Raw genomic sequence first — 288,358 nt, forward strand, 5'->3', positions numbered from 1 at the left:
TGGAAATACCTATAAATAATAAGACATTCACTCTAATGTCTTTATGTTAAGAATTCTGAGGGTCTAAAATTATATTCCACTTATAAGCCAAAAGTTAGCTTGCTGTAGACTCATGAATGTTAGAAAGATTTGAAATTTCCATAAATCTGAGAGACAGCAGATTTGATTACAGATGATAATGCAGGCATCAGCTATTTCATGTTTGCTTTCTTCCTTGCCAACTCCCAGATTCAAAAAGGGTCACTTGGAAATGAAACCAGAGAGATGTCGTGCTGTGCTTCTCTTACAACTAAAAGTTTCTAATCCTATGATTTGGATAGTAACTACTCGTGACAGATCACTTGCCTTGTAGGTGTAATGCCTAAAGATAAATCCATGGCACTTACCCAGAGGTAAATGAGACCTATGGAAACAACAAAAAAAGAAAAAAAAGGTATAATTTCTGGTGTGAGCGAATCATGGTTAGGTGTGTGACTTCAGATCACTGAAACAGCAGAAGCAAGGAAAAGGGGAAGAGGCAAAAATAAAATATAAAGTTGAAAATTCTAGTCTTTAAAGAATTTCAGACAAACTTTCCCACCTTTGCTTATAGGGAGATGTATAAGCTTTCCTATTTTTGTACTAGTGGAAAAGATTCGATCTGTCTATACCCAGGAGGAGAGCATTAGTTTTTTCTTCAAAGATGTTTGCCCTTTTGTAAAGTTTTCTTTAAAAGAAAGTCTGGAGTAAAATGATAAAGAAACAATTCAGGAGCCAGAGAGATAGCACAGTGGGTAACGCATTTGCCTTACACAGGGCCTACTCAAGATGGACCCAGGTTCGATCCCCAGCATCCTAGTCCCCAAAAACTATTTAGAAGATGTGTATGTACACATGAGACAGATAAAGTACTATTTATTGTTCTTAGTGTTTTCTATATATATATATGCTATATATAATATCTATATAGTAGAATATATCTACCGGTATATATGATATATAATATATCATGATATATTTATACACAATAAATATATGAATGAACATATTCAAATTAAATATATAATATAATAAGTTAAAATAATATTACACATATATTTATACAATAAATGTATATAATCCATTTAAGTATAAATTTATTAAATAATAACATAAATTTATGTTATTGTATATTTAAGTCAAATTAAATATTAAAATTTATTAAATAATGGACTTATTTAATAATAATTACAAATCAAATATTTATATTATATATTCATGTAAATATATTTGAATATTATAATGTACTTCTATATTATCTTATATATTTGTATTATAATACCACAGTTATATATAAAATATTGCATTATAATAAACATATATTGTATACATATAACTATATTCCTATATTCTAATATACAGTATTATCAATAGTTTCCTAAATTTCCTAAATTCTAATATTGTATCCTATATGTTTGTAAACTTAATCTATTGTTTAATATATCCTTTTTTTTTTTGTCCCCCGATTCACAATACAGACCAGGGAAAGGGCCTGTGTTGAGGTGTATATGAGGTGCATTTACTGTACCTCCTCTTTTTATACAGTCAATGTAAAGAACACAGCCTGTGGTAAGAATTGGGAGGCCTTATCTTGTTTACTATATTCTAAGCTATCTCATTTGACAAAATACTGTGAGAATAGTAAAAAAAAATCATTTTATAGATTTTTCTACTTATGATTACTTTATTGGCTAGAAAGAATAATGCAATATTTATAACCTGGAAAATAATGTGGTTTTATAATATAGGAAAAACAAATACAAACTTATATGCAAGATAACAAAAGATTATTTTTATTTATTTATTTATTTATTTGGGATGCTCAGGACTCTCTTCTGGCTCAGGAATAACTTCTGTCAGGAGTCCAGGGAACCAGCTAGGATTGCTTGTATGTAAGGCAAGTGCCCTATACTACTCTACCAATTATTTTAGCACCTACAAATTATTTTTCTAAAACAATTTTATGTTTTTTGCTCATATTGTCTCAGTATAGGTGTAAAAGATTTAACAAAAACATGGTACTGGTTATCACTTAGAGGTGACTAACTAGAAATAAAGATAATATATTTCATTTAAAAATAAAAAATAGGGGCGAGAGAGAGAGAGAGAGAGAGAGAGAGAGAGAGAGAGAGAGAGAGAGAGAGAGAGAGAGCATAGCCTATAGGATATTTGCCCCAGGTTCCATCTCTGGCATCCTACATTGTCCCCCAGAAGTTACTGTGAGTTACTGTGAGTAACTTCTAAGTGCAAAACCAGAAGTAACCCTGTAATGCCACCTGGTGTGACCCAAGAACAAAAACAAAAACAAAAAAAAAGAAAAAATATAGTTGGCTGGTGATGCACAACAGGTAGGACCAATCTGAGTTCAATCCCTGGCATTTCATATGGTCCCCAGGGCCTGCCAAGAGTGATTTCTGAACACAAAGCCAGGAGTAACTCCTGAACACTGCTGGGTGTGGACCAAAAACAAAACAAAACAAAAAACAAGAAGAAAAAATGTTAGCTGCTTGATAAATTATGGGAGTCTGTACAAAAATTTGTAACTTGTAAGTATTCAATTTGAGTTCAAGACAATTTGAGTTCTTTAATAGTTGAAAAATCTTAAAATCTAGGTTATGTTGTTTACTCCAAAAATTCAAAAAATAATTATTTACAATTATTAGACTTCTTATCTGAAGAAGTACTTTGGATTCCATTCATATTGATAAAAAATATTCAGACACAGATTGTGGTTATTTTCTAGTGTTAATCAGCATAGAAATGTCAATATGATATTAATATTGAAAATGTGTGTGACTTTATGGTAGGAGATCTTATATTTGTTGAAGTCCAGGCATGACCAATACTTTCATGTGAAATATACAGGGACTGTGGCAATGACCATGGAACAGACTTCTCAGGATGACATGGAGCCTGCACATTTGCACATATGGACCCATTGATTCCCTGTATAATCATTATAATTAGGCCAAAATTTAGACAAACATTCATTATTTCCTTAAGCAAACACCTGACTTCTATCTTTTTGCTGTAGGCAAACATCCAGGATTTTCTTATGCAAGTATATGGCCATCTTCTATGTATTTGCAACAAGCAAACATCCTTAGTTATGTTCGGATACTTTTAGCTTATTCTCATTATTTTTGATGTGAATAATTAACTATACTTGGAATTAGTCACATGAAACTAGTCATGCAGATCAAGTAATAGAATAGAATACAAAAAAGCAGAGGCAGCCCTAATAAAATAGCCACTAGCCATCAGTCAGTCGTCTAGGCTATTGACCAGGAGCAGTAGTCCCTGTCCTCCAACTCATCTTCTTGGTTCAGTTCATCAGTGTTTCAGATACTCTGTACCACTGGATGGCATAATGTTTCGATTTCTGCTCCTACCTGAGTGATAGCATGAAGGTGGAATTAAGTGAAAGTCTTAGGCAGTGGAACTTGAAGTCAATTAGTGCACAGTCCGAGAACAAAGAATAATAGTTTAATCATTAACTCAGGCATAATCTTGGGATTTGTGGTGATTTCAACACCAAATGAGATTATTCTTTCTCAAGTTTGGCAACCCTCTCATTATCAATGATGGCCAGCAAATGTCAAAAAATTGGACACAACTGTGCATCATTCAATATATGTTTGCAGTGAATTCTCCTAGACTTTGTCTTATCCATTTAGAATAAGTTGCTCTAAATGGATAAAGCCATCAATCCATAGCACTTCTGTAACAATTGACAAGCTATCCTTGTTCAGTGGAATGTTAAACCTGTCCTTCAACTTAGTGAAATGAAAGGAATATTCTCATCAAAAGTCAAAGTCTAAAAACACGATTTGATCTGTCAATGTTCAAGAGTGTTAAAGGTGAAAAATAAAGCTGCAAAACTATCGAGATTTTTTTTCCCCCAAAAGCGTTTATTTTTCTGGAAAGTAGAGTCTGAGACAGTACACCTTTCTCATACTGATTTATTTTTATTTGTCCCCAATGGCACTTAAGATTTATGATTGAGTGGAAGTAAGATTATAATGAAAATTTGTACAGTTTTTATGATCAATGTGTGATTATTAGTATGAGATATATTTTAATGGCTAAATCTTTAAACTTTGTCCTTTTCCTCACTATCAGGAGTGCCAAAGAATTAGTAGTATGTATTAAAGGCCAGTTTAGCTTGATTTTATTCACAAAGTTATTAATTTTATCATTCATTTCTTTTTTTACTATTTATCCTACAAAACCTGTAAAAAAACATCACAATACAAAAAATAGGATCCAGAGAGATAACACGGTGGGAAGGGTATTTGTCTCGCATATGGCTGACCCAGGTTCGATCCCTGGCATCCCATATGGTCCCCTGAGTCCCCAGGAGCAATTTCTGAGCTCGGAGCCAGGAGTAAACCCTGATCATTGCTGATATGGGCCAAAAACAAAACAAAACAAAAAAGGATTAAAATGATTTTTTCTAATAACCAATTTCAGATATGTCTTAACAAGTTATCTCAAATTGTGGCTAATATATTACCTATACTTAGGTGTGAGGTTGTTATATAAAATACAAGATGGTTAGATAAATGTGAAACTTAGATAGTGACTAATATTTTATAATATGGCATGGAACATACTTGATAAATATTAGTTGTTTTTGTAAAATTAAAATGCAGCTATTATATATTTTTCTCTCAGACATCTTTAAATAAACTGATGTTTGGAGTTAAAAGGAAAATAGATGTCTATCAAAGTTTAAAATGGAAAAGTTTAGGACACATTTGTCACGGTAACATGACATCAAAGGTAGGTTTTTCTGTGTCCTCCTCTACTTTACCAATGTGGAAACGACGTGCTAAGGCAAAAAACATTCTCCATCATCACATCTTTGAAAGTGTTCTCTTTTCCTATAGAACCAAAAATTAAATCTTTCAGCTTGGAAACAGCATTTCGCTCCCTCAAGTGTTATTCAACCACTAGATGGCAGTGTGAGTCCATTATCCCCCCACTACCTCTCTGCAGTACTAATGTGAATTTTCTGTACCTCACACTATTTCTCTTCGCATTTTTCTTATCCCTTTGTTTTCTATTTTTGCTTTTATTCAAATGCCAGGAAAACCAGCTGGTTGAAAAAGTCCACGCGTTTCTCATAAGGGATGCTGTGGCTAAAAAGATGGATTTCTAGGCTGCAGGGGGCTAGATATCAGGAAAGAGGGCACAAAAGATTCTAGCATAAGAAACTGTTGCTGGGATGATGAAGGGGACACTGAACTTGATAGCATGTGGCTAAGCCTATCCTTTTTGCCTGTAGAATTTCTCTCTGCCTCTGGCAAAGACATCCAGAAGCAAGTTGGTGGGAATAGGAGTTCACAAAAAACTTCCAAAGATAGAACTGGGTTCAGTGACTATAGTGACTTTTTTATTTTTTTTAAGGCATGAAATTTATTTCTACAGAAATAAAATCATTGAATTGCAAAACTATATACACAGAGGTGTTAAGAATTGATCTTGAGTTTGTAGAGTGAGGACTCCACAGAGCTTTCTATAATTGTGTGAAAGGAGAATTCAGTTTGCTAGAGAATCCCCTAAAACTCTTGCCCCAAGGCAGGAGAAGAATAAAGTATACTGTTATGAAAATAGATTAGGTGAATTGGAGGTCTCCTAGCCTTCTTTATCAATAGCTTGTTTTCTTGTCATGTAGGCACTCCTCAGGCCAAGAGCTAGAACAGAGGATAAGGTGCTTGTCTTGCATGCACCTGTCTGGGTTTAATCCTCAACATCCCTTTTGGTTTCTGAGTCCTCCCGGAGTGAACTCTGAAGTGTAGGGTCAGAAATAAGCCTTGAGCACAGCCACCAGGTGTGGATCCAAAACAAAACAACAACAAAAAGGAATCAATCCTCACACTGATATTTCTTTCCAACTCTCTCTCTGCATCCAGTATGATCAGCTTAAGAAAATATCTGTGGAGAAAGTTTTGTTATTAACATTAATAATCATCTCAGAATAAATAGATCAGAGGACAGAGAGATAGTACAATGAGAAAAGCCTTGTAAGATGCTGATTAGGGTTCTAGTCTTGGTTAGTACAGGGTTCTAGGCAAGGCTAGTTCTAGTCTTGGCTGAGTACAGAGCCAGAAGTAAACCCTGAGCATCATCTGGTATGGCCCCCAAACAAACAAGCATGAAAACCAAGAATCAATTAATCCATAGCTAAATTCTTTGCACATACAATGTTTCTTTCATTTGAACAATTCAGTGTAGACTGCATATATATTATAATACTTGCAATACTCTACGGCTCTTCCTGCTTTTTGACCTAAGACTAGATAGAATATTTTTGTATTTCTCCTCTTTTTTTCCTTAATTAGTTAAGAAAAATTGAAACATACCATTTATTTAGCATTTTAATTTTATAGCTCTTGAATTATTGGGGGAGGGGAAATGTTCAGATATAATAGAGAAAATAAACCAAAGAGGTCTATTTTTAGAAAGGGCAGGTTGTAAGTCATTGAACTCCAGAGTGGTTATTGAATTCCCTTGTGGGTTGGTTCTTTGAGAGATAAAACTTTAGCCTTCAGGCTATCTTCATTTTACAAAATTAGGGAGGATGATAAAATAAAGGAAACATTCTTTGTGTTCAGAGTTTGCTGGTTTTTGAACTTAGTTCTTTAATTCCTTCAGGCTTAGTTTCCTTTCTTATTATAGTCATATAGTTCTTCATTTATGTGGTAGTAAGATATCAATACATTTCCTAACTGAAAAGTTTGTCTAGCCAATATACTTATTAAAAATTATTGTGAACTAACATTTAGTACAGGTATTTTGTTTTTTCAGATGTAGGGCAATGTTTCTCAACCTTATTCCAATTAGATATTTTAGAATGAGAACTTATATTCATTGGAAATTAAAATCTTATTATTTCAGTAATAATGAAACATAATGAATAACTCTTGTGAAAAGGAAAAAACCTTTAGACCTTTTATCCTGGATAAGTTTCTTCTATCTATGTTTTAGAAATCTTTGTTGTATCCTTTGATATAAATAGAAGCTTAGTGTGCAGAGTACATATAAATAGCAATGTTCACCAGTATATTGCATAAGTTCAGTACCCATTTGGTACTCAGGTCATATGAGTTCCCTATTCTTCTACCTTATTTTATAATAAGTGTAACTAAACAAACACCAGTTCTTATATAAAAGTTGTGCGTATTCTTTTCTCCAAATTTTGAAAAATGGTGTTGGTTCTAATGAATTACTTAGAAAATAGTAATTATTGTTTTCATGAGCAAATGATATTTTATGGACCATCGTAACTCACTATAATGTATTTATCATTTTATCTCTCTATTGGTCTCATCTATAAGTTTTAGAAGTTGATCATGAAGAATAATCAAAATGCTTGGGGATAGAGCAATGGCTCAGTGGTAGGGTGTTTGCCTTGCATGTGGCTGACCTAGGACAGACAGAGGTTACATCCCTGGGGTCCCATATGGTCCCCTAAGCCAGGAGCGATTTCTGAGTGTATAGACAGGAGTAACCCTTGAGCATCACCAGTTGTGGTGCAAACCTCCTTCCAACCAAAAAAATGCTGACCCCAAGATCCAGCGAAACAATGAAGCATTATTTAACAACAGAGAAGCACAAAGGAGAACTACAGAGGCAAAGAAGTTCTAAGAAGAGTGTTGGTATGAACTTTAATTTCAAGATGCAGTTAAAATACTGATGGGAAATTTTCTTTATAAAGCATGATGTAATGTACTTTATGATTTTCAGAAATAATATGGATTTTACATGTCTTTCAGGCCACGTTCAGAAAATGATATACCTAGGTAGTTCACCTTAAAACTTGTGGTTACAAACTTGGTATTATTAAATATAAATGCAAGTGTAGATAGAATTTTTAGCCCTTAATATAAAGTGCTTTTCACTTGGCTTTTCTTCATTGCTTTGAGGACGAGAGATGCATCAAAGTTTGTGGTTTCTAAAATTTGTTGAAAATGTTAGAGCAAAGGCTTGATTGATTGGAATAAACAAGAAGCAATGGCAACAGCTATTTTTTAAGCATAAAGAGGAATGAAATGATTTAAAATAAATAGCAGTTACATTTATGACTGCTTGGATGTTTTTAATTTTCCTTGCCTGATTAAAAATGAAACACTTCTACAGACAGCAACAAAATTACCACATTTTTTTAAAAAATTACCACATTTTAAATTCAAAGATCCGAGCATCTGAGTTTTCTTTCAAAAATTCAACTTCGTGTATCTTTGTTCAAGTATTCTAAAGTTTTAGTAAATGTTACATATTTGTTTTAATTTTGAAAATTGATCAAGTTTATGGACATCATAAACTCTTTAATCTCAACTTTAGTCTAAGTTGGTAACATCAATGAAAAAATTGCTAAGTATTTTCTTATTTCAAAGCTATAATATTCACCGAAATCCTAAAACATAGCAGCTGAAAACTAATAGGATTTTTCAGGTTGTTAAAATGTCAAACTTTTAAGAAAGAACCTTAGAGGATTCTCTATAAAATAAAATCCTTGATCCCAAGAACAATTGAGTATTTATAGTCTGATTTCTTGTAGAAAATTACTTCTATAATTGGGAAATTGAAATCACAATAATTTTCTTTAATACATTTTGGGGTGTTTGGATCGTGCAGCCATACCTGGCGATGTTCATGGGCCTTTCTATCTTTGTTTTAGGAGTGAAGCCTGGCTCTGCACAGAGAATCATATGCATCTTGAATTTAAACTGGGTTGCTGCTATTCACGGTATTCACAAAATAAGCTATGATGCAAATAAGATTGAATATAGTACAATCCTTCATTATTCACATTTTAGTCTTATTTATAGAGATGTTGAAGGCTTTCCCAACCTCAAAGAAACCAAAGCAAGTGGAAGAACCAATTTTATATACAAATCATATTTTCACCTGCTTTACACTGTCTTTATAGGGAATTCTTATCAAAGTGTTATTTTTCCTATAATTTTATTTACAAATATGCATTTGAGACTTAGATCATAAAAGCTTGATTTTAAATGTTAGGCTTTCAGTCTCCCATTTATTTCTCATTCCCTCAGAGATTAATTGGCTTATTGTTTGTGTATTACTGACAAGGAAATTGAAGTTAAAATAATCAGTATGAAGTTCAATTAGACTTTTGCTCTCGCTGAGAAAAAGATTTTATTACAAGTTTTAATAAACTTATTGTTTGCAACTCAGAATTGTATTTCCCATTAAAAACTGCCAAATTGGGCCAGAGAGATAGTGCAGCATATTTAGTGCTTGCCTGGCATATAGCCAACCAGAATTCAATTCCTATTACTACATATGGCTAACTGAGCCCACCAGGAGTAATCCCTCAGTAAAGAGCCAGGAATTAGCCCAAGCACAAAAAGGAGTAGCCAAAAACAAAAATAAGAATTGAATCCAGGGTAGCTATGTACAAGTCAAGAACCTTACCCACTGTATTATCATTCTCGCCCTCAGATAATAGAGCTGTTTAAAGTACTTAAACTGATGTATCTTGGTGGAATTCAATATTTTAAAAAATTATAAATATTGAATTATATTTAATAGTATTTCAGATGATAATAGAAATAAACTAAGGTGCTTTTGTCTTTTGTGTTTCTTTTATTTTAGTTTTGAGCCACATGCTCAGGAGTCATTCCTGGCTCTACACTCAGGACTTACTCTTGATAGTTCTCTATTTACCATATGGATGCCAGGGATAAACCCCAGATCAGGAACCCTACACTGTTCTTTCTCTCCAGTTCCTCAATAAGGCATTAAATTAGAAAGAAACATTTTTCAGATTTCACACAATAAAAAAGCATAGAATTTTTATTATGTCTATGACACAGCTATGTAATTTTCATTAGTAATATATATATATATATATATATATATATATATATATTTGGACTGTAATTCAGAGGAGAAGTGAAATAGGAAGTTTCACACTTCCTGATTTGATTTATTTTCTATGTTTTTATTTGAGCATCACACCCTGCTGTACCCAGTGATTTCTAGTAGCTTTTGCTCCGTGTATTTGGATCATTCCTGATAGGGGTTTGCAAACCATATGTACATGTAGTACTGTTACTAAGAACAGCTGCATGCAAACACCTTACCCACTGTTTTATCTCTCCAGCCCACATTCCCTGATTTTAAATGGCATTCTAAAGCTATAATGATCAAAATGGTGTGAAATTGGAATGAAATAAGATTCTCATACCAGTGGAAAATTGAAGGGCCAGAATTAAACTTTCAGAATTATATAATTCTCTTATAAAAAAAACTAAATTTATTAAATGAAGGAAACATTTCTATTCAACACATGGTGCTGGAAAAACTGAATAATTTCATGCAAAAATAAATAAAATTGGATCTCTGTTTTACTATGCACAAAAGTTAATTCAAAATTGGTTGAGGACATAATATTAGACCTGAAACTATAAAATATTTAATGAAAACATAGGTTTTCTATCCAGGATTAAGCTTCAATGGTGTCTTTAAGGATTCAACCCCATTTTCAAGAAAATAAAAGCAAAAATGAACAAATGGAACTTCACCCAACTGAAAACCTTCTGTTATAAAAAATAATATGGCTAAAATAAAGACATCCCAGTAAATTTGGGAAACATTTGCTCCTAATACATCAGATTAAAGGCTAATACCTAAGATTTAAAAGCATACACAAAAATTTATGGTGAAAAAACAACTTCATTAAAATATAGGGGAATGAGATTAATAGACGTTTTCTTTTAGAAGACAAATGATGACCCAAAAGAATGTGAAAGTGTTCTTCAGGTATGTAGAGACAGTACAAGAGAAGGTTTTTGCTGTCTATGCAGCAAACCTCAGTTTGATCAGTGATGTCAAATCTGGTTCATAAATACTTCCAGGTGAACTACTGCACATTGATCAAGGAACAGACATAGACAGAGCAACAAAAACACAAAACAAATATAAAAGTTTTCGTAATCAGTTGTTATTAGGAAATGGTAAATCAATATGACCTTGAGATATCACCTTGTAACAATAAGAATATTTATACTGGAGCTGGAGCAGTGGCACAAGCAGTAGGGCATTTGCCAAGCACACACTAACCTAGGATGAATAGCCATTCGATCCCCTGAGTCCATATGGTCCCCCAAGCCAGGAGCGACTTCTGAGTGCATAGCCAGGAGTTAACCCCTGAATGTCACCGGGTAGCCCAAAAACAAAGAAAATAATATATACATACATATATATGTATGTATGTGTATATATACTTATATATATTATATATGTATGTATATATATATATATATATATATAGAGAGAGAGAGAGAGAGAGAGATATCAAGAATCCAGAAACAACCATAGTTGGCAGGAATGTAATTAAAAAAGAACTCTCATTTACAGTTGGTAGGACTATAATCTGGATCACCTTTGACATAAAAATATAATTATCATACCTAAATCAAGAAAAAATCAATTCAAAATTATTTTTTTACTTCTCTATGGTGTTACTAAATTCAGTGTATAAGAATTTACTGGGCTATCGTTGATGCTAGTTGAGCCTTCTGTGTTCGTATTTAGGCTCATTGGGTTGGGCAAATTACCATGTGACTTTCCTAACAGATTTCCTATGATACTACTAGAAAAGTTTTGAGTTGTTCCAAGATTGCTGGTCCAGGATCTATAGATTTCAATCAAATCTGATGGCTTGACATTTTGGTAAGGTTGAGTTGTAAAGCCAGGCCATTTCTATCAGAGGGTGAAAATGTGGTGCTGTACTGCCATGGCTCCAGGCAGAAATGTGAATCTATCCCTAGCCATTCTGAGAAGGCCCCCAGAGGTATCAATCCAAACCAGACTACCTGGGTAGAGTTGGTGGCCATTAATTTCTTTTGGAGTTTGGTAGAGAAGATGGGCCATTTTTCTTCAAATGCCACTTCTGTATCAGGACTAGAGTCATGATAATTTAGATTTAAACCATAATTTTACATCAGGTCTGGTTGATTTAGAAAACTTACATAGATATGAAGGGCACTGAAAAAATCTAGTATTTTAATATTCAGTCACTAGGCGCTTATCATTCATATTGAGGTAAGATTGTTACCTCAAACACATACATTCCATTTTACCTAATTCCCATAAAAATGTGTTATACTTGTATATGATGCATAATGCATTTTTAGGTATTTCCCCAAAAAGATATATTCATTTTTACTAGGTACTAATGCTAACTGAATTCTCTACTTATAACTTGGTATTTCTGATGACTGGAAGAATATGCCATAGATTCACTTCTGACACAGTATTTTCCAGATAACCTTTTATGGAACTAAGCAATTACATCTGTTGCATGAAAATGGGGGGGGGTGTTAAATAGCCAAAGTCTACAGGGAGTCAATAAAGAAGCTATAGAAATATTTCTAGGAATATTTTAGACACTAAGATGCTTATACACTAGAAATAGGATGGCTAGCAAAATTCCATTTATCATCATGAATAGAAAAAATGATGAAGTCACAAAAATATATTGGATTATATATTCTAAATAAACATCTTTCTAAACTTACTTTTCCCTTTATTTTTTGGGGTTGTGTTTTCTATTAAAAGCCATTCCTATATAAAGAAACATTTTGTTGGGAATCTAAAAATAGAAATAAGGCAAAGTTTTATTTGTTTTTAGAAGTACAAGATCTGATCATGGGCTGCATTGCTAGTGGTTTATTCAAGTGAAGTCTTGAAGCTGGAATTTCAATAATTCTGTGATAAACTTACTTCTGGATTTAATGCAATCCCTATATTTCTTGTCATTGTTTTCCAGATTCTGACCCGCCCAAAAATCTTTAGATTAGCTTCCTGCTATTTGTAACTAGAGGATAATGTTCTCATAGGTACTCAATTAGAATGCTAGTTATAATAATCATGAATATATTAAATAATACATTTACCCATACTATGAATAAAATTATCTATAATTTATTTTAAAAAGGTTAGATAAAACATGGCCTATAGAATAACAAATAGTCCAAGGAAATATTTATTTTATAAAGATCACTTACTAGGGCCAGTGAGATAGTATAGCTAACAAATCAACTTCTTTGCACACCGTTGATACAGGATCCATCCATGGCACTGCACAAAGGAAAGATTTGTGTATTACCATGAGTGATCCTTGATCATAGAGGCAGGGATAAGAACTAAGTACCAAAAACAAATATATAAAATAAAAATTTGCAAATTATCACTATTTTGGCTTGTTATGGGGGCCACACCTGGAGGTGCTCAGTGATTTGTCCTAGCTTTACCCTAAGGTATCACTCCTAGTGGAGTCAGAGAACATATGGAGAGCTGGGGATCAAAACTTGATTGTCCAATGCAAGGTAAACACATTACGTGCTATACTTTCATTCTGGTCTCATTTACTTATGTTTTAAATGGTTGCATTGTATTTAATTTTTTCCTTCCCTATGCTTTTGAGATGAGTAGAATATTGAATATTCTTGATTGTAGTGTTTACACAAAGCTAATTAAGGTGCATCAGAATTTACAGACTTTGATATTAATCTGGGAATCCCAAACATCAGTGTCTCTTGGATTAAACTCTCTATTTCATGCCTTGAGGGCAGGGGATAAACTAATGAGCTATCTCTGGGACCCCGAAGATAATTTTAATAATTCTAATCTATTTATGCAATGTACATAACCCTTAATAGTAATGTTTCAGGCATACATTCAGTGTATAACTCCATATCCTTCACCATCATTATTTCAAGTTCCCTTCCACTCCTTCTTCCTACCTACTACCTCCTTGCTAAAAATCTTTTTAATTTATTAACATTTGGATTGCATGGTCACAATGTTTATGATTGTCAAATGAAGGTAATTATCTTACCTCCAATCTACCTCATGTCACTCCATGCACTCAGCCTCTTTCCTGGTATTCCTCATTCTTAGCTGAAATTCTTATTTGAAATCTATGTTGAAATCTAGGTTTAAGAGTTTATTGTCATTTGATTCCTTCTATTCCTTTTTCCTCTTTACACCACAGATAAGTGAAGTCATCCAATATTTATTTTTTCCCATTGACTTTCTTTGCTTATCTAGATATCTTCCAAAAGTGCATGATTTCATCTTTTCATATGGCTGCAGAGTGTTTCATCATTTTACATCAGTTTCATGTTCACAAAAAAACTGAGGAAGTAAAAGACTTTTCTTATATATTGCCTTTTCCACACATGTTAAATTTTTCTCTAAGAATTAACAAGAGTTCTTAATTCTTGATGTTCAGAAAAATTAAGATGGACACTGGGCTGATATTTGGGGGGTGATAGTATAAAATTTAAGCTGATCCAGGTTCATTTCCTATACCACATGACTTTTCAATCAACATCAGTGTGGCCCTAGAGGCCACTGATCATCACCACTGTGACTTTAGCAGTCCCTGACAACATAAGCCCTAGCAACACTATGTAATCAGATCCTAAATAAACTGCTAGCCCACTTGGCCAAACACTATTGGAAGTAGCCCATAGTTAATTAGCACTAATTGGAAGACTAGTTGTGTATGCTTTATTCTTTCTCTACTTCTTTTTTTGTTTGTTTGTTTCTTATCCTTCTCTAATATTTTTGTACTTTAAAGATGTCTAAAGTATAAAACTAATTTAATTGAAAATGTTATTGATTATCTAGCAATATCTTTATTGTATGCATTAACTTCCCTTTGTGTTGATTTTTCTTGATTTTTAAAATAATGCATTTACAATAAACTGAAGGTTTTTATTCAGTTTGATTTTGGGGCCACACCAAGTGATGCTTAAGAGTTACACCTGGCTCTGTTCTTGGAATTACTACTGGCAGTGGTATATTTATATATATTTGTATATAATTATATATCTTATTATATATTATATATAGAACTTGTATCATGGTTATTCCAATAAAGGGCAAATGCCCTACCTGCTGTATTATCACTCCTGTCCCTCAACTAAAGATTTTTTTGGGGCCGGGAAGGTGGCGCTAGAGGTAAGGTGTCTGCCTTGCAAGCGCTAGCGTAGGACAAACCACGGTTCGATCCCCCGGTTTCCCATATGGTTCCCCCAAGCCAGGGGCGATTTCTGAGCGCATAGCCAGGAGTAACCCCTGAGCATCAAACGGGTGTGTCCCCCCCCAAAAAAAATATGTTTTTAGGAAAATTAATAGTTCACATAAACTATGTGTATCCCTTAACTTTGTTATAGAGATCACCTCTATCTGAAATCTTTTGAACAGGTTTATCTTGAATAGCTCTATATGCCTGATGAATGTATCATTAGTTATACACACAAATCCATGAATCTTTCATATACAAAGAGTAAAAGAAAATAAAGTGATACCAAAACTAAAATCTCACAAAAGATACTTACAAATATAAATTTATAGTATATGAGAGAAGGCCTAGTCCCATTATATTCTTTCCGATGGAGAAGGCAAAACTTAAATCTAAGGCACTTTTTGCTTTTTGGGTCATATGTGGTAGTACTCAGGGCAGTTACTCCTTGCTCTGCTCTCAGAAAACACTCCTGGCAGGCATGGGACAATATGGGATGTCTGTCCTGGGTCAGCTGCTTGCAAGGCAAATTCCCTACTGCTGTGCTATCTCTATGGCCCCTGCTTTCTTTTTTATATTGCCAATTTTTTGTAACTTTGTTTCACAACAAAACAAAACAAGGAAAAGGCAAAACAACAAAAATTTTTAGAAGGATTATCTAGGGTTAGAAAAAACTAGAATAGATTGGCCTAAGACTTGGAGTTCAACAGGCATCTATTTTCCCTGCAGGAAAGTACTACTCTACATGTATTTGACTCTGATTCATTCCATAACCTAAGGAACACATGTATATTGGTTAAGGATTCTAGGCAATAGGTCAGAAAGAATTCTCAGGTGGACACTAAACAGTGGAGTCTTTTTCCTTCTCTACTCAACTTTCTCTTCATTATTGTTGATAATTACATTGCTAAGGGAATAGGTGAGGTTCAGAAAAGCCTGAGATAAGATGGAGAATAAGATCAGCAGGGCTAACATACCTTAGCAAATCTCATATTTAATTCATTGTAGTAAAAAAATGTCCCAGGGTATTTTCAGCTCCCTGCAAAATATTTCTCTGTGTTTCAACCAGGGTGAAAGGAATGTCTGCCTTACCTGACCTCTGAGCAAAGTCTAGTTCATTATGATAGTTTAATGTATCAAAAAGTATGCCCACCACACCATGGCAGTGTTGCCATGGCAACTCCTGGAAATATCAAATATGATTCAGAATCTTAGATCCCAAGGCATCCCTATCTATTTGGAGTGAAGCAAGATAAAATAGGAAAGGAAAGGCAGAGTTTGAAATCAGGAAAGAAAGTAAAACAAAGGTACACCATTGGTTTTCTTGAAACACCACTTCCTTACTTAATAAGAATATCTTTGTTACATTCTCTTTTCCTTAAATAAATTCTTCACTTAAACCCTAGTAGGGTTTTTACCTCCTAATCTTCTGAACCAAACAATTTATTTAAACATGTCATGCTCTTTATGAAATCTTTCTTGGCACAAATCAAGAATCAAGAATGGTGCTATGCATGCCTCCAGCTATAAGATTAGGAATATCTTTTTTTCCTTTAGTTTTTGGGTCACACCCGGCAGCACTCAGGGGTTCCTCCTGGCTCTATACTCAGAAATTACTCCTGGCAGGCTTGGGGAACTAGATGATGGCGTGCCAGTATTTGAACCACCTTCTTTCTGCATAAAAGGAAAACACCTTACCTCCATGCTATCTCTCCAGCTCCAAGATTAGGAATATCTTAAATTTTAGGAATATCTTACATACGCTAAAATTCTGTAATAAGGACATACCAAGAGCAACCCTGCTAATGTTGTCCTGCCATTTTCTGTATGTGCATTGTATTTTTATTGTGTAGTTCATTGTGAATGCTTACTGTCTTCCCTCAAGAATATGCAAAACACACAACTTTTTTGAAAAACTCCTAGAATATGTATAAGCTATAAAGTCACTTTATCTCTGCTGTGCATAAAAACAGACCTAAATTGTTTCTCTCTTTTTGAAGCTTATTCTCCATTCTATGCTGGTAGACAGTAGAACTTAAGTTGTTTTTATGTCAACAAAAACACCTTTTACTATTCCATTGTTACTGTTTTTGAATTACATAACCAATGTGACAGGCCATCGTTTTTCTCTGCTAATCTTCATCTTACTCATCTTTATATGAGCTCCTCTCAGTGTCCCTCCCAAGAAAGTATAATATTATTAATAATTTTTCTTTACTTTTTCTCATTAAGCTGTCTGATGTATTTTTATTTGATTAGGTTCAGAAAAGTCAAGAACTAAACAGTATTTCTCTTTTGTCCAAATTCATAGTATGGGCCAGAGCAGTGATGCAAGCAGTAGGGCATTTGCCTTGCACGTGGCTGCCTTAGAAAGGCCACAGTTCAATCCCCCCAACGCCCCATATGGTCCCCCAAGCCAGGAGCAATTTCTGAGTACATAGCCAGGAGTAACCCCTGAGTGTCACAGGGTATGGCCAAAGAAAAAAAAAAGAAAAATATTTATAGTAGAATGTAATCATAATTTACAATATAATGTAAAAGTCCTTGCCATTCTGTGGTGCTCAAGCTGTATCAAAATCAGGTTAGGATCATACAGTTACATGATGCACACCAAAGGCTGGGCTCCTTTATTTGGGGAGATCACACACATTCTCCTGCAGCACTCCTGAGGTGTCATCATGTTGCTCAAACATGTGCTTATCAAGGGTCCTATTTCCTGACTGTGAGTCTTGTTGCATCTTTAAATGTTCTCCAAATTCGAGACTCCTTTGTTGTGGTGATTATCCAGAGGTAGGCTAGAAATAACTTGATGCTGTGGGATCACAAATAGCATAGCCATCAGCATCTTGGTCTGTGCATTGACACCCTCAGGGATTAAACTCACAACGTTATGGTTGCAAGAAATGAATTCTGAGTCTCTGAGCTATATTCTTCTAGGTTGCACATTCTTATTTTAATTGAATCTTCAGAAACTAAATGAATATGACCAATGATGTTTTATTTATTTATTTATGTAACCTTACTCAGATACTTTGTTTTGTAATATTTTTTGATATTCACTTTTATTTAATTTTTATAATGTCCTTATTTAAGCACCATGATTATAAACATATTTGTCATTGGGTTTCCATTATAAAAAAAGAACACCCCCTTCACCAGTCCTTTACATATATAAAAATATATATGTATTTCGGTTTTTGGGCCACTCGGTAATGCTCTGGGGTTACTCCTGGCTATGAGCTTAGAAATCACTCCTAGCTAGGGGGACCAAATTGGACACCAGGGATTGAACCGAGGTCAGTCCTGGATTAGCTATGTGTAAGGCAAATGTCCCACCACTGTGCTAACACTCTGGGCCCATTTCTATATATTTTTAAATACCTGGTTTGCATTTGGATATATAACATAGTGAATTAGAATGCCTGTGTTACAAACCTCTAGTCAGGAATTTTATCCCTGTCAACAGCATGTGCATGAATGTTATCCTGGAAGTTCTACTGCCTGTGATTCTCCCTGTGTCGCAAATAATTTCCAATCACACCATTTCTGATTACACGCCAGATATGAAAAAAATGCTAATGATAAATATGACCCCTGGATAACACCACAATCAGAAAATACAACTTGTAGGGAATGTGCGTATGAGCACTGGAACCGAGCATATGTGTGTGTGAGCACTGCTACTAAAGAGTCTGAATCCTAGTAAACACACAGGCAAGCATACAATTAAAGGAATGTAATCCCTGGCAAGTGCAATATAGCTAAATGTCTTAAAATTGCAACCTGATTTGAGCACCACAACTAAATGTTCTAATAACACAGCAGAGATATATATTTGCAATTACTGATAATCACAACAGTGAAGGAAATAAAAGGGCTGGGAAGAAGAAAATACAAAATGCCTGGTTGTGGGGCTGGAGAGATAGTATAGCTGGTAAAGAACTTGCCTTGCATTTGACTAATTTGGGTTGCATCTCTAGTATCCGATTTAGTTTCCTGAGCACGGCTAGGGTAGTTCCTGAATGCACAGTCAGGAGAACTGCCAGAATTAGTCTAGAGCAAACTACAAAAATAAGTATCGTAAATATAATGCAATACCTGGTTCAACTTAATTGGTAGATAATAGGTTCTTAAGTTTTTCTAGTCATCAATATCATGAAAGATAGCTTCTTCAACTAAATGAGCTCCATATACATACTTTCTGATTAAGTAAACTTGGGGATAAGCCTAAGTATTTGCTTTTCTAGAAAATTCCCTGATGAAGTCAATGCTGCTGGTTTGGGGACTTTAAACTAAGATCAACTATACTGGACTAACTGTATGTACTTAACAATTTCTAATTTTATTCCCAAATATTTTTTGGTTTTGGGGTCACACCCATGGTGCTCAGGGGTTATTCCTGGCTCTGTTCTCAGAAATTGCTCCTGGCAGGCTCAGGGGACCATATAGGATGGTTGGAATTGAACCCAGGTCTGCTGCATGCAAGGCAAACTCCCTACCGCTGTGCTGTCTCTCTGGTCCCTATTCCTAAATTTCTAACCACTGCTTAAACCTTCTCTCTCTCCTTTTCTCTGCTCTCCTACCTTCCTGTGTTTTTCTTTCCCCACCACATGGATATAATGAGGAGAAACTTAAAATTACTATCTACTTTTGTGGGAGATATAGTTAACTCAAAGATAGACTCTCAGGCTGGAGAGATATTCACACTATAATGCATTTTGTATATATTTAATTTCTGGAACCACATTAGGTGCTGGAGTACATTCACAAGTGATTCCCTAAACTCAGAACTGGAATAAAAGATTCTGAGAGCTTCTGTGTATGACCCCAAAACAAACAAAATTTTGAAGATTCTTTATGTTGCTGTTGTTGAGAAGATAATTTTTTTACGGAATAAAACTGGCTTAGGAAAATGTAATGGGAGAGATAAAGAGGGACACATATTCAAGAGAGAACACAGTCTTCTCCAAGGTGAACAAAGCAAACTCACAGACAAAAAGACATGCAAATAAAATATGTGTTAAGTGGAAAATTTAGTCTTGTAATGCTAGCCAATATCCCCAGAATTTTAGTAATCACAGCTTCTAAATCTTAATAGTTGCCCTTAATTTATTTGTTTTGGCTTCAGCAATATCATGATCTAAGAAAAATATCAAATGACACAATCTTCAAAATCTTTGAAATCTTCCAAAAACTTTGAAAGTACATTTGCCATTAAATGGAAGAAATAGAATTTTAACCCTACAAGTAGAATTTTAGATTTATGAATGCTGAGTAGATTTACTTTTATAACTATAGTTAAATTATTTATTGTGGGGTAATTTTTTTTGAAATGTATTTGTTCAATTACAATGAGGCCTAACAAAGATAACCATGTTAAAAAAGGACAACTTCGTTATTCATCTATTGTCAAAATTAATTTAATGTCATCCTTTATGAAAACAATTGTTAAGCAATGGAATTAAAATGATAAGGCAGATTGATATATCAATCTGAATATCTCTGAATTGATCTAAACATTCTTAGGGAAAATCAATCAACAAGTACTACCTTAAAACTTTTTATTGTAAGTAAAATGATAATCACATTTTAGGTGGTGTCTATGGATCAAGTAAATTTGTCAATGAACTGATCTAGGAAAATTTTGGCCAAATGAGGACCATTTACCATAAATATAATAAAAAATGTTGTTTCTTTGCAAAGTTCCTTTAATTGCTGCTCTTCAGTGCCAATCAATCAAGAAACAAGATAATATGCAGAGAAAGACCTATATTAGAAATAAACCAGCAGATTGAAAATGCCAAACATAAATTCTAGAGAACTAACATATTTGTATTATCCCAACCTACTATTTAAGTAGTAAAAGAATCTGTAAATATCAAAAAATGGGTAGAAGAAATGGACACTTTGATTTAAAAAAAGAAATACAAATGGCCAAAAGGCGCATGAAAAAATGCTCCTCATCACTAATCATCAGGGAGATGCAAATCAAAACAACAATGAGATACCATCTCACACCACAGAGATTGGCACACATCACAAAGAATGAGAACAGGCAGTGCTGGTGGGGATGTGGAGAGAAAGGAACTCTTATCCACTGCTGGTGGGAATGCCATCTAGTCTAGTGGTGGGCAGCCTTTTTTTTCAAGTGAGCCAAACCTCGCCAAAATCACGATTGAAATTTATATTGAAAACCACATTTTTAAAACCAAAAATTCATAGAATGGTACACTGTTTTTAGTTTCAATAAGTTTTTATTGAGAATATTCTGCATGCAAGTATCCACATAGGTTGGGAGGATACAAATAACACAACTAATAAAACAAAAACTTTAAAACAATATTATTTATCGATAATGTAAATTCCATAAAATTTGCCTTACAATTTAGAGAAAATTACATCCTGACAATGACTGCACACAGGGTGTGCACTGTCAGAGGCTAGGAGCAGAGTCCTGACTTTTGGAGCGGCTTCACAGCACACAGAAGAGCCAAATTAAAAGTGTAAAGAGCCGGATGTGGCCCGTGAGCCTCAGTTTGCCGACCAATGGAAAAATTACTCAAAGAATGGGAACAGATGAAAATAGAAGTCTATGATAAGCTCAACAGAAACAACTTTAGAATCATTGGAGTCCCAGAGACCCAAGAAGAAAATCTCCAGGAAGAATCAATGGTCAAGAACATCATTAAAGAGAAACTACCAGAGCTAATGAATACATGCGATAAAATCCTGCATGCCCAAAGAGTGCCAACGAAAAGAGACCCCAGAAAAAACACCCCAAGACACATCCTAGTCACAAAGACAAATCCCACAGATAGAGACAGAATTCTGAAAGCAGCAAGATCGAAAAGAGAAATTCCATTCAAGGGAACATCCCTGAGATTTACTGCAGACCTGTCACCAGAAACACTCAAGACCAGAAGGCAGTGGTGGGATATAGTGAAAAAACTCATGGAAATAAATGCTTTGCCTAGAATACTGCACCCAGCAAAACTCACTTTCATGTTTGAAGGAACAGTACATACTTTCACAGACAAACAACAGCTCAGAAACTTTACAGACTCAAAACCATTCTTAAAAGAGAAACTGAACGGCCTACTTTAAGACAAGACTGACCAACAGACACACCAAACTTCAATATAAAGATGGCACTAACTCCCAGGACAATTCTTTCTCTCAATGTCAATGGACTAAATGCACCAGTTCAGAGACACAGAGTGGCTAAATGAATCAAAAAACTCAATCCAACATTCTGCTACCTACAAGAAATGAACCTGAATAGTCAGAACAAATATAGACTCAAAATAAAAGGCTGGAAGAAAATCATCCAAGTAAACAACACACATAAAAAGCTGGAGTGGCCATGCTAATATCACATGATGCAAACATTGTACTTTGGAAAGTTGTAAGGGACAAAGATGGACATTTTGTATTAATCAAGGGATATGTACAGCAGGAGGAAATCACTCTCCTAAACATATATGTACCGAATGAGATGCCAGCAAAATATTTTAAAAAATTGTTGACAAATCTGAAAAATAATATCAATAACAACACAATAATTGTGGGAGACCTCAACATGGCATTCTCAACAATTGAGAGATAAACCAGACTGGTACCCAACAAGAATATACTAGATCTGAAAAGAGAAATGGAAGAAAGAGGACTAGTAAATATATACAGGACACTCCACCCCCAGAAGCCCGGATACACATTGTTCTCTAATGTACATGGGACATTCTCCAGGATAGACTACATGCTAGCACATAAAACATACATCCATTATATCAAGAGGATAGAAATTTTGCAGGCTACCTTCGCTGACCACAAGGCCCTGAAATTATATGAGAACTACAAAGGGACACAGAAGAAAAACTTTAATACCTGGAAGTTAAAAAGCCTAATACTGAATAACCAGTTGGTCCAAGATGAAATCAAAGAGGAAATCAAAACCTTTCTAGAAACAAATGACAATGGAGACACAAACTATCAGAACCTATGGGACACAGCAAAAGTGGTACTGAGAGGAAAATGTATAGCTTTGCAAGAACACATCAGGAAACAAGAAGGGGCATACCTGAATAGCTTAATGATGCAGCTCATAGAATTAGAAAGTACTCAACAAAAGAACCCCAAAATAGGGAGACAGAAGGAAATAACAAAGCTGAGAGCAGAAATCAATGAAGTGGAAACCCAAAAATCAATCCAAAAGATCAACAAAAGCAGAAGTTGGTTTTTTAAAAAAATAAACAAGATTGATAGACCACTGGCAAATCTAACAAAGAGAGAGAGAAACTTGATAACTTGTATTAGGAATGAAAAAGGAGAGATCACTACTGATATGATAGAGATCCAAAGGGTAATCAAAAACTATTTTGAGAAACTCTATGCCACTAAAATGAAAACCTGGAAGAAATGGATACATTTTTGGACACTTATAATCTTCCACAGTTGAACGAAGAGGATGTAGCATATCTAAGCACACCTATCACTATTGAGGAAATTAAGACAGTAATCAAACAAAATTCAGGACAGATGGATTTACTAATGAATTCTTTCAAACCTTCCAAGAGGAACTTCTACCAATCCTGGCAAGACTCTTTCATGAAATCGAAAAAACAGAAACACTTCTGAATAGCTTTTATGAAGCCAACATCACCTTGATGCCTAAATCAGACAGAGATGCTACTAAAAAAGACAATTATACACCAATATTGTTGATGAATACAGATGCAAAGATCCTCAACTAAATCCTGGCAAATACGATTCAATTCCTCATTAAGAAGATCATCCACTATGATCAAGTAGGGTTCATCCCAGGAATGCACGGCTGGTTTAACATCCATAAATCTATCAACATAATACACAACATCAACAACAAGAAAAATAGAAATCACATGATCATATCAATAGAAGCAGATAAATCATTTGATAAGGTCCAACTCCCATTCTTGATCAAAACTCTCAGCAAGATGGGAATGAAAGAAACCTTTCTCAATATAGTTAAGGCCATCTACCACAAGCCAGAAGCAAATATTGTCCTCAATGGAGAAAAACTGAAAGCCTTTCCTTTAAATTCTGGCACAAGACAAGGCTGTCTTCTCTCACCACTCCTATTCAACATACCACTGAAAGTACTTGCTATAGTGATTAGACAAGAAAAAGATATCAAGGGAATCCAGATAGGAAATGAAAAATCAAGCTCTCGCTGTTTGCAGATGACATGATACTCTACCTAGAAAACCCTAAAGTCTCTACAAAAAAGCTTCTAGAAACAATAGACTCATATAGCAAGGTGGCAGGCTACAAAATTAACACAAAAAAATTAGTGGCCTTTCTATACACCAATAGTAATAAAGAAGAAATGGACATCAAGAAAACAACCCCATTCACAATAGTGCCACACAAACTCAAACATCTTGGAAACAACTTGACTAAAAATGTGAAGGACCTATACAAAGAAAACTATAAAACTCTGGTCCGAGAAATAAGAGAGGACACATGGAAATGGAATCACATAAGCTGCTCATGGATTGGCAGGATTAACATCATTAAAATGGCAATACTCCCCAAAGCATTGTACAGATTTAATGCGATCCCTGTAAAGATACCCATGAAATTCTTCAAAGAAGTGGATCAGGCACTTTTGAAATTCATTTGAAACAATAAACACCCTAGAATAGCTAAAGAAATCACTGGGAAAAAGAATATGGGAGGAATTACTTTCCCCAACTTTAAACTTTACTACAAAGCAATAGTTATCAAAACAGCATGGTATTGGAATAAGACAAGTCCTCAGATCAGTGGAATAGGCTTGAATACTCAGAGAATTTTCCCCAGACATACAATCACCTAATTTTGATAAAGGAGCAGGAAATCCTAAATGGAGTAGGGAAAGCGTCTTCAACAAGTAGTGTTGGCACAACTGGCTAGCCACTTGCAAAAAATTGAACTTAGACCCCCAGCTAACATCATGACGAACGTTAAATCTAAATGGATGAAAGATCCGAAACCATAAGATATAAAGAACAATACTTAGGTAAAACACTCCAGGGCATTTAGACTAAAGGCATCTTCAAAGAGGAAACTGCTCTCTCCAAGCAAGTGAAAGCAGGGATTAACAGATGGGAATATATTAAGCTGAGAAGTTTCTGCACCTCAAAAGAAATAGTGCCCAGGATACAAGAGCCCCCCACTGAGTGGGAGAAACTGTTCACCCAATACCCATCAGACAAGGGGCTAATCTCTAAAATATACAAGGCACTGACAGAAATTTACAAGAAAAAACATCTAATCCAATCAAAAAATGGGGAGAAGAAATGGACAGACACTTTGACAAAGAAGAAATACAAATGGCCAAAAGACACATGAAAAAAGCTTCACATCACTAGTCATCAGGGAGATACAAATCAAAACAACTCTTAAGTACCACCTCACACCCCAGAGATTGGCACACATCACAAAGAATGAGAACAATGACGGGGATGTGGAGAGAAAGGAACTTTTATCCACTGCTGGTAGGAATGCCATCTAGTTCAACCTTTATGGAAAGCAATATGGAGATTCCTCCAAAAACTGGAAATCGAGCTCCCATATAATCCAGCTATACCACTCCTAGGAATACACCCTAGGAACATAAAAATACAATACAAAAATCCATTTTTTATACCTATATTCATTTCAGCACTATTTACCATAGCAAGACTCTGGAAACAGCCAAGATACACTTCAACAGATGAATGGCTAAAGAAACTGTGGTACATATACACAATGGAATATTATGCAGCTGTCAGGAGAGATGAAGTCATGAAATTTTCCTATACATGGATGTACACGGAATCTATTATGCTGAGTGAAATAAGTCAGAGAGTGAGGAAGTCTCAGAATGGTCTCACTCATCTATGGGCTTTAAGAAAAATGAAAGACATTCTTGCAATAATAACTTTCAGACACAAAAGAGAAAAGAACTGTAAGTTACAGCTTACCGCATGAAGCTCATAGCAAACAGAGATGAGTTTAGTTAGAGAAATAACTACGTTTCGAACTATCCTAATAATGAGAATGTACAAGGGAAATAGAAAGCCTGTCTAGAGTACCGGGTGGGGGGGGGTTTGGGTGGGGAGAAGGGAGATTTGGGACATTGGTGATGGGAATGTTGCACTGTTGATGGGTGGTATTCTCTACATGATTGAAACCCAAACACAATCATGTATGTAATAGTTGTTTAAAGAAAAAAAAAAGGTTGCCAACCACTGGTCTAGTTCAACCTTTATGGATAGAGATATGGAGATTCGTTTAAAAACTGGAAATTGAGTTCCCATTTGACCCAATTATAACACTCCTAGGAATATACCCTAGGAACACAAAAATACAATACAAGAATCCCTTCCTCACACCTATATTTGTTACAGCACTATTCACAATAGCCAGGCTCTGTAAACAACCAAGATGCCCTTCAACAGATGAATGACTAAAGAAACTGTGATACATATACACAATGAATATTATGTAGCCATCAGGAGTGATGAAGTCATGAAATTTTCCTATACATGGATGTATATGGAATCTATCATGCTGAGTGAAATAAGTCAGAGGGAGAGAGTTAGATGCAGAATAGTCTCACTCATCTATGGGTTTTAAGAAAAATAAGAGTCATTTTTGAAACAATCCTGAGACAATGAGAGGAGGGCTGGAACTTCCAGCTCACTTCATGAAGCTCACCACAAAGAGTGTTGAGTGCAATTATAGAAATAACTACACTGAGAACTACCATAACCATATGAATGAATGAAGGAACTGGAAAGATGCCTAGAGTACAGGTGGGGGTGGAGTGGGATGAAGGGAGATTTTGGACATTGGTGGTAGGAATGTTTCACTGGTGAAGGGGGTATTCTTTACATGACTGAAACCTAATCACAATCATATTTGTAATCAAGATGCTTAAATAAAGAGAAAAAAGAATCTGTAAATATACTTTACAAAAGGCTAGATGCAGTCTAGTGGGTGACAGATTAGTTAATATATCTCACTGTGGTTGATTTTGTGAGGTTTAAGTGTTCAGCCTTTGTGTTATCATCTTTGTGCAGGTATTTGGGAGAAGGTAAGATGATAGAAACATTCTTTATGTTCTCAACAGCACCTAACCAAAAATAGTTCCTGGTTAAAACATTTTTTATGTAGAGATAGGAAAGATAGTTCAATGGTGAAAGTGCTTGCCTTGGATCTGGGTTTTAGTGTTAGCATTCAATGTGTTCCCCTGAACAATGGTAGGAGTGATCCCTGAGTGCAGAGTTAGGAATGTCTCCAAGCATTGCCAGATATGGCCCAAACCAAATAATAATACTAATAACAATAATATAAATCCAGCTTTTTTTTGGGGGGGGGGTTTGGGTCACACCTGGCAGTGCTCATGGGTTACTCTTCACTCTAGTCTCAGAAAGCACTCCTGGCAGGCCTGGGGGACCATATGTGTTTCCGGGATTCTAACCACTGTCCTTCTGCATGCAAGGCAGAAGGCCTTACCTCCATGCTATCTCTCCAGGCCTTTCTTTTTCTTTTTTTTTAGCCACACTGGGCCTTAATTGGAAGCTCCTCATTGGTTGGTGGTTGGCGGTCAGGATTTGCTCCTAATAGTCTCAGGAAAATTTCCAGTGAAGGGTACTGAATTAGAAATCACCAAATGCAAACCATGTGTTCCCTACCTTTGAGCTGTCACCCCATGTTTCTGCACCTCGTGATTTGTTGCAGTTGATATCAGTTTCTATTTAACTTACATTAGAAACTCAGACTCCTTTTTCATTATCACCCAGTGTCCAAACCCACCTATTTTATTCTTTGCTAAGATGTCAATACTTTATAAACAAAATTTGTGAATAAACATTTTATTTGGAATAGCATCTCCAAGGGCAGGACCTTAGAGATAATAGATCTCCTATTATCTCCTAATAGAGTAATAGACCTCCTGTTATTCCCATTACTTAGGAACAATTAATATTGCCTTAAATAATAAAGAGAAATAGGCTTTTGGTTTAGCGTATTATCAGATCTGACTAGGACTAGGTAATCAATGGAAAGAACTAATAGAAATGGAGATTTATAAAAATTGTCCTTCCTAAGTGGAGAATCTGGAACAAATCTTGTCCAAAAGCAAGTAGATGTCCAAGAGCATGATGCTTCCCCATTTTCTCACTGAAAAAATAAATCCCTTTTGTCTACAGTCTGAATTTCACAGTGATAAGCAACTATTGTAAACCAGAATAATAGCATCTTTGGCAGGATTCCTTGCAAAAATAACAGAGTAAAAGTGGAAGGCCTACCAAGAGCACCCTAGGGGCTGAAATGCACAGCTTCCTGCACTTGTAAGATAATGGAGTGAAGAAGTTGCCCTTGCTATCCAGTTGTGCAAAATGAGGTCCGGTAAAAAAAAAAAAAATCCCACAGGAACTGTGCCCTTCTTTGCTAGCTTGACATTCTTTCTTCCCACCACATCTTTTGGTTTAATTCATTATTGTTCCAAGAAATAAGATGCAAATACCTTAAAGAGATTTTTTAATAATTAATGTGTTTCTATTTTTAAATGAACATCTGCAATTGCAGGGAGTATTCATTACTTTAGTTATATTTTTTTTACTGTAACAATCTATCTGTTCTGTTACTTTCCTTCAAGTCCCTTGTCAAAAAGGTGTTAGAATCTGTGACACTGATAAAGCGAAAGAATATTTTAGAAGGGAAGAAAAAATGTAAATCTGATCTAACATCAACATACTTCTACATACTTGCAGATTTTATAGATCAGGTTCGGTAATGAGGGTTGAAGGCTCAGTGAGAAAATGTGATGAAATTCATATCTTAAAGCTGAAGGGTTTTGATCATGAACAGAAAATTTTGTTAATTAGAAACTAATTTTCAGACTGAATAAGTTTGGATCAGGTGAGGTAAAGATCATACTAGTCTATATAATTGCTATGTTTTCAGTGCTTTGTGCTTAATATTATTGTATATAAAACAAATAACTTTAGAGATAAATTCAAGTTATTACATGGCCCTTGAGTTTTATTCTAATAAATTACTAGCAAATAATAAAAAATTATACATATGCACACATCTGTCCCTTTTAAAGTTTAATATGACTTTGCATTGAATTTGTGTTATTTTGGAAATTTGAATCTGTGACGTTAAAAATATTGTTTTGAAAATACTTTATTTTACATCGCACAATTGCCCCTCTCTTTTTCCATCATCTGAAAAACAAACGAATATTTTCTTCAAAGTGTACTTGACTAGGTTCCATTGCAAATGTACCTTATAATTTTGCATTTATACAAAGGAGGAATTCCTCTTTAACAAACCGATAAAGTCAAACCAGGGAGTTAATAAATATTTCCCAAGATATAATACATTCAGGCTCCCTGTTCCTGAGAAGCTACCTTTGGATCTTGAATGTCCAGTGGTCAAGATCTCAACACATTTTGTCAGGATTGTTCTAGTGTGTACTAGGCGGATTTTAACAAGAAAAATAGGAAATATTGACAAGCTTTTCTCTAGTGACTGTAAAGATTAGAGTAAAATGCCAAGAAGATGAAAGATTTCAACTAGTGAAAATAAAAGTGCATATCAGAGTGAATTTTTTTATTGTATATGTATTTTATGTTCCATTTTCCAATCTGATATCATCAAACAAATGTAAACACAATTTACAATCTTTCCCTGGGAAACATGTCCGAATATTGCCTAAACCATTACTACATGAAACTGTTGAATCAGTTTTTCTCCAAAGGTAAGATAGGCTTTTCTTACTATGCTCTAATGAGGCCGCTTCCAGTATATCTTGATATCAACCCAAAAGGTATTGGGAAATGAACTCAAAGAAATGGCAAACTCTTCTTCATTGAGAATATAAACTCTTTATTGAGAATATAAAGAATTTTCCAATTACCTTGGTTCACCCAAAAATTTTACCAGAAATCTTCCTTAATATTTAAAGCATTCTTCAAAAGTCACTGTCTACTCACCATTTTGCAACCTGTCCTTTCTATTTCTTCATTCCTATCTCATATTACTTATGACCACAAACCCAAGATGGTTCTCTAAGATATAATCTTGTCGTTTTCTATGATGTTTATGTTGCTAATAAGGCTCACATATGATTTTATCTCTTAAGTGATTGACCCTGATGAGCAGTGGATTTGAAGATCACAGTGTGTTCTTGAATTGAAAGTTCAATGAATCTCTTTGGACTACAGGCAAAACTGTTACCATTACTTCTGAAAGAAGATTATTTTAAATTACATGCAGTAATAAAGCTAGTAAATGTTTGAAAAATAGTGTCTTTTAGGGAGCTCTGGAAAATTCCTGGGGAAACAAAAGTTGTAGTAGAAGCATCAGATACAATGCAAGGATGCTTTCTGTATTTTGCTTAACAAAGGTAGGTTCTCTGGGATGGTGCTTGGTTGTTGTTGTGTTATTATTTTTTTTCCTGAAGAGGAAAAAATTAGGTCAAATATGTTTGGAAACCTCTGCCCTAGAGGATATAAAGGAGCTTTTATTCAGGTCTTCTTTTCTTCCTTTCCTAATAGGAGAAGAAATTCTGCTCTCTATTTTATGACCAAGAATAATGTTGTTTGAAGTGAATATTATTCATAAATATGTTTATTATTGGACTTGTCAGCCCTGAGTAATTTAATCTTTTACTCTCCAGATAAAAATGAAGCTATTCCCTTCTTATAATGTGAAATCTTATTTTAAACCTTTCATACCCTAAATTAAGGCAGGGAAAATAAGTTTCTTGATGCAAATTCTTCATACTTGTCATTAAATTGATTTTTCCTTTTTAACCTATTTAATCTATTTTGATTACATATTTAGTAAAAGAAGAACACAAAATAATAGGATAATTTTACTAGTCACCAGATTGTATTAAAAGTCTATGGCATAGATTATGATTTTGCACTCTCCAGGTCAAATTGACTGAATTAACCATTATAATTTTTCCATATCTTGAAGTTTATCTTTCTTTTTTTTTTTTTTTTTTGGTTTTTGGGTCACACCCGGCGGTGTTCAGGGGTTACTCCCGGCTGTCTGCTCAGAAATAGCTCCTGGCAGGCATGGGGGACCATATGGGACACCAGGATTTGAACCAACCACCTTTGGTCCTGGATTGGCTGCTTGCAAGGCAAACGCCACTGTGCTATCTCTCCGGGCCGAAGTTTATCTTTCTTAATGACAGAATTATAAAAAAGACTGAAGTGAAACTCAGAGCTGAAATCTCTTCAGGATGAACATAGAGACTTTGAAAAATGTAGATAAAAGAATATCTGGAGTTCTTTTCTATTTATTATTCTTAAGCCATGTTATATATTCAAACAGTATATTGTATCAAACTAATATGAAATATTCTTGATAATAAATTATTAACTTTATTCATTAATGTTTTAAAGCTGAGCACTCTGTTTAGATCTTTTAGAGAATTTAACTGTATCTATTATAAAAGCCTGAACTTTGATACTTGTGCTAAATGCTATTTTTAGAAGTAAATGGTACATAGAGTTATATGTCACATATGTTATAATTTTATAAATATATATATTTTTTGCTTATGAGGCCAGAGGTTACTACTGGCTATGCACTCAAAAATTACTCTGGGGATCAAACCAAGGTCTGTTCCGGATCAGACATGTGCAAGGCAAATGCCCTACCATTGTGCTATCGCTTTGGCCTCATAATTTTATATTTTATAATTGTATAAAATTATGCAACATATTATTAGAATATATACATAATAAATATAAACATAATAGTACTGTATATAAGACTTATACAGTACTTCATTTAATATGATATAAAATATATCTTATAATCTAAGTAAAATATAAGATATAATTTATAACAATATTTATAAAAATATAAAATGTTATATGTCTCTAAGATTATAAGTAATACTGAAAATAATTTAGATTTCTTTCTGATAAATGTAATTGTTTGAAGGTATGTAGAGCTTCTAAGATAATAAGATTGAAGGCAGTATGCTTTATTTTCATGACTTCGAATCATAATGACAGACTCTTATAATTTTTTAGTTTTGAACCTTGCAGATGTGCTCAGAGGCTAATGACAAGTGAATCTCACAAAAGCAATAATTATGTAATAACTAACTAAATCAGATATATTTGCAAATATATGTATATTTACTTGAAAGTAAGTTTTATGAGACATACAACTGTCTAAAAAGAAGAGATACAAGTTGATAGGTTTTAAGGTCCTTTATAAAAGCAGCCATTTCTTCATAGCAACATATTGCTATATTTCTAGGGGCAAACACTACCCTATAAGTAAAGAACTGTCAGTACTTATATTGAAATTTTTCATTTTAAGGTTGTATAACTCAACCTTAAGTTGTGCTGTCAGCTAAAATATGGTATATAACTTTCAGTGTCATTGTCACTTTTTTTTTAACCTTTGGAAACAAAACCTCGCTTTTTTAATATCCGTGCACATTAATATAAAGCAGAAGTCAATAATTGTCAATGCCATCAAATTTTATTTTATCTAAATAAGATACTTCCTAAGATATCAAATCTGCCAACGCTGAGGAGCATGCATAAATAGATTTTTGTAATTTTTGCTTTATGCCAGTGTTTTGGTCAAATATAATGTGTAGGTGGATGCAGTGATACTGGCTTCCAAGTCATTTGGAGGAAAATAATTATGCCTGGGGCACTGGAAAAATTTCAATTTTGAATGGGAGATGTGAAAGTATTAACAATCACGCCTACTGAGATGAACTATCTACCAGTGACATTTAAAACTAGCCTATTCATTTCTATTCTTTATGGGCTAGATGTCTATTTCAGGAATTTATGGCAAACATCAGATCCAAAAGTAGTTATGTTCTTGACAACAAAAAGTGATAAAGAAGCTGTAAAGAGCAATGAAAATTGATGGGGATAGCGAGTGATAAACAGCACAAAAGCCCCATTAAGGATCAAATGATTGAAAAAGCCCAAGGAGAAGGCACTGTGAGGTAAATTGAAGTGCAAGGTTATCATTTCACAGGTGCAATCAGCCTACTCTACCTCACTATATCTCATTTGTTCTGGATTGAAATCTGAAGATCACTTATTAAGACTTTGGATCTGATATCATTCGCAATTGTGAGATGAAACGAAAGGTCCATGACTCCTGGGTTTATGAAGCTTAATATAAGAAAATCTGAAAATTTCAGGTGACTTGACTGAAAATTTCTCACCAGGACTGTGTAAAAATAAAACTGAGTGTGAAATATAAGTTTCCCAGTGGAGTATATAATACCTAACAAGTTATAATATCAAGAAGTTTTGTCCCTCACCAAAAACAAACAAAAATAACATTAAGGGTCCAGAGTAGTGGTGAAGGCGATAGGGCATCTGCCTTGCATGAACTAACCTAGGATGGACAGCTGTTTGATCCCCTGGTGTCCTATATGGTCCCCAAAGCCAGGAGAGATTTCTGAGTTCATAGCCAGGAATAACCCTTGAGTGTTACTAGGTATGACCCAAAAACCCAACCCCCCCCCAATTAGTTCTGTCTAAATATCTATTTAGATAATAAAACTTTTATAGTTGATTCCTTCTTAGTTTTTGTTTGTTTCTTTTGGGCCACACTGGGCGATGCTCAGGGTTATTCCTGGCTCTGCGCTCAGAAATCGCTCCTGGTTTGGGGGACCTTATAGGATGCTGCTGGGGTATTGAAATCCAATCAGTCCTGGGTCAGTCACATGCAAGGCAAACACCCTATTGAGCTTCCTACTGAGCTACTGCTGGTCCCTGCATTACTAGCCTCTCCTTCTGTTCTTTTTTTTTAATCATGAACTTTAATACTTTGTTCAAGAAGTTTCATTAAGTATTCACTTCCTATTTACCTTAAGCATACAAAAATAAAATCCTAGTCATATTCAAGCTCATCTATATAATCCAAATAATTTGAAGTAACAATACATTGTAAGATTTGCCTTAAAATGTTATGCATCATGGAAAGGAGGACGGAGGGATAGCACAGTGGTGTTTGCCTTGCAAGCAGCCATCCCAGGACCAAAGGTGGTTGGTTCAAATCCCAGCATCCCATATGGTCCCCCGTGCCTGCCAGGAGCTATTCCTGAGCAGATAGCCAGGAGTAACCCCTGAGCACCGCCGGGTGTGGCCCAAAAACCAAAAAATAAAAAAAAATTATGCACCACGGAAAATCTCTATGTAAGAGTCTGGGGATAGCTTAGTTGTAGAATACTTGTGAGGTTGATGAGGTGAAGATTGATTTCTATAGAACTGGCCCACATACCCAAGTGTGATACAAGAAGTTCTTCAGTTTGGGGTTCCTGCTGTCACAACAAAACGTGTGATCTTTGGCACACTGCAGATAGGTATGTGTAAATAACACAACAAAAGTGTTTTGAACACACAAGAAGCACAAAAACACAACAAAAATTGATGTGAGCACCACAACCATGTGTGACTCCCAGACAGCTCAGTAACAACGGGGGAAGGTGTTTTGTTTGTTTGTTTGTTTTTAGAGGGATTAGCCTACTTTTAGGGTTTACTTCTCACTCTTTGTACAGGGATCACTTTTCAGATGCTCTGGGATTCTATCTGATGTTATAGAATAAATATGGTGCTCTCAGATCCAGGTCAACTTTGTACAAGGCAAACACACCTTGCCTACTGCACCATTATGGGAAATTTCTGTAATGAAAAAAGTACATCTATGTACAACATTAAGTGGAAAGTGGACCAGTAAAAGTCCACTTTTTCCTATAGCTGATGATAAATCAACTAATCCTTCAATTAATTTTCTTTCCTTCTCTCTGTAATTGCTAATAAACTCTAACCATTAGTTTTGTTTGATTTAGATCATTTTCTTGATTTCCCTTTGTAACACATATGAATGAAATCCTATCTTTGTCATATTTCACCAAGCAAGATATCCTCTATGTATCTACCATGTTGCAAATTGTAGGTTTTCATCATTTTTATAGCAGAGAGTAATAGTCCATTAGGTATATATAACACATCTTTTATACCCAATAATCTGTCAATGGGCACTTTGGTTGTTTCCAGAACTTGACTATTATAAATAATGTTGCAATAAACAAGGGGTGGGGACATATTTTTTCATTTTAGTGTTTTTATATTCTTCAGGTAAGTAAGTATACAGAAGTGAAATGACTGGGACTTACAGAATTTCTATTCTAAAAAATTTTGAAGGCTGTCCATAATGCTTTCTAGTTACAACTATCTGATAAATGGGACTCATCCTGTGGGGAGCCTAGCTGATAAACCTAGAACATAAAGACACCTCAGTAATTCCTAATCTGGTCACCCACGTGACCAAAGGCGCCCATGCCTTGAGAACAAAGGAAATAGACAAATAAAGTAATTCAAAGCAGCCCAATACATCCAGCCAGAAAGAAAGATATAGAGCAACTTGCCTTTGTGTTAGCAAAACGTTATTAAGATTATAGCTTGGGGCCGGGCGGTGGCGCTGGAGGTAAGGTGCCTGCCTTGCCTGCGCTAGCCTAGGATGGACCGAGGTTCGATCCCCCGGCGTCCCATATGGTCCCCCAAGAAGCCAGGAGCAACTTCTGAGCGCATAGCCAGGAGTAACCCCTGAGCGTCACAGGGTGTGGCCCAAAAAAAAAAAAAAAAGATTATAGCTGATGTTCTATTTATACTTGTTGAGTATAATTTATAGAACTCTGTTTGAATCTTATGCCTTTTAGTAAAACGTGCTCAGGTCTACCTCTTTGCCCCTCCCTATTACCTGCCCCAGTTTATGCTAATGAATGCTTGTAACTGTGATTGGTGGAAAACTTGTAACACCTTCTGACGTATCTCAGCCCTTAAAAGCTGATCCCCCAACAATAAACTTCCCTTTTTGAACAGCATGCGTTGTCTTGAAGGCTTCTCTTACTAATTTCTCTAGTTCTTCTTTACAGGTCGGTTCTGCTCGGGTGAACCCACTAATAACTAGCAACCTTCATTTCCACACCCCCGCAGGTCGGGGGTCTCCCACGGGAGGTTGCATCATCCCTCCTAATCCTGCTAGGCTAGTCTTTGACATGCAGGCAACTAGCTATTGGGGCTCTGTCCTGGATTAGTCTATTATTCTTCCTCCTTATTCTTGTAGAGCTCATGAACCTTTTGGGGAGTCTCCATGTCCCACCATGGAAGCAGTTTTAAAAGGAGGTGATGAGCTTTGGGAGAGGAATGGAATCTTCTTGGAAACAATCATCAAGCATTTTCTTCTTTCCTTGGCTTTGTCTGGTAGCAGACACTGAAAAATCATGTTTGGTGTCTATACTCTCAGGGATCTTAGTCAGTAACTTATGATCTTAAGTGCTTACCCACAACTCTTCACTTTTCCTTTTAAAGTTTTTGGGGCAGCAGCAATCTTCCTGAGCTCTCTGAGTTTCTCTCTTTGGCCAAAGACAGCTCCTAGAAGCAATAATTAAATCCATAAGTAACCACACCATTTTTTTAACCTACACTTTTACAATGCTTCTTTTTCAAGAGTAGTTTCCACAATTATTGTTCTCTCAAGTCCACTTTATCTTCACACTATGTTGAATGGTGGGTTGTGTGTTCCTCAATCCACAGAGAGGAAGAGAAATTCCCATGCCTCCTGTCTAGGTAGGACAAAATACACAGGTCTGGCAGAAATTCCAATGCAGGAAATAATCCACACACAGTTGGGAAGGAATATCAGGCCAGAAACTAACACCGCAAGCTGTTCACCCACAAGCCAGTCACTCCACCCCTTAGAAGCATGAGCCAAGATAGCAGCTTCTCCTCCAGGCCTCCTGAGTAGCCTTTATTTGAATAAACTAAGCCCACTTCCAAGGAGAGGAGAAAAAGCCAGATGAGAAGGCAATGGGGAAACATCTTTTTAACATATAAACCAAAGAAACCAATCGAGAGATATCTAATTAGAAGGCAATATGAGGGCCAATCCAAAAGCCTCTACCAACTTCTCTTGGGGAACTATCATCTGTTCAACAGGGAACAGATGAAAGCTGGTACTATATCAGATTCTGGGTATTTAGACTAGTATACAAAGTCTCACTCTCTTTTCTCATTACCTAGGCCCTGCTTTTAAGCATAAACCAGCAATTCATTTCTAGTTCCCAAAACATCTATCAGGCACCAAGACCCTTAGGTTAAAGGCTCAACTGTCTTTAGTGTGATGAATAACACCTCTACTAAAAGTTCTGTATCAGCAATAACATACAATTCCACCAATATTGATAATTAAATGATCCTTTCTCTCTGGGTCCTTACAAACACTTGCTGTGTCTTTGAATAAGAACCATTTTCACTATTGTGCACTGATGCCTTCTTGTTTTGATTTTATTTGAAAGAGTGTTGAGTATTTGGAAGTAGGAAGTTGGTAAATTCTTTTGATTATTCAAACATCTGTCTGAAGTTGAAATTAATTTTCCCCTATCTAGATGAGGAAGCTGAAGCTCCAAAGAGTTGAAAATTGTCTTCCAAGTTTATATAACTATTAAATTAGCATAGATAAGTCATTACAACTTCAAAGTCCATTATTTATCTTTGAAAGTAAATTATGTAGTACATTATGCAGTGCGTGTCAACCTGATGTTCTATATTTAGGTAAGCAATTTGCATAAAAACATTGAATGTGAACTTTTATTTTAGCAGTTATTCATATATAGTGCTTAAGTATTTACAAAATGACTGTAAAACATTATCTAATTTAAGACTCGTGACATTTTTGTTGGTTTATAGATGGGATTTTTAACTGCTCTGGGCACAAGTATCATAGTCTACATTTTCTGTATAACCGTTCCTGTTCTCAACTCTTGGCAACCTGCTAAGTCTGAAATTGGTTCTCAAAGAAAGTTTTTGGATACGAATATCATCTCATACTCTGAATAAATACATGGTTGTTTATGCTGCTTAATTTATTTATGGAATGAAAGATCAGCTCCCTACATCTTACTTTACCATAGGATGCTAACTATGTCTATGTTCTGTGTTGAGACTTGTCTTTGAGACAACAAGTCTATGTTCTGTGTTGAGACTTGTTTATTCAAGTAGAATACTAATATTACCTCTCCTTGTATACTGGCTTCTGAATGAGGTTGGACACAAATATAAAACTTCTTATCTCAAAATGTTAAGAGTAAAATCATAATATTGACCGATACAATGTCCCTTGTCTCTAGAAGAAAGTGGCTGTATTGCAGGTACAGAATTACAAATGCTTCTTGAGCTATAAAGCATCACCTTCAACCTCTACAAAACATCTATTCCATGGGGAGTCATGGTAATAAAAATACATTTCAGGGTGTAACCAGAAAATCTAATAGTTTCTACCTGGAATCAGAGATTATACAGCCTCTAGTGTTTCCAACTGGCTCTTGGCCTCCTATTAAGCCATTTATGAGCAGTTCATTTCTGGCAACTCTGTCTCCTTGTAATGAAGCATTTCCGACTGAGAAGTATGAGTTTAATTACTATTGATTCAACTGGTCTGTTTTAACTTTGAATAGATACTAAATTAATTTCTCAGACTTCAAGTGATTAAATATATAATTTACCTAAACCCCAAACTACTTAAATAAAGGGTGACTATGAAAATGATATTCATTAGCTAACTTTCTTCTTTAATAAATTTGTTTGTGCTTTTTTTCTCCATCAAATAGTAAAGCAATTAAAAATGTCCTTTACAATTTAAATAGTTATCCAAAAATGAAATTGAATTTGAACCATACACTTGGTGTTTTAAATTTTCTAAAATAAGTTTTAGGAAGTTCCTAATGTTTAATATTTTAAGTCACAATTACTCTGAGTTTTGGGAAGTAAATATATTAGTTCAATGTCCCCGATTGACCAGAATATCTGGAAATCAACAGCCTGGAAGTGGCCAGAAATATCCTCATGAAAGGAACCCAGACCATTGTATTGAGACCTATAACTTTAATTTTAGGTTTAAAATGTAAAAGAAACTGGAAAAATCTTTATAGAAAATAAAAAAAATACACAAAACCCTAGGACAAATGGCTTTTTGCATTCTTTTCTTTATTATTATTTTTTGTTGCGACAATATTGACAGGGACATGAAGAAAGTAAAAGCAATGCTATGAAAATTTATTTTATGTTAAAGAAGACCAATGTCTTTTGGACTGAAGCTCAGTATGATATATACTAAAGTTTCAGCTGGGAGCAATTTTTCCCCTTGTAGACAGTTATAATAAGTCTGTTCTAGAAGCTTATGGGTTTTATAATGAAAATGCTGAACCAAACTTAACAGAGGCATCATGTGTGAGTGTGGATATAATAACAGTTCTGTAACCTCCAGGACAAGAAGACCAGAAGTCCTGAGTGAATAGGAGAAAGAAACTGAAATGTACATTAAAAAATGCAAGCCAGAAAAAAAATAAGAACAAATATGTGTTTTCAGCATTGCAGCCTAACATTTTGAATTATTTGTGGGAATGATTTGGGTTGCTGTCTTTATAATAGAGTAAAATTGGTTTCTTATTTTAGCCACTGCATAAGTTTAGCTTCACTCTGTTCTATTCTAAAAATTCATCAGCATATCAGTCAGCTGCAGGGCACTTGCCTCTGTTGGCATGTCTGCTATGAGATAGTGTGAGTGGATCAAAACTTGAAAGCAAGGATTCTGAGAGTTTTCTGTGATGTGTGTTCTGAAAAAACTAAGCCAGGCAAACCACAGCACGCTCCAAAGAGATGAATCTCCACTACCTTTCACATTACGCACATTTCAAGTTAAGCCATTTGGCCGTGGGTCTCTTTAGTATGCTATTCTTTGAATGTTTATCCATTACCACCTCAAACACTTGAGGTTTATTGTAGAATTCCCTATTTATTAGATCATTAAATAAAACAATGGTGCCTTAGCAGTGAAGACAATTAAAAGCATTTTAATGAAACTGGGTATCAAAAGCATCTTCCTTCTTATTAACTTTCACAACTGCACATGTGTGTCAGCAATCACAGATTAAAGACGCAATTAGTCTGAACAGGAAAAACGTGGGGCTGATACTTAATATATTAAAAGACTGCAAACTTGAAAACCTCCATTTTGTTTATACTTGTAAGTGGCATTGAAAAAAAAAGTGTTCTATTATAAGCTACCATTCTAATCAAATTAAAAAGTCAATACTGGTAAATTGTATCTCTATGTCATAAATATGCATTGTAGAGATTTATGAACCCAGAATTAACTGACATAAAGATTTATATCACTCGTGATTAAGAGCCAAATAGTTTTATTTGTCTTGAAGTTGCTTACTATGAATTAGTTTCCCCAAGGTACTAAATATCAAGGAGCAACATACAGTGCTTTATTCATAGAAAAGTTCTACAGTACTTAGTGACATCTTTAGAACTAAATGGTACTAAAGGGAAAGGTGCAAATAAAATGCCAATTATTTCTCATTAAAATTTATGATATTTTTAATTAAGGCAAATTTTATATCAGGTTCTAATTCCCTTAAGCCTCAGTGAATCTCACTTCTTCTCAGATACCCTACACACACACACACACACACACACACACACACACACACACACACACACACGCTATACTTCCTGAAAGTCTATCAACTTATGTTTGCTCAGGATTCAAGTTATTTAACAATGGTTAAAAATGTATTACATTTCTGATAATGATTCTCAACAGAAAAAGTAAAATGTGAGCATTACAATGAGTAGGAACTGTTGGGATGTTGAAAAAAATCCAAGAACTTCAAGTTCCTTGAAAACTCAAGGAAGATTCAAAGAAATTAAGCATATAAAATTATTTTAATTGACATATTTAAATATAGAGATATTGATATTTAGAAAAATATGTAACTTTGAAATATATCTTAAATAAAATATATAATTTTTGAAAAATATTTATAGTATAAATGAGATATACACAAATTTGGAATGTTCTTGATCGGAAAAGTATAAGAAGAAACAAAAGTTTGCCTTGCATGCAGCTGACCTGGAACTGACTGTGGTTCGATCCTTGGCAATCCATATAATCTCCTGACCCTGCCAGGAATAATTTCTCAGTACAGTGCCAGGAGTAACCCCTGAGCACTGTCAGGTGTGGCCCAAAAACCAAAAAAAGAAAAATGAGTAAAGTAAATAAAAAGATTGTTCACCTAAGTGTAATTCCAGAGAACTGATAAACATATTAAAATAGGCTCAGCTTTACTGCTAGTTAAGAAAAAACTATATTTTAAAAATGACATAAGCCTTATGTTTTTAAGTTAATAAGATAGTAAAAAAATGAATAACACTATTTTCAGGCTACAAGATAAAGCAAAATTTAAAACAGGATTTAGCAAAGAAAATGTTATTCATTCAAGATTTGGTAGGTTGCTTAATGCTGAAACACATGCCTAGCACATGTGAGACTTTTCATTATCCCCAGCACCATGTACGCCTTCCCAAATAACCTTTTATAGGTATCTTATAAATAAATATGAAAAAATTATTAAAATTTAAAGTACATATATCTTTTAGCACTGTTTCAGCTGTGAATTTATTTACAGAAAAATGAGCCAGTAGGATATATGAGAACTAAAATCTGATTGGATACCCATCAAAGGAGAACCCATCAAAGGAGAATGTTTGACAAGATCTTTTAAGTTCATAGAATAGTGTATAGATAAGAAAAGTGAGATTTTTCTCTTGAGAAGTTGATGAGATAAATTTTCTATAATGTAATCTTAAGTGCTAAAAGCAAACAATATATTACTTTCATTGTGAGCAAAACAAGTAGGAAGAAACTATTACTACAAATTGTAATTACAAGTAGTAGAACACACAGTAGTTTATTAATTCAGATTTAGGCAAATAAGGTGGAAAAGAGGAAAAAGGCAGGTTGTGCAAGCAAAAGGATGGAATTACTGGTAACAAAGAACCATTTGGCCTTTGTCTTGGTGATGTGTTCTCCAAAATTTTGCTAAGTGAGGGAACCTAGTGATAGTACAGTGGTTAGGATGTTTGCCTTGTAGATAGCCTATTCCTGGTATTTCATATGGTCCCCCTAGCACTTCCTGGCTTACTTCTGGAGTGATAGTCAGGAGTAGCCCTGTATACTGCTAAGTGAAACATATGGTAAACTTTCGGGGAGCTTATATTTCACAACAGCTGAATAAAAGCTGACAAAAGAGTAAGTTAAATAACATTAAATAGGAAGGTAGGGAATGATCCTGTATTCCTCCAAATTAAATCATGCACTTCTAATGCTAGATAAAGAACAATTTACTACCAGAGAATGGGAATACTTTTTACAAAATCATTTAACTGGTGCATTTATCCTTCTTTCCAGTTAAAGGACAGATTTTCTTTTCTCAACACCTAAAAGAAGTGGTTATACTCTGACCTCTATCAGCAAAATGGTCATGTGTTATATAATGTAGTAGCTTCAGAGAGGAATATTGATGAGAGTAAGAAACCTGTGCTCTTTTGGGAACTGATTTATTTTCAGGTTTTGCTGAAGAAGGGATGCCTGCATACTCCAGATAAAGAAGTAGATTTTACTTAAGGGACACAACCTGGGAATACTTTTAATAGATGAAATAGTATCTTAAGTAAGAGATCCGTCCACCTTCAATGATTTATTCTCCAAAGGAGGAAATAAGAATACAGACAAATGAAGGTTGTATAAAAGGGGTTGTAAGTAGTTGAATAGAGACATTGACTCTTTCTCAGTAGAGCTTTTAGTACAGTGATTTCTGAAAAGACATTCAGGGTATTACATGAAAGAATGATTTGCCTTCATATGCTTATCATATTCATAGGGCAGAGTGCAAAAATACAACACTTGTTAGGTTAGACTTTATCATTTGTATATATTCTTTTCTCACCAATTTTTCTTCTCCATTTTTTCCACATTCCCCCTGAATCAATGTATAACAACCCAGGAAAAGTAGACAAAACTAATAACCCTTTTACTGTTGTTTGTTTGCCTGGTCTGAAAGACAAATTTTTGCACTGAACACTCATTCAATAATGAAATGCCTGGATATTGACGTAACACCTTAATTAATAAAATTAAATAGGAGAATTATAGGTTCTGCATGAAATATCAAGTTGAGATAGAGGGAGACAAATCAAAAAAGTATATTTGAAAAGTAGCTAGAAGAGTAATAATACATTTTATTTATATGCCACTGAGCCCATTCTTTAAATAAATTGACTACAGGAAATATTTAACAGATGCCTAAAGAGTTCAAAAATGATCGTGTACTTTTATGCATCAGATAAAATTCTCCAATTGTTTCCATAGTGAAAACATAGAGTTAAAATTGTAATTTCAAAACAAATATATCTCTTTGGCATTACTCTGAATTAATGTCCTATTAAACTTCTCCAGAGAACCCAAGATGTCAACTGCTTAGACATCACTGATATAACATGCCAGTAGTTAATTTCTAGGAAATTGTAACAAGTTATAGCTTTCTAAGTACTTAATGCATATTTCAATTTTTATTTGTTTTCATTTCTATTTTTCTTATTAACCATTTAATGAATTCCAATATTAGCCCAATATTATCATAAGCTAAGATTTGGAAGCGTGAGTAATTGGTTCAAGTCCACACTGTAATAGAATGATATAGGTAACTCTCATTTGTCTATTTTTTTTTCTTTTTTGGGCCATACCCGGTGACGCCCAGAGGTTACTCCTGGCTATGTGCTCAGAAATCGCTCCTGGCTTGGGGAAGCCACGGGATGGAACCACGGCCCATCCTAGGTTAGCACATGCAAGGCAAATGCCCTACCATTTGTGCCACCACTTTGGCTCTATGTCTGTTTTTTTTATTTAATTTATTTGGATGTAATTTTCTTTTTAGAAATAAAATTGAGAAACTAAAATCCATAAAAAATAGATCACCAGGTCTATTTTCATTTTGCTACAAGAAATAACATAACATTTCCTTAAAGAGGAAAGAATCACATATTAACAACTTCCTCTGAATTATAATTTATTTCTTTTCCCTGCTAAGAACTTATAAAAAAACAAAAACTTACCTTCATAGACATCTAAGAAGTATTTGAATGTTCTGTTGAAATTTGGGAGATGTAGAGACTTTGGTTCAATGATATCTACTTTATCTAAAAATTAGTTATAATATAATGATATAATTGTTAATCTTTTACCAAAAGCTGTTGAAGTAGTATATAAACAAGAAAATAGTTTAGTTCTGTACATAAAAATGAACTTATAAACTGGATGTTGGTATGAATTGCTCATTCACACTGCCAACCAGGAAGAGAAAATGTAGTGAGGGAAATATTCATCTAAGTTTATACTCTTTCAGATTTTACAACATAGTGCCATCAAATACAACATAAGACAGTATATACACATATATTTTAGGTATAGTTACAAGATTAAAATATAATTACAAATAAATAAAATTCCAGAGTATGATGGGCAGGTGTTATTTTTACAGTTATCTGTAATGACACTGAGATGTTAAAGAATAAAGAAGTTAAATAAATAAATTTTGTAACTTAATCTAGAAAATTTCCTGTGCAGAGTCTAAACAGGTACAAATCCTTAAACAGAGGTAATACTTGGTATTTTAAGAAATAACAAGGGGGGGGCAGGAAGGTGGTGCTAGAGGTAAGGTGTCTGCCTTGCAAGTGCTAGCGTAGGACAGACCACGTTTTGATCCCCCGGAGTCCCATATGGTCCCCCCAAGCCAGGGGCAATTTCTGAGCGCATAGCCAGGAGTAACCCCTGAGCGTCAAACAGGTGTGGCTCAAAAACCAAAAAAAGAAAAAAAAAAGAAATAACAAGGGAAACAGATTTGTGAAGTAGATACAGTGTAGAAGAGTGGCAGAGAATAAAGCCAAAGTAATAGTGTAGGTAGATTGAGTATTATATTAATTGTGTCCATATTTACACTAGCTAATGTATTATTTAAACATATTCAGGATAGAAGAATAACTTACCATGTAAATTCCACCCAATACTTACATCTATTTATTATCTCTAACTTGTATTCTAGATTATAGAACTTTGATGAAAAATATCTATGAACCTATGCTCTGGGAAGGTAAAAATTTAAAAGGACAAAGGTACTGATCTACTTGCATAGGAATAATAGAAAGAATTGAAAAAAGAAGTTGGTTAATAGCAAATTAGATTTTTTCTATTTTCTTGCATACCATATGATTACTTCTCAATACTGTTCAAGTTGAAAAGTAAACATATTATTTTTATTATCTGCATAGACTTCGTTTTCTTTTACAGAAATGTAAAATGTTGTATAGTGGCTATCATGCAGTTTACAGTTATTTTAGACTGTATTCAATCTCTTAACTAAATACTAGATGAACCCCTTAAATGCAATTTTATTACTAAGTAGGTCATTTCTTTGAAGTGCTGCGCGGTATAATCTTTACTTTGGATTTGCCACATTTTACCTATTTGTCTATTAAAGGGTATCTTTATTTCTTTTATTAATTTATATTTAAAATTAATTTAAATTTAAATGACGATGTATCACATAGCTGGCATATTAATTTTAATACATTGATTCCAGATAAGTGAAAGTAAAATTATTTTTAAAAAAGACAAAAAGATAAAGAAAAAAATAAAAGAATTATAGTGGACAAGCAAAATTGTGAAATCAAAATTAAGTGATTTCAGCTACCATATTTTCCGGCATATAAGACGACTGGGCGTATTAGATGACCCCCTAATTTTGCAGTTAAAACATAGGTTTAGGCCTATATTCGCTGTATCAGACAGAACGTTCCTGTGCTGCAACTGTATGTACCACAGTGAGCCAATCACAACAAGCAAAGGTTCAAAGGTCATACTGTCATAGACTTCCTCTCTGACTCCGGCCAATTTGAGTATGCTTTTTACAGTGTAGATTCAGGTCCAGAACATTGTCTAATTTGCATGCATAAAAAGCCTGCTTGGATTGGCTGAGTTAGAGAGGTGGTCTGAGAAGACTGGCAGTGATTGGTGCAGGATCGAGTTGGAAAATTCTTTTTGTGGCAATGTTCAGACAATTTTCGTTTAGCGGCACATTGAAACATTTTTCGGGATATACTCGACATATAAGACGACCCCCGATTTTCGGTTGACTTTTTTTTTTCGTTTCAAAAGTTGTCTTATACGCCGGAAAATACGGAGCATATTAGTATCCAAATTGTTGTTTTCCTACGGGTATAGCAGTATTAAACAAAAATATAATTAATATGCGACCACATTCAAGGTATTCATGGCTGTGTAGTCCAAGAATTGAAATAATTGTTTCTGATATTGTTGTGTTTGTGGACATGTTTTCAGCTACAAGTTCTTTGCAAGTGCAAAAGGGCAGGTGAAGGGTGCCTGAACTTACTCCAAAAATATGTTGATATTATATGAAATAGCTGTACCCCTGAAATTTTGGTCATATTGGTGTCTCCACAGAGAAATGAGGGAGTGGTAAAGCAGAAACCTAGGCATTGCAGTGATTATAGGTAGTGGGTTCAGAACCATGTCTTTAGCAAGACGGAGACTTGGCACACTATGGCAGTTTCTTAAGGCAGTATTATATCCCCAATGTGCAGGGGATGTAATAAATATTGCCAATATAGTATATGCAGTTAACAATCCAATTAGGCTTCTTTACTTCCTCTGATTGAGTCTATAACTTTCAAAAATCAATTATACTGGGGATCAAAAATATATCATCTACTATATCATTTACTACATATATCATTTACTATATCATCTCTTTAAATATTCTAAAATATACATACAAAAGATGAATTGATTATCTAAAATATTTAGTGGAACTTGAATCCAAGGTAGTAAGGTATTTTGTAAATAAATCAACACATCCTGGTTTCTGGTTCTAAGTTTTGGATCTTGACATATATATTACAGTTGTCATATATATATATATGTATACCTACATATATATGTATATATATATATATATATAGCCTATGCTTTATTCCTTGGAAGGACATTTATTAGTTTTGTTTCTGGCCACACCCAGAAGCTCTCAGGCATAACTCCTCGCTCTGTACTCAGAATCACTTCTGGCTTGGGGGACCTTATGGGATGCTGGGGATTGAACCCGCATCTGTCCTGAGTCAGTTCCTTGCAAGGCAAATGCTCTACAGCTGTGCTACCACTCTGGTCCCACAATTTATTATATTTATTAATATTAATATAATTCCCTTTTAAAATGAAGTGTATGGGTTTATTTATATTTATCATATACCTTTTCAGGAATAAAGAGCATGTTGCTGACTTTTTCTTATTTTTTGAAAAATGTTCAAATATTTATAACTACATGTTTTTCTAACCCAAATATTACTAAGTAGGTTTAATTTTAATTTGGTTCTATAGTGAAAAGGGTACTATCTAATTTTGAAAACACTAGATATTTTTATAACATAGAAGACAGTTTCAAAACATTTTCTTGCTTTTTCTCCTGGGACTGTCACATATTCTTCCATAAGAAAGCATAGGTATGGGTCTGTTCCATACTTCATAATTAACTTCATTAAGCATTAGTGATAGTTTACTAAAATACTGAAGGCTGGGAGGAACCTTATAATTAAAAAGTCAATTGAAAAAACTATGATGAGGGCTCTCTGTATTAGACATGATTTTATTCTGGCATTCATAGACATCACTTTTCTGCACATACCCTGGTTGATTCCTAATATAATGGTCAGATTCTGATAAAAGGTTTAACCATAGCCCCATACAGTTGTATGCCAACTTCTCTGCTGTAACTGCCAGAAGCAATTAGATGTCAGGTAAGCCAAGAACCTCCTGCTATTGCAATTCCAGGACTGTATGAAGAAGGAGAGTGTGTTTTAGAATCAGATCAAGATTTAATAGATATCTTCTCTTTCTCTCTTTTTTTCTACTTAAGTTACTTGAGCAAATTATAGAGCTTCTCAGTTCATGTTTCTTGCCTTTTTGGTGCTCTTAAACCATGTTCAGGACATGCTCTTTAGACCCTGTGGTGCTGGCCATTACTCAACAACGACAGCCATGTTGGGCTCTCAGGGTCAGACCATGGATGCTCAAGGGTCTTTATGGTTGTACCCAGCAATAATCAGGGATTATAGAGTTCTGAGAATCTACTCAAGGTTCTCATGATTATCCTGCCCTCTAACTGCTTTCCTATCTCCAGGTCTATGAATTTGTTTCATTAAACAGAAACATAGATGGGACATTACTCCATATGGAGAAGGGGAGGGAAATAAACTAAAATTAAATATTTTCTTACAAGTAAGAATATGTGGAAAATCAAGTTGTTAAGTTAATTTGATTGGCTTTTAAATATGTACTCTGTTGCTAAGGATGCATAACGATAGGTATAGAAATGGATTTTGAACAAATTCTTCCAACAAGCTTTCACCCAGAAGCAGTCATAGTATTTGTAAGCAGCAACCCTGCCCATATGGAAAAGAAAAAAAATACACAAACTAGAAGTGAAAATTGCATCATCTCTTCCATATCCGACAAGTTAATTAGTTGGTCCGTAATCACAGACTCTGCTCCAAATGAAAAGAACAGCTTTCCTCTTTTTGAATGGAAAAGCACAGAAGGTGCAATACCTGTGTAATTCATTAACAGTAAGAATGTTTGAAGAAAGAAACTTGGAATTTAGATTACTCTGAGCTTCAACTTGTAATAGCCAAGACTGTGGAGGAGATGTTTGTAGTTTCCCCAAACAAATTAAAAAATGTGAAGATTTCCTTTTAAGGCTGTCAAAAGCAATCTAAGGCCTTTGAAAGTTTTGGCAAAGCTTTACATATGTTTTCAAGATATCTTAACACTATATATATATGAAATAAATATAGAGATTCATAATTAAGATCCAATTAAAAGTATTTCTAAAGAGCTGAGATATAGTACAGCAGGTGGGCACTTGCATGCAAAAGACTTTTGTTTCCTGACACCATATCTGGATACTTAAACTCTACCAGGAAGAGTGAGCCCTGAGCACTGAATTAGTAATAAGTCCTAATCATTTCAGGAGCTGGAGCAGTAGTGCAGAGATAAGACTGTTTGCCTTGCATGCGGCTTAGGATAGATTGTGGTTTGATCTCCCAGTGTCCCATATGGGCCCCCAAGTCAGGAGCAATTTCTGCGTGCAGAATCAGAAATAACCCCTGAGTGTCACTGGGTGTGGCCCAAAAGCAAACAAACAAACAAAAAAAAAACCTAATTATTTCAATGTGGCTAAATTTTCTTGTACACCAGATCTAAATAGTTCTTATAAGTTTCCTGACTATGATATATACATATATGTAAATATATATTTATATGTATATATCCATTTATATATACTCATATAGGTATATGCATATATGTAAATATATATTTAAGGCTGCTGAAGCTTCTAAGTCATGAAAAAGTGGAATGAAAGTTATAGAAAGCATATTCCCTAAGAGGTGGAAAGGTGCTTCTGACTGATGAGAGTGTGAGGAATATAGGTGGCTGAAATTTGCAGAATAAAGAATGTGTGGAAATTAGCCTGAATGGCCATTTTCTGTGTGAATGAAATGGACTGAATTTTCTGTCTTCCCTCCCATTTCCAAGTAAATGAAGCAGAAAAATAAGAAAGGGGCAGTCTTCGGTTTGTGAAAAGAGATAGCTCAGAAGAAAGCACAGTCTGCTGCTGTTTTCCTAAATATATACGGAAGATTTGCAGAAGCAGAGTGGAACCCGAGGATAGAATTAATGTGAAACTATGCAAAACCTCTGAAGTGGACAGTCTACAAAAAGGGATTGACAAAAATCTAACTGAAATACAGCTATGGGAGGAAAGTTAGGAGAGTGGTTTTCTGTTCTCTTGACTAGCTCTTCCAAACATTACTTCTCAACTGCATAGGCCCATCTGCACAGAAATGTGCAGTCTCAGCCTGAAACTTAGAGAGCCGTGGGTATAATATTAGGGTCTGAGAATTCTCTGCTGGTGAGATGCTAATGGAACAGATGTCAGCTGCCAGGGATTTTACTTCCCTGCCCTAGTTCCCTTTAAATGTTAGGGCTCATGGATTTTGTTTTTAACAAAAACGTGACATCATGGAAATTATGATTGTTGTAGTTGTATTGGGAACAGACACTATAAAAATGAGGGAAAGTTCTTTGGAACATTGAGGACCTGCTTAGTCTCACTCTTTTTCTTTTGTTCAAATGTATTTCCAGAGATATAATTTAGGATATTTTTGAATTCATGTTATCAGACAGTGTGGTGAGCTCACAGAGGAAAATTCTGACTATTAGGAGAATAACTTCTAAAAGAAAAGTGACATATTAAATGTCATATAAAATTTAATTCTCAGAACAGATGAAAAATAATTGAAAACAAGCTTACTTGAAATATTTAGAGATTAGTAAAATATAAGGGAGGTATAACATAGATCCAAGTGAAAATTAACATTTTTAGAAGGGGGTTTAGCTATACCTAATTGGGCTCAGGAATGGTTTCTGGACACTCATAGAGGAACATTTATGGTTCTGGAGATTGAAATGAGGTTAGCTTTTTACAAGGCAATTACCTTATTATCTGTACTATCTCTCCTGTATGAGCATACATATTTTATGAATAATGCCATTGATGAATGGAAATAAGATAAATAATGAAAGGGATTTTTCTGAAGAAATAATTAGCTTTATAAAAGAATAGATTGAAAGCTCCCAGAACATAACACACACACACACAAAAAGAAAACTATAAATGGATATTGGAGTAATTAAAATGACTAATTTTGAGTAATTGAAATACTAATACCCAGGAAATATTATTCTCAAAAGAAATATAGGACAAAAATAAAAGCATATTTCAATAAATAAATATTATTTGTATATCTTAGTTAAGAATAGAGGAGAAGGGTGTATATATAATTTAGTAGGTAAATTTCTGTTTCACATGTGTGGCATCTTGGGATTAATCCCTGGCTCCACTTACACACAAAATTGATAGATTTCTTATTTTAAATAGCAAATTGACAGACCTCAATACCTATTACTAAAATGGGGACAATATAATAGCTATCTTTTTTTTTTTTTTTGGTTTTTGGGCCACACCCAGTAACGCTCAGGGGTTACTCCTGGCTATGCGCTCAGAAGTTGCTCCTGGCTTGGGGGACCATATGGGACACCGGGGGATCGAACCGCGGTCCGTCCAAGGCTAGCGCAGGCAAGGCAGGCACCTTACCTTTAGCGCCACCGCCCGGCCCCTAATAGCTATCTTAGAACATTCGATGCTAGTTCCAGCTCACCTCAGGAAGCTCACCACAAAGAGTGATGAGTTTAGTTAGAGAAATAACTACATTTTGAACTGTCCTAATATTGGGAATGTATGAAGGAAATGTAGAGCCTGTTTAGAGTACAGGCGGGGGTTGGGTGGGGAGGAGGGAGATTTGGGACTTGGGTGATGGGAATGTTGCACTGGTGATGGGTGGTGTTCCTTTTATGACTGAAACCCAAACACAATCATGTATGTAATCAAGGTGTTTAAATAAAAAAAAGAACATTCGATGCTTTATAATATACATATAAAGTCCTCAAAATAATACCTCTCTATGATAATTATTATAAAAATAATATTAATTTTACTTGTAATATAGTACAATTAAATTTAAATTAGATTTAAAGAACAAATAGAAAATGCCTTCAAAGAAGTGAGCTTATCACCTACTAAGAAAAAAATATTTAGATCACTATTAACCTTTTGAACATCCAAATTACATAGTAGAACCAAGGCCATTATATCTATGCAGGCCTCAGAATAATATTTTTAAGATTTGCTTTCAAAACTTCTTGAATATTGTTATGAAATAAAAGATGCATAGAAGCACAAAGGGATGTTACAAGATATGGATGAATAAATGGGGACTATAAAATAAAAACAGTACTTGAAACTATAATTCTATAACCTATATCATATATTAAGTTAATATTACGAATAACCACATATTTATAATAGATTATAGGATATTGTTATTACTTTTAAAAGTTCTTTTTTTGGGGGGTGCAAACCGAATAGTGCTCAGGGGTTACTCTTGGCTCAGTGCTCAAAAACATTCCTGGCTCAGGGACCATATAGGATGCCAGGAATCTAACCCGTGTCTGTCCTGGGTCAGCCATGTGTAAGACGAATATGCTATCCATGTGCTCCCACTCTGGCCCCTACATTTAAAAGTTCTGATTGACAAAAATATAAATAACAGAAACCTATGTCACATGTGGGAGAGAGGAAGAGAAGGCAAAAATGACTACAATTTGCACATACTTACAATATGCAAATATAGCTATGTTTGTGGAGTGAATAAAGAAAAGCAAGAAAATCTTATATATAGGTCTGAAGTTATGGGCAATCATTCTAAAAATAAAAAGAGCAACTAGAGTTTTATTTGCTTTGGAAGGAATAATGCAGCTATTTTTAAATGCATCCTAGTAAAATGAAACTTGAGAAGAATATGCTAAGTCAAGTAAGCCAGAAAAATATGTCTGAAGTCATTTCATTAATGTAAAGAAGATAAAGAATAAAAGAAAATAAAACATAGATCCTTTGGGAACAGAGTGGATAGTGCAGCAGTAGGGTATTTGCCTTGTACATGGCTGATACAAGAAGGAGCATAGTTCTTGGTCCTTGGTTTGATTCCAACATTCCATATAATCCTCCAATCCAGGAACGATTTCTGAGCCCATAGCCAGGAGTAACCACTGAACATCACAGGGTTGGCCCAAAAACCAAAACCAAAACCAAACATAACAAAACAAAAAACAAAAAACGATCCTTTGATTCTTTCAAAAGAATGGATGAGGGTATGACATATGAGGAATGAATAGAGGTGGTAAATGATAAAACTTTTGATGGTGAACACAGTGTGGTGAATGAGTTTGCTAAGATTCTTAGGTTGTACTTCTAAATCTCATATAGTATACTAATGTTGCCTATGATCATAATTTTATATGCACAATATTCCCCAGAACTTTATTCCAAGGTCTGTTTTGAAGGAAAATTATTGAACCATCAACAGACAAATACAAGGAGGATATAATTATAGTCTTCCAGAGATACTCAATGTGGTAAATAAATGGGTAAGTCAAGAAAATGGCAGCAAACATCATCACAAAAGTAGTTCTAAAATTCCTAAAATCACCACACATCAAGGAATGACACTGTGACAACCTTGTAGTATAAGTTTCTCTTCCAGGTACAGTTGAACTGCTAAGGATTGTGTCAGGGTTTGAGAGAGTAAGGTGCCACAGACAGTGAAGACTTAAAGGGGACATTTACTGACAAGACCTGAAGGTAACATTTACTAAACTGTCAAACATATGACCTCAGAAGGACAGGATATTTTTGTAGTTATTGGGAATTACAGGCTTTCAATCTCGAACAACTAACTGAATCTACAAAAGAATACAAGGGGTAAACTGAAGAAAAAGGCTGGATTTATCTCTAATGATAATTAACAACATGGCTGTGCCTGCTGTGGAGAGGATTCAAGGAATTCTCCCCTCCTTTCAGAATGGTCAGATCTTGGGTGGCTTGTAGAATGAGGGGAGTCATAGAGGATCCACATCTCTGACAGGGGTTGTGGCAAATTACATGTTTTAATGGCTCAGCTCTTTCATGAATTATTTTAATGAAGTTGTATATACAACTTATATTTATGTTCATGCATAAAGTTGTATATATATAAAGCATATATATATATACAGACATATATTACACATGGAGAACTTGGAAAATAATAATTGTTGTGTATGTTTTTCTGTTTATTTTAATGAAATAATTTTTATTTTGACCAAAGTGGATTTTTCTTTTTTTTAAAAATATTAATCTGTTAAGAAAATAAAACAATGGGGCTAGAGAGATAGCATGACGATAGGGCGTTTGCTTTGCATGCAGAAGGATGGTGGTTCAAATCCTGGCATTATGGTTCCCTAAGCCTGCCAGGAGCGATTTCTGAGCATAGAGCCAGGAGTAACCCCTGAGCGCTGCCGGTGTGACCCAAAAACAAACAAAAAAAATCATATGATTTATAAGTGATATTTATGTAACTCTCCAAATTGTGCAAAACAGAAGCTTGGATTCATTTGATTCTCATTACTCGGCATGGGTTCAATTTAAGATCCAGGTGCAGTTCTCTTAAGGAGAATTAGGTAGGCAAAACAAAATTTTGTATGTTGTGTTTGACTAATTTATATAGAAAAGATTTCCTGTATTATTCTAAAGTCAAACCAAAGTTCTTAGTTTTTAAAAAGCTATACATAGTCATTTATAATATAGAGTAGTTACTTTTATATTAATTTATCATATGTGTTAATTTATAATGCTATAATAATTAAGATAATCAATACAATTTATATATTTTACATATTTATTTTTGTGTCCATCAAGTACATGTTCCACTACATCATTTTCAATCATTTCCTGTTACATGATAAATTTCAACCTTTAGAAATTTGGATTTGTGAGATTATTTCCTGACACATACACTGAAATTCATTTCATGTTTGTTCTTTATTCTTTGAAAGAATATATTGATATTGCCCATTTAGACTGGTAAACAACTTCAGAGATGTAAATGACAAAAAGGTTGCAAATGATTATATTTTTCAAATCATGTGTGAACATTAATTAATAAAACTTAATATTACTTAGGCTTTTCACACTCATTTTTAGATCATGTCTATAATGAATGGAGTTTTTACTGTTTCAATTATATATTGTATGCATAAAGAAATGGAGAAGACTCTATCCTCTTACTTCACTTACATATTTTTTTGTGATGAAGATCAATTTAGGATAAAAGAGATAAAATCGTCAGTTCATGATAATCTAGTTGATCATTTAAACACTTGAAAAATAAAGTAAATAGTACTAGATCCCAAAGATATAAAAGAATCGAGAAAAAAATCTGTTATAATTATGAGCTAAATTCAAATTACTTTCATCTGTAAAACTTCTCCCAATACTCTAGTGGAATTAATTCCCTGTGCCTCTTCTAAAGTACATTGGCTTTTGCATAGAGCAATTTATGAACAGTCTCCAGGGTCTTTTGATAGTGGAGATTATAAACTAATTGAATAGAGGATATATATATCTGCTTCTGCTTCACTCTAGAAAGCAATGGCTTATAATAGAAGAGCCTGGCATTTAGAGTCAGCAAAAACCCAATTTTAAGTCAAGCTCTACCACTTTCTGTCTCAACTATGCATTAAGTTTTCTATGCTTCAATTTCCTCATATATAAAATGATGATAATAATCCTATTATTTAGTATATCTTCTAGTTTATAACATTTTAGAAAGATTAAATGAAATAACTCTTGCACTGCTTCAATTCCCTTGTGTATATTCAACATAAGTTAGTATTCTTTCATGTCTCTGATAAGAATTCTTCCCTCCATGTAAAAGGAGTTTCTAAGAATAAAGAATTATCATTTTGTAACTATGTCTTTGTTAGAAAGGCAGCATAGCTGTTAAATTTTTAAATATAACTCGTGAATTTGACTCAAAAAAGCACTTTTATTCCACACTCCCCTGCCTTTCAACATCCATACTACTCTTCATTTATTAATGGGCCTAGTATTTTCTATTATTAACTTCTTCTGTATCAAACTTATTCATGTTCCACGACTCTTCTGATTATTTTCAAAATTCTCTGCTTAGCAAATTGTAGGTTTATTTTTGATAACTAAAATGTCAAACTGTATTTCTTTTTAAATATAATTAGGATGAAACTACTGTCAGGGCTGGATCTCTCATCTGGCCTCTGTGATCTTGGTTCTTAGCATGTTAAGTAGATTTTCATTAGCTTTAAATTAATTTATTTCCATGACTAATAATGTACAGAATAATAGAAAAAAATGTGTCTAGAAGCACTTATAGAAGAAACTCAGATATCTTCCTAATATTTAAATTGAGTCATATTTTACAACAGAACCAGTGCAATTTCTTTCAGAAAAATCAACAACATTCCCAAGATAGAGGTGTATAAGCAAGCCTTCTATGACTTCCTAGATTTGTGGATTGGTTTGGTTTCATGAATAATTTTGAGATTTTGTTAGGAAGAAGGAAAAGGTGAACTAATATTTGCTTGCTAAAAATGCACACAATCACAAGTAAGAATTATACACAGTATGGTTGTTGTTTAAAGGTTCTGGAAATTAATCTGTGTGTAAGTAATACTAAGTAAGATAGACTTCTAAGTAGCCACCAGTTAAGAAGATTGGGGGAAAGAGGGCCATAAATTATTATCAGGAAAGCAGAGAGCTAGAGCATGACAGTAATCTGTAAATTAAGGAATTTGAGGAAAATGCAAATAAATTGGAATATCTGTAGTAAAATTTTGGCCGTATATACACACATACATGCATATATATATATATATATATATATATATATATATATATATATATATATATAAAATATTACCTGAAAATATATATCAAATTTGTCTAGTACAAAATGAAAAGAATTAGATATACAGGAAAGATTAGGTAAACACACTTGTGTGTATCAGTTTACAAGGAATGTTTGATATTATTTTGCTTTTGCGGACTAGTTTTACTTATTTGAGATGAAATACAATTTGGGAAAGCATATGAACCTCAAAACATAGTAAAGGATTTACATTCCAGTTCAAAACCATTTGGGCTACTTGACATTGGGTAATTTATATAATTTATCTATTTTTCACTTTTCATTTCTTTGAAATTGATATAACAAGCTCCCATTTTATTCCCCATTGTCATTCTTGTCCTTTATTTATAGAGACTAAGTATAATATTTTATTACCTGCTAAAGCCTTGTTGCTTTTCAAAGAACTATATATTTTATTTTCACTTTTCTTATTTGTAGCATGTCAAGATTAATGGAAGTTCATGTCTGCTCCTGCCTTCACAGCCATATAGAATTTCCTTCATTATAATCACATAATTTTAAAAATATGGTTTAAATTTTTTAAAGAGTTATATATATGTATTTCCATGAAAGCAAACTTTTTCATTTGTTTCTGCCTTCTAGCTTCATTTATACAATTATACAATTGTAATGGGTTGAATCATGATTCTTGAAAGGAAATGCCCAAATTCTAAACTGTGCTACATCTAAAGGTGTCCTATTTTATAAAGAAGTTCTTTGCAGCTTGTAATCAAGTTAGATTGAGACAATCCTGGACAAGGTTGGACCTAAATTCAAACTAGTAGACTGACAGAAGATAAATATTTAAAGACATGCACAGGGAAGAAAGAAAGACAGAGGTTGAAGTGAAGCAGCTTCAAGTCATGGGATATCAAGATTTCTGGCCATTGTCAGAAGCATGAGAGGCTAAGAAATATTCTTCCCCAAAGTTGGGAAAGGGAACATTTTACTTTTAGGTTTTCAGCCTTCAGAATTATGAGAAAATAATTTATAGTTTAAGCTTGAGTTTGTAGTAGGCATTGTTCCAGAACAAAGGGGGGGGGAGGAATCTCTAAGTTTAGGATATAGTAAGTGTTGAAAAGCACAGCATAACATTTAGATTTCTGATTCACGATTTTGTGGCTTTTACAAGGGCCTACATTATTATTTTCATGAGACAAATGGAAGTATACAAGAAATTCAGTATTTTAAACGAAAAAATATTCTGGTTAGGGAAAAACATTTTTATTTCTTTTAGGTTTTATAGATAAAGCACCTCTTGCCTGCTGTCAATATTGATATTCCTCATTATCTCTTTCTAAGATGGAAAAGCACTCCTATTAATGTGTCTTACACTATATCCGATTTCTTTCGTTGGATGAATGATAATGATAGTCAGATATTTAGAGGTTGTCTTTATCAAGTTTGTTTTGTTTTGTTTTCAGCAGACTTAATGAAGCAATAAAGATTTACCAGTCCTCAGGACACTTTTTATTCTTTAGAAAAAGGAATCTGAATTTAACAGTAGCTGATGAAGAATGAAAGGGCATTTTGGTAAGTGCACATAAAAATGTTGCTTGTCTAGCTTATAAAATACATTTTAAATGTACCAAGTTTTTGGTTTTTTCTCTGTCTATTAACCTTTACTTTGGCATGCTTTTCACCGCCAAAATGTTTTCTCAAATTGGATGGAACAATGATGCTGATGCTTCTAAGACTTAAATGAATCTTTCAGAGGGGATGAGTGATTTTCCCCTGGCCAAAACCCTGGCCTGCTGGTTAAATCTCAGTTTGCAGCAGGGTCCAGGGACAAAGAAACTTCCTAATAGATTTTCCTCCTCTTCCAAATCTAATTATTTGGAAACCTTCAAGCTTTTCAGAAATATCTGCAATTAGTCAGATGGTGTCTAGGGCTTTGTTTGAAATTACAATAGGAAATTTATCAAGACCATTTGGTCTAATCTATCTCATCATCTTCCCAGTAGATCTTTCCTTTACTCTCTGAGTAAAAAAAAAAATCATGATTATAAAAATAATTATAGAGAATAATAATAACAATAATAGTGCTTGAAATTATTATTACACTATTAAGAAGAATGATGTGTGAAGATAATTCCATGTCAGATTTACAGCTTCTTCCAGAAGCTCAAACAATGAGCAGTCATAAAAACTTCATAACCACCTTTTCCTTTTTAAAAAAAAAATCTTTATTCAATTATTGATTGATTGGTTTTGGGGACACATCCGGCAGAGCTCAGGGGTTACTACTGGCTCTGCACTCAAAAATTGCCCCTGGTAGGTTGGGGGGGACCATATGGGATGCTGGGAATCAAGCCAGGTCCCTCTTGGGTCAACCTCATGCAAGGCAAATGCCCTAATGCTGTGCTATCTCTCCAGCTCTCATAACCCCCTTTCTTGATTGTAATAGATTCCTGAGATTTGATAAAACCATGTTATCACTCCTACTTCAGTCCTCTTTCCTAAGTCTATTATGTAAGCCTTGCAGGTAAAGCACACTACTTGACATGGAGCTATTTTTACATTAATATAAATCTTTTGTGTGTTTAAATAATCAATTTATTAATAAAACATAATTTTATAATACAAATACCATAAGCTACCAGAGTGTTCACTAAGTCAAGTTGTTCACTAAGTCAAGTTTGTATTCATTATAAGTAATCAATTTTTTCATCTGCTTTAGGTTTACTTTTAAAGACTATGTAGACCAAATCGCTGATATGTTTTTAAAAAAGAAAACCCCGGGGCCGGGCGGTGGCGCTAAAGGTAAGGTGCCTACCTTGCTTTTGCTAGCCTTGGACGGACCGTGGTTCGATCCCCCGGTGTCCCATATGGTCCCCCAAGCCAGGAGCAACTTCTGAGCACATAGCCAGGAGTAACCCCTGAGCGTTACCGGGTGTGGCCCAAAAACAAAACAAAACAAAAAAAAAAAAAAAGAAAAGAAAAGAAAACCTCAAAGACTGGAGTGGTGGCACAGCAGTAGAGCGTTTGCCTTGCATGCGCTAACCTAGGACGAACTGGGTTTGATCCCCTGGCACCCTGTATGGTCCCCCAAGCCAGGAGCAATATCAGAGCACAGAGGCAAGAGTAACCCCTGAGGGTCACCGGGTGTGGCCCCATCCCACCCCTATCCCCCAAATGAAAAGAAAATCTCAGATTAGAGCCAGAGCAATTGCACAGAGAATAGGGTGTTTGCTTTACATACAGCCAACCCAAATTCAATCCCCAGAATCCCTAATGGTCTCCTGAGACTACCAAGAGTAGTATCTGGGATCAGAAGCTAGGAGCAACCCGTGAGCACCACCAAGTGTGGTCCATAAACCAAAAACTACAATATCAACAATAAAAAACTAAAAATATTAACCAGACGTCGAATTTTATTTTTAGTTTCACTATTTTCTATCCCTAAGCTTTCCAAAGCTTCTACAAATCTCAGTCTTCACTAGTACATGATAGGTTATAAACATGCATCTAAACTTTTCATGTAAAGTTCTTCTTAGTGTAACAATAAATATAAATTTCAAATTTCTTATTTTCCTCTGTCAAACCTTTTTATAAATCTATAGCTTATCATAATCAGTTACTTTATGAATTCGATATATATTCATCAGTTATATACAGAAGGGTACACATAATTAAATATGTAATGTGTGTAATTTTTAAATTGTTTAGTTACTATCCTGAAACTTGATTTTATGTTAATTCTAGGTTTTGAAAAAGATTTTCATTATATTTAGTTTTCAGAATATGTTCTTAATAACATATTGTCTTATTATTTAATGATTCAGTGCTTGTGAAAGAACAGCGTAATTATTTAGAGAAAGTGTAGATTTTTAAAATTAACTATCAGGGTTTTTTAACATGGCTTTACTATTTAATACTGCAAAAGCTGGCAAAATTGCTTAAGTTCTTTGTGGCTTAGTTTCCTTACCTAATGGAGATTTTAATAGTCTCTACACCATGGGATGAATTGTTATGAGGATCAAATAAATTAGTTCCTTAGAAAAATGCTGCAAAGAGAAGAAGAATATGCATGTATTCTGAATGGAACAAAAAAAAAAAACCCTGATAAACATTTTATTTATTAGCACCATTAGTAGTGTTTCAAAGAATCTCTCATACTTACATTTTTGTTCATATATAAAGGTATAACTTAACAGCCTATTGGACATGAAGTTATCGATTCACAGGATTTATGTTCCTAAGTTTATTAGATGAGTCTGACTTGTTCTTCAGAGTAATTGTGCTCATTTATATCCCTTCAGTATTTAAGAATTTTATTTTTTTTAGATCCCGTACAATTGAGTATTATCGAACTTTGCAAATGTTTCAATCTGATATATGATAAATAATTCTTGGGGGAAAGTGGCTGGGCCATACCTGACAGTACTCACAGTTTATTTTTGTTAGTTCTAGGGGCATGACACATGGTGCCAGCTATCAAACCAAAACTAGTCATATGCGTGTGAGGCAAATCCCTTAGCCCCTGCATCTCTGGCCCCACATAGTTTATTTTATTAATATTTATTTATTTGTTTATTTTATTTTTTGTTTTGTTTTTGGGCCACACCCAGTGATGCTCAGGGGTTACTCCTGGCTATGCACTCAGAAATTGCTCCTGGCTTAGGGAACCATACAGGATACCAGGGGATCAACTGTGGTTTATCCTGGGTCAGCAGCGTGCAAGGCAAAAAAGCCCTACCGCTGCGCCATTGCTCCAGCTCCAGTTTTTAATTAATGTGTATTAATAAAATATAATAAATATGTATTAATAAATATTTTATTAATATATTAATATTTTGTTGGTATATGCCATTATATGTAGTTGGTTTTATGATTTGTTCTTTAGTTAATTATAAAATTTTATTGTTAAATTTATCTTTATTTAAACACCATGATTACAAATATGATTGTAGTTGTATGATTACAGTCTTGTAAAGAACACCTCCCTTCACCAGTGCAAGATTCCTACCACCAATTTCCCAGATCTCCCTTCTCCCCACCCCACCCACACCTGTACTTGAGACAGGCTTTCTACTTCCCTCATTCATTCACATTGTTATCATAGTTCTCAATGTAGTTATTTCTCTAACTGCACTCACTACTCTTTGTGGTGAGCTTCATGTCATGAGCTGCACCTTCCAGCCCTCATCTCTTTTGTCTCTGAGAATTATTGCAATTTTGATTAGAGAATTTTGATTTGTGTAATGTAGGGATTATTACACACTAGAAGTTTGGAATCTAATTTCTCAATATCATTTTGTATCTATCCAGATATAATGCTATCTCAGTAATGTAAAAAAAATTTTTTTTATCATTGTGATAGTTGTCCATTCTTTATTCTTTTTTTTTTTGAGTTTTTTATAATTTTTATTTTGATCATTGTGGCTTACATATTGTTGACAATAATATTTTAGGTATATATTTACATAAAATCAGGGGGGATTCCCATCCCTAAATTGTCCTCCTTACACCTCCGTTTTTGTCCTACCTCCCATTTCCTCTTCCCTCACCCCCAGGGCGTCTAGAACATGTGGTCCCCTCTGTATCTAACCTACTACTTAGTAGTCTTGCATCAGTTTGGTCTTGACGCCTCCCTTATTTCCCCCTGTAAGTGGGGGCAGGGCTAGCTAATTCAAGTTGCGTGGTTTTGCCTGAAAAAGAGAAAATGAATAAACTGGGGGTAAAAGTCGAAAATGGGCAGAATCCTTCTATAGGTTCTCATCATCGATTTGGGAAATGAATGAGAGAATGAAGGTGAAACACTCCACCAGTACCAAAAGAAGTGTCAAATATCCAGTGAGGACTCCAGCTATATCGATAAGCACCACAAAAGACAGATAAACAAAACAAAACAAAACAAACAAAAACAAAAACAAACAAAACAAACAAACAAAAAAAACACGCCGTGGTCTTGAAATAAGAAACATGGCGTAGCACATATTGAAAGAAAAGAAAGGAAGAGAAAAAAAAATAAGGATAATTGGGGACAACAATTTCAATAATCACATCCAAACAGAGAAATAGACCAAAATAGCTAGGGAAATAAAAATAATAATAACAATAAAAAATGAAGGTAATATATATATGTATATATATATATATATATATATATATATATATATAAATGTCCAAGGTTTTGTGTTTTTTTGTATTTTTGTTTTTTTTTCCCTCCTGCCCTGGCACAGTAAATATTGGGGTCATTCGAAAAGGAATTCACTTGCCCTATGCGATATGGGGTTTCTCCGTCCTTGGAGTATACTGTCATGGAATCAGCTCTAGTCTTTGCTCAGGATCATTACTCTCCCGGTGGTGGGTTTTTGTTTTTTTTTTTTGTTTGTTTTTTTGGTTTTTTTTTTTTTTTGGTGTGTGGAAGACTTCTGCTCTGTCCAGGGTGATACAATCAGAGCTCTGTGTTTAGAGGTCTCAGTATCTGTACAGATCCTGAGGTGGGACTTATGGTGAAGTCAGTCTTTGTGAATCTAGAGGTTCTGTTACCTCAGTGCCATTTTAATCCATCTTCTGTGGTTGGTGATCTTGGTCTTTGCCCTGAACCTAGGATAGCATCTAGGATAGCGTCTTTCTTTGTGCTTCCAGAAGCCCCTTTCCGTTACAATTGTCTCTGCTGGACCTTTGGAACTGGGGATCATGCTTATTGTGCAGGTCTTAGTTCAAACCCTAGACTAGGGCTTTTTTTTGGTCCCAAGATGTATACAGTCTGGTCGTGGTTCTCGTATCCAGTCATCTGTGAAACACGATCTTGGCTTTTGGACCTACCAAAGGGTGCCACGTCTTCTGGTTTTGTCTTGTTGTTAGCTGGTGAGGTAGGCTAAACTGCTCTAAGGTCAAGTTGTTCACATTTTCTTCATTGTCGGGATATCATGTTAGAGCTGGCCCTTGTTGTTGACCCTGCAGTAATAAGGCTGTCCCAGATGGAGTTTGTTTCTTGCAGCTGTTGTGAAGAGCTGTGCCGTTTCTATGTCTGGGATCCAGGGTTCAAGGCTGGTTGAATGGTATCTAATCACCTGAGGTCTAAGTTGATTCCACATGACATATTTTCAAGGTAGGAGATAACCCTGTATTATAAACAACTATGAGTTCCTATCTCTAATAGATAAGAGCTCTTTTTTTTTATATGTAAGATTTCCCCTTTATTTAGTGTGCCTTTGCAGAGGGAAGTGGTGCTCCATTATATTGTCCGTGTATTTGGGTTGGACAGAGTGGGTAACAGAAAAAATTTTTTTTATAAATCACATATATTTGCACTGGATCCTATTCAGTTTCTTCTTTTTTTTTTTTTTTTTTTTGGCCACACCCAGTGATGCTCAAGGGTTACCTGGCTACCTGGCTATGTGCTCAGAAATCGTTCCTGGCTTGGGGACGCCAGGAGATAGAACCATTGTCCTTCCTAGGCTAGCACAGGCAAAGCAGACTCTTTACTTCTTGCACCACTGTTCTGATCCCCAGTTTCTTTTTCTTATTCATACATTATACCATCTCTTCCAAATTATAGTAGCTTTACAATAATCTCGATATCTAGAAGGACATTTTGCCTTTGTTCATTTCTGTATCTAACACTGCTAGATAGTATAACTATCACTCTAGATTAATTTAATGATCAATTTATGCAGTACGATTTATAAGAAGAAATTTGGATTTTGTTTGGAGTAGAATTTAATATTTAGAAATATTAACCATGTAGAAATTTAGCTATCTTAACTTGATAGCTAACTATTTTTTTTGTTTCTTTTTTTTCTTTTTCTTTTCTTTTCTTTTTTTTGGGGGGGGGGCACACCTGGTGACACTCAGGGGTTACTCCTGGTTACGCGTTCTGATATCGCTCCTGGCTTGCTGTACCATTGAACCGCAGTCAGTCCTGGGGGAGCCATGTGCAAGGCAAATGCCCTACCACTGCGCCACTGCTCCAGCCCCAATAGTTAATTATCATTAACTTAAATAATTAATTTTTCCTTGATACAAAGAGCATTTTGAAAGTTCCTCTGGAAAAATACAATGAGAAAGCTAAGTGAATACTTTTATAAAGCTTTAAAATGTTATATTTAAATATATATACATATATATATTTGAAATATATTTAAATGAGGTCTTAAAATTGCATGTAATTATGTATATATAGAAAATCTATCAAAATTTGATGATTTTCAATTATTTCTTCTTTGGTACAACTGAGAGGAAGGAGCTGTTTCTATTCACTTATTAAATGAATATAGATTTCTCTATAGGCTCTGAATAATTTTTCTCTTTATTTTTTCTTTTTTATCTGAAAAAGGGTTTAAGGGGTTTAAGGGAAACTTGGATACCCACTATACTTATGTTTTCTTTTCTCTTTTTCTCATTACTATTGTCTTCCTCTGCCTTTTCTTCCTTTCATATTTATAGATCATTTCACCTGGAAAGAATTACTTTGAAAAGTTTTGAAGGACAGAAATTAATAGAAATTAATTTTTTTGCTATAATAGTAAAATAGAAGATACTGTTTGTGTTTGGTCTCCTAAATGGTGATACTTGTTTAGTCAATTTAGATTATTTAATTCTAGGGAGGATCCTAAATGATGGTGCTTTGTCAGTGCTAAATGTAAGGTGTGATGCTGAGGATCAAGCTGGTAAACCTCACATTCACATGAGCCTGTACCCTTTGCTTTTTTCCTGGTCCAAGAACATACATTTTAGTAATAAATATTATAACCTACAGAAAAATGTAGAATATTTTTTGGTTCTTCCTCTAGTTATAAACATCTAATTCTGGCATTTTCTGGGGAAGCATGCACATTTATCCTTTGAAGATATCATTTCTTTCAGAGAAGTCCCATATACTTGAACCTTGAGAATCTGTAATTTCTTGACAGTATTTGCTATTGAATTTAAATACACCTGAATGTTTTCTTACTAGCCAAAACACATTTCTAAAATGATTGTTTTCTGGAACCCATATCTTTGATTGAAGTCTAGTTTCCCTCGTGCCGAGTGTCCTTGACATGTTACTTAGTCTCTCTCTTTTTAATTTATTAAACATGACTAATACATTTTTTGCTTTGGTTCTTGGTTTTTGGGTCAAACCTGGTGGCACTCAGGAGTTACTCCTGGGTCTGTATTCAGAAGTTTCTCCTGGCAGGCTCAGGGGACCATATGGGATGACCGGATTCTAACCTGGGTCTGTCCTGTGTTGACCGCATGCAAGGCAAATGCCTTATCGCTATGCTACTTCTTCGGCCCTGAGTAATAAATTGCTTTTAAAGTAGCCATTATATCTAAATTATTATAAATATGGACCTATTACATATAAATATTTTTGAAATAATATTAAGATTAATCTTATATTAAGATGTAAGATAATCTCATATTAGATAAATTTTCTTCAAAAATTCAATAATATTACTAGAAAACTACTATAAGAATGGTGTATGTCCTATATTTGGCAGTTGCCAAGAAAATAAATATTAAATTTTCTCAAAATAAAGCAAACATAACTTAAATGTGTGAATGAATCTAAAAAGACTCATTGAAGCAAATACTTGCAATATATACATAATATTGTGCATAGGAATTATGCAATATTATGCCAAAAATTTAGAATTAAAACAAGTGGGGCATGTAAAAGCCTACCTTGAAATAGATGCTCAGTTTCTTCATCTTCTGCTTTGTATATTTGTATATTTGAACCCCTTTTTCTCTGTTAAAGGCAGAATATTTACACACCAGTCGATTCATATGCTGAAGCTCCAAACCTTCAACAGTCTTTGGTTAAGTGGGAGAAATTATTCAGAGAAAATTAGGTTCATATATGGTCATAAGGCCAGAGTACTCATGATAAAATTAGCATGCCTTTAAAGGTATGATAAGAAAAGACCAAATACTTCCCCTATATTTTTTTCAATAAAGGAAAGACACACAAATGGCAACTATCTGCTTAGGAAAATTATTCCCTCCTTGAGCTCCACTATATTGCCAGTATGACCTTAGACTCTTAGTCTCTCAAACTATGAGAAAAAAATGTCTGATCTTTCTATAGTGCAGTCTATGATGTTTCCCTATAGCAGTCTCAACTGGTTAAGGTACTGTCCCATCTTTTCTTCTTAAGGCAGTTTCCAATGCTTAGTTTAGACATCATCTTTCTTTATGGGAATGTTTGTATGTGTCTGAGGATTGAAAAATGGGAAAACCCTATAAAAACAAATATACAAGAATATATTGTTACTATAAAAGTTGTGAGGCATATAACAAGTAAAATATGATACCAATCTTTTCTGCCCTCATATATTCCTAATACTGAGTATATCACTGTCATTTTAACAATATGAAGTATTTCCTCTCAGTCTTTCTACTGTGAAAATGTCATCTCCAATTTTCTGTTGCTGCTATTCTCTCCTGATTGCATTATAGGCCTTTGTTACATTCCATTGGATGCTAATAAAACATTGCTGTAAATTAATGAATTAAAATTTAGATAGCTCAGAAGGCTGAGGCTTGTGAAACCTTGATCCTCAGTCACATAGCCATTAAATTTTATCCTAGTAGTCTCTGGGCCAAACATTGAACCACCAGTTTTCAGTAACCAACAGGTTGTTCACCAACTTCATGAGCACTGTTTGGAAAGGTTTCGTCCCTCCCCCCAAGATTTATCATAAACAGTCATGAATGTAAGTAGCTACCAACTTGGACAGTTTAATTCTATCTAGTAAATTCTGAACAATATGTTCTATTCTATTTGGAACGGTTTAATTGAAGAAATCAGTTGTAGTGAGGACAGATCAAATTTGAACAACATCGCAGCCCACTCTTGTATCAGAAAAATTGTAGACCAAGTTTATTTGCATACAAATTTAAGATAGAAATCCCAAACACAGCAATTCAGTGAACTGAAAGGACATTTTTTCCAAGAAAATATAAATAACATTTTTTTAAAATACACTAAAATAAAGACAGAAAGGGAAACACCCTTTAAGAGGTGAAAGTAGCCAAGAATTCATATATCTTCCTTTTTCTCAATCAGTCAGGGAACAGAAGCAGAATAAAAGACAGATCAAGAATTCTTATGGGTATGCCAGAAGCCTAATTATTTCAGTGTGCAAGTATGTAGAAAGGGAAAAACAGGGGCAATGGCTACAAAACCCACTGGTTTTAAAAGATCTGAGTCAAGAGACCTGTGCTCCAAAACATTAGTTCCACCATTGTTTCCCAAACTGCTAAATGTGTAAATTTGATTCTTACTTTGAAAGCATGAAAACATGCCAAATGATTTTCTGATTCTGATCAGCACTCAGAAGTGATTGTTTTAAACTTCTTACTTAAGAAACAGAAACAACAACCCCAAACATCCCAGACCTTTATTATAATAGTTTGTGGCAGGTTATGAATGTAAATTATTTGACAAGAAGATGAAAATATACCCTTAGGGATGCAAATTGAGTTATGTACCCCTGAAATCTTCATTTTATATTATGTTAGAAAGTGCTTGCATCTGCCATTGCTGTTGAACACATATTTATCATTTTATTTCACTGGTAAAGCTGAGTTTTTGTTTAAAAGATAAATTTTATGCTCATGTCTTTTTATGTTATTTTTCACTGGTATAGAATTTTTTGGCGATTTTTTTACATATGTAAATCCTGGTTTTTAAAATGTTGAATACTTTTTTTTTTCAAGGCCTTAATGACAATACAGGGCATTAAGCTTTTTGCTAATATATGGCTACTCCCCAGTTCAGTCCTGGCAGCAGAGTTGGTTCCTGTAACACTGTCAGGAGTGAACCCCAAACACACAGGAGTATGCTCTGAGAACAGGCATTTTCCTGTGAACAAAAATGAGAATACTTTAGCATATACTGCTAATTGCTAACTGAAAAGGAGAAAAAAGTAAATATTTTTTTATACTTTACTATACTTTTGTACATAATGGTGGCATTTTGTTACTGATTTGTTGTTGTTGTTGTTGTTGTTGTTTGTTTTGGGACCACATCCAGTGACACTCAGGGATTACTTCTGGCTATAGGCTCAGAAATCGTTCCTGGCTTTGGGGTCCATATGGGATGCCTGGGGGACGAACTGTGTTTGGTCCTAGGTCAGACGCATGCAAGGCAAATACCTTACCTCTGCACCATCGCTCTGGCCTCTTGTTACTGTTTTAATAATTAAAAAATTAACAATACCAAACAAAAGATAGTACAATTAGAAATCTGAGCTTGCTTTGCAGGCATCAGATCTGCTCCTCACATGGTATTCAGATACCTTAGAATCTCCAGGAATGATCCCTGAGCCCAGAGGCAACAGTAAGCACATAGACCTTCGATGTGGCTCCAAAACCAGGATCTACAAGGGTCAATTTCTATCCCACAATCCTCAGTGCTTATGGGCAACAAAAATGTTGCCCTAGCTGGTGACAGGGAAATGAAGAGTCCCAGGCATCTGATGACCAGAGACAGTATATTCCTTCCAACAGTCTTTATATAGAACAAGAGAAACTAGGTTACGTGCAATTAACAGGGCATAGAAGCATAGCCTGGGGGCAAGTAAAGGAACCACGAACAAAATAAGCTTGAACCTTAGGGCTTAGGAATGTATCAGGAGCTACACAGTGTTCATAAGTATGATCTCCTTAATCAGATCTCTCTGTAAGGGATGAGAGATTGCCTGGAGTCTATTCCAATTAAAAGTTACTAATCATGAGAGAAGTGCTAATCATTAGGTGTTATTCATCATTTTTGTACTGTCCTTTCCCATCTCTGGTGCTTTACTCAAGAAAATTGTTCCTCAAGGAACAATTTCTCTCTGGGGTCCCCCAGAACAAAGAGACCTACAGGGATTCCATCTGACATGAGGTCCAGCAACAGTGTCACTGAAGACATCCAATAGTTTGCTTATCTAGAAAAGTGTTCAGAGTATGTTCTAGAAAAGCACATAGGATTGATCAGGATGGATTAAAATATATTTCTATAATTGACTTCTGCATTAAGGACAACATGCAGGGATATCACAAATGTGCGGAATATTTCTTCTTAGTTTAACTTGTGGAATAAAATGAGTGACACATTCTGAGCTTAAGAAGCTATGAAGAAGAAATGTCAAAATTACCTAGATAAAGCAAATAACATGATAGGAGACTGCATCTAATTCTTTTTTGGGGAGACTGTTAAACCATATGTTTAAGCATAGCCAAACATATTGCTAAAGAAAAATATACCATTAAAATCTATAAATATTTGGCAAATTATTTTAAGAATTTTTGAGTACTCTTAAGCTTATTTTAAATATTTATGATCACGTATTTTTGATACTGTTACTTTACATGGCATGCAATAGGTTTCCAATAGTTTGATAAACTTTTGGAATATTTTCTACTTTCAATATACTTTTTTGGGGGGTGGGCCACACCTGGAAGCACTGAGAAAGGCATGTAAGAAAACAATAAGAGAAATAATTTCAAAATATAATTGAAAATCTATAGAATTAGATCTAACTAAGTGATAATATGCCAAAGAGAAAGGAGTTGTAATAAGACTTAGTAGGGAATGATCTTTTGGGGGGCTGCAAAAGAATTAGTTAAATAAAAATAAGAACAAGTTCACACTATTTTAAAATAAATACTATTTTAAAGACTTATTGGGGTATTCTTTTTTTAATTTTTTATTTTTAATTATGAGAACAAAGATGCAAAGAAAGAGGACAAGGTAAAGTTACAGTGGAAGGACAATCATCTATAAACAGAATTCTCAGAAAAAGTCCCTTTGCTGATATCTTAACTTTGAACTTTCAGCCATAGAACATTAAGATAAATAAAACACCACTTGTTGAAGAGGCTTTCCCTGCTCCATTTGTGGTACATATACACAATGGAATATTATGCAGCTGTCAGGAGAGATGAAGTCATGAAATTTTCCTATACATGGATGTACACGGAATCTATTATGCTGAGTGAAATAAGTCAGAGAGAGAGAGAGAGAGAAAAAAACACAGAATTGTCTCACTCATCTATGGGTTTTAAGAAAAATGAAAGACATTCTTGCAATAATAATTTTCAGACACAAAAGAGAAAAGAGCTGGAAGTTCCAGCTCACCTCAGGAAGCTCACCACAAAGAGTGATGAGTTTAGTTAGAGAAATAACTACATTTTGAACTGTCCTAATAATGAGAATGTATGAGGGAAATGGAGAGCCTGTTTAGAGTACAGGCGGGGGTCGGGTGGGGAGGAGGGAGACTTGGGACATTGGTGATGGGAATGTTGCACTGGTGATGGGTGGTGTTCTTTACATGACTGAAACCCAAACACAATCATGTATGTAATCAAGGTGTTTAAATAAAATATATATATATATTATAATAAAAAAATTAAAGACACATAAAAATATTAAAAAAGATAAATAAAACAGAACCCATGTACAATTACTTTGTCCCTCAAGTCCCCAGATTGTAATACATTATAATATTTCTTAGCAGCACACAAAGCAATCTAAAGCCATAAAATTTACATAAATCCTTAAAATTAAAGGCATAGTATTTTTTTACATTTCCATGCACATGCATATTAGTTTAAGTTAACCTCAAAGGTTTAAGTGGTTTATTTTAAGGATTAGAGTCAAAGGAGCACAGTAAAAACGATGTTAGAGTGGCAATTATTGTTTGCATAGGCCCACCAAAATATGAGGGACATGGAAAGGAAAAACCTTGGCCTAAATATAAGGAGACCCTACCCCTGAAGTTTCCTGGCATAAGACTAACTCTAGGCTCTAGGCAAGCTAGTTTGTCCAATCCAAGACATTGTCTATAGTGCCAATACACTTTTATTTTTCACCCAGTCTCTGTTGTTGGTATCATGTTTCTGTATTAAAGATCCTAGAATCTGCATATCCTACATTGAAGTCAGGATGTGGTGTATCCTCTAGTTTCACCTCACAATTAAAGGGAATTGCAGAGTGCCCTGTCCTGTAAGGAGGTCGTTGTTGTTAAGTCTTTTCAGTGTTAAGGGAAGTCTCTTTTGAGCAGGTAGATATCAGAGCAGTGATAGGGTCTTCCCTGGTAGAGTATTGCTTCCAGGTGATGTTATAGACAAACTTGGATGTTTCTTGGATAGCTTCCCAGGTTCAGGGGTGAATGGAGAATGCCCATTCTTCTGAGGCCTGTGCCAGGTCATTATGTCAATGTTCAGGGTATAAGGTCCCATTGCACTACAAGATTTGTGTGTTCCAATCTCTATTAGATAAGATCTTATTTGTATGTATAGTATTTTCCCATTTTAATGTGCCTATGCAAACAAGGAACAATGCCACTTGGCATTATCGGCGCATATGGGGGCCATAAGAACAAGTTCAACAATCCCCATGACATGGTTCAATCATAAGCATTAAATTGGGGACTCTTTCACCAAAATTCCTTATTGAAAAGCTCACAAAGAGAAGAAATGATAAAAAGTGGTTAGAATTGTCACTATATAAGAGAATATTTAGTAAGACATATAGCTGACAGAGAAAAACACATAAAATATTCAAAAGACATGTGTCCATTTTATGTCTTTTGAAATAGTTGGGGGTTGTTAGATCAAATGCAAGGCTTTGGTTTGTGATTAGGATTGTGCAGTACTGAAGTTAAAAAGAGTAATGTGAGATACTGATGGTTGGGGGGGGTGAGAGAGTTAAGGAGTAAAAATGAGCTTTCTAGGGGTGTGTGGAAGGGTAGAATACAAAATGGACATTCTGCATACTCCACATATAACTTAAGGATAGGGAATACTCTTAATGTATACTGTACACCCCCGCGCGGTTTTGAACATAAAGACTGGTAAGAAATTTCCAGTGACAACCTTAGTACAACCGAGTAAATCTCAGCACACCCCAAGTTACGACCTACCATTTCTGGCCTTCTGGGCTGGCACCCAGGGAAGGCCTGTAGGCCTGGGGCAAAAGAGGGGATGGCTGGGGGCCTATCAAGGCTCCCAGCACACCCAAGTTAGGGAGAAGGCCTTCGACCTGGGGTCTTATTGGGATATTCTAATTGTTGGACTATTGATTACAATATTAGGTCTCTGACCTGTAAAAGGACTTAGAAAATTTAGTAGCTGTAAGAGTTGGTAGCATATCTGTTATCTTTTTTTGCTGTTTGTTTCTGGGCTATACTCAGAGCTTGTGAAGGTTTGCTCCTGATTCTGTGCTCAGTGGTTATGCCTAACAGTGCTCAGGGGACACTATTTGGTGCTGGGAATCAAACTGGGGTTAACTGCATAGGAACATCAAGTTATTCACCCTCTGGGGCATCTTTCGGTATGCCCAGCTGACATCTCTCTGGCTGTATTTAGATACTATCTTAAAGAGTTCTCCATTAACTTTATATTGTTATTATACAAAATATGTATAGTTTAGTGAATTAAGCTTCAGTTTGTAAATTGGAAGCCTAAAACAAGACTCATGGGGCTAACATCAAGGAATCAATAAGATTGTACACATTGCTAAAAGATCTGGAAAAAATCTGTTCACTCTCTTTATAGGAGTCAGTGGTATTCTTCGACATGGTCACATTTTTACCATCTTCAAAAGTAGCAATATCAAGTATAATCTCCCACTGAATTATCCTGACCTTTTCTTCTTTTGTGAAATCTTCTTCTCTGACTCTCTCTTCTATCTCCATTCTTAACTTTTAAGGACTCTTATGATTTTTGCTTGATCCATATAGAGAATTCAGAATATGCTTCATTTCTCAAAAATATTAATTATTACATTTTGTCAAAAGAAACTAAGGATACATTCACAGGTACTATGATTAGTAAGACATAATAATCAATGTAGACTGGTTTGCTAAAAAGTAAAAAAATGTAAGTATAGCAAGTTAATTCAGCAGTTAAGTAAGATATATTTTTGAAAAATCAGGAAAGATAGGTTATTCTCTCTACTAATGGAAAAAACACAAAGAGATTTATACAGATATATGGATAAGCACTATATATAGAGATAGCTATATTTGTATGTATCTATATGTATATCATATATATGTATATATCTATACCTATAGACATAATATTGTAGCTAGAGAAAGAGAAGGTAAATTATTAACATGGAGAGGAAAAGTGAAAATCATTATCCTAGACTCTATAATTACTGATGGAGTCATTGAAGGTAAAATATGTGTAATGTAAAGATCTCAGATAAAATCAGTGAGAAAAAAAGAAATCAATGAAATTCAGGGCCTTGATGAATTTTTAAAAGGATGAATAATGACTGTAGCCAGTTCAGCCAGTATGATGTTTGGCCTGCACTCAACCAAATTGGGTTCAGTCACTGACCTCCCATATGGCCTCTCCAAACCTTCTAGGAATAGTTCCTGAGTGCAGAATCAGAAGTAATCCCTGGTCACCACTGGCAGTAGGTAAAAAAAACAACAACCAATAACAACAACAACAAAAAAAAAACAACAAAGAATCCTAAAATTAAATTAAAAGATTCATAAAAGGACAGGATCCTGATGATGATTAATAAGATGCATTTGTGGTGATTCAGTTCTTCATGGTCATAAGCATTTCTCTAACAGTTCACAGCTTAAGCAGGAAAATGGGGAAAGAAAATCAGGAGAAATGGAAGGTTGAGAATTGCTTTGATAACCTGTCAAAATAATCTAACTGAACTGATATTAACAACATTAAAGTTCAACATATTGTGTTTTGTCATATCATAACACATAGCAGGTAAAAAAAAATTAGGTGTTAAAGAATCTAAGCTCTAGTCTTGAATTTTGTATATGCAGATATCCATAATCTTCAAGTTCAAATATATAAGCATATATAATTGAAACCCTAAAGAGCCTGTGTTTGGGGATTCAATGGCTTCTATTTTTGTTTTATTTAATATATTTATTTATTGTTTGGGGGCCACCTTATGTAATGCTCAGCAGTTATTTCTGGCTTTACTCTTAGGAATTGCTCCTAGTTGTGCTCAAGGTACCATATGGATGCCAAGGTTCAAATTTATGTTGGCTACATGCCAGGCAAGTGCCTTATCTGCTATGATATCACTCTAGCACCAAAAACAGTTATTTTAATAAAAAATATCTACCTGTTTTATAATTTTGCCTTTCTCTAATAACCAGTAATGCAAAGTGGTGCTTTAGTTCCCTAATGTATGAAATACAGGTTATACTTAAATTTATGAGCTTTAGGATTGTAAGGATATTAGGAATAATATTGTTTTATGGAAGATACTAAATTAGTTATATTTATAGCAGTATAAATGGAAAGAAAACATCTCAAAATCCTTAAGTACTTTTGACCAAAATGTTGTTAACTAGTTCCAAGAACTATTTTTTTTTACTTTTACATTTAATAAATGATACATTTGAGAGATTTCCTTTGGGTTTCATAGTAAATTGGCAAAGTAATGATTTTACATTTGGATCTTTTCTTAATGTCTAATGGAAGTAAAATAACTTCCAGATTATTTCAAATGCACTGAAAACATAAATAGCTATAGTTTGCCAGCTGCAAAATTGATGCTGAAGGTATTTAAATGGCACACAGATTGTTGAATGCTCATAATCACAAACCAATTCAGTGCTGCCACTTGGCTAAAAACATGAGTTAATGCTTGAAAGTAAGTGGAACAGAGTAGCATGTCTCCTTTGAAGTGGTTTGTTAAATTGTGTTTGGGACTTTGCATAAGTTTTATGTGGTTTGACTTATCTCTAAATTCTTTTTTCTTCATTCTTCTCCTAACTTATCCTGTGTAGATTTTAAGGTTCATGAATCTGTGTGGTGCTTGTTTAACCTCTTGATAATTCTATTAGTGTTTTTTTTTTTCAAGAATAAGCTTGAAGATGAAACAAAGCTATATGTCTGTCTCATTTTCTGAAATAAGCTAGCTCTTCATAAGCAAAAATTTAAATATATGCTAGACCTTGGAATAGCACTTAATGAAGTTGCCCACCCCTTGAAAATCCCCTTTTCCTAAACTTCAATGCCCACCCTAGAATAAAAACTTAGTGTTGATGGAAATTTATTAAATTCTAACACTTGCCATGCTTCCTTCTCTTCAGCTAACTACAAAACCAAGAGAACAAAAAGCCTTCTAATCTAAGTATTTTTGGGGGGCTTGAAAACATCTGTCAGCATCTTTTTGTTTACATCTCCTCAGTAGCACCACACTTGTCACTGAGTCTGCTGTATCGGACTCACAGATTTGCTTTCATTTACCTAATTACATACTTAGACTAGGCATGTAAGCTGTTCCCGTTAATTTCATTGTTGATAGGCCAGAAACCTCATTTATGCCTCTTCTATGCCTCAGCTTTCAAGTGTAACCATAATGCCACTTTTTCCATTTGATCACAAAATAGAATAATCCAGTGAGAACTAGGTGAAGGAATCTACCTATTATGGAGACCAATTTGTGATGAATTCTTTTTGTCCCCATAATTTTGTCTTTATTTTCTTTCCACAAATATAGATATTGCATGAATTGGAGTGAAGAAATTATTATTAAAATAAAAACTATTTTTCACTTTAGAAAAGCTTTTGGGTGCAAATTTAACTGTCTTCTCACTTATCAAACTTGCTGTCTCTTTTTGTTTGTTTGTTTGGTTTGGTAGGGGACTCTCCTGTTGGAGACAGTATCCTGTCAGAGGATCAATTTTTCTGTCTTCTGTCTTTTATGCAGCCTTTACCTAAGGCTGCCCATCTGCTGATTTTGCTGTAAGCTGTTGGACTAACAGGAAAGGTATTTCACAGCTGAAGGAGATTTTTTCTTTGAAGCCAAAGGAAAAGTGAACACCCCCAATGCTAAATCCAGATCTAGACCACTCCCTTTAGCTTCTTTCCGGAGTTAATAGCTACCTTCAAAAACCTGCCCCCTTCACAAACTGATGTTAGCCCAGATAAGCGGCTGCAGATCCCACTTTGGAGACATAAGGTCTCCATCCCTTCTGAATATTTTACTGCCCTTTGTTCTAAAAACCTTCCCGCCAAAAAGTATGATTGACATGTTCTTTTTCCTGCCCATTTCTCCTCCTCTATATAAGAGTTGCTGAACCCAATAAATTTTGCCTCTGACCGGAACTTCGCCTGGGGTCTTCTTTACTAACCTCTCTCAGATTTTTTACAGGTGTGGTTGTTCTTTTAACTCAGCAAAATAAAGGTGCGGACGTCAGAGAGCTTCCCCAGCCTCTTCCCGCTGGCCGGGCCCCTTTGGGGGGCTCTAGGACCCCGCACTCTCCCAAGACATATTCTGGGGGTCTACTTTGGTTTGGTAGGGGACTCTCCCAAGACATATTCTGGGGGTCTACTTGCTCATCCTGTTTGGTTGTGGAGTGGGAGAACCCTAGTATGCAATACAGCTCAGGCCCTAAGTGAAGGGCAGAAAAGGACATCTCAATAGTGCCTGGGGTCCTCCTAGTCACAATAGATAATGATAGGATGATGAAGTCGATGGTTCTGAGGTCAGAAACACACAAGGCATGAGTCCTAGTCACAGTATAATCTCTCCATGCCTTGGAAAAACAAACAAAAAAAACACCCTTTCCCCTGAAAATAATACCAAAATAAGAACAAAACCTCTTTATTTCCCTTTGCTTTTTCTTTTTTATTTCTATTATAATTTTTTTAATCCTATCATTTCTTAATGGTTTAGGTACTTGGCAAGAATGAGGGTTTATTTTTTTATCTCTCTCATTTATTTTTCACATTGTTATTCTATCTCTTGCTCTGTAACATACCTCAGCTTTTCCTCCTTTAAATGCTGAAAAAAGTTCTTCCGAAATTTCATCTTTTTTCTTTTATGTGTACAGATTGAAGCCTTAGGCAACACCTGATTGATGTTCCTCAGATTATTTCTGCTCTATGTACAAGAATGAGTCCAATATATGCTCAACATTGCTTTGGTATTCATACAAACAGGGTATGCTGATGTAGAAAATAATAAAACAATATTATACCATAATGAAAGGAAAATGACCTAAAAATGTCAAAATTTTCACTAGGACTAAAAAAGTAGACAGGAATCTGAGTGTAAGACACATATATGTGTATGTATATATAGATATAGATATAGATATAGATAAAGTCTGTATAGAATGGTAGAAGTAAAAAGAGATATTCATCACAATCTTCAGATCATAACAGAAATATTAAAATAAATATATATCCTTAGATCAGGATAAGCATTCAATAATAGCAAAGATTATATTCTATATTTTAAATACCTGGACTTTCTAACACAATCTACTTGGAGTTGCCCATCTAAAAATTCACTAGGAAACATGGCTTATGTTTGACAATATATCACACAAAGAGTAATGGTTGAATATATTTTGGTCAAAATCAAATAGAATCTGAATAACTCTAAGTTTGGTCTTGCTGTCTGGTAATAATCTTTAGCACACAGAATGAAATAGAGTAATTTACAAGATTTTAACAAACAAGATTTCTTTTTGCGATTAATAAGCCTGAATGAAATGTGAAAATTACTGACTTAAACAAAATTCATGAAAATGGAGGCCAAACCAAATTACACAGGCCAAATAAAATCAACATTATAAAAGATTTTTCAAAGTATTTCTCAAATAAAATACACAGGCAGCAACTTTGTTTAAAGAATCACCAGGTGGTTCTGTAAACCAGCTACTATGAAGTACAAATTGAAGTTTCATCATACATGCATATATTATGAAAGTTGGAAATTATGGGAAAGATGGCTAAGTGGGACAGAGTAAGAAAAGCATAATCACAGGAGTTAAAGAAAATGTGAGACTTTTCAATATACTAGCCACTGATGATTGTAGTAAATTATATAAACCTTTGATATGATTATATTAGGAAGTATTGTTAAATTCCCTTATTGGTGATATAATACAATTACTAAAAATTAATTATTTATCTTTTTTATACTGATACTTTTTCAAAATTAATCTAAAAATTAGTAGTAGTAGCAATAGTAGTAGAGTTGGTAGGATCTGTGGTTTCCATGACTATGGCGTCCCCTACTTGTCCTGTGGCCCATTGTGACTTCAGTGCCGATGATGTCACTGACCCTATATAAACAGGGCCTTTTTGTACTAGGATAATTTGCCATTGGCATATTTTGAAAATGGCATTCGAATATATTTTCTTCATTGAATTGATTTGTGTCATATTTATTCTTTTCATATTTTGCAAAGTAAGGACACAGGGGGAGTGCCTGGGGATTTAGTAACAGGCCAGTATCTAAGATGGAAACAACAGAGAAACAAAGATTGGGAGTCTGAAAGAAAGGTAGCATATTACTTCTCTCAAAGACTCAAGGAGCAGGAATGAGGGATGAAGGGAGAACCAATTTCACACCAAGTGCAGAGACTATTGGGGTTTTGTAGCTTGGTCTGAGAGCCTCCGCAGGCAGTGCTGGTAGAGAACTAGCTGTTGTTTCTTTGGAGGCACAGCTCTGCAGAGCACAAGCCACAGACCCAGGGTTAAATCCTATTTCTGCACTTAAGAATTAGATCTGGAGGATTTTCAGCCGGCCCGGACGGGCAGCTGGCAGGCCCCCCATGGGCCAGCGGCCTTTTTGTCCGGCCTAGGGTCAGGGGGGCCCGGACTTGGGTCACCCGACCCCCCTCTCCCCCATTCCTCCGGATCTCCAGGTGGGTTTCTGGGAGGAGCTGACGGGGCACCCTGGGTTTTCCCCACTCCCAGGCCGGGCCGGGACACTGGCCTAGGGTGGAGCTTAGGGGGTAGATTTCGATCTGGTGGGTGGCAGATAGCTGCTCAGCTATACTCAGTCTGTCACTGGTAATTTCATACCAGTCTACATTTTGCGTGAATATTTGCTCCTTCCAACCATTACTACCCCAGATTTACCCTTCTTAACTTCAGTAACACATAGTTCTATTCTCTGACCTAAGACATACAGTATATCTAACAAATCACAGAACTATTTAGAAGGACACAAATTGAACACATATATCTTTTGAATTTTTTATTTTCTTTAACTGATGTAACTCTCTATATATTCTTCTACCATGATGTTTCTATTCACTATTCATCTTGTCTATTCTTTGTAAGCTGTACAGTAAGGATTGTTGGTGGAACTGTCCCTCAGTTTGATGCCTATGATTGAACTATGTCATGGAAATTGCTGGTCTTGTTCATATTGCCTCCAGATGCACCAATAACGCCCCATGGCATTGATCCTTGTTTGCATAGACACATTAAAATGGGAAAACACCATACATACAGATAAGTTCTTATCTAATAAATCTCAGTACAATGTACCTTACACCCTGAACATTGATATAATGACCTGGCACAGGCATCGGAAGAATGGGCATCCTCCATTCATGCCGGAACCAGGCAAGCTATCTACGAAACATCCAAGGTCTTTTACAGCAACAGCTGGAAGCAGTCTTCTACCAGGAAAGACACTATCAAGGGTCAGACATCGACCCCCTAAAAAGAGACTTCCGTTTACACTGAGAAGACTTGACAACATCAATGACCTGCTCTATAGGACATGGTTCTCTCTAGTGCCCCTTAAGTGTGAGGTGAAACGAGAGGAAGCTATGCACCATCCTGACTGCAATATGGGATATGCAGACTCCAGGATCTTTAATACAGAAGTATGATACCAACAACAGAGACTATGTGAGGAATGGAGGTGTATTGCCACTACAGACGATGACTCGAATTGGACAAACTAATTCGCCTGGAGCCTAGAGTCAGTCCTGTGCCAGGAAACTTCAGGGTTAGGGTCTCCTTGTATTTAGACCATAATTTGTCTTTCCATGTCCCTTATGTTTTGATGGGCCTATGCAAACAAATGCCACTTTAATACCATTTTTTATTATGTTCCCTTGACTCTAATTCTTAAGAAAAACAAGCCACTAAAACTTTTGAGGTTAACTTAAACTAGTTTGTATGTACATGGAACTAGAGAAATGTACTTTGCTCTCAATGTGTAAGGAGCTACATAAGTATAATGTCTTTAGATTATATTGTGTGCTGCTAAGAAATAGTATGTACTACAACTGGGGATTTGAGGGACAAGGAATTGTATTGTACATGGGTTCAGTTTTGTTTTTATTAATGCTCTTTGGCTGAAAGTTCAAGGCTGGGATATCGATGGGACTACCGAGAATTCTGTTTATGGGTGATTGGGCTTTCACTGTAACTTTACCCTGTCCTCTTCTTTACATCTTTGTTGTCATAATTAAAATAAAAAAAGAAATTAAAAAAAAAAAAGAATTAGATCTGGCAGTGCTCAGGAGATCATGTGGGACGCCTAGATGCAAACACTGGTCAGCCAAGTGCAAGGCAAGCATCCTACCCATTGCACTATTGCTCTGGCTCCTACATAAGTAGTTTTTGCTTGCCACAATGGATATAGTTGAGATTCTCAAAATCAGTTGACACATGAATCACATAAATTTGTTTGAACATGTGCCTAACCCAATTTTTACCCTCTAAAGGTCCAATTTATTAATCTAAATGTGCTCTAAAGCCAGAGATTTTTAACTAGTCAGATTTTCACTTCACAATGTTTGGAATTGCTAATTTTTTTTCAGATGCTATGTCTTTTAGATATATAGTTAGAAATAACTAAGGGCCATATCTCCATTGCATTCAAATTCAGTTGGATATTCTACAAGGCTTTTCTTTCTTCTAGACTCTCTTTCAATCAATTCTCAAGTCAGATCTCTAAACTTACTTATGTTTTTGATTGGGGACCACACACAGCTCAGGGATTACTATTTCATCTGTGCAGAAATCATTTTTGGTGGCGCTCTGAAAACCATAGGTATTTACAGGGTTCAAACCAGGTTAACTGCCAGTAGGCCCTTACACTCTGCACGACATCTTCAGTGCACAAATTTTCTCTGGAGGTCCTGTCTCTTCCTTTTCAAATGTGTCTTCAAAGGGTTTCCCTCCCCTAACTGTATAGGAAGTAACATATTTATGGCATTTAACATCACATAATTTACAAATAGACATTGCTAAAACCTATACTGGTTTTTTAAAATATCTTTATTTAAGCAGATAATTACAAATATATTTGTAGCTGTGTTACAGTCATGAAAAGAACACCCCCATTCATCAGTGCAACATTCCTACCACCAATTCCCCCATCTTCCACCACCCCCACCCCACCTGCATTCGAGACAGGCATTCTACTTCTCTCACTTATTAATATTTTTATGGTATTTAAGCATATATTTCGAATGACCCCAATATTTACTGTGCCGGGGCAGGAGAAAAAAAAAAACAACAAAAAGCACAAAACATTGTTTGTTTTTATATATTATTTTATTTTCATTTATTACTATTATTTTTATTTACCTATCTATTTTGGGTCAATTTCTCTGTCTGGGTGTGATTATTGAAGTTGTTGTCCCCAGTTATACTTATTTTTTCTCTTCCTTTCTGCTCTTTCTTTATGTGCTATGCCATGTTTCTTATATCAAGACCATGTCGGTTTTTTTTTTTTTTTTTTGTGATGCTTATCGTTATTGTTGGAGCCCTCACTGGATATTTGACACTTTTTTTTTGTACTTGTGGAGTGTTCCACCTTCTTTTTCTCCTCCAAACCTAGGATGAGAGCCTCTAGAAGAATTCCGCTTATCCTTGGCGTATTAGACTTTTACCCCAGTTTATTACTTTTCTCTTCTTCAAACAAAACCTCGTAACTTGAACTAGCTAGTCCTGCCCCCCAGTTAGAGGGGGAAATAAGGGAGGCACCAGGATCTAACAGGTGCAAGACTACTGAGTAGTAGGCTAGATACAGTGGGGACCACATATTCTAGCAACCCTGGGGGTGAGGGAAGAGGATATGGGAGGTAGGACAAAAACGGAGGTGTAGGGAGGACAATTTGGTGATGGGAATCCCCCCTGATTTTATGTAAATATGTACCTAAAATATTATTGTCAACAATATGTAAGCCACTATGATCAAAATAAAAATTGTATTTAAAATTATTGTAGTTTGCCATGAGCTTCATAGATCATGAGCCAATTCTTTTAGCCCTTATCTCTATTGTCTCTTGATATTATTACAAGTCTTTTAATTTTATTTATTTATTTGTTTATTTTTTGTTTTGGGGCCACATTCGGTGATGCTCAGGGGATACTCTTGGCTATTCACTCAGAAATCGCTCCTGGCTTGGAGGACCATATGAGAAGCCAGGGAATCGAACCATGATCCATCCTAGGCTAGCTCTGACCAGGCAAATGCCTTACCACTTGTGCCACCCTTCGGTCCCAAGTCTTTTATTTTTTTTAATCCTATATATGAGTAAGACTACTTTTGTTTATCTCTCTCCCTCTGACTTATTTTACTCATCATAATAATTTCCATGTTCATTCATGTATAGGAAATTTTCATAACTTCATCTCTACTGATGGCTGCATTATATTCCATTGTGTACATATGCCAGTTTTTTTTTTTTTTGTTTTTTTTTTTAGCTATTCCTCTTTTGAAGAGCATCTTGATTGTTTCCAGAGTCTGGCTATGTAAATATCCTTAATGAATATAGATGTGAGGAATGGATTTTTGAATGGTATTTTTGTGTTCCTAGGGTATATCCCTAGGAGTAGTTTAGCTGGGTCAAATGGGAGCTCAATTTCCAGTTTTTTAAGGAATCTCCATATTGTTTTCCATAAGGGCTGGACTAGAAGGCATTACCATAAGCAGTGAATAAGAATTTCTTTCTCTCCACCTTCCTGTCAGTACTAGATGATGTTGTTCTTTGTGATGTGTGCCATTATCTGTGGCATGAGATGGTACCTCATTGTTGTTTTGATTTGCATTTCCCTGTTGATTAGTGATGTGGAGCATTTTTTTCATATGTCTTTTGGGCCATATGTATTTCTTTTTTGAGGAAGTGTCTGTTCATTTTTCCCAATATTTTGATGGGGTTCAATTTTTTTTCTTGTTAAATTCTGTCAGTAACTTGGATATTCTCAATATTAGCCCCTTATCTGATGGGTATTGGGTGAATAATTTCTCCCATGTGACTGGCTTTTGTATCCTAGGCACAGAAATAATTTCTGTTAAGGTACTGTAGCTTCTCAGCTTAATATAATCCCATCTGTTTTTCTCTCCCTCCACTTGTTTGGAGAGTGCTGTTTCCTCCTTGAAGGTGCCTTTAGACTCAATGTCATGGAATATTTTACCTACGTGTTTTTCTATATACCTTGGTTTTGGTTCTGATATCAATTCCGTACATTTTTCTTCTTATTTTTTTTTCAGCCATACCCAGTGATACTCAGGGATTACTCTTGGCTATGAGCTCAGAAATAGCTCCTGGCTTGGGGGACCATATGGGATGCCAGGGGATCGAACAGCAGTTTGTCCTAGGCTAGCGCTAGCAAGGCAAACACCTTACAGCTTGTGCCACCATCTAGGCCCCTGTACCTTTTCTTAATGAATCTCTGATGCTTTGTTTAACTTTTAATTGTTTTTGGAAACATTAAGTCATGAAGAGAAAACAAACAATACAATATTTATCAGGCAATCTGTGATTCTTTGGGACAGATAATTTAAATCTGCTTCCATCACTTAAATTTTGTGAAGATAAAACTCAGAACAATTGAACTCAAACAATGGAAATACCTGCTATACTCTCTCTGTCCCTGATTCCACAAAATTAATTCTACTTTTTGAAGTTTTTAAAAAACATTTTGAGGTAATATTGGTTTATAGGAATGTACATATTTGTTTTATGTGTACATTATTACCAAAAAACCACCATCAAATTGTCAAACCTTCACCACAGTGCATAGAATCTTAATGTTCCTTACAGCTGTACACTATTCTTGTGTGAATGTGTGTGTGTGTATCTGTACACACACAATACAACACATCTTCATGATTCATTCATCTATTGTGGAACACCTAGATCAATTCCTTTTATAGCTATTATAATAAATACAGCAATAAATAATGGTGTTTATGCATCCTTTTCCATGAATGTTTTTAAGTCCTGGGGGTCACTCATAGTATTTTTACCTCTGTATTGTCAGTTATAGCAAGTCTTTCATTACATTGTTAACAATAAACATGCTGGAAGCTGCTATTGAGTCTGCTTTCATGGCAGGAGATATCTAGTTCAGTCTCCTGAAAAACTTGATGAGATTTCTTTTATGTAAGCATTCACACTACCAATGAACATGCCATATGTTTAGACACATGGTTTCATTTGTGTGATCTTTAAAACTTAATTTGTTTTATGTAGCCCATGACTGAGATAATCATTTATAGGTTTTTGAGTACCAGGATTAATGTCAAGTTTGAAAGTGCTCTGCTTTGGGCAGGAATAAAACTATTGCTTTACTCTATATATATATGTATATATATATATACATATATATATAAATTAAATTTATTTTTGGTGGTAGAATACAACTGTGCATAGGATAAATGTATGGGGAGTTAATCCACACATTGATTTAGAGACCACATTATACATTATATTACATTCAGTCATCCTAATTATTGTTGTATAATTATATATTATATATATGTATATATATACATATATATATAAATTAAATTTATTTTTTGGTGGTAGAATACAACTGTACATAGGATAAATGTATGGGGAGTTAATCCACACATTGATTTAGAGACCACATTATACATTATATTACATTCAGTCATCCTAATTATTGTTGTACCATGTCATTTTAAAAATGCATGTTGTTTTTTTAGTTCACAAAAGTGAGTTAAAGAGAAGCAAGCCAGACATTTATATAAGAAAGCAAACGGGGGCCGGGCGGTGGCACTAGAGGTAAGGTACCTGCCTTGCCTGCGCTAGCCTTGGACGGACCGCGGTTCGACCCCCTGGTGTCCCATATGGTCTCCCAAGCCAGGAGGGACTTCTGAGCGCATAGCCAGGAGTAACCCCTGAGCGTCACCGGGTGTGGCCCAAAAACAAACAAACAAAAAAAAACAAACAAACAACAAAAAAAGAAAGCAAACGGTGTTTGTCTTGGTCTAATTATAAGGATTATATTGGAGGATAATCATATCCATATGGGCAAATGTGCCTGGCTCTATATCATTTCCAGAGGCTTTTGCATTATTTTTCAGGATGTTTTCACTGATGGTAATACCAGGAATGCTGGGATTGGGTTATGCCTGGACTCCAACATATAACCTAAACAAAATTTCTCAAATCTAATCTTTAATATGCAGAATAGAATTTACTAGAGGAACAAATACATCAACAGAAAATAAATACCAAGAAAGAAATCTATTGTTTATTAAGCTTTTATCTCTGACTATTAACACTGCTAATACTGCTGACTGCAGTAATGGTTACAGGCCCATTTGCAACTCATGAAAAGCTGTATCTTGATGGCAATGGAATAAATGGAACAGGTAGGTTCTGTCTTCTAAAATCAACTCAGAAAAGAGGTAAAAAGGTATGCTTTGTTCTGCTTTCTTCACAAATGTGTTTCTTAATGATCTGGTATAACTTTTTAACTACTAAACACACCAGGGTCTATTATATCTTTATTAGCTTGACTTTGATTTGTTCAAAAACAATCTACCATTTTACTAATGTTTTATGTTTTTCCAAGGATAGCAAGCCACTGATCTAAACAGAATCAATTACCTTTGATAGATATTTCCCTGCTTTTAGAGAGCTTATAAAAGACAAAAACATAAAGTAAATTACCTTATTTTGTTACTTTAGCATTCTATCATAAACAGTCTCTCTAGAAATCTTTTACTCAAATGTTGGTAGTCTATGGACATGCCAGTAAATTATGTAATTTCTTTTTTTGTATTTGTCATGACTATTTTGCAAATAAAAGATATATATATATATTACTTATTTGTTTATTTATTTAGTTGGATTTTTGTTTTTAGTCCACACCAGGTAATGTGATGTTCAACTCTTACTCCTGGCTCTGCATTTCGGAATTCTTCTTGGAAGTGCTCAGGGAACCATTTAGGATGCCAGAGATTGAACTCAGGTCAGCTGCTTGCAAGACAAGTGCCCTATCCACTGGTTCCAATATATTTTATAGTTGTCTGGCTGTTTCTCTAGTAGTTTACTATTCTTCTGCAAAATGATTCTTCTCCATAATTTATTTGGATAGGAAGACAGTTTTATGCTCTAAAGATAATATAGATGGGCTTAGAGGAGAAGTGAGGTGAAATGCTTGCCTTGAACATAGATGATCTGGTTTGATCAGGCATGCTATATATTCCCCAACTTCATCCAGACCACAGAGCCAGTAGTAAGGCATAAATGAGTAGAAACCCTCACAATGGAATATTATGCAGTCATCAAGAGAGATGAAGTCATGAAATTTTCCTATACATGGATGTACATGGAATTTATTATGCTGAGTGAAATAAGTCAGAGAGAGAGAAAGACGCAGAATGGTCTCACTCATCTATGGGTTTTAAGAAAAATGAAAGACATTCTTGCAATAATAACTTTCAGGCACAAAAGGGAAAAGAGCTGGAAGTTACAGCTCACCTCATGAAGCTCACCACAAACAGGGATGAGTTTAGTTAGAAAAATAACTACGTTTCGAACTATCCTAATAATGAGAATGTACGAGGGAAATAGAAAGCCTGACTAGAGTACAGGCGGGGGTTGGGTGGGGAGGAGGGAGATATGGGACATTGGTGATGGGAATGTTGCACTGGTGATGGGTGGTGTTTTTTACATGACTGAAACCCAAACACAATTATGTATGTAATAAATTTATTTAAATAAAAAAAAGAAAAGAAATACTAACAGAATAGTTGTTCTACAGACTTGTTTATCAAATCTTTACCTTTATCTTCTTTATCAATCTTAAACTTTGTCACTAGAATTTTAAAATATTGCTTGAAGAAAGATTATTTAAGTAGAATAGCTTAAAAGTCAGAAGTCTATCTCCTTTTATAGATAGTATTGTCTTAATTCCTCAAAGTAAAAATTCAGAAAATAGGTCATCTGGTTTATTAACATCTCTCTGCAAAGTAGCTTCTTCAAAATTTCCAAAATTTTTCAAATTTTCCATTCTGAATTGAGTTCTAGTGTACTGCTCTCATTCTATATTGAGAATTGAAGTTGTCATTATGCTTATTATGTGACTCTTGTCAACAATGCATTTTAATTTATTCTACAATGGTCATTTTTAGAAGTCCTAGCAAAAATTACAATCTAATCTTATCACCAATATAAATTGTTCCTCTGAGCAGTTGGTGTATTTTCTTTATTTTAAATTGTGAATGACATCACTGATAATTACAACTTCCCAAAAAAGATTGAATTTTTTTTCTGAAAAATAAATTTTTGTTACATATTGTGAACGAAGTGCAGTAAGTCTCTGAGTTCTTCAGAGGCAATAATATTGATTATAATAGCTAATGTTCCCAAGCAAATATATATATTAGCACCTTCCTGTAATTTGTGCTCATTTGCACATGAGGACACTTAAATATAAGAGACTGGAATATTGTAATAATCTTGTCCTCAAATATAAAGCTAATAAGAGCTATCTTTCAAGTCCAGGCATTCTGGTAAACTACATTTTGTTGCTCCTTATTCAATTTGTAATGTTATAATACTTGACATCCTACCTTAATTTATGCTGCCTGGTTTTATCTATAAAATTCAGAACAATGTACTTAGAGATTAATTACTAAATACTACTTTAAGTTAGATCACATAACTACTCAGTACATATTAATTTACATGTCTGAATAATGCTCAGGCATCATGTAGAAATTTGTGGACCCAATAGCCAAACATTTCTAAAGCCATTGTTCTGTTATAATAATAATCTCTTTACATATAAAAGAGTAGATCATTATTACCACTGGAAAGAATAAATGCATCCCATAGATTAGACTTTATTGACTTGCTTTTAAAATATAAAGAATGTAGGTAGAAAACAACTAAATAAATATGTATTGTAAAAAAAGTTTTCTAAAATCAAAATGCGTAAGTTAAGAAACTTATTTAAATAATTTCTTCTCTATTTGAGAAAGGTGCTTGAGTGTGGTGTCAGGAATTAACCCAAGGTCTGCCACTTGTAATACAAATGACCCCTCTGCTCTATTACTTTACTGGCCTTGTTGCAAGAGTTTTAGATTAAGTAAGAGAGGGCAAGATGGGGGCTGGAGAGATAGCATGGAGGTAAGGCATTTGCCTTTCATGCAGAAGATCATCAGTTCGAATCCTGGCATCCCATATGGTCCCCCGAGCCCAGGAGCAATTTCTGAATGTAGAGCCAGGAGTAACCCATGAGTGCTGCTGGGTGTGACCCAAAGAAAAAAAGTAAAACAAAACAAAATAAAAGAGAGTGAGGGCAAGATGTTCAGGAGTGATGTTATTCTGAAATATATATTTTCTACAATATGTATTTCCTTTATCATCAATTCAGTTTTTTTCCTGAGCCCTTTAGTTGTAGATGTGATACAAAATAAGGGCCTTTCTAGATTTAGCAGTTGCACACATTATATAGATATAAAGAGCTACTACATTTTGTAAAAGTCGTGATGAATTAATTTTTTCACAAACAAATACTGAAAGACTGTTATTTTTCCTCATTCAGAGTTTTAAAAGATTGAGTTTGAGATTTCAAATATCTGCAGAAATTTAAAATGTAAACTTTTTACAAATTTTTAGCTTAAACTCATCTGAAAACTAAAAGCTAAATAGTAGCAGGAGGCTGGCAGCTGATTAGTGTTCAACCAAAATGGATCAGAAGTTGACTACTCCCACATCAGTGCTTTTTAGAATAAGCATTTAGCATTTAACTGATTTAAATATGTTCAATGCTGAGAGCTGGCCGAAATTTTATGCAATCCAGATTTTTATTCGGTGTGTTTCTATGAGATTTCTTTTGCAGACAATATGGAACTATCAGAGTGGGAAAGTATTTTGTTCGCTAGAATCTTTTTCCCAAAGACATTTTTTTGTTTGTTTTTGGGTCACACCAGGCAGCACAAAGGGGTTATTCCTGGCTCTGTACTCAGAAGTCGCTCCTGGGAGGCTTGGGGGACCACATGGGGTGCCAGGATTCTAACCGGGGTCTGTTCTGTATTGGCCATGTGCAAGGCAAATGCCTTACTGCTGTCCTATTGTTCTGGCCCCAGCACCATTATTTTTCCATGCAGTTCAAGTGTATGGATCTTTTAACTTAGAAAATCAGTAATGGTACACTTTTTAAATTTCTGTGCACTTATGACATTTAAAAAATGAAGAACATATTAATATATCATTAATACTAGTCAAACAATATTATCTGTGTAACATATCTTTTGTCTGTTTTGTTGATGATGTTGTTGTTGTTGTTGTTTGCTTTTGGGTCACACTGGCAGTGCTCAGGAGCTCCTCCTGGCTCTAAGCTCAGAAATCACGCCTGGGAGGCTTCGGGGAACTATGTGGGATGCCGGGATTTGAATCACTGTCCTTCTGCAAGCAAGGCAAAAGCCCTACCTCCATGCTATCTCTCTGGCCTCTTTGGTCTGTTATTTTGAGATACATCTGTGAAAGGGTCAAATAAGTATCCTACTTTCATAACACTCATACCAATTAAACTGAGCTAAGTAATAATTTCTGATAATATAACTACGAATCATACCAGAGTTTAATAATTTTTTCAAGAATAATTTTTTCAAGCAAGTAATACTGCATTAAATATCCATTTAAGTAAGAAATAATGAGACATGAACTTAGTAAAATGTTTATCTTAATAATGTGAGGCACTAATTTAATTTTCAAATGTAGCTCCTAAATTCTGTAAATATCAAGTTTATAGATGAAGTCACTTGATGATTACAATATTTCTTACTTATATTCTTTCTTGCTCTGCTTCTTTATCATCTTTCTTATACAAAATTAGCCTGACTTTTCCACCACAAATCATACTTTTCCTGTTTTTGGTTATCACCTTTCAGTTCTTATCTTTCACATCAATTTCTTCAAGAAAGCTTTTCAGTTCTCATGTATACCTCATAACACTACAATTTGTCATTGTTCTAATAGTTGAGAGGAGCTAAATTTATTATCATTTCTCAACAAAAGAACTGGCTGGTACATAGTACTTACTCACTGTATAGAACATAATGATTGACTCTAGGTGAAAAAAATAATTGACATTCAACTCCTTCCATAATGTTTATTCAAAAATTTTATATACATATGAATGTTTCACATTTGGTGTGGGGAAGATTTGTTTGGGCCACATATATTCATAATTTACTCCTGACTTTTTGCTTAGAGAACACACTTTTGGTTGGCAGAGAGAACACATATAATACCATACTGAGGTTGCTCATGGCGCATGTTACATGCCTTAATCCTGGTACTATCTATATCTTAAAACCTAAGTATTCCAGTCAAAATCATTGACTCACAATTTCTTGAATATGGATTTTACACCTTTCTTATGCCATTTCCAACTTATATTAAAAATATACTGATGTATGAAATCTCAAATTTTACACATTTTATTGTATGTGGTCTTCTGTAATACTTTAAATTTAGGCAATGGTGATGGTGGTACTGTTTGACAATTAAATCACAAAAAAGATAACTTTATTATTAACAAATCTTTATCTATCAATTTATGAAAAACAGTAGCTGGGGCCCTTCAGAAACAGGTTTTTTCCCAAAAGTTAATTGTAGGAGAACAAATACAACCCCATTATACTTTCATGGAGTTCAAGCTTATGAATCTCTGAATTTAGAAAATCTTTAAAAAAAAATAATCAAAAAACGAAACTAAGGATTTTGAATAAATAATCAGGAAAAAATCCATTGAGCTTGCCACTCAAGGGCAGACTCTCAAGACCACAGAAGGGCCCCTCTAGACTGAGGCCCCCTCCCTTGTTGGGGGAGAGGAGATGAACTCTTAGGGGAGCAAATACCTTTGCTTTTCCCTGTCCCAGAGGTCATGGCCCCCTGATCCCCATCACATTCCTTCAGTCAGATAGGTCAAGTCCACACCTGACATGATATATGTACACCTGCTCAATAAGGATCTTCCCTTCTATTTGTTCAAGCAGGTAAATCCTATGAACTGTGTAATAGTCCTTCATCGCTGATAGTCATCTCACTGCAGTGGCTCCAGAAGACCTTTCTCCAGACACTGCCAATCTTTGCTTTCCGTCCTGCCCTAAACTGACCTAAGCAAGGACCTTGCTCAGGATCTGACATCGCCCAGCATCATTTTTTGCCAAAAACCTTTCCTTGGAAAGCTTTTGACAGTGCTACTGATCTTATTCAATAAACACAGTGCAAGGAATTTGTTTTTCCTTTACTTTGAGCCCACCTAATTGTTCTTAGAAGATCTGGGAGCTCCATCTCCTTACCTGCCTCGTAGGTGTTTTGGTGCAAGTCCAGGAAGATTTGATCCTCTGCTATTCTGTGTTGCCAAGAGTACCGTGTGTGTGTGTGTGTGTGTGTGTGTGTGTGTGTGTGTGTGTGTGTGTGTGTGTGTATGTGTGTGTGTGTGTGTGTGTTGTATGTGTGTCTGTGTGTGTGCTTCAGGTTTAAACTTGCAATCCTCAGGGAATTGTGTGGGCTTTGAGAAATTGAATATGTTAAACACATATCTTTTTGTTTTGTTTTGTTTTGCTTTGTTTTGGGGTCACACCCAGCAGCGCTCAGGGGCCACTTCTTGCTCTATGCTCAGAAATCGTGGCTGGCAGGCTGGGGGGGACCATTTGGGATGCCGGGATTCGAACCACTGCATGTAGGGTAAATGCCTTACCTCCATACTATCTCTCCGGCGAGCACCTATCATAACCACTGTACTGTTGCCAATGCCCTATACAAGTATATTTTTCTTTTTATTTTAATCCTTGCTAGATTTGGGAATTTTAAGCAATTATTATAATATTAAAAATAGATAAAATAACTTAAATTCATCCTCATGTTAATAATCATGTTAATAACAAACCATGTTATAATATTCAGTTAACAACAAAATATATTTTGTTACAATTCATTTTAAATTTTGTGGTCAGAGATGATTATATTAACATAGTCTAAATAGAATTGATAAAATAATATTTTAAATAAAATGGTAAGTAATAGAAAAGCTATGGATTTATATATATTTAATGAGACTGACTTAACATGCAAATTGACTACAGAAATTTTCATATTCAATAATTTTAGAAATGAGTGAGAACTGATTATTTTTAATATGATGGAGGAGAAACCCTTATTGAGGACAGTTATAAATAAAATGTTTTTGCAATATTTAAATATTTCCTTACTACCAATATTTATGATATAAATTTTAGTAATCTTAATAAGTGCTAGTTTGTTAATCATTGCTTTATTTTAATTTTATTGAAGTTAGAATAATTAACTTGTCTTTATATTGGATCTTCTATAGATGTGACTATTAATATTGGTGATTATCATATGTATCACATAAATCAAATACATAGTCCCAAACACATGTTTTGTAATGTATTAAATTATGCAAATAATATTAATATAGCTAGACAACATTTTTTTTTTTTTTTTGTTTTTGGGCCACACCCGTTTGACGCTCAGGGGTTACTCCTGGCTATGTGCTCAGAAATCACCCCTGGCTTAGGGGGACCATATGGGATGCCGGGGGATCGAACCGCGATCCGTTCCTTGGTAGCGCTTACAAGGCAGACACCTTATCTCTAGCGCCACCTTCCCGGCCCTAGACAACATTTTTGAACTGAAATCAGTTCTTTATTCTTTTGCTCTTTCAATAATTCCAGCCACTAATGTAATATAAAATAATTTGTGTCAGAAGTTTTTCCGAGTTTATAAGACCTCATAGTTTTATATCATACATGTTTGTTTTCTTGCATGTGCTGCAATATAATGGCATGCTATATATATGCTTGGGATATGCTTTACCATTGAGAGAAAACATGGTTTCAGAAAGGTTATTATTTTTCCAACATAAAACACATACAATAGACATAATATTTAATATAATGAGCTTAAAATAGTATATTGTACTTAGACATGCACAAATTGTATGAGACTTTTTAGGGCTATATCACAGATAAACATAATCAAAAGCTATAAGATATAGAAAAAGCCATTTATTGAACAAAGAGATATATTTTTCAAAATATAGGAGTGGGTACAGGAAAGAAAATATCATTTATTTACTATTATCAGTGAAGGGATTACAGCCTATTAATTCTTTGTCATGCCTTTTTATCAATCCTTAGTGTTTGTAAAGGAGAGGAGAATAGAAAATAGATCATTTGGAAGGAAGAGTTTAGTAAAAGCTACAGGTCACACACCAGGAAAATGAGTCAGAAAAGTTCTCAATTGCCAACTGAGATGAGAAATTTAGGCAGAAATCTAAGTATTTGTATAATGATAACATTGATATTCATATTGGCTTCATAGGGTAAAAAATATTGAAGAGTTATAACTTAGAAATATCTAATTTTACCCATATGTATGATATTTGAGTGATTGACATGTAGATCTTATTTTCTATGTACAAAAACTGATGACAGATGTTTCTCTTGATTAAGATAAACTCTAGTAGAGCCTCTCAGTAATGCTATTCATAAAAATCTGTATAAATTTAAGCGCCAATGCATGCATTCATATTCTTTTCCCTGAGAGGTTGTTTAGTTGTCTTAAATTGAGAGATCCAGTTAAATAATGTTGGCTACTTAGTGATTGTGAAAGTATGAAGGGACTCCATACGAATATAGACAAAGGACAGAATAAGACAAGGACTGATTAAGAAAATAAGTCAGAGAACTGGTGAATAATAATTATTATTAATATATATTTAATTTTTTAAATACATCTGGTGATGCTCAGGGATCACCCTGGCTCACCATTCAAGAATTACAAATGGTGGTGGTAAGGGACTATGTGGGACATCAAAGATCAAACCAAGTTGGCTGTATGTACAGCAAGTTCACTACTTCCTGTCTGGTAGTGGATTATGTTTTAAGTAAAAACTAATTTTGAGTAAAGACTACAATAAGTGCCTATTCATCTGATTTAGAATAAAGATTCATTATTTGAACATGTCTTTATTCTAAAATCTCATCAATTCTAAATGCTCCCCCAAAGCATTGGTTTATATGTCACTTTAGTAGCCTAGTTCCAGTATGTAGGCCCAAAACACTAATATATAAGTATTCCCGGATTACTGGAAATATTATAGTAGTGAGCGAGAGAACCACTCAAGGCTACTTTGAGCTACATGTTTGTAGATGTAATTTTAATTGTTTATGATTTTACCTTAGAGTCAATAACATGGGTCTAGTGAGAGTACAGGAGGCAAGGTACTCACCTTATACACATAGCTGATCTGAGTCTGATCCCTTGAACCCTGAATGATCTGTTGATCCCTCTAAGCATTATTCCTGAGAGTAAGAGCCAGGAGTAATCCCTGAGCACAGCTAGTGGCCACAAAACAGAACAGCAACAATGACGACTAAAATAAAAAAAAAAAAAAATAGACAATGACTGAAGATTTTCAAAATTGAAAAAAAGTAGCTGTTTTCGAGCTTTCACAAGAGGCTGATGTATCACTCATGTTTATACTTACAAAGTTAATGAAAGACATATTTTCAAGACAGCACATTAATAAGAAAGGGAAATTGGAGAAAGTGTCACCTGTATTTTGCTAATTCGCTGCAGGTTCACTTTCCCTGCAGCTGGCACATATTTTAAATCTTTTTGTTTGGCAGGGTACAAGTGTTTGTGATGGGGAAACAAGAAGCAGTTTATTCTTATTTCTTCTCGTTCATTATGAAGGAATGAATACTGAAAGTCTGAATAATTACAGTCCTATTTCAATTTTACACAGCAGTTAAATTATTTAAATGCCTGTTCTGCAATCAAAATGAGTATGCTTTTAGTTTACATATATTTTATTAACATCAGAGAAACTTTCCTCCTTATCTTAGCTTTATAATACTGTTATTTAAAATTACAAATAAATCTTGGAGGTGATAACTTATTAGATTTTTTAGGACAGAATTATATTCATTAATTTCTCTGCCTTTTTTTTAAATTAGGGAATTATAATATATGTCAATAACTAAAGTGCATTTCTTATATAGTTTTAATTTTTAGTCAAGCATGAAACATTTCAGGTCAAAAATAAGATCTGTTAAATGAACTACAGTTTCTGTATCAAGATTTAATAGCAGCCAATGTGATGTTACAATTTAGGGTGTGAATATTTTATTGATTGTAGCATAAGTTTTTTGTTTTATGGCTGCTTGTAATGAAAAAAAAACAAACAGCCTTTCAATTTCTATTTCATTATCTATAGTGAATTCATCTATTTTAAACTTTGCACCTTAATTTTGGAAAATCATATTTAATAGCTTTAACTTGAGAGCATTTGCATGGAAGATATCATAATACAACTTCTAGACATTTATGGGTTTTCATTTCATTTTTATTTTGTTAGCCATAATTCAGTTAATATATCTGCTTCAGAGAAAGCAGCTTTATAATAACTAAAGCCTACAGAGAACATCAGAATGGTATGATGAGGTTATGCCTTGTGTCAACAACAGCTTTATAATTTCGCTACTTTATAAACCTAAGCCTAAAAGAATTAGCTATACGAGATTTTCATTTTTTCATTATTGACAGTTATATTATAAATATTTTTATTTTAAGTATATTTGAACTTCTATATAGTGACTAACAATATATAAACAATATATAGAGAAAAATATGTGCCATTATTAACATTTTGTAATTCTTTGACTAATGATTAAAATGCAGGTTCTATGGTTGACTTATGAGAACTAAGAATGCCTTTATTTCATTGTAAAGAGAAAAAGCAGGTAGAAAAAAAAACTAAAATTTCCAAAAATTCATTTCTCTATAAAAGCAATGTTAACGATGAGAAAAAATTCAACAACTTCTCTTTTGATTTAGAATCACAAGTTTTTATGCCTTATTAATTAAATTGGTAGTCTAATTTTAATTCCTGTATTATCCAGTGTGAGATCAAAAAGATAGCTTTCTATTTCTTTATACATCTGATGACACTTGTGTATCTTCCATTAACAGATGATATACATCTGACATAAACTTTAGAGAAGAGAGAAAACAACCTCAAAGAACAAGCAAGCAAATGAATAAACAAATACACAGAAAGTTACATTTTTTCGGTATAGGATCTATAAGCAATGCTTGGACATTTCAAAAATTAAAAAGAATTGAATGTGATTTTGTCAAGTGGCATCATGAAATTTCAATTACAACCAAGTCCAGACCCCAAAAGAACTTAGAACAAAAGGTTTAGCTTGAAAGAGCAGGTTTTATAAAGAGAGTTGGAAGCCTTGAGCTTAGGTTCATTTTACATCTTAACTACTCAAGCTTTCTGACTTAATTATCTACTCATTTATATCTACTAATCAAACAGATTTCATTTGTACAACAGAAACACCAATCGATTCTCCAAAGCTCAGTTGTTTAAATGTGATAATAGGTTAGTAGGAAGGAAGAAACATGAGGAAATGTGGAGTATGATTTCAGAAATATTCCTTCTCTGATTAATGCAGCTAACCCAATTAATTTTAATGGGTCATTCAATGTCTTTCTTAGTCTACCTGGCTGAAACGTTACTCAGGAAAACTTGTATATTAGAAATAATTTTTAACTTCTCTTCTTGGATGTGAGTGAAATATAGCCTTACTTGGTTTAAATTGTTTTCATTTTGTATCTGCGTCCAATATCAGTTAATAAGGTTGCCTTCCTCAACTTTCTAATAGAACATAGACTTCATTGTCTCCATGAACTACTTTATGCATTATTGGAACAAACTAAACTCATTTTTATGCCATGAATTTCTTGATGTAAAATGGCTTCTTATTCCCCTGCTAATAATAAAACCAGAACAAGTAAATCTATCTGGGTATTTGTCTTCAAAATCTGTTGACACTTTTGTTCTCAGGTCTTCCTGAGGTTTACCTACTTTGAGGGTGTGGCACCAAAGAGTTCTTCACAGTTTTGGGATTTTGGCTCACCATGTCCAAAACTATGAAGTCTTTTTTTTTTTTTATTTTAGTTTTGTATTTTTGTTTTGAGACCACACCCAGTGATGCTCAGGGGTTACTTCTGGCTATACACTCAGAAAACGGTCCTGGCTTGGGGGATCAAACCACGGTCCATCCTATGTTAGTATGTGCAGACACCCTACCACTGTGTTATCACTCGGCCCCTATGAAGCTACTTTCTATGTTGCTACACATTTTAGGGAGCGAGAGAGCACATCCTGCAGAGAGGCTCATGGCCAACTTCTAGCCTTGTGCTCAAGGATTATTCATGGTAGTAATAGAACATATGTGGTGCCTGGGGTCAAAACCCAGGTCACTTGCAAACAAGATGTCTTACTCACTGTATTTTCAATATGTCTTCTTCTTTTCTTCTTCTTCTTCTTCTTCTTCTTCTTCTTTTCTTCTTCTTCTTCTTCTTCTTCTTCTTCTTCTTCTTCTTCTTCTTCTTCTTCTTCTTCTTCTTCTTCTCTTCGTCATGTTTCTTTTTCTCCCTCTTTTTCTTCTCCTCCATCTTCTTCATCTTCTCTTCTTCGTCATCTTCTTCATCTTCTCTTCTTCTTTGTTGTCGTTTTCTCTTTCTTTTTCTCCCTCTTCTTTTTCTCCTCCTCCTCTTCCTCCTCCTTTTTCGTCTTCTTCTTCTTCTTCTTCTTCTTCTTCTTCTTCTTCTTCTTCTTCTTCTTCTTCTTCTTCTTCTTCTTCTTCTTCTTCTTCTCTTCTTTGTCTTCTTTATCTTCTCTTCTGTCTTCTCTTTCTTTTCTCCCTCTTCTTTTTCTCCTCCTTCTCCTTCCTCCTCCTCTTCTTCTTCGTCGTCTTTTCTGTCTTCTCTTTTCCTTTGTCTTCTTTTCCTCCTTTTTCTCCTCCTCCTTCTCCTTTTTCTCCTTCTCCTTCTTCTTCTTTCTTCTTCTTCTTCTTCTTCTTCTTCTTCTTCTCCTCCTCCTCCTCCTCCTTTTCTCCTCCTTCTTCGTCTTCTCTTCTTTTTCTCCTTCTCCTTCTCCTTCTTCTTCTTTCTTCTTCTTCTCCTTTTCTCCTCCTTCTTCGTCTTCTCTTCTTTTTCTCCTTCTCCTCCTTCTTCTCCTTCTCCTTTTTCTCCTTTACTTCTCCTTTTTCTCCTCCTCCTTTTTCTTCTTCTCCTCTTCTTCTTGTCTTCTTTGTCTTCTTTTTCTCCTTCTCCTTCTTCCCCTTTTTCTCCTTCTTTTTCTCCTTTTTCTCCTCCTCCTCCTTTTCTTTGTTATCTTCTCTTCTTCGTCTTCTTCTCTGTCTTCTTTTCTTCTTCTTCTCCTCCTCCTTCTTTTTCTCCTCCTTCTCCTTCTTTTTCTCCTCCTCCTTTTTCTTCATCTTCTACTCTTCTTCTTTTTCTTTTTCTCTTTCTTCTTCTCTTTTTCTTCTTCTCCTTTTCTCTTCCTCCTCCTTCTTTTCTTCTTCTTCTTCTCTTCTCCTCTTCCTCCTCCTCCTCCTCCTCCTCCTTCTTCTTCTTCTTCTCTTCGTCATCTTCTTTCTTTTTCTCCCTCTTTTTCTTCTCCTCCATCTTCTTCATCTTCTCTTCTTCGTCATCTTCTTCATCTTTTCTTCTTTGTCGTCGTTTTCTCTTTCTTTTTCTCCCTCTTCTCTTCTCCTCTTCCTCCTCCTCCTCCTCCTCCTTCTTCTTCTTCTCCTTCTTCTTCTTTCTTCTTCTTCTTCTCCTCCTCCTTTTCTCCTCCTTCTTCGTCTTCTCTTCTTTTTCTCCTTCTCCTTCTCCTTCTTTCTTCTTCTTCTCCTTTTCTCCTCCTTCTTCGTCTTCTCTTCTTCTTTTTCTCCTTCTCCTCCTTCTTCTCCTTCTCCTTTTTCTCCTTTACTTCTCCTTTTTCTCCTCCTCCTTTTTCTTCTTCTCCTCTTCTTCTTCTTGTCTTCTTTGTCTTCTTTTTCTCCTTCTCCTTCTTCCCCTTTTCTCCTTCTTTTTCTCCTTTTTCTCCTCCTCCTCCTTTTCTTTGTTATCTTCTCTTCTTCGTCTTCTTCTCTGTCTTCTTTTCTTCTTCTTCTCCTCCTCCTTCTTTTTCTCCTCCTTCTCCTTCTTTTTCTCCTCCTCCTTTTTCTTCATCTTCTACTCTTCTCCTTCTTTTTCTTTTTCTTTCTTCTTCTCTTTTTCTTCTTCTCCTTTTCTCTTCCTCCTCCTTCTTTTCTTCTTCTTCTTCTCTTCTCCTCCTCCTCCTCCTCCTCCTCCTCCTCCTCCTCCTCCTCCTCCTCCTCCTCCTTCTTCTTCTTCTTCTTCTTCTTCTTCTTCTTCTTCTTCTTCTTCTTCTTCTTCTTCTTCTTCTTCTTCTTCTTCTTCTTCTTCTTCTGCTTCTGCTTCTCCTCCTCCTCCTCTTCTCCTCCTCCTCCTTTTTGGTTTTGGGGTCACACCTGGTGATGATCAGAGGTTATTCCTGGCTCTGCGCTCAGAAATCGCTCTTGGTTTGGAGGACCATTTGGGACGCCAGGTAATCAAATCATTGTCCGACCTGAGTCCACCATGTGCAAAGCAAATGCCCTACCGCTGCGTCACAGCTCCAGCCCTACCTTCCTACTTTTAAAGACAATTTCCACTTCTATTTCCTTGAAAGCAGTATCTTCTCCTCATTAAAATTAGACTTCAATCAAAAATTAGAGGATATTTTATGAGGAAGTTTTTTCTTTTTTATAAAATGATAAATTTCATGAACCAAGGAAAAATTCGAAGTTGATCATCTATTCAAATTTGAAAGTAAGTGGAATGCAATTATTCCACTTACACTATTGTAGTCTTAAATTATCATAAACAATTTGGGAAGATATATGCTAGTATAGATAAACTATGCCTTAGCTAAATCTTGTGAACATTTCATTACAATTTTTACTAATACTTCATGAAAGCTTATCTAGAAAAATCTACTTCATTATTTCTCATTTCATTTTATATATCATTAAATACTGTTTAATTTTTTTTAATTATACAATATAATAAAATATGTTTACTATACCTGGTGTTTAATTACATTGACCTATTCATTCATCAATGGGCATAAGGTTTATCTTGGTTTGAGTGGAACAATATATATCATTTCCAATTTATTTTCTTATTCTTTAGATAAATATTTAAAACAAATTGTTTTATCATAGGCTAGTACTTTACTTTTTGCTAAAGTTCCATGCTTTTTTATTTGTTTGTTTGTTTTGTTTTGGGGTCACACCCGGCAGTGCTAAGGGGTTACTCCTGGCTCTATGCTCAGACATCGCTACTGGCAGGCTCGGGGGACCATATGGAATGCTGAGATTCGAACCACTGTCCTTCTGCATGCAACGTAAACACCTTACCTCCATGCTATCTCTCCAGCCCCTAAGTTCCATGTTTTTTATCAAAGTGGCTATACCACCTATCATTTGTACTAGCATTGTATAAAATTGCTTTTCTTTCATTAAGAAACAGGTTTGGGGGGCCGGCGAGGTGGCGCTAGAAGTAAGGTGTCTGCCTTGCAAGCGCTAGCCAAGGAAGGACCGTGGTTCGATTCCCCGGTGTCCCATATGGTCCCCCCAAACCAGGGGCAATTTCTGAGCGCTTAGCCAGGAGTAACCCTGAGCATCAAACGGGTGTGGCCCGAAAAACAAAAAACAAAAAACAAAAAACAAAACAAAAAAAAAAAGAAACAGGTTTGAACACAAGTATGATATATTTCATTGTGCTTAGATTTATTTTTTCCTAATGTTAAATGTTGATGGGCACTTTTCTCTCAGGTATCTATTGTTTATTTATGTGTATTTTCTGAAAAAGAATCCATTTTATGCCTCTGTCCATACTTTGGCTGAGTTGTTTGACATTTTTATGTCATGCTTTGAGTTCTTTACACTTCTTGGTAATTAATCCTTTGCCCAATATATGTTGCATAATTTTTTTTTACCATTCCATATAGCAGCTTTTTATTTTGACATTGTTTATTTTTTATAGAAGCTTTTCATCTTAATGTAATTCTACTATCTTTATTTAGATATTTTCCCTTTGCCATTGGAGTTAAGGCCCTGAAGACATCTCTAAGTCGAATATCAAAATTCTCTATTTTATGACTTTAGATCTTATATCAAAGTCTTAATAAATTTAATAAATTTTAATTAATTTTTAGATAATCATATAATTTATAATTTTATTCTGGCTCACACCCAGCAGTTATCAGGTCTAACTCTTAGCTCTGCACACAGGGGACCACTCCTAATAGAAGTTGGGTCACCATATGTGGTGCTGGAGTTTAACCTGAGACAACCACATGCAAGGCAAGTGCCTTGTTACTTATACTATTTCTCAAATCTCTGGTATCTATAATTTTGTCTATCATTTTGGATAAAATCTGAATATTGCATTCTATATTTTACATATCAGTGAAAAAGTGACAGTTAATGTTATGTATTATTATGTCATTATTATAGGGTATTATATATATTACATATAATTATATAATAATAAATCATATAAATTTATAAATTATATAAATATATACTATATTAGCAACATAATATATTAACTTATACAATGATATATATTATAAATATATTTAAATATATACAATAAAATATAATAATATAATATATAATAATATGTAACATAAATATATAATTATATACATAAAAATAAAATTATATGACTTAATATATAATATATAGTTATATATTATATAATTAATATATATTATATAGTGTTTTATAGGATATTTTTGAATGAGTAAACATCTAAATTGGTGAATTTTGAGTAAGCAGTTTACACTGACAAAATAGATTTTTCTTTACACTTTGGCAAAATAGACTTTACTCAATAGTGTGGGAAGGAATCATCCATTTAATTAAAGGCCCAAAGGAAAAAAAAGATTATTCCTTTAGAGAAAGAAATTCTCCAAAGGAACTATTTTAGAATTTACTAGTACAATTGTCTCTTATAGGTCTTCAACTTTCCAGTCCATACTATAGATCTTTGTAATCCAGGAACTGGAGTTGATATGAATCAATTTTAAAAACATGTATCTGGTATACACATATTCTATTGGTCGGATTTGACTACACTAGTATAGCAGCATGTATAAACCTTTTGAGATAGAGTAATATAAATGTCTGTTAATACTATGAAAGAACACTTTGAATTTTGATAATTATTTCTTATAAGAACTTCAAGTTCAGAAAGAGTTAAATTTGTAGTCAATTAGAAATGAGAATTATAGATACATAAAATGTTACAAAAATTTTTAAAAATTTGAATAAAATATTCAAGAACATCTAAATGAACATGAATAAATGAGATGCAATCTAATGTCTATTCTTTTCAGTATGTCAATACTAATATAACTGGCTCTCCTTTGAATTAACTTAATATGTTAATGTGAAACATCCAGATATTATTGAAACAAATCTTAAATTATTTAATAATGCATGCAATGATTTTAAAACAACTAGCTATGATTTAACTGTCCTATGGAGAGCTAGAGACATAAGGACAGTTTGTTCAATATGGCAAATTACAGTTTAACAAAGCAAGAAATAAGAATGAATAACCTCTAAATCATTTTATATTCGGGTACTTTTATTATTGTCAGGTATGCTTTGAACTTACCGCCTAGAAGGTATTAAAATTTAAAATATTAAATAACAAGGTCAGAACAGTATTGCCTCAATTCCATTAGCTAACAATAAATCACATTTTCAGGAATTATAGTGTTTAGTGTGTATGTTTCACTGAAAGTAAATATTAAAATTTATGAGTATTCTTAGGGATTTTATAACTGAAACAGAGCATATTATAGTTGTGCTAGTAAAGTAAAAAATTGTAAGTTTTCTTTTTTTATCATGAATATATCAGGAATGAACAGGAAAATATATAGTCATTTAAAAACTTTGCAGGGTTAATTTGAATGAAGGCTATAGTAGATAAAATGATACAGATGTAGTTTAAAAATTGCTGATATTCTTTGTAGCTACTGGAACAAGAAAATATCAGTTAAGTGATTAAAGATATCATAGAGAATTTTAAGTAGATTGAGAAGAACAGTAAAATAAGTTATTTTAGAGAAAATTGATTACATAAAGAAGCTTATGAATATTAACATTTAATTTAGAAGTATTCAATAGTGAAGATATTTTAAATTATATAGATTATTTATTAATTATAATTAAAATCATTGATGGTGGGAATGTTGCACTGGTGAAGGGAAGTGTTCTGTTTATGATTAGAACCCAACTATAATCATGCTTGTAATTATGGTGCTTAAATAAAGATTTTATTAAAAATAAATAAATAAATAAAGCCAAAAAATCTAAAAAAAATATTTAACATGTGATACATGGAATGGGAATATAATCAGTTTATCTGAGGGCATATCTTTCACATGGCCAATGAGGACTTGATCACTAGTATCACAAATAGTTCCCCAAGCACTTCCAGTAGTGATTCCTGACCAGAGCCAGGGGCAAGCCTTCAGTCAGATATGACGCCAAAAAAAAACATAAAGTGATGTAAAGTATTATTTTAATGCTTTCCAATTTTAGTAAAGATATTTTATAGTGAATGGTTTACTTTTTAATAAGCAATAAAATATATTAATATTTAAATTAAAATGTTAATTTTTATTATCACATGTTTTACTATTACTATTTGCATGTCATCTTTGCTCAGGGGCCATGCTAATCTTCTCTGTATCGTTCCTATTTTAGTATATGTGCTGCCGAAGCAAGCACTTTTACTATTATTTTATACAAATATAATAACAAAAACAAAAATAAAACAGAAAATTGAGCTTTCTTTATTATTTTAAATAAATACACCATCTCTAGAAAATATGATTAGTATCTTAGATCTTATTAGGAGAGACATTCCCAAATAATCTTCCGGGGTAGTTTAATGTATTGGATTCTATTCATTAAGAAACAGCTCTAGCCTTATTTATGTATTTGTTTGTTTGTGTTTTGGGCCACACTAATCAGTGCTGAGGGATTATGTCTGGTTTGATGCTCAGGAGTCATTCTCAAAAAGTGGGCTCAAGGAATCATATGGGATGCCAGAGATCTATGACCTCAAGTTAGCTGAGTGTACGTTGCGCGCCTTACCTACTGCTGGGTATAGCTCTAATATTGACAACCTATACTACAATTAGCATATAATTTAATGAATAGGCATATTGACACATAGTGTTAGTCTTATCTTGCATTATCATACCCTTCAATTAGCCTTTAATTTTATTATAAAAGAATATATACTCTCACAGGGCCTGATTTTCATTTAATTTTTGAAATTACCTATTGAAAATAAGCACTCCTTATCTAGAAGTTTAGGACAGACCACAGTTATCATAGATCAAGTAGTCATCATACTGAGATGAATGATGTGATTATACAGTAATTAAGAACATTTTGCAGTCAATCAGCTGATAGAGATATGAGAAGATGCTTTTTTCTTTATATGGATATTATTTGAAAGCAGTTCTTGAAAAGAAGTATGCATTATGAGTCTATTTCATGTATTATACATGTTATTCATATTTTTTCTTATTTAGTATATAAAAGGAAGATTAAGTATAGGTGGCTTTAAATATTTAATATTAAAAACAAGTGCGTGAATTTGGTATTTAGATTTTAGTTCTGTTAAAATCTGTCATTTATTTTTTTGTTTCTTTATTTAAAGCAGATAAGTAGCTGGCTCTTGAAGCTCATGTTCTTCCTTGAACATATGTGTCTCTAAGAATACTTTTTGACTCTATCTCCTCTCACATCTTTCTAAGAAAATTTATTAAAATCAATCTTGCATCACTAAAGCTAAATACATACATACAGTGAAAAAAAATACCTATATCTTGGTGGGTGGTTGATATAAGTATTATGTTCCATATGTTAGTTTATGTGTTACTTTCAGGCTAATAAAGAAAATGTATTCACCCCCTTTCTAATATTATTTTTAAAAAATGTCTTAAAGGCTTGAAAATCAACTCATTTTGACAGGATCTAATCATTTCAGAAGCTATTAGGGCTGTTGCCTTTTAGTGTATGACAGTGAATTTTAATTATTATCACCCAAGCAAATGTCAAGTGTCTCCTACTTCCTGGAATGGACCACTCTACTACCCTCTTGTAATTTTCCATTGAAAAGTTATATAAAGGCTTGTTAAATCTGGTTCGAGGCTCTCATCCTCTGTCTTATGCTAAGCCACTTTGGGAGACCTGGCATATGCTGGCATAATAAAACCAAACCCTTTGCTTTTGCATGGTCTCTGCCTCTTGGAGTCAATAGAGGGGTGCGTGTGGAATTCCCGACCTTATCAGAACAGGCTGTTCTCTAGGCCTACTCTTTGTATCTTTTTTTTTTTTTTTTTTTTTTTTGGTTTTTTGGGCCACACCCGTTTGACGCTCAGGGGTTACTCCTGGCTATGTGCTCAGAAATCGCCCCTGGCTTGGGGGGACCATATGGGACGCCGGGGGATCGAACCGCGGTCCTTCCTTGGTTAGCGCTTGCAAGGCAGACACCTTACCTCCAGCGCCACCTACCCGGCCCCTACTCTTTGTATCTTAAAGCTGCAACCTATCATGGCTGCACTTAGGTTCTCAACAAAGCCAGATTTAGAGCAGTTAACTTCCTCAAGCAAGCAGAGTACAGAAGCCAAAGCAATGTTATCTCTAAGCAAAAGCATGCCATAGTCTAATATCAACATTTAGGTTACAGTTCATTCTAAATCTTAGATCCTAACAAAAGAAACTTTGGTAATGTGTGTTGGAGGACAGAGTTGAAAATCTGGAGAAGTCCAGAAGCCTTTGACCAAATGACCTCTCAGAGGTCAGAAAAGACATTGAGATACAGATTTTTCAGACCAAAGAGTCTTCCAGAGAGGATAGGTGGCTGAACAAAGTGTATATAAACTCCTTTTCCAAAAGAAGAGGGTATTGCATAGTGCCTTGGCCCATGTTGTCTGCATATACAAATACCCTTTGTCCATGATGCCTGCACCAAAGTTGTCTGCATATCTATTACCTGTGTCCAAGTACTTGAACTTGAACTTGAATGTTGGTATATGCAGGTACTCTCACCTTTGCAGAAGCCTGTATATTCTCTTGAACACATACCTTAACCTGTTTGTTCTCTTAGCTCCTTTTACATCCCTAGTGAACTTGTTATATTTTATTATTTGTCTCCTCATGAAATTCTTTTCTGTGAGAAAAAGCATTGGACACAAATGGCCTGGGTAAGATTTGGACTTACTTTCCTTTCCAGCAAAGAGCAATTCCTCTCTCTAGCCTGAGTCCACAGCTCCCACAAGAAATTGAATTGCAGGGATCATCTCCCTCACTATCCAGAACAAAAGGATTTTGAGAGCAGCTTGATGATTGCCTTGAGGGGCTGGAAAGATGTGAGCTTCCAGTGCACAGGCTTATAGTAAACTTTCTTTTTGTTTTGTTTTTGTTTTTTGGGGGGAGCATACCCAGTGATGTTCAGGGGTTACTCTGGGCTCTGTTCTCAGATATTACCCCTGGTAGCATGTAGGAAACCATATGGGATGCTGGGAATTGAAGCAGGATCAGCCATGTACAAGGAAAATGCCAACCCCCTGTGCTATCACTGCTCTGATTCCTCATACTCAACTTCCATTAGTCCTCAATCTTCCAAGTGCTTTTCAATAGGACAGTGGTAAGGAAATATAAGTGCTAATTTCTTTCTTGAGATTCCCTGTGTAACCTCTTATCTCTTGGTATCACAGAAGTCTTCAGGGGAAACCTGAATGAACAGACAATGTTTCCATCTAATTATCCAGTGGCCAGGGTGCTTCCCTTTTATGCAGTTTATTCCTTGTACCTCACTTGATCCTCAAGTTGTTAGAATTTAAGATTTAGAATTAACTGTAACCTAAATGTTGATGTTAAAATATGGTGTGCCTTTGCTTACAAATAACAGTAGAAATAACATTGCTTTGGCTTCTGTACCCTGCTTGCTTGAGGAAGTTAACTACTGTAAAATTGACTTTGCTGTGATTTGAGGTGCAGTCATGACAAGCTGCAGTTTTAAGGTGCAAAGAATAGACCCAGAGAACAGCTAGTTCCTGGAACAGACCATAGGGCTAAATGTCAGGAAATACAGCCATGGAAGGCTAAACAGCAGCTGAGAAATAGCCAGATGACACTTCCCCCTGGGTCTGGGGGGGCTACAGACCACTCAGCTGTCTATTTGGTGTTACATTTGAACTACAATCAATCCTAGACCAACCTTATACTAACCAAAAATTGTATTGATCAGGTACCCAAAAGGAGGGATACACTGGACTGAGCCCATGTACCATTTAAATTTAGCCTATAAGCCATTCTAGGATTCCTCATTCCTTGGAAGATATTGGACCCTAGCATGCTGGAATAAACGTTCTTGCATTTACATTACTGCTTGTCTCCTTGATGTTTGTTTGGGTAGTGGATCCTGAGTCCAAGACTCTAACAAAGTCCAGTCAGAAGTGATACCTAAGTGCAGAGCCAGGAGTTAACTCTGAGCATTGCCAGGTATGGCATATGTGCGTGTGTGAGCATGAGTACATGCACACACACACACAAACCACATACACACACAAATTCAAAACCTAACAAAACTATCCTCTTAAAAAACTCAATGGGGTTGAAGAGATAGCATGGAGGTAAGATGTTTGCCTTTCATGCAGAAGGACAGTGGTTCGAATTCCAGCATCCCATATGGTCCCCTGAGCCTGCCAGAAGTGATTTCTGAGCATAGAGCCAGGAGTAACCCCTGAGCACTGTCAGTGTGAGCCCCCACCAAAACCAAAACAAACAAAAAAAAACCTCAAGTATTTAAGTAAAGAAAATAATGAAATAATGTGAACTGTTTTATTGTGTAAATTGCTATATTTATCATTATAGTTGATTATTCATGCTTCATTTTACTCCAAAAATACTTAAGAGAAAGTGTATTTATTAGCAAATAATTCTGATAATATACTTATATTCAAATGGTCCTCAGAAACACCTACCAGGTAAAGGTTATGAGGAATGGTTGCCAATTAGATATTTCTGGCTGTTCATGCGAAGTATAAGATGGTTTAATAAAGAACAAAGAAAAAGTGCTTCAAAACAGGAAAACCTAATAATCATTTTTATGTAATTTTATTTTTATTAAAATTCCCACCTCATCCCCTAGACTCTTAATCCTTAGTGCAATCTATTATATCTATAGATGTGTTCTGTGAATGAAAAATTTTAAAGACATGGCCAATATTTCTTATTTGTCTGTACTATGGAAAAAGTAGCACAGAGGGGAAAAAAGACAGAATAAATTTGGAGTAAATCAGAAATTGGAATTAGAAGTGACTATGAGAATGTACACTTCTGGGAATTCACAGAAATGTTGGGGTAAACATTGGATTTCTTGCACAGAACATAAAAGATGCAAATCAATTTTATATATATCCCAAAGGGGACCATAACCTCTAATGATGTCATGATTACAGCCAGCCTTAGGATAATCTATCTACTTCCCAAAGTCAACCTAATGGACTCCAAAAATGTAACTATAAACTAAATAGTAACCCTTTTTTTGTAAAAGTGTATAACATAGTCATATATATAGGTATATAAATACATCTATTTGTAACTGTGTATAATATAGTTACTTCTGGAAGGAAAATTAGAATTTTCTTTTCCCATGTTGCAATAGCAAAACATAATAAATATGTAAGAGTTCTATATCTTCAGAAATAATTAAAACTTTACCACTGAGACCATGTCTCACGTAAGGATCATAAATAATTGGGATAGCTACAGAATCTTCATATTCAGGAAGAAAACTATCAGGAGCATCTTATAAAGTCAATTTTAAGAAACAGATTCAAATTTATTTATTAAAATATCTAATAATTTTATATTCTTATAATATATTGTCTTTTTTTGATTGAGTGGTTGACATTTGGAAAACTGTAAAATTCCATTCATATTCGATACTTGAGATGGCACTTTTTTAAGGCAGACTACTCTTTGATGCACTTTTATAAATCACTTCACCCAGTACACATGGACTTTTCTTAAGAAGTCTGTGTATGTTTACTAATCATCTGTCAGATGCTGCTTTGAAAAAAATGAGATACTGACCTAGTAATAACTTATATAACAGGGGGAAAAATGAGTGAATATGGATTTGCCATAGCCCCAAATAAGTTTATAATGCAAAAAGGAACATAATTAAATGACTTTTGATAAATAAATTATAAATGATAATGATGGACTTTTCCTGATAAAAAAATTCATTTTACAAAATTTTGAAGAAGGTAATTAGAGGCAAAAGTTGGAGAAATTTCTCAATCAGTTCCTTTAACAAGGCAGGTAATTGACTAACAGACAGAAGAACAGCTACCTTTCTCAAAAGATTGAAAGACAGCAATGTAAAAATTTTAGTATTTGTGCTGCCAAAGCAAGCACAGCACTGTAAAAATTGAGATGCATGTATGAGTCTCATGAGATTCTCATTATTGAGACTGAATTTGACCCCCAGTAGAAAAAAAAAGAGAACTACAAGAACTACTCATAGAGCCTGACAAAAATATTTTAATTGGTAATTACAGCTAATTATATCCAGCACCAATTTTAAACTATTTTATGAATTTTCACTATTGTAAAGTTCAAAAACACTTGTTAAAGGTCCTTTTTGTAGTATAATTCATACTGTGGGTAAGAAAAAAATGAAGTTCTCTACCTTAAGGCTCCTTGGAGGAGGCAATAAGATTTGAGAAGTCAAATGACCCATCAAGTAAATATGTGCCACATTGCAAGGAATAGGTGATAACAGATGACAATTCTTGTTGGAACTGTTATAGCAAGCTCTGCTTTTTGTCCTTAGGCCTTCAAGATTTATAGCAGAGAGAAGATATCAGATTCTCAATCTTCAGGAAGATGTAGGACAGAGAGCTTTGATTGCTCAGGTAAAGATAAATTTTGTTGGTCAATTGAAGAAAAATAAAACCACAGATGATGACAAGATTAGAAGGTATATTAAGAGATCTGAGTGAATTAAGCACTCAGAATTTATTTTCATTGCACCCTAGGATTACTATCATAGATAAATTTCAGAAAGAAAACTATCCTTAACAATGTTACTTTGATCACAGTGACAAAATAAAGAAATCATATATATGACATGTTATATGTGATATATAACATTTATGTTGCATGCGATGTATAACACATGGGTGTACATATATGTTACTTTGAAGTCAAGAAGATCGTTCAGGGGTTAAGATACTTGACTTGCTCAGAGTCCACCATTGTTTAAATCCAGTTCTTTTTATATGACCCCCTGAGCACTGTCAGACACAACCCCCACCTCCAAAATGAGACATTATTTTCACTGATTAGTGAAAAGAGCTAAACATTTTTGGGGAAAGCAGAAGATTTCAAAAATATCAACCTGATGAAATGGATGTATATATTTAAACAATGAAGAAATATAAAATGTCTAAAGACATATTTTAGTTAAACTACTATAGCAGGGAGGGGAGGGATAGTACAGAATGTAGGGCATACAGCTGACCCAACTTTGAACCCTAGTGATCCATATGGTCCCTGAAATGCGCCAGGAGTAATTTCTGAGTACAGAGCCAGGAATAACTCCTAAGCACTCCTAGGGTTGGTCCAAGAACAACCAGACAAAACATAAAAATAAACGAATAAAAATTTGTACAACATCTCCACAAAAAGAATGAGTTATTCCTAGAAAGAGTGATCATATTTAGACTTAGCTACAAAATGTAACTCATGTATTAACAAGGATCTCATAACCCATGTTATCAACTCCTCTGATTGCCACTAGATGTATCAATTATCTTCAAATTTCTCTTTAATTCAAGACATTAGGTAAAACATAACATGAATAATTCAGTAACTAATTTTAGCCTCTTAGTAATTGGAGTAATATCAGGATTTTAGATGATGCTCAGGGGTTACTTCTGCCAGGAGCAATTTCTGAGAGTATAGCCGGAAGCAACCCCTGAGCATCACCGGGCATGGCCCCCAAAGAAACAACAACAACCACAAAAAAATATATATGTATCATTTAATTTTTGCAAGATTTAGATAACCACAAGTCACAAGGTTTGCAACAGTATCTTTTGGTCAAGGACCAGTTCTTGGGATTTAGGAAGGGGTGGGGCTAGGGCGTTAAGAGCGAGTCTTCTGCGAAGCTGCAAAGAAAAATAATTTTATTTCTTTTACCTTTCAGTTCCTGGAACCAGACCCTAGGGGTAAATGTTAGGAAATACAGCCATATAAGGCTAAACAGTAGCTGACAGCCAGCCAGATGACAATCGCACCCTGGGTTTGCAGTAATGGACAGGAAGCCAGATGATACCACACCCAGGATCTGGAGCATGCATCCCACCCAGCCATCTATTTGATGCTGTATTTGAAATACAACCAATCCGAGCCATTTGCTTGATGCTACTTTATACAAGGAACCACTACATTTAAAAGATCAATATGCAGAGGGGCAAATCCCCTGGACTGAGCCCTAAATACCCTTTAAAATTGCCTGGTAAGCCATTCTTGGGGGGGGTCCTCATTTCTTAGGAGATGTTGGCTCCAGCATGCTAGAATAAACTCCCCTGCACTTACATTTCTGCCTGTACTCCCTGGTGGTCTTTTGGGTGGCAGATCCTGGGTTCTGGACTTTACACCTTGTATGCCAATTCCTTGCAACACATATGATAGCATAAAAGTGAATTTTCTGCACTGGCAGCTTTAGGTGTGGCTTGACAGCTGCTTAGTGGATTTGGGCAGGACTTGATGTCCAGGAACTGAAGGAGTTCACCACAGGCTTTAGCAGTCCTACCTTCAGAGTGGCAGAGTCAGAGAGAATAACTTCACAGCAGTTAGAGAGGGCATTTGTCATGCACACTGCTATTTCAGATTCAATTTCCAGCATTTCATAGGTCCTCAAACCTGTGATTTCTGAGTGCAGAGCTAGGAGTAAACCCTGAGCACTACTTGATGTGGCCCCAAACCAACCAACCAACCAACTAACCAGACAAACAAATAAAAAACTGCAGATTGCCTTCTCTGCCATCTCTCTACCTCACTTCACTTAAGTTATCCCACTGGCATCACAGCCACCAGTTTCAACATCCCTTTATCAGTGTCACCAGATGCTCACTGATCTCTCAGCCTGAATTTTTAGCTGGTACTAAAATGGGAACCAGAAGTTCTTACAGAGAACTCAGACTCAGGAGGAGGGACAGAATTGGAAGCTTCCAGCAATGCAGAGTTGCTACTTGATTCTGTTTAAATGGATTTTTGTTATGCATAATAGCATTAGCTTTTCTGTGGGGCTAACAAGTCAATGTCAAAATAAAAAGCTTTAGTAGTCCTATTATTTTTTTCAAGGTCCTGTTTTACATCTTACCTTTAAAAATGTTATCTTTCTTCTTCTCACCTCTACTTTCATTCTGCCCTCCAATCTCTACTAGATTTTCTGCATCCCTAAATTCGAATTTGTTTTTTTTATGGAGAACAGATTACAGAATTGGTTTCCAGATAAAACTCTAGTTTTACATCTAAAGCACTGTTTGCTAAATATACAAATATTAGACCATCTGCCCTGAAGAGAAATTGATTCTCTTTAGAGGTAACTACAGACCTTGGAGGTGCTTCTTATTTTTCCTTCATTTTTTTATGAAGACACCATGGTGTGCAATACAGTTAGTAATGTTTCAGGAATACATTGTTAATGTTGCAGACAGATGGGGGAGGTGGTAATAAGTGTTTGGGAAATTGTAAAACAAAGAAATTGCCTAGTCCTATAGCCCAAGGGCATGGGTTTAGCATCTCTTTGAGATGCAAATTCTGAGCTCTTTGGAGATTGAGAAAATGAGCCACCACCCAAAGGCAGGAACTGAATGGGATAGACCCTCAGGAAAAAAAATAAAGATTAGCAAAGCTTTCTTTGTTAATCAAAAGGCCCTAAATGGATATTTAAATCAAGAAATGGTTGGAAGAGTCGGAGAACACCTTCTCAAAAGGAATGATAAAGGACACACAGTAAAGCAAGTCATACAGCTGGGTTTATTAAGCCAGTGCTGGGGTCCAGTGGGTCCAACAGGCATCAGACTTGTGCTGGGACCCTGAGCTGAGGGAGCACAAGTTTAATATAGGGAAAGGATATAGGGAGGTCTCAGATTTTTGATAAAATTTAAAATGATTGGCCATTGTAGAGGTACCTGTCTACTGCTCCTTTGACCTTTGGTATGGTCAAGTAGCTTAGGGTGGAGTCTAATGAAATAGGCTTTGAAGACCTATTATGTGTATTATTTGTGGTTCTCACAAAATAACGTCCCTTCTAGTTCAGACTCAAGGTCCCAACAGTTCAAGACCTTTTTCTGTTAACACCCAACTTAAATTTTATATATACAAACAACTCTGGGCCAAGACAATTCAGGATACAACCTATCTAGCTTTTTCCCCCAAAGTCTCTTTGTTTTTTCCTATATTTTTCCCTTGTGTTTTGAGCAAGTAATTACTTTTGGGAACATATTACAATTTAAGTTATTGCCTAACCTTAGTAAACCAAAGACTTGGAGACCATATTCCTTTGACAAACTAATTCTGAGCATTTTGAAGAGGAGAAACTGAGGCACAATTGAAAGAGTGATGCCAGGCGAGGTCCCCAAGTGACTTACACAAAGTGAAGAAAAGAGAAATGGCATTCTAAGAAGGGAATCTGCTGCCCTTTCTCTCCACCTCTGCAATCAGGTACTGGCTGGGAGATTCATGTCTTTCAAATTCTTCGCTCAAAGAAAAATATTCAGGGGTAAATGAGCAATGAAGTAAAAACAGACGGTATTCAAATGTACTGAGAAAGGGAAGAATAGAGGATAAAAAAGAGGGAGAAAAGCACTCAAGAGAATACAAACTGCTCAGGTCTGGAGTAGAAGATTTAGACCACACAACTGGAATAAAATTTAATACTTCAATCGGTCTGCCAACAAGATCCTCACACTGGCAGCCAGGGCCATACCCTGAAACAATGTCATGAGGAAGATTATATAAGGAAGGGAAATAGGGCTGTTCCTGCTTTCTGGTGATCTTTAAAACAATTGTTCATTGTGTAGGGATACATTCTCACTGCTCTCTTGTCCCGATAAGGAAAATGTATAAAAATAGATGTTAAAATAACGCAGATAGGTGATAGATGCCTTTTAAGTCTTTCTCCACCCCACCTTCTTGATCCTCTTGATCTGGAATTTCACCTTGAGACATCAATGGCCTGCTGCCCTGGTAACCATTACCCAATGCCCCTGCTAAAAGGAACCTGATATAGTTGGGTTTTAAGAAAACAAGGCCCCTACCCTGCCAGATCAGGACCCTCCCAAGGGCCACCTGGAAGGTACAGGCTATATCAGGATGAGGGCCAGGGTGGCTGACATCAAAGGGGGTTTGGGATAGTTAAGGAATTGCACCTTTTTCAGCCTTTTTTTTTTTTTTTTGCATTATTAATTGTTTTGAATTTTAACAGTTGTGTGAACCAATGAAATGTTTAAAGTTTGAAACCTTAATATCATATGGATTACTATAAAGGCCCTGTGTTTCCAAGGCTCCGGTTTCCCAGCGAACATGCTGCATCAGGAGATGGTGGGACTCAGAGCTCTGGATCAACAAACCTTGTGCTGCTGCTGATATTCTCTAAAGGTTCATGGTCTTTATTTGAGGAGGTGGGCTTTAACGAACCCTTTAACAGTATCCACAAGGTAGCCTTATTGCTAGGGATGAGAGAAACTTCTTTAAGTTTCAACTCTTGATATTGTTATGTTCAAAGAAATTTTAATATATCCCAAGTATTCATTGCCATAGGGGAGCCTTTCCCTTTCTACCTGCCTACTTCAAGAGGAAACCTCAGTTTCTTCTAGTTAGCTGATACATTTTAAAACATTTTTACAAATTCCTGGGCTCTTTCTAATAGTGTGCTATTTCCATTTCCCAAAACCATAAATTCTGCCCCAGACTTTGGAGGCTAAGAAAAAGTGGTGATATCTGAGCATCTGGTAAAATATATAATCTAAAATGTATTAACTCAAATAAATAGTGTTCACTGGCCTAAATGGAAACATAAGAACTAATCTTAGCAACACAAATAGGCCCTAAATTAACAATAAAAATAGCAGGGAGATAATGAAGAGTTTCCCATGGCAATGAATTCTTGGTATGTAATAAAAGTTCTTGGTATGTTGTTAGAGTGTGGAACCCAAGATTAGGATCACACAACTGAAATAAAGCTGAATTCTTTATTTTGTCTTCCCAAAAGCCCCTAAACTGTTAGGACCATTTCCAGAAGGAGATGAACCTGCCCTAGGTTATGAAGAAGATTATATAGGGAAGTGATATAGGGAGGTCCTAGCTGTCTGATGATCTTTAGAATGATTGGCTATTGTCTAGGAGTTCCTTCCTACTGTTCCCTTGTCCTTCCCAGATAGGCTACCTGGCCTGGCCAGGTAGCTTGGAGTGGTGGTAATGGAAATAGGCATGTGGAGACCTAGCATATGGTTTTCACAAAATGGTGTCTTTCCCTACTTAGAACCCTAGAATTAATCTGCCATGTGGCCTTTACAAAATTCCGTCCCTCCTTATTTAGAATCTAGGTCCCAACAAGTAATAAACGACCAGAGAAGTCTGAAGACTCTGAGAGAAGCTCCAGCAGAAATAAAAATTGGGAAGTTCGTAGAATACCATCAATTATCCCCTGGCAATCACCCTAGTAACTACCCTAGCAACACACTCTTACATGGTAGAAAGTCCCATGTTGGGGAAACCCTCTAGAAGTTACCTTAAATTAAAGAAGTTGTGCACAGTGCTGCCTGGATACATGGTACCTGAGTACCTTTCACCCTCACATCCCACTTGAGATGTGAAGATGCTTTCATGTTGGGTGTGTACTGGGGCTCTCTTAACATTTGCAGAAGCCTGCAATCTTTCAAGTGCATTACTCTCTTATCCTATCTCCTTCCCTTCCTTAACACTTCTAAATAAAACCTGTTTGTACTTCACTGCTCATCTCTCCCAGCTTTTACTGTGAAGGAAAATGACAGACCCAAAAGACCTGGGAAAGACCTGGGAAAATTCTAGGAGTGACTTTTCTTTCTTTGCCAGAGCAAGGCCCACAATCCTAGACTTTCCCTGCCACTTCCCTCAGTGGCAGAGCTGGATTGAGAAAAGTGACAGCTTCCCTTTATTGGGATTGCCATTTCACTCTTCCGAATTTACACAAGTCATCCAGGGACTTCCACTGGCATTAGTAAAACACCTCTGAGAAATTAAAGGGATTGTCTGATACTTTGTTTGATGAGCAAAGACCGCACACAAAAGTCTAGTCATTTTATTCATATACACAAAGCTTGGGTTAGCTTTTGTGTATTCAAAACCCAGAAAGTAAAGAAAAAAAGAAAAAAAAAAAAACAGCATGTTTGGAGTAATTGTTTGAAAGCTCCTCCTGAAAGCCATTCAGAGTCTAAAAGCCATTTATTTCCAAGAATTTTAAAATATATTCTTCAAAGCCCTGTTCTAGCTCAAACACCAATCTTGCTTGTTTAACCGTTTTCTCTGTTTGCTACTTGAAGTTTATGCTTTGTTTGAACACAGAATTCTTTTTTACTCTATAAGTAATGTCTAACTAAATTTTAATCAATATAAACTATCTTGTCTCACAATTTCCCTCCCCTTGAAATTTCTTTCTGTGTGGGAAAGGTGCTCACAGACTTACCAGTCCTGATTAGAGCCAGGCACTTGCCAAGAGTTGTGGAGTCAACCTTTATTGAGCAGAGAGTTGAAGTGTTTCTTCCTTGTTTCCCACTTTAGTGAATCATCAGCAACAAAAAATTTTGTTTTCACTAGTGTGTTTTCTCCTAAAATTCTTTTCTGTAAGGGAAGGTGACATTTCTAGAAAGCCAATGTCAAGATTAGGACTGATTTTCCTGTTCCTGCAAAGAACAATTTCTTGTTCCAGCTTGAGTCCATAGCGCACCACATTCTGGTGGTTGGTACCAGTTCCTGTGCCTTGTAGAACAAATGGGATGCAGGTGCAGCTTGACAGCTTTCTCATGGAGCTGGTGGGACATGAGCATCTGTGCCACATCCATGCTGTGTAGTTGTGCATAATGAACTTTTTCAAGACAAGTCCAAACCAGATATTTCCCTGGGTAGCCATGGTGGTTGGAATAGAGAGGTTCAAACACTCTTTTTTTTTTTTTTTAATTTTTAATTATGAGAACAAAGATGCAAAGAAAGAGGACAAGGTAAAGTTACAGTGGAAGGACAATCACCCATAACATAATTCTCAGAAGTCCACTTGCTGATATCTTAACTTTGAACTTTCAGCCAAAGAACATTAAAATAAATATAACAGAATCCATATACAATTACTTTGTTCCTCAAGTCCCCAGATTGTAACACATTATAATATTTCTTAACAGCACACAGGCAATCTAAACACTTTTCTTAAGGCTACCTTTCTTCCAACTGCCAAACAGACCACAGCATATTATCCCACCATTGTTAAATTACACCTTATTTTCCCTAAAATAAAGATCATCCCTGGTTCCATTGTATGTTTGTTTACAACTTGGATTTACCCCAAAACAGAGATTATCCCAGGGTGGGACTGGCACAGGATAGCCTAAGCTATCTGTCCTTACTGCTCCATCCAAGGGTGATCTCTGTACTCAATAAAAATGGCTGTTTTGGCAGACAACTGGCTCTCTATAAGAGGTAGAAGACTGTCAGACTACACGTGTTTCACAGTCTGGTTTGGATTATTTCATCCTTGAATCTGTTTCAGACTCGTTCACCTGGTGTCAAAGATACAATACATGGGGTGATTTTACAAACCATTGTCTCTGGATACCTTCCATCACTGCTCCCTTTCTCATCCTCTTTATATACCAAACCTGGCAAATTAAGATCTATAATCTGACTCTCTGGATCTGACATCACTAACCATTTTTACTACCTTCTTGTATTTCTTTATATTTCATATACATAACAAATCATTCTGGAAGTGGCCCTCTCTTTACTCACTTCATTTTTTTCATGCTACCCTCCAGTTCTTTTTATGTATCAGCAAATTTTCCTTTAGCTCTATTCCTTTTTTTAAATATCTATATCTATATAGATAAAGAAATTATGTTATATAATTTTAGATGTGTGTTATATGTATATATAACATAATTTCTTTATCTCCAATCTCTTCTTTGGGATTTGGGTTGTTTCCTTTGGCAGTTATAATTAATGATTCAATGAAAATAGGAATGCAAATAACTTTTTAAATGATAATTTTTGAACTTGTAGGATAAATGTTAAGAACTGGGGTAGCTGGGTAATGAGGAAGTTTAATTTTTAGTCTTAGAGAAATATTCATACTCTTTTTTATGAAATATGTTCTATATATTTTCATAAATACTGAATGATATTGACTTTCCCCAACCTCCTCCCTGACACTATTTTACTTTTTTTGATATATAATATACTCATCTGTATGAGATAACATCTCATTCTTATTTTGCCTTGCATCTCCATGATAATAAAATACTTCATGTAATTCTTGAGTATTTGTATGTCTTTGAAGAAGTATTTGTTCATCTGTTCTCCCTAATGCTTTATGAAATTATTTTTATTCTGTTGCTATATTTTGTGAGCACTTTTTAGGTCTTGAATATTATCCCCTTGTTAGATGTGTGTTAGGCAAATATTTTCAATACACTCAGTGCTGAAAAAATAAATGTTTTTTCTATGGTAAGACATAAGTCAAATATATCTGACCATTCCAGCAAGACAGTATTAGAAGTCCTGATATTACAACAGGAACAGACATTCAATTTCTTGCCTTTAAGCAGTCAGAGTGAAACCAAAGGTGCAGAAATTGAGCGAGTGAATTCAGAAAACAAAACCCAAAAAAGATATTTAGGGAAAATAAATGCATGGAAGGCAGTGAAGTTCTAGGATTATGGGAGGAACCTTCTGAAGAAGGATTTTAGAGAATGACTGATATCTTTCTTCATTTATACCTTTATAACAAAGGTAGGGATGGGCTATTATTTGTTTATTATATTCCAAGAATGTAACTCATTAAAACAGGAAGGAGAGAATACTGAAATGAATATTTTTCTAAATTATCTGGGAAGGCCTAGATCTCCAGGATATAAGAACGATACCTAGGCCATTGGACATTATATAACAAAGATTTTCTTTCTTAATTTTAACGTTTTCCTTTCTTTCTTTCTTTCTTTCTTTCTTTCTTTCTTTCTTTCTTTCTTTCTTTCTTTCTTTCTTTCTTCTTTCTTTCTTTCTTCTTTCTTCTTTTCTTTCTTTCTTTCTTTCTTTCTCTTTCTTTCTTTCTTTCTTTCTTTCTTTCTTTCTTTTCTTTCTCTTTCTTTCTTTCTTTCTTTCTTTCTTTCTTTCTTTCTTTCTTTCTTTCTTTCTTTTCTTTCTTCTTTCTTTCTTTCTTTCTTCTTTCTTCTTTCTTTCGTCTTTCTTTCTTTCTTTCTTTCTTTCTTTCTTTCTCTTTCTTTCTTTCTTTCTTTCTTCTTTCTTTTCTTTCTTTCTTTCTTTCTTTCTTTCTTTTTTCTTTCTTTCTTCTTTCTTTCTTCTTTCTCTCTCTTTCTTTCTTTCTTCTTTCTTTCTTCCTTTCTTCCTTCCTTCCTCTTCCTTCCTCCTTCCTTCCTTCCTTCCTTCCTCCTTCCTTCCTTCCTTCCTTCCTTCCTTCCTTCTCTTTCTTCTTTCTTTCCTTTCTTTCTTTCTTTCTTTCTTTTTCTTTCTTTCTTTCTTTCTTCTTTTCTTTCTTTCTTTCTTTCTTCTTTCTTTTCTTTCTTTCTTTCTTTCTTTCTTTCTTTCTTTCTTTCTTTCTTTCTTTCTTTCTTTCTTTCTTTCTCTTTCTTTTTTCTTTCTTATTTCTTCTTTCTCTTTTCCTTTTTTCCTTTCTTTCCCTTTGCTCAGAAAAGACTCCTGGCTTTATGTGATATATACATATATATAGCCATAGAGTTATTGGGACTAGGCACTGGCCATGTGTCCTTTGTACTAATTCTCTGTCCCTTCCCCATGCCAATTTTTAAAAATACAAACCACATAGTGCTACTGTCAAAATATATATGGATAAAAAATATCTCTGAATATCCAAATATGGGAAAATGAATATGGCAGTCATGTATTATTCTTATCCAGTTTTATGTTATAAAGTTTGAATAATCAAAATTGTATGGAAATGGAACTATGTTGGTTACTAACTCTAGTACCTCACACATATGATTCTGTGACAAATGTAAAATATCTCCCTGATCTCTTAAATCTTCCCCACTGGTAAACCTCTATTGTCTTCATTCCATGAACCTTTTTATTTTCCTTTCACTCTCCAGATCTATGGTCTCAGTTTCTTTTTCCCTAGTTCCATTTGATTTTATATTCTATAAGACAGATAATTTCTACTCAGGAACCTTTCTCCACTATAAACAGTCCCCCAAATTCCTTATTAATTGAGAAAATTGTCAGGGTTGGTAAAATTTAGTGGAGGAGATGAGTTTATTTAGGTTTTTTTTTTTTTCAGGTAGCCTATATTTTATTTTGTTATGTGTTCATGATATCTCACTTAACTGTTAAGACCAGTCTTAGATATTTACATTTTTGGGAGGAAAAAATAGAAGATACTATTTTTTAAGTACACATTTTAAAAAGTATATGCTACAATGTACCTTACTTTTTTTTAGAACTAAGCATTTAGAGTTTAATCTCTTTTTCTTTAGTAAGCCTAATAGCTATTGTATTTTCTCAATATCAAAACAAATTATACAAATGCCAGGGTTTTACCTTATCTTAAACACCCTATTAAGTTCATAGTTATATTTAAATGTGAAATATCTCTTTTCATAAGCACATGCTGGGATTTGATTTGTATGTACAGATTCATTTATTTTTATAAAGTCATGTTGAAAAGCATTCAACTGTCCTTTCTTACTTCAGACTCTAATCTGCTCACATATTTTAATGAAAATTTTATTCAAAATGCAATGTTTCTAGTGTTCTGAAACATATTTTCTTGATTAATTTAAACTCTCTATACATTTTGGAATTTTTTCAAAAAGGTTCCATGGCATGTTCAAGTAACACTGAACAAACAATATCTTTTTCTATTAATATAATATAGCATGACAGACTTAGTAGAAAATATCTCAGCTTTTTATGAATATCTTTGACAGGTTTAATTATGATTCTTTTCTTATCAATGATATTTTGCTTGAATGAATAACTTATCTATAAAAACATTATTTATTATTTACTATTAAAGCATAAAGTATAGCAAAAATAATTATGATTATGTCCCAGCTTTGTCAAATCTTAGTATTTGTCACTATGCTACTGATATTTTAATTAACCATTACAGTTTTATTTGTGTCTCATTGCTCAATTATCTTATTTCATTTCCATTTTTCTTTCCTGATGTAACACAAGACACAGTCTTTGTGATTTATCAAGATTATATGTTTTCAAATTATTTTTATGTATACAGTCTAAAGTAATAATAATAGTTTTCTTCACAATATTATTTTGAATATATTACATTAATAATAATAGGTATAAATTATTAATTTTAACTATAAGATAATTCAGTTGTATGAATGTAACACAATTCAGTTGGCCTTGTATTATTTTCATTGCTTTTTTAGTTTCCTAACAGTTGTATTTTTAAGGACATTTTGTACCAAAAATATGTGTAAACTATTTAATATTTTGTTTTTGTTTTGTTTTATTTTTGAGCTACAACCAACAGTGTTCAGGGGTTACTCTTACCTGTATGCAGAAATTATTCCTGGCTATATTGGCTTTGTATTTTTTTTTTCTTAAAGGGTCACACTCATTAGTTTATAGGTCTTATTCCTGGCCTTCTGCTCAGACATGAATCCTGGCTGTGCTCAAACCATAGACTTGTTGGGATTGGACACTGGCCATGTACAGGAAAGGTTCCATATCGAATGCCAGGGATCTTAGCAGGGCTGTCTGTGTGCTAGGCAAGCACTTTCCCTGCTTTATTATTGCTCGTTTTTAAACTTATCTTTTCATTGGTTGCTATTTATTTAGTTTTAATACACCAAATATACTAATTTATTTAATTGAAATAAAATATTTTTCTTATTCCTTAAATAATTTTTTTCCAATTTGATCTGTTTGTAATATCTTATATTGTGGCTTTTGAGTATCTATATGATTAATTTTTATTAAAGTGTTTGTTATAGGAGAAGGGCCTGAAATAACCATTTTTAATGTTTTTGCCCTATTTCATTAATCCTACCTACCTTGGCAATTCCTTCTTTCTATTTGTTTTGTGGGCTGGAAATCAGACCAAGGTCTTCATAAACAATTAAAACACTCTAACAATGAGTCATTACCTGATACATAACTGTCTGGTTTTTAATTTTTAGAGTAATTAAAACAAGTTATAATAACATATTGCATTTTACTTTCCTATAGATGATTAGGTATAATCAGAAAGAACCACAAACTTGATGTGCTCAGCATCCTCTGTAGTGTTATTCTTGTTTTTTTTTATTCTTGTTTTTTTATTTTGCGGACACACCCGGCAGCGATCAGGGGTTAATCCTGGCTCTCTGCTCAGAAATCACTCCTGGCAGGCACAGGGACCATATGGGATGCCAGAATTCGAACCACCATTGGACCTGGATTGGCCACTTGCAAGGCAAATGCCCTACCACTATACTATCTCTCCGGCTCCTGTAATGTTATTCTTTACTTTTCTCTAAAATTTCTTCTGAAATAAGTCCTTCCTTCCTTCCTTCCTTCCTTCCTTCCTTCCTTCCTTCCTTCCTTCCTTCCTTCCTTCCTTCCTTCCTTCCTTCCTTCCTTCCTTCCTTCCTTCCTTCCTCCTTCCTTCCTTCCTTCCTTCCTTCCTTCCTTCCTTCCTTCCTTCCTTCCTTCCTTCCTTCCTTCCTTCCTTCCTTCCTCTTCCTTCCTTCCTTCCTTCCTCTTCCTTCCTTCCTTCCTTCCTTCCTTCCTTCCTTCCTTCCTTCCTTCCTTCCTTCTTCCTTCCTTCCTCCCTTCCTCTTTTCCTCCCTCCCTCCCTCCTTCCCTCCCTCCCTCCCTCTTTCCTTCCCACCCCAAAGCCAAATGCTAATTACCTGATGGTCAAACCAGCCCACAGCTGTGAGGGGTCTGTGTTCCTGGAGGAAGGGTGAAAGGAAAAGCATCAGGAAGGAAGACACAAGAGTTAGAGAAGATACTCAGGCTGGGTGTAGAGAGGTTTTTAACTTAGAAGACATGGTGATTAGGGCCTTATTAATAAAACTTTATGTCTCCTGACACTTCATCTGACTGCCTGTAGATCAGTTTTTTCACCGTTACCCTGATACCTACAGACATGCGAGGTCATAAGGGCTGTAGGCACAGGACTGGGCAGAGAAAGGTCTCACCATCCATCCATGCAGCTCAAGAAATTTATAATTAATAATTTAATATTTCCTTCCTATCTTCCTCACTCTTTTTTCTCTTTTCCTTTCTTGCTCTTTTTTTTAAGTTACATGTTAAAATACAAGTCACATGATTTCAACATTTTGGGTTTATGGATTGGAATTATATGTTTTCTACATAAACAACGGAAATGTGAAAGACCCTTGACCAATGGCCTTATATTATGTCAGCCTCCTCATCCCCTCCTATAACCTCCTTCCCCCCTACACCTCTTCTACACCCCCCATAGACACACAGACACACACATGCACACACACACACACACACACACCTCTTTTATTGGTATTCTCAATCAGCTCTATATTGTGAGGTGAGGTGAAAGGTTTGTTATCATTTAAACTACCTTGTTTATATTTATACTACAGATAACTAAAAATGTGTGGGTTTTGTCCTCCCTTTGACTTTGTTCAACACAACTTTACAGTTCCAATTATATGCACTATGAGCTTCATGAATTCATTGTTTATTTATTCTATGCTTCTTACTTATATCTTACTTCATGATATTCTGGAGTGCATTGACTATAGAAAGCTTTAGAATTGTTGAGATTATAAGAGGGAGGGCATTGGTAATCTACTACTGACAGTTGGTTGGATTCATCTCATCAATATGAAGTCTGATAGTTATTAGATATGGCCTGGGATGAAGGTCGCAAACATATAAAAAGGGATACAGGAGAGAAAATTTTTCCTTGACATCCTCCCTCATCTGTGCCCAAGCTAATGGCAGGAAAGCAGAAGTTCTTGCCCATATGGCCTGAGAAGAAACATAAAACTTTATTAAAAGGAGCAGTGAGGCTACATATCTTGTGAAGCAGGCAATAGAGTCCTATGACAGATTTCATAACAACAGACAACAAACAAGTATAGTGAGGGAAATAGTGGATCTCAGAGCAGAATGGGGCAGAACAAGTACCATCAGAAACTGGAAAGAGAAAGCAGCTTTATTGTTATTGTTCAGGGGTGAAAGAGATAAAGACATGGCATCAGGGAAGGAATTATTAGTCCATGAAACTTTGAGCATCAAAGTTTGGCATTTATAATTGTGCACAAACATTAAGAACCCACTCAGAAGTTAGCCATTTTCATGTTTGAAAATGAAGTCATGTTTGGGCCACTTTTGATTTTTAATTTAACTTTCACAACATTCTTTCCCTACATTCTTAGTTACTTGCTTCACTCTTACTTTAATAAAAAATATTCACTTCAGTAATTTTTCTGGTGAATTTTTCCCAATGAAAAGGTCAATATTAATGTCATAGCAGTAGTACCATTTATTTTATTTACTTATACATGATATAGATAATCAGCTGTTCATTGAATACCAAGTTATCGATTTTTATTGCTTGAATAAGTACTTTAATTTGCCTATTAATATGACAAAATTACTCAACCGCAAGTAACCCATTCTTCATGCTTGGATAATATGAGAGTATAGAAAAATGACAAGTTCACAGTGATAATGTATTTCATGCACTCAATAAATACATGCGAGCTCTTTTTTGCTTCATTCTTCTTTAGAAAGATGATCATAATACTTCCTAATTATTTGTGATAGTATAGTTACTATTTTAAGAATAATTTTTTGGACCACACCCATTGATGCTCAGGGGTTACTCCTGCTATGCTCTCAGAAATAACTCATGGCTTGGGGGGACCATGTGGGATGCCAGGGGATCAGCTGTGGTCTGTCCTAGGCTAGCGCTTGCAAGGCAGACACCTTATCTCTAGAGCCACCGCTCCGGCCCCAAGAATAATTTTTGATACATCTTAATGCTATTACCCATAATCATTTTTGAAACACATATTCATGGTCTCATCTTTATTATGGAGATTGATAATGATCTTACTTTTGTTTTCTATTTTTGCCTTTTTTTTGATCTAGTGAAGTTTTCTTGAAAGAAAAAGTGGTTTTACTATGGTCCATGGTATAGTCTACATGAGCCAAATATGCTTAATCTTCCCTCTTTTGGATCCTCTCTTACTATTCTGAGTATAAATAAAATCAATATAAATAAAGATTTGCAAAGAATGCTTTCTAGGAAAAATTCCCTGTTTGCTAATTCATTAAGATTTTCTATGCCTGGGGGCTGGAGAGATAGCATGAAGGTAAAACGTTTACCTTGCATGCAGAAGGATAGTGGTTCAAATCCCGGAATCCTATATGGTCCCCCGAACCTGCCAGGAACAATTTCTGAGTGTAGATCCAGGAGTAACCCCAGATCACTCCGGGGTGTGACCCAAAAACCAAAAAAAAAATTAATAATAATAATTCTATGATCTTCCTACTTTCTTAGTCTTCACTAAAAATGAACTTAAAGAATGTAAGAGCTGGGAAGGATGCTAGAATCCCTCTAATAAAATACTATTTTAATCAAGCAGACACAAATATCATTACTTCATTTTTGGTAAGTTTTTATTTTGAAAGTATAATTTTCACTTTATTTTTCTCTATTAGGTTTACCTAATGGGAGTGTCATTTGCCATTCTGTTGTTTCAGAAATTACTCAATAAACTTATTATTATAGGTAATAATAAGGCATTCCACAAATTATTTGAGCTCCTCTAGATCTTGGAAAGTATTTATTAATGTAGAGATTACAATGAATAATTATATATCTCTTGACTAATATTGCAAAGTCACTTCGACACACATATATCTGAATTGTTCTAATATATAATGATCATCATATATCTTTATTTCTGTGGGACAATTGCTTTTGTAATTTGAGGTTTTCTTTCAGTAAAAACAGCCATATCTAGTATTTATATAAGACAATGCTTTCAATAGACTTAATTTTAAGGATGCATATAGGAACCTTAAAACCCTTACTCAATTATTTTCTGTTGCTATATGACAGAAATATTATTTTTGTATAATCACTTGCTCAATATTCATGATTAAAAGATAAGAGAATCATACCCAGGAGGATATGCAGTTTCAGACTTCTGTGACACAATTGTTCATAACATGAAAAGCATTTAATCCTTAAATTGTATCTCTGAAATATATCTCTGTTCATTTAGCAAATCATTCCTGTTTTAGGAATTATATATATTTTGTTCTTGTTTGTAGAAATTTGACAGTTTCATTTAATCAGAACAGTAAGATTACACTGAATTACTTCATCATATCTTTAGAGTTAACTTTTAAAATAGTTTTTTAAATTGGATTTAATGTTTTTTTCATTCAACTTTATGATTGTATTTTGTAATGTACCCTACACTAATAGGAACTTTCAAATTGACAAATGAACACTGGTTTTCCAAAAGAAGCTTTGTTTCTAAAAGCTAATTATTTGTAATAATTACCAAGCTGTTTTCTAAAAAGTTCAGACTCCTGTGTCACATGGTAACTTCATACTTGGATCTCCTGCTGGCTTTTGTCAGAGTTATATGTGTTACCTCCTGCTGAATTGACCCCCTATGTGGATTCTCCAGCAGGGTATTTTTGGAAGGAGATGCAGTTATAGATAAATATATAGTTATAGATATAGATATAGATAGATATGTCTATCTTAATTTTCTTAAATTTTCATCCTTTTATTTTTTCATTGATTATTAAGAAAAGAGAATGAGAATAATTACTGGTGTGGAAATTAGAACACTATTACAATGTTTTATTTTTATAATGTTTATACTTTATAATATTTTTAATTTTTATAATGCTTATGATTTTTAATGTTTATAATTATAAATATTATTTATAATAATTTTGTGAGAAAATTTAATCTCAGGGGCCAGAGAAACTCTGGTATTACAATATGTTAGCATTCTTTAGTATTTCTTCTCTTAAAAATCTGACAAGAATTAGCTGCTTCTTTTTGCCCCATGCCTTACCTTTGCTTAAATGTTGCCATCTTTCATAGTCTGTGTTCAATGGAACTTTCTTTTAAACTAAATGCATATTGGCTCTTGGTGGAGTTAGGAAAGTTCAGACATGGGTCTCTTACTATTTTAATCACATAGTGGCTGAATTAGCATTAACTGTATTTCCCACCACTGTTTCTTATCATTATTTTAAATTTTTTTCTCAGCACTGAGTCCTCATCAATGAGCTTCAGGTAGCAGATTTTTCTTGTGTGTTTTCCCTGATTCGGGGAGAGGAGAGAAGCTTACAAGAGGAGGTAGCTTTATTCTTATCAGGTAGTGTCAGAGTTATTTCCATTTAAAGATCACAGGACCAATATGGATCTTAAATACCAACAATGCCAAGCTTGAGGGGTGATAAATCTTTCTGATACATCCTCCCAGATGTTTGAAATCAATTTAAAATATGTTGAAATGTCTTTTAATGTAAATGCATACAATTATTTTTTTTCTACGTTAGTAGTCTCCCTTCTCTGGAGTTAGGTAAATGGCATGTCATTCTGAGTTTCAATGTGACTTTAGCTTTGCAAGTCAACTACCTGCTTTCAGACAGATTTTATCTTGTGAATAAAAATATTTTATCTCAATGAAGAAACATATAAATCAACTCACTTTCCTTTCCTGAATGTTGTTTTTGCTTTTCATATTTTTGACTAAAAGAAACACAGGGTCTGATTTTAGCTGTCCAGTTAATATAAAATTTAAGTATACTTCATTAAACACCAAGTCATTTTAATATACATTGATGAATATTGGAGAGAAAACCTTCAATTTGAACCCAATAATTATAAAATAAACATTCAATAGGTTCCTCATGTTCAGGCACAAATAAGAATGCAGGAGATAAGCCTTGAACACATTAGGAGATACAAAGATCATAGACCTCTTAAATAAGAAATTTCAAATGGAGCAACAAGTTCTCTGCTTTTCCTTTCAGGGTGTCTCAGAAAGTATCTGTTCGAATGCCCAGACACAGGTCCTGGTTCCCAGATTTTATACTATAACATCCAGAAAAATAATGATCAGTATTTTGTTCAGTAGTTACTGAACACAGGTAGCATTCAAGAGATAAAAGGAATTTATCCGAGACCCAACTTCCAATGCCTAAGTCACATTGCTGATTTCCCACATATGTTCCAGATCCAAGACAGGACACATAAAACCTGGGCAAGTTTGTGTCTGTTTCTTTGAAAAAGACCGAAGAAAAGGTTTGCTTGCCGATTTCTGTGAATATCCTATTTTTCTAATGATCTTCTCTCATGCATAAAATAATTCTTACTAAATTCTTTTGCAAACCACTCACATTTTTGTCACTGGCAATACACCTGACAAGGAATATGGAAGTGTGTAATGTATTTCTGTTTATAAATAATATTTACTCAATAAGTACATACAGTGATATTTATCTATATCTTTATATTGCTTTCCATTTTAGCCAGAAGTTCAAGGCTAGTGTCATAAAATACGATGCTGTTCAGGCCTACAGTGTGGGGAATGAGAGGGCAGTGATGAAAGCTTCCAGGACTACATCTGCAGTGCAGGATTATATATGTATGCCAATCACTGATTTATGATATATATAATGGACCATCAAATACACTATAGGCTAGAAGTATTTCTAACATACCAGAAGATAAAAAGAGAAATATGGTTAATTATATTCATTATAACTATAAACCATAATCATATTAGATGTGTTCCAGATTTGATATGTTTATAAAGCATTAACCTCTCCTTAACCCTCTACTATTATCTCCTTTCTCTGTCTCTCTGTTTCTGTTTCTCTCTTTCTCTGTCTGTCTGTCTGTCTGTCTGTCTGTCTGTCTGTCTGTCTCTCTGTCTGTCTGTCTCTGTCTCTATCTCTCTCTCCCCAAAGCAGTGCTCAGGAGGCCTCTGAGAATATGGTGATATTCATGTGCCTTAAGGGCTACTCCAGGCTGCACCAAGCAATGTCTGGGGAACCATGTGATCCTTGGGGTCAAACAGGCCTGCTAGGTATAAAACATATAATTTAATTCCTGTACTATCTCTCTGGTTCCTTATACCTTTTCTTAATGGGTAATATGCCTTGTATATTTTTGAACTGACCTCTTTTATTTTTCAAATTTGCTACATCCAATGGTGCTTAGGCTCTGCACTCAGAGATCAATCCTGGCAGTACTCAGGGACCAAATGGAGTGTTAGGTCAACCACATCCAAGACAAAATGTCCTACCCATTTTTTTTAGCCTCTGACCTCTCTTTAACCACAGTTAATTTTCACTTACAATGGCTTGGTTCCATTGTTGATTATTCACCACTTGGCAAAGGAATTATTTTAATTTTTAAAACTTAGTTCTGGTGTGGCAGAGCTAAAGCATAACTAAAGTATGTCCTTTTAAAAATATTGATTTCATAGGAGAGCCTCTCATGTTTAAGTAGAGGCTGCTTTTGAAATAAAACAAAACATAACAAAACAAATTCTTGTATATATTAGGAGGAATTTTCTATGTAAGGTTGACTCATTGTATTTCTCTAAAACATTATCTATTTTTAATAGAGAAGGCAAAACTTGACTTGCTTTTGTTTTATCAACATTTTATTTGGAAGTAAGTCAAACTGCCTTTTGCCTTTCTTCCCTCAATTCTTTTTCTAGCTAAGGATTTACTTATTTCTATATTTATTCTATGAAATTAAAATCTAAAAAGTCTGAATTTTTCAGCTGGCCTGTTTCAGACATGCTTATAGGAGGTACGGATACTAGGAATATATTTCTCTATGGTTTTTTCTTCTCAGTTTAATACTTGTTTAATTATATAAACAATGAAGACTTCAAAGGTGTGAAAGATACAATTTTTTTTGGACATTTGTGAGTTGTCAATAATCTAATGGAAATTAATTAATATACACACATATATAAATATACATGCTCATAGGTATGTATATATGTCTCTCAAATAGTCTAGTTTCTATTTTTTGTTTTATAAGAGTAAATTGTCTTTGTCATATGAAATTAAGAATTTGTTACTTGTTTATACTTGGTTGTGAATTAAAACATTTCAACTGTGTATACATATATTCTCTATATATTGTACATAGTATACACTATAAAGTAATTATTATATAAATACCTAAATTTGTATTCCACCATGATGTGTTAAGGATGGTTGCTGGTGAGGAATATTGAAACTTATAACTTATAACTCAATCTATACTATATATACATATATATAAATATAATTTACTATTTTTCCAGATTACTGCATACTTTATTTCTCAGAGTGTTCCTTATTACAATTTGTTTTGAGAATAAATTAATTAGGAAATAATTACTTTTCTTATTACTTAGTTATGACTAAGACATTACTGCTGTCCCTCCCTTCCTTTATTTTTTTTTTTTTTACTAAAGCTGGCAGTGCTTAGGACTTACTCCTGTCTCTACACATAAAGATGATTTCAGGTGGGAGGGACTTGGGGACTACATGTAGTACTTGGCATGAAACCCATTTTGGATGTTACAGGGCAAATGTCCTACTCTCTGTTCTTTATCTCCAACACCCAGAATTACTACTTCTCATAAATTGTTATTCAGAATCTTAAGAAATCCTAGAGTTAGATGATTTTGATATATTAATTAATTCTAAAATAGAAAACTACAGTCCTTTTTTTACAAGAACAAATAACACATAAACAAGTGATTTTTGAATGGTGTCCATGTACATATAGATATATAGAGTTATATTTACCTATATATAACACTTATAAGCTTTCAAATCATGTAACTTAGTAGTTACCAAATCCACAAATCCTCAAATCTCTAAATAAAGTTATGCATTTCTGAGGTCTGGGTATGGTGACTTCTTATTTGAATAGTCTCCTGAGTTTGGTATTTGTATTTATAATAGCTTGTGACTCCCAAGTTTTATTTGAAATATTTTATAAAACTTCATACATTAGTAGGGGCCAGAGCAGTGGTGCAGGCTGTAGGGCTTTTGCCTTGCACGTGTTAACCGAGCATTGACCACAGTTCGATCCACCAGTGGTATCCCATATGGTCTCTGAAGCCAGAGGTGATTTCTGAGCCCAGATCCAGGAGTAACCCCTGAGCATCACTGGGTGTGACCCAAAAACCAAAACCAAACAAAATGAAAAACTTTATACATTAGTAAGGACTAGGGGCAAAGTTGCATCAAAGTTTATAATATATATACCATTTCTCTATTTTCACATCAGACAGTTATAGATGAGTCATTTAATGGCAGGATCTATGATAATAATTGCAGTTATTAGTGATATGGGTCAACTGAGCATATGACATACCACATTATCAAGTAATAATATGGTCATTAACATGTGGATGTTCTTATAAGTAATTTTATCTTCTAGGAACCATTAAAAAGCCTTTGGGTCCATCCCCAAAAGAATAAATCATAAAAAAATGGTAGAAATTTCTAATCTATCTCTTCCTCTCTTTCTTTTATAGCAGAAAAATTTTCTTACAGAAAATAGGGCTTTTCTGTGATTCTTATCACAGTCATATACCCTCTATCTTGTAAAATTTTTATAAAATGTTTTTCCAAACTTTCACTGTGTCTGTTCTTTTGCTTTTCTCCTAAAATTCTTTGAGTGTGGTCCTTTTTTAGGAGATTAAAAGGACCTGAAGGTCTAAATCTTTGTGACTTCTCAGACACAAAGCTGTGACGAGTAAAAAAAAAAAAAAAGAAATCTGTTCAGCAGATGGAGAAAAAAATTGAAGAAACAAAGGAGAACGTAAAACTTTTACTGACTATGGAGAATTTTATTTTGTTTTATTTTAGAAACTTGCTTGTCAAAATGTCAAAAATCTAAAGAAAAACAAATCTCTAACCCTCTATGAGAAGGTATATATAAAAGGGATATCTTTAGCGACATGACACACTAAAAGGTCAATTGAACTGACATGTTATACCTAAGAAATGAATTTTATTGTGCCTTTTCAGTAGGATAAGTGATGACTTTCAAGTGTCCCTTGAATGAAAGTAGGTTGCAATTTAATTTGAGGCATGACATCAAGGCCCTGTTCTTGAGGTTGACTGTCACTCTCACTTATTCACCAGTTGTCATGACAATGTCAAGTTGCTAGTGAACCAACTATTCAAAGAATGGTAGTAAATATTGAGTTCTGATGGTTAAATCTCTGGGATGAAAATGAGAACAACTAAATAGGAGTTGTCAACATACTGAACACTTCAGAGAAATTCATTAGACAAACAAATTTTTTAATTTACTAATTTAGTAGAATAGTTATAGTCAGAAATGAATATTTTATGTTTCTGAATAGAAAGCATAGTTCTCCAGGTGGGTTTCTGGAAGGAGCTGATGGGACACCCTGGGTTTTCCCCACTCCCTGGCCCGGTCCGGACTCTGGCCTAGGGTGGGGCTTAAATCCCCTTCCTTCGGGCTTGGGAGGGTCTCTCTCCCTTCCTGGAGCAGGATTTTTGGCTAGCACGGGCGGGCAGCTGGCAGGCCTCCGTATGTGCCAGCGGCCTCTTGGCCCGGCTTAGGGTAGGGGGGCTCGGACATGGGTCACCCGACCCCCTTCTCCCCCTTTCCTCCAGATCTCCAGGTGGGTTTCTGGAAGGAGCTGATGGGACACCCTGGGTTTTCCCCACTGCCTGGCCCGGTCCGGACTCTGGCCTAGGGTGGGGCTTAAATCCCCTTCCTTCGGGCTTGGGAGGGTCTCTCTCCCTTCCTGGAGCAGGATTTTTGGCTAGCACGGGCGGGCAGCTGGCAGGCCTCCGTATGTGCCAGCGGCCTCTTGGCCCGGCTTAGGGTAGGGGGGCTCAGACATGGGTCACCCGACCCCCCTCTCCCCCTTTCCTCCGGATCTCCAGGTGGCTACAGAGGTTGGCTAAGGGGGTGGAGATTGATCTGGGGGGTGGCAGATAGCTGCTCAGCTATACTCAGTCTGTCACTGGCAATTCCATACCAGTCTACATTTTGCAAACCGCGCGGGGTTTGCAAATGCTCCTCCCAACCATTAGTATCCCATATTTACTCTTCTTAACTTCAGTAACAAACAGTTTTATTCTCTGACCAAAGACATACAGTAGATCTAACAAATCCCAGAACTACTTAGAAGGACAGAAATTGAACACATATTGAACACATATATCTTTTGAATATTTTATGGGTACTTTCTTTAACTGATGTATCTCTCTATATATTCCTCTACTATGATGTTTCTATCCACTTTTCATCTTGTCTTTTCTTTGTAAGCTGTTCAGTAAGGATTGTTGGTGGAACTGTCCCTCAGTTTGATGCCTATGATTGAACTATGTCATGGAAATTGCTGGTCTTGTTCCCATTGCCTCCAGATGCACCAATAACGCTTCACGGCATTGATCCTTGTTTGCATAGACACATTAAAATGGGAAAACACCATACATACAGATAAGTTCTTATCTCATAAATCTCAGTACAATGTACCTTACACCCTGAACATTGATATAATGACCTGGCACAGGCCTCAGAAGAATGGGCATCCTCCATTCACGCCAGAACCAGGCAAGCTATCTACGAAACATCCAAGGTCTTTTATAGCAACAGCTGGAAGCAGTCCTCTACCAGAAAAGACTCTACCAAGGGTCTGACATCGACCTCCTAAAAAGAGACTTCCGTTTACACTGAGAAGACTTGACAACAACAATGACCTGCTCTACAGGACATGGTTCTCTCTATTGCCCCATAAGTGTGAGGTGAAATGAGAGGATGCTCCGCACCATCCTGACTACAATATGGGATATGCAGACTCCAGGATCTTTAATACAGAAGCATGATACCAACAACAACAGAGACTAAGTGAGGAATGGAGGTGTATTGCCACTACAGAGGATGACTTGAATTGGACAAACTAGTGTGCCTGGAGCCTAGAGTCAGTCCTGTGCCAGGAAACTTCAGGGGTAGGGTCTCCTTGTATTTAGACCATAATTTGCCTTTCCATATCCCTTATGTTTTGGTGGGCCTATGCAAACAAATGCCACTTTAATACCGTTTTTTACTATGTTCCCTTGACTCCAATCCTTAAGAAAAACAACCCACTAAAACTTTTGAGGCTAACTTAAACTAGTAAGCATGTGCATGGAACTAGAGAAATGTACTTTGCCCTCAATGTTTAAGGAGTTATATAAATCTAATGTCTTTAGATTATATTTTGTGCTGCTAAGTATGTACTACAACTGGGGATTTGAGGGACAAAGTAATTGTATTGTACATGGGTTCAGTTTTGTTTTTCTTAATGTTCTTTGGCTGAAAGTTCAAGGCTGGGATATCATCGATGGGACTACCGAGAATTCTGTTTATGGGTGATTGGGCTTCCACTGTAACTTTACCTTGTCCTCTTTCTTTGCATCTTTGTTGTCATAATTAAAATAATAAAAAAAAATTAAAAAAAAAAGAAAGCATAGTTCTTCACAGTGCTTGTATGATTAAATAGTATTGCAAGAGTATTAGGGCAAATACTTTGCCAGAAGGAGCTAAAAAACTACCTTGTGATAGTTTGATACACTTCCTTTTGATAGTTGACAAATATATGGTTTATAATAGTTTATAATATTATAAATAAATATTTATAAGTAAAATGTTATAAACAAATAATATATTTATATTATGAATATGAATAATATTATAATAGTTTATAATAGTCATAGCTGTAGGGATGTGTATATTGAAAGTATATTTCATTATTATACTAGTTTTTCCTAGTACTATTCTTGTTAAATGATATTTTTAACTATGCATATATTATTTTCAATTCTTTTTTAAAATAATTTATATTGTGACCAATGCAAATTACAAGTTTTTCACATTTATATCTTTCTTTCTTTCTTTCTTTCTTTCTTTCTTTCTTTCTTTCTTTCTTTCTTTCTTTCTTTCTTTCTTTCTTTCTTTCTTTCTTTCTTTCTTTCTTTCTTTCTTTCTTCTTTCTTTCTTTCTTTCTTTCTTTCTTTCTTTCTTTCTCTTTCTTTCTTTCTTTCTTTCTTTCTTTCTTTCTTTCTTTCTTTCTTTCTTTCTTTCTTTCTTTCTTTCTTTCTTTCTCTTTCTTTCTCTTTCTTTCTTACTTCCTTTCTTCTTTCCTTCTCTTTCTTATATTTCTTCATTCTTTCTTTCTTTCTTTCTCTCTCTTTCTTTTGTTTTTTGGGACACACCTGATGATATTCAGGAGTTACTCCTGGCTATTCTCTCAGAAATTGCTCCTGGCTTGGGGGACCATATGGCACGCAAGCCATGGTCTAGGTCTAGGTCTAGGTCTAGTATTAGGTCAGCTGCATGCAATGCAAAAGCCTTACTGCTGCGCCACCCCTCTGGCCCCATCTTTTACATTTATATTTAAGGTACATAATGATAATGAATTAGAGCCATTTCCACTACCAGTGTTTTCCTTCCTCCATCCCTGTTCCAGCATGCATCCCATAATCCCCCACCTATATTTTGCAGGGACATATAACACTTACTTCTGTTGATCACTCCTTTCTGCCACTGGTCTTCTTTTCCTTGCCTGATACTGTTTCACTTCAACACAAATACAAATTGCTTTGGAAACCTGTTATGATGCTATTTTAATTTACTATGCTGAATGATCTCAGAAATTGTATTAGAAAGGAAAATTGAATAACTCCACTGAAATGATTGTCCATGCTGACCAGGAAAACAGAAGTAGAAGAAACTATGTAAAGAGACAGACTCTAAAACTTCTAGTTGGGTGATCTGAAAACCACTTAATTTGTAACCAGTGAACCAATTGCAGAAAGACTTCTGATCTCTAAGAGGAGTACAGTAGTAAATTCATGTTGTTTAAAAAATATAATTTTTGCAATACTCTCCTAGCTGTTTTTATTCAGATCAATTTAAACATGGCAAAATTTAAAAACCAATCAGTAATAAAATCACTTTTTGAAAAAATAATGACAATGATCTCTGGTCCTGTGATTATATCAAATCACATCATGTTGATGCTCTATATATGATAGAGGAGGTATATCCAAAAAAGTTCTGGGCATAGGCTAGGAGAGTATTGGCAGGCCCGAGAACTTCAGAACCAGGCAAGTTTTGAAGAAAGAAGCTTTATTCACCATTTACCCTCTCCAGCTTCTCTAGGTGTAGCCCTTATAAAGATAATTAAATATATAAAATTGTACATATGCATATTTAATATATAGTTCTATGAAGTTATAGCAATGATGTCATCCACTCTGCTTCACATGTTCAAGTCAGGAATCTAGTTATTTGTAAATGTAAGAATTCTTTTTTTTGGAGTGGGGGTAGTTCTGTACTCATGTTCCAATTCTGGTTGTTCTTTGGGGACCGTGTGAGGGGTGAGTTTCTCCTATAGCCATACACTAGGCAATTATTTTAACCTTTATACTATCTCTCCAAATCCTATTCTTTGATTTTAGATTGTTTTCTAGTTTTAACTTACCTTTCTGATAATAAATATTCTTCATTTTATGTTTGGTAAAGGTGAAGCCATATAATTGTTCTTGTATTAATTCAATGTAATTAGCACATTTTTTTTTCTGTTTTTTGGGTCACACCCGCTAACGCTCAGGGGTTACTCCTGGCTATGTACTCAGGGCTTACTTCTGGCTAGGGGGACCATATGGGAACCATATGGGATGCCGGAGGATTGAACCGCAGTCCGTCTGAGGCTTCCACAGGCAAGGCAGATGCCTTACCCCTTGCTCCACCTCTCTGGCCCCATATTTAGTGCAATTTTCAAAAGTAAATCATTGTGAGTGAAACAGTTGCTAATACTTGTGTTTCAATCATACAATATTTAAATACTATCCTTTCACCAATGTTCATTTCCTACTACTAATTATTCAAGTTTCACTATTCTCCCTACTCTCCCAACCTACCTCTATGGCAGAAACTTTCTCTGTATCTCTCTGTCTCTGTCTCTTTCTGTTTATCTTTGTGTGTCTTTCTGTCTCTTCCCCTTTTTTTCCTTTTAGACACTGTAGCACAACTTTTTTGACCATTTATCAATATCTAAAATAATGTTTCATAAATCATTTGACTCAAACATATTTCCCATAAGCTTTTATAATTCATAGTTTTAAGGCTGGATAATTTTTTCCCTGTCATAGATGAAATTCTCATGGATTCATGGTCTCATTATTTTATTTGTTTTCTTTTTCTCAGCACCTAGCATATTCTAAAATAATGAATCTGATTTAAAAAAATGTAAAAAGGAACATGCCTGTTAAGTGTCTGATAATCTATTACATGTGTAACATGATTATATGCAAATTAAATAGAACACATTTAAAGCATGATAAGAAGTCATAGGAAAGTCTAAAACATATTATAGAAGCAAATAATATGTTTGACTTAATGGTGGTAAATTTGGTTTGATCCCCTATTCAGCAAATGGTACCCTAAACTCTGGTAGCATTTATTCCTGAACACAGACAGGTATAGCCTAAGCCAATAATTTATGGAAGAAAAGTTGTAATTTGTTATCTTTGCAAATGACTTAGGGAGTATTTAAAAAACAATAATAGTGCTCAAATGGAGGCACTGGGCTATGTCCACTGAGAATTAATACATAAGCTGACTTTCAGTGTCTTCTTTTCCAGGAAAAGATAATTGATAAGACTGGTTGGTCTAACATTTTCTGGTCAGCACCAATGAATCATGTGTTTTTCTATTTCTCAAAGAAGATAAAAGAATCTGCCACAGACCACTTCGTTCATATTGATAAATTCACTATGCTTTAAATAACTCTTTCTTTCTTTATCTTGACCTCTTTCTAACTACAAAAACCTTTTCCTCTGTATGGCTTTCAGCCTTCTCTTTTATTCAGTAGATGGGATTATGCTAGATTCATGAATTGTTAAACAAAGCTGATACAGATCTTTAAACAGAACTTCAAACTGAACAGTTGGATCTGCGTTATTTAACAGGAAGAAGTGAGTCGAGCTAAATTTAAAGGATGAGTAGAATTTGGGTAAAACAAATGGATGAGGTAAGGTACTTTAAATTAGGAGAACTTAGAAAAAATTATTGAGTTCATTTAGAGATAAGGCTGAGTAGAATTGCATGAACGATGTCTATCCAGTTAATATGGGAATGGAATTAAGACTAAATCATGGCAGCCAAATTTTCAGGCCTAGTACGCTCTTCTTATTCCACCTTGCCCTTAAACCTATTTGAAATCCCATAATAGCAAAAATTTAACTTAAATAAAAATACATTTCTTTTCTTTTAGGCGATCAGATGAAATAGTCTATTATATTATTCATGCAATTTGAGTATCAGCTAGTTATACCTGGGTGAATAGACATTCATATTTTAAACTGTAAAATAGCTTGGATCCTCTACTTTTTCTATTAATGTTTATGAAGTTCTAATTTAGGTATTTTTAAACAACAACAACAACAACAACAACAACAAAAGAGCAATAGCCATATGGAACAGGGCAGGACCATTCTAGAAGTCAAGAGAATTAGTTTGAAGACTAAAAAGAAGCAATCAGCAGTTTATCTTTATTACTACCTTCCTTCCTGCTAAGTTAATGTAAAAGGGTCCAGCACATCAGTGAAAAAATTCTGCAGGAGGCATTAACATCAGAATCTTTGGCAAAATCTGAGCTGCTTTTTGGCTAGAACCTAAAGAACAGGAAATAAACAAAATGATTCACGAAAATAGCAAGAATGGTGAATCAGAGCAGTTTTTCACTCCTTCAGAGATAATTTATATTCATATTCAGAAAATGGTGACTCCTTGAAGAATAATAAATGAAAGGACAGGAAATAGTCTACTTAATAATTCTTAAGAAAAGCATGATGAAGTTTAAATAAGAAGCATCATGGGGTATGTTTCTTAGATGTGTAGGAAGAAATGTATTTCTTAGCTCAAGAACCTGGATTCTTGGTTTGTAGCTGCTGTCAATCTTCTCACATATATTCTGTTCTCATGCTTTCATGAGTCTCCCGGTTTCATGTAAGAGCGAAGCAAATTAGCAAATTATATTGTCTATTTTATTGGTTTTTGTAACATTTTAAAAACATGACATCTAAAGCTGAACATCAAATAAAATGAACTTGTTAGCGAATTATTACAATGAGAACACCCATGGAACACCTCAGACATGACCTAGCACAAGTTCCACAGATTCTCACTTCCCCTGTGTCCCTGCTAAAAAATAGTTCCTTTGCTCCTCAAGTATGACAATTATCCTGAATCTCTTTACTATTGTTTATTTATTTGGTTCTTGTATATGCATTTACAAACACTACAGATGAGTTTTACTTTTTCCCTTAATGCTATATAAATGAACTACATGAATTCTAGTGGAATCTAGGGCTCCAAAATGAGAATCTGGTGAGACTAAGTCTGGAAGCAAATTGTTCAACACAGGAAATAATCCACACAGTGAAAAGGTACAAGAATGTGTTCAGGAAATCTAGCCCTCAAGCCAGGAATTCCACCACGAAAGCTTTCTGCTCCTAAGATGGAGCTCAGTGAAAGAAGACCAAAGAATGAGCCCGTGCCTTTCTCAGATCTCTGCTTTTATTGAAAAGAACCAGGCCCCACCCTAGGGTGGAAGAGGAATACCAAGTGGGAATAATCCTATATCCCATCACCAGATCACACCTTAGGGTGGAGTTCGAATATTGACTAGGGTAGGACCAGTAAACCAATATATGATAATATATGATAATTATACTTTTGTGTCTTATTTTTGTTCTTTGTTAATGATATTGCTTTGCAGTTGTTTTTGTAATTGTTCTGCACTTTTGTTGTTGTTGTTGTTGTTTAAAAATACCTAAATTAGAACTTCATAAACATTAATAGAAAAAGTAGAGGACGCAAGCTATATAATGCATTAAGGCATTATATAATGAATGTGTAAACAAGTGGTATGTGCTACAGGTAGCATTCTTTTTTGTTTGTTTGCTTGTTTGTTTGTTTTTGGGCCACACCCAGTGACAGGCAGGGCTCACTCCTGGCTATGCTCTCAGAAATTGCTCCTGGCTCTGGGGACTATATGGGACAAGGGGGGATCAAACAGCGGTCCATTCTAGGTCTGCCAAGTAAAAGGCAAACGCACTACCTCACTACCGCTGCACCATGGCTCTGGCCCACATAGGTAATGTTCTTAACAGTATCTCAGATAAGTCAATTCATAAAAGAGATAAATTAATTTTACATCTTACAACAGTTTGCCAAATAGTGCCTGTAAGTGGCACTTATTTAAAGGTACTACAACCATATAATATTTCATAGTCCTGGATATTAAGTATTTGAGGGCACTTGATTAATATTTTTGGTCCAGATTATAAAATCAAAACTAAACTATCACCTACTCTGCTCTCTGATATTTAGAGATTTTTTTTTTTTTTTTTTGGTTTTTGGGCCACACCCTGTGACGCTCAGGAGTTACTCCTGGCTATGCGCTCAGAAGTTGCTCCTGGCTTCTTGGGGGACCATATGGGACACCGGGGGATCGAACCGCGGTCCGTCCTAGGCTAGCGCAGGCAAGGCAGGCACCTTACCTCCAGCGCCACCGCCCGGCCCCTGATATTTAGAGATTTAATGAAGAATTTACTTTCAATTAACTCAAGTTTTTGACATAATTTACTTTCAAATGGTGTGTAATTGAAGTCACATCTTGGTGGCTGTTGGCAGAGGCAATCTTAGCATCTAGAAGTTGCTCTTTATTTCTTCTTTGACCATTCCATCTCAAAACTGAGCAAGATTCATCAAATCTATGACTTCTAGTCTCTAATTTCACTTCTGTTGATAGCTGGAAAAAACTCTGCTTTTAAGAGATTAGAATCATGTAATTTGATTAAACTCACTTGGGAAATACAATTATGGAAGTTATATTCATAATCGTATTTACAGATTCTACAAACTAGTGGGAAGGAAAAAAGAACACTTTTATCAATTTAGAGTACATTGTATTTTCCTGTTTATATAATATATATTCATATATATATATTCATATATATATATATATTTATATAACTTTTTGGCTGGGAGTAAAGTTCATATGTAGCTGTTCTTAAAACTACTCCTGCTGTCTGGGCTGTAGTGATAGCACTGTAGTTACAGTGTTTGCCTTCCTTCCAAGCAGCCAATTCTGGTTTAATCCTTGATATCCCATATGGTCCCTCTGAGTCTGCTAGTAGTAATTTCTGAGTATAGCCCTAGGAGTACCTTAAATAACTAATGACCTGAGTGCCACCAGGATTGACTGAAACTCAAAACAAATCAAAACAACAAATTATCTCCTAGCTCGGTGCTTTTTATCAGGCAAACTTGGGAAGGGATATGGGGTTGCCCTGCTTGTCTGTGTACTACACAATCACCTTACCTGCTCTACTATCAGGCGCATATGTTGATAGAGCCTCATCATTTAAAATAGCCCTGATACTCAATGTTTTCTGTGAACTAAAGAGCTATAATCCACCAAGAAGGCTAACATTTGGCATGCAAATATTTTTTCCTAACTTAAGCATATTTACTGAGTATTTTGACTGTCAATGTGCTATGTATAGACAAAGTTGTATCAGTATTATATAATAGTAATAATAGTACAGAAAAAGATAAGATTTGAGTACCATTTATAACTCAATGAAGAGTAAGATCCTATTCTTCACAGTATATTAAAGAAGGCTTAAAATCTTAATAAAATTTAATACCCACCTTTGTCATTGTCTTGCCCTCAATTAATTCTCTTCACAATCTCTTTTTCATTTAACACTACAATAATACTTACTGCCAAATTCACACTTGATATTGCAAAGGTATTCTCAAATCTCATGTATAATATTTAAGCTAATTTACATATATTAACTAACAACCTCACAACAACTTTCCAAAGTAGCTATACACTTTTTCTTTCATTTTATAGGTGGAAATACTCAGGCCTAATTATTATTAATTATTTACTGACTTGTATACGTGCTTGCATAAGTAATGCATCCAGTTTAAACTTAAGAAAGCTGGCCTCTTATTCTTTTTTTTTTTTTTTTTTTTTTTGGTCTTTTGTTGGTTTGTTTGTTTAGGAGTCACACTGGGAGGCGCTCAGAGGTTCATAGGGGACGTCGGGATTCAAACCTTGGTCTGTTTGGGTCCAGTGCAAACAAGACAGGCGCCTTACCCTTTAGACCATTTCTACTCTGTTCTTATTCTTATTTTTAAATTGTTATGCTGCACAATAATAATGAAAATACAAATGTAAACATTTTATTTCTTGATTTATAGCATTATCAATTATCTACTGTGGAGGTATCTAATTAGATTTTTTTTTTCAATTAATCGTTGCTATTGTGCTAGAAAAAGAAACCAGGGTCTCCTAACATGCAAGGCAAGCAAGTATTTTACTCTGAGCTACATTGCTGATCAGAATCTATGTTTGTTTCCCCCTTTTTCCTGCATGTTCCATTGAATAGTTGACAGCATCTGGAGAAAGTGATAATTGACACTTGGTTTTACTATGTGCAGGCTAGGGATTTAACTAACCATTTTAATTCTTTGTTTCTCAAAAAATTGTTCAACTTATCCAACCTAAAATTTCAAAAATGCTGTAGCTGAGAAACTTTTGTCTAAAATTTAATCAAAGATGTTTAACATGACCAGCTAGGTGTTTACCTTTTGAGCCCTGCTTTCATATTCATCAATCCCTTTCAGTTTTCTTTGTTCAAGTGCACACACCGTCTGTTCATTGACATTGTATTTGTAGTTATTCTTATTCTTCTGCATTGAGTGCCTTTTATACTTAGCATCCCACTGCAGCAACTTTCAGGAATTTATGCAGAAATTGAAGTTAGCTCAAGCCACAATTATTAATGAAAGTTTTTTCTTTCAGGAAACAGTTAGGCACCTATGTACAATCAAACCAGCTTGCTCTCTTTTCTGATAAAGTATACACTCATACACTAAATACCAACTCTTCCCTTGTTTTTCTGCTCCAGTAGACAGGAATTCCATGGGAGCAGGTTCTGTGACACTTATATCCATGTCAAAAATACGTAGCAGTATATTATTCTGTCACAGAAGAATCCATTAAATCTTTGTGCATAAATACCACTTTATGTTCTGCTAATGATGTCAAGTTAAAATACTATAGACACTGCTGCATTTGGATCCTACACTTAGTAACTCATCTAGTCTAAATGACCTTGTTAACATTTCTATGTTACTATCCAAGAGCAGTTACATAGAATGTTAAAACTTCATTATATGAATTTTAGAATTGCACAATTTAGTACATAACAAGTGTGCAATATAAAACTACAGAAAATAGTAATTATTTCAATATAGTTGGAAGAAGCTTTCAACTTACTCATGTGATTTAATGTTATTAAAGGTAATATTTTATGAAATATATGATATATGATAAACATATACTTAATATATGTATATAAACATATAAGTATTTATATTATAATTAAACTTTAAAAGCAAGCTTATATATTAGAATAAAAAATCCATTAAGTACATATAATGAAAGCAAGATTACAGTTATCACATTGTAGTGAGTACAGGAAGGTCTGTCTGTATTTAGTATGTATACACTGTTATTAAACTTAAGATTACCAATTTGTTAGAACTTGGCCTGAAGTTATAGTAGAGTGGTAGGGTACTTGCCTTGCATGTGGCCAGCCCAGGTTCAATCCCCAGTATCCCATATTATCCTCTGAGCTTGCCAGGAGTGGTTTCTGAGTCCAATGCCAGTAATAACTACTGAGCATCACCAGGCAAAGCCCCAAACCAAAATACAAAAATGAAAAAAATCAAATCAATTTGTTAGAACTATTTAGAGTCACTTGTATCAAAACAATAGTTAATAAAAAGTAAAAGTTGGAAGTAAAATTACTTTTTTGCCATGTATGGACAGTGCTATTTCTTCCACATCTTTGTTAAATTCAATGCATTCCAAACTTGAGAAAAAAGATATAATGAGACCTGCCTGTTAGAGATGTTGAATGGGGCAAAGGGGACCGGACCTTCATCAGAGTCTGACAAGATCCTGTACTCTGATGGATGGCTAGGATTAATTTGTTTCCTGGTTTCTGTTTTATTTGATGTTATATAACTAAAATTTACTCCTTAGATTTTATTAATTTAAAAATGATCATGAAGGAAATGAATAGCATATACTTTATAAGGCTTTTAAGTTTTATAGTGATAATATCATTCTTATTCCATAACCATATTTATTTTTGGTAACTACATATTCCAAGCTGTTTTTGAGTGCTTCAGAAATATTTCATGGCAATGAACCTCACATTTGGCATGCCTTCAAAACATCTAGAGGGAGGCAGGAGCAATAGCACAGAAGTAGGGCACTTACCTTGCACGTGACTGACCCAGGATGAATCGCAGTTCTAACCCAGGCATCCCATATGACCTCCTGAGCCAGGAGCGATTTATGAGCGCATAGATAGCCAGGAGTAACCCCAGAGCATCACCGAGTGTGGCCCCAAAACCAAAACAAACAAACAAGCAACATCTAGAGGACTTGTTAAAAATAGTTTACTGGACCAAAACTCCAAAAGTTATTGAGTCAATAGACCTCGATGAAACCTAAGACATTAGCATTATTAACAAAATCTTAGATGATGCATATGTTGCTTCAATGGTAAAGGCACCTTATGAACTAGATGTCTGCATGGCTGGTTTATGGAAATTACCATTTTGCTTCCTTGAGTCATGTAAGTAGCTATGTAGGGTAACTATATATTGCTCTTTCAATTCAGATATTAAAGCATATTTTTCTTCCCAAAGAATCTTGGAAACATTGTATTTTGAGTGCATCTCTGTTTGAATCTTTATTAAATTATTGAAAACTGATACTGGACAGTTCATTTGCAAAGCTTTATGCTAAGTGGCAAATATGTAGCAGTATGCATAGCTTACTATATAGCTTATAGTGTTTTATGCATTTTTATGGTACTTTTAAGCAATTCATGAGGTCATAAAACTATTGAATAGTCCCAGTTTTCCAAACCCTAGTTGTGCGATTTTGGGAAAATTATATAGCTTGACAGAATTCCAAGTCTCTCATCTCAAGAATGAGTTAATTAGGGGCCAGAGCAATGGTGCAGCAGTAGGGTATTTGCCTTGCACATGACTGACCCAGCATGGACGTGGGTTCCATTCCCAGGGTTCCATGTGGTCCCCTAAGCCAGGAGTAACCCCTGAGATTCACTGTGTGTGGCCCAAAATAAAAAAAATGAATGAATTAAATACGCCCAGAAGATCATTTTCCTAAAAGGAAAGGAATCACTTCTTTCTCCACCTTGGTAAGCTAATGATATGAGGTTTAATTGTAAAATTTATATAAAGTTATATAACTTTTGTGACATTATAGATCAATTGATAAGATTTGTTTTTATAAGAATTACTCTTTCAGAATCTAATATAATGGAAGCTATGTGAAATATGTGTCAAATACTGCACACATCAAAAACTATATTGGAATCAGCAAACCACATTGAAACCATATTGAAGCAGAACTACCAAAATTTCCCCTGTATTTGTAAAACATAATTAATATTGCCTTATTACACTTTTGCTGTATTTCAGTATACACATTTTGAGATAAATTTTTATTCTCCATTCAGGCAAAGACAGGATATTTATATAACAAATATTAAAAGTTAATAAAATATAAGAGATATTGAAAGTTAGAAAAATATTCTTGACTGCTGAATAAATATCATTGCAGTATTTGCCATTTCACTCATTGGGAATGTTCGTGTTTTTCCTTTAAGGAATGAATAGAGCATTGCCTCTATTGCTAAGCAAATTAATTTTTTTTATTTTATTCTTGGCTTTTTTGGTGGAGGTCATTATTTGGCCATACTTGGCTGTTCTTAGGATGTATTCCTGGCTCTGTGCCCAGAGATTACTCCTGACAGGATTGCGGCATCATATGGGGTGCTAAGGGATCAAATCTAGGCCAGTCACATATAACACAAGTGCCCTACCCACTATACTATTGCTGTAGCCACTAAACAGATTAAGATTTAAATTCTGATTTAACTATTTATAACTTTGGTCACTTTAGATGAATTACTTCAACTACTTGAATCAAAGTTTCATCATTTATAAAGTGGGATATAATATATAGATACTGCTTTGTCATAATAGGTGACATATGGTAGATATTAAATTCTATTTCAAAAGTAATTTAAAAAGCAAATGATCATAATAATACATGTAGCAACATAAGTGAAATATATTGTAGACATTATATATATTATATATATTTATATATATGTATATTTAATTTTGGGCCATACCCAGCATTGCTCAGGACTTACTCCTGGCTCTGAGTTTAGGGATTATTTCTGAAGGCTCAAGAGACCATACAGGATGCCAGGAATCATACCTGGATCAACCACCTACAAGGCAAACACTGGACCTACTGTACTATTGTTTTACCCCAGTGATAATTCTATTGGAAAGTAGCTTGAAAATTGTAAACTAAAAATTGTCTCAACAACAATATAGATGATCACTTCTTTGGATCTAGAAAAGATAATTATATAAGAACATAGATTACTGTGAAATGTTTCTTATCTGCTACTACATGGGTAGACTGAGGCAGCAGCTAAACCAAAGACTTAGGTCAGCCTGGATTTTCCTCAAAACAGAATCTCAAACAAGGATTTGGCTTCTAGGAAGATGTTATTAAAGGATGAAAATAAAAAAAATAAGACAGATGATAGGTCAATATTCAGAGTGAATTCTATAGATATTGAGGATTGGTTCTCCAGGATTCCTAAGAAGGAATAACTTCTCCATCAGATGGCTAATCAAAAGGAGTGCCCCAAAATATTAAGTGTAGATTGCTCCACATTTCAGTAATCCATATTTCTGTGCTTAAATTACTCTTGGGTTCACTGAGCTCCTGAGACACAGAAGAGGACTGAATGAGACTCTTTCTAGGGTGCCTAAATATTTTCAAACAATCTTTAAAATGGTTACAAAGAAGTCAGACTGGAGTCTGAACTGAAGAAGTCATAGCCTGGATGCGTGGCACTGATGTTGAGAGAGAAGAAACATACACTTGAAGCAATAAAGATTTTGCTTAGAAATCTGTAAGTCTATTACTTTTCATATGATAGACTAGACTAGACCATGGTCTTTCTTCTTTTCTGAATTTCCTATTTAAATTATTTCACATTTAAATAAGTGAGCACTACCTTTCTTCATTTGTTCCTTTTAAGCAATTGTTATGTACGCAAGTTTGTGTTGATTTTAGGTCCTTATTTATGTTCTAACATTGATGGGAAAACAGCTGAGTATAACTGACATTAAGTGGCTAAGATATGTGATTTTGCCATAAAAGGAGATAACAACCATATACATTTCTCAGACAGATGATAATTTTCCTTTCATATTTTTGTAAAGTGTGTAATCTTATTGAGTATATAGACAATAATGGCTAGGCACTAAAATAAGAAAGTGATTTAAAGAGAATATATAAATCCAAGAACATAAAATCAGGGATACTCCTTTTTTAGATATCATTGGCTAGCTTTATATAACATTTCTGAAAATATATGCTCTATGAATAAAACATTTCATTTTCTTTAGAATAGACAAAGCTTGTATTTTGTTTACCAAAATCATTTTTGTAAGTGACCTTAGATGTCCTATCATTTCAGGTTCAAACACATTCACTAACAATGTAAGAATAAAAACTCTAATAAATAAATAAACTTTAATAAACATGGTGTGCAGCAGGTTTTATGCTTTTATTTTACAGTTTGACTAAAGTATTTTAATATTTCATCATATTTATCCCTAAATTCTATATTTTGCTGTTCTCTTTATAAAGAGACATGTAATGGCAATAAGGAAACTTAATGGCACTAGAACATTATACTTTATAGTTGTGTAGATTTTCTTGATATATAAATAACTGACCGGAAATTATCTTTTATCCTTCACAAGGAAATATATGGTACATGATATCACTAAGCCTACAATAAATATTACTAAATATAACTTAGACATTAAATCCTAATTACAAGTACATATTCAAGTATGTATGCATATAATGTATGAAGAATTAAGATATAAACATTTTATTGAAGGGGGTTGCATAAATAATCAATATGAGGGCAGAGTATTGATCAGGATTAAGGTACTATTTTAAGTTAACTGTGACAGAAAATAAAGTCTCTAATTGTACCTACTATTATCTACTTTGTAAATATTTACAATCTGGAAGCACAGATTGGCATCTGAGTCTGTGGGACCCTGAACTGAAGGTGGTACTTTAGTGTGCTGTTTCTAACATCACTTACAGACTAGGCCATTCTAGTTAAGTGGTCTCCAGGAGCATCAGCTGGTTTCAGGGTCTTAGTATGAGATTGTCAAGGTGTTGTATATGAGAAATTGTAAGGCCCTCATTATGATCTTGTTGTTCATGAAGACACATTCCTCAATGTAGACTGGACAAACTCAGGGTTACTTCTGAGTGGAGGAGCAGACAATAAATTGCATTTCTGCAGATACTCACCTACCATGTCCCATGTAATGGCATAAAAGTGAGTGATAAATTTGACAATGGAAATTTTAGAAATAAAGTTGTAAAAAGAAGACTCAGATTCAGAATCAAATTTATTTGGATTGAATTCTGTTTCAGATATAAGGGGAAGGTCTGCATGCAGCAGTTCACTAAAATTGACAGCAAGGTCCTTAATGATATAACCTACCAGGCAAATAGGCTTTCTGGTTGTCATCAGTAAGGATAAAATCGAAGAGAATTTATTGGCGGATCTATGACGATAAAGGATGCTATGCTTTGCTATCCATTGAATTAGTCCTGAAGGAAGCTAAGTACAATTTGTGCAAAGTGAGGAAGATCTTTAAAGACACCAAAGAAATCCTTTAATTAAGTGACTCCCAATGCTCACACTATTTGCTACTATATTCCTTCATTAATGTTAATGACACTATTTAGATTGATTTGAAAACTGGCAAGAGTAAGAATTTCATCAACTTTGACACTGATAAACTGTGCATGGTGACAGGTGTTAATTTGGAAAGTATTGGTGTGATCATTAACAGAGAGATATCTTGGTTCTTTGGATATTGTGCATGTGAAAGATGCCAATTTGGCAGAACTTTGCCAACAGCCTTCTCAATAGTTTGTGATTGGCAAGTGCAAGTAACCATGGATTTCTCTTCCCCAAGATAAAGGCATCTACCTTACCATTACCAAATGGTAAGACAAAAGCAGCCAAGCAAAGCATTGGGTGTAAAGTCTTTCTGTATAGAAGACAAAGTTGGATGATAAAGGGATATTATTAAATAAGGATGAAAAAGTGCAAAAAATAAAAAAGGAATAAGGTACTCCTCTAACATGTAATCAGAACTGATTTGATTCTTGGGATTACGTATGGTTCCTAAGCTTTACAATCCATGACACCTGATCACAGAGCCAGAAATAAACCCCAAGAGCAGCTGGGTATGATCAAAATACTAAACTCTTCTCCCCATCCCCCGCAAAAATATCAGTAAAGTAGGTACTTTTGTCTCTAATAATCTGACTCCCTGTCTTCTCTAAGAAAAGAATCTTTATTCTTTTAGCAATGTTTTTAGTATAAGATGTATATCAACACAGCTGTCCCAGTGATTGAATAAAATACTTTTACTAACTTCTCTAAAGCTATATGTAAATATATATGCATATCTAACATTTTATACTTTCCTTGATTTAAGTTTCACAAGAAATCTCAGAATAAATTTTAGTCTACAAAATTCAGAGAACCATTGCTTACCATGTGCCTATTTAGTTCATTAATTAATTTCTAATTTAATAATAATATCTTTATATAATCACCATAATTACAAACATGATTGTAGCTAGATTTTCAGTCATAAGAAAAAAACACTTCCTCCCCCATTCACCAGTGTAACGTTCCCACCACCAATAACCCCAATCTTTCTACTTCCCCCTTCCTCTGCATTGTAATTAATACTTATAAATAATTTTGACTTTTTATTTATAATAATTTTGTAATATTTTTGTAAGTTTTACTAAACTATACTAAAAGTATCTTTTATTAGTTTCAGTGATGTTTTAGAAAATTGTTTCTTTATTTTTTGCTGTTTGTGAAATTTCAAAACTGCTTTACAAACATGTTTTTCTTCTAGGATCCACCCTTAGAATTTAACATACATAAGTTGAGAAACTTTATAAAAGAGATATATTTGTGTAAATAAATCCATAGATAAATTGATTATGAGTTAATATATGGAGAAAGGTTTCTATTTTCTTTAAATCATGTTATTTCAAAAAATGATATCCACAGAATGTATTTCTTCATATATTGTTCTGATCCTGTTTTATTAAGCAATATTGCATGATTCTTATGCTAGAAACAATTTGTTCACATGTCAAAGTGCCACCTGTCACCTTGAGGATGGTGGGATATGAATCTGCTTATAGTCTGAGACAATGTCAGATGACAAGCATGGTGGATAAGGGCAATCCTTAACCACTTGCAAGTCTATCCATATAGAATATAATGAATCAACATTAAACAGTTTCCATTATCAGATGAAGGGACACTTTTTTTTTTCTCTTGGAGGATATCTTCTGTTTTGTGGATGAAAGTCTTTATACTGATTATAATTTACTCAAATGTTCCATTCCACTTTTTCAGAATTGTAGTGTCCAATTTTTTTGTTTTGTTTTGGTGCCACACTCTTGGCTCTGTGCCAAAATTACTCCTGGCAGGCTTGGAGGGTGTAGGGTGGGGGACATATGACAGCTCATGCAAGGCAAACACTCTACTTGCTGTGTTATTTTTCTAGCCCCTGTGTCTAAAATTTTATAAAATCTGGTGGAATATCTTTTTATAAAATAACGTGAAAATTTATTTTTTTCAAATTTTATGAGCATTTATTACCAGAAAATATGATAGATACTTCATTTCTTCGTTTTCAATTTCCATATACCACTTACCATTTCATTCATTTGACATGTGAGGAAATAGAGATTTATATATGTTAAGTTGGTTTTATCACAAATGTCAGATATTACTTATTAGAGCTAGAATAAAACTCTAATTCTCTAATAAAGAAAACAAAAAAGCATTTCTTTGGTATCTACTTCAGGACCCTGGACAGCTCCACTGAAATTTGAATTTGAACAACATTAAAGAGAGAATATTAGAATTATAATAGAGCTAGAAATAATTATCTCCAGAGATTCTCTTAAAAATGAACCTTGTCATGTGAAAGACAATGCATTGGGTAGAATGCTTGCTTTCCATGCAGCTGACCTGAGTTGGACCCTTGGTGCTCTTGATGGTCCTCCTAGTACCTCCAGGACTAATCTCTATGTGAAGAGCCAGGAGTAAACTCTGTGCATCACAATCAAATAAACAGATGAATCTTGGGATGAACTGATAAAATATTAGGCAAGATGCTTCCCTTGCACATAATCAACTTGGCTTGATCCCTAGTAATCCATATGGTTCCTCGGGAGTAATCTGAACACAAAGTTAGGAATAAGCCCTGAGCAGATATGAATGTGGCCTAAAAACCAAATCAACCCAAATGAAATATTAAACTATAGGTAGTTAAGGGACTATTTTGAAGTCAAGTTAGCTCCTTGCTAGTTTTATGTTGTGCTACAACATGGACTATTCCTATATTAAGCAAATGTTACACAGTTGTTTTGTATTGCTAAGGAAATCCTTGGAGAAATCTCTAAAGTGTGGCCTTTAGATTGTTTTTCTTTCTTTTTTTGATAATAATTTTTATTTTGAACAAAATGGATTATATATCTTTCAAATTAATATTTTATGTACATATTAACATTGAATCAGATGAATTCCCATCATCAAAGTTGTCCTCCCTCCACCCCCGTTCCCAGCTTGCATCCCATATCCCCTCTCTTACCCCCCCCCCCCCCCGGGCTGGTAGTATAAGTGGTACCCTCCATTATTTCCCCTTCAATTTGAGAGGTGGAATTAGATGGTTCATGTTATGTGGATCTGTTTGAAGAAAAGAAAAACAATAAAATGGGGGTAAAAATCAAATAAGCCAAAAATGGGCAGAGTCCTTCTAGAGAGGCTTTCAACATCAGTTTGAAAGAAGAAAGGGAAAAAGAAAGAAAAACACCACATCACTACAAAAAAATATCAAATAAAAAATCCAATAAGAACTACAGCAATAAAGACAGCATCACATAATAACCACAGTCTGAAATAAAAACAAGAGTCCCTAAAAAAGAAAAAAACTAAAAATAAAATAATAATAATAATAATAAATAAAGAGTAAAAAATTGAAAATATTTTATGCTTTAATTCAGGAAACTAGATATTTTTGTTTCTACATTTCAATTTTGGTAGTTCAAATGAAGTATGTATGAGATATGACATAGTATAATGGTAAGTATTGGTGATTTCTTCTTAGTATTACTTAGCTTAATATTTACCATATTTGCATTTACCTTTTCTATCAATTACAAAGCACCATTTAAAGGGCAGAGCAATAGTAAGTTGCTTGTCTTACACATGATTACCTTGGGATCTATCCTCTACATAAGAGCTTTCAAGAACCACCAGGAGTAATCTCTAAATAACAATCCAAAAGCAAGTCCTGAATATAACCAGGTGTGATTCAAAAAATAAACAAAATCACCATTTCATTAAAGTATTCGGTCTACTCCATTTTGTTTTAGCAGTCTCTTCATAACAATCTGTCACAGCAGCCAGCTGGTTTGCAAGGAATTTCTTTCAGTTAGCAACTCATTCCAGAAAATTACAGGACAATGATTTATTTAACTGGCTCGGTACACATCTGTGTTCTAATGGTATCCTGTTTTCTTACATTCTAAGTAACTAAGTTAGGCAAACTAATTTGGTTTCTTGCCATATTTCCTATTACTAAATACTTTCTCAACAAAGTTCTTGGTATTTTCAACAGAGTTGGGTTTAATTCAGGAAATTAGGTTGCAGATATAAATAGACACATTTGAGAAAGTTTAAAGAAAATCATTGCATATTTGATTTAAAGACCAAATGATTTAGTCAATATACAGAAAATATGTTGATGCTACTATCACCTCCACAAGTATTTTTCTTTCTTTATTGGGTAGGGGAATATGGACACCCAGTGTTGCTCAGATTTTAATCTTGGATCTGTAATAGGGATTACATTAGGGGTGACTAGGGAGTCATATAAAATGACAAGGATTGAACCTCGTGCAAGGCAAGTTTTCTACATATAGTATATTGTTCCAGCCCTGCAAATTCTTCCCATTCATGACACTAATAAAGAGATAATAGGGCACAAAAATATGCTTGAAAATACATACATATCATTTAAAATTTGTTTACCTACTTTCAGATATATAAGGAAAATGATCCTTATTCAATTTACACCTTCAAAATCTTACATAAATACATCCCAGTTCATTTAAATTGCACCTAAAACTTTAATTTGTATAAATAATTATGCATAATTTAAATCGCACCTGGTACCATAGCTATGAGGGAGTCTGAGAAAGGCATATTGTCTTTTATGGCATGGGAGTTGTTTTTTTTTACTCAATAATTTTAGCAATTTGATTTTTTAATGTACATAAAGGTATAAACATATCTTTCTCTTGATTTCCATGTAATGATTTAATGGTATGCTTTTTTTTTTGTTTTGGGCCACACCCTATGACACTAAGAGGTCAATATAGGACAATATGGGACGACTGGGGATCGAACCAAGGTTCGTTCTAGATTGACTGTACACAAGGCAAACACCCTACTGTTATGCTATAGTTCCAACTCCAGTATGCTTTATTTTTATATCTATTTGTGATATTTCTTTTCTGGATAAAGAAAGAAACATAAGGATAGAAGGTTGGTTTGATGATGACATGATGATGACAAGAAAGACTTATATAAATAGGTGAAAGAAAATGGAGAGTGAAGGTCTAAGTGATGTGTACACACATAAGCATGCCTATGTACATGGATGCACACGATGGTAATGGCTATATTTTAGGAGTGATCTTTTCTTTCACTCCTTCTTATCTCCCTCCCCTCCACTATAGCAACACAAGATTGAAGACTGATATTCTTATATAATTATTCTACTTGGAAATGATTATATTGACTATAATATACTTTTAAAAATTGCTTGTGTTAAACCACTTAATACTAAGGAAAGAATTTAACCTATTAACTTCCTGAAGACTTGAAGTAATTGAAAACATAATATAAGAAAGGGACAGGTAATTTGGGGCATAATCAAAGAATTTTTATGATGGACAGTGAATTTTAGGTCAGATATTTTAGTTATAAAATAATTTTGATATTTTAGATATAACTAAAATCAGGTATTTTAGTTATAAAATATATTTATGAAAATGAGGAGTAAGAATTAAAAAGTTATATGAGAAAAATAGGGGTATGAAATAATGTTTTATTTTATTGGTTTATCTTTATTTTATATCTTTGTTATTGTTACCATTATATTGCATATCCTTGGTTATTGCACTTACTAGTTTGTGATGCTTGATAGGACTCACACAATAATTTGTGCACAATATGATTGTGGTTGTCATAGTTACAGGGGTACTATGGTGCTCTATGTTTCTCAGAAGTTGTACAAAGTTGTGCTACTCAAATAATTATTTTACAAGTTTTTCACAGTTATATTTAAGGTACATAGTGACAATGAATTAGGGCAATTCCCAACATCCGTGTTGACTTTCCTCTGCCATTGTTCCTAGCATGCATCACATACATCCACTCTTAGCCCCCTGCACTGCTAGTGTAACAGGTCTCTTTTGTGTATAATATGCTGTAATTGCTACTCAAATATTTTAATTGATTGCTTGGAAATGGGCTATACTCTTTTATTTTGCACTGATCACACACATATACAATGCATACTTCAATATGTTGAGATTACAGCAATGGGGTGAGTCCCACACACAAAGTCACTAGGAATAGAGCAGCTCTAGAACCAAATTCTGAATTTTCACTTGCAAGGTAGAGGTATATGTGCTTTAGAAGTTATTTTCCAAAACACACGAGGTTATCTGAGCATGATAGAAATATTGCCAGCTAATACATTGGTTTGTTCAACTGAGTTTTGAGTTGTATATATATATATATATATTTTTTTGTTTTGGTTTTTGGGCCACACCCTGTGACGCTCAGGGGTTACTCCTGGCTATGCGCTCAGAAGTTGCTCCTGGCTTCTTGGGGGACCATATGGGACGCCGGGGGATCGAACCGCGGTCCATCCTAGGCTAGCGCAGGCAAGGCAGGTACCTTACCTCCAGCGCCACCGCCCGGCCCTGAGTTGTATATTTTCTAAGAGAAAGAATTGCTAGGTCCATTCTGCCTTGAAATGTCTGATATAAATTGAAGCATGTCTGTGTGCTTTGGAAAGAAGAGTGTTGGTAGGAGGGACCAAAAAGTCCCTCTCTCAGAAAACAAAGGAACCTGAGATGGATCAAGAGACAGCAGGACCAGCAGTGGAGGGTGGAAGAATCTAGGGAAGGCCAGGAACGGCAGTGGTAGACCTAAATATGATTTAGTTTTCTTTAGTATTTATTCATTTTTATATATACCTTGCAAATCACCATTTCTTTTTTTTTTTTTTTTTTTTTTTTTTTTTTTGGTTTTTGGGCCACACCCGGTGACGCTCAGGGGTTACTCCTGGCTATGCGCTCAGAAGTTGCTCCTGGCTTCTTGGGGACCATATGGGACGCCGGGGGATCGAACCGTGGTCCGTCCTAGGCTAGCGCAGGCAAGGCAGGCACTTTACCTCCAGCGCCACCGCCCGGCCCCGCAAATCACCATTTCTTAATGTCTGTGTGTATATTTGGTGTATATGAATAACTTCAATATCTTCAATTAATAAGTGACAAACTGCTAAAGAAAATTGAAGCCCAGAACAAGCTTTCTACTGCTAAAAATAAAATTATATTACAGTGAAGGGTTTCTATTTCAGGACAAAGGTGAAACAGGTCTCCTTATGTGAGATGCGACCTGTATCCATCTTCTAATAACCTATTTCTCACCTATCTTATTGTGACTTACAAGGTTAGTTCGAGTTATTTTTTAATTTGTACCAATCTATTTTATAACTCTTTCTTTACTTTAGGATTCTTTGAGTAGTATACTCATTTCTCAATTCCTTTACAGAGCTGATTTAATAATTGAAGTAAAATAAAGTATATAAAATGCCTTATTAAATAAATTAAGCAGATATTTTAGTAATGTTCTAGGAAAAGTTTACTGCAATGTAGCTTAGACAAATACTGTGGCTTTAATAAATACTGTTAGTATCTTTAAAAAATTGCTTATAGTTGAAATACATTTTTGTACTGTAAATAATTTTAGCTTGACCTATAACTTCTTTTTCACATTCTAAGCATCAATGTTCTGTACTTAATGCCGACTGTGATTTAGTCCATTGGACTTTTTCCAAGTTGCTCCTTATATCTGATATTGCAAAAGCTGAAGATACATGAGTGTATTGAAATCTGTGTTTCAAGGAAGACAAATATGTAGGAAGTAAATGAAGATAGAGTGTAATCGCTGGCAGTTTTTATATCCTTGTGAAGTCTGGCACATGGGAAAGCAATTAAGGTGATTCTAAACCATTATTTTGTGAACAGATTTCTATTTCATTTTTAGAAACATTTGTTTTATTCATACACTATAGAACTTGTTTCTTTGGGTAAATTCAAGAATCCTAGTTGCAGGATCATATGCAAGGTTGTGATCCGTTTTCTAAGAAACTGACAAACTATCATCCAAAGTAACTGCACCATAGAGTTTTCTTTTATGACAACCTAAAATACAGGATTTTAGAACATTTTGGATTTTCAGTCATTTGAATAAGTGTGTTGCTGACACAATAGTACAGTTGGTAGGGGACTTGCCTTGTATGCGTTCACATGAATATAATCCCATTTATCCCATATGATCACTGAAGCAACATTAAAAGTGGCTGTTATTCCAAAGTCAGCAAAGAGAACAACTATGTGTTGCACAAAAGGAAAAAAATAAAAAGTGGGTTGTGGATGTATCATTGTTTTATTTTATATTTCTAGATGTTATATAATATTGGGAGTCTTTTGACATGTTTATTTAGCTTTTGTATAATTTCTGTGGTGCTTTTGTTCTGCTTTTCAGTTATTGATAGTTTTTTTTTATCCTTATATTTTAGTAGTTCTTTGTATATCTTTTTTTTAATTTTGGGCCACACTCGGTGATGCTCAGGGGTTACTCCTGGCTATGTGCTCAGATATTGCTCCTGGCTTGGAGGACCATATGGGATGCCAGAGGATCAAATTGCGGTCTATCCTGGGTCAGCCGTGTGCAAGACAAAAGTCCTACCACTGCACCATCCCTCTGGCCCTTTCTTTGTATATTTTGAATAAACTTTTAATAAGATACATTTTAGCTAATGCCTATTACTATTTTATATTTGTCATGTTATCCCTGTATTTTTTCTTCTTGTTCTTTCCTGTCTTTTGTACTTTAAATCAAGAATTTTAATTAAGTACTTTAATCAAACACTTTGTACTTTACATTGAGCATTTTATATGATTCTTATTATATCTTTATAAAACATATTTATTATGTTTTTAATTTAAGATGTCTTAGTAGTTTCCCTAGAACTTTTAATACTTATCTATAGATAAATCAAGCTCAATTTCAAATCACACTCTGATGTTCAACAGGCAATATTGAGGAACTTCAATTTACAAAATAATATTATTCTTTGTTCTTGTACCTTTTATTAACATCACCATTCATTTCACTTTCATATCAACACAAATAACAATCTGTATATCTCTGTATATATATATCATTAAATACAGCATTGTTATCATTGCTTTTAATTGCTTATTGCTAACCTGTGAGTTCCAATAAAATTGGAAACTTATCCATTCACATCACAAAAAAAAGAAATAAAGGTATATGTCATTTTACTCTGAATCAAACCAACTGAATTTTAGAGAGCAAAAGAAATATGGAATAGGTAGCAAAAGAATAGTCATAAATACCAACTATTAGTAAATAGAAGAAATATAGACATACATTTTTTTTTTTTTTTGGTTTTTGGGCCACACCCGGTGACGCTCAGGGGTTACTCCTGGCTATGCGCGCAGAAGTTGCTCCTGGCTTGGGGGACCATATGGGACGCCGGGGGATCGAACCGCGGTCCGTCCTAGGCTAGCGCAGGTAAGGCAGGCACCTTACCTTTAGCGCCACCGCCCGGCCCTAGACATACATTTTTTTTTTTTTTTTTTGGTTTTTGGGCCACACCCTGTGACGCTCAGGGGTTACTCCTGGCTATGCGCTCAGAAGTTGCTCCTGGCTTCTTGGGGGACCATATGGGACGCCGGGGGATCGAACCGCGGTCCGTCCTAGGCTAGCGCAGGCAAGGCAGGCACCTTACCTCCAGCGCCACCGCCCGGCCCCTAGACATACATTTTAATTTAATTTACGGTATTGTTTTTCTGATGCTATTCCTTTCTTTGTTTCTATTCTTTCATTCGTCTCTCTGTAAGGAATTCTCTAAACATTGTTTTCAAGGCAGTCTACTTTTTATATTGCTTCAAATATCTCCTTTGTTCCTCAATCTCTTCTCTTGGAATTTCTATAACACCTATATACTTTTGTCTTCATTCTAGTTTTGAATTTTTGTTCTTTATTTTCATCTTTTTTTCTACATTTTAAGTTTTGGTGTTATTATTAAGATAAATCAAAATTCAAAATTCTTTTCTTATGTTATCTTGTCTATTAGTAAGCCGTGAAATCATGTTACATTTCTGCTACTGAATTTTTTACATACAGAATTTATTTTTAATTCTTTGTAGAATTTATGTCTTTCCTACATTATTCATTTATTCTTTCATGCATTTTATCCACTGAAACATTTAATTTTTAATTCATAGTGTTTTAAGATAGATTCTGGACCTATGAGATATTGTAGGGTTAGGCACATGACTTATATGCAACCAATCTCAGTTCAATCCCTGGAATCATATGGAGACTTGAGCATCAATGGGTCCATCCAAAAGGTTCCTAAATATGAACAAGTGTGGTCTAGAAAATATCAATCACTATTGGGGTGTCTAAAGTAATCCCTGACACCTAGGGCTTGAGCACTGCAGTCTTGAGAATTTGCACTGCACTAGACTACTAGCCTAGTTGACAGAGCACTACAATTTAAGCATAGATTTTAGTCTTTTGGTGAGTTCATACCAATGAATTGTGAAGTTACACATGATTCAAATATTTTTGGTTGCCTTCATTGGGACATGATGAATAAAATAAATAGGATTTGGGTCTATCATTTTTCCCAATGTGAAAAATTAGAGAGAATAAGATTATGGTTTTCCTCCTCAAAAATCAACGAAGCACAAATTAATCCTACCAGAGGATAACATTGAAAAGAAAAAAAAAGCTGTTCATTTATTCAGTACAATATCACGCCCCACTCTGGTTCTAAGCCCATGTTATTGTTTATGTACATAGAGATATAAAGCACATCAAAATTTAATGGGTATATTAAGAGCAGAGACTGAAATATTTCACAAAAGCAATCATCAGGCATCATTACAGTATCAAGTTGTGATAGTTTTCTATTCTATTTTTGCCTATGTGTGTTTTCATAACATAACATGTTCTCATTTCTAGGAGAGATTGCTACAGCCTGGTGGTAGGCTACATGGTCTTTCTGTCATCTTGGTTAATTTCAGTTTTACATGGACATGGTGTTTCTGGTTCGTGGAGAGAGAAGATTTTCACCTCAATGTAGGATAATTCTGTGTCTATAGAGTTGCTAAAGCCCATACAAAAAATTAAAAATAGTTTGTGCAACAAAATACACAATTTAAAAAAATTGTAATTATTGTTGTTTGTCTCCCCCCCCCCCCCCAGTGCTTTGATTTGTCTCTAGTTCGGAACCATGGTTAGTGTTTTGTTGTTGTCTTTATTGCTGTGGTGCTTTTCAGTTTTTTGTTTGCTGGTTGGTTTGTTTTTGTTTCTTTCTTTGTTTGCTTTATTTGGGTGGGGGGTGATTTTTTGGTATTATTTTTATATTTTCCTTCCTTTCCCTCTTTCTTTTCTTAAACTGATTTTTATAGTCTCTAGAAGTACTCCTCTTGTTTTTTGCTTGTTAGAATTTTTTGCCCCCCCCCACCCTTTTTTCTTTTCTTCAAACAGAACCACATAACTTGAACCATCTTGTTCTGCCTCACAAATTGAGTAGGAAATAATTGAGGACACCAAGACCAAACAGTCCTATGAACATTGAGTAGAAATAAAAAAATGATCATACTTAAACACCAAATCCAAAGCCAACTACAACAGAATTTATACTCAATCTACAACAAGCTAGACACAGAAGGGACCACTTATACTAGCAGCCCTGGTGGCAAAGGAAGGGTATTATGGGATACATGCTGGGAACAGGGGTGGAGGGAAGACAACATTGATGGTGGGAATGCCCCTGATTCAATGCCACTATGTACCTAAAATACTACTGTGAATGATTTGTAATCCACTTTGGTAAAAGTAAAAATTACTATAAAAAAAAGAAATACTTGTCTTAAAAAAAAGCTTGTGTCCCTGCCCTCTCCTTTCCTCAGTTGCAATTTCTTACCTTCTTTCTCTTCCTTTCTCTCTTACTACCCCAGATTTTGTATTTGCTTTTGTAAAAACAAGTTTTACAGATAGAACATTGTGTTTTCTAAAGGCAGCTATCTCTTGTTCAAACCTACTACAAAGAGTCCTCTTTCTGTTTTCTCAGAATTTTTTCTTTATATTCTGTGGTGAAATCCAAGGAAAAGTTCAGACTAAGTGTCAAATGACAGGTGCCCATGAATTTTGAAAGGGTTTCTATACTCTTCAATCATATTTCCAATTTTTTTCTAAAATGTAATGTTATTTTTAACATTTATGCTTTTCTACTTTGTCAAACCCTTAGCTGCCACCACTAAAATTTCCTTGAAGATGCCATGAATTTCAACCTTCTTGTTTTTCTATTGACCTCACTTGCCTAATCAATTCAAAAATAAGTGAAGCATTATATACTAGTTGGTGTTTACTTTTTCTGATTAAAAGCAATGTTCTTTCTGACTATATATCCAAGTTGGAAGCCCACGTTTTCTGAAGCAGATTTCTTTTGTAGTTCTTAAGAAGGAACTATTAGAACTGTTGACAGCTGCATAAAGTGAGAAAGTTTCTTATATAGTACCATAATAGGACATTGACTTACTGCTTTTATTAGCAATTGTATTAGTATCATTCTGTTAAAATGTTAGTTTTTTTCAAAAGCTAGAATTAGACTTTCATATGATTAAAAGTGTGTATGGAATGTCATATTGTAAATGTGATACCTCTGGCAGATCACTGTGGAACAGTAGGTTTTGAATTGTTATAGGTTTTGAATTGTTATTTTTATGTTTTACTAGAAGGATGACAGATTGAATAGATATGCTTGTGAATACAGAGATGTCAAAAATTATGGAAATGGTTATTTAACATAATCTTACCCTAAAAAAGTGATGTTGTTACCTGTTCACTTAAGTTTAAGAAATTTATTTATTTTGGAGCAATTAAAAATATAAGCACAGACTTCTTTCTTTAGATATCTAAGCCGTTAATTTGACCTAATTACAATTTAAATTTTAATATTTATATAATTTTATTAAGTTTTAGTACAATATTATTACCACTATCATATTAAACTTAACCATTCGTTGTGATATTACTTGACAGCGCAGTTTATATAAAAGAATTCTAAGGTACTTTGACTTCCAATGATGAAAGTATTGAACTAATACTTTCAGAAAAAAAGATTTAACCTGTTACAGTAATTGACAGGACATGTTTTGTATTATTTAGGTTACAACTATACGTTGAATAAAACTGAAATGCAAGTAACTATTCATTTTGAATGCATTATGGTCATGTTTTCTTTTTATAGTTATTTATATTTATATTATTTTATATTGTTCTTATCAAGAGTCGAGGAAAAACAATAGCAGCGTGAAATCAGTTTACTCAAGCAAACCTTATTTTTTTAAATACGTGTTAATATCTAGTTCAATAAATGTTTGTTGAGTGGCTATTACATTCAGTATAGTATTTGGTGAATTGTGGATTCATCAATGACAGAGAATAAACCTTGCTTGATGATATATCACATTTTTTAAACAAAAATGTATTTTTCACTTTGTGATGAGAATGTATTTATTTATTTATTTATTTATTTATTTATTTATTTATTTATTTAGTGTTTGGGCCACATCTGATGGCTCTTATGGGTTACTCCTGGCTATGAACTCAGAAATTGCTTCTGGCAAGCTTGGGGACTATATGAAATGCTGGGAAATGAACCCTGGTCTGTCCCTGGGTCAGCTACATGCAAGGCAAATGCCCTCCATCTGTGCTATCACTCCAGCCCCATTCTGATAAGAATTTAAATCAGATAGTTTTTCATTAATAAATTTTATTAGTTGACATAGATTTAATTACTATATGATTTCTATAGTACATGAGTATATTTTAAAATTTGGTCAGTAGCATATATGCATTTCTATCTAAATAGGCCAATAAAATTTATGAATGACTAGAGTACAATGTTTTACACATGTATAATATTTGAAACACACCAAGATGTACTCAGGGATTAATCTGTGATCACTTCTAGTGGATCTCAGGGGACTATATAAGATGCTAGGGATCAAACTTGGGTCAGCTGTGTGCAAGACAAGCACTTTACCTATTATTCTATCACTCTGGCCACCAACCTAATAATTTATTGCAGTTTAATAAATTTTGGGAGAGTTTGTATTCATTTTTTATATTAAGTATACTTGTATATTTTTCCTCAACACTGTGTATAAATGCTAGCACTAGACTTTTGTATTGTAAATCAGGATTTCTTAATCCTTTCCACTTTTTTTTTTTTTTTTTTTTTGGTTTTTGGGTCACACCCGGCATTGCTCAGGGGTTACTCCTGGCTGTCTGCTCAGAAATAGCTCCTGGCAGGCACGGGGGACCATATGGGACACCGGGATTCGAACCAACCACCATTGGTCCTGGATTGGCTGTTTGCAAGGCAAACGCCGCTGTGCTATCTCTCCGGGCCCGTTTTTTCAGTTGGAAAATATAATGCTAGTGAGCCTGCCAGAAATACCTAAAATTCATCAAATGGTAGAGTTTTAAATTACTTTTTGGTCATCATGTACTCAGAAATCTTATATTATTTCATTTTTTTCAGGACCACCACTATAATGAACTATATGACTGATTATGACAGTATAACCCAGTTTAACAAGTTGATGCCAACATGCAATTTGTGTTAATTAAGCAATATCCAAGTCTGAGTCATCAGTCATATGTGCTTCTGTCACTTTTAGGAAGCAAGGGCCTAAATGACATGAGTAACCTAAATTTCTTTTCCAAGTCGTGTCTTCAGGTATCACTTATGCCTTATTTGAGTTTTAGCTATTCCATGTTATGTCAGATGTGATGGCTATTTATGAATTAACTGGTAAAGGCTCAAATTTGAGATTTGGTTATCTCATAGTTTTCATCAAATCTTATACAGTAGTATACTAAACCACACACACACACACACACACACACATTAAATGTTACTACAGTGCTTCACATCCTCAGAAGAGTTCTTGATTGACATTTACCAATATAGCAAATGATTTTAACCCAAGAATAGTTCCATAAAACCTCTGATTATCTAAAATCATATTGAACAGTCAATTGATGAGATTTTCCCCATACTTTATTCCTTAAATCTTTATTACAGACCTATGACCAAGACCTTTTGTTGAGGTCCCAGCTTCTGAAAAAGTGTTGCTATTTAATTTCTCTTAAAGTAGTTATTTTTTATTTCTTTATGCTCTTCTCCTCTCAGTGGATGATAGCTATTCTAAGGGAGGACAGACATCAGATGTAAGATATTTGTAGTAATAACCTTCACTCAATTATATTCAGATCTTTTATTATATAGTATATTTTTAACTGGTTATTCTGGCACTTCATCTTTTCTTATTGAGCTTGTAGGTTTGAACTCCTAACTCCATCTTGACATTAAAGACAGTAACAATGACTCAGAGGTTATAAAATATAGTCTTATTCCAAAATAAGATTTATTATTAAGAAATTATAAGGTTTTACAGATTTATAGTAAGGAGGAAAGACGTATATGCAGATTCCAAAGTATTTCATTTATTGACTTCCTTATAACATCTTCTGATGAAGTATGACATTGATCACATTTGTCAGATTTTATTAATGATCACATTCTTTCCTACTTGTGAAGAACATACATGATGTATGCAATGATTTCATTAATGAGAGGTCACAGAGAGTCAATGGCTAAGTGGGTGAATAATCACATAGGCTATAGGCACTTTCTACTTAGCACATAACACATTGTAGTTTCCCAGAAGAAAAGCAATTATGCCTTGTACTATACTATTTGTACAAATATTTTATGTACAACATACATAAAAGTATATTTTTTAGGTAACAGCATGTACCATTTTATATTCTAGGTTCCCTGATACCATCAATGGGTCAGTCTTAAAAAGTTTTTTTTTAAATACCCTCTTTTCTGGGGGCCAGAGAGATAGCATGGAGGAGGGGCATTTGCCTTGCATGCAGAAGGATGGTGGTTTGAATCCTGGCATCCCATATGGTCCCCTGAGCCTGCCAGGAGCGATTTCTGAGCGTAGAGCCAGGAGTAACCCCTGAGTGCTGCCGGATGTGACCCAACCCCCCTCCCCCAAAATAAAAAAAAAAAATATCCACCTTTCTAAGAAAAAGTTCTTTAATATTTTCTGCAACTAATTGTGCTCATAACTGAACTATAGAAAGATCATATGTTACTTATAATTACTAAGTTGTAATTATAAACCAAAATTAAAATTATTAGGTTAAAGTCATTAAATTATATTAACTGCATTATATTTTTTCTACTTTCTATTCTCAAATAACTAGATTTTTGTGCTTCATTTTCATTTGTGCTTCATTTTATTTATTCATTATTTATTCATTATTTTTAAGTTTTTTCTTTAATGCTCATTTTATGATAATTATGGATTTGATTCAAAACATGTAGCACAGACTAGAACACATCCTTTTCTTAAAGAAAAAATTTAAACATGCATGGTGAATGTGTATTTCAGTATAGAGTTTGTCAATTAAGGAGAATTATGATCATAGGATTTGAGCTAGTTTATATGTCATGTCTTTTTTTTCTGTTTCATTTTTTATTAAGGTACAATGATTCACATATTTTTTCATAATAAATTTTCAGATGGAAGAGATTGTACTGGAATTGTTGAAAATTTTATGCTAGAACTAACTATTCTATATCATTTTCAACATCTCTAGTGGGAAGACATTTGGTTAGATAAAGAGAAGTCAGGGTATTCTATAACCTATACACAGGTATAGGGTGGAAATTTTTTCCAACAGAATTCAATAATATGGAGGACACAATTCATATAGAAAAACAAGATGGTGAACTTAAATGGTATAGACTATACAAAGTGTACTCTTATATAATAAATAACACAGAATCGATTGCAAATATATATTATAATGACTTATAGATCTGTTAATATTAAGTTTTTCTCTGAAAAAGAAATCTCAGGAGGTTTTCATAAAAAGGCATGATATGGTCCTGTGAGTATTTTAAAAGACAGAACAAAGAACAGGTTTAGATGGTGGGTAGAAGCGGAGAGGCTTTCTGATTTAAGCAATTATCTAGAGACATAAGATGTATGTTGGACAAAACAGAGTAGTAGCAATGAGTAGCCATGATAAGAGGATTCAGATCACAGATAATCTAATGTCAGGAAAATAGTATAAAAGAAAAAATTGAACAAATGGAAGTTTATATTTTGGATATATAAATGTACTTTTATAATTCTGGTCTAAGAAACTAAAAAAGATGTTGAAAGGAATTGAAATAATTATAAAATACATGCTTAGGAGAGCCAGAAATTTAACCAGATGTGCTATATATTCTGAATATGTAATCAATCACTCAGTAGACAAACTAACTGGGAATTTGAATGAAGATCACTTTAAAGATCTTTGGTAGTTGGGGAAGGAGTTGGAAAGTTTGGAGTTATCAAAATGAAGAGTGATATTTCATGTTTTTAGAATAAAATTCTCACAAAGTTTACTTCAAAGAAAAAGTACAAGGACCAATCTTTGGCGCATTTTAATTTCTACAATAGGGCACATTTGAAGAGGAGTTGAAAATAATATTTGAGGATATAATACAATCAATATTTTATTTATTTCCTTTCTTTGTTGTTGAGAAATAGTAGACAAAAATTTTTTCATGCCTGGATACAATTCACTGCATTTCAAAATAATGTATTGTCAATAATTACCACAATAAGTATAAATAACATATATAAATATATTATAAATTTATATATATTATATAAATATAAATACATATAAATAAATAACTTATGTATGAGTGACATAAGGCTGAATGACATATGGTATTATAAAATATCAAAATTACTTTCTAATATTATAATTTTCTGGCAATTTTTGTAACTATTATAGCTAAAAGACTTGAATATATTCAAGGTGTTTTTCAGTAATAAGACATAAATAAAAGTAAGAGAAAATCAAAGCATTAAAAAGATCAACTGTGCAAAAACCAAGATCTCTAATTGCCAAGGAATGACTGACAACAGTGACTGATAGAACTTTTCCTGAGGCCATGAGGAAAGACTTGGGGTTTGACAGTTAACATGCCTGAAGCCTATAGACAGTTTCATGACAGTGTGCTTCAATGGTGGAGACATATCTTATAGGCCAAGAAATTTTTCTTTCTAATTTCCCCTATGTTTACTATGCCTATTCAGAAAAAAAAAACTTGCAACATCTGCCCCCCCATTTTAATTTTTTCTTTTTAAAATTTTTTTCAATTTTATTTATATTTATAGTTTCTAGATAGGGGACCCTGCCTTTTTATTTATTTATTTTTTTTGTTTGTTTGTGGTTTTATTTTGCAGAATCATAGAACATGAATTATTTGGTTCTGCCTCATATTTATATGTCTCTCAACAAACTGAAAAAAGGGAAAAATAATAGTGGCTGGGACCCAGGGGCCAAATTGTCCCAGGAGCATAGAGTGGAAATAAAAATGATCAGCCCTAAATACCCAAAACAATGCCAACGACAGTAGAATCATGAGACCAAAACTATAACAAATTATTCACAAAGGGACCAGTTACGATAGCTGTCTAGGGGGCTGAGGGTGGAGTTATGGGAACTATGGTGGAAGGAGGTTAATACTAGTGGTGGGGATGGCCCTAATTCACTGTCACTGTTACTAAAATACAACTGTGAAAAGCTTGTAAAAAGAGAAAAGGAGATCAATATTACTTATAGGAAATATAAAGTACTAACATGAATTAACGAAGACAAATTAAAAAAACATAAAAACTTGAAAAAGAGAAAATAGACACTTCTCAAAAAAAAAAAGACAAGTGGTTTACACATAAAAAAGTGCTTGGCATTACTTATCATTAGGGAAGTTTAAATCAAGATAACAATGAGAAATCATCTCATACGGTGAGAATTGCACATATAAAAAATAGTGGGAATAATCTGACTGGGACTTGGTAGAAAAGAAACTCTCATCCACTGTTTGTTGGAATGCTGTCTGGTTTAACCCTGCGGGAAAAGAGATTAACTGAGGGGAATTCCCAGTATATGTAGAATTGAACTGACATATGACCCAGGAATCCCGGTTTTGGATTCCTATCCTCAGGACTTAAAAATATACATTATGGGGCAGGAGCGGTAGCACATGTGGTAGGGGATTTGCCTTGCAGGCACTGAACTAGTACAGACTGCAGTTTGATCCTCCAGCGGCTTATATGATCCCCCGAGCCAGGAGCAATTTCTGAGCACAGAGCCAGGAGTAACCCCTAGGCATCACCTACAGGTGTGGCCCCAAAACCAAAAAAATTATTCAAAGAGACATAAAAATTATTTTTCAATGCTGACATAATAGCTAAGATATGGAATGAACCTATTTGTGGTATATAATAAAAATAATTGTATCAAGAAATAAAATGTTGTAAAGGGTGTGTGTGTGTAGATCACCATTTACCCCATAGCTCAGGGAGAAGGACAGAGAAAAAAGATAAATCAAAACAAGAAGGAAGAAGATGAGAAAAGGAAGTAATAGGAGAATGGGATTCTGGGGTTTCCTTATATTGGTGATGTGAGATTGACATAGCTATGCATCCAAAGCACAAACTTAACAGCACTGAAAATTGAGATCTAGGTTGAAACCTTAAAACTTTAATATGTTTGCCAAGGTGAGAGGCATGGAGTAGGGGAGATTAGAATAGGGGAGTTTAGGAATAGGCTGAAGGATGACAACGTATAGGAACTCCAGTGAAGGGAGTTGACACAAATAGTGGGTTGGTGTTAAAGTATTATAAGCCCAAATCTCAACTATAAGTAACTTTGTAAGCATGGTTATTTTAGTAAGGTATTTTTTAAATAAAATAATAGGAATAAACTTTATTAATATTTATTTTCAAATAAAATAAGTGATCACTATTTTTAAGTATGTTATATTTTCTTCAGGTAAAACGAGAAATGACCAATGCATTTTGTAAGGTATAACTTTCTTTTGATACTAAGAACAAATTATATAGTATAAATTTTATTATTCTAACTATAATAATTTGTGTGAGCTGAAGATAGAATGAGAGTAATGAAGATGAAAATATAGATTATGAGTACAACGAGTACTTTGAGAAATATTTGGTGCTTAAAGTATATTTAATATGTATTATTAGAGCATAGGATGGAAATTGCTAAGGAGAGAAACTCATTATACAGTAATTTAAGTGAACAATATAGCTGGGGAGTGAAATACATGAACTTACAGACATAAGTGGTAGGTTTAACTTTGAAGAAGAATAGTGTTGATCAGCAACAAGAGGAGAAAATCACACAAGTACTTAAGTACATGTGTTGGTGGATGTAGTATTGGATATTTTGATTGGTTCTTTGTTTCTAGTGATATATTTACAAGGTAAATACTTTTCCAAAATGTGAGGAAAAAGGACAGGAGAAAAAAGGAAAGCAAAAGGGAAAACAGGCAAACAGGCAAACTTACTAATTAAGATTCAGGGATGAATTATGTAAGAACAGAAATAAAAAATAAACAGATTCTGCTTGAGATATATGGTCAAGAATTTAGAGTTGGTTCAGATGCTTCAAAAAGCAATATGGAGGTAGAGTTAGATAGATATACAAGAAGTTTACAGGAGAAGAAATGTCTATAAAGAGCAAATGGGACAAGTTAGACATGGGTTAGAAAACTCATCAGACTGTGTTTAAGGTTTAAAACCCGTGAAATGAAAGAGAGGAAAACTGTGCAAGGTGTGTCTGTGTGCAGTCTAAACTTGAGATTCTCTTGGTCCAGTCAATGTGAGGACTACCAGCAAAGGCTGTCTATAAGGAGACTATCTTATTTGGAAAGAACTATTCCAAATAGAATAATCCTTTCATTCCCAGTTATTGCTAGAAACAGCTTAAGGGAAATTCATGTATATATAAAATCTTAGCATGTACCAGTGCTGCAAGGTACAGGTTTTAATCTCTATGCTTTCTTCAGTTGGTTTTTATGAAGGTGGATCAAAGCCCCATATATCAGGTTGATTGTGCCTTTAGTTGTATTTAGTTACTCTGAAGCATTTAAAAATACAGATTTTAGTTAGATTTTATATTTACAGGGAAACAAAATGAGTGAGAATAAAGATAAAAATTGAAGCATAGCTAAAGTTTGGATACATAGTTTAATTTGATTATGGAAATATGTTTTTAAAGAGTACTGTCATTGTGTATGTATTTAGTATATTGTCAACTAAGATAAGGAAGTCACTTTATTAAGAAAGCATTCCTAAGATCTTATTTTTCTTCCCAAGTTTTGAAGTATGAAAGAGACATTGTGGATTATGTATGTGTAATCATATGTATATATATATATATATGTTCACATCATAGGTATGTTTGTGTACACATAATTACACATTAATTAAGGAATAATTAAAAGGAGAAAAACTATTTCAAACTTTCTTTTTTTTAATTTTTATTTTGATCATAGTGGCTTACATATCATTCACATTAGTATTTTAGGTACATATCCCCGTTCCCTTTCTGCAACCCATATCCCCACAATCACCTCCAAGGCTGCTAGAGTAGGTGATCTCCTTTGTCTAGCTTACTATCAGTGATCATACATCTGTTTGGTCCTGGTGCCCTCCCTTTTTTCTCCCTCTATTTGAGAGGCTAACCTAGATAAATCGAGTTATGTGGTTTTGTTTGAGGGAAAGAAAGGCAATAGAATGGGGGTAAAGATTAAGCAAAGAAAATAAAAATAAATAAATGAATTAAAAATATGCTGAAAATAGGTGGAGTCCTTCTAGTGGCTATCTGCCTCAGTATGAGAGAGGACATGAAGAAGGTAATTGAATCACCATAACAATACAAAAATAAATGTCAAATTAAATATCCAGTGAGCCTACAGCAATAAAGAGAAGCACCACACAATAATCATATTATGCCGGAGTGCAAAAAGGAGAAAGATAAGATAAAATAATATAAAAATAGAAAAGGAGACATCTACTTCAATATCTATACCAAAATAAACATGTCAAAAAAAAAACAATCCATCAATAAATATATATGTGGAAATATGATTATTTTGTGCTTTTTTTTTTTTCTCTTTTCCCCCTGCATAGGCACAGTAATTATTGGGGATATTATAGAGGGAATTCCCTTGGCCTAGGAGATACAGGGTTTCTCCTTCCCTGAAGTATACTGTCATGGGATTAACTATAGACTCCTTGCATGATCATTTACTCTCCTCTCGGTGCTTCTGTGGTGTATGAAGACTTCTGCTTCATCATGGATGGTAAAATCAGTCCTCTGTATCTAGAGATCTTTGTGGCTGTGCAGTTCAAGGAATGGAGCTTATGGTGAAGGTTTTCTTTGTGGTTCCAGCAGTTTTGCTTCTTCAGTGTCGTTTTAATTCATCTTCTATAGTTGGTGTTCTTGGTCATTATGTTGCTCCTGGGATGGAGCCTGGGATAGAGTCTTTCGTTGTGTTCTGGAAGACCCGTTCACTTGCGGTTATCTCAGTCAGACCTCTGGAATTGGATATCTTGTTTGTTGAACAGATTGTAGACCAAAAGCTAGGTTAGAGCTTTTTGTTGCTGTTGTTGTTGGTCCCGGGATGTGTACTGTCTAGTCCTGGTTGTAACAACCAGTCATCTGTATATAGCAATCTTGGTTTTTGCACAGATCAAAGGGTGACATGTCTTCTGATTTTGTCTTATCGTTGGCTGATGAGGAAGGATGACTTGCTCTTAGATCTAGTTGTTACCATCAAATTTTCTTAACAAAATCATTTACATATAACTTAGGAAAAATTTTCCCTAGTATGCTTCAATTCCCATACATTTGCTATATTTCTAAGCACACAAAAGTTGACTTTATATGTATCCAAGATAGCAATGTACTCAAATTCCAATGTACTATCTCATATTCTCAAATGAAGACAAAAAATTGAATGCATTGAACTTATTATACTGGCAGATAATCCAATTCCACTAGGTAGTGACTTGTTATGAAAAATTGAAGGATACATGCTATTCTAGTAAATTTAAAGTTGATTCCCTGATTTTAGGCTTGAATTCCATAAGGTCTGTCTCCTTGTATTTTATACCTGGGATCCTTCTTACATGCTCTCACTTTCCTTTTTGGATCTTCCAGTTCTTAACTGAATATTCTGGAACTTAAATTGCTCCATTTTTTTGTAATTTTCCCCACGGGATTTCAAGTTCAAACTACAAATTTACAATTTATTCTCACTTGTCCTGGGTCCATCACCTTATTTATTTGCAATGAGCCAGCTTAGTTTCAGATCAGCACCTGCAACATATTATTTTCTTGCTCAAATTACCAGCACCATGCTGCTGTATCAGAAATATTAATATGTAAATAATACTCCTAGTCAGCCATTAACACTATTATCAAAACATTTTCTGAGAATCTTAAAATATTTATTTTGCTATTAATAACAATGTCTTAGTTATCCAAATTAATAGATGAAGACCATGATACCCTGATAATATAACTTGATAAAATTTGTTTTATCTATTCAGTTGTTTTGTTTTAAAGCAACATTCTTTGATGTTCAAAGTTCATTCCTGGCTCTACATTCAATTTTTTTGAAGGGCTTGATAGCTGTATGGGGTTCTAGGGATCAAACCTGGGTTAGCCTTAAGCAAGGCTAGCACCCTACCTGTTTCACTCTTTCTCAGGACTCTAATAATTTTATAATATATATATATATACTTAAACTTTTTATTTATTTTTAAATAACATCTTTATTTAAACACCGTGATTACAAACATGATTTTAGTTGGGTTTCAGTCATAAAAAGAACACCCCCTTCATCAGTGCAACATTCCCATCACTAGTGCTCCATCCTCCCCAGTAATATAATATATTTTTTTTTTTTTTTTTTTGGTTTTTGGGCCACACCCGGTAACGCTCAGGGGTTACTCCTGGCTATGCGCTCAGAAGTTGCTCCTGGCTTGGGGGACCATATGGGACACCGGGGGATCGAACCGCGGTCCGTCCAAGGCTACCGCAGGCAAGGCAGGCGCACCTTACCTTTAGCGCCACCGCCCGGCCCCAATATAATATATTTTGACACTACAGTAAAATCAAACTGACTTTAAATCCTGACATTTAATTTTACCTTATTCCCTTAGTGGAGTACACTAACTACTAATATTTTATTGTAAAATGACAAGTGATCCAAATTTTCAATATGTTCACGATTTATCTTTTGAAATTTCTACTTTGCTAAAAGAGGAGTACTATCTATTTAGCAGAAAAAATAATCTTTTCTTATGTCTGTCAGAGTACATCATTAAGTACTTGTTGACTGCTTTCAGACCCTGAACATATGGCTTAGTGCTTACATTTATTGATGCCCCAGGGTAACTATTTTTTGTTATAGCTATAATAGTCCTCCAACAGAAGTGTATGTGGTTCTTTTCTTATAAATAGAGTCCTATTTTCATTAGAATCATTGCAATAGGGTTTGAGTTCATAAAACTGGTCTCATAAATCAGAAACATAAAGAACCCTTCAACAGGATGATATATGCTTCTGAATATGTTTGTTTGTTCAAGGATCATTTTACCTATTTATTTCTTTGGATTGAGTTGTACTTTCCAATACCATATTACTTAAAATTGCAATAACTGAAAAGAAATGGAAAATTTAGTAAATTCAATCATAGATTTTTTTTTTTACTGCTGAAGTAAAGCAATTACCTTTTGGAGACATTGTCCTTTCTTGTTTAACACTTTCATTTTCTGTCAATTGTAGCATCTGTCCTTGAATAATATAATATTTAACTCTGGATTTTATTTTAGGTAAAGAATTTTATTTTGTAAAATTAGATAGTCCTTATATTTTTAAAATTGCTGTATAGTCATTGCAGGAACTGAATGCCAGTTTTCTCTTCAAAGAAAACTTTGGTTCTTACTGAACTGAATGTCATATAGAGAATTAATTTAGTTGACAAATTATTGAAAAAAATTAAGGTGTCACATTACTTTCCTGTGACTTGAAGATATAAACTAATAAACCATTTTAAGGAAATTATGTTTGGAATAGTGTAGGAATGAATTTTTCAGGAAACATATTGAAAATTTGCCTGTAACCATCGAAAATATTAATCACAACATGAATACTTACCATGTTTAACAGATTGAATTTGACATAAGTAATTCACATAGAGAAAATAACAATTAAAGGGAAAATACTGTTTTCATATTTTTGCTTTTTTCTTACCTATCATAAATATGACCTTGAGCTGAGAAAATATGTGGAAAGAAAAAATTATTCATATAACATATAGTGCTCAGAATAATATACTACTGGAAAAATTTTTCCCTTATATTTCTTGTGTATTTCTTCTTTTAAATTATTGTCACTTAATAATACTATAATAATTATATTTATCTAAGTTAATGATGTATATAATCATATTTGCTGCCACCAAATTTTTCTTTGCTTTTAATTTAAACAGTTTTAAATTGCTCTTTTCCTCAAATATTTCCTATTCGTTTTGTTCTCACTCATTTGGATGCTCTCTGGCCAACATTCTTTTCAGTCTATTTTTTTGTTTCTACATGGCCACTCAAGTGGTATTTGGGTCACACCAGGCTGCGTTTAGGGGTTGCTCCTGTCTCTGGGCTCTAGACTCAGAAGTAGCTCCTGGCAGGCTTGGGAGACCATATAGGATGCTAGGACTCGATCTTTGTTGGCCACATGCAAGGCCTTTCTACTGTGCCACCACTTCAGCCCCAACTTAACAAGGATTTTTGAACAATCAGATCCTTTGGTCTATGGAAGGGCCTGGAGATGTGATACTGCTTGGGTTAGATGTATGCAAGGCATGTGCCTTTACCCCTCTGTTATCTCTTGGGCCTTCTGCCTAACACTCTTAAGTAAGTCAATTTCTCATTGGCCAATAAGTGCTCAGAGATCATTTCTGATGTATTGGGGAACATATGGGATGCTGAAAATTGAACCTTCATGCAACAAAAAACCCTATACATAGTCATTTCTCTGGCCTCTCTGTCATGGCATTTATATAGTATTGTGTAGATTAATTCAATAAGGTTTCCACACATTTTTAAAAGACTATCTCATTGGTTTGAGAGATAATGTAGTATAAAAATCTTTTATCTTACACGTGGTCACATAGTTTGGTTTCTATCATCCCAAGATAGTGGTGATTTCTAAATACAAATCTAAGAGTAAAACCTGAGCACTGATTGGTATGCCCTCAATCAAAAAATCAAAAGAAATACATAGATATTAAATACCATATCAATACAGATTGATCCATGTGAAATTAGTTTTTATATTAGAAATTATATTCTACATTCAGAGTCAAATGTAGCAAGAAAACATTCAAGATTAAATTTTGGAATTTGATTAATATAGTAAGAAATCACTTGTCCCAAATATTGTAAATGGAGTAAAATTTTCAATATTTTGACATGGTTTTAAATAACAGATATGTTGCAATCAAATTAGGACTTTTAATAATAATTTGGCAATATGATGATACATTTTGACATTCCTATGACTTTATAAACAATTGATATGTACATAAACATACAAATTTGTTTTTTTGTTTTAGTTTTTGTTCAACACCTCTCAGTACTCAGGGCTTACTCTTCACTCTACTCAGTGATCACTTCTGGTGGTACTTAGTGGATGATTTGTGGTTCCAGGAATCAAATTTGGATCTGTGGTGTACAAGACAAGCATATTATTTTCTGATTTTTACAAACATACACATATTAAAACCACTTACTATATTTTATATTTAAAATTAACTAACCAGGGGCCAGACCGATAGTGCTGCAGTAGGGTATTTGCCTTGCGCAAGGCTAACCCAGAAGAGGCCTGGGTTTGATCCTGAGCATCCTCTCTGGTCCCCCAAGCCAGGAGCAATTTCTGAGCACATATCCAGGATTAACTCCTGAGCATCACCAGATGTGGTCCAAAAACCAACCAAACAAACAATAACTAACCTTTAAAAATGACAAAGCCAATTTTAAAAAATATTGCCATTTTGACAAGTTTAAATTAAAATAGTCGCTTCTCCAAGAATAAATTAGATATTTTAAAATATATATGCACAGTATGTTCATTGTAGTGAACATAAATGTCCATAATGATGCTAGGTTATGAAAATAAAATTGTACAAAACAACAAATATACATAAATGATTATTATGTCATATAAAAGAAGAAATTTTGCAACTCGAATGGAACTGGGAGGCAAAATGACAAATAATTAGTATCTCACTCAACTATGACCAACAGATAGACTAAAGTAGGAAATATATAATACAGAACAAGAAAAATATTGATATTGCATTATAAAACTGAGATTACTAAGTAGCGTGTGCGTCTGAGTACGTATGCATTGTGTGGAAATTACAGAGAAGAATTGATATAAAAGTGATATAAAATAGGGATAGAAGGCTATTATGAATAGTATAAGATAGATATTACAAATAGTAAAATGGAATAGGTAAAAAGAGCATTTTGTTGGTGGTTAAGTTGCAATAATTTTGTACATTAAATTCAGAGGCATAACTCTATTTTAACCCATTATCTAAACTACAATAAAATCAAAACCTTTAAAACATAAAATAATAACATAAACACTAATCAAATCATACCCCCACTCGCCAACAATGGAAAGTTAATTTTGCCTAAAAGTATATTTAAACAAATAAGGTGTTGTTTTCTGTTTGAGTTTCATATTTAAGTTTTGCTTTATGTGGAAAATGTTCATGTCCTCTGTAGTATCCAGTTGAAATTTTAAAATAATTAGTTACTTGATTTAAACACCATGGGGACAAGACTGTTTATAATACAGTTTTATTCAACAATTCCAAAGTTGTTTAGTTGATTTTTAGTCATACAATATACAACACCCTTCATCAGTGCACATTTTCCACTATCTCTCTCTCTCTCTCCCTTTTTCTTCCATTTTTCTCTCTCTCCCTTTTTTCTTTCATTTTTCTCTTTCCCCTTTTTTCTTTCATTTTAGATGCTGTGGTTTGCAATATTTTTGCTGAAGGAGCACCATACCTATCACTTTATCTCCTTTCAGCATGCAATTCTTCTCTTCTCCAGAGTGATAATTTTCAACTATTATTTTTATAGTAGTACTTTCTCTGCCCTAATTGTCTTGTCCTACTATATGTGGCAAGCTTCTAACCATGAAGTGCTCCTCCTCACGCTCCTCATCTCAATTGTTTCTGGATACTATTAAAATGCTATTTTATTTTATATATTTATTCCACAAATGAGTGTGATTATTCTATGTCTCCCTATACCTCTGACACATTTTGCTCATTACAATACCCTCTAAATCTACCTACACAAAAGCAAATTTTATTGCTTTATTTTCCATAACATCTCCATAGCTTTCCACAGTTTAAATGTACCAGGGTTTCTTTATCTATTTCTCTGTTCTCAGGCACTTGGATGTTTTTAGATTATGATTATTGTGAATAGTGCTGTGATAAACACAGAATGTACTGGGCTTATTTGCATTATGTTTTTGGGCTCCTAGGGTATATTCCGAGGAATGATTTTGGTGGATCATATGAAAGCTCAATTTCTAATTTTTTTGTTTTGTTTTGTTTTTTTGGTGGCCATACTCGGTGGTGCTCAGGGGTGATAGCTCAAGGCTATGAGCTCAGAAATTGCTCTTGGCTTGGGGGACCATATAGAAGGACCCTGGGGGATGGAACTGCGGTCTAAGGTCTAGGTCTAGACCTGCGGTCTAGGTCAGTGCATCTAAAGCTAATTTCTATTTTTATTTTTTTTACGAATATCCATATTAGTTTTCAAAAGGCTGACCAGTCTACATTCCCACCAACAGTGTGTAAGAGTACCTTTCTCCCCATATCAGCACCAGTTCTGGTTGTTCTTGTTTATTTTTTGTTTGTTTGTTTGTTTGTTTTGTGATGTGTGCCAGTTTCTGTGGTGTGAGATGATATCTCATTGTTATTTTGGTTTGAATCTCCCAATGATGAATAATGTGGAGCATTTTTCATAGTTCTTCTCTGAGGGCATGTCTGTTCTTTTCTTCTCACTATTTTTAGATAGGGTTATAGATATATTTTGTTGTTGTTAAGGTCTACCAGTGCTGTTTATTATAGATATTAACCCCTTATCAGATGGATATGGGTAAATAGTGTTTCATATTCGGTAGTGTTAAGTCTTTGTATCCTACTACCATTTCCTTTGAGGTGCAAAAGCTTCTTTGTAATATATACCTATTTTTTATAATGTTTGCTTCTACTTGCTTGCTCAGTGGTATTCCATACTTGAAGATGCCTTTAGCTTCAATGTCATGGAGCATTACATCTACATTTTCCTCTATCATCCCTATGGTTTAATGTCTATATCAAGGTTTTTATTCCAATTTGATTTGATTTTTAATTTAATAAAAATTGGGGCTAGAGACATAGCATGGAGATAAGGCGTCTACCTGCATGCAGATGGTTGGTGGTTCAAATTCCGGCATCTCATATGGTCCCCTGTGCCTGCCAGGGGCGATTTCTGAGCACAGAGCCAGGAGTAACCCCTAAGCGCTGCCGGATGTGACCCAAAAACAAAAAAAAATTATCTAATGACCATACATCACATAGTAAACATAATTGATCATAATACATTTGTTTGCAGGTAAATGGAAACTAAATTAATAAAAAGAAAAAACTAGAAGACAAAATATAGAGTTACAAACAAGAAAATTTGTGAAATTTATTGCTTATTAATAAGGTCATTTTTTCACTATCAAAGGTTTAGTATGCTCTTGTTGGTTGTGGATCATTTTGTTACTACTTTTGTTTCTTTATATTAGGTAGCATCAGATACATATGAAATCTAATTGTTATTTTTCTACAGTGATGACAGTATTAAAATATTGTCCTTATGGCTTCACAGAATTGGACTTTCTAGCACTATTATGATACTTTAGGGCTTGAGGGGTATTTTTTCAGTTGCCAGAACTTCTGGAAGTTTAAGAAAGATGAGGGAGGTTGTCTGCAATCCAAAAAAGTCCTGATGATGTCAGTCCAAGTACCATCATGTCTGCATGCCTGGAGTTTTGGTCAGATTGGTTCTTTGTAGTCATAGAGAAGAAGTGAAGCAGTAGTTGTGGGTAATGGGTGCAGTAGGCATAGCTTAGGCAGGGTGTTGACTTGGCCCACTCTGTCCTCTCTAGATTGCCATTTTTTTTACCTGTGTGTACCCACGGCTTAGTTTACATCACTTTTGAGAAGAGTGAGTTCATGGAGCTGGCCAGGTGCATATATTACCACTTTAGACTTTTATTTTAATGGTAATAAAATCAGTGTCTGACTTACAAAGGATCATGTGTGTATTACAAATAGGAACACAAAAATACAATAAAAAACCCCTTCCTTACACCTATATTCATTGCAGCACTATTTACCATAGCAAAACTCTGGAAACAACCAAGATGCCCTTCAACAGACGAATGGCTAAAGAAACTGTGGTACATATACACAATGGAATATTATGCAGCTGTTAGGAGAGATGAAGTCATGAAATTTTCCTATACATGGATGTACACGGAATCTATTATGCTGAGTGAAATAAGTCAGAGAGAGAGAAAAACACAGAATGGTCTCACTCATCTATGGGTTTTAAGAAAAATGAAAGACATTCTTGCAATAATAATTTTCAGACACAAAAGAGAAAAGAGTTGGAAGTTCCAGCTCACCTCAGGAAGCTCACCACAAAGAGTGATGAGTTTAGCTAGAGAAATAACTACATTTTGAACTGTCCTAATAATGAGAATGTATGAGGGAAATGGAAAGCCTGTTTAGAGTATAGGCGGGGGTCGGGTGGGGAGGAGGGAGATTTGGGACATTGGTGATGGGAATGTTGCACTGGTGATGGGTGGTGTTCTTTACATGACTGAAACCCAAACACAATCATGTATGTAATCAAGGTGTTTAAATAATATATATATAAAAGAATGACCATATCTCACATTGCTAAGCACTCATAAGAAATTCAAAATATTTATCTAGTAATAAATTCTAAAATTTATTCTAACTTATTATTAAATTATATGGTAGTTTTTCCTAGCTTATGTAAAAATTTGTCGTCTAAAATTAAAAAATAGTGTTTCCTAAATTCCAATTAGAGACACAATTCTTTTAATTCTGAACATTTTAATTAGTTATCTTGGCTAAAATGAGAAATATTACAATAAGTTCTAATTATTCTAAGGTATTATTTGCTTCTTTCATGCTCAAATTATTGCTTTTGTTGTGTGCATATGTGTGCATGTACATGTGTGATTGTGTGTGTGCATTCTAGTTCACTGTAACATGGTTCCTTTGTTTACTTGATAATTAAAGGAGAGAGCATTAAAGTCCAGGAGTTTTTGCTATTGTCACAAGCCAAACTGGTAACTCATCAAACCTATTAGGATAATGGCTTTTCAGAATTTACATATGTAGTGATGATGTTAGGTAGAATGACAAGATCTGTAACCATCTGGCTCATCATTCTTGCAATCACTATTACCATTTTATTTAGCAAGTTTAGCATTGATATTTAGAATTTAAAGTATATATTTTAATGATTCCTATTCAACTGTTTATAATATGTTCTTTTTTGCTTCTAAATAATTAAAATCGAGTCTTATATAAATGATACTATATAATATATAACCATACATATGGTTAAATTTCAGCTTTTTATTTATATTTTAGTTACTCTCATGTTTCTTCATGCAAATAATAAATGTCTAAACCCACTTCTCCCCTTTCAATTGCTATCCATAATAAACTACTGATCACAATTACTCTTCTAAAATCACTAGTTTTTTTTATAGTATTTTCTGTGGATCTATAGCTTATGAGAACATGTGTAATTATTTTACCTAAAACTTTTAGTATAATTTCCTTAAATCCATTGCCAAAGCTACTTCTCTTATCTGTTCTATGTATTTACTTAAATCACCATAATCTTTTTTTAAAGGCTTATTATTTATTTTCTACATTCTTCTCTTCTGGAGTATTTCCCATTATAAGTATTTTCTTATGAATCTCTTCTATTTCAGCTAGATTTTTCAGAAACATTTATAAAAATGACAGCTGAACCTACATTTGAATGATAAACCTCATTTCTATGGCAAACTTATCTGCCATTTATGACCAATAAAGGAATGTGTGTTTCCCTGACACATTATTCTGAACATAGGCTTTCATATTCTTTCAAAAATATTAAGCTCCATGCTGTGACAGTTGAAAGCAGTTTAGGTATCATGATTCTATAGAATCAGTTATAGCATGAGCTGCTATCAAACTGGCAGTGATGATCATAAAGCACTGTCCAGGGATCCTTGGATTTTGTCAAGACCCTTTGATGTAGTGTGCATGTCAAAACAATTTTCACAATGCTATAATATAATTTTCCTCTGCAGCTTTCATTTTCTTATGAGTGAAGGTAGAGTTTTTCTTTTTTTTCTTTATTTAAACATTTTGATTACAAATATGATTGTGAGTAGGTTTCAGTCATGTGAAGGACACCCCCCTTCACCAGTGCAACATTCCCACCACCAATGTCCCAAATCTCCCTCCATCTCACCCCACCCCCACCTGTACAGGTTTTCCAGTTCCCTCATTCATTCACATGGTTATGGTAATTGTCAGTTTAGTTATTTCTAAAACTGCACTCACCACTCTTTGTGGTGAGGTTCATGAAGTGAGCTGGAGTTCCAGCCCTCCTCTCATTGTCTCTGAGGATTGTTGCAAAAATGACTTTTATTTTTCTTAAAATCCATAGATGAGTAAGACTATTCTGCGTTTCTCTCTTTCTCTCTTACTTATTTCACTCAGCATGATAGATTCGAAGGTAAAATCAAAATGGATTAAAGATCTTGATATCAGACCTGATACCATAAGGTATATAGAACAACATGTAGGTAAAACACCCTATGATATTGACACTAAAGGCATCTTCAAGGAGGAAACTGCACTTTCCAAACAAGTGGAAGCAGAGATAAACAGATGGGAATACATTAAGCTGAGAAGCTTCTGCACCTCAAAAGAAATAGTGCCCAGGATACAAGAGCCACTCACTGAGTGAGAGAAACTATTCACCCAACACCCATCAGATAAGCGGCTAATATCCAAAATATACAGGGCACTGACAGAACTTTACAAGAAAAAAGCATATAATTCCATCGAAAAATAGAGAGAAAAAATGATCAAACACTTTGATAAAAAAGAAATACAAATGGCCAAAAGGCACATGAGAAAATGCTCCTCATCACTAATTATCAGGGAGATGCAAATCAAAACAATGATGAGATACCACGTCACACCACAGAGATTGGCGCACATCACAAAGAATGAGAGCAATCAGTGCTGGCGGGGATGTAGAGAGAAAGGAATTCTTATCCACTGCTGTTGGGAATACCGTCTAGTCCAACCTCTATGGAAGGCGATATGGAGATTCCTACAAACTCTGGAAATTGAGCTCCCAATCGACCCAGCTATTTCACTCTTAGGGATATACCCTAGGAACACAAGAATACAATACAAAAACCCTTTCCTCACACCTGTATTTATTGAAGCACTATTCACAATAGGCTCTGGAAACAACCAAGATGCCCTTCAACAGATGAATGGATAAAGAAACTGTGGTACATGTACACAATGGAATATTATGCAGCTGTCAGGAGAGATGAAGTCATGAAATTTTCCTATACATGGATGTACATGGAATCTATCATGCTGAAGTTTGAGTTTTTCTAGAGGCTAAATAAATTAATATTTTTATATAGAATTTTATTGAGAAAATAATTAAATCAATTTAATAATTATATTTTTGAACTTATAGATGAATTTTCAACAGTGTGATCTTTATTATGGATATATGATTGCATACATCTTATTAGTCTTATTTCTAAATTTAATATACATATAATGTGCTTATGTTTAATTACAGTTAATGCTATATTTCACAGTGGTTGCACAAATTCAGCACATATGAGGTAGTACTGGATATAGAAATCATGGCTCATTTGCAAAGTAATTGCTTTTGATGAATATGCCTCAGTCCTCAAAATATTAAATGTTGTTATATTGATTTCTTGTTTCAAAAAAAGAAGCTTGTGATATGTCAAAGATGAAGACTTAATCAATCATTTGTGCATCAAAATTTCATAAATTTGACTTTTATCTGTTTCTTTTAAAACAGAGAAATTTTATTTACTTATCATTTATTGAGTCCTGGGTCTTTATATTAATTACATTTGACTGAAGCTAATCTTATGTAGGTATGTCACATGATTCAGTATCAGTTGGGTCCAGTTTATACCTGACAGGAGATACATTATATTCCCAAATAGTTAAGTTTTTGTATTTAATGCCATATATTTAATGAATATTCATTTAATATTTACTATTTAATATTCAGTTACTTTCATTTTAGTAAACTTTATTTATTTAAGTTTTATGACTAAGGAGGTTACAGAGGTGGCACAAGCAATAGGTCTCTTGCCTTGGACTCGGTACCTTAGAATGTACACAGTTAGATCCCCCAGTGTCCCATATGGTCCAAGCCAGGAATGATTTCTGAGCACATAGCCAGGAGTAACCCTTGAGCGTCATCAAGTATGGCCTAAAAAAATTAAACAACAAAAAATATGTTTTGTGACCAACATTGTAAGATATTATCAAATGTATTCCAAAATTTTCCATTTTGCACTCCCATCAGCAATAAATAAAAATGTTAACCCTTTCATATCATCACCAAAGTTATTAAATTATTCTGGTTTTTTTTGCCACACTAAAAGGTGTCTGACATTGTGTTATTATTGCTTTAATTTGATTTTAATTTATAATATAAAGCATAAACTATCTTGTCTTATTAATTCAGTACCAGATCACCTATCACCAGTGTATACATCTCTCTCCCACAAGGAAACAAATATGCTCCTATGACTCAATTTTGTGGTTCAATTTCCTTGTAATTTTGATTTTGGTAGATATTTTTTTAAATTAAAGTTATTTATTTCTGAAATAATATTTTACAGAGGTGTCATGATATGGTTGTTTGGGCATTCAATATTCCAACCACAAGTGTAATAGCGCTTCCATACTTGTGGACAGGTTCCTAAACTCCTGGAAGATTGTTCCTTGATGAGGATGAAAAATCTACCTTAATTTTTGTAAAATTAAGTGGTAATAAGATTATTGAAAAAAACTATTTTATGAAAATAATCAATTTTAAAATAGAGTTGTAATGTCAAAGTGTGAAGGATTACTGTGTTAATAGCTAGTTGTTCATTCTGCTATCGCCTTTGTTTGTTGAGCTGATGTGGCTTCTATGAAAATTTCTCATCTAATTTGGTATGTTTGTACTGAAAAGTCAGTATTAAAATTATGGGTGGCATTCTACTTCTCTCACTCATTAATATTGTCATGATAGTTGTTCGTGTAGTTATTTCTATAACTGCACTCACAACTCTTTGTGGTAAGCTTCATACTGAGAGAAGCAGAATGCAGTTTCTAATAAAGACAGGGGTGTGGAAGGAAGGAGATGGAGACATTGATGGTGGGAATGTTGCACTGGTGAAGGGGCTTTGGAGTTCTTTTTTATGACTGAAACCCAACTACAAACATATTTGTAACCATGGTGCTTAAATAAAGATGCTATTTAATATAAATATAAGTAAAACATAAAATAATGGGTGGAATAACACACATGGCTGTGCTCAGTTCTACTTCATTTGCTGCTTATTGGTTGACCCCAGATCCCTGTAATGCTTGAAGGACATTGTGGTGCTTACAATTGAACCCAGGTCTCCTGCATGCAAAGCTAACATTCTGTAACTTTGAGCAGCTCTCTAGTCCCAGAACATTTTTGAAAAGAACGTTTTTTTTTGTTTTGTTTTGTTTTTTTTCTGGAGTCAACCCGGTGATGCTTAGCCGTTACTCCTGGCTATGCACTCAGATATCGCTCCTGGCTCGGGGGACCATATGGGACACTGGAATAAGAACCCAGGTCAGTTGTGGGTCAGCTGCGTGCAAGGCAAATACCCTACTGCTGCATATCGCTTCAGTTCCTAAAAGAAAGTTTTGGTTATCAATTCTTGTTGTTGAATCTAAAACATAATTTTCCTTCCCTCCTTACTCCCTCTCTAAAATATAATATTTTTACTCATTATTTTAATTATTATTTATACAGAGTTTTCTAGTTTTGTAAGTAAATTTAAGTGTCTGTTGGCTGGGTTGTAGTGAGAAAGAAACTCTATCATCCATTATTGATAGGAATGTTCCTGGTTCAACCTCCTAGAAAGCAATATGGAAATCAATCCAAAATCTAAGATTAGAACTACCATACAACACAGAGATATCATTTCTTGTAACCTATCTCCCCAGATTAAAATAAAAGGTATATTTTCTAAATTTAATACAAATATCTATCAACTACATTTAATAAATAAAAATGGTCAATACAAAACTGCATATTTTTTGGTCTCACTTTCAGCTTACATTCTGTGAAACTCAAGAATCCTCCTGATTTGGTGTTTGGTGTCTATTCTCAATATTGTTTGAGAAGCAATATAATATTGGGAAGTAAACTCTAAAATTCTGTATGCAGAACATGTTCTCAAATGATTGAGAAACAAATCAATATCTTGAAGGAAATAATTAAGAATCACAAATTTTCTTTTTTCTCTCCATAGTATAGAATACTTTTTATTTCTTTAAACAATGATACTGAAATTTAAATTATGCCATTACTTTATTTAAACTATACCTTACATGTAAATACATACATGCTGGTTGGTTGTTTCAGATCAATTTTTATAAAAGTCAAAAAAAAACTCAACTCCAGTGATTTCCATGGAATTTGAAGTACTTCTATAAAAACTATTGATACAATAATCATTTATGATTTATTCAAAACCGATACCATCATAGATACTATAAGCAAGGAAAAGATAATGCAATTTATTGTCTTAGTGTAGTTCATATCTTTTGTTATTAGCAAAATAGGCACATTTTAATTAATTTAATTAATTTAATTTTATGAAATCAAAGCAAAAATGTATGGTAACCTGCAGAAAACAATATTTGTAATCAGATGATTTTAAATATTTATTTATTTTATTTCTGATTTATTTTACAACTTAAGAAAAGACATGTGGAGATGTGATGAATGTACAAACATTTAATCCTGTTTGCCTCCAGTCTCTCAAGTAACTTCTGAAAAATTTGTCTTTACAACCAATTTTGCCACTTTTAGATACAATCTATGACCCTTTACTAAAGCATATGAAGGTTGTAGCTTATGAGAAGGGAGAGTAATTTTTTAATATAGAAAATAATTGAAAGTGTCACAGAAAAATATTACTACTGATTTTGTTTCTGTAAAGAAAGTGACTTTGTTCTTTATGTTAAAGCAGAAACATCATAAACAGAGCTATTTTATATGAAGTAATAAAATCCAGAAAAAGAACTTCAATTTATTAATTCTTCTGACTTCTTGATTGGCAAATTGATTTTCTGTCCTTTTCTTTTTGAGTTATTAAAGGCAAATAATAGAAAGCAATAAAGCTGACTAAAATATCTGAGTATTAAAATGATTAGAATGATATAAAATAGAATTCATTAGAAAGTTTAAGCTATATTTATGTCTGTAAATTTGACGAAGAGTTACATAATCTCTAAGACTGCAACTTTTAGTTATTTTTGTTTTTGTTTTTGTTTTTTTTAGGCCACACCTGTTGAACCTCAGGGGTTACTACTGGCTCTGATTTCTCTCAGAAATCACTTCTGGTAGGCATGGGGGACCATATGGGATTCCAGGGATTGAACCCATGTTCATCCTGGATTAGCCGCCTGCAAGGCTAATGACCTACCACTTGTGCCCATGCTCTGGCCCCAAAGTTTTAGTTTTAATGGACATAAATATAATAAAATCTCAGTAGTAAAAATTCCCTTTGTGAGACTATCAGTCAAGGAAACTTCTAATAAATAATTCTCTACCACTAGTAACTTGCATCATGTATAGATTTAGAAAGCTTAATGTCCATTGACTATATTACATGGATGAGTTTTAAATATTATATATGTATGTTTATTTAAATATGTATGCAGATTTATATAATTTATCTAATTTAACTTGTACACATATTTGTGTAACAGTTGCTGTAGAAAGACCTTGAAGGAAATTTAATATACATAAAATTATTATTCACGTATATCAGTAGGGGGCTGGAGCGATAAACAGCAGTAGGGTGTTTGCCTTGCACTTGGCTGACCTAGGACAGACCTCGGTTTGATCTCCAGCTTACCATATGGCCCCCCAAAGCCAAGAGCTGTTTCTGAGCACATAGCTAGGAGTAACCCATGAGGGTCACCAGGTGTGGCCCAAAAGCAAAACAAATAAACAAAAAATAAGCAACAAGAAAAAAAAAGCGCATACATATGGTTGGGAATAACATTTAATTACTACTCACTGTTAAAATTAAAGTTATTATTTTTATTTATTCTAGTGATAAACTATTACAAACATTTTTTGTTGCTGTTTGCAGAAATTAAACCCAGAGCCTCATACTATGATATATACACTTTACTGGTAAGCCTAGTCACAAAATTTAGAAAACCGTTATTACTGAAAAAAAAAAATGACAAAAAATATCTAAATGTTATAGAATATTGTAGATGACACAGAACATAATGTTAAAGTGTTAGTAAGTGGCTTAGTAATGTTTCCCACTGTGGTATACAAATTATCTTTACATTTAAAATTTTTCTATATTATATTGATTGCTTATTACTATTGACTTATTTTTATATTGGATTTTACCTTATTTAAAGTGTATTTTATATTTACAGGATATAAATGTATACAAACTATAAAACCTAATATTCCTACACCCATGTTAGTAGGCCTAGCAGTATGCCTTTATTTGTCATCATCTCTATTATGTAAAGTTATTAAAAAATATAAAAAATAACTTTCATAAAACTTTGTTCGAAGTCAGTATTTTTACCTTGTAAGTAGCCAAATGGAGTTTGACCCCTGGCATCCCATATGATCCCCTGAGCCTACCAGGAGTAGTTTCTGAGCCCAGAGCCAGGAGTGATCCTTGAGTACTACTGGGTGTTGGACCCCTAATAAAAAACAAACAAACCACAAACTGTTCTTTCTAAGTCTGACTAATTGAATAGGGGTGTTGTTAAGCAATTTAAATCAATGTAAGTTTTATCTGAGTAACATGAGAAAGAAATTCAGTGAGATAATGTCTCTATTTGCTGAAAATGTTAATGTTTTCTCAGATTTTGCAAGAATTCCCAGCTTTGTTATTAAAAACCGATATTTTATTAATAATTGATCTATTTTGTTTGCTTGTTTGGGGGCAGTACTCAGAGGATACGCCTGGCTCTTCACTCAGAAATTGCTCCTAGCAGACTTGGACTACCATGTGGAATGCCAGGGATTGAACCTGGGGACATCCTGGGTTGGCCTCTTGCAAGGCAAACACTTTACCATTGTGAAATTATTCTGGTACCCAAAACTTGAGCTTTATGAGTAACTTACCTAGTTGTCTGGTAGTAATTCAGCCTCCTTTTTCATGAAACTTTCAGTGTATTTATAGTGACAGTAGTCAATTAAATGATTAAAATACAAATAAAATGACATATCAGTTATTTATAATATAATAAAATTTTGTAAGTACATTTGAACACCAGTGAGTACAAAAATATTACCATATCCAACACCAAAGTTTTATACATATCGTACTATCAAATGATCTTTTGGATTAAGAGATAATTCCAACGACTGAACCTTAGATGCTCAAAGTCTTGAGTGTATCTCAACACTGAGTCCATCACTTACCTCAATCATAGCACTTACTTGCTTGGTCCTGGTGAATTTTAAGTACTACTGGGACCAAGAATCATGGCTTCATTTCAAGCATTCAACCATCCAGCTCATTTGGTTAAGTGTTGTTGGCAGTGGCTTGTGTATCTCCTGAGCTTTGCATAGGGCCCTCTCTATCTATTCCATCAACCTCTTGTAGTTATGTCTACTTCCTGATATATTTCACTTGCTATAATTGGCTCAGTTGCATCCATGGCTTTATAAAAGGCATGGTTTTTAATAATTGAGTACTATTTGATTGAGTACACATATCACAATTTATCTATTCGTTTATAGATAGGCATTTCAGTTGATTCCATGCTTTGGCTCTTAGTTAAAAATAATGCTATGGGGGCTGGAGAGATAGCATGGAGGTAAGGCGTTTGCCTTTCATGCAGGAGGTCATCGGTTCGAATCCCAGCGTCCCATATGGTCCCCCGTGCCTGCCCGGAGCAATTTCTGAGCCTGGAGCCAGGAATTACCCCTGAGCACTGCCGGGTGTGACTCAAAAACCACACACACAAAAAAAAATAATAATGCTATGAAGAAAATGTTCCAGTTTTATAAATGAATGTTTTTATAATTGGACAAATGCCCAAGAGTGGTGTTGTAAGTTATAATTTTTTCCCATTTTTAGCTTTTTAAAGGTATCTCTATCTCATTTCACCATAGAAGGTGCAACATTACCAAAATGATGGATTAGATTTTTTTCACCATATCCTCACCAACACATTTACAGTCTTTGCAGGCCATTCTCTCAAGTATAAAATGTTTTCTCATTGTGTTTTGATTTTAATTTTTCTAATAATGTTCTGTGTATAACCAATCACATTTTTATAGATTCAAATCAATTGTGCCAGCAATGTGTGTCCAATACTATAATTAATCTTCATTTTGACAAGACTCATAATTCATAGAATTGAGCAAATTTAGGGTCAGAGTGGTGGCGCAGGTGGTAAGGTTTGCCTTGCATGCGCTAACCTAGGACAGACCTTGGTTCAAGTCACCGAAGCTTGGTTCTTCAAGCCAGGGAGGATTTCTGAACACATAGCCTGATCATCACCGGGTGTGGCCCAACAAAACAAAAACAAACAAACAAACAAAAATAATTGGGCAAATTCTATAAGTACTGGTAGCTATTTTGTACTTTTGCCACCAACACTGTAACAATTGTATTTTGTACATTATTTGTATACTCTGTGCTGCATCTTTCAGACTGCTTCAGTTAAAAAACAAAGAAAAGCCATTATCAGCAGGAGTAATGTTGATGCATTAGTCAAGGCTGAAATGAAGACTTGTAGAAATATAGCCTATATGGGCACAGCTTGCAGAATAGCTCCCCAGAGTAGTATTTTAAAAGATGGAAACCCAGATATTTTCTCCTACAGATGTTTTAATACTAATGAAAAAATACATTTGTTAGATATTTCTTAAACAGTAATCACAAGTATAAGGTATATGAGAACATACTCCAAGAATCTATGACACAGATTATTACCCAGACCCTAATTTATGATGCATAGTTATTTTATTTGAACATTTTACAAAACTCATAAATTTTTAATCTTCTTGAAATAAATTCATACTATATTTAAGTAGAGAGAAACTTGTATAGACATGTAAAAAATTTTATAAACAGAAAATACTATATAACATAAAAATTTTGCATTTAATAGTTATATTAGTAATATTGCTCATCTTTACTCCCTCTATGATGTTATACAATAATGACTCTTTTATACATCTAAGATTTACAGTGAGCATGTTTTCTTTTCCCTTTCCTTTATCTTTAAATTTAACCTAATAAATGTACATCTGGATTTCCTTCTAAATCTTTTACACTAATTATTTCTTAATTCTCAGTTTTTATCCTATAACTCACAGTACCCTTCATTTAAAATGTTCAGCTGAATCTTGCCCTTATCAATGAACTATATATGCTCTTTTGAATGATGATTTACTATTTCTCAGCACTAGATGTGCATAGAAATGACATAAGGGTCATATTAAATGCAGATTTAGATTTAGCAGATTTGTAACAGAGTCTTCTGCATTTGTAAGTTAACTCATGTTGTTGATGTTAATTCTGCTGATTACATTCTGAGAATAGATTTGTAACACTTTATTTGCTCCTATTCTCCCTTTTATTAAATTCATGTGGCAATCTCTGGAATTCAGATGGAGTCAATCAACTTCAACATAGAATACAAAGCTATTTAGAGTCAATATTATATCCTTGACATTAACAACCATTTTTTTCCCATTCTCATCTTTCTCAATTACAAGTTTTATTATGTGATCTACCAGTTTCAAGCTTGAATAATTTTTATAAAATAAAATTGTGTTAGATACTCTTATCCCATCCTAGGACATTTTCCATAAAACTGGGACACAATTCAAGGTCTCACTCATTTAAGACATATATTGAAGCATGGAGAGATAGCATGGAGGTAGGGCATTTCCCTTCCATGCAGAAGAACCGTGGTTCGAATCCCGACACCCATATTGTCCCCTGTGCCTGCCAGGGGCAATTTCTGAGTGCAGAGCCAGGAGTAATCCCTGAGCAAAGCTGCTTATGACCCCAAAACAAAAACAAACAAAACAACAACAAAAAAAGAAATATATTTTTATTGTTTTGTTCAGAAAACAAAACAATAAGACAATGAAAAACCATATTCTCACCTCTTTTAATAATTTTAAATTTTATTATTATATTTAGGATACATTTGACAGTGAATAGATATTACTCTAACTCTGTGGTCAGGGTGACTCTTAGTGAGAATTAGGGGTGCATATGAGGTGTCCAACCCATGTCTACTGAGTAGAAGAGAAAAAACCCTAACCATTGTGTTATTTCTACAGGCTCTTCCTATTTTGTTTGTTTGTTTTCATTTTGAGGTAAACCCAGTGACACTCAGGGGTTACTCCTGGGTCTGCATTCAGAAAGAGGAACTAAATGGTATGCCAGGAATCAAACCTTGTAGGCCACATGCATGGCAAATATCCTACCTGCTGAGCTATCACTCCAACCCCAGTCCTTCTCATTTTTATCTATTATCTTAGTAATAATATAAAAATCCTATAATGACTATAAGAAAATCAATAAGCTAATTCTGTGACCCCTTTCTATAGATCAGTAGATGTTTGATGCTTTGGTTTCAAGTAAATTACTTTTTTAATGATTTTATTGTAATCAAAGAGTATTATAAGTCGTTAATAGTAATATTTAAGGTATATAAAGGGCCATTCCACCACCAGTGTTCTGCCTCCACTATTGTTCCCAGCATGCATCCATTTACACCCCCCTCCCCTTTGTCCCTTGGACTGCTAGTTTAAAAGATCTCCTTTGTGTATAGCTTGTTGTAGATTGGGTAGCTGGTATCTTTGACTTTGGCTGTGGTGCTTAAGTCTGATCATTTTTTATTTCCACTCAGTGTTCATACGACTGGTTGTTCTGGTACCATTCTATTTTTTTTCCTGTCAAGTTATGAGGGAGAACAAGATGATTCAATTTCTGTGGTTCTGTTGGGAAAAGAAAAGAAAGAAGAGGAAAAAAGGTGGGGGTATCCCTCTAGCGGCTCTAAAATTATCAGTTAAGAAGAAAAGGAAGCTGCCCTGCACTCCACCTAGCCAATGAATACCACCACAACACGTAGAAAAACCCACAGCAAAAGCGTGACAATGAGGAAAATATGCAGACCAACTTCAGCCATAGAGAATGAAGATGGAAACTCTGATGACCCAACAATGTCCGACCACCTAAGCAGTCTTTCAGAAATGGAGTTTAGAGAAGAAATATGGAGGTTTCTCAGAGAAATCAAAGAAAGTATAAATCAGAACACTAATAAAAATCAAGAGAATATGAAGATAGAAATCAGAAAACTCCAAACAGAAGTATCAGGTCAAATAACAGGTCTGAAAAACTCAGTAGACAAATTGAAGAACATAATGGATGAGCTTTCCAACAGGTTAAAAACAGCTGAGGATAAAATTAGTGTGCTGGAAGATGAGATGCATAACAAATTTACCTACAGAAGAGATTGGAAAAAACCCTTACATCAGAGGATCAGACAATGGAAAATTTACTCAAAGAATATGAGCAGATAAAAATAGAAGTCTTTGATAAGCTCAACAGAAACAACCTTAGAATCATTGGAGTCCAAGAGACCCAAGAAGAAAATCTCCAGGAAGAATCAATAGTCAAGAACATCATCACAGAGAAACTACCAGAGCTAAAGAAAACATGTGACTAAGTCCTGCATGCCCGAGGAGTACCAGCTAAAAAAGACCCCAGGAGAAACACTCCAGGACACATCCTAGTCACAATGATGAATCCCACAGATAGAGATAGAATACTGCAAGCAACAAGATCAAAAAGGGAAATTACATTCCAGAAAGCATCCTTGAAATTTACAGGAGACCTGTCACTAGAAACACTCAAGGCCAGAAGGCAGTGATGGATATAGTGGCAAAACTCAATAAAATAAATGCTTCACCAAGAATACTGCACCCAGCAAAACTCACTTTCAGGTTTGAAGGAAGTATTCATGACTTCACAGATAAACAACAGCTCAAAAACTTACAGACTCAAAATCAGCCTTAAAAGAAAAACTGAAAGATCTATTCTAAAGACAAGACAGAACAAAAAACACACCAAACTTCTACACAAAGATGGCAATGAATCCCTTGAAAATTATTTTTCTCAATGTCAATGGACTAAATGCACCCATTAAGAGGCACAGAATGGCGAAATGGATCAAAAAACTGAAGCCAACTTTCTGCTGCATACAAGAAACACACCTGAATAGTCAGAATAAACATAGACTCAAAATCAAAGGCTAGAGGAAAATCATTCAAGCAAACAACACCCTCAAAAAAGCGAGGGTGGCCATACTAATATCAGATGACACAAACTTTATACTCAGAAAAGTTGTAAGAGACAAAGATGGATATTACGTACAAATCAAGGGATTTGTACAGCAGGAAGAAATCACTCTCCTAAACATATACACACCCAAGGAGGGACCAGCAAAGTATTTAATACAATTGTTGACAAATCTGAAAAAGGATATCAATAATAACACAATAATTGTGGGAGACCTCAACACAGGCTTTTCAAATTTTGATAGGTCAACCAAATGGAAACCCAACAAAATATACTATACCTGAAAAGAGAAATGGAAGAAAGAGGCCTAGTAGATATATATATATAGGACACTCCATCCTCAGAAACCTGGATAGACATTCTTTTCCAACATACATGGGTCATTCTCCAGGGTAGACTACGTGCTGGCACATAAAACATACCTCCATAAAATCAAAAAGATAGAAATTTTGCAGGCTATCTTTGCTGATCACAAGGCTCTAAAGTTAGATGTGAAATACAAAGGGACACAGAAGAAAAAATTTAACACCTGGAAATTAAACAGCCTACTACTGAACAACCAGTGGGTACGAGATGAAATCAAAGAAGAAATAAAAAATTTCCTGGAAACAAACGACAATGAAAACACAAACTATCAGAACCTATGGGATACAGCAAAAGCAGTACTGAGAGGAAAACTTATAGCTTTGCAAGCACGCATCAGGAAGGAAAAACGAGCATACATGAATAGCTTAATGAGGCAGCTTATAGAATTAGAAAATGATCAACAAAAGAAACTAAAAATAAAGAGACAGAAGGAAATAACAAAGCTGAGAGCAAAAATCAATGAAATGGAAACCCAAAAACAATCTGAAAGATCAACGAAAGCAGAAGTTGGTTTTCTGAAAAAATAAACAAGATTGATAGACCATTGGCAAAACTCACAAAGCAAAAGAGAGAGAGAGAAACTTGATAACACGTATTAGAAATGAAAAGGGGGGGGCCGGGAAGGTGGCGCTGGAGATAAGGTGTCTGCCTTGTAAGCGCTACCAAGGAACGGACCGCGGTTCGATCCCCCAGCGTCCCATATGGTCCCCCCAAGCCAGGGGCGATTTCTGAGCACATAGCCAGGAGTAACCCCTGAGCGTCAAACGGGTGTGGCCCAAAAACTAAAAAAAAAAAAAAAAAAAAAAAAGAAATGAAAAGGGGGAGAACACTACAGATACTGCAGAGATTCAAAGGGTATTCAGAGAATAGTTTGAGAAACTTTATGGCACAAAATATGAGAACCTGGAAGAAATGGTTAAATTTTTGAACTCATATAACCTTCCACGGTTGAATAAAGAAGATGTAGCATATCTAAACACCCCCATCACTATTGAGGAAATTAAATCCGTAATCAAAAATTTGCCCAAAAACAAAAGCCCAGGCCCTGATGGATTCACGAATCAATTCTTTCAAACCTTTCAAGAGGAACTACTACCAATCCTGGCTAGGCTCTTTTATGAAATCGAAAAACAGGAACACTTCCAAATAGCTTTTATGAAGCCAACATCACCTTAATACCAAAACCAGATAGATATGCTGCCAAAAAAGAAAATTACAGACCAATATCCCTGATGAACAAAGATGCAAAGATCCTCAACAAAATCCTGGCAAACAGGATCCAGTGCCTGATCAAGAAGATCATTCAATTTGATCAAGTAGGTTTCATCCCAGGAATGCAAAACTTGTTTAACATCCATAAATCTATCAACATAATACACAGCATAAACAACAAGAAAAAATAAAAATCACATGGTCATTTTAATAGACACAGAAAAAGCATTTGATAAGGTTCAACACCCATTCTTGATGAAAACTCTTAGCAAGATAGGAATAAAAGGAACTTTCTCAATATAGTTAAAGCCATCTACCACAAGCCAGTGGCAAATATTATCCTCAATGGAGATAAACTAAAACCCTTCCCTCTAAATTCTGGTACAAGACAAGGCTGTCCTCTCTCACCACTCTTATTCAACATAGTACTGGAATTACTGGCTATAGCGATTAGGCAAGAAAAAGATATCAAGGGAATCCAGATAGAAAAGGAAGAAGTCAAGCTCTCACTGTTTGCAGATGACATGATGCTCTACTTTGAAAACCCTAAAGACTCTACCAAAAAGCTTCTAGAAATAATAGATTCATATAGCAAAGTGGCAGGCTACAGAATTAACACACAAAAATCAATGGCCTTTTTATACACTAATAATGATAGGGAAGAAATGTACATTAAGAGAATAATCCCATTCACATTAGTGCCACACAAACTCAAATATCTTGAAGTCAACCTGACTAAAGATCTGAAGGATCTATACAAAGAAAACTATAAAACACTGCTCCAAGAAATAAGAGAGGACATGCAGAAATGGAAACACATAACTTCCTCATGGTTTGGCAGGATCAACATCATTAAGATGGCAATACTTCCAAAAGCATTGTACAGATTTAACGTGATTCCTCTAAAGATACCTATGACATTCTTCAAAGAAGTGGATCAAACACTTCTGAAATTCATTTGGAACTATAAACAACCTCGAATAGCTAAAGCACTCCTTGGGAAAAGGAATATGGGAGGCATTACTTTCCCCAATTTTAAGTTGTATTACAAAGCAACAGTTATAAAAACAGCATGGTATTGGAATAAAGACAGACCCTCAGATCAGTGGAATAGGCTTGACTACTCAGAGAAGGTTCCTCAGACATATAACCACCTAGTTTTTGATAAAGGAGCAAGAAATCCTAAATGGAGCAAGGAATGACTATTCAACAAGTGGTGTTGGCACAACTGGTTAGCCACTTGCAAAAAAACAAACTCAGTCCCCCAGCTAACACCATGTACAAAGGTAAAATCCAAATGGATTAAAGACCTTGATATCAGATCTGAAACTATAAGGTATATAGAACAACATGTAGGTGAAACACTCCAGTTCATTGAGACTAAAGGCATCTTTAAGGAGGAGACAACACTTTCCAAACAAGTGGAAGCAGAGATAAACAGATGGGAATATATTAAGCTGAGAAGCTTCTGCATCTCAAAGGAAATAGTGCCCAGAATACAAAGGCCACCCACTGAGTGGGAGAAATTATTCACCCAATACTCATCAGACAAAGGACTAATATCTAAAATTTACAAGGTACTGACAGAACTACACAAGAAAAAAACAAATAACCCCATCAAAAAATGGGGAGAAGAAATGAACAGACACTTTGAAAAAGAAGAAAGGCAAATGCCCAAAAGGCAAATTGCCAAAAGGCACATGAAAAGATGCTCAACATCACTAATCGTCAGGGAGAAGGAAATCAAAACTACTATGAGGTACCACCTCACACCACTGAGATTGGCACACATTACAAAAAAGTAAAACAAGCAGTGCTCGCAGGGATGTGGGGAGAAAGGAACTCTTTTTCACTGCTGGTGGGAATACCGTCTAGTACAACCTTTATGGAAAGCGATATGGAGATTCCTTCACAAACTGGAAATTGAGCTTTCATACGATCCAGCTATACCACTTCTAGGAATATACTTGAGGAACGCAAAAATACAATACAAAAATACCTTCCTTACACCTATATTCATTGCAGCGCTATTTACAATAGCCAGACTCTGGAAACAACCAAGATGCCCTTCAACAGATGAGTGGCTAAAGAAAATGTGGTACATATACACAATGGTATACTATGCAGCCGTCAGGAGAGATGAAATCATGAAATTTTCCTATACATGGCTGTACATTGAATCTATTATGCTGAGTGAAGTAAGTCAGAGGGAGAGAGAAAGACGCAGAATATTTTCACTCATCTATGGGCTTTAAGAAAAATGAAAGACATTTTTAACAGTATCTCAGATACAAGAGAGATGAGGGCTGGTAGGTGCAGCTCATGACATGAAACTCATCACATAGAGTGATGAGTGCAGTTGGAGATATGACTACACTGAACTATCATAACAATGTGAATGAATGAGGGAAGTAGAAAGCCTGTCTCGAGTACAGGTGTAGGGGGGTGGGGAGGAGTGAGATCTGGGAAATTGGTGGTCGGAATATTGCACTGATGAAGGGGGGGTGTTCTTTACATGACTGTAATCATACAACTATAATCATATTTGTAATCACGGTGTTTAAATAAAGATAATTTTAAAAAATAAGAAAAGAAAAAACAAAACAAAAACAAATAGAAAACACAAAACAAAACATCATAACAAGTTACATTTAAAAAATTGTTACATGTTCCACATTGCACTTACTGATTTAGTACTAAAATATTTTCTGAGCTATTGTTATGTACAAAGGAATATTTTCTATGTTTATGTATAAGAAACCATACATGTGTCTAATATTTGCCATGTTTTCATTGTTTTATGGAGCAATTATAGTTTATATGTAGAAGTTTCATTCTAACACAACATTACCGCTTTTCCTTATGACAGATAATTAAAATATTAAAACACCTTAAAGAATAAAGAATAGTCTTCATTATTGTATAATGTTATCTTTTAAATGCTAATGATAGTGTATATAAAATATGTTAATTTATGTAAATATACTCAATGTTCATAGTAGTGCTAAAGATTTTTGTCTCCGAGATATCCAGATTTTATGAGTTTATTTTGTGTCTATATATAACAAATAGAACAAAAAAAGAGTTCGGACATTTGTAATTTTATTTTAGCTCTTTTTATTTGGGTTTCATTCTGACAAGGTTGCTTCTAAATATGTTCAGGGTATGACTTCGTGTTGGTGATTGAACGTAAGCTTTCATATGCAAAGCAGGAACTTGATTTCTCTCTCCAACCCTAATTTCATTTATTTGGTTCACTGCTGATATAATTTGGGGGGCTATGAAGTAATTGAATCTGGTTCAGCCTCAAGCAATTTTAACTTTTTATATTTTGGAGGGTCACAATCTAAGGTACTGAGGACTTAACTCCTGATTTAGCACTTAGCAATTACTTCTGGTGGGGTTCAAAGGAACACTTAGAATTCCAAGACTTGAACCCGGGTCAGCTACATGTAGGGCACATGCACTGACCACTACACTATTATTACTCTAGTTCAAAGTATGTTTTTAATGGAGTTAATTCTTCTCCTATAGTAATGGAAATAGAATCTTCTGTTTACAATCTATTTAGAATAATTTACAATATTCTGCTTATAATATTAAAAAAATCGACAGAAGACTTTACATTATTTAGTCTTTCTTCTCTGCACTTTAAAACTTAGTTCTACTCAAATTCTAATACTTCTGGAATCTAGCCATATAAATAAAATTCTTACAACCTTTTAACTATCTATCTCCTTAATATTTTGTTGATTGGTATGACAGCACAGAAATCTAGATGTACACTCTTCAACTTATTTGAGTACCATTCAGCTATTCAGAAAACCTTTAACTAGATGTGAAAGTGACTACAAATAAGAAAATACACTCAAATTACATGCATCTTTAGATTGACTATAACTTTTTAGGATCATGCTCAAAATCATCTAATAGTAGCTACTATTAGAAAAAAGAGTAGAAAAAGAGGTAGTTAGTGGAAAAGTATTTCCAGTTGATTATAGCTAAAATGCTATAACGAGGAACATTTTGTACTTTTAGGGCTCTTGAAATACAAAACTGGTGGCAAATACTGATATCAAACTAAAAAGTTAACAAAAGATTGACTAATATTTATATTTCTCTTCTCTTATAAAAATTATTTACTATAAGGACTGACTAGTACTACCTAAGAATGTTATATTTTAAATTTTATTTTTTAACAAATAATTTCACTATTGTACTGGGGAGAGATAAAAGAATTTTCATTGCATATGGAAAACCCTGGTTTAAATCCTCAAAACGCACTACTTATGAATCTTGGTGCACTATCAGAATGTACCTGAATATAGTGCCTGGAATAACCTCTTAAGTTCAGTGATTATGGTCCTCACAGAACAAAATAATCATTTTAGTTTTCCACCTTCTATATCACAAAATATTCTTTTGTTTTAGCAATGATATTGGTGAGATATTTGAGAGTATTATACTTCCTTAAGAAAGTTTGAAGTGATGCTTCTTGAGTTCAAATTTTTCTTCTTATAAATATTAAAATAGTTAATGAATATGTATAATTACTAGTGAATAAATATATTTAATTTGCCACATTTCTCAGCTGAGAAGTGAACAAGAACCAACTTCTGGTTTAAAGTGGAATATTTTCGGTGGAGTACTTCATGTCAGGAATATAAATGTAAATTTAAGAGAATATTTGGCATTCAACATTGGGTAAAGGAGCCAGTTTTCTGAAGGCACATTTTGCATGCAGACGATCAGTTTTAGGAGGCATTAGATTTCATTAACTAAACTACACCTTTTGGAAGGAATGTTCCTCCTTTATTATGTTTGAGTATTGGATTCTGATCATTCTATTTGCTTTTGCCAGAAGTGACCCAGTTGATGAGTTCCCTGTCAATTATACTAGGAGTCAGGAATCTCATGCAGTGGTTCTGCTTTGATAAGCACATAATAATAATTCTTGTTTATAAGACTAAATATAATAATAATTATAATATACATAATTATAATAATTCTTGTATATAAGAAAAAAATCAAATAAAAGCCAGATCATAAGAGGATCTTTGGTTTGTTATAAAAAATAAGATTAGTGGTAGTCATGATTGAAATAAGTTAGATAGTTGTTATACATATAGAATCTCTTTTAAAATATGATAAACAATGATAAGATTAGGTCTAATCAGAAATACTTTGCTAAATTTTTTAAGCAAATAGAATACAAGTTTTAAATCTTGGCTGCAATATCATGTGCTTATTTTTAGTTACTATTTAAAGAATTAGGGATAATGTCATTCTCAAAAAACACACAAACAATACTGATAAATTGTGTTTACTTGCAATCTATAAAATTCTGAAATTATTAACATATTTAGATAAATCATATAATCCTTCTATTGATTATTCTGTTTACTATATTTTAGATTTAGAACTGACAAAATATGCAAGCACACATATATCAATGAAGAATTTTCAAAATGATATGTTAGGAAAATGATGAGTTATATAGACTATTGGTTTTATATTAACATATATTTCTCTTAAATGTTTCATTTAAATTTTATGTAAATTTAACTGATAAGAATATTGAAGATAAAATAGTTTTAGCAAAATTTTAAACTAAACATGAGAGTAGGATTATAGATATTTTTGAAATAAGATTAAGTTCTCTATGTTAATACAGCTATGAGAAAAGATAAAATGTTACATGTTGCTGTGACTTGATGGAATTGGAATTCATGTGAAGTGAACCATAAAGTAAAAAACAAATGGCAAATATTCTCATTTATACAAGGGTTATTAAAAAGATAAGAAAAGAATTAAACAATCCACATTGGAAACAAACACTGAAAAATGATCAATAAAATTTGAAACTAAGGGGCTCAATAGTATAGTAGAAGTCATACTGAGACAGTGATGGAGAAATTTTTGACCCAGAGTAAAGAAATTGCTAAAGCAACACTGAAATAAAAGCAATCACTTCAGTACTTTTGTAAACTATGATACCTCAATAAAATTTAATTAAAAAGATAACATAGTTCTCAGTTTGTTATAAACGTCAATGAACTTGAATTTTCTTTGTTATTTAATAATTTATTCTAAAATGCTATAAGTATTATATTTTTCAAGATTATCTAGTTATAGAGATAATAGTGTTAAGGTAGAATTAAGTAAAATAAGTGTTTAATGATAAATTTTAAGTGTAATATGACAGATAATTGCTAAATATAAAAATTCAATTAGTGATCAAATATAAATGCCTGTTAAGCTGAAGAAGGCTTCTGTGTCTTGCTTTCTTTACCCCCATTCTTGTCCTCCACCTCAACCTGAAATTTCCCCAACTCTTGAATAAGATTTATGTCAACAGAATGTAGTTTGGACATGATGTGCCTACCGCAGGACCCTCCAAATGATGGGTGGTCCCTGAGATCTGATCATGATGTGCCGATCACCCCACCCGGATGACCGCCCAACCTTGTGACACCCTGGAAAATCGTCCGTTTCTAAATATATGATACATGTATCTTGCAACAGATGATATACCACTACCCAAGTACCCTTTTTGAACATAAAAGGTTCCTCTTTTCTTTCCTCATGGCTTTCTGATTTTTTTCTCTGTGGCAGTCTCAGAAGCCCTAGCTAGCTAGAATCAATAAACCTGCTTTGTCGTTGCATTCTGTGAAGATTTGTGGTCTTTATTTGAGGCAGTGGGTTTTCTCGGACCCTTTACAATAGGATTACCGGGGTCTGGAGAGATTGCATGGAGGTAGGCCATTTGCCTTGCATGCAGAAGGACAATGGCTTGAATCTGGGCATCCCAAATGGTATCCCGTGCCTCCCAGGAGCTATTTCTGAGCATAGAGCCAGGAGTAACCCCTGACCGCTTCCGGGTGTGACCCCCCAAAACCAAAAAAACAATAGGATTGCCTACAAAAGATTCCTTCTTCAATACTTAAATATACTATTATTCTTTTATCATAATTAAAGGAATATGTAGTTAATTTTATAAAGACATATCTTTCAAATTAGACATTGGTTATTAAGGCTAAATGTTTAATGTATGTAATAATGTATCAGTGAGTTAGAACATTATTAGTATTTTCATTCAATATAGTATGACTACTTTTTCCATAATAAGAGTCTATGGTATATAAAAAAGTAACTTTTATGGTCTGGAGTGATAGCACAGAAAGTAGTGTTTGAAATACGAGCAGCTGAACCAGGTTCTTTCTGCGGCACCTCTTATGGTTTCCTGACCCACAACAGTAATTCGGGAAGGCAGAGCCAGGAATAATCTTTGAGAACAATCATGTGTGCCCCAAGAATGAAAAATAATGCATCTTTAGTAAATGCATTTTAAATTTTCTGTTTTGTTGAGTTTTGGAATGGAAAATTATTGGATGTGTGGCCAGAGCAGTGGTGCAGCAGTAGGGCATTTGCTTTGCAAGTTGATGACCTGGGGTGGACCACGTTTCGATCCCCCCCCCCCCCCGCTTGTACCCCGAGCCAGGAGTGATTTCTGAGTTCATAGTCAGGAGTAACCCCTGGGCATCACAGGGTGTGGTCCAAAAAAGCAAAAAAAAAAAAAGAAAAAAAAGAAAAAATTATTGAGTGTGTGTAAATATCAAACATTTAGAACATTAAAAAAGAGCATAAATAGGTGACTATAGTCATCAAAGAATTATTTCTGTTTATGCTAAGTTTTATCAAAAATTATTTTATATCAAATGAATGTATTGGGATATGTCATTTAAGGATCAATTTTTTTGGACCTCAATGTTTTCAATACAAATGGTCTTCCTGTCATGAATTTGTTATGAATTTGATATACTTAGGCACTGTCTTTTAGCTGCTTTTAAATCTTATCACGTCACTTTTTTATTAAATATCAGGGAAATATTTTCTAAAACTGTATCTGTAGTTGAAACTTTTACAAAATATTTCATTGATCTGTCAGATTTGCTGCATAAAAATAACACTATCTTATAGCTATAAATACAACTGCATGACTATTGCCTAGGTTATATATTACTGATAAAATATTATGCCATATGTAAAAGTAAAATAATCTGAAAAAAAGAGCCCAGAAGGAGAAATGCAATGAAAAAAGTGTAGAAATAGTTACATGACCATAAAAATGAAAAGAAAGGAAACAGAAAAACAAACACACAAAATCACATGTCAATACATCTTTTATGTTTTTCTTGTTATTGATATTTTTACCAGAGTTCTGAACAGAAAAGTTGAAGTAAGTATTCATTTTTTGGTGAAGGAATTTTGGACCAGGTCCAGTGTCTCTCAGGGGTTACTAGCAGGAACAGGGTACTGCATTTCATGCTGCTGTAGAAGTGAGGTCAACTGTGTATAAGGCAAGCGAACATCTTAACTATCTCACAATACAAGGAAAGTCATTTTTTTGTTTGATCTTGCTCTTGGTTCTTCCTTCAGTTATTACTCTTGCTGATGTGCAGTGACCATATGTAATGCTTGGAATTGAACCCTTGGGAGTAACTTGTAAGACAAGCACCCTACCTGGAGTACCCTCGGTCCTGCCCCAGTAGGCATATTTTAAAATTATATAAAATTAATTTAAGAATCATGATTTACAAAATGATTGACAGTTGGGATTACTTGTGAGTAAATAAGTGTATGTAAATCATGAACAGGTGGATTTAACTCAATATACTTTCTCAATAATAGATATTGAAAATATTTGGTTTTATTAGAATGTGTAGACTATATAATATATTGTTTTAATAGATCCCCTAAAACATTTTGTATGGCTTTCATATTCTTATGGTTATATAAATTATGTTTTACTTCAATATTTTATCTAGATACAAAATTTTTCTTTATTATCAGTTTCTATAGTGTTTTTTTATATTCTATTCTGAGGTGAATACATTATCGATCATTTTTTAGTATAGGATTCTGATATTTTTACTGCACCTGAATTCAAAGTTACTGATATGATGTCATATAAAATTTTGTTGCAAATGTTTTAAAATCCATTTTTTGTAGAAACTCTTAATTGGTTAGGCCTACAATTTAATGGATATTTTAATGTCAAATGACTTAACACCATCATGATTTGCTGTTACTTCAAAAATGCTTCTGAAGAGGCCTAGAATTTCCATAGCAGGTGCCTTTTAGTTCTGTTCAGTTTTATGACTAAGGTTTAAATTATTGCTTGGCCTTTAGTTAGCTTTCCAATCTGATTTAATATTGTGCTACAACCTAAATTCTCTAAATACAAAATTGTTTTTCCTGATGCTTTATTTCATTGCAAGACACACCTTGCCTCTGTACTGTTTCATCTTGGTCTTATCTATTTGGAATTCTTGCCTGCCCACCTCATCTTTTTTTCACTTAAATGTTTTCTACACTCTTTTCAGGGCCTAGTTTTAGTTTCATTTTCCATCAACTCTTTCTTACTGTCTCTCACAAACCTAAGTAATTTCTCCGCTCTGAAATTTCTATTTTTCCCCTTTAGCTGAAATTTCATCTTTACTGTGGTTCATTGTTTCTCTTTCTCTTGTTTTCTAATGATGCAACACTTCACGGGGATGCCAGGTGCAGAATAATAATAGTTAATTTCATACACAGTAGTAAGAAAATTATCCATTCAGTTGCATAATATGATTGTTCCTTTGCAAAACAATATTACTAGCCTCAAAGCTGAGGGTTCAGAGGATTATTGTGGACCATTTTTTTCTACCCATCTTAAATTAATAATTGCTGTATTTATCTTAAAACTGCTCTTTAATTAACAAATATTTATTGAGTTATTATTATATTTACACTAAAAGTAATAATAGTGATAGTTTTTTCATGAAATTTACTTTGTAGATTTAGAAGATTGCCTACATATTTTCTTAATAAAATAGTTTAGAATTCATGTTCCATATTAAAAAATGAATCAAGAACTTATTTGATGTATTGAATACTATCCCCACACAAGTTCTTTTTTTAGCTAATTAAAATATTTAATTTACCTGCTTTTTTTAAACTCCATCTTTTATTTATTTTTAATATAATATTTATTTTAATCATAGTGGCTTACATATCATTGACGATAATATTTTAGGTACATATTAACATAAAAACAGGGGAATTCCCATCACCGAATTGTCCTCCCTCCACTTCCACTCCTGTCCTACCTCCCATATCCTCCTCCCTCACCCCCAGGGCTGATAGAATAAGTGGTTCCCTCTATGCCTAGCTTACTACATAGAGGTCCTACACCTGTTTGGTCTTGGTACCTCCCTTATTTCCCTCTCTAATTGGGAGGCGGGGCTATATAGTTCAAGTTAGGTGGGTTTGTTTGAAGAAGAGAAAGGTACTAAACTGGGGGGGAAAAATCAAATACGCCAAAAATGGGCGGAGTCCTTCTGGAGACTCTCATCCTAGGTTTGAGAGAGGAAGGGGAAAAGGAGGGTGAAACACCACAACAGTACAAGAAGTGTCAAGTAAAATATCCAGTGAGCACTCTAACAATAAAGATAAGCATCACATAAAGGCCATGTCTTGAGATAAAAAAACATGGCAGAGCACATAAAGGAAGAAGAGAAAAGAAGAAGAAGAAGAAGAAGAAGAAGAAGAAGAAGAAGAAGAAGAAGAAGAAGAAGAAGAAGAAGAAGAAGAAGAAGAAGAAGAAAAAGAAGAAGAAGAAGAAGAAGAAGAAGAAGAAGAAGAAACTACAAATATAAATGGAGACAACAACTTCAATAACCACACCAAAACAAAGAAATCAACAAAAACTAGATAAATAACTAAAAAAGAAAAATGTTTTGTGCTTTTTTGCCTTTTTTTTTTCTTCTCTCCTGCACAGGCACAATAAATATTGGGGTCATTCTAAAAGGAATTCCCTCGGCCTAAGAGATACAGGGTTTCTCCGCCCTGGAAATAATAGTAGATGTTTGATTTTGAATGTATTGATTCAGGATAAAGGGAATGCATCATCTACAATTCCAAATCTCATATTAAAAAACTACCTCTAAGATTCTTATTTTAGATTATTTTAGGCAAAGGACTTGACACACACTAAGAAAAAGCTACAACAGGTAATGTATAAATATGTGAAAGATCATAAGAGACTACTGTGAAACATTTATGCCACTGAATTAGAGAACAAATAACATATATTTTTAGAACAATAAATATGCCAAGATTGAATTAGGGAAACAAACAGAGCAAACAATATGAATATGTAGGGTGCTTCTAAAGTTTTACAATTCTAAAGACTATATAGTTGTTAATCAAGTCATTTTGGTAACAAAAGTCTTTTGTGCCTAAATTTTGTTTTTGAATACGGTTTCTAGTTTTGGTATGTATCCAGTGGAAATCATAAGTTCAGTTTTGTGCATAGTAGCTTTCTTAATCCAGGACTATCTACCTAGTTTAGGATACGGAAATTTTGACTTAAAGTCTTTACTACATATCCAATACATTTTAAAATAGATTTTATAAATATATTTTGTTAGACATATTTTCTAGATATGTTCTGCTAAGTCTTCTTGATTTCTAGGTAGTAGATGGGACTAAGAAAAACTTGCATTGACTTCTAACATAAAATATAACCGGGACATTGCTTGCCTTCACACAGCCAATCCTGGTTCTAACCCCAGTACCACATATAATTGCCCGAGCAGCCACTAGTGACCCTTGAGCAATCACAAGTCAGGCCTAAGAACAAATAGATGTAGCTCCAAACCAAAAATTAATTACTAAAATAAAGAGCATAAAATTATATGATGCAAAATAGACCTCGAAAACTAGACGAATCGATCCTTTTATAGAATATTCAAATTTTATTAATGTAACAGAAGTAATTCTGTGTTCAATTAATATGTAAAGTTGATTAAATTTGATTAACCTTTATCTAAATCTTCAGCTAATACTTGAGAACTATGCTTTAAATTATGGGTTTAGTCTCAAAGTTTAGTGCTATTTTCATACATTTTTTTCTATTTTGATCTATTTTGATTTATTTTGGTCAAAAATTAGGGATGAGTTATTGAACCTTTGGGCTAAATGCTACAGAAGTGGGGTTTTCTGGGTAATATAGAAGCTAAACTTCTAATTTTTAGAGGTGTCTATATTATACGAATATTCAGAAAAGTCATCTCTGCTCATATGTTTGTTGTAGCACTATTTAAAATAGTGAAAATATGGAAACATCCAAATGTTGAAAAATGAATGTCTGGACAAGAAACAATGGTATATATACTCAGTGAAATTGGACAACTGTTGAATTACTGGTTCTACCCAACTCAATATTTGTACCTCACACTAGAGTGTGATCTGGTGATGGGATTATTGAATTATTCTCTACTTGATATTCCTCTCCCACCCTAGGGTGTGGCCTGGTTCTTGTCAATAAAAGCAGGGGTGTGAGGAACGCATAAGCTCATTCTTCGGTCTTCCTCCATTAAACCGCTTTCTTTTTTAGGAGCAGAAAGCTAGTGTGGTGGGATTCCTGGCTTGAGGGCTGGATTTCCTGAATGCATTCTTGTACCTTTTCATTGTGTGGATTATTTCCTGTGTCAATATTTGCTTTGTCTCATCAGATCCTCATTTTGGAGTTCTAAGTTCCACTAGCAAAATACTACTTGACTAAAAAAAAAAAAAAGCGACATTATATGTTTTTCTTCTATGTGGATAGGTCTGGAGAGTATTATGCTAAATAAATTTAGTATAAAGGAAAAGAATAGTAATCTTTCTACATCAGGGGTCTCAAACTCAATTTACCTGGGGGCCAAAGTCGGGGTGATCCTTGAGTGTAAAGTCAGTAGTAAGCCTTGAACATTGGGGGTGTGACCCAAACAACTAAAACAAAACAAAACAAAACAAAAAAAAGATTCCTCTAGGGCAGGGCCACAAAATGTTGTATGGAGGGCCTTTTGTGGCCCGCGGGCCATGAGTTTGAGACCTCTGCTCTACATGTAGGATGTGGGATAGAAAGACATAGTTATTACAGGTCCAATGGCAACATAAAATGAGCACTAGTCTTTAGTAGGAAACTTACTTTTCTGGGTGTGGGATTCTAGGGATATTTTGAGGGGGGCCATCAAAGAATGGTGGAAGGAAGTAAACACTAATGGAGCATGTGGTGCTTGAAAAGTTTTGTATGAAACTTTACAGTAAAAAGTACTATAAATTAGGATGTCTAAAATAAAATAAGTTTAGTATAGAAAATATAATCAAAGGTTTGAATAAATATCAGTCATCATAAAGACATTGTAAAGAACCATTTTCAAAATATATTTTTAGGTCTTTTATAGTTGTATTTCAGGCATTTAGTGACAGTGAATTAGGGCCATTCCCATTCCCATTGACCTCCCTCCATACTTCCCTGATTGCATCTCAAAACTCCACCCCTAGCCCCCTGGACTCCTAGTGTAACAGGTCCATTTTGTGTCTAGCTTATTATAGTTTGGGTTTCTTAATTCTATTGTTGTTGACTGGCTTGGGTATTTAGGTATGTAGATCTGACCTTTTTTTATTTTTCTTCCACTCAATGTTCCTGAGACAACTTGGCCCATGGATCCCATTCACTTTTTTGGGTTTTTTTTTTCTCAGTGTGTAAAAATACATAGAAATATGAGACAGGACAAAATGATTCAAGCTCTATGGTTTTGTGGAAAAGTGGGAGCCCCTATCTAGAATATAAGTAAAATAAAAAGAGAAAAATAAAAAAGGTAGGGGAAGGTGTGACTTTTTTTTTTTTTTTTTTTTTGCATAGGCACATAAAACTTTGGGTACATTAGAAAGAAAATTCCACTGGCCTAATAGATACAAGGTGTCTCCACCTATGAAGCATGCTGTCAAAATACCAACTACAGGCTCCAGGCATGTTGCTTGTCCTCCCCCAATGTCTCTCTTTATGGTCCCAGAAAAAGTTCTGCTTGGTCTCAATTGACAAAGTCACTCTTCTGTAGTTAGAGATCTTGGTTATAAAATCACATTTTGTAAAAGAAAACAAGTAGCTAATGAATTGAAATACAGTTTTTATAGTCTTTAGAAATAAATTCAGCTTCATTGAGATTTGGACATCCTGAATATCTTTATGTAAGGGGATACTGTAAAGGACTTGAAAAGAATTTATTTCTGTTTTTGCTTGATTAACAACATAGTGCTATGTCTAAATACTGCTCCGTCAGTTTCTGTTTCTTCCTGAGGAAAGTTGCTGTCCTTAGATAAATTGCCAGTCAGTTCTTAGAATAGTTGCAGCTGTCGTGCTTATTTAAATAATACTAAGGAATAAAATTACCAAATTGAATAGAAACCTGGTTTTTGTACCTCACTTTTAAAGACAGCAGACAATTTTCCAAGTTACTCTTGTTTTAAATAGCATATTCACCACCTGTGAAAGTCAGAGAGAATGAACGGATGATAGTTTACTCTCAGAACACAAGCCACTAGTTAGGGATCCAGTCTTGTTTTAAATGTGTCCTTGGGGGCCAGAGTGATAGCAAAGCGGTAGGGCATTTACCTTGCACGCAGTCAACCCATGGCAGACTTGGGTTTGATTTCTGGCATCCCATATGTTTCCCCAAGCCTGCCAAGAATGATTTCTGAGCCCAAAGCCAACAGTAACCTCTAACGCTGCTGGGGGTGACCATTAAAAATAAATAAATAAATAAATAAATAAATGTGTCTTTGGTCTCCATGATATACATTACAATAACTCAAAATATAGAGGTTAAAAATGATTGTATATTTAACCTTTATCCTTTTATATGCATCATTATTTTGAATACTGCAGTCTTAAATACTAACATTTTTTACATATTTTGAAACTCTGACTCAATAAAATATAAATACTTTTCATTGTTTAAAATAAAATTGCATTGAAGGGCAAATTCTTTTTTTGTTTGTTTGTTTTTTTTTTTTTTTTTTTTTGTTTTTGGGTCACACCCGGCAGTGCTCAGGGGTTATTCCTGGCTCCACGCTCAGAAATTGCTCCTGGCAGGTACGGGGGACCATATGGGTGCCGGGATTCAAACCAATGACCTCCTGCATGAAAGGCAAACGCCTTACCTCCATGCTATCTCTCCGGCCCCCGCAAATTCTTTTTTATATACCATCTTTTAGTACATTTATAACTTTTTGTTTGTTTTGTTTTTTGGTTTTGGATTTTGATCACATCCGGCAGCACTCAGGGGTTACTCCTGGCTCTATGCTCAGAAATTGCCCCTGACAGGCACGGGAGACCATATGGGATGCCTGGATTCGAACCAATGACCTTCTGCATGAAAGGCAAAGGCCTTGCCTCCATGCTATCTGAATGGCCTCAACTTTTTTTTTTTTTTTTTTAATTTTGGTGTGAGGGACACAGAGTGGTGCCTTCCTAGCTCTGTGTTTAGAAATCATTACTGGCAATGCTTAGGGACAGATGGGATGCCAGGAATCAAATCTGGGTTGACTACTCTAATTCTCCATCCCATTATTTTTTTCTTTTTCGTTTTTGGACCATACGCGATGGCACTCAGGGGTAACTCCTGAATCTGTGCTCAGAAATCACCCCTAGCAGGCTTGGGAAAGGACATTGAAGTATACAGTGTCAATTTTTGGACCTCTTTATTCATGGTAAAAAAAACAGGGTCACTAACATTATTTCAAAATGTTGCATAGAGTTAGTTTTTATGTTTCAAGTAATTCTAAAAGCAGTTCTAGATTAAGTCTAGTTTATTGGCTACTTGGTTTTCCATTAAAATTTCTAAAAGAACTAAATAATATTAGAGTTTTTCTATGCATATAAAGAAAATTGTAATCAGAACTTAAAATATTCTCCCTCAATATGTAAACTTGCCAAGTATGAAGTAAACCATGTTCATAACAGCAATATGAATATTTAATCACTACATAAGCAAATGGTTTATATGAGTGCTTGTATTCTTATATATTTTTACATGATCAATAATATACTATATATAGTTTTTAATGTGCATATAGTAAATTTTAAATTAACATTCTGACCTTTTCTCTACCGTATAAAACTTCATATTTCATGCCTGCTATGAATTACATGATATAGGTCATTTCTCAGGATTAATATTTTAAAAATTGAATTCATATTTCAAAGTTAAATATTTTATTTTATTTAACATTTCTCATATATTTCCTCCACTTCAGTTATCTACTCAATGTTAGAATTAAGAAAGCACTGAATCTTATCAGAGGTCATTCTTTCTACTTGTGCTCCAGATCCTGTTCTCCTGTTCTCTTTGTTCAAGTTTATTAATCATAAAAGTTCTTTCTTCTGAAAAATATGTTCTTTCTTCTGCACAATTCATTTCTTTCTCTCTGATATATTATCACTATCCACATGATACACGTTAGATCCTTTTAATATTAAAATAATTTTCTTCTTTTACAACTGTTCTTTCTTTTCTTCTTTCTTTCGTTTTCTTCTTTCTTTCTTTTCTTTCTTTCTTTCTTTCTTTCTTTCTTTCTTTCTTTCTTTCTTTCTTTCTTTCTTTCTTTCTTTCTTTCTTTCTTTCTTTCTTTCTTTCTTTCTTTCTTTCTTTCTTTCTTTCTTTCTTTCTTTCTTTCTTTCTTTCTTTCTTTCTTTCTTTCTTTCTTTCTTTCCTTCCTCTTTCTTCCTCTTTCTTTCCCCTTTCTTTCCTCTCTTCCTTCCTTTCTTTCTTTCTTTCTTTCTTTCTTTCTTTCTTTCTTTCTTTCTTTCTTTCTTTCTTTCTTTCTTTCTTTCTTTCTTTCTTTCTTTCTTTCTTTCTTTCTTTCTTTCTTTCTTCCTTTCTTTCTTTCTTCCGTCCTTCCTTCCTTCCTTCCTTCCTTCCTTCCTTCCTTCCTTCCTTCCTTCCTTCCTTCCTTCCTTCCTTCCTTCCTTCCTTCCTTCCTTCCTTCCTTTCTTTCTTTCTTTCTTTCTTTCTTTCTTTCTTTCTTTCTTTCTTTCTTTCTTTCTTTCTTTCTTTCTTTCTTTCTTTCTTTCTTTCTTTCTTTTCCTCTCTCCTTTATCTAATACCAAATAATTTCTTCTTAGCTTTCTAATTATCACATTTATACAAAATTCTGCCCATTAATTAGAACAATGCTGCCCTCTGAAAATTAATATTATTTTAGATTTCTTATGTATTACCAGTTATTTCCCTCTTAATTACTATTTTCTTCTCAATCTTTTTTGTCATTTATTTCTCTACATCTGACTTAGAAACTCAAATTCCTTACTGTTTCTCTCTGACATGGTTGGCTATGCTATCATCTAGTGACAGCCCTCTAAATAATATACCAAAATGCACTTTTAGTCTTTATTATCTCCATATTTCTCCTGGACTCCAAATGCATAGTCAGATGCTACTTTACATCTCTCTTGTAAATCTAACATGTTCCAGATAACACTGTCATTCCATCAATTACTTTGTACATACTTTGGTATGTACAACTCAGTAATGGAGCTTGTCCTACTCTTTTAAGTTTAAAAATTAGTGCTAGCTCACCCCTTCATTAACAGTAGTGAAAAACATAAAATTTATATATGTATATACAGATATGTAATATACATAACATGTATTATGTAATATAGAATATATTTAATATACTTACATTTATATAACTTATTTATATATAAATGTATAATATATATATAGAGAGAGAGAAAGAGAGAGAGAGAGAAAGCCAGAAACAGGAAAGGGAGGACAGGTGGCAGGAAAGAGGGCATCAGGGAGGGTGAGAGGGAAACTATTGACACTGATGTTGGGAAATGCACATTGCTGAAGGTTATTGTACATTATCTGACTGTAACTCAATCATTAACAACTTTATCTGTGGAAAAAGCTTTTATTTTGAACAACCTTATAACCATAGTGTTTAAATTAAAAAAATAAAAAATAGAGTGAAAAAAGTACCAATTTACATAAATAGCTTTAATATCTTAGACAACCTGCTAGAAAATTATATCCTTTTAAAAATACATTATTTCTAGTAGGTTCTTTAACAATATAACACAGTTATAAATAATTTTGCTAAAATCCTTATCTGGACTGTTAAGTCTGAACTTACTCTAAGTGTAATTTATATCTTCTTACTTCTTACCTCAAACTCCTCTTATGACTTTCCCTCACTTGCACGCTTGGATTCTTGTTCCACATTTTTTAAAGTTACTTTTAAAAACACATTATGCACTTTTCTGCTAGAGAAAAGCTTGCTTTCTACCACATTTACTTAAAAACAAATTCAAGTCATTACTTTGATTTTTTTTTTATCTGAAATTAACAGGAAACTGCCTCCAATTGCGTTTTAACCATGTGTGAAGACTTTTGCACTTAATGTCTTCTGTCACTCTGCCACTCTTTCTTGGTGGTTGTTTTGGTTTTGATTTTGTTTTGAGGTTACTTTTGGCTTTACACTCATGAATCCTTCCTGGCAGACTCAGGATTTGAACTTGAACATGTGCCTTACACTCTATACTATCTCTTCGTCCTTTGTTTTAACATTTAAAATATAATTTTCATGAACTTCATTTTTGTTTTCAACACTTGGTATCTCACTCTCTTTTCTTCTCCTGACTTCCACTTTTTAGGTTTTTTTTTATCAGCTTGAATATGCCTTCAATAAAAGTAATTTATCATTTTTAATATGTTTATTTAAACACCTTGATTACAAATATGATTATAGTTGGGTTTCAGTCATGTAAAGAACACTCTCCTTTACCAGTGCAACATTCCCATCATAATTTATTATTTTCATTATCGTTTCATTTATTTTGTTTTTAGGTAACACCCAGATGTACTCAGGAGTTTCTTCTAGCTCTGCATTCAGGGATGACTCATGGTGGCAGTCAGGGGCCCATAGTTCTGCTAGAGATGGACAAAGATCAGTTATGCTGCAAGGCAATCATCTTATCTCATTATTATCAGGTTATATATTTTTTAACATGAAACTAATACTTCTAGATTTATTGGTGCTCTGTATTCTTCAGGATCACACTTAAAAGACCAAGATGGTGGCATGCATTACTATAAATTGAGCTCAGTATTTCCTGTGTTCTAAGGGTTAAATGTGACAGTCAATAGTATACAATATGAAGTTCTACGATTAGATGTAAGGCAGCTTATGCTTTATTGCTTATACTATCTTCTAGTCCTATAAAGTTTTAATTTTTAAATATTCTCCAAATATATTATTTCCATGAAAAAAATGCTTTAGTAGTATCACACGCTTAGTTACAGAAATCTAGAGAATTGGGAACTCATCACACAAATTATTACATTTTGACAGATATTTGTATTCGTATATTTCCTTAGAATAGATATCTCAAGTGAACATTTAAAAATTATATATATACATATATAATTATTGAGGTAGCACTAGTTTACACTTCATTTTTAGGGGTTCAAAGTCCTTCCTCTTATTTATCAAATTGTGATATCACATTATACCACAAAAGATATCTTCACTACAATCCATCTGGTCACTACTTTCTTTCTACAGTTATTCTAGTAAGTAGAAAAAGTAAATGGGTTTTCTCCCTCTACTTTTGTTTAAATTTACTTTTTTCACTTAACATGACTCCTTCCAGTTTCATCTACATTGTCATAAAAGTGATATTTTATATATTTTAATAATAGCTGAATACATTATATTGAATGTTGATACAGTCTTTTCTTTATTCATTAAACTATTAGGAACTTAGTTTTTATCCTAATGTTTTCTGTAGGGAATATACTACAACAATCCTTGGTGTGCACAAAACTTTTCAAAGCAGTGTTAGTATGCTCTTTGGACTGATAGATGTGAAATTATTGAATTATATTTTAAATACATAAAAGTATTTTGAAACTTCTCTATCTTATTTTCCATAGAGCTGAACCATAGCACTGTCATAACAGTGTAAAATGGTCCTAGAGGGATCTAAGCATAGACAATTACAAAGTCCTGACTATTTGGTTGCAAGCTATTTCCACAGTTGTAAGGAATTATTACATTATTCTATTGGAATACATTTTTTTGGACCCAAAGCAGTGGCTTAAGAGATAGGGCTTCTGCCTTGCATGCATTAACCTAGGAAGGACCATGGTTCAATCCCCTGGTGTCCCACATGGTCCCCATAGCCAGGAGCAATTTCTGAGCGCATAGCCAGGAATAACCCCTGAGCATCAATAGGTGTGACCCAAAAAACAAAAAAAAAAAAAAGAAAGAAAAAAGAAAAAAAAAAGAAATACATTTTCCTAATAGTCTCTGAATGCTTACCTCATTTGTTTTTTCAGCTGTATATTTTCTTTGGTGAAGTGCTTGTTTTACTCCTCAATTTTGTATGGGTTGCTTGTTTTACTGCTGAGTTTAAAGTTTTTTGATAATACATATCAAATATTTATCTTGAATACTAATCGTTTCTCAAGAGTACTTTGTGAAACTATGTTCTCTCACTTTAAGTTTGATGTGACACCATTAGTTTTATGTTGTTTTCACTTAACATACAAATAGAGTAAAATTCCAAGGAATAAAATAGAAGCAAATATTACAAAGTATTTAGTCCAGACTTTATTCTACTTTTCATGGTTATCCATAAATCTATCATATAATTCTTTAATGATCTTAAGCTAACTTTTATGCATATATAAGAAGTTGATACAGTTTTATATTTTGTACATGGCTAAGATATTTTTCCAATTTCATTTGTTGAATTGACTTTCTTTTATTTTTTTGGCCACACCCAATGAGGCTCGGAGGTTACTCCTGGCTATGTACTCAGAAATCGCTCCTGGGTTGGGGGACTATGTGGCACTCTGGGGGATCTGACCGTGGTCTGACCTAGATCAGCGAGTGCAAGGCAAATGCTCTACTGCTGCCCCACATTCTGGCCCCTGAATTGATTTTCTTGATCAAGTGTTCTTGTTTTTCTATTGTAAACTTATCGCACACATTCATACATATCAACATATATATGAATTGATTTTGTACTCTCAATTGTTAAAGTGTGTATTATATTTATTTGAATCCTTACTAATGTTGATTATTGTTGTTATGTAGTATAATTAAAGAAGGAAGCATAATACCACCATTCTTTTTTTTCAGGGTTGTTAAATCATTTCAGAGTATTTTGTTTATCAAAGAAATATCACATGTTTTATTATTTTTGTAAAGAAATTCATAGTAATTTTGATTAAGATGTATAATTTTAGTGTTATTACATTTATAATTGTATAATGCATTTCTAATTATCATGTTTATATTGTAACATATCATGTATTAAATATGACTATCTATCTATAATAAACAAGTTGCATGATTAGTTTTATAGTGGTAATCTTGAAAATTACTAGAATGAAATCAATTTTTATATCCTGTGTTTGTTTTTTATTATTTAAAAATATTATCATATCTGTTCTTAGCAATTCCTGTTTTTTTTTCTTTCAACTTTTTAGAGAGAATATAAATGTGATTTGGGAAAAGAGGTTCTGAATCAATGCTCAGAACCAATACTTAGTCACAATTGAGTGGTTGATAGTTCAGTGCTTATGTCAGCAACATACACTGGTCCATCCTGAAATGCTGGAAATCACTAGATAGAACTTTAGAGATCATAGACAATAGGGAAATAAGCATTTCCCAGGCCTTCTAAATGGGATTAAATATTTTTTTATATTTTAAGTCCTTGATTCATATAAAAAATTAGCAGAGTTCACAGACATTTTATAGCCAACCATTTTACTATGTTGACTTATTTATTTTAGTAGCTTTTATAAAGAAACATTTATGATTTTCTATGGAGCCATTATGAGTTAATAATGATAATTTTACTTATTTTGTCAAATTGGATCATTTTTATTCCTTTTTAGGTCTAATTTTTCATTTAAATGAATTTTGAGTTTTAGTCATTTGTTTGCTTGAAGTTTGTATCTGTGTTAGGGTTGCTACGTGAAATGTGTAGGAGAAAAGGAAAAGTATCATTAGATTTTTAAGTTTCAAAACAAAATAATGAATGCTAATTTACTATAATCATGTTTCACACTACATTTGAATATTTGAGATACACTTATAGTAGAAAAATCTCAGTTTTTAAAATAATCTGAAATAAAACTCAACCCAACATTTAGTGCAGAGGTATGGAAATGTTAATCTAGATGTAGGCCCAGGTTGAGTACCTTCCCTAACCAAAAATACATTTCTCAATTCTTCACCTTTGTGCTCTCCCAACCCTTTCTCATTTACCCCCTCCACTTCCCCTTCAACTCTTTACTATACTATCAACCTAACCTCTTTCACTCTCTCACACAAGCATGAAGCAAGACAAATCATTGAAAAGCACAGAAAACATAGGCCTATATAGTGATAAAAAATAAAACTTTCATTTCATTGAACCATTATGCAAATTACTAGGCAATCTCTAAATTGCTACTTATGCATAACACAATTTCATTTGATATATGAATCCTGACTAGATCATAATTATTTGTTACGAATAGATATTTATACTCACTGTTATTTTTCTCTAGGTAAGCAACAATATGTAGGAAAACTGGCTTATATTTGGGTGATGCAGTATGATATGAGAAATGGCAATAAGTTAAGTTTTTTGTTTGTTTTTGAACCACAAGCGCTGATGCTCAGGGGTTACTCCTGGCTAAGCACTCAGAAATTGCCTCTGGCTTGCGGGACCATATGGGACACCGGGGATCGAACCCAGGTCTGTCCTAGGCTAGCATATGCAAGACAGACGCCTTATCACTTGCACCACTGCTCCGGCCCCAACAATAAGCTAAATATTAACTGTGGAGTATAGTAGGTTTAGAATTGGAGTCTGAGGAATTTCATAGAATAAAGGATGGTCCAAGAACTAAGCTCAAAGAAGTATTCTAATATGACAGTTCAGATTTAGAGTTTTTTAAATATTTTCATAATCATTTTGTGTCTCTTAAAGAATCAAAAATTCATAGATTTGGATGACTTTTTTTTTCCTAGAACTTTGGATGTTACTTAGTGGCAGAGCATATACCTTGCATGTGTGAGGGCCTGAGTTTGATCCCCAGCACCACATTACAACAAAATAAAACAACCTATCTTCTCTGTTTATGGTAATAAAGGAAAATTAGAACTGAATTTAATATACAGTCTTTCTTTTTCAGAAATGCTTTTGTGTTATTGTACAGTCATAAAAGAAAGATACTGAATATAAGAATTAGAATGATATAAGATGTATTTTTCAGGTGCTTTTTTATTATCCTTATAAAAAGCTGTAATATACTGGTAATGTGGAAAGCAAATATAAAAACCTAGGAGCCACATCAAACATAGTGACAACATTCAAAACTGAAGTAGAAAAATAATCTATGTAGGAGGAAAACTTCATTTCAAAGTTTTAAAAATTGTTTCTCTAATTTTCATAAATAGCTGAAATGTTTGGTTTATGCCACATTAGAGGCTACATTAGTGCTGAGAATATCTTGCCTATTGTCCTCAACCAGAAAGGGGTTGACTGCTTCATTTTTTATTGCCGTAAAATATAATATTTTATGAGTTCTTACCATTATTTGCTGGCAGTGCCTTTCTATCATCTGTGACTTAAGTCAGCAGGCTTTGTCATTAGCATGAGTAGCTGTAGGAAAAGAAAAAAATTATAAAGTAACTATATTGCAAAACTTGTCCTCAACAGTTTTTAAGAACTTTAACATTATATTCAGAATTACAGGATACATAATTATAATTTAATCAGATTATTATCAGTTAATAGTGGCAGTACTTAATATGCGATGAAAATGTGTACTTTTTGGGGGAGCACACCCGGTGATGCTTAGATTACTCCTGGCTATGCGCTCAGAAATGGCTCCCAACTTGGGGGAACATATGGAACGCTGGGGATACCACCCAGGTCTGTCCTGGGTCAGCCATGTACAAGACAAATATAAGGCCATACCACTGTGCTATCGCTCAGGCCCCTAAAAGGAAATGTCAGAAAAAATAATAATCTACTAATCTTCAAATCAGTGATATTTAATTATTGCCCCCTCCAGGAAGTTCAGTATGAATTCATAAATATAAGCCAGTGACACAGTTTGTATTGCTTTTTATCTTTTTCCTATGCCTTTATGTTTTCAAAATTAGCATCCAGTTTCAAAGTATGAAGGAAATATTAAGGTCTCTGGTCTCAGAACTGTATAGTAACCACAGCCCAGTAAATAGCCACAGTTATACTAAGTTTTATTTATTTTTATTATATGGAAACTTGGTTATTTACTAAGAAAAATATATTAACCAAAAGTAATACCTATTGAGTTTAGTAGGATTTAAATTTTTTTTACTTCCCTTTCCTGTTCCAAGGGAAAAAATATTATAGTGTCATCAGATTTTAGAAGCCCTTACTCTTATGTTCATACTTTTTAAGATAATTTTTTTTGTGTGTGGTTTTTGGGTCACACCTGGCAGTGCTCAGGGGTTATTCCTGGCTCCACGCTCAGAAATTGCTCCTGGCAGGCACGGGGGACCATATGGGACGCCGGGATTCAAACCGATGACCTTCTGCATGAAAGGCAAATGCCTTACCTCCATGCTATCTCTCCGGCCCCTGTTTAAGATAATTTTAATTGCAGTATTTATGCTGTTATACTTAATACTAACAGTAGGTTCACAAAATAGATTCTAATTTTTTTCATTTCACTGTTGTTCAAAGATAACCATTTTAGGAGTTTCTTACTCAACTTTGTACCCAGGAACAACCTGATTAATATTTGAGCATGACATAACTTTTAATAATACTTTTATATTTTTATGAATTTTACTATTTTAAACTTAAATAATACTGATTTACCCTTAGACTCTATAATACTGTAAAATCTCAGGAATATAGCCTCACTGCTCAATATGTGTCCAATTTTAGTTTGTAAAAGAGTTTCCATAGAAATTTACTGCACATGACACAAATTTATAATCCCAAAAAATGCATAATTTTTTTCTTCATATTCTCACCATCATTTGTTTCTAGTGTTCTTAATATGCTTTCAAAGCAATGAGGTGATAGCTCATTGTTGTTTTGGTTTGAAGTCTCTAAGTGAGGTTGAATGGTTTTCCTTCATGGGCTTAAAGGCTATTCAAAATTCAAGAATTCAAACTGTCTTTGTTGCCTAAGTATGATTCATTTTCTTTTGCATTGTGAAAAAGACTTATCTGACTGAAAGTCTTTGTCCTCAAGGAACTAAAGATTGGAAGCAATTTATATTAGTTCCAATCTTGAATCCATCGCGTGAAGAATGAAGCTTTTTCTACAATCGCAAAGAACAAAAAGGAGAAAACAACCATGTTGTATTCTCTTGGGCTATCAGAAATTAGAATTTGCTAATATAGATAAATTGCTAAGACATGCAGCTGAGAATTTATACATATGCTAATGAAATCTGGTCACCAGAGCAAATTACTGAAGTGAGGGCAGCTCAATTAGAAAGAAACTAATAATGGACATACAAGAAACTGAAAGATAGTTCTAAATTTAGACACTCTTTTCTCCCTATATTCTGGAATATAATAAAATTTAGATCTTATTTAATTGAGTTAATTGATTAAATATAATTATAATAAAACTAAAAGAAGACAGATGCTTTCTGTAACCTTTAAGTCCTGGAATTTGAGAAAGTGAGCTTTTGTCCTTAAAAAGTGAATTTCAAGTATTTTCATCAGAATAAAAAAGATTCTCTGATGATATTATAAAGAAGTAAACTTTCTACATCTTAAAATAGACACCTAGAAGGTCAAGATTGGTAGAATTGTGTGTTACTATAATATCTATACTTAAAATGATTTTTAAATGAGGTTAAATGTCAAGCAATATTTTTGAGTGGCTTTAAAGTTTTGAACAGTTTGCATTCATATATGAATAAAATTAGTATATATATATTTTACAACTTGTAATAAAATCTAAATTTTCATGTAGTCATATGAATCTTTCTTTTCACTCAAAATCAAAATACATTTATTATATTGTATGTAAATACATACAAATATCTTGTGATGTTTATTGCCAAAACACCCAGTTAATTTTGTGTATAAATAGTTACTTAACATAGAATAAAATAACAGAATATAACAATAACAAATCTTTGGTTAAATTGAAGAAAAGGATTATTAAATTTCAAATGATAATCCTATTTTCTATCAAATATAGTATTCAAATCTCTACTACAACAAATGCTAAATAAAATTTTCTTTATTTATTTTGCTTTTGTACACGTTTAGAATTTAACCTGACTCTGTGGTCAGGAATAACTCCTGGTGGTGCTTACGAGATCATACTTTGTTCTAGGAATAGGATCATAGTCTGATAATTGAAAGCTAAGTACCTTAAGTTGTTGCCTTGTGATATCACTTTGCCTGAGAAAAGATTTTGAATTTTAATTATCAAAAGTTAAACCTATGCATTACATATAAAATAAAATTTTTAAGACTTTATATTTGAACATATTGAAAATAAAATGAAAAATTAAAGTGTTCTCATTGCAACAAATATAGTAGAATGCTAGGACTTCCTGAAGTAGTGAAAGGAATAAAAATTATAATTAAAGGAATAAATGATTGGATAAATTTATACAAAATTGTTTAAACACTTACCAAAAATAACAGAATTCAATACTATGTGGTTACTTTTTTATTTTATAAACTCTATTTCAAGAAACAGATTTGTAGGGTTAAGTAACTTGCCATAAAATTAAAGGCTACTTATCCTTAAATTCAGAATTTCCAAACTTTATCAAATCACTTTATAGTATTTAAAAATACATTATGGATTATTTTGAAGTTCTTTTTATTTGTCCAAGGGAATTAAATAGAAACAGTAAAATTTCATTTTACATGAGGTCTTTCCTAATATTCCTATTGGAGCTTTGAAATTGCTTCATTAACATGTACCCAATATTATTATGAGTTTGACATTTCTGGAATGTGTTTATAATTAAATCAAAATCATTCCCTTTGTCTTGTCCATACCTTATTCCCAATACCCATTAAAATTAACATCTCTGCACTTTACCCTTTTTTGTGAGTTGTTTCATTTGGATAAAAATTATTTTGAAATGTTACACTTTTTTGGTCATTTAAAAATATTTCCTTATTTTATGTTTCAAAAGTAACCTTGAAATATGAAAAGTGGACGGTTCTGGTTTATCAAGCAAAATTTAGTATATCAGGGTCCATAATTCTTGGACAACTAACTGAATTGTATAATATTAGAGTAGGAGAAGGTGGTACTGCTCAGGCCTTTATTTGTCATAGATCACCTCTCTTCTACCTCTACACTTGACAATATTCTTGAGCTATTCAATTCTGGATTAGAACTGTTGGCCCATGTACAAAACATGAACATTTAACTCCTGTTAAATGTTAAATAAGGCCAATCTCCTTGGCCTTATCAGAACTCTTTAAAATATATAATTAACTTTTACATATTTAGAATAGATTAAATTTAATTGATAAATTTAATTGAATTTATCTAGAAATATTTGTGTTTACTTTTTGAATATAGTCAACCCTAAAATCAAATGAGAAAAATAAAACAAGTTAGTAACTGGTTTGATATATACCAAAGGAAAACAGTTTATAATTTGAATCAGAACAGTGCCTCATATCAGTACATACAATGATTCATAAATAAACTAAGGAATAAGTTGGGACTGGGGTGGCAAGAACAATTTAATTGGAAATGAAAAGAGATAATGTGAGGCTGGAGAGATAGCACAGTGGTTAGAGACTTGCCTTGCATGTAGCGATGGATTCCTGGCATCCCATATGGTTCCCGGAGCTTGCCAGGAGCTATTTCTGAGTACAGAGCCATGAGTAATCCCTGAGCATCGCAGGATGTGGCCCCAAACCAATTAATTAATTAATATATATACTGTTAAAAAAGAAAAGAAAAGAGATAATGTGACCACAGACCATGATAGTTAGGAAGTTAGGGATTTCTTTTAAGGCAAGCAAGTGTTGTTATCCAAGGTCATGTACCCTTTCTAAGTTGGAAGACTGATTTTGATTAGTGCATAATGTTTGTCTTATAATGATACAGTACTTGTAAGTTTTGATTTAGTTTTTTTTTTTATATGCCAAGTCAGTAGTATGACCTCTATTTTGTGAGCCCCTATCTGTAAATTAGTTTATATTACTGGCTGTTTGTAATAATGCTATACAATATATATTTTTAAAAAAACACTAGAAAAATATATGAACCAGCCTCAGTCTCTGAACATAGAAACTGAAATTGGAATGGACCCTGGGCAAAGATGTGTGTGCTTCAAAAAACAAACCCCAAACAAGAAAAAGACATAACCCAATGACATTTTAATCCAGTATACTGTTCCCTTAGATATCACTTACATAAGGAATATCTTTGTATCTCAGAATCATCTGATCATTTTTTTTTCGGGCCACACCCATTTGATTCTCAGGGGTTACTCCTGGCTATGCGCTCAGAAATTTCCCCTGGCTTGGGGGGACCATATGGGACACCGGGGGATCAAACTGCGGTCGCGATCTTTCCTTGGCTAGCGCTTGCAAGGCAGACACCTTACCTCTAGTGCCACCTCGCCGGCACCTCATCTGATCTTTTGATAAAGTCTTTAGTAACTGCTCTCCCTAAGAAAAACCGTAACTTTACAAATTTAGGTAAAATAATTCAACTCATAGCAGCGCTGTTTTAAGATCTTAATTTAAAAAATCTCCACATTATTCTGTTTTAGGGGTTAGTTTAATATGGTATTTAAATAATATAGAGATAGTTTCTCTTCAAAGTTTAAAAAATTTTTGCAGGCTAGCTTTAGTAAATATCTAGAATGCATATATATATATGCATGAATATACACTTAAATATAAAGTTAAATTTAGGATTTTTAATGAAATAGCTATATATACTTATAACCAAATTATTTCCTAGGTGATCGGTAATAAAAGACCATTAATATATTGCCAGAACACCTTTGAATTAGTGAATAATGCACAGATCCAACTCTATAGTACATTGAATCTATATTACACTACATTTATTTCTCATAAATTACTTTAACTTATAAATGAGTCTGAGTATTGCCTTTATTACTTGTGATATATTTCATAAAAATCTGAAGAGTAATTTCCTGAAAACTACATTGAATTGATATTTATAGAATGGATGGCAGTTTTTATGGATGGAATATATAGAATAATATGTAGCAAAAATTTGTTGAGTTGCTGTGTACAATACTAATTTACAAAAATCATATGTTTTCTTCTATGAAAAATAAAGAGACAAAACAAGAGATTATATAGTATTAAAGAAGTATAAAGACTTGACATTGGAAAATAAAACTGTTAAACAAAACAGAGGAGAAAATAGTAGATCAAACTAAAGGTGAACAAAGAGCAGTCATTTTGGTGATTACGGGATACATTAACTTTGTACATAAAAACCATAAAGTTGAATATTGCCAAATTCTTGTTCCTTAATCTAGAAGAGAAATAAATGCAAAATTTATTGAAGTTCTGATGATCTAACTAATACTGTTGAATACAAAGTGATAAGTTTAATTTAGAATAGAAGATTGACTAGAAAGGGTGAACTTAGACTAACAATCATAGCAGTCATTTTGAAGTGTGAGGTTAGAGAGTGAGGGTTTACATTTAATAAAGCAGAATAAGGAGTATGTTTGCATGCTTGTGGAAGCCTCATTTACTTAAAATAAAAAGTACATATCTTTAATTTTCAATACAATTAAACTTTTTTCATTCTCCTATGAAAACAATATTTTAGCTATTCCTTTATTTACCTAAAATAAAAAGCACATATCTTTAATTTTCAATACAATTAAACTTTTTTCATTCTCCTATGAAAACAATACTTTAGTTATTCCTTTATCTTAAAAGAATCTCTGTGTGAGGAGGCCGGAGAGATAGCATGGAGGTAAGGCGTTTACCTTTCATGCAGAAGGTCATAGGTTCTAATTCTGGCATCCCATATGGTCCCCCGTGCCTGCCAGGAGCAATTTCTGAGCACAGAGCTAGGAAAAACCCTTGAGCACTGTTGGGTGTGACCCAAAGACCACACACACAAAAAAAAAATTAAAAAAAAAAAGAATCCCTGTGCATAATTTTAGTCTATTACCTTTTTTTTTGAAAACAGCACATTGTTTAGATTAATACCCTCATAAACACATTTTGCTTGTTACTGGCTTTCATATAATTAGAATCTTCTCTCGTGTCTGAATATTTTTCTCAGCAAATTTTTTAGGATTCATTGTTTCTATATCTGAAATTTATACTATTTCATTGTTAAATATTAATATTTTATAAGTATTATACCTTATTGTTTAGCCCCTCTCCTTTAATAGGCATTTGAGTAGTTTGCACTCAGTACTATTATATGTAAGGCTTCTATGATTGCACACTTAGAAATATTTTATTTAGAAAGTTCCTTGGGGATAGACATATTTCTTCCAATTTTCTTGTGAAAATAAATAAAATTTGAATTAGTGGATCATTGAGTAAGTAATAGCAAAATGGCTTTCTGAAGTGTCTACTTTAGATTCTTATTAGAAATATGAGTATGTGTGTTTGGATATGTGTTTGCATGTAGTAATGCAAGTACAAACATTCTTAAATAAAAATAGTTCCAAAACATATAGTTCCAGTAGTGTATGTTGGGAGAAACAAGTATCAGGACAATTATTATATTGGAAAATATAGTCATATTAATTTTTTAGGTTAAAAACATCTCTTGTGAATCTGGTTAACATAACTTAATATAATGTATTAAAATAAATTAGCAAGAAAATCCCATCTGTATCTTTATAGTCTATGTTATAACTCTTGACTTTTTGTATTATTAATCTAGGAAAAAAGCACTCCTAAGTGTAGTTATGCAGAAATAAAATTATTATTAAAAACTGCTATTTCAATTATTATTTTTATTTCTAGTTCTGACATGAAATGTAGATAGATTGCTACTTATTATTTTTCATAAGTTCATTTGTAACTTGGCTTTTGAACTCAATGCATTTTCATAGAAATTAAATGCCATGTGGTTAGGTCAAACTCAAATTCAGTATCATAATACACTGAATCTTAATAAATTAAAATATAGTTAGGTTAAAATATTATTTTATAATACTATGATTTTTCTGAGGCTATAGTGAAAATAATTTTAATTTAGAAATAAAATAAAAAATAAAAAAAATAAAATAAAAAATAAAAAAATTAAATATGGGGCTGGTGAGGTGGAGCTAGAGGTAAGGTAAGCGCTAGCCAAGAAAGGGCCATGGTTCGATCCCCCAGCATCCTATATGGTCCCCCCAAGCCAGGGGCTTTTTCTGAGCTCTTAGCCAGGAGTAACCCCTGAGCCTCAAATGGGTGTGGCCTGAAAAACAAAAACAAAAACAAAAAACAAAAAAATTTTAAATTTAGAAATAAAATACATTAACCATGTCCTAGTAGTGGAAGATCAGATGCTTACAATAATTTCAATCCTACTTACTTTACTTTAATTTCTGTGATATCTTACATGGTAATAATAATTATATTAAAGTGTAATTTAGGCCAGCTTAAAAAAATATTGTACAAGTTACTGGCTAATTTTATGCACCTAAAAATAATGTCCTGTGAGTAAGAATAATGTGTTATACTAATATAATCATACTATGCTTTACATATTTGTAAAATTAAAGAAAAAATTCCTTTCTACATACATAAACAAAACTAGCAAAACAAGTCATTGACCCAGGTAATCAATTGATTTTGGTCAGTCATGTGAGACATAAACCTTGAAAACAGAGCCAGGAATGGGCCCCACACCACAGAGTGTGGCTCGAAACTAAAGCAAAATAATAATATTTTAAAATATATTTATAAACATACTTCATGACTAATTTTTTGGTTTCGTGCATTTTTAAGTTACTGTATGTAAATACAGTGGTTTACAAGATCATTCATAATAGTTGTTTTTCTTTTCACAGCTACAAAGTTGTTCATGATTGAGTTTCAGTCAAATGAATACAATACTCTTCACAATGAACATTTCCTGTCACCAACATCTCTGATTTCCCTTCTGTCCTCCATCAACTCTCTCCCCTGTCTACCTCTGTAGTAGACATTTTTCTTCTCTTTCTTATTTTTTTTCTGCCTTTAAACACTATGGTTTGCAATAATGTTACTGAAGGATATCCTGTATAATCTTTCTGTTTTCTTAGCACCTTGTTCTTGCATGAATTATTTTTCTTTTCTTCAGCCTTAGGGAAATTTATAGGCATTAGTTAAATGGCATTAGTTAAATATCAGAAAAATATTAAAAGAAAATACCTCTGCTATATTAAAGGATCTATTTCACACATAATATTATGACATTGTTTCTTGATTCTAGAAACTAGTATCAGTCTTGAGTGTGGCCAAAATAGTACAAGGGAAATCATTCAATCAGTGGCATTAGAAATACTTTATAATGCAAAAATTGTTAAAATATATGATTCTCCTAGATAACTAATTTTAACATCTTTTAAAATAAAAAATAAATTTATTAAATCAACTTCTTGAACTGATAGTCAACAAATTTGAACATAATTTTTTAATATTCTACCAAAATATTTGTTTTCTGATCATGTATTTGATACTGAAGCAATTTTATGTTAATTGTGTAAGTTATGGTAGAGAGAACTTATAATAAAAACAATTTAAAAATTGCCAGTGCTTAGTTTTACCTTATTTAAATTTTTTCATAATATGAAATCAATAAAGAGAACAAGATGAAAAATTGTTTTCTTTGCAATTTAAAAAAATCTCCAAGTTAAAATTACTTTCCATAAATGCCAGCTATGCCAAAATGAGAAGCAACAGAGTAATAAAATATATCATATGACCACTCAATTAGATTATCCTCTCCCTCTTAAAGAAGAACTGCAACGAATGGACCTAATTGCCTCTGAGAGCTGGGGACATTTTTATTTCTCCTTGCATGATTTATATTTCATCCTAACATCAATAAGTTTCCATGATAATGCCTTTATAATTTAGAGAATTTAAGCTTGAAGTTAATGCTCTAACATACCACTAAGGTGGAAATTGTAAATATTTTTGAAGAAAACCTACCAGCAGGATGTGCTAAACTTGAGTTCTAAAATATTGTAAATATAAAATGTGCTAACTTTAATTTACATTCAATATGCATCATAAAGGCCACATACCTGGCACAATACTGAACAGATGTACAAATACTGGAGGGTATGACATTTAATATGTAAAGATTTCTTCTGGAAAATGTGCACTTTTCAAAATTGTGGCAAATGTGATTTTCACATGAGAATATGCTTTTGCAGTGTCTTTTGGTGAAGGACAAGATTCTCATGAAGTTTAAACTCAGTCTAGTTGCTAATGTATATGTAAACAATGGCTCATTCTATAATGTTATCAGTTGTGTTAATAAAACAAGGTATCTCAGGAGACACATTCCAGATAAACATGCCTTCTCTTTATTATCCTGAAAATTACATATAGCCATACATGTCTATTAAAATTGCTATTTGTAGATGTATCTTTTATTAATGGTATTTAAAATATAACCTTTTGGGGCCGGAACAATAGTGCAGTGGTAGTGCATTTGCCTTGCACATGACTGACCCAGGATGGACCTAGATTCGAGCCCCGGTATCCCATATGGTCCCCCAAGCCAGGACCATTTTCTGAGCACATAGTCAAGAGTAATCCCTGAGCATCACCGGGTGTGGCCATAAAAAAACAAAATAATAAAATATAATATTTTATTGGTAGGAAGAGAATACAGTGGGTAAGACACTTGCTTTGCATGCCCCCAAGAAGAGTTTGATCCCCTCACCACATATGGTCTTCTGAACACAGTCACGAGTAAGCCATGAGATGGAGTCAAGAATAAGTCCTGAGTATTATTGGTGTGGCATCCAAAAAATATATAAATACATAATGTACTATTACTGATGCTATCACTTGAAAGACATACATTTGGTGGATGAGAAAAGATTGACAAGTATTTTCATACTATTTGAAATTGTTAATTCCCTTCCTCTTGTGTAAGAAACTTAGAATGAAGAGTCTCTTCTGCTCAAATTCATTTTCCATATATATTCTTTTTTCTATATTAGTTATACTGTAAAGCCAGAAAATACCTGACAGAAAACTAATTCTCCGTTTGCTCTACTTAGGAAAATCTTTATTGAGCCAAGTTCTCTGATGCTGTAATTTCATCTGCTGATAAATCAAACTTCTTTTTTTTTAATTTATTTTTTGAGGGTTCACACCAGGCAGTTTTCAGGGATTACTTCTGGCTCTATGCTCAGAAATTGCACCTGGAAGGCTCTGGAAATCATATGGGATGCCAGGATTTGAAATATCATTCTACATGCAAGGCAAATGCTGTACCTTCATGCTATCTCTCTGGCCACTGATAAAACCAAATTTCTATCACTTGTGTAGAGTTATTAGAATGTTATAAACAAGGAATAATCAAACACATGAGAATTAGGCAAGGGAAAATGAGAAAAAACAAATATTTTTCATTTAAAAATTTTTTATTTTAATTTCTAATAAAACTGATGAAAGCTCGACTCTCAAGAATCAAAATTTCATAAAATCTTCATTCCTAAATCTTCATTAAGGACTCTCTATTTCATTTTAATTTTCTTACTCTGTTCTGTCTTTCGTTATTATTCTAAAAGAGCAAAAAGGAAGAGGCATTTTTTTTTTATTTAGGGTTAGATTTGGGAACATACCCATCACTGTTCAGGGGACTCTATGCACTATTGAGGATCAGAGATGAGCAACTTGCAAGGCAAATGACTAGTTCTTTTTTTTTTTTTTTGTATTTGGGCCACATCTAGCTGTGCTCAGGTTCTGTGCTCCTAGTTCTGTGCTCAGAAATAGCTCCTGGCTCTGGGGACCCGATGGGATGCCAGGAATAGAACCCAGGTCAATCCTGGATCTGCCTCATGCAAGGCAACCTCACTACCGCTTTGCTATCTCTCTGGCCCCAAGGGACTAGTTCTGACTGGTCTTTCCAGAATCCAAGAAAGGGAACTTTTAGAAAAATTGTTTATAAAAAGAGTAATATAAAATAAAAGGTTTAGGGTTAGGAAGTAGGAAAACACCAAGGATCAGAAAAGAGAAGCCTATTGGTTTATTAAATAGTATAAGAGAAAAGTCCACACTTGTGATTTCATCATATGTGCTTTTTCCCACATTGAAGACAACCATTTATCACCAGTATCTTGAGTGACAACAAATCCAGAACATAGCAACAAATTAATGTGCATTAGTAGTAAGAGTAATAGACTCAAAATTTGGGGCTCACAAACCTAAAATAGATCCCACTGTAAGAATCAAACTTACCAGTTTTTAATTGAGTTTGATTTCCTCTTTACAGTGATACATTACTTAATAATTCCTGTCATGCTTTCTGGAGAAATATTATAGGGGGTTAAAGTGCTTATCATGATTGTAGATGACCCAAATTGACCTCTAGCACCACATAGGTACACTTAGCACCTCCAGGAGTGATCTCTGTACACAGAGCCAAGAACAAGACCTAAAAAGAGCCACCGTGGCCAAAATCAAGAATATTAAATAAAACAAAATTTCTTTCACTCGAAAAAAATCCAGTCCAATTTTTCCTCAAACTCTGTCCTTCATCAGGATATCCCTGCTGTGGCCTGGCACAGAGTTGGTTTGACAGCAGTTTCCAGATGATAACCTAAAATGTTGATGGCAGTCAAAGTTTTTTTACCTGCAACTGTGTTTAGATAAATGTTTATAAAATTTGACTTCTGTGCTGTCACTTCCAATGGATAAGTTTAAAAATGTTCTATTATAAAATAAAATAGAATGTCTGGGTCTGAAATTCACAATCCTATCTAGAAAAATGTCTTCTCTGCCTTCAGAATGTATCTTTCGTTATTTCATCTCTTCCATTATATTTCCACTACTTCTCTCTCCTCTCAACCTCCACACATCTCTTTCTTTTTCTTCTATTCTTCTTTAACCTGCTTGCTAAATTACAGAAATAATGTCAGGCCTAAACTTTTGCTTTGTTTGATCTCAGACCTGAGTTCCTCGCTTCAATATGTTCATTCAATTGGCACTGCTCTTCTTGACATAATTTTCATTTTACATTTTACATAACACATGTTATTATTATTACAAAATAATGCACATTGCATAATATATTTTCTGTGTGGTGTGTTACGATCTTCTCATGATTATTTTATCTATCATATTACTACATTATCCACATGTAACTGTATTATTCACTTCCTAAACTCTCTCTGTACTTCTTCAATAACCATGTGAATAGTGGTGGAGGCTGAAGTGGTGGCGCAAGCTGTGCCTTGCACATGCTAACCTAGGATGAACCGTGGTTCGATGCCCCAGCATCCCATATTGTCCCCCAAGCCAGGAGCATTTTCTGAACACATAGCCAGGAGTAATCCCTGAGTGTCACCAGGTGTGGGCCAAAAACAACAACAACAACAACAACAAAAAAAACCCTAACAAAAACAATAGTGGTATTTAACATGCCATGATAATCTTTTCCTTTAATAACATATAAATTTTAAAATAAAATGCCTTAACTTAGACTCTACTTTTAAATAATTATTAGGATATGGTGTTATATATTATACGTGCCATGTATTTATAAATGATTAAATTAGTGAAGATATACTTCAAAATTATTTCGTTATGACTAGTAGAATGAAATGCTTAATGTCAAAATTAATTCATCAACCTTACTCATTGCAATTTAAGAGTGGTAAGGGATAAAATATGCATAGATGCATGTGGATACATACATTATACATACCTACATTATAATTAGTATATATGTAAATTAATCTTGCAATTTTCTGTTTAATATGTAAATCGATAAAAATCATAGAAAGTATAATTGAATTTTTACTTTTCTGTCTACAAGCTTTATACTGAAAACTGTTTTCTAGGTATAAGGATAATGAAAACTATTGATCTGTGGGTATATTGATACAGTAATAAAATTTAAACAATTAAAACATAGTTAACCTGCAGCTAATGAACAATACTCATGATCAAATTGTGCTAGCAATAAAATGAAGAAAATAGCAAAAATATAAGAAACAACTTTTAGAAAATATAAGTAAATTGAAAAGGATTCAGATTAATTTCAGTTCTAAATGTCTTAAGACAATAAAGTATAGATGCATATATTGGTTTTTGGGCCACACCTGGCAGCGATCAGAGGTTATTCCTGGCTCTGCACTCAGAAATCGAAGCTGGCAGGTTCGAGTGTGGCATATAGGTTGCCAAAGATTGAACCCAGGTGGGCCTGTGCAAGGCAAATGACCTATCTGCTATGCTATCACTCCGGATCCTAAAGTTATGATTTTTAAAATTGTTTCTGGTTTTTGGGCCACAGATGGCGGCACTCAGGAGTTATTCCTAGCTCTGCTCTCAGAAATCATGCCCCTGGCAATCTCTGGGGACCATAGGGATGTCGGGAATCAAATCCAGGTACTTCCTGGGATGGTCTAGCGCAGTGGTTGGCAATCTGCTGCTCGCGAGCCACATGTGGCTCTTTACACTTTTAATTTGGCTCTTTTGTGTGCCGGGCAGCAGCTCCAGGAGTCAGGGCTCTGCTCCTAGCCTCTGTCAGTGCGTGCCCAGTGTGCAGCCCCAGTGGCTGGTTCAAAGAGTGTAAGATGATACCCATTATCAACCCTAAACAAAAGTGTTCCCCCAAAATCATCCTTTCTTAAAACTCTTCCTCTGATATGTAAAAGTCCACTGAATATGTACTTTTGTCTCTCTCTCTCTCTCTCTCGACCTGAAGCCTCCTGGTATTGGGAATTGGTTTTAATAAAGAAAGAGGTGTTCTAGCTTTTTGGGCTCGAGGCAGAGAGTACAAGGCAAAAGGCCATGGACTCCATGATCATCCTTTCCCGGCTAGCTTTGTTTATTATTTCTTTCCTGCTAGCCTGCTTCTTCAGACCAGGTTGGATGGGGTTTAGAAATACAGTGCCTGGAGTAATCTTAAAACACATATTTTAATTTGCACAAGAGTGGGCATCTTCCATGAAGGGATTCTCAACCCAGAATTTTCTTTTTTATGGATTTTCATGTTCAGAGTACTCATGATTAAAGTTGTGAGCTAATGCCCTTAAATGCTGTTTTTCATATTGATTATAAATTTCTGCATAATATAAGTGCCAATCAGAAATTTTTTGCAAGAGTGGAAACATTTCAATATCTTCTTCTCAGACACAGCTATCCCAGAATCAGATTCTTTTTTTGTTTTGTTTTGTTTTGCTTTTTTTTTGGGGGGGGGCACACCCGGCGGTGCTCAGAGGTTACTCCTGACTGTCTGCTCAGAAATAGCTCCTGTCAGGCACGGGGGACCATATGGGACACCGGGATTCGAACCAACCACCTTTGGTCCTGGATCGGCTGCTTGAAAGGCAAACACCGCTGTGCCATCTCTCTGGGCCCGAATCAGATTCCTTTTTGAACACATCCATCTTATGTTGCACTGTAAAAACTACTTGTGCAACTCCCCTGCAGAGAAATATTAAGTTCATAGAGAAAATGAACAATGTCTGCCAAATACACAAGCTTAGCTACCCATTCCTTGTCCAACTGGGTCTGTACAAAGTCAGAGTTCTGCTCTCACAGGAACTGCACTACTTCCCTCTTGCCAACAAGGCGAGAGAACACCCTCCCCCTGAACAGCCACTTCACTTCTTCATGGAGAAGATGCTAGTATTGGGCATCCATACTCTCACCCAGGGTGGTAAATAGCCTGGATTTGATCATAATTGTGAATTTCACAAATTATCTTTACTGTGCCATCTGTCACAGAGTTTAGTTCAGCAGGGAGTTGTTTTGAATCCAGTCTATCATACAATGAATGGATATAATGTGTGCAACTTCTGATTCTTGTGACTACACAAAACACTGAGCCATGCACAGTGCATCATCTGTACATACACCAACACATCAGATTATTATTCTGAGTAAAATGAGTCAGAAGGAGAGGTATAGACACAGAATTATCATTTGTGGCATATAAGAATAATAAATGGCAATATGGTAATAATATCTAGAGAAAATAGGGATGAGGGACAGAAGGACAAGTCCATGATAGGAAGCTTGCCATAAAAAGTGGTGAGTTCAGTTAGAATAGAGAAAGGTACATTATGACATTGATAGTTGGAACATTTTACTCTGGACAAGAACTGGATGCTGAAAATGGATAAGTGACATGCATGGTACCCTTTAATTAACAATATTGCAAACCATGGTGTCATAAAGGAAATTTTGCATGGTGTCATAAAGGAAAAGATAGATAAAGAGAAAAAAAGCGAAATGCCTGCCCCTGACATAGGCAGAGGAGGGTGAAGGGGAAGGAAACAGGGGACATTGGTGGTGGGGAAAGTGCACTGGTAAAAGATGGTGTACATTCTATGATTGAAACTCAACTATGTAACAATTATGCTTAAATAAAAAATATTTTTAAAATTTTTCAGGCACTCTATTATAATTCCTTTATGATATATCATATGCCTTTAACAAAGTGCTGCTTTTGTTTTTGTGTGTATTTTAGTTTGGTTTCTTGCAGTACAGTGTCAATAGATTTTTTTCCTTTCAGTGAAATCACTACTTTTCTCTGGAACACTGTTCTTGCTTTTAAAGATTCTTAAAAGGTTTTTCTCTTTTACCTGTTTCATCTCCATATTATAGGGTTTCAAATTTTCAGCACATTTTGGTTATCAAGTGAAACGTTTTGAAATGTTTTGCTTACTTATCAGAAATCAAAGCATTTTTCCTCGAGAAGAGTGTTCACTGTTCAGAATTAACAAATGATCAGTGGATTCAAAAACTGTATTTCATGGTGGCTGTTACTTCACATCTAAATCAACGTAATCATAAACTACAGGGGAAAGAAAACACAATGTTTTTGATGTTAGAAGAAGTTATTTCGTTCGAAAACAAATGATCTCTTTTTGCTCAAGATTTTGACAGAGAAACTTTTATTCACCTTCCAAACCTGTTGAAACATTGCCAAGAAAATAATTCTGATATTGACATTACCTATTTTAAAACAGCACTTTTAAATATGAGGGAAGCTTTTCTCAAGAGGTTTCAGGATTTCAGAAACAGCAAAGCGACGTTGGCCTTTGTTAAAAAACCTCTGGATGCCACTGTAATGGAATTAAATTTTTCTCCCTTTAATATCGACATTGGCAACTTTGAAATACAATTGCTGGATTTAAAAAACAAAGAACTGTTGAGCTCAAAATTTGAACGTCTTTGTGCTAATTTAGAAAGATTGGAGAAACACAAATGAGAACTTAGTTCACAGCACAAGTGGTCTGCTTTGAAAGACCTGGAGAAGGAAGATATGTTGATTTTAACACCTGGAATAGTATTCCTGACTCATATAATCAACTAAAAAAGCTAGCGTTTGCTGTTCTTTCCTTGTTCAGGTCTATATATTTATGTGAACAATCATTTTCAAGCATGAATCTTATGAAGAGTAAATCGAGAAATCGTCTCATCTATGAGGACCTGGAATCTTGCCTAAAATTAAAAAACAGCAACATACAAACCTGACTTACTCAAACTCTCCAAGGAGATGCAAGGCCAATGTTCACATTAGTGTTTGTAACTTTGTCAGTCATTGTCAGGATGTTATTTTCTCTACATTGTAAGGCAAATTTTATGGAATTTAACATTATCGATAAATAATATTGTTCTAAAGTTTTTGTTTTATTAGTTGTGTTATTTGTTTCTTTCCAACCTATGTGGATACTTACATGCAGAATATTCTCAATAAAAACTTATTGAAACTAAAAACAGTGTACCATCCTATGTATTTTCGGTTTTGAAAATGTGGTTCTCAGTGCTGGAGAGATAGCATGGAGGTAAGGCGTTTGCGTCTCATGCAGAAGGTTGGTGGTTCAAATCCCAACATCCTATATGGTTCCCTGAGCCTGCCAGGAGCGATTTTTGAGCATAGATCAGGAGTAACCCCTGAGAGATGCCAAAAAAAACAAACAAACAAACAAACAAAAAATGTGACTCTCAAAATAAATTTCAATCGTGGTTTTGGCGAGATTTGGCTCAGTTGAAAAAAAAGGTTGCCGACCACTGGTCTAGTGCAAGGCAAATGCTCGACTGCTATGCTATTTTTCTGGCCTTGGTTTTTATTTTTAATTTTAATCTAGCACCATGAAAGTTGTACACTGAGATGGCCTAAAAATGCTAGGTGAAATCATCTCCTCTTTTGTTAACATGATTGCTATAAAGAAAGGGACAGTAATAAGAGTCATGCTATCTAAAAGAAAAATGCAACAAGGCCTTTCTCCCATCTTAACACACTTCCAATAAATATATTTTTCTCTCTTGATTTTTATAACAAATTCAATCTGGAAGATAACCCAGAAAACAAACTTAATCTTTTGGTGAGTTCAAAGCATTTCATAATTACATAAGGTGGCACATCAAGTAGGCATTGATTGTTAGCATTAGGCAGGAGTATATAAACACTTATAAATATTACATGTAGAAGAGAAACTGCACTTAGATGCATGATTAATAGTCCTGTTGTTGGTAATCTATTGTATCTCTTTTGCATGGAAAAAGCAATTAGAAACACATTTCCGACTATCCCAGACAGACCTTAGATGTTTCATAGCGGAAAATTAAAATTTTAGACATTGCAAAGAGTATATTAAATGTATTTTCAGTTACCACAGAACACTAGTATCTGGGGTCCTCGACAAATTGATAAAGCCACAGTTAAAATCATTCTTCTTTCTTTTCATGAAACATTTTTTTAAAGTAATGACATTATTTAATATAAAGCAGATTTTGTACATATCTGTTTTTCAGTTGTGAGCAAATAAGGGAAAGAAAAGATTCCCTCACTCCAGAAAAAGTAACATTACTAAATAAAATTACATTTCTGACAGCTTTATCATAATCAACATACATGCATGCAAGGATATTAAAATATGAGAAAAACAGGGCTGGCGAGTTAGCATAGCAGTAGGGCGTTTGCCTTGCATGCTGCTGATCCAGAACAGACAGTGATTCAAATCCCAGCATCCCATATGGTCCCCCGAGCCTGCCAGGAGTGACACAAAGCACAAAGCGAGGAGTCATCCCTGAGCGCCACCAGGTGTGACCAAAACAAAACAAAACAGAACAAAAGGAAATAAAATATGAAAAAAAAGAAATTTAAAAAGGTATTTACAGTATTTTCTAATCTCTGAATAAATTTAACTTTTATAATTATAGAGAAAACCTTTCTTGTACTCATAGAGTTTTTCATTATATCTACTACAAACTATATATCATAAATAAGGTAAATCATTCTGGACAAAGAAATTAAATCAGTTTTTATCTGGAAAACAATTACGAATCATCATCACTTATTCTGAAGAAAAGTCAAAGCCAAGGAAAACTTTTCAATATAAGATAAATAATATACTAAATTCAGTTCATATCATTAAGATTACATTAATATATTTCACAAGGTATTTGGTTTTCTTGCTTTTAAATTGACTAAATTAATATGATACATTTTATAGCAGAGAAATTAGGTCACAGAGGGGAAAATTCTAAATTTAATTCTCACTAATAATCACATATTTTCTTAATTGCTTACAATTGTCTTTTCCAATGTTAACTTGATCACTAAACCCAAGTAGTTAAAATAAAAAAAACATGATTTTAGAAATTTTAGATGGATTCTTACCTTTAATTTATTTATAAAACATACAATAGTACTTTTTCAAAATTTAACATTAATTCTGATTGATATAAGATAGAAATTATTGTTAATATAAAAAGAACTTGATGATATAAAATACTGAGGTAGGGGACTGAAAGTATATAAGTAAAAATGACTCCTTTGTATGTGACTGACATACAAACATGTCTGTTTTCCACTATGTACCTTATGGTTTCAGAGTTGATATCAAGCTCTTTAATCTATTTTGATTTGCCCTTTGATTACAGTGTTAAAGAGAAGTTTGAATTCAACTTTTTGTATATAGCTTACCAGTTTACCAAACACTTTTTGAAGAGGCGTTGGTTGCTCCACTTTGTATTTATTGCCCCTATAACAAAACTTAATTTGTTATTTACTTGGGGGTCAGTCTTAAAATATTCAAGACTATTCCATTGGTCTTAGGGTCTACATTTATTCAAATACAATGTTGTTATGATGATTATTACTTTAAGTACAATTTTTCCCAAAAATAGCTTTAACTATTCATGAATATTTACTGTTTTATATGAATTTCAAGAATATTTGATTTAATTATTAGAGAATATAATGGATATTCTTATAGAGATTGCACTAAATCTGTTGATTTACTGAAAGTATTTCATTAAATGCTTTGGGAATATTTCCATTTGAATGGTATTTATCCTCCCAATATATAAGCAGCATATCTGTCTTCATTTCCTTGTATCCTCTTTTATTTTTTGAAGCAATGTTTTGTTACTCTTCATTGTATAGGTCCTTACCCACTTTAATTTACTCTGAGGTACTTAATTTTTCAAGGCATATTTGTGAATATGATTTTAATATCTTTTATGTTATTAATTATTTGTATATAAAAAGCATGGATTTTTGTGTATTGATTTTTTTTAGCTTACCACAAGTCTATTTGAAGTGCAGAAAAGTGTTCTAGAAGCTTTGTTGTAGAGTTTGTTGGATTTTCTAAATATACCATCATGTCATCTGCAAACAATGAGAGCAAGACTTCTTCCTTTCCTGTCTGAATAATCTTGGTATCTTTTTCTCGCCGAATAGTTATGGCAAGTACTTCCAGTACTATGCAGAACAAGAGTGAGCGAGGAACCTTGTTCTGCCAGATTTTAAAGGAAAGATTTTTTGCATTTGCCCATTTAGTATAAAGCTTGCCTTGGGCATTGATAATAGACTTTGATTATAATGAGTAAAATTTCTTCAATTCTCATCTTTTTGAGAGTATTTATCATAAATGAGTGCTGAACCTTGTCAAATGCTTTTCTGCATCTATTGATATAATCTATAATATTTTATTTTATCTTATTGTGGATTATATTAATCTTTTATGGTATATAATATATACATTTGATGTATATAACACATATTTATTTACACATATTTACATTATGATGCATTATACACATATTTTATGATATATTATATTATTTTATGGTATATCATTGACTTGCATATTTTAAATCATCCTTGCATCTCTGGAATGAATCTTACTTGTTTATGGTTTACAAACTTGATATGCTGTTATATTCTATTTGCTAGTATTTTGTTGAGGATCTTGAATCTATGTTCATTCATGATATTGGCCTATTGTTCTCTCTCTTATTATTAATTTTTTTGTGGTGTCTGTCTGTTTTTGATTTTAGCTTCATAGAATCTATATGAGAGTGATTATTTTTATTTCCTAGAAGAGTCTGGAAAGAACCTATAAAGTCTAAATGGGTAAAGTATTCATGGTTAGACATTCATCCATTGAGTTTTTTTCAGTATATATGACTGGGGGGAAGTGAGATTTGCTCTGATAAATCTGCTTTAAATATCAAGGGTGTTTCTTTAAATGCGATTTTTATTTTTTGATTTTTCTGCTTCATGTATTCTATCTCAATCTGTGATTTTTATAATTGTGACTGGCTGTGCCATCAAATGCTTTTATTTAGGTCTCTTTTAGATGGTACTTTCTGGTACTTCAAGTGTATGTACTCTGATGCTTTGGGAATTCAGCAATGATGTTCTTGACTTGTTTCTTCATGGGGGTTTTCTTCTTGGTCTCTTGGACCCCAGCTATTCATATTTTTTCTATTAAATTTATCTCGAATTAAGAAACATGGTATAGCACATAACGAAAGAGAAGAAAGGAAGAAAGAAAAAAAATAAATATAATTGGGGACAACACTTTCAATAATCGCACCCAAACAGAAAAATTGACCAAAATAGATAAATAAATCAAAAATAATAATAACAATAATAAATAAAGGTAATATATATATTTATATAAAAAATAACCAAGATTTTGTGCTTTTTCTATTTGTTTTTTCCCTCCTGCCCTGGCACAGTAAATATTGGGGTCATTCGAAAAGGAATTCACTTGGCCTAAGAGATATGGGGTTTCTCTGTCCTTGGAGCATACTGTTTTTGTTGTTTTTGTTGTTGTTGGATTGTTTGTTTTGTTTGTTTTTGTTGTTGTTGGATTGTTTGTTTTGTCTGTTCTTTGAGGTGCTTATCTATATAGCTGGAGCCCTCAATTCATGGGAGGACTGCCCTGGTTTGTCTCTAAGGAGGCAAGATTGGGAAACAGGTGACTGGGCTGCTAGAGCAGTTCACATGATCTGTGGTGGTTATTCATTGAAAATGTACCTCATTATATCTGCTTTTGCTTTTCTTGGGCAGCCCTGTCAGCCAACCCACCAGCTGTTAAGCAGTTTACAAGTAAATACAATTTTTTTTTTGTTGTGGGGTTTTGTTTTTTTTTATATTTTATATTACATTTTGTTTAAAGTCCTATGAATGTATATGTGTGATTAAAATGGCTTTTTCTGTTTGAAAAAAAATAAATAAAAACCATTACAAAAAATACAATTATATTATTGGACATATTATTGGAAAGTTAAAAAATAGTAGTTTGTTTTCCTTTTCTATGTAATAATAATTTATTTCTGTATTGTTATTTTGTGGTGCTGGGGATGAGAATAGAGTATTACATATGTAAAGCAAATATTCTATGACTGAGTTACTTATGCTTCTCAGATGTACTTTTAAATATAGCCCATCTGCATCAGACAAACTCATGCTGGATATAATGGTGTTTATATTCATGTTTATAGACTTATTGAAAAACACTATAGGACTTAAATAAAAAAATAACTTTAATAAAAAAAAGAAAAACTAGGTTTTATAATTCAAACTATTTATAGTCTTTATATTCAGGTGTAAGAAATATACTCATTCTCTCACTATTTTTCTATTTGGCATAAGTTCATAAGAACTCCTTTGTGAAGGAAACTTAGTTTAAATTTTATGATATTTCATATAATAATAATGTGATTCCTGTGTAACTGTTCTATTAAAAATAGTACTATATCTCTGTAATTGCCAGCAAGTTGATATTCATTGTGTTTTAAGCAAGAATATGTCTCATTTAATAAATCACTTATAACTAAAAAAAATTATCTCAAAGTTCTATCATTGTATATTTGCTTATTTTGAGATTTTTTCCATATTATGTTTGCTTATTTTAATGCTCATTTCTAACCTTTCTGTTGTATGGAGATGTTATGCAGCTCATCTTCCAGTTTACTAATTTTGTTCTCAGCAGCTCTGCTGGTGAGGACTTCTAGTGAGTTTTGTATTTTGCTTGCTAAGGTTTTCAGTTCTATCATTTCTTTTTGAAGTTTTCTCATTTCTCTTGCATTTTGCTAAAAATCCATACCATAGTTTTTTGAGTTCTTTGAAAATCTTTCACACTTCCTTTTAAAGTACTTACCAGAGAAAATTTATAAGTGGCTGGTACTAGTTGAGTCTTCAGAACTAACATCTTCATTCACTAAATATTGTGGAGTTGTTTGCACTGTACTCTTTGCAATGTGGTGATATTTTGTATGTGCTGTGCTGGGTCTTATTGACTAGAAGAAGTACATGACCATGGTGTAAAGCACAAATTATGAATTTGAAGTGGAGTTGACATGTTCTTCTCACTGAGCATTTGTCTAGCTTTGTGGTCTGAGCATTCATTTACCTCTCAGGCAACTATTCTTTTGGCATGCTGGTCCTGTCTTTTCTGCCTCATGGACCTAGTATTTTCTCCCCTTTCCATTTTTCTTCTAGATGTTCATCTCTTTGTGTGTTGTTACTACTTTTATAACAAACCTTTATAATTAAATTTATAAATTAATTTTCAAGCCTAAATATATGTTCTATATAGTTGTTCAGAAGGACTAAAAAGCTTGACTTGGGCTCTGAATGACAGCATAGCGGTAGGGCATTTGCCTTACATACAAGCCAACGTGGTTTCTATTCCGGTCATCCCATATGGTCCCCCGAGCCCGCCAGTAAAGATTTCTGAAAACAGAGAAAGGAGTAACCCCTGAGCATCGCTGGGTGTGACCTAAAAACCAGAAAATCAAAATAAAACTAATAGCTTGAATTACTCAATATCCTCTTAAATGTTTATTATAAAGAGTGAATTTGTTGAAAACACATTTCTCCAGAAGAATGTTTGAGAGCTAGATATGTGCTTTGAGTATTGTATCTTTCTGACAGCTTTGTGGCAAAGCAGTATTCCTAATTGCTGTCTATATAGCTGAACACTCATTAGACAGATTAATTTTTCTCATTGCAAATTGGTTCGCAGCTCTATTGCCTTCCAAGTCAACCTATGCCCATTTTAGGGGCTGTATCAAGAATGTACTTATGAAATAAACATTGGTTATCATATTTGAAGCTATGATTTAATTATATCTTGTATGGCAATCCAACATTTTGCCAAGAATTGGACATGTAAATCGCTCATTTTATGTGTTTATTTTTTGAGTAGTTTACTGCAGAGCTGTTTGTATCCCACTGATAATGATAGACAAAAGTATAACCTGACTGTGAGATCATTCATAATTTTCAAATGTACATTGAGACACAAATTTTATCTCTGCCTTTTTCTCATGGTCTTCTGTTATTTGTAAAACTGCTTACCTTCTAGATTCTGAAGGAAAAAAAAGCTTTGGGCCACTTCATCTCTGAGAATGATTTCATCTGTAGCTGCTTCTGTTCCCTCTTGTGCTATTTCACTGAATAGATTTGTTTTTCTTCAGTGATTTTGAGAACATAGAGACTAAACTGCACATTAAATATTACCCACCTGCAAAAATTCTCAAAGGGCACTAAATAAAGTAACCATGCCATGCAAAAAAGATTGTTTCTTAGATATAAGGTTAGGACTATACAAAGGAATGTACGCATAGGTAAAATTAAATGACTCATTTTAATTATTATAAGGGAATAAACAAACAATGTAAAAAAAAAAACAAAAGAAACAGGCTTTTTGGGGACAGGGCAATAGCAAAGCAGGTAGGGCATTTGTCTTACACTTGGCAGACCTAGATTCAATCAATGGCTTCCCATAAGGTTCCCTGAGCTTGCCATAAGTGATTCCTGAGCCAAGAGTAAATCCTGAGCATTGTTGGGTGTGGCCGCCAAACAAAACAAAATCACGCTTGCTTAATAATGGAAGGAAAAAAACTATTCTGTTATATATATATATATATCCATAAGTACATATACACACAAATATATATACATATATATGTTTGTGTATCTGTGTATTCATTTGTATCAGGCTAATTCTAAATATTAGCTTTGCTTTTTAATATTTTTTATAGTTACACATGGCTTAATCTTCCCCACCTTTCTTTTCCATGTCTATTGTTAATGTCTCTTTCTTTTACTATCCTGTTAAGAGTTTTCCTACATACCTGTTTCTTAAAGCATTTGGCAAATTTAATATGTTCTGTATGTTCCTGAAGTGCCCTTCCCAAATTACTTTCAATATCACATTACTAGTAATTTCACATAATTTCCATAAATGTTTTTCTGTGAATTATATATTATGAAGAAAATATATGTACATGACTTAAAGAATATAAAAATCAATGTCCCATTATTTAATATACATATATCATTAACTCATTTTAAAATACTTGCATAAAATATCTTGTTGTGATTTTCTATTAATTACATGATAATAGATTTATAGAAGTTTATTTTTTTTACTGAACCACTGAGATACACATTACAAAGATGTCTATGACTGAGTTTCAGTTATGCAATGGTCCTTCTCCCAAACATTTCTAGAGCACATTTAGTACCACCAATGCCTCAGTTTCTCTTCCATGATCTGCAGACTCCTTCTATGACAAATATTTTTCTTTTCTCTCAGTCTCTTTTTCTCTCCCTCCCTTTACAATATTTGAAATGTTATAACTAAAGTGGTAACACCCATATAATTTTAATACCTTTCAGCACCCAGTTCTTGTCCAGAGTTATAATTTCCAACTATTATTCTAATTGTGATCCCTTCTCTGTCATAACTGTACTTCCCCTTTCTTTGTGGCAAGCTTTCTACCATGCACTAGTCCTCCTAAACCTGTTATCCATTATTGGATATTATTACCATACTATTTTTATTTATATATACACATATATGTGTATCTATATATACATATCTCACAAATAGTGTGTTCATTCTACTTCTACCCCTCCCCTTTTGTCTTATTTCACTCAGCATAATTCTATATCTATTTATGTATAAGCTAATTTAATGACAGTTTATTCCTAACAGCTGCATAATATTCCATTGTGCACCTCCACCAGTTTATTTATCCACTATAATTTATTCTTGATCACTTGACTTTTTCTATATTCTAGCTATTGCACATAGTGCTGCAATAAACATAGGAGGAGAGATGACTTTTTCTGCATTGTTTGGGCACCAGGTATTTTCCAAGGGAGGATATTTCTCAGTCATATGGAAGTTCAATTTTTAATTTTTTTGAGCAATGTCTATATTGCTTTTCAGAAAGGCTGGACAAGTTACACTTTTTTTTTTTTTTTGGTTTTTGGGCCACACCCGTTTGACGCTCAGTGGTTACTCCTGGCTATGCGCTCAGAAATTGCCCCTGGCTTGGGGGAACCATATGGGACATCAGGGGATCGAACCGCGGTCCGTCCTAGGCTAGCACTTGCAAGGCAGACACCTTACCTCTAGCGCCACCTTCCCGGCCCCAAGTTACACTTTTAATACAGTAAATGAGAGTCCCTTTTCAACACAATAATGAAAACACTGTTTTTATTTTTTCCTTTTATTTTTTTGTTGGTGTTTGGGAACACCCGATGATGCTCAGGGGTTTTTCCTGAATCTGCGCTTAGAAATCGCTCCTGGCTTGGGAGAACCACATGGGAAGCTGGGGCTCGAACCCAGGTTCGTCGTGGGTCAGTTATGTGCAAGGCAAATGCCCTACCACTGTTTTACTGCTCTGCCCCCTTTTTCCTGTGGTGATGTCTCAATATTGCTTTGAAATGTATCCACAAAATTATTTGTCACATGTAGTGTTTTTTTTTTCCAGGTGCCATCTGCAGTTCTTTAAAAACATGTTTTTCTCTTCGCTCCTAGTTTGATAGAGTTGAATATTTTTCTTGTTAAACTATACCAGTGATGTTTATATATGCATATATATTAGATATTAACCTGTTATCAGATGATTATCATGTTAGCAATGGGTACCTTTCTATTCTGTTAACTCTTTTTTCTAAGATGAAGAAGCTTCCTACTTTTTTATAGGTGCTTCTATTTGCTTGGTCAATGGTGTTTTGTCCTTTAAGATGCTGTTAGCTTCAATGTCATGAAGAGTCCTGCTTACACATATTTTTTTATAAATATACCTTATGGTTTTAGATGTAATAGCAAAGTCCTTAATATATTTTGATTTGGCCTTTGTGTTCTCAGTTAATTTAATTGGGTTTTTGCTGAAGAGTCTTCTGAACTATATGTGTGAAGAGGCTTTCCTTGTTCCACCTAACTTTTTTTGCTCCTTTGTTAAAAATTGACTTATCAGATACCTGGGGATATGAGAGTCTGTCTTTATTCTAATAATATGTAATTTTAATTACTACTGATTTATATTACAGTTGGGAAATGTGATGCTTTACCTATTTTAGTCTTTTAATAAAATTTACAAGTGCTTGACCCATTTCTTTGAAACACATTCTGGGTATCTTTATAGGAGCTACATTGAATATACAATGCCTTGGAGAGTATTTTCATTTTAATAATGTTAATCCTCACAGTCTATGAGCAGGGTATATGTTTTTATTTCCTCATGCCTTTTCTTATTTATTGAAGTAGTATTTTGTATCTCTCATTGTTAACACTTGTGAATAGGGTATTTTCATGTCTTTTTCTTCTCTTTCATAATTTGTATATATAAGAAAGTCATTGACTTTTGTGTTAATTTTGTAACCTGCCACTGTACTGTAGTAATCTACTGTTTCTAGAAAAATTTTTGTGTCTTCTTTAGCACTTTCTAAATATAGTATCATAGCATCTGCAAATAGTGAGAACCTACCTGAGTTCTTCCCTTTTATTTTACTGCCCTTGATATATTTTTCTTGTCTAATTTCTATAGCAAGTACTTTCAATACTATATTGAATAGAAGTGGTGAGCGTAGGCAAACATCTCTTGTGCCAGATTTTAGAGGATAAGCTTCTAATTTTTCCCTAGAATATTTTTTTACTGTGAGCTTGTGCTAACTAGCTTTAATAACATTGAAGAAAGTTTCTTCAATTCCCATCTTATTGAGAGTTTACATCATGAGTTGGTGCTAGATCTTGTCAAGTGCTTTCTCTACATCAATTGATATGATCAAATAATTTTGTGTTTTCTTTTATTGATATGGCATATTATTTTGATTGGCTTGCACTTGAAGTTTAAAGATTCCTTGTGTGCTAACAATGAATTCTAATTTATCTTGTTATATGCTCTTTATAATAAATTGTTGAATATTATTTGCAGATATTTTATTGAGGATCTTTGAATCTGAGTTATTAAGGAGCTTGATTTATAATTTTCTCCTGTCTTTGGCACTTCTGTCTGCTCTTATATCAGGGCGATCGTACATTCATATATATTGTTTGGAAATGCTTCTGTTTATTCAATTTCCTGGAAAAGCATAAAAGGTTTGGCAACAGATCCTTTTTAAGGTTTGAAAGAATTGAATAGTTAATCCGTCTGAGACAGGGCTTTTGTTTAAGGGAAGATTTTGATTACCATGTCAATTTTTTCAAAAGTGAGTGGTCTGTTCAGTTATTAAAATCATAATTTTTGAGGTAACTATTAGGTATGGTCTGAGACATAATTTCCTTGATTTATAGTTGGATATATCTATTTCCTAGGAATATTTGTTAAAAAGAATTACTTTTTCAATCATATCCTTTTGACTCCATTTAAAATTTTATTTTGAATCCTGTCAAAGTGTGGCCCATAACAACATAAATCTTTCTCTGAATCTATTGTTTGCATTTTTTGCTTTAAGTCATTTTGTTGATGAGGTCTATTACATTAATTGATATGCCTATATTGAACCAAACTCTTATTTCTGTTTTAAATTCCATTTGGTCATGATATAAATTCTTTTAATATATTGTAAATCTATTTGATTGATTTTATTTAGCAAACTTTCATTGACTTTCCATAGATTTAATGATGCGCGCGCGCGTGCGCGTGTGTGTGTGTGTGTGTGTGTGTGTGTGTGTGTGTGTGTGTGTGTGTGTGAAATATCGGCTTACAAGCCTGATTTTTAATTTGGCCTCACATAAAAATGTTTGAAAGATTTTTCTTTTTTGTTCTTGTTGGGCCTCACCCAACAGTGCTCAAGGATTATTCCTGGGTCTATGCTCAGAAATTACTCCTGGCATGCTCAGGGACCATATGGAATGGGGCAGATCTAACTAACCCAAATATGCCTTATTAAAAGCAAATGCTCCACCGTTGTGCTATCACTCTGGCTCCAGATTTTTCTTTTAAATGACCTTTATGTATAGGTAATAAGAAACTTTTATGGTTTTTTGTGTAAATCATGGGTAACCATGAACATGTAAAGTCTTGTTGAGAGAGACTTCAACTTCCTTGCTTATAATGGCCTATTCAAGTTATTTTCTTCCTAATTCAGTTTTGGATATTTTATTTTTCTAAAAATTATACTTTTTTTGGTTTCATCAACACAGTGGTATAAAGCTTTTCATAGTACTCTCTAACAATACTTGTAGTACAGTAGTATTTGATATATTTCTTCCATTTTGTTTCTCATATTTTTAAACATTCTCCTTTTTTATCTTAATTACAAGTTTTTTAATGTTTCTATCTTTTTAAAATCAGTTTTTAATTTTTTGCATTATCTTTTAACTTTATATTTTAGTTTGACTTTAATATTCATTTCCTTCCATATGCTTATATTGTTTTTCAAATTTATTGTTGATTTTTTGCTCCTTAAGATTGAGATGTGATTATTTACTTGAGCTCTGTCATGTTTGTTTCCTGATTTAAGTTTGTATTAACTTGAGTTTTCTTTTTACCCTTGCATTTTTTGTTTAACAAATGTTCTGGTAGCTCCTATTAGACTTTTCCCTAGAAATTTTTAATTTTATTTTATTTTCACAATAAATTAATAGTTATTAAGTACTATATTGTTTAGCATTTAAATTAGTTTTTTTCTTATTTTTAAAATCTTAGTTTTATATTTTCTCTATTTTATGTTAAAGTTGAATTATTTAATTTTAGGCTTTTGTTATTCTTTATAATATCCCTACTTTGTACTTATTAGTAAAGTTTTTTTATATAAGAATTTATTTTTTACTTTTTATTTCATCCAATTCCAATTCAGAATTAAATCGTACAAGCATATTTTTTTTTAATTTTTTATTTTTAATTATGAGAACAATGATGCAAAGAGGACAAGGTAAAGTTACAGTGAAAGAACAATTGCCCATAAACAGAGTTCTTAGAAGAAATTCCCTTACTGATGCCTAAATATTAAACTTACAGTCAAAAAAAATTAAGAAAAATAAGGCAGAACCCATGTACAATTACTTTGTCCAAAAGTCCCCAGATTGTAGTACATTATAACATTTCTTAGCAGTACACAAAGCAACCTAAAGCCATGAGATTTATGTGACTCCTTAACTTTGAAGGCATAGTATTTTTATATATTCATGCACATACATATTAGTTTAAGTTAACATCAAAAGTTTAAGAGTTTTTTTTTAAGGGTTAGTCAAAAGGGCACAGTAAAGATGGTGTTAGAGTGGAAAATATTGTTTGCATAGGCCCACCAAAATATGGGGGTCATAGAAAGAAATAGCCTTGGTCTAAATACAAGGTGATGACTACCTCTGATGTTTCCTGGCATAAGAACTACTCTAGGCTCCAGGAAAACTAGTTTATTCAATCCAAGTCATTGTCTGTAGTGCCAATACAGTTTATTTTTCTCGCAGTCCTATTGTTGGCATCAGGTTTCTGTACTAAAGATCCTGGAATCTGCACATCCTACATTGAAGTCAGGCTGGTGTGGAATATCCTCTAGTTTCACCTCACAATTAAGGGGCAATACAGCAAGCCCTGTCCAGTAAGCAGGCCATTGTTCTTGTTAAGTCTTCTCAGTGTTAAGGGAAGTCTCTTTTGAGTAGATCGATGTCAGAGCAGCTGTAGGGTCTTCCCTGGTAGAGGATTGCCTCCAGGTGATGTTATAGACAACGTTGGATATTTTGTAGATGTCTGCTCTAGATCAGGGGTGAATGGAGAATGCCTATTCTTCTGAGGCCTGTGCCAGGTCTTTATGTCAATGTTCAGGATGTAAGGTCCCATTGCACTACAAGATTTGTGTGTTCCCATCTCTATTAGGTAAGAACTTATTGGTATGTATAGTATTTTCCCATTTTAGTGTGCCTAAGCAAACAAGAAATAAAGCCACGTGGCGTTATCAGAGTATATGGGGGTGTAAGAACATGTCCAACAATACCCATGACTTGGTTCAAACATAAAATGAGGGATTCTTTCACACCAAATTCCATATTGAGCAGTTCACAAAGAGAAGATAAAAAAGGGAGGGGGGAAATCATCACTGTATAAGAAAATATTCAGCAAAAGTTATAGCTGTCAAAGAAAACACCCATAAAATGTTGAAAAGACATACGTGTCCTTTTTATGCCTTTTAAAATAGTTGGGTGGGTGTTAACTCCAGGGCACCACTTTGGTCTGTGACTTAGGACTCTACAGTACTTAAGTTAGAAAGGGTAAATGAGGAGTAATGATGATAGCGGCTAAGGATGTTAAAGAGAAAAATGACCTTTTGTACGGGTGTGCAAAAGGGCAGAGTACAAAATGGACATTCTGCATACAAAAAACATAATTTAATTATAGTGAGTACTATTAATGTCTTGTGCCCCCAAGCGATTTTGAAAATATAGACTGGAAAGAGATTACCAGTGACTGCGTCAAGAAGCTGGGAGGCCAGAAGTTCAGAGCCCCACCCAGACCCTCTCTAAGGAGCTGAATGGATAATGGGGGAAAGCCTTGGGTACCTTCAAGCTCCACCAAGGGGCCCAACTCACCGGCTTGCCCAGGCATGTGGCCCGGGGAAGCCCTGGAGATCTGGAACAAGGCGGTAGAGGGGTGCTGGGGTTACCCAAGTCCTGCACCCACCCCAGGCCTGGTTAAGAAGGCGTCTGGCATGGCAGCATGATTTTTAAAGATACTACTTATGTTTGTTTACTTTCCTAGTTCACTAACTGACTAGGTTATAAAGTAGTGATATTTGCTTTTTGTGGAAATCAAGTTGATATTCCAACAGTGTTTTTATCCATTTTTAAGAATGTGGTCCTTATTTTTGTATTTGTCCTTTCAATTAATTTTTGTTTTCCAGTTATTTTGACACATTTTTAGCAGGCATATCTTAGCTCTTCTATGACCAAATTTAGTTTCCTCTATAGTTAACACAACTGTGGTAGATTTGTCATAACCAACTGACATGTTATTATTAAAGCCTATAATTTATTATCTCCTTAGTTTTTTTGCTTACTCTCCATTTATGTTCCAGGATCCTTCCCTGGAGTTATTACATTTAGTCAGTATTATCATCACTCTGCTTTTAACTGACAAATTCTCATACTATCTCTTTCTTATAAAAATGGCATTTGGGGAGAATCTAGAACTTGTGTTTATACAATGATATTGAAATTGGGCATGTATATATATTTTTTCATTTTTAGCCTGGTTGTTAGTTTAAGGAAGAACAGGTATAAGAAAAATGCCTTTTTCATCATATTTCTTGGGATATGTATTAATGAATACCATTAAACTGACCACTTGGTTGAAGTAGTATTCACCATATTTTTACACTGTAAAATTTTTTCCTTTCCATATTTTAATGAAACTTAATATCATTATGTAAATTATCTTTAATTTTTATCTAAAATATTTTAAGACAATCTATTTCTGTAATTAAAATATATATAGACTAGATCTTTCTATACTAATAAATGTAAAATTTTATTTAAATTACATTATTTAGAAAAAGTATATTGTTTTATTTTATAATTTAATTTAACAACATATTTTTAATCTGTCAACTTATTTACTGACAGAGTGGTTGTTGTCATTTTAACTTAATATCTAGTTATGATATCTTTATAACATAATTTTAGTTATTTCATTGATTCTATCTTCTGTACAGTTTTATTTCCTTTATTTGTCTTCCAGAATTCAACTCAGAAGTATGTCTAGTTATCTCTTCTGTTCATATATAATTCATATACATTTAAATGTTTCATTTCACCCAGATTTTATTTAAACATATTTGAAGATAAGTCTTTGCTAATTCATATGCTTAATCTTTTATGCATGAGTTTTTTTGTTTGTTTTCAAAGCTTCTTTTTGCTTTTATTTAGAACATATATCTATTTTTTGAATTTATCAGGGTTATTGTTCCTAGACTTCCTGGATCTGTTTTAGAGTTGTCATTGATTTTTAGAAATTCTGGGACTTAAATATATATATATATATATATATATATATATACATATAATCATGTGTATATATGAGATAGATAGATAGAATATTGGATATTTAAATATTTAAATATTGGATATTTAAATTGTTTGTTATTCTTGAAATCCATGAATACAGTTATCTTTCCATATATTTGTCTTCTGTTTTTGCTATATATTATAGAAAACACTGTAACAATTTTCCACTTATTTGGCTAATATTTTTCCCATCACCAATTCTTTTATGCTAACATAAATTGGGTTATTTTTCTGATTATTTCCTATTCTGTTATCTACCTGTATAAACTATACATTCAGATATTGTAAGCTTGTTACCTTATTTTTTCTACTCCATTTTAACTAAATTTATATTTTCTATATAATAATCAGCAAATAGTGATAACTTTGCTTCTTTCAAAAAGTTATGTTTCAAAATTATAATATTTTCCTTGTACAATTACTCTGACTAGAACTTACAATACTATAATCAACATTATTGGAGAGAATGGGTGTGATGACTACTCGTTTCCGAGGAAAATTTATGTATTTTTATTAGTGTTACAAAGTTGACTGTGACTTTGTTTGGACTTTATTATATTGTGAAACATTACTTCTATATCCAGAATATTGAGTATTTTCAGTAATAAGTTAATTTTTAAATGCTCTATTTGTTTAGATGATCACTAAATTTTTATTCTTCCTTTTGTTTATGTGTTAGATCACATTAATAAGTTACTTGTGTTGCACTTGTGTATCCATGAAATATATATATTTTAGTTATGACTTAACCAGTTTTTTGCTGTGTTCATCGGAGATACTGGCTATGTTTGTTTCTGGAATTGTTTTGGATTATGGTAATGACTTTGTTTCCACATATGTTAGAAACATTTTTCTGTTACTTATTTTATTGAAATCATTTATGATGCTAGACAATGACTCACATTTGAAAGTTTCATGGTATTATTTAGTAAAATACTCTGCTATAGGGATTTTTGTTTTGTGGATGGGTTTTGATATGTTTCAACTTTGTTACTATAAAATTTACTATTTTAATTTTCATTTTTTCCTATTTGGTCTTGAAATTTGCATTTTAAAAATTTCCCCACTTCTTTCATAATGTTTAAACTTGTCATGGGTAGCTTTTTCTGTTATCTATTATAAACTCTTTAATTTTGCTTCCCACCCTGTGAGTCTATCTTTATAAACCCTTGTCTATCTTGTGAATATTTTCAAAGAAATAGTTATTAATTTAATTGACATAGTGATAATCTCTGAACCTTAATTTTATTTGTGCTTTAAAAATTTTAATTTTGTTACAACTATAAATATACCTGTTTTTAATTTATTGTCAGTGTAATTCCAGGTTACTTTTTTGTAATTCCTGATTTCTGAGTGTCGTTGCATTGTTGTATAATTCTTTCTTAGAATTACCTTATCTCCATTCGTATACGTTAGGTGCTGTATTTATTTTTTTTGTCTCCATGATAGTCTTTGTTTGTTTGTTTGTTTGTTTTTGGGCTATAACTGGCAGTGCTCAGGGGTTACTCCTGGCTCTGTGCTCAGAAATCATTCCTGGTAGGCTCAGAGGACCATTTGAGATGCTGGGATTGAACCCGGTTTTGTCCCATGTCAGCAGTGTGAAAAACAAACACCATGCCACTCTTCTACAGGATGTTTTTTAAACCACATTACTAGCTCAGTAGCATATTGTTTGACCTTAAGATAATTGAGGACTTTTATTTATTTATTTTCTGGTATATCCAAGGATGCTCAGGGGTGACTTTTAGCTCTGTATTTAGAAATTTCTCCTGGTAGTGTTTAGGGGACCATTTGAGTTGTCAAAGATCAAACCTGAGTTAGCCACATGTAAGGCAAGTATTCTGCTTATACAAATTAAAGGTTTTTATCCTGTTTCATTGATTGGCTTTTGATTAATATCTGAGAGTTCAATTTTCATCAATTGTGATCCAAAAATGTATGTTTGGTTATAAGTATTTATTTATAGAGATAGAGTTTTCTGTGATAAGCTTTATGTTGAAAGACAATTCTCATTTTCTGGTACCTTTGGGCAATTTTTAATCTCCCAATGGGATTCTTCATATCATGCATATACATCAATCTCTCTTCTTATGGTTAGTTTCGATCAGCATGCTACTTTCTATATCTAACCAATCAGAAGAAAATTTTATAGTTTTTTTCCCCTTAAATTTCCCTTAAATTATAGTTTCTTTACCTAATCTTGAATACGTAGGTTGTTTTAGGTTTTGAATAGGGTGAACAATGTTTCAATGAGCATGGGGTTCAAATATCTTTTTTGAATAGTTTTTGGACTCTTAGATTAGATGCCCAAAAACATTAATTCTACATTATATGGAAGCCCAATGCCTAATTTTATTAGTGTCAATAATATTTTCCAAAATGACCATATAGTGGCCATTCACACCATCAGTAAATAAAAGTGTCTTTCTCCTATATTCATGGCAACACTGCTTACTTTCCTTCTTGGTGATGTGTGTCAATTTCTATGATGTGAGAGGTTATCACAATCAATGTTATGAAGTTTACCACTGGTATATTCTCACTATTACTTATGTATTCAGGCATGATACCAAAGTCTATTAACCATTTCCTTTTAATTACATGCAAGCATTAGAGAAATGTCTATTTTTTCAGATATAACTAGCTTTTCAATATCATATGTTGAAGAGACATTTTTGTTTCATTCCACACTTTATTTTCTTTATTAGAGATAATTATCTACCTACCTGAAGATCTGTCTGTCTGTGGACTATCAATTATATTCTATACTTTGAGTATATTCTTATTGAATTGCCACACTATCGAATTACAGGAACTTGAAGTTGGTCAAGAGAAGACTCCCATATTAATTTCAACAAGGACTTTTTTGGTGGTTTGTTGTAGTTTATTACACAAAATAAAACACTAATCTATGTCTTTGTAAAAATGCCAGGAATATTTTTATAGCTATCAATTGAACTTATACAATGTTTTGAGCCATACTGTCATTTTGACACTACTAATCTTTCTATTGATAAATATAAGAATATATATGAATATAGAAATGAATACATATATATGAATATAAAAATGTTTCTGCATCCTAATATCCTTTTTATTTATTTTAAAAGTGTTTTATACACAATTTATAGAAGGGTTTACAATTTTTATAAACTAATTTTCAGGTAGTTGACTATTTGTGAAACATTTGCAAATGGTACTTTTTTAATTGTATCTTTTCTATTTCACTATCTATATATAAAAATCACTGATTTCTGCATGTTGAATTGACAGCCTACTATTTGACAGTACAGTTGTATCATTTCTAGAATGTTTATCATGGTGCATTTCGGATTTTCTAAGTCAAGTTTGCCAAATGGACTTCCAAATATTTAAAGAAGACCAATTATTAAGCCTTTTAAAGTTTCTTTGGGAAATTTAAGAAGGAGGAATCTTCTCAAGGAGTCTATGAGTCAATATCACCATAATATAAATAACAGTTAGAGACATCACAAAACATCACAACAACAACAACAACAACAAAAGCCTGTAGACTGTAACTTTGTTGAGAATAGATGCAAAGATCTTCAACAAAATAGAAGCAAAGGAAATCCAAAAATACATCAAAAAGTTAATATACCATAACTATGTAGGATATACCTCAAATAGAGTAGTTCTTCACATAAACAAAACAATAGATCAATATATATGTGAAAAAGTATTTCTAAAGTATGGGCTGGAGAGATAGAAAAGCGAGTGGGCATTTGTCTTGTATGTTGCCGACCCAGAACAGACTTGGTTAGACTCCCAGCATTTCATGTAGTCCCCTAAGTTCTCCAGGAGCAATTGATTTCTGAGTGGAGAGGCCATGAGTAACCCCTGGGCACCAAAGGGTATGACCCCCAAACCAAAAATAAAAATCTAAGCCTCAAAATAGTACAAATATTACTTTCTTTAAACATTGAAAGAATTATATACCATTATCAAATATAATTTATTCCAGAAATGCACATATGACTTAGCATATGCAAATAGTTAAATAACTGAGTGACAATATATCATGCAAGGTATGTGTTTAGAATGTGGTCCACCTGGTTTCAATCCCCAGCACCCCACATGGTTCTTTGAGTCATACAGGAGTAAGACCACAAGCACTGCGAGGTGTGGCCTCAAATTAAAAAAAATAAATGCAAATAAATTATTGTTGATTAACCAATTTTATAAAGGAAACAAAACACATGATTCTCTAGGTATACAAACAAAAACCATTTGAAAAATTATATAATAACAACTCAGCAACATGAATATGGAAGATATGTATCACAACATAAAAATTCTTTACCATAATCATGTACAATAAAGAAAAACATAAAAGCTTCCCACATGGAAGGAAAGCATGTTATCTCTGTGACACATCTCTAACCTCCTTTAAAATAAAAATCAATTAATTTTAGAAAGAAGATGAAAAGTATATTCTCACCATCATAACACAAAAACTTTGTTAAAATTTGAATTCTAATTAAACAGGTAGATAAGAAAAAAACAATGTAGCCATAGTATAATGGGAGAAAGTAATCTATAATTATTTTAATAGCATAGTGATTCATATAGAAACCCCTAAGAAATTTAGTAATTTATCAGATTAAATTACAGTTTATTGTTTGTCTACATGCACATATATGATAAGGAAAACATAACCATTTAAATTTACATAATAAAGCATTAAATATCTAGGCAAGACATTTCAAGAGTGTGAAATACATGCACAGAAATCTATGATATTATTAAAGGAATAGAAAACCCAAAGAAATACAAAAATAGTCTTATTTTTATATACTGTAAGAATTGACTCTTAAATGACTATCATTGCTGGGATAAACAATATCATATGCCTCATATAAAGACCTCATGTTTGATCTCTGGAACTGCATGGTTTTCTGAGTAGCATCATTTTGTCTCCCAAAACAAGGAAAGACATTATCTTTCTTAAAGTAATATACTTCTTATTTAAAGAAATATACAAATCCAGCACAAAAATCTGTCAAAGAATCAATGATATTTTTCTCCAAAAAGTCTTAACTTATATTAGGAAATAAATGTACCCCAAAGAAAACCAATCCCAAACAAACAAAAATAATATAATTGGAGGTTTTATAGCCCCTGACTTCAATTCATAAATATAAAATGTAATTAAAGAGAAAAATTTTAAATGATAACAAGTACACATATCAATTGAATATATATGTGTACAACTAAGCTACATTAAATCAAAGGTAGTCTAAAAAACTGGACTGCTACATATGAAAGAATAAGTATATACTATATATACATATATTGTACACATATTGCATATATACATATACTATGTAATACTATGTGAAATTTAGTTCAAATAGTTTAAAAATGTAAATATGAGATTTGTTACCAAGAAATGCATATAAAATATTAAATTATTTATAATACTAACTATACATATGTGTTATGTCTAAACAAAATGATACTCCAAAATGAAAAGAAAGACTAGGTGCTTTTTTAATAAAGATATAGAGCTTACCTCAGAAACACATAAAACATGTATATCATTTTTATTATTAGAAAAATGCAAGGAAAACACTGCTGTGCATATAATAGCAAGAAATAACAGGTGTCAACACATCGGGTCCCAATAAACTGAGGCTCTATTGAGCTTGGGTCCTCAGGATCATCACTTGCCACTCAAGCTTAGGATCACCCAGATGATCTGGAAAAATCAAATCAGGCTGCATGGGAGAATACTTAAAATAACTTCTAATAGACTCAGAAAAAGTCTTACTAGCACACAATAATAGTTGGAAATTTCAACACCATCCTATTACCAATTGATAGATAAAGTAGAATAAAACTCCACAAGGAAATACTGCTTTTTAAGAAAAAATAGGGCTTTTAATCTCTAAAATGCTGAATAAATAGTTTCTCCAATGCACATGGGAGGAGATATTTTTATTGATAGTGTCAGGAGGATAGAACTCATATTAATGGTCTTCTCAGAACATGGTGCACTAAAAATAGAAGTTAATCACAGGTAATTGAGAAATAATTAAAACTCCTAGAAATTAAACAGTTCACTTTTGAACAAATAGTGGGTCAGAGCTGGAAACAAGCAAGAATGAAGACACAATCTGCTAGAAATGTGGGACTCAGCAAAAGGTGTTAAGTGAGAAGTTCATAGCAATGTACTCGCAATCATTCAGGAGGGAAGAGAGAGCCCACATCATAAATTACCTGCATGGATTAAAATATTTGGGAAATAGACTTCAAATGGTGCATGGTGAGTCAGATTGGTTAGCGTCAACTCCAGTCCTCACCTCTCTATCCCTCCCTAATTAACCTATTTTTTGTATAAAGATATTGTATGTAACTAATTAAATATATGATATTCAAATGCAAAAGGATTTCTTTGAAAAGAAATTTTTATCTTATTAGGCAAGAGTTTTTATATGCACAGTCTGGAGGACAAACTGGAGAGCCCCATGAATGTGCTCAGCTTGATGAAGCTTGAATCAATCAACCCAGTACCTTAGATCTGATAGATAAAAAACCATAACCCAAAGAAGCTTCTCAAAAGCAAGGCACAATAGGTAGCAGAAAAAGAGCTAATCTAGGAGGCTTTTGAGTGAATACAGGCCAAGTGGCAGCCAGTAAGAGTGGCCCCAACAACATAGAGGATGGTGGCCTTTCCATTCACACTGGGCAGAAGCCAAAAATGCTCTATACCTCTAATCATCATGGAAATGCAAATCAAATGAACTGTGAGATATTACTTCACAGTAGACAGACTAGTAGTCACCAAAATAACAATAGCTAAAGCAACCAGTATTGGAGACGTTATGGAGGAAAAGAACACTCCATGTATATTGGAATGTTGACTAACATAGCCTTTCAGAAGTCAATATGATTATTCCTCAGAAAACTAGCAACTGAGCTTCCATATGACCCATCAATACCACTACTCAGAATATATCTCTAAAGTCCAAAAAGCACATTCCAGAGAAGATATGTATATACCTATGCACATCACAACACTTTTTACATTAGCCAAAATCTGAAAACAACTCAAATTCCCAAGAAGATATAAGTGCATAAATAAATATATTATATATACACAGTGAAGTACTACTCTAGGAGTTAAGAAAATATAAGGTCATAAAATTTGCTGAATTTTGAGAGTATCTTCCTGAGTCATTAGTTGGAGAAGAGAGACACACAAAATGATCTCTCATATGTGGGGTATAAGATAAATTCATAGGAGAGTAACAAAGCCCTGAAAGCAATAGAAATGAAGAACATGAGAACTGTCCTTCAGTAGGAACTACTGCCACTGGGTTGGAGATGGGGGAGAAAAATTAGGGAGTAGAACTCTAGAACAACGTTGGAGCAGGAAAGTGCCTGCTTTTCAAACAGATGGGGAACAGGGGGGAATTTGGAAATATTGGTAACAGGAAAGTGTGCACTGATGTTGGGATTGGTGCTGGAACATACTATGCCTAAAATTTAATGATGAATTATTTTGTAATTGTAGCTCATTGTGATCAAGTTTTAAAAATATATATAAAGTAATAAGTTTAACATATTGAATCAACAGACTGTGAAAGCATATAAATAGAAGGTGACCCTTTTGCACTGTTGGGGGAAATGTAAATGTGTTTATCTTATGGAGAGCTCAATGAGGATTCCTCAAAAAACTAAAATTAAATTGCATTCTGCCTCATTGTCCTATTGCATATTTGCCTGAATAAAGAAAAACACTACTTCATTTACATATATGCATCTCCACAATCACTGAATCTTTATTTACAAAAGTTAGGAGTTAAAAGACACCTAAAATGGTCACAAACAGATGATTTGATAAAGATTTGGTATAAAAGCACTGTGAAATGCTACTCAGCTGTAAACAAAAATTAAAATTTATATTTTCAGTGACACTGAATCAATAGAATATTTATGAATAAAATAATTCAGAGAAAGTAAACCGTGATTTCAGTCAAACATGGTACAGAGAAACAAATATATATATATTTAACTTTTAGATTATAATAAAAATAATGTTTATCTGATGTAAAGGGAACTAAGATAAAAGAGTTTAGGATCAGGAGAGATAGTATAGTAGGTAAGGCACTTGCTTGGCACTTAGTCAAACTAAATCAGATACCCAGAATTCCCTGAGCCAGGATTAATTCTTGAGTGCAGAGCCAGAAATGACTCCTGAGCACTTTAAGACATGGCCCCAGTAAAACAAGTAAGCAAAAATATAGCAAAACAAAAAATAAAACAGATAAAACAGTTTAATTTTATGGATTGAATACAATTTACCTTTTGGTAGTGAATATAAGGTATTTTATAGAGATGTTGAATGATAGTAATGTGTTCTTCCATTTTATGGAATGCATCTACAGAAAATAGAAAAGGTAGGTACTATGTATCTATATAATATAATATAATATAATATAATATAATATAATATAATATAATATAATATAATATAATATAATATAATATAATATAATATAATATAATATAATATAATATAATAAATATAATATAATATAATATAATAAATATAATGTACCTACATAAAAGTTTCTAAACATATAATCTTTATAATAAAAAAGAAGTTTAATTGTAAAATTGTATTCATGCCATAACTAATATATCTAAATCTGCTGAAAACATTCAGGGGCATTGCAAAATAATGGTATCATCTATATGCATATTTTCTAGGAATTCATACTCTGTAGGGAAGGAAATTTAACTTTTCCTCAAAATTAGACACATTATTTCTTGGTAAAAACTCTTCCCCTACATAAGTGTAGAATGGTATTTATAAAAAAAACATCATGATTTCTACCATAAAATATTAGTTATTGCAGGGTTCACTGAAAGTATAACTCTTTATTTGCCTTCATAATTAAATTATGAAACTAAATTAGTTTGAGGGTTATGTTGTACATATAATAGCATAGTTATTTTTCTGTTTATATATAGATAGAGGAAGCTATCTTAGGTTATATGCATTGTTCATACAAATAAAGAAAAGAAAAATTGTGATAATTTTCAAGTTTTTGACATTAAAGGACATAGTAATATTGCACCACACTGAATAAATTCCTGAGATCTATTTTTAACAATAGATTTTTATATAAATTTTACACAATTCAAAGCTAAGTGCTTAGTTATATGTCACAGACCCTTTGTACTCTTTCTTTCTGTAGAATTCTAAGTTAAAAACTATTTAATATTTACATTCTTTAATTGTCTAGAAATAGTTTACACCCTCTTTATGTTTGCATATTAATGAGTTGTCTGTATTTCTGTGGCAAAGCTTTCCACCAGAGAAAAACCTTCTCATTTAAGAAGATCAATAGCTATATGCATTTTCCTTTTTCGTAGTTCAGTTTACAATTCTATTTTAATATTGTTTAAAAGTACATAAGCATATTCTACATGACAGTTTTATTACTATTGTGATAGCTCAAGTTTAATTTTTGGCAGTAAATATAGTCTGGTGCATACTTAGAGGCACAAGATAAAATGCCTATTTTAATTTATATGTTAATTTGATTTTTAGGGATGAATGCTATCTTTGCAAAAGACACCTGTGCCTGTGATCCATCTGAAATAAACATTTTTTTTTGTTCAAATGACCTTTAGAGACCACATTTTGTTTTTCAGAAAAGAGTTTACTTTAAGAATCCTGTTAAAGTTTAAAATGATAATTTTAAGACATTTAGTATGAAATTGTATGAATATATACATGGATATTAATTGAACACATCCAGTTATTTATCATTTTTGCAAAGTCCACAAGTGTAAAGAAATGGAAAAACATTCTTATTTCTGAAAACATGTTTAAAGTTAACAGATATTTAGAATTAATTATTGAAGGAGAAAAAGCAGGTTAAAATTAGAACTCTGTTATACATTTTTGGAGTGGAATTTCTGCATTGTGTCTTGATGATACAGTATTATCAGAAAGATATCTTATTCTTTTTCCATCTGACTTTACAAATCAGTAATTGGATGGGTAAAGATAGTCTTTGTTACTACAAAATCAATTTAGTGTAACAAAACAGTATATTAGGGTATTTAGCACAAAATAGTTCTACACTAAATGCTATTTTTTGTTACCAGCACCTTTAAAAAAATGACTGGAGTTGGTGGAAGGTGATGGCAGCTAGAAAAAATGAATAATTTAAAAAATACTCTATGTTAATGTGAACAAAAAAAGAAATCCTTATGGGATTTTCAGAACTCACAAAGATGGCACTCTATCATTAACTGAGTAAGAATAATCCCAAACAATAGGAAAATCTTGTTGTTTCTCTGAGTCATTATTTTTGAACCTCAAGAAATTCTTTAGAGTTAAGCATTAATGTCAATTTTGAGTTTTCAAATATTAGTCAATATTAAATCCTGACAAAATATGTGCACATAAAATCAATAAAGGTTTTCCAAAAACTGATCTAATATACACATGTATATAAATGATTAACATATATAAAATGAGGAACAATAATATTTTATTTTTATTTTTCAACAATTATAATTACAAATTATAATTTATTTTTCACAATTATGAATGAAAACATGAAAGTAAAAAGATTCTGATTTTTGTGTGTGTATGTGTTTTTTGGGTCACAACCTGAAGCACTTAGGGCTTATTCCTGATTTTCTACTTAGGCCAGGCAGGCTTTGGGGAGCATAGAGGATAGTAGGGATCTAACCCAGGATGACTTTGTTCAAGACAAAATCCTACCCACTGCACTATCGCTCCAGCCCCCTTCTGAATTCTTTTCAACAACAACAAAATAGAAACATTATTAACTCACTTTACAGAAAAGACTCCAACCAAACTGAAAAATAAAATTATCATTATTAATATTAAAAGCAAAGTTTTCAATGACCAAATATTACAAAGACAGTTTTTTACTTTTGTGTCTAAAATTATGAATATACATAGAGGTTATATTTGGAAACTCAGTTTGACCATTATGTGCTTTAGTAATCCAATCAGCAAAGCTTTTAATTTCACACTGTGCTTGGAAGCTGCTTTGGCCAAGGATTATGTCCAGCAGGGTTATGTCCACTTCTTGGCATTTAGTAAAGAATGGTTTAATAACTGAACTGTAACAGCAAGCTCAGGCTAAATCATTAGTACTATGTAAAAACCGTATGATTTGCTTAATGCACTTTCCATTCTGCAAAGATTAGTGCTTTTAAATAGTACCATATTATGACGATTTCATACTATGTAACTATAAAACTAGCTGATTTTTGTACATTACTAATTTAATGCATTTAAAAATAAATCATTAAACACACTTGAATTTTAAGTACTGTGTTAATTTTTTATTATGCAGTAAAACTAGTTATGTATAGTCTTTGCATTTGAAATTAAACTTTTAAGACATACAGAAAAAATGGTAAGTTTGCTCCATCATGTTTATGAAATCTGAGGTGAAAGGATTTCTATATAGTCATATAGTTTAACAGGTAGACAAGATCTAATATAATATATAAGCTTGGTGAGACTGCTTTTCAATCTAATATTTATTACTACTAGCATGCAATTTACCCATCATATTTGCATTCCCTATAGAGAGAAGTACTCAGAGCAATGTCATAGTTCTTTGTTCTGAAATGGTTGTCTTCCCTTCAAATTCTCTAAGCTGTTTTTACAGGCTAACTACACTGAGAACTATCATAACAATGTCAATGAGTGAAGAAAATAGAAAGCCCGTCTTAAATATAGGAGGTAGGGAATAGGGAGATGGGGAGCATTGATGATGGAAATGTGGCACTGTTGAAGGGGGGTATTCTATTTATGACTGAAACCCAACTCTAATCATGTTTGTAATCATGTTGTTTAAATAAATATATTTTTAAAAAATAAAAAGCAACACATCAGACTCTATATTGACTAGCACCCTTCAAAAAACTCTACTAATAAGTTTTTACTTTCAAGTGTTAATGATTGTTATTTTTTCTGATTTACATATGCTTCCCATAAAATGTCTTCACAAAATAAGATAGAAATAGCTGTATGAGTTATATTGCATTGAAGTTGACATCTAAATTTTACTTTTAGGCAGTAGTAAAAATTAATAGCACTGATCTCAAGTTGTAGTATAACTACCAGGCTTATTGCTATTTCCATTTACTTACTATTAAATTTTATGTATCAGTATTATGGATATGGGTATTGGTAAGAAGAATAATTATACTGACTATAAAATTATCCTGCTTACATAGAATTTTAGATACAATATTATTTCCATTTTTAAAACCTTATATTTTGACTTTCTTTAGGGATTTAAAATGTATACAGTGACTATCATATGACTGAATATAGAATTAAACCAATAATAAAGTGGAAAATGTAAGATTTGGGGGATATTTCAACCATAAAAATAAATTAAAATAACTGAACTGATGCTCATTTTTGTGTCTCATACAAATATTCAGAAAATTTATCAGAAAAATAAATATAAGACTAGAAAATAATCCTCATAACACTTAAGAGATTGGTTTTACATGATTTTCCATAATAAGAAAAACTGAAAAACTGCATTGCTGTTATTATTGTCCATATTATGGACACTTTGCTTAATACAAAAATTAATTTTGAACATAATTTTGAACATAATTATGAGCACACCTTTTGCTTTGCCCAATTTATATTTTGTTGTATTTAGTTCATGGAAAGAAAAAAAATAGGACTACATGAACTAAGATCATTTCTTCATAACTAATATATAATAAACTCTTACAAAAAAGACAAAAAATATCAATATTTTATTTTCCAAATTAAAATTCTACTAAAAAGAGAGAATAGTTCCTGATTCTATCTATCTACCTATCTATCTATCTATCTATCTATCTATCTATCTATCTATCTATCTGTCTGTCTGTCTGTCTGTCTGTCTGTCTGTCTGTCTGTCTGTCTATCTCTATCATCTATTTCTATCTATCCTTCTAACATCTATCTTTCTATCTATCCATCATCCATCCATCAACCCATCTATCATCTCCTCCATCATCCATCTATCCATCCACCCATCTATCTCTCTCTCTCTCTATCTATCTATCTATCTATCTATCTATCTATCTATCTATCTATCTATCTATAATCTATCTATCTATCTCTATCATCTATCCATCCATCCATCTATCTATCCTTCTATCATCTGTCTATATCTTTCTATATATTCATCATCCATTCCTCCATCCATCCATCAATCCATCCAACCATCTATACATCCATATACCTATCCATCTATTTACCACCTATCTATCCATCTATCTATCTGTCTCTCATCTACCTACCTACCTATAATCTGTTTGTTTTTCACCAACCTATCTATCATCACCTATAAAACTATATCTATTTATCTCTATAATAAAGAGTTAATGGTAAAAAAATAAAAAAGTTAAAGTGAATCTGAATATCCAACTCTTCAAAAACATACAAATGACTAGTGGACACGTGAAAATAAATACATAACTCTTATTATTAAACAATAAAAATTAAAAAATAAATATCACCTCACAAGTCTGAGAAGAGTTATTATAGAAAAGTCAAATGTTGGAGAACATGGGGATAAAAATTATAATATGTTTTGAAATATAAATTTGTCCTATCATGTAAAAATATGAAGAAGTTGATCAAAATTTAGAATATTGACACAGAATGTATTACAGAGGATTTAGATTATGCATAAGCAGGGCCCTAAGTTGGATCGCTATACTGTACAGTTCCCTGAACACTTCAGGGGTTTCCCTTATCGCCATATCCTTATATCGCCAGTCTTTAGAACTGGATTATTAATCTTAATAATTTTTGTTTGTTTTTTGGGCCATACTGAGAAAGGCTCAGGGGTTACTCCTGGCTATGCACTCAGAAACCACTCCTGGCTTTGAGGGACCATATGGGACACCCGGGATCCGACAGAGGTTTGTCCTGGGTTAGCTCCGTGCAAGGCAAAGGCCTTACCACTGTGTCATCGCTCTGGCCTCACTGAGTACTGGATTATTAAACCCACATAGCTAGGTCTCTATTTTGGGGGGGATTCTGGTGTTCTTGTAAGCATTACTACTATGGAACCCCTCAGCAACATAATTAAAATAGAATTTTATGAATCTGACTTTAGGCCATTTATTCAACAAGTATAAAAACATGATTTTAGTTATATAAAACTGTGTTTTATTGCCGATTATTGACAGTGCAAAGAATCAAAAATGACTCCTATGCTTACTGACAGATGACTTAATTAAGGACACACACACTGGAAAACCATTAAATCATTACTTTTATAATAATCACTTTATTTAAATGCTGTGATTACAAATTTGTTCATTCTTGAGTTCCAGTCTTACAATGTACATCACTTTCACAAGTCATATTTTATACCACCAATATCCCCAATTTTCCACCCCATCTCTTCTTGCCTCTTGGTCATACAGGCAGGTATTTCATCACATAGTTGACATAGTTGATCATAAAATATTTGTTTCCAGGTAAGTTAAAGCAACATAACTGAAAAATATAGGAAGAAAACCAAGAAAAAGAAGAAAAAAGTTAAAGAAAGAAAAAGTAAAGTAACAAACACATATGTGAACACTATTATATCCTCAATGAAGTCATTAATACAATGACACAACGTGTAGTAAGCTTTTGTTGTTAGTTGTCCATTCAATTAAATTTGTGTGTGCCTATAGGGATTCCAACATTAAAGAAATGAAATTGTCCAGAGATTTAAAGAAATATTATCGATACTATACTTTTTTTTCTTTTTTTAATATAATTTTTATTTTGATCATAGTGGCTTACATATTGTTCACAATAATATTTTAGGTACATATTTACATAAAATCAGGGGGGATTCCCATCACCAAATTGTCCTCCCTACACCTCCGTTTTTGTCCTACCTCCCATTTCCTCTTCCCTCACCCCCAGGGCGGCTAGAATATGTGGTCCCCTCTGTACCTAACCTACTACTTAGTAGTCTTGCACCTGTTTGGTCTTGATGCCTCCCTTATTTCCCCCTCTAACTGGAGGCAGGACTAGCTAGTTCAAGTTGCCTGAAAAAGAGAAAAGAAATAAACTGGGGTAAGAGTCTAATACCCCGAAAATGGGCGGAATCCTTCTAGAGGCTCTCATCATCGATTTGGGAGATGAAGGAGAAAAAGAAGGTGAAACACTCCACCAGTACCAAAAGAAGTGTCAAATATCCAGTGAGGACTCCAGCTATATCGATAAGCACCACAAAAAAACAAACAAAAAACAAAACAAAACAAACTATACTTTTAAGGGGCATGTACTGAGCTTCCAGGTCGCCAGGAAAAAAAGAAATATGGGGGGAGGGTGCCTATACTTCAACCAAGAAGTTCTGGTAATATCAGCTCAGAAACAAAAATACCAAAAATTTGGTGAGAGTGGTACCCTTAAAGGGAATTTTAGAGGTGCATTGATGAGGCAAAAATGCCGTTTTCCTAATGTGATTGAGAAAATAGTGATTCTGAGTGATGGAGGCAGAAAGAATGGCTTCAGGAAGGCAGAAGCTTGGGCTTGCCCTATCTTCTCAAAATGGTTTTCTTTCGGCCTCATGGGCAGGTGTATCTTTTATGGCTCAGTTTACAGTTCGTTCTAGATACAGTCTATGGAGCTGGCCCAATTCAAAGATGGAAACTGCATTTGTGGGCGTGAGTACAGTCGCCAGGCATCCTAATAGAAGGAAGATATTGGGGCGTAGGGTGCCCACAGTTGCTCTAAATAACCCTATTGATATCATCCCCCAATCTAGCATACTGGAAGTTTGATCAGATTAGTCTCCCCAAAGGGAATCATAGAAGATCAGTGAGCAGGCATGATCATAGTGAAAATGATGAACATGGGTAATGGAGGCAGCAGGAATAGCTTCTTCAGGGTTGTTGTTCTACTGAGCTCTACTCAGTTATTATTACAGATAAATATCTGCTACTCATAGTAACTTGGAGTGAACAATTAATAATTATGCTTAGTTAGATAATTTATACATACAAAGTTAAACACCAAATTATTTTAGTTATAAAGTATATAGATCAAAGAAACAAAAGTTCTAAATAAAATATAATAAACTTTGGATTATAATACCAAAGCAGTGATTACAAAAGGTTAATTTAGGACAATATCAAGTCATATAAAATAGATTGACTTTTTGTAAAAGAAATAATTGGTTTATTAAATTTGTGAAGTATAATCAGATAATGATTTGTTAGGTAAACAGTAAAATATGTGTGCCCAATAAAATATATAAAATTAAAATATATAATATATATTGACATTATTATTAAACAATAGTGACATTGTTTAAATAGCAATAGCTATAAATCATTTATATTTTAAATAATTAAATAATTTAAATAATTACAAAAGAATTTTAAAATAAATCATATTAGACAATAAAAATAAAAAATTTTGTCAGTCAGAAATACTTTTAAAATATTTTGTAGAGATAAAGAAATATGAATAGTTGCTAATTTGTTCCTAATGTAATTGAAGACAGCAATTAAAAGTTATTATCAATGGGTAGTTTGTTGTGAAAAGGAGACTTTAGTCATCCTTTTTTAAGTTATAAGATGGGGAATTTTTTGAGCAAAAATTAACTGTGCTGGATCCTAATTTTATGCTTCAGGTCAGCTGTTACTCCCAGTGGTGTTCAATAGCAGAGATTGTATTCATAGTATTGTATCCATAGTAAGTGTTTTAATTCCTGTGCTATATTTTTGTAATATTTGGTTTTGTGATCACATGACTTTGTTATCTTCAGAAAAATGTTTATGAAATAAAATTACAAAATAGGCATGGACCTGAGTGATAGAGCAGTGTTGGATATGAAGGCATCCAAGAAAAAAACAAGTTTGGATAGACAGTTGATCATTCGAGGAAACGGGCAGAAAAAAGTGAACCAAAGATTATTAATTACTTGAACACCAGCAGACGTAGAGAACACCCAGGGGATTGAGGTGGGCTAGGGGTTATGTATTCACTCTGTATTTAACTGTACTCATCTGCTTTGTCTCCCAGAGGAAGACAATCATCAGAGATTTTACTTTAGTTTCCTGTCACAAATCCTATTTTGAAATTTAAAGAATCCCTTAGGCTTGATTAGTATTAAATGGGAATTCCTCTTATTATCTGTCCTTCCTCCCATGTTGATTGTTCCTGAACAAGAAATATTCTACATAAATGACAGATCTCTCATTCCACATGACTTTGAGCCCCCTAACCCCATGCTTTTCTCTTATGTCTTATTTTCTTAACCTTTGAAGCACCCCTACTTCAGGCCCATTCACTTGGGGGTATACTCTCTGGAAGAGCAGCAGTGGAGTTTCACAGGCACTCTGGTGGTGCTTTGGTACAACCAGTTAGTATATCGATATCATAAACTTTAATGTTATTGTAACCATATTTAATGAATTAGGATCATATCATCTAAGTAATGATCATAAAAAACAATGAAATAAAAATAAGACATTTAAATTAGCTGAGTCATTATTTTAGGCAAGACTGTAGGCAAGACTAGAAAACATTAACATTGATGGGCAGGCGAGATATAATAGGGTTTAGGGTGCATGTTTTCTTACATGTGCCTCATTAGGATTTGATCACCAACACAAATTATCTCCTGAGTATTTTAGTCAGGAGCATCAGCAAAACATCCCCATAGACTATCTGTTTTTTTTTTTTTTTTTTTTTTTTTTTTTTTTTTTTTGGGCCACACCCGGCGGTACTCAGGGGTTACTCCTGGCTGTCTGCTCAGAAATAGCTCCTGGCAGGCACGGGGGACCATATGGAACACCGGGATTCGAACCAACCACCTTTGGTCCTGGATTGGCTGCTTGCAAGGCAAACGCCGCTGTGCTATCTCTCCGGGCCCGACTATCTGTTATAATTACGTTTTGACTTTGTTTTTTCTTTGGAGATTTAATTACATAACTATTATAATGAATACTTTTTATTACAGATTTAAGTTTTTTTAAATACTAAAAATTGTTTGCAGGAATTATACCTTACTCATTTTGTACTCTCAGCCCTGAGCAACATATATCTGGAAACCAACAAATGTCTTTGAAATAGATAACAATAAATGTAATACATATAGTACTCAAAATGGAACTAAGAATATGAACTATTTAAAATATAACAAAATAAAATACAATTAATTGTATTCACTTACTTTGTTATATATGAAATTATGAGTCGTAAAAGATGTGGTTATAAAGATAACATCACAGCATGAGGTGAATAAGCCACAATGAATGCATATCACATCATTATTCTCAGATAAAATTGTTTAAATGTTGTACATTGCATAATGTGAATGTAATATTTATTACATATATGTATATATTTAAAACTCTAGGCCAAATGGCAAATATAAATATAGGCTCCAAGAAGTATCTTAAAATACTTCTCTGTCTTCATTCATATTTAATCATTTTCCTTGAAAATTTTCCTTGAAAATAAAAATGACAAAAAGGAGAGGAAAACTAGATCTCTAAATAAATGGGCATAATGATGAAGTTTAAAAATGGCTTAGGAGAAATAAAGGAAACTTATCAGTTGTTTTCTCAGATTTGTAATATAAATAAAGCAAACCAATTGGCAAGACCCAGATAAATGAGATTCAGAGTTTGTCTCAGCATACTTGTATTGCCAGCCCAGGCAATGGGTCCCACATATACATGTTACCCACATCTTCCTTCTTGAGATATATGTTTTCATGCTTTTATATTTTCAAGCTGGGATGTATACTGGGACTCATTTTTGGTTTGTTGCTCTCTTTTATCTTCTTCTTTTCCTTTCTTAGAATCTCCAAATAAAACATGTTTTTACTTAAAAAGAAAGGTAAAAAGAGAAAAGAAAAAAGAAAAGAAAAAATAAGAAAGACAATAAAAGACCAGAAAAACCAGACCAGACCAGATCAGACAATAACAGACCAGATCAGACCAGACCAGTCTAGAAAAAATAAAAAAGAAAGAAAAATAATGTGGTTCAGGCCAGAGATTATAGTAAAGTAGGTGGTGGAACAAATAGTTTTCAAAATTATTATGAGTATATAAAGACTTCTTAGGAATGTAGTATTTTACTACTAATGGTATCCAACAATGCAAAAGGCTGCTCTTAAATTTAAATATGGAAATAATGATCAATATATATTCTACCTATAGAGGCTCATTGATATGTTTTCAGAATTTTTCTCTAGAGAGCATAGTTTATTGATCTCTCAAATGCAAACTAGAAAATGAATATTTTCAAGATTTGAAATCATCTCTTTAATGAGTTTATAAATTCTAAGTATATGTATTTTTATTTTACTTATTGGTTAATTGATTAAGAGGACTTAAACCTCTGCTACTAGTGTCTAAATTAAAACTTGTTATCTGTCATCTTTCTTGAGACAAATTTTCCATATTAATAGTTTCATATTTCTTGTCAGTAGAATCCTAGAATCGTTTAAATCTTGTTTTTAACTTCACACCATAAATTTCTTTTATCCTAAAGTGATTGCAATACTTGATCATTTAAAAATAGAAGTCAGAGTATGACTACTCAGTTTATAATTTAAAATATCTCTTTTCTATCTTTGGAGAGGTGGCATGCATTTGGACATACTGTATGATAAAATACAAAAACTTAGAAGAATTTAGCCAATTGTTTTTCAGTAGGTGTCATATACAAAATTACAAGTCACTACTTCTTTATTTGTAACTAGGGGGAAAAACAGAATGTTAACTGCAGTTTCAGAAGTAGTCTCTAAGTTATATTATAATGAAATATTATTTTCTATAAATAAAATACAAATACATCATGTGATAAGCATCTACACTCGAAGACACATTAAAAACTGAAGTTTATATGTGATGTTAGATAACACAAAGTCTATAACATTTCTCACATGAAAGGTATCCATTAAATATTTAGTTTATTTAAGTATTTAATATTTAGTTATTTTAGTCCTATGAAGTTTTGAAACTATCAGCAATATATGTTCATTGTTATTTCTCATTGAAAAAAATCTTTCTACTGTACATTGCGATAGAATTTTCTTGAGAAAATTGTTCTCCATTCATTTATTTTACTGTTATGGTGAAACTAGAAAATGCAATGTTACTGTGCTTTTTCTATCATGAAAAAAGGCCTGGGATAAAGTAGATAAATAAGGAATGCACAACTATCAATAGTCTTCTTTACAGGTTTTTTTTTTTTTTTTGGACAGGATAAGTATTCAGGACATACATTTTATATAGTAAAAACAAAGCATAGAAGTAGCGCGTGGGCCAGAGAGATAGCATGGAGACAAAGCATTTGCATTGCATGCTGAAGGACAGTGGTTAGAATCCAGGCATCCCATATGGTCCTCCGAGCCTGCCAGGAGAGATTTCTGAGCTTAGCGCCAGGAGTAATCCCTGAGCGCTGCTGGGTGTGATCCAACCCCAACCTTAAAAAAAAAAAAAAAAGAGTGGGAAAATTTGCTGCTGCTTCTAAAAAGTTCTTTCGTCCCTACATATACCATATACACAATGGAATATTATGAAGCTGTCAGGAGAGATGAAGCCATGAAAGTTTCCTATACACAGATGTACATGGAATCTATTATGCTGAGTGAAATAAGACAGAGGAAGAGAGATAGATGCAGAATAGTATCACTCATCTATGGGTTTTAAGAAAAATAAAAGACATTTTTTGCAATAATCCCAAGAGACAAAAGAGAGAAGGCCTGGAAGGTCCAGCTCACGTTATGAAGCTCACTACAAAGAGTGATGAGTGCAGTTAGAGAAATAACTACTTTGAGAACTATCATAACAAATGAATGAGGGAAGTAGAAAGCCTGTCTCGAGTGCAGGTGGGGTGAGGGTGGGATGGGGAGAAGGGAGATTTGGGACATTGTTGATAAGAATGTTGCACTTGTGAAGGGGGGTATTCTTTACATGACTGTAACCCAACTACAACCATATTTATAATCAAAGTTTAAATAAAGATATTAATAAGGAAAATAGTTCTCTCATCCTATGCTCAGGTGAATTGAACACAGTTCTCAAAACTGAAGGGAATGAAGTTCACAAAGAAGGCAGCATCCTTCAAGTTCAACTATGAGTCTTGGGAAGAAGCATGAACGTTTTTCTAGGAATAATATCCCATCTTCAGAAGTTATAGCTGAATCTTCACTGATAGAGATAGCACAAGACATAGAGCAGAAACACCATTAAAGGGATCATTTGTTTGGTTTGGTTTGGGGGCCACAGGAAACTGTGTCCAATATATATATATATATATTTGGTTTCTGATCCATACCCGGTGATGTTCAAGGGTTATTCCTGGATATGCTCTCAGAAATCGCTCCTGCCTTGAGGGATCATATGGGAAGGCCAGGGGATCGAACCACGGTTGGTCCTAGGCTAGTGCAGGCAAAGCAGATGCCTTACCACTTGTGCCACTGCTCCAGCCACTCAATATTTATTTTTTAACTACAATATTTTTGGTGCTCAGGAATCACTCCTGGAGACTCAAAGGGCCATAGGTTCCCTGGTAATCAAACCTAGTCAGCCTTGTGCAGGGTTTATCTGATGCACTTTTATCTATAGATGAAGTCTGGTATTTCTTAACTGGATAGATCAGAGAACTTTGAAAGGACTTTCATCCTATATCCTTTCTATCTTTACACTTACCTCACATCCCCCACACCCACACAAAGCACACTGAAATTGTAAAGTCATTGCACACGTTATAACTTTTAATCTAGTTTTACCTTTATTTTTCCCATTGGACAGACATAATTAATCTCATTATATATAACTTTATCTTTTTTAAATTTGTTTATTTGTTTGCTTTGGGATAACACCAGTCATGTTCATAAATTACTCTTGGCACTGCAACTAGATAACTCCTAGGAGGTTCAGGGATAATACTAAGAGATTTTCATCATTTTTTCTTCCCAGTTATTTATTTACTTAATTATTTTCACACTCTTCAAAGAAAATATGTCCTTAGATGAAATCCAAGGTATTATATTTAAGAGGATATTATGCATTTATCATAGTTGAATACATGAAAGAGAGGGAGCACTAGTTATATTTTCTTGCTGGCCTGGCATCTTTCATAAATTTTAAAGTAGAACATTGTGTTGTCCAATTATTTTAATTTCCTACTTTTTTATGAGCCTAGGTAGTTAACAGGTGAAATTAGAATATAGTTCCTCTGGAGGGTGGTAAGCACACTTATGTGGCCTCATTGAAGACTATGCTTCTATCTCCGTGTTCAGGGATCACTACTACTTGTACTCAGGTCCTAAATGGTGTGCAGGAATTAAATCATGTCAGCTACATGCAAGACAAGTAATATTATATCCCGATTCCTGTAGCTGTGTGTGTGTGTGTGTGTGTGTGTGTGTGTGTGTTTGGTGTGGAAAAACAAATTTGGCAGTACTAAGAGCTCAGAGATTACTCCTAATTCTGCATTTAGGCATTAGGATGGTCCTGGGGAATAAAATAAGGTGCCTGAAGTTGAACCCAAGTTCACTTCATGCAAAGAAAGAGCCTAACCAGCTGTGTTATTATCTTCTACTGTACTATCCAGTCCCTTAAGCCTAATTCTTACCCTTAACCCTTCTTTTCTAAATATTTCTTTTTCACCTTCTCTTTATAGTACAAATAAAGAAGAGAAGCTTATTGCCAGTCTCAAATAGTTTAGGATATATAAATGTGTCATCTTGGGTATTCTAAGATGACATCACCTTATTCAGAAAAAAATGGGAAAGATACAATATTTGCTGTGGTAACCATATAATAATAGTGAACTTCAAATATGAAATTTTTATTTACACATTACATAGAAAAAGGGTAAAATTAAGTAAACCAAGAAAATTTAAAAATAAAGATATATAAAGAACTACAAATTCTAGAAAAATAGCTGAGGGAATCAGACTGCAGAAAATCTAAAGAAATCTCTAAACAACTAAAATACATACCTACTTTCCTACAATATGCAATAGATTTTCACACATTTATAAATATGCATTTGTCAATTTACATATATTACTTAATATTGTAAGCCATAACTACTTAAATAAAACAATGAAAACTCATTAAAATTTGGATTTCTTAAAGCACTTAACACATTTTATTTTGATCATATAGAAATGTCGGGAAAACTACAAGTGAAAGATGTCAGCTGTATCAAAGCCAACGGATATTAAATCATTTAAACTATTTGCTTCAATTTTTTATGTAGACTTTCTTCTTAGGATGGAGGAAAGAAAGAAATTACATAAGAATAGTGTTTTAAAGGCCAGAGAGATGGTGCAGTAGTAGGGAATTTGCCCTGCATGTGGCTGATCCAGAATGGACCTTGGTTCAATCCCCCAGCGTCCCATATGGTCCCCCAAGTCAGGAGCGATTTCTGAGTGCATAGTCAGGAGTAATCCCTGAGTGTCACCGAATGTGGCCCAAAATAAAAAAAAAATAAAGAATAAATTTTTATACATTTTTACGAGTGTCAGCCACATATTTCACATCTCCTTTACCTATTTGTTAATGATTATAACCTGCAGTTATAGTTAATAGATTACATTAAGCACTTGGTTCATGTTTTTTTTATTCAAATCCCACTATCAAAACTGGTGACAAGATAGAATCAGGCATTCATATATCTGCTCAGTGACATAAACTCCAAGAATTAACTTCAGTTGCAGCCATGACTCACAAATAGTGGAAGTCTATATATAAAGATAAAAATCAAGATTCCAAATAGAAATAAGTTAAAAAATAGTTGTTATTTTTAACAAGGACTTCTATGCTTTAAACTCACTATTTTGACCCTAAATTTCAAAAAGAATATTTATCTAATGAATAATTTTGTTTACTTTAAGTTTTAAGTTGTTTTATGATCCTTTAAATGAAAATATCTGGGACTGTGAATGTAGCACAAGGATTAGGGGTTTGTGCTTACATGTACAGAACCCTGTTTTATTCCCCAGAAACTCATGTCCCATACCTAAGTTTCATTAGGTGTGATCTTGGAAGCTGAGCTCATATCAGTTTTAATGGGAATTTTTATGCAAAGTCACATCATTGTGTCCTCGGGGCCTGGCACTGAACATTTAGCTTATTTGGTTGAGTATCTCTCTGAGTGGCCATAGAGTGCCCAGAGCACTGCTTGATAGGCCCTAAAGCAAAAACTCAATGGATTGATATAGTGGAGAGATTTAGTAAGTACATAGCTAATGACTATACATATCTACTGTCTGGTTATTTTATCTACATATTTACAAAGCTAGTCTTTTTTAAAATCTATTTTTAAAATCTGGTTAATTTTCCAAGATTTATTATTCACTTATCTTTCAGGTTGATTTCCTGTAATGGAAAGGAATAATTGGATAAAGGACCATTTCACCTTACTTTTACAGAATTTTTTTCATAATATATAAAATTGAGAGGCTTATTGTTTTAAGGAATATTTTGTTAATTATATGCCAGAACGTATATTTTACACTATTTTAGTTATTAGTTCCTGTTGAAACAGTGCTATTTTGCTTAATACTCAATATTCACTATAATTCTCACACTATGCATGTTTCAACTAGCAACCCTATATAATAAAGCACATTATTTATTTTGATTTATAGAACATCTTTAGCAATATAAAAACTTTTCACAGATTCAGTGGCTATGTGTAAAACACAATAAAGCATAAACATCTTAATCTACTGATTTGCCTTTCTGGAAAATAATACCAGTCATTATAAAAATACAGTTTATAAAATTTAGAGATAAACAGGGTAAAATAATTCATGAATGATAGAAAAATATGTAGAATGGAGTTTATATTTTATATGGGACTTGACTATATACTTCTCAAAACACAATGACTTTATACTTTTAAAATAATCAGGATACTGAGCCAGATTTACATTTGCATCTGCAATTACTCTTTTTATGAAGTATTTAAAAATTAATATTTAGACAAAAATAAAGTACTTTAAAATATATGCTCTATGCTGTGTACTAATCTTATTTATAATATAATTGGAAACAACTCTTTGGACCAAGTTTGTTTTAGTGTATTATTTTAGATCATCATTTTGTTTTGTTTTTTTTTTAAGTTCATATTCAATGAACAAATCTAGGCTATCTTTTCACCTCAGTTAGTTCTAAAAATCAACATTTATCTATTTGAAAACTGAAAATTGATACTCAATCTTTACAGTGTCATGCTCATGAAAGTAGTAACTGCTTTAGAATCTTCAGTAGGATTTGACCACTAGATAAGAGAGTGATCCATTATAATGGATCAATTAGAATCCGTTAGATCCATTAGAATGGATCTCTTAAATAAGTCTATGAATAAGTCAAAAAATAGTTGGGGCCAGAGTGTTAGCAAAATGGTAGGGCATTTGCTTTGCATGCATGCTACCTGGGACAGACCCTTGTTCCATCCCCGATATCTCATATGGTCCCCTGAGCCTGCCAGGAGCAATTTTTAAGCTCAGAGCTAAGAGTAACTCCTGAGCATTGCAGAGTGTGGCCCCAAAACAAAACAAAAAAAAGAAACAAAAAAAGTATTCCTTTTGTTTAAATAATTTCTATTTTTCCAATCAGTTTTCAATTTTTGTGGATTAGAATTTAGATAATGGCCTTAACATACACAGTTTTATTTTTCAAAACACATCTAAAATCTGAAAATAAGTAATCAAATAATACAATTTTTAAAATAGATAAAGTTTTGATGAAACCCCTGCCACCAAAAGATATAAAATAGCTTGCTAACATATGAGTCATCTGCAAATCAAAGCAATGGTATATCATTATACACATACTAAAATAGTTAAAATATGGAAGACTGAAAATAACATAGACTGGAATCAACTTGAAACAATTGTAATGTCTATTTGTGATTGTTTACCAATCCCAAGCATCACTATTTGGGATGAAAATTGAAGCAGCAAATTTGAAAGAAAATTTGGCAGTTTCATACAAAATTATGGACACTTCTATGATTCAGAATCACACACCTTGGCATTTGCTCAAGGAAGCTGAAAGCAAATATCTTTACAAAACATGTACCAACTGTTTATAACGCTATTTTTAATTGTCAAACTTGGAAGCTACTAACTAATATGTCCTTCAGGGGATACATTATGGTTCTCATAAACAATGGAATATGATTAACATTATAAAATGAGCTCTTTACCTATGAAAATATGTACAAAAAGCCTTTAAAACATTTTACTAAGTAAATTAAGCCAATCAAAAAATAATACATGTTGTCTGATTCCACCTATATAACATTAGGGAAAGCCAAAACTATGATTATGTTAAGAAATAACTTGTGGTGGAGGTGTGGGAGAAACAGAAAGGAAACAGGATTTATATCAATTAAAATACTCGCGATTCTGAAGCTAGAGGAATAAGAGAAAGGTTAACATTCTTGTTTGCACTTGGATTACTTCAGTTCAATTCCTTGCTATAATCCCCTGAGTACAGAACCTGAGCTCTGCCAGGTGTGATTCCACCAGACAAAATTATATTAGCATATGAAACTTTTTCAAACATTCTATGTATGTGTATGATTTTATAATTATAGCACTATCATTATCTATTTGGTCCAAATCCACAAAATAGCTGAATCAAGTGTCAACTCTACTTTAAACGGCAGACTTTAGGCTATTATGGTGAATTTATTTCTCATCTTCATAAAGTATGTAAGAATCAGGTGATAGATATTGATTGAGAAAGCTAGGTAAACATAGGAATATACTCTAGATGTGAAATTTCTGTACTTTGTTTAGTTGTTTGGTAAAATTAAGTTTTTTCTAAAAATAAGCTATTTTACAGAAGTACTCTTTTATTAGTTCTTAATTCTGATTTTGCTGTATCACTTTTATCCCATTTTTTTTGCTGTAGGATATTTGGGCAGCAAAAATAAAAGAAAAAAGAAACAAAGCTAAAATAATTAAAGTTTGTGTAAGCTTCACTGTTCTAACTTTAGCTTTTTTCATGTACCTCATAGTTCTGTGTGCAATAGAAATCTTACTAGAATTTGAAAAAGAAAAATACAAATTTCCCAGATATGTGATTAAACTCATCTGAAAAATTCTAATCTTCCCCTCACAAAACTATTTACCTGAGTATTACAGTACTGTATCACTGCTGAATTCTGTTTTGTGTGTGTGTGTGTGTGTGTGTGTGTGTTTTGTTTGCTTTGTTTTGTTTTTTTTGGACCACACCTGTTTGATGCTCAGGGGTTACTCCTGACTAAGCGCTCAGAAATCGCCCCTGGCTTGGGGTGGGAGGACCACATGGACACTGGGGGATCAAACCACGGTCCTTCCTTGGCTAGCACTTGCAAGGCAGACACCTTACCTCTAGCGCCAACTCACCGGCCCCAATTTTGACCTTCTGTTTTTACCAGAAGAAAAAGAACATTATGACTGCATTAACTCAAATAGAAAAATTTTCTTGCCTTGCATGTGGCCTATTCAGGACAGATCTGGGTTCGATCTCTGGCATCCCATATTTTCCCCCTTAGCCAGGAGTGAATTCTGAGCACAGAGCCAGGAGTAACCCCTAGTGTCACCATGTGTCGCGAAAGAAAGAAAGAAAGAAAGAAAGAAATAAAGAGGAAAGAAAGAAGAAAGAGAAAGAAAGAATGAAAGAAAGAAAGAAAGAAAGAAAGAAAGAAAAAGAAAGAAAGAATGAAAGAAAGAAAGAATGAAAGAAAGAAAGAAAGAAAGAAAGAAAGAGAGTAATAAAGAAAGAGAGAGAGATAGAAAGAGAGAAAGAGACAAAGAAGAAAGAAAGAAAGAAAGAAAGAAAGAAAGAAAGAAAAGAAAAGAAAGAAAGAAAGAAAGAAAGAAAGAAAGAAAGAAAGAAAGAAAGAAAGAAAGAAAGAAAGAAAGAAAGAAAGAAAAAGAAAGAAAGAAAGAAAGAAACAGAAAAAAGAAAAAAAGAAATTCCTTGAGAAAGTATAGTAGGCATTTATAAAATTCTAACATGTAATTAGAAAAAAGTGAAAAAATTACACTAGTACTCTACTCAGAAAAATCCTCGCCCTCTTCTTAGGAAGGACTGAGATAAAGCAGTGAATATAATAAATCTCATGAAGAAGCAATCCAATATTAAATGATTGATTTATTAAGTCAACATTGAATTGTTTTCCATAAGCTGAAGATATTTTGAGTTTTTAATAGTAGATACAAATTATTATAATATATACAATAGTAAATTTTATAGGAAATAACTCAAATATCAAAATATTAATTTATCTTTTCTCCCTTTTTGGGGGGGTACAACCATTTAACACTGAAAGGTTACTCCTGCTTATGAGCTCAGAAATTGCCCCTGATTTGGAGGAACCATATGGGATGTCGAGGTCTGCCCTAGGCTAGCACTTGCAAGGCAGACGCCTTACCTCTAGCTCCACCTCTCTGGCACCTGATTGATTGATTGATATTTTTACGCCACACCCGAGGTACTTAGGGACTTATTCCTGGCTCAGTGCTGAGAAATCGCTCCTGGCAGGCTTTGGGAAATATTTGAGTGCCAGGAATAGTACCCAGGTTGGCATGTGCAAGGCAACTGCCCTAACGCTGTGCTATTGCTCTGGCTGGTCAATTATTAAAATGCTTATTTTGTGCTTGTCATTATAACTGGATATATAAAGTATTATCAAAGTATCATTGAAAGTGATCCTCTTACTTCTATGTTACTTTATTGATTTTGATATCTAGCCATTAGTGTTCTTGCAACTATCTGCAAATTTATGATATTTTATTATTAAAATGAGTTACTCTATTTTGTATTTTCTATAAATGCTGGATTATTTTAGAAGAGAACTTTAGTTATCACATAATGAATGATACCATTTACTAATATGCACTTTTAATATAATTTAAATGTTGGTGCTAACTCAAGGCATTGGTAAATATTCTTTAATCATATTTATTAAATAGCACTGAGGTTGCAAACAGCTTTATCTGGTTGAGCAGCTGTTATCTTTACCTCATTTTTTATACTGATGCATGTAGTTCTGCAAGAACTGTAACTAAACATAATTTAGGTCTAGATACTGAACATGCAGCACAAAATTATTTCTTAAGAAGAACCACAAGTTATAATTATAACAATTATAAAATATTATTTTACCTGTTGAATACAATTTCCTCTATGCAGAATCGTGAATGCCATATGTGATAATCAGTTTGCACCATGTACTCAAAGTTTTATGTGTTATAAGCTCCATTCTAAAGAACCAACATTTATTAGTGCTTAAACTAATACAAATAGAGCTTTACAAACTTTTTGAAATGCCATAAGTACCACCTTTCAGAAGACAAGTGGTTCAGAATGCACTGAAGGAGACCAGATAAAATAATTTTGTCAGTCATCCTGATAATCTTCAGATTTGGTACTCAACCTTTATACACTGTGGATTTCAGTCAGGCTCTGGACCAATAGTTGAAAATCACTATCCTGGAGAATATTTTGTTTTATTTTTGTATTAGATTAATTCCATATTTTCTCTAAAGGTTTAAGCTCTTAATGAAACATGCAATGACACTGCTTCCATGATCCCTTCAGTTCACCTCACCTTGTAGAGACCATGCCATCAAACCCATCAAATAGATGGTCTATATTACCACTGACAACTTATCCCTGTCTACTATTTGGCTATTAAGTAAAATTTTCACAGCTCTGCATTCCAAATTTAATTTATGAGGACATATTAAGTTACTTGGTGACACACATTTATACAAACATCTTTGTAAGCTCTAAATCTAACTGTGCACATTAAAATAATACTTCATTTATTTGAACAACTCAAATAAGAAGTTGTGGTAATTTAAAGGCAGCGGTACCATCTGTGAAAAAACAGAACTTGCCAAGTAAACCCACAGGGTAATCAGTTTTGTAGATTGGAAAAATGAATAGTAAACTACTCTGGAGAACAAACTGTTTTCAAATATTTAAATGTATTAGAGGAAAGCAATCATAAAATAGAGAATCACATTTAATTTTTAATATATTACACAATTTCAGAAGACAAGATCGCTTTAGTGTAGAACTGACATACTAATTGAAATGCCTTGATTAATCATAAAATATTCGTTGATTGAAGAAATAGTTTACTACACTATTACAAATAACTTCTTACAACACATGCAGAAATGATTAAGAACAAAAATTATAGGGATGGCAGGATAAAGATTGGAGTACTGGTTATACACCTACTATATATGTACATATATTCACACTTATGTACATATAGATATAGTTGGTAATATAATGTTACTAGATTAATATATATACATATGAATACATACATATATATAAATATAAAAGAATATGTAGGTAAATTAACATGAACATTTCTTAGTTCTTAAGAAAAAGATATGAGTATTTTATTCTATTTATACCCTACTTCTATAAAAAAAAACTATGCATATACCGATCTAAAATACATTTAATGTGTCCTACTAACATTTTGTAAAGTTTTCAGTGTTCTGATATATGCTCCAATATTAAATTAAATTTTGGCATCATTTTTCTGTATTTTATTGATGTAGCAATGTATTACACAAAGGTAATTTTAGATGTAAAATTTCACACTTCTACCAACTATATATTAGCACATCACAATTACTACTATAGAACACTGTTCCCTCTGTTGCAATCTTTCCTATTTCTATCCATCTAGTAACCTAAATTTGCTTGTTGATTCACATGTTGATATGTGTTAATTCAAGTTCCATTCCCTTATTTTTTGTTTGTTTGTTTTTGGGCCACACTTGGCAGCACACAGGGTTTACTCATGCCTCTGTACTCAGAAATAGCTCCTGGCAGGCTTAGGAGACCATGGGATTGAACCTGGGTCCATTCCAGGTTGTCCACGTTGTAGGCAAATGCCCTGACACTGTGCCTTCACTCTGGTCTTTCCTTTACTTCTAATTTGAGTGATATCATGTAATGTTTGTATTTTCTTTTTGCCCTTATTTAGCATTACCACCTCTCTTTTTGTACCATTTAAAAGTTTATGACTTCATTTGTATAAATTTCTAGTAATATTACATTAATCTGCTAATATGTTTCTGGGCTCTTAGGAGTGTTCATATCTTGTGTATTTTAAATCTTTATGCAATGAACATAGATGTGCACATCTTTTTGAATTAGTGTTTTGGTTTTTTTTTTGGATACATTCCTAGGAATGACATTTTTAGATCATATGATAGATATATTTGATGTTTAAGAAAATTTATTTTCTGTAGAGATAGGATCATTTTATATTCCTGCCAACAGTGCATGAGGATTTCTTTTTTATTCTAAATAATTTTTTAATATAGACTGCTGTCAAAGGTATACCTTATTATTTAGATAAACATTTTCTTCTATGTGATTCTGCAAAGATTTTACATATTTCTGTGTGCATACAATATTATTTCTTTTTTTCTACATCTATAGCTACTTGAAGATGACACCCCATTATACATAAAACTTTAAAACTTAAAAAAATCGTCTTTAAAGAGTTTTGCAATAATAAAGAAACATATTGAATGACATTCTATAAAATAAATGTGCTTTATTTTTTCAGAGTCTGGGAAACAATGGTACTTTTTTAATATTCCTAGTTTGTTATATCTTCATCATATGAACTCCTGGGATAGGAGGCAAGGGAAATTTATTATTGGAGAAATTTATTTCTCCTTTTAGAAATGTGTCTTTGGTTGAAACCAAACTTCTTGATTATTAACATTCTTGATCAGCATTCCTATTGGAGCAGTTATTAGCATCACCAAAATGAAAAATTTTAGTTGTATATTACTACTGATGGGAGAAGAGATAGTTGAAAGAGGCTACTCTGCCATGACCAATTCCAGGCCTTAGAAAGGGGAGGAGGGACACTGTTCTGTTGAAATAGTTCATTCAAGAAAATCTTATAGTATTGTAAATTTCCATGCCTCAAATAATAATTTACATAAAATTGAAATTATTAAAATTAAAATATTTTTGAAAATATAGAAACATTACTTTCCAAACAATAGAAACTATTTATATGGATTCTTTTTTTTTGTTTGTTTGTTTGTTTGTTTGTTTTTTGGTCACACCCAGCAGCACTCAAGAGTTACTCCTGGCTCTACTCTAAGAAATTGCTCCAGGGAACCTTGAGCTCCCGGAACAGGCCATGGTGGGTACAGGAGGTCGCCAACTAGGGCGGGTGGAAAGCAGCCATTCAAGGGAACCTTGAGCTCCTGGAACAGGCCAGACTGGGTGCAGGAGGTTGCCGACTAGGGTGGGTGAAAAGCGGCCATTCAAGAAAACCTGGCACTCCAGAACAGGCCAGAGTGCGTGCAGGAGGTCACCGACTAGGGCGGGTGGAAAGTGGCCATTCAAGGGAACCTTGAGATCCAGGAACAGGCCAGAGTGCATGCAGAAGGTTGCTGACTAGGGTGGGTGGAAAGCAGCCATTCAAGGGAACAGGGACAGGCCTGAGAATGAACCTGCGCTCTCTGGTTTGAAGGGAGTTGTGATTGCTCAGGCTAGACTGAGGACGAGGGCAGGTCCAAAGCTCAGCGACATCACCCAACATACTCACGTAGATCCACATCCCGAGAAGAGACCCAGCCCCATACCACAGGTGGCAAAAGCAGGCTGAAACATGAAGGCACTGCACTACAAGCCAAGCCAATAAATGAAAAGAAAGATGGGTAAATCAAGGAAAATATTAACAACAGGGGAGATGGAGAGAAATCAGAATAAGTTCCCAAGTCCACCAAAACGCACAGACCAAAGAGAGGAAGCCCTAAAAGCAGCCATGAGAATAGAATTCCAAGCCATGCTAGAAAAAATGAAAGACTCACTGGCCAGAGATCACAATAAATCAATAGATGAACAAACGAACCAATTTAAACAAGAACTCCTACAAAATATGAAAGACTCCATACAAACAGAATTAAAAGAAATCTGTAAAACCGTAGAAAGCCAGAAGAGCAGAATCACACAGCTCGAGAATCACATAGAACAACTTAAAGATAAACTGCAATCAAAAGACAACAAAGAAGCCAAGAAAGAAATAGAAGGAAAAGCACTGGAAGTAAAAGCCCAGTATTTAATGAATAAAGACAAAAGAAACAATCTAATAATCATAAGTATACCAGAAGGGGAGGAAACAGGGAAAGGGGAAGAACAATTAGTCAGGGAGATAATAGTGGAAAATTTTCCCGCCCTCTGGAAAGACACATCTGAGCAAATCCAGGAGGTTAAAAAAGTCTCCAACAAAATAGACCCTAACAAACCAACTCGAAGACATATAGTAATTCAAATGGTAAGAAATAAAGAGAATGGCGACCTATTTAAAGCAATAAGGGAGAAAAAACCCTCACATACAAAGGAAGGAACATTAGAATCAAACCAGATCTCCCATACGAAATACTTCAAGCAAGAAGACAGTGGAATGACATATTTAAACAACTGAATGAAAGAAATTTTCAAACTAGAGTCCATTATCCAGCAAAACTCTCATTCATATGGGAGGGAAGACTAAAATCATTCTCAAACAAAAATGAACTTGCACTATTTATGCAAACAAAACAGACCCTAAATAACCTACTCAGAGACAAATTATACAATCCAAACCCCTGATTGTAACAACCACCCTAAACAACACAACTGTGAAACAGCCCTCTCTGTCAATAATCTCCTTAAATGTTAATGGACTAAACTCTCCCATGGAAAGACACATAATAGTGAACTGGATTAGAAAACATAAACCAGATTTTTGCTGCCTACAACAAACATACCTAAAAGTACAAGATAGGCACAGGCTTAGAATAAAAGGATGGAAATCAATTATCTAGGCCAATGGAAACAAAAAAAATCAGGGAGGGCCATTCTTATATCAGACCAAATTGCATTCAACCTCAAAAAAGTAATCAGAGACAAAGAGGGTCACTACTTACTGATCAGGGGAACACTAGACCAAGAAGTGCTAACACGGGTTAACATCTACGCACCTAATGCAGAGCCAGCAAAATATGTACAGCAACTGCTTGCAAAACAGGAGAAACACATGAAGGGAAATGTAATAGTAGTGGGAGACCTTAATACTCCACTATCACCACTGGACAGATCTACCAGACAGAAAACTAACAAAGAAATAAGAGCCCTAAATAAAAAATTAGAAGAACTAGGGCTCATAGACTTATATAGGGCCCTCCACCCCCAGAAAGCAGAATACACATTCTTCTCAAGTCCACATGAAACCTTCTCCTGAATAGACCATGCCTTAGGATACAAATCTAACCTGCATAAAATTACAAAGCTAAGGATCATTTGAAGCACCCTGTCAGATCACTATGCAACAGAAGTCAAAACTGACTGTAAAAAGAAACAATGGAGAAAATCCAACACCTGGAGATTAAACAATATGATGCTCAAAAACAGCTGGATCAAAGAGATACTCAAAGAAGAAATAAAAGATTCTTTGAGAAAAACGACAATGAAGAAACAACTTGTCAAAACTGTGGGACAAAGCAAAAGCAGTAATCAGGGGGAAACTCATAGCAATACAATCCAATGTCAGGAAAGAGGAAAATGACAAAATTAGCAGCTTAAAGGACCATCTTAAGGAGCTGGAACAACAGCAACAAAGAAACCCAAACACATCCAGAAGACACGAAATAATAAAAACCAGAGCAGAAATAAACAACATAGAAACTAATAAAGTACAGAAAATCAATGAGACCAGGAGTTGGTTTTTTGAAAGAATAAAGATAGACAAACCACTGGCAAGACTCACTAAAAAAAAGAGGGAAAACACACAAATAAGCAGGATCACAAATGAAAGGGAAGAGATTACAACAGAACCCCAAGAAAACCAACACATCATGAGTACATATTATGAACAACTATACTAAGTTAGGCTAGAGAACCCAGAAGAAAGTGATAAATTCTTGGAAAAATACCAGCTTTCAATACTAGAAAAGGAGGATTTAGAAAGCCTAAACAGGCAATCACGTCGGAGGATATTGAAACAGTAATTAAGAAACTCGCCCATAACAAAAGCCCAGACCCAGATGGATTTACAGGTGAATTCTATCAAACATTCCAAGAATAATTACTTCCACTGATCCACAGGCTCTTCCAAACCATTGAAAAGACAGGAATCTTTCCCATTCCTTTTATGAGGCCAATATCACTTTGATTCCCAAAGAGGGCAAAGATACCACCAAGAAAGAAAATGACAGACCAATCTCACTAATGAACATAGATGCAAAATCTTCAACAAAATCTTAGCGAACCAAATCCAGAACTACATCAAAAAGATTATACACCATGACCAAGTGGGTTTCATCCCAGGGATGCAAGGCTGGTTCAACATACGCAAATCAATCAACATCATACAACACATCAATAATAAAAAAGAGAAAAACCACATGATCATATCAATTGATGCAGAGAAGGGATTAGACAAAATTCAACACCCATTCATGTTGAAAACACTAAGCAAAATAGGTCTGGAAGGAACCTTTCTCAATATAGTTACAGCTATCTATGAAAAGTCCACAGCTAACATTATCCTTAATGGTGAAAAACTGAAAGCATTTCCACTAAGGTCAGGAACTAGGCAAGGATGTCCACTCTCTCCACTCTAATTCAACATAGTCTTAGATGTCCTAACAATAGCAATCAGACAAGAGAAGGGAATCAAAGGAATTCAAATAGGGAA

General features: G+C 33.8%; 2 non-coding genes and 1 pseudogene across 2 annotated transcripts; 1 reads left to right on the plus strand and 2 right to left on the minus strand.

Moving 5' to 3' along the window:
• Window positions 1-1,471: 1,471 nt before the first annotated feature.
• On the minus strand, window positions 1,472-1,604 carry LOC126026351 (small nucleolar RNA SNORA51). Its single transcript, XR_007501643.1, has one exon. It is a non-coding gene; the product is annotated as a small nucleolar RNA SNORA51 (small nucleolar RNA).
• Window positions 1,605-7,609: 6,005 nt separating this feature from the next.
• Window positions 7,610-150,097, plus strand: LOC126025864 (40S ribosomal protein S4-like; annotated as a pseudogene).
• On the minus strand, window positions 104,094-104,200 carry LOC126026817 (U6 spliceosomal RNA). Its single transcript, XR_007502032.1, has one exon. It is a non-coding gene; the product is annotated as a U6 spliceosomal RNA (small nuclear RNA).
• Window positions 150,098-288,358: the final 138,261 nt, after the last annotated feature.

Source organism: Suncus etruscus, chromosome 13 (genome assembly GCF_024139225.1).
Source record: "Suncus etruscus isolate mSunEtr1 chromosome 13, mSunEtr1.pri.cur, whole genome shotgun sequence".
NCBI classification, from domain to species: Eukaryota; Metazoa; Chordata; class Mammalia; order Eulipotyphla; family Soricidae; genus Suncus; species Suncus etruscus.